General features: G+C 33.2%; 20 protein-coding genes, 1 long non-coding RNA gene and 5 pseudogenes across 46 annotated transcripts; 13 read left to right on the top strand and 13 right to left on the bottom strand.

Annotated features, from left to right (window-relative positions):
* Positions 1 to 4,896: 4,896 nt before the first annotated feature.
* LOC123908118 (heat shock cognate 70 kDa protein-like) lies at positions 4,897 to 7,977 on the top strand. Its single transcript, XM_045958658.1, has 2 exons — positions 4,897 to 5,290; positions 6,187 to 7,977. Exons 1-2 carry the CDS (start codon positions 5,077 to 5,079, stop codon positions 7,800 to 7,802), a joined length of 1,830 nt encoding a protein of 609 aa, XP_045814614.1. The 5' UTR covers positions 4,897 to 5,076; the 3' UTR covers positions 7,803 to 7,977.
* A 12,242-nt stretch (positions 7,978 to 20,219) lies between these two features.
* Positions 20,220 to 23,549, bottom strand: LOC123889252 (F-box/LRR-repeat protein At3g59200-like). Its single transcript, XM_045938514.1, has 2 exons — positions 23,369 to 23,549; positions 20,220 to 21,037 (listed from the first exon to the last, which is right to left on the bottom strand). The coding sequence occupies exons 1-2, from the start codon at positions 23,547 to 23,549 to the stop codon at positions 20,220 to 20,222; spliced, it is 999 nt and encodes a 332-aa protein (XP_045794470.1).
* Positions 23,550 to 33,070: 9,521 nt separating this feature from the next.
* LOC123908102 lies at positions 33,071 to 36,972 on the bottom strand. 3 transcript variants are annotated; one of them, XM_045958630.1, is made up of 5 exons: positions 36,838 to 36,972; positions 36,619 to 36,749; positions 35,419 to 35,527; positions 34,205 to 34,270; positions 33,311 to 34,114 (listed from the first exon to the last, which is right to left on the bottom strand). In XM_045958630.1, exons 2-5 carry the CDS (start codon positions 36,732 to 36,734, stop codon positions 34,001 to 34,003), a joined length of 405 nt encoding a protein of 134 aa, XP_045814586.1. In that variant the 5' UTR covers positions 36,735 to 36,749; positions 36,838 to 36,972; the 3' UTR covers positions 33,311 to 34,000. The 3 variants fall into 3 exon arrangements, with proteins under 3 accessions (XP_045814602.1, XP_045814594.1, XP_045814586.1); XM_045958646.1 differs by lacking the exon at positions 33,311 to 34,114 and adding an exon at positions 33,071 to 33,290 and having other exon boundaries at positions 36,619 to 36,972; XM_045958638.1 differs by lacking the exon at positions 33,311 to 34,114 and adding an exon at positions 33,071 to 33,290 and having other exon boundaries at positions 34,213 to 34,270; positions 36,619 to 36,972.
* Positions 36,973 to 50,093: 13,121 nt separating this feature from the next.
* Positions 50,094 to 53,987, bottom strand: LOC123908085. 4 transcript variants are annotated; one of them, XM_045958603.1, is made up of 5 exons: positions 53,853 to 53,987; positions 53,633 to 53,763; positions 52,435 to 52,543; positions 51,228 to 51,293; positions 50,334 to 51,137 (listed from the first exon to the last, which is right to left on the bottom strand). In XM_045958603.1, the coding sequence occupies exons 2-5, from the start codon at positions 53,746 to 53,748 to the stop codon at positions 51,024 to 51,026; spliced, it is 405 nt and encodes a 134-aa protein (XP_045814559.1). In that variant the 5' UTR covers positions 53,749 to 53,763; positions 53,853 to 53,987; the 3' UTR covers positions 50,334 to 51,023. The 4 variants fall into 4 exon arrangements, with proteins under 4 accessions (XP_045814551.1, XP_045814576.1, XP_045814566.1 ...); XM_045958595.1 differs by having other exon boundaries at positions 50,094 to 51,137; positions 53,633 to 53,987; XM_045958620.1 differs by lacking the exon at positions 50,334 to 51,137 and adding an exon at positions 50,094 to 50,313 and having other exon boundaries at positions 53,633 to 53,987.
* Positions 53,988 to 55,378: 1,391 nt separating this feature from the next.
* LOC123908074 lies at positions 55,379 to 55,843 on the top strand (annotated as a pseudogene).
* A 12,337-nt stretch (positions 55,844 to 68,180) lies between these two features.
* Positions 68,181 to 73,852, bottom strand: LOC123889227. The gene is made up of 2 exons (XM_045938467.1): positions 72,896 to 73,852; positions 68,181 to 68,282 (listed from the first exon to the last, which is right to left on the bottom strand). The coding sequence occupies exons 1-2, from the start codon at positions 73,850 to 73,852 to the stop codon at positions 68,181 to 68,183; spliced, it is 1,059 nt and encodes a 352-aa protein (XP_045794423.1).
* Positions 73,853 to 82,537: 8,685 nt separating this feature from the next.
* LOC123908067 lies at positions 82,538 to 89,534 on the top strand. The gene is made up of 3 exons (XR_006809552.1): positions 82,538 to 82,888; positions 85,869 to 87,759; positions 89,238 to 89,534. It is a non-coding gene; the product is annotated as an uncharacterized LOC123908067 (long non-coding RNA).
* Positions 89,535 to 93,166: 3,632 nt separating this feature from the next.
* On the top strand, positions 93,167 to 100,985 carry LOC123908058 (vacuolar cation/proton exchanger 2-like). The gene is made up of 8 exons (XM_045958567.1): positions 93,167 to 93,364; positions 93,443 to 93,655; positions 94,052 to 94,183; positions 95,294 to 95,410; positions 95,485 to 95,538; positions 95,717 to 95,833; positions 96,783 to 96,876; positions 100,926 to 100,985. The coding sequence occupies exons 1-8, from the start codon at positions 93,209 to 93,211 to the stop codon at positions 100,934 to 100,936; spliced, it is 894 nt and encodes a 297-aa protein (XP_045814523.1). The 5' UTR covers positions 93,167 to 93,208; the 3' UTR covers positions 100,937 to 100,985.
* LOC123908050 (protein pleiotropic regulatory locus 1-like) lies at positions 98,144 to 99,590 on the bottom strand. The gene has a single exon (XM_045958558.1). The coding sequence runs from the start codon at positions 99,450 to 99,452 to the stop codon at positions 98,154 to 98,156; it is 1,299 nt and encodes a 432-aa protein (XP_045814514.1). The 5' UTR covers positions 99,453 to 99,590; the 3' UTR covers positions 98,144 to 98,153.
* Positions 100,986 to 103,137: 2,152 nt separating the features above from the next.
* Positions 103,138 to 103,599, top strand: LOC123908039 (annotated as a pseudogene).
* A 7,056-nt stretch (positions 103,600 to 110,655) lies between these two features.
* On the bottom strand, positions 110,656 to 114,533 carry LOC123908013. Of its 4 annotated transcripts, XM_045958515.1 has the most exons (5): positions 114,399 to 114,533; positions 114,180 to 114,310; positions 112,980 to 113,088; positions 111,773 to 111,838; positions 111,174 to 111,682 (listed from the first exon to the last, which is right to left on the bottom strand). In XM_045958515.1, the coding sequence occupies exons 2-5, from the start codon at positions 114,293 to 114,295 to the stop codon at positions 111,569 to 111,571; spliced, it is 405 nt and encodes a 134-aa protein (XP_045814471.1). In that variant the 5' UTR covers positions 114,296 to 114,310; positions 114,399 to 114,533; the 3' UTR covers positions 111,174 to 111,568. The 4 variants fall into 4 exon arrangements, with proteins under 4 accessions (XP_045814495.1, XP_045814478.1, XP_045814487.1 ...); XM_045958539.1 differs by lacking the exon at positions 111,174 to 111,682 and adding an exon at positions 110,656 to 110,858 and having other exon boundaries at positions 114,180 to 114,533; XM_045958522.1 differs by having other exon boundaries at positions 110,656 to 111,682; positions 111,781 to 111,838; positions 114,180 to 114,533.
* Positions 114,534 to 116,208: 1,675 nt separating this feature from the next.
* Positions 116,209 to 116,679, top strand: LOC123908007 (annotated as a pseudogene).
* Positions 116,680 to 131,751: 15,072 nt separating this feature from the next.
* LOC123889210 lies at positions 131,752 to 136,209 on the top strand (annotated as a pseudogene).
* Positions 136,210 to 138,152: 1,943 nt separating this feature from the next.
* LOC123907994 (putative F-box/FBD/LRR-repeat protein At5g22670) lies at positions 138,153 to 140,918 on the top strand. Of its 3 annotated transcripts, XR_006809533.1 has the most exons (4): positions 138,165 to 138,333; positions 138,895 to 139,791; positions 140,070 to 140,140; positions 140,568 to 140,918. XR_006809533.1 is itself a non-coding variant. In XM_045958488.1 (3 exons), the coding sequence occupies exon 2, from the start codon at positions 138,945 to 138,947 to the stop codon at positions 139,758 to 139,760; it is 816 nt and encodes a 271-aa protein (XP_045814444.1). In that variant the 5' UTR covers positions 138,166 to 138,333; positions 138,892 to 138,944; the 3' UTR covers positions 139,761 to 139,791; positions 140,568 to 140,918. The 3 variants fall into 3 exon arrangements, 1 of the variants encoding a protein (XP_045814444.1); XR_006809532.1 differs by lacking the exon at positions 140,070 to 140,140 and having other exon boundaries at positions 138,153 to 138,333; XM_045958488.1 differs by lacking the exon at positions 140,070 to 140,140 and having other exon boundaries at positions 138,166 to 138,333; positions 138,892 to 139,791.
* A 1,816-nt stretch (positions 140,919 to 142,734) lies between these two features.
* Positions 142,735 to 146,521, bottom strand: LOC123907985 (probable mitochondrial import inner membrane translocase subunit TIM21). The gene is made up of 7 exons (XM_045958475.1): positions 146,223 to 146,521; positions 146,054 to 146,145; positions 145,023 to 145,204; positions 144,729 to 144,777; positions 144,452 to 144,571; positions 144,166 to 144,351; positions 142,735 to 143,173 (listed from the first exon to the last, which is right to left on the bottom strand). Exons 1-6 carry the CDS (start codon positions 146,356 to 146,358, stop codon positions 144,181 to 144,183), a joined length of 750 nt encoding a protein of 249 aa, XP_045814431.1. The 5' UTR covers positions 146,359 to 146,521; the 3' UTR covers positions 142,735 to 143,173; positions 144,166 to 144,180.
* A 12,104-nt stretch (positions 146,522 to 158,625) lies between these two features.
* LOC123907970 lies at positions 158,626 to 163,199 on the top strand. Of its 2 annotated transcripts, none has more exons than XM_045958456.1 (7): positions 158,626 to 158,860; positions 159,165 to 159,333; positions 161,209 to 161,426; positions 161,522 to 161,768; positions 161,883 to 161,968; positions 162,144 to 162,238; positions 162,436 to 163,199. In XM_045958456.1, the coding sequence occupies exons 2-7, from the start codon at positions 159,235 to 159,237 to the stop codon at positions 162,717 to 162,719; spliced, it is 1,029 nt and encodes a 342-aa protein (XP_045814412.1). In that variant the 5' UTR covers positions 158,626 to 158,860; positions 159,165 to 159,234; the 3' UTR covers positions 162,720 to 163,199. The 2 variants fall into 2 exon arrangements, with proteins under 2 accessions (XP_045814412.1, XP_045814419.1); XM_045958463.1 differs by having other exon boundaries at positions 159,162 to 159,333.
* Positions 163,200 to 165,951: 2,752 nt separating this feature from the next.
* LOC123907954 lies at positions 165,952 to 172,849 on the top strand. Of its 2 annotated transcripts, none has more exons than XM_045958443.1 (7): positions 165,952 to 166,329; positions 167,136 to 167,350; positions 168,117 to 168,759; positions 169,401 to 169,764; positions 170,053 to 170,147; positions 171,195 to 171,389; positions 171,935 to 172,849. In XM_045958443.1, exons 1-7 carry the CDS (start codon positions 166,129 to 166,131, stop codon positions 172,613 to 172,615), a joined length of 2,394 nt encoding a protein of 797 aa, XP_045814399.1. In that variant the 5' UTR covers positions 165,952 to 166,128; the 3' UTR covers positions 172,616 to 172,849. The 2 variants fall into 2 exon arrangements, with proteins under 2 accessions (XP_045814399.1, XP_045814392.1); XM_045958436.1 differs by having other exon boundaries at positions 165,967 to 166,329; positions 170,050 to 170,147.
* Positions 172,850 to 173,389: 540 nt separating this feature from the next.
* On the bottom strand, positions 173,390 to 177,191 carry LOC123907945 (alpha-galactosidase-like). The gene is made up of 15 exons (XM_045958428.1): positions 176,989 to 177,191; positions 176,436 to 176,494; positions 176,285 to 176,341; positions 175,911 to 175,945; positions 175,687 to 175,790; positions 175,524 to 175,599; positions 175,359 to 175,417; positions 174,991 to 175,056; positions 174,818 to 174,901; positions 174,643 to 174,707; positions 174,437 to 174,519; positions 174,257 to 174,347; positions 174,110 to 174,159; positions 173,741 to 173,881; positions 173,390 to 173,665 (listed from the first exon to the last, which is right to left on the bottom strand). The coding sequence occupies exons 1-15, from the start codon at positions 177,168 to 177,170 to the stop codon at positions 173,573 to 173,575; spliced, it is 1,245 nt and encodes a 414-aa protein (XP_045814384.1). The 5' UTR covers positions 177,171 to 177,191; the 3' UTR covers positions 173,390 to 173,572.
* A 7,123-nt stretch (positions 177,192 to 184,314) lies between these two features.
* Positions 184,315 to 190,277, bottom strand: LOC123907936 (alpha-galactosidase). Its single transcript, XM_045958417.1, has 15 exons — positions 190,228 to 190,277; positions 189,485 to 189,543; positions 189,312 to 189,368; positions 187,164 to 187,198; positions 186,842 to 186,945; positions 186,668 to 186,743; positions 186,452 to 186,510; positions 186,097 to 186,162; positions 185,899 to 185,982; positions 185,701 to 185,765; positions 185,331 to 185,413; positions 185,142 to 185,232; positions 184,972 to 185,021; positions 184,631 to 184,771; positions 184,315 to 184,542 (listed from the first exon to the last, which is right to left on the bottom strand). The coding sequence occupies exons 1-15, from the start codon at positions 190,275 to 190,277 to the stop codon at positions 184,453 to 184,455; spliced, it is 1,110 nt and encodes a 369-aa protein (XP_045814373.1). The 3' UTR covers positions 184,315 to 184,452.
* A 7,464-nt stretch (positions 190,278 to 197,741) lies between these two features.
* LOC123907932 (probable aquaporin TIP-type alpha) lies at positions 197,742 to 199,394 on the bottom strand. The gene is made up of 3 exons (XM_045958402.1): positions 199,159 to 199,394; positions 198,632 to 198,882; positions 197,742 to 198,292 (listed from the first exon to the last, which is right to left on the bottom strand). Exons 1-3 carry the CDS (start codon positions 199,289 to 199,291, stop codon positions 197,894 to 197,896), a joined length of 783 nt encoding a protein of 260 aa, XP_045814358.1. The 5' UTR covers positions 199,292 to 199,394; the 3' UTR covers positions 197,742 to 197,893.
* Positions 199,395 to 201,909: 2,515 nt separating this feature from the next.
* Positions 201,910 to 202,801, bottom strand: LOC123889194 (annotated as a pseudogene).
* A 3,390-nt stretch (positions 202,802 to 206,191) lies between these two features.
* On the top strand, positions 206,192 to 209,314 carry LOC123907925 (UPF0426 protein At1g28150, chloroplastic). Its single transcript, XM_045958389.1, has 3 exons — positions 206,192 to 206,345; positions 206,431 to 206,589; positions 208,853 to 209,314. The coding sequence occupies exons 1-3, from the start codon at positions 206,289 to 206,291 to the stop codon at positions 209,027 to 209,029; spliced, it is 393 nt and encodes a 130-aa protein (XP_045814345.1). The 5' UTR covers positions 206,192 to 206,288; the 3' UTR covers positions 209,030 to 209,314.
* Positions 209,315 to 209,695: 381 nt separating this feature from the next.
* On the top strand, positions 209,696 to 210,969 carry LOC123907915 (NDR1/HIN1-like protein 6). Its single transcript, XM_045958377.1, has one exon. It carries the CDS (start codon positions 210,012 to 210,014, stop codon positions 210,762 to 210,764), a length of 753 nt encoding a protein of 250 aa, XP_045814333.1. The 5' UTR covers positions 209,696 to 210,011; the 3' UTR covers positions 210,765 to 210,969.
* Positions 210,970 to 223,043: 12,074 nt separating this feature from the next.
* Positions 223,044 to 233,746, bottom strand: LOC123907905 (protein NUCLEOLAR COMPLEX ASSOCIATED 4). The gene is made up of 14 exons (XM_045958366.1): positions 233,176 to 233,746; positions 232,972 to 233,045; positions 232,296 to 232,357; positions 232,144 to 232,195; positions 231,759 to 231,859; positions 230,959 to 231,002; positions 230,691 to 230,792; positions 228,173 to 228,231; positions 227,917 to 228,091; positions 225,870 to 226,043; positions 224,759 to 224,909; positions 224,120 to 224,177; positions 223,909 to 224,014; positions 223,044 to 223,595 (listed from the first exon to the last, which is right to left on the bottom strand). Exons 1-14 carry the CDS (start codon positions 233,632 to 233,634, stop codon positions 223,398 to 223,400), a joined length of 1,815 nt encoding a protein of 604 aa, XP_045814322.1. The 5' UTR covers positions 233,635 to 233,746; the 3' UTR covers positions 223,044 to 223,397.
* Positions 233,747 to 246,187: 12,441 nt separating this feature from the next.
* Positions 246,188 to 249,094, top strand: LOC123907894 (coiled-coil domain-containing protein 12). Of its 2 annotated transcripts, none has more exons than XM_045958355.1 (4): positions 246,188 to 246,462; positions 246,572 to 246,713; positions 247,491 to 247,605; positions 248,575 to 249,094. In XM_045958355.1, exons 1-4 carry the CDS (start codon positions 246,293 to 246,295, stop codon positions 248,637 to 248,639), a joined length of 492 nt encoding a protein of 163 aa, XP_045814311.1. In that variant the 5' UTR covers positions 246,188 to 246,292; the 3' UTR covers positions 248,640 to 249,094. The 2 variants fall into 2 exon arrangements, with proteins under 2 accessions (XP_045814311.1, XP_045814302.1); XM_045958346.1 differs by having other exon boundaries at positions 246,190 to 246,462; positions 246,569 to 246,713.
* Positions 249,095 to 249,808: 714 nt separating this feature from the next.
* LOC123907836 lies at positions 249,809 to 257,185 on the bottom strand. 13 transcript variants are annotated; one of them, XM_045958230.1, is made up of 13 exons: positions 256,908 to 257,148; positions 256,005 to 256,028; positions 255,221 to 255,539; positions 255,064 to 255,138; positions 254,921 to 254,979; positions 254,668 to 254,803; positions 254,057 to 254,153; positions 253,873 to 253,939; positions 252,145 to 252,243; positions 251,617 to 251,706; positions 251,203 to 251,357; positions 250,691 to 250,792; positions 249,809 to 250,307 (listed from the first exon to the last, which is right to left on the bottom strand). In XM_045958230.1, exons 3-13 carry the CDS (start codon positions 255,471 to 255,473, stop codon positions 250,172 to 250,174), a joined length of 1,269 nt encoding a protein of 422 aa, XP_045814186.1. In that variant the 5' UTR covers positions 255,474 to 255,539; positions 256,005 to 256,028; positions 256,908 to 257,148; the 3' UTR covers positions 249,809 to 250,171. The 13 variants fall into 13 exon arrangements, with proteins under 13 accessions (XP_045814186.1, XP_045814208.1, XP_045814229.1 ...); XM_045958252.1 differs by having other exon boundaries at positions 255,996 to 256,059; positions 256,908 to 257,139; XM_045958273.1 differs by having other exon boundaries at positions 255,996 to 256,089; positions 256,908 to 257,137.
* Positions 257,186 to 273,214: the final 16,029 nt, after the last annotated feature.

The following is a 273,214-nucleotide window of genomic DNA, read 5'->3' as shown; positions in this document are numbered from 1 at the left end:
CATATTGATCCTTCTCACTCTACAGGTTATAACTTGAGCTATGAGTATCGGATTGAAGTGTGCGAATATGCGTTACAAATCTAAGAGAAAGAGCTACAACTTTCATGTTGAGGTCAGAAGCCAGTTCGGAGAGCAAAGGAGTCATTTATTTACGTTTTTATTCTAGACTTATAATAATAATTAATATCGGGTTAAACATTGTTTTTCGGCCCGATTCTTTAAGAGTCTAATTTTTCTATGTAATATAAATAGCAAAACACAGCCTAGGTCTGATTATCCAGTCTTCACGCAAAATAGAAAAGAGGCTGCTTCTTGTCAGTCATGGAGAACTAAAACTGATCAATCCATTGACGAAGGGTACTTTATACGGATTCTTGAGGTTCCGTCCCAAATCCGTTCGAAATTGGTCTGAAATTCGTTTGAAATTCTATCTGAAAATGTTAAATTTCTAGTAGAATTCTATTTTAATGTCAAATTCGTTTTATGTTTTATCTCTTTCTTTATCAATTTCATATTAATTCTTGTGCAAATCGTTTTGTCTTATGATGCTTAATCATATGTAGTTTCGTTTTGTGCAATTCATTGATAGTTTGCTTAACTGATGTATCGCTTGTTTAGGTTAGTTGAGTAGAAATTGATAAAGTCTATGATGCTTAATTATAGGTTTGATCAAATTCAGATTTAGATTAATTATGTTATAGACGCTTGTTCTACCATGGTTAATTGAACTTTTTGATGCTTAATCAATAGGATTTGAATAGAAGTTACTCGACGTTTGTTCGGTTAGTTTCTATCAAACAAGAATAAATTTATAAAACGAATGATCTTTTGAAACTTGTGATAGAAATCCAAAAGAAGTACCTGAAGCTAATGGATTGATTGACTTCTCATTACTTGCAATTCTTCTGCGAACCAACCTAAACCCCCATTAAATTGTGTTATTCATCATTCTTATTTTGCTAATAATCAAATCAGAGGTCCTTGTGAGACGACCGAGGTTTAACTACCTTGTTACTACGTTTTATATTTTGAAGGGTAAATAGTGTTATACCCCCCTGCAAAATAGGTGAGTTTTGCGTTACCCCCCTGCAAATATTTTTTTTGAGATTACCCCCCTGCAATGTCAAGATTCCTTGCGTTACCCCCCTGGCTCAACAAGTGGACATATGACATGGACGAATCTTGACGTGGCATGACACGTGGAAATTAATTTATTTTTTATTTATTTTTAATTGCCAACTCAGTAATTATTTATTTTTTAATTAAAAAAAATGAAAAAAAAACTTTTTTTTTAAAGAAACTTTTTTTTTACTTTCCGTAAAAAAAAAAGTAGTTTTTTTTTTTTAATTTTTCCGTAAAAAAAAAATGAAACCCAACTTTCTATCTTCTTTCTTTCTATTTTCCGTAAAAAAAAAGTTGTTTTTTTTTATTATTAGTTATTATTATTATTATTGTATTTGCTATTATATATATATATATATATAAAATGTATTATATTTTTTTTTATATAATAACAACTTTTAGTAAAAAAAAAAAAAAATAACAAAACTTTCTTTTAAGTATGTTCGTAAAAATATAACAACTTTTAAGTTATTTTTTTTTTTCATTTTTTTAAGTAAAAAATAAATAATTACTGAGTTGGCATTTATTATATAAAAAAAATGTAATACATTATATATATATATATATATATATATATATATATATATATATATATATATATATATATATATATATATATATATATATATATATATAATAGCAAATACAATAATAATAATAATAACTAATAATAAAAAAAAACAACTTTTTTTTTACGGAAAATAGAAAGAAAGAAGATAGAAAGTTGGGTTTCATTTTTTTTTTACGGAAAAATTAAAAAAAAAAAACTACTTTTTTTTTTACGGAAAATAAAAAAAAAAGTTTCTTTAAAAAAAAAGTTTTTTTTTCATTTTTTTTAATTAAAAAATAAATAATTACTGAGTTGGCAATTAAAAATAAATAAAAAATTAATTAATTTCCACGTGTTATGCCACGTCAAGATTCGTCCATGTCATATGTCCACTTGTTGAGCCAGGGGGGTAACGCAAGGAATCTTGACATTGCAGGGGGGTAATCTCAAAAAAAAAAAATTGCAGGGGGTAACGCAAAACTCACCTATTTTGCAGGGGGGTATAACACTATTTACCCTATTTTGAATTATTTTGACCGCGTACGACAGCGATCAAATTGGCGCCATTGTCGGGGATCTCTAATTAGAATTAGTAAAATTAAGAATCAACTAACATCACTAAGATTTGTTTTGAGTTTTTGCTGTGTTACAGGTTCTGACGTTGAATTTTGCTTTGAAGCTGAAAAAAATAATTTGTTTTCGGTCAACTGCTTAGATTGGCTTGAAATTTGGTCACAAAATCAGAAACAAATCGAGGAATAATACTTTCGTATCACAGATACGAAAATTCAGGCTGAAAATCCAGAATTCCTCCGTTTAGACCGGTTTTTATTTTAATTTTCCATATATTTAAAAAAATCCGAAAAAATTATATTTAGATTTGTTTGATTTTTAGAGATTTTAGGTGGTATTTTTATTTGACACAATTTTTAATTTTTCTCTTCATATTTTTTTTAACCAAAAAAAAAACCTAAATAAAAAATTACAAACATGATACAACGATCAAATTCCCCCACAGTTATTCTTTTGCTCTCCTGAGCAAAACTCAAGTTTAAAGACTCAAGTAAAACTCTTTTTTTTTTTTGAAGAGATAACAAAGCATGATACAACGTCATAAGCAATCAACACATTCTAAGATTATTGCTTATGACGTTGTATCATGCTTTGTTATCTCTTAAAAAAAAAGAGTTTTACTTAAGTCTTTAAACTTGAGTTTTGCTCAGGAGAGCAGGGGGGGGGAATTTGAGCGCTGTATCATGTTTGTAATTTTTTTATTTAGGTTTTTTTTTTTTTGGTTAAAAAAATATGAAGAGAAAAATTTAAAACCGTGTCAAATAAAATCTAAAAAAAATAAAAATACCACCTAAAATCTCTAAAAATAAAACAAATCTAAATATAATTCTTTCGGATTTTTCTAAATATATGGAAAATTAAAAAAAAAAACAAAAAGCGGTCTAAACGGAGGAATTCTAGATTTTCAACCTGAATTTTTGTATCTGTGATACGAAAGTATTATTCCTCGATTTGTTTATGATTTTGTGACCAAATTTTGAGCCAATCTGAGCAGTGAAAACAGATTATTTTTTCAGCTTCAAAGCAAAATTCAACGTCAGAACCTGTAACACAGCAAAAACTCAACAAATGTTAGTGATGTTAGTTGATTCTTAATTTTACTAATTCTAATCAGAGATCCCCGGCAACGGCGCCAATTTGATCGCTGTCGTACGCGGTCAAAATAATTCAAAATATAAAACGTAGTAACAAGGTAGTTAAACCTCGGTCGTCTCACAAGGACCTCTGATTTGATTATTAGCAAAATAAGAATGATGAATAACACAATTTAATGGGGGTTTAGGTTGGTTCGCAGAAGAATTGCAAGTAATGAGAAGACAATCAATCCATTAGCTTCAGGTACTTCTTTTGGATTTCTATCACAGGTTTCAAAAGATCATTCGTTCTATAAATTTATTATTGTTTGATAGAAACTAACCGAACAAGCGTCGAGTAACTTCTATTCGAATCTTATTGATTAAGCATCAAAAAGTTCAATTAACCATGGTAGAACAAGCGTCTATAACATAATTAATCTAAATCCGAATTTGATCAAACCTATAATTAAGCATCATAGACTTTATCAATTTCTACTCAACTAACCTAAACAAGCGATACATCAGTTAAGCAAACTATCAATGAATTGCACAAAACGAAACTACATATGATTAAGCATCATAAGACAAAACGATTTGCACAAGAATTAATATGAAATTGATAAAGAAAGAGATAAAACATAAAACGAATTTGACATTAAAATAGAACCTCAATAATACGTATAAAGTACCCTTCGTCAATGGATTGATCTAGAGTTTTAGTTCACCATGACTGACAAGAAGCAACTTCTTTTCTATTTTGTGTGAAGACTAAATAATCAGACCTAGGCTGTGTTTTGCTATTTATATTACATAGAAAAATTGGGCTCTTAAAGAATCGGGCCGAAAAACAATGTTTAACCCGATATGAATTATTATTATAAGTCTGGAATAAAAACGTAAATAAATGACTCCTTTGCGCTCCGAACTGGCTTCTGACCTCAACATGAAAGTTGTAGCTATTTCTCTTAGCTTTCTAACGCATATTCGCACACTTCAATCCGATACTCATAGCTCAAGTTATGACCTGTAGAGTGAGAAGGATCAATATGCAATTAAATCCGAAAATTAATCAAAGAAATACATTAGAGCTCAATTATGACCCGAAGTTTAGAAACATGCTAAAAAGTTAATATTAGGCTAGAAAAGCTTCCAATATGTCAAAGTACAAAGCCATAAAATATGTGCCAAAATGCACTGATCAAGAGACATCAGCATTTTATATGCAGGAGCTGGGGTTCGAATCCCGGACACTCCTCTTATTCATTTTAAAAAGATAAAATTTATAGCCACTAGGCTATCTGACAAAAAAAAAAAAGTAATGTAAAAAAATCAACTTAGGTAATCGAGAGAACTGTGATATCAGTTATGTGAGAGGAGACAAGCTAATCGAGTTGCTCATGACTTAACTCAAACATCTTGTTTTATTGTTAATCTCCAAGTTCTTAATTCTTGTCCATCCTATATTGAATCTACTATCATGAATGAAATGCACTAATTGTGATTTTTTTTTTGTTTAAAAAAAATCAACTTTAATTTTTTTTAAAAGTAGATAATTAAATTAAAACCTAAAAAAACAGAACATAAAAAAAAAAGTAGAGAATTAAGTGACGCACACTCTGACCCTAGTCACTAGGTCACGCTGGTATTCTTCTTGAAGAAGAAAGGACGCTAGGGGTTTTTATTTTTTTTATTTTTCATTTCATTCACGCTTCAGTTCAGTTCAACCCAAGGTTTTGATTTTTCTTTTAAAAGATCATGGCGAAGAAAGTACGTGCTGTGGGAATAGACCTAGGCACAACCTACTCATGTGTCGCAGTATGGCAGGAACAACACAGCAGAGTAGAGATTATTCACAATGATCAAGGCAACAAAACCACTCCTTCTTTTGTTGCTTTCACTCCAGATGAAAGGTTGATCGGTAATTCTGCTAAGAACCAGGCTGCTACCAACCCACAAAACACTGTCTTTGGTAATTTCCCAAATTCTTTACCTTTTTATACAAATTACACGATAAGTGAAGTGTTCGAGATTCAAATCCTGCTATGCATATCTAATTTGATGTCTCTGCTAACTGAGCTAAGTTCACGAGTATAATTCCTTTCTTATTTATATATTTACTGTTGAGTAAATTACTAAAATAGTCTATGACTTTGTGAGTCGTGCTCAACTAAGTAGGATCCCTAAATATGAATATTTCAAATTGATTCCTAATTAAGAAATGCGAAGCTACTTGATAATTTGTTTGTTAAGTGTACAATTGGAAGTCATTGCGATTGTGGAAATTTCAAACAAATTGCTATTGAATATGTAAAACATTATTCGAGTTATGTTGTAAAACTTCATGAGTTGACGTTGTCCAGCGTATGTACTTGAGTACTAAACCAAGTCTGTGGTTGGACGGGGTCAACTCATGTAATAGAAGGACTAACTCGAGTAACGTTTTATAGATTGATGAAGTTTTATGGATTTTTTTGTGATATCAATGACTAATTTGAGACCGTCTCCCAAAGTGAAGTGTACTCGCACTCTTGCCTCTGCAAGCAAAGAGGTTTCAAAGATATAACCAGGCGACCAGGACTTCTAAATCCAACAGTAAACTTGATGGACACATTATCAAATAACACGGTGCTTGGTCACAAAGGTTCACGGAAAAAGGAATTTGAGATACAATTTACATAGTAGGGGATTACTTTAAAATATTCATGTTCTCAATGACTAAATTGTTAGTATCTTACAAAGTTGAGAACCATTTGGTGGTTTACTCATTTACTATTACATTTACTCAAATAATATTTACTATTTTTGTCACATTACTATGTTTACTGAACAAATGATAGATGAAGAATTATTAATTTTTTTTTTCAGATGCTAAGAGGCTGATTGGTAGAAAGTTTAGTGATTCTGTTGTTCAAAAAGATACCATTTTGTGGCCATTCAAAGTCATTGCTGGTGTTAATGATAAACCAATGATTTCCGTTATGTATAAGGGTGAGGAGAAACACGTGTATCCCGAAGAAATATCATCTATGATCCTCTCAAAGATGCGGAATATTGCAGAGGAATATTTAGAATCACCGGTTAAAAATGCAGTTATCACTGTCCCTGCTTATTTCAATGATTCTCAGCGAAAAGCCACAGTTGATGCTGGTTTCATTGCTGGGATTAATGTTTTGCGGATAATCAATGAACCTACTGCTGCGGCTATTGCATATGGCCTTGACAAGAGAGCTGATTGGGCCGGAGAACGAAATATTTTTGTCTTTGACCTTGGTGGTGGGACTTTTGATGTTTCTCTCCTTACAATTAAGGGTGAGGTCTTTGAAGTTAAGGCCACTTCTGGGAACACTCACCTTGGAGGAGAGGACTTTGATAATAGAATGGTGAACTACTTCGCAAAGGAGTTCGAGAGGAAGCATAAGAAGGATATTAGTGAGAACCCAAGAGCCATGAGGAGGTTGAGAACTGTGTGCGAGAAGGCAAAGCGGGCACTCTCTTTTTCTTCTGTGGCTGTGGTTGAGGTAGATTCTTTGTATGAGGGAATTGACTTCTTCTCATCAATCACTCGTGCCAAGTTTGAGGAAATCAATATGGACTTTTTTAAAGAGTGCATGAGGATTGTTGAAAGTTGTCTTACTGATGCTAAGATGGACAAGAGTAGTGTGCATGATGTTGTCCTTGTTGGGGGATCTTCTAGGATTCCCAAAGTGCAGCAGTTATTGCAGGAAATTTTCAATGGGAAGGATCTATGCAAGAGCATCAACCCTGATGAGGCTGTTGCTTATGGTGCAGCTGTGCAAGCTGCTGTGTTGAGTGATGGCTTTAAGAATGTTCCAGACATGGTGCTGCGAGATGTTACACCATTGTCACTAGGTTGGATGCTAGAAGATGATATTATGGGTGTGGTGATTCCGAGAAACACTTCTATTCCTGTTAAAAAGACAGAAGAATTTTACACGGTTTTTGATAGCCAATCCAGCGTCCTTATTGATGTTTACGAGGGTGAAAGAACGAGGGCGAGCTGCAACAATTTTCTTGGGTCTTTTCAACTTTGTGACTTACCCCTTGTTGCTAAAGGACATCCTTTCCTTGTATGCTTTGATATTGATCAAAATGGCATCCTAACCGTTTCTGCTAAGGAAAAATGGACCGGTAATATGAGTAAGATTACGATAACCAATGACAAAGGAAGGTTGTCGACCAAAGAAGTTGAAAAACTGATTCAAGAAGCCGAGGATTACCGTGTTGAAGATATGAAATTCTTAAGGAAGGCTGAGTTATTGAATAAATTGGATGAATGCATTTACAAAATGAGAAATGATATGAATCTCAACTCGGAAGAAAATGAGAATATCAATTCTTTAATTACAATGACAGAAAATTTGCTTCATGAGGATCATCCGCAAATTGGAATAGATGTTCTTGAGGATAATCTAAAGAAGATTCAGAGTATGTCGGAGAGCATTATATCCAAGACTCGCTAGTTTCCTTATCTTTGCTATCAGTTAAGATTTCAATTATTGTGTTGCAGTTCTGTCCGCGATGAATACAAACCTTTATGACAATATCTAGCAGTTAGCATTTTGATGAAATTTATGTTGAACACTATATCTAGCAGTTAACCTTTATGATTTGAATGCATTCATTTGATAGGGTGAATTGAAGTTACTTTATTTTGAACCTTTGGCTCAACTCTTACTCATAGTTTGTAGTGGCCACCTTTTGTTTGGTACTGAAAATAGAAAACTAGTGTGTATGAAGAAACGAATTTCAGTGTGGTTTAAGATTCACATTTAATTGGTTTAAGCCTTGTGAGGATGAAAGATTATAAACTTGCAATTAGATCTTTAGGATTACCTCTGACAAATAAAGCATGGTTGTCTTGTTATATTATCTTTCAATTTGCGTTTAGCTATCAGTAAATGCGTTCACTGTTTTCAGTGTTTGCAATCTTGAATATTTCTATTCTATATTTAATAAATGTCTTACTTCTTACCTACTGGTCCTAAGGCCAGTGATACAATAATCTGGTTGTGTACCATCAGCACTAAGGTGTTAATTAATTTGTGTAAACTGGATACTTCCTTTTCCATGTTAAGATGTAGAATTAGAGACCACGGTGTGATAACAGTTATAACAGTATTTTGTTGAGTATGGCTCATATGCATTAGGAAGAGGTTGGGGGTGGCTCAGGAGCTGAGCTAGTGGAGCGAAGCTCTGGCCCCCGCGGTACGGTTCAGGGGTATCATACATACCCACCACTTTTGACAAAATAACGAGTAAATACACAACTTGGTCTTTTGAATTGGGCACTCGTATCAACTTATTCCCTCAATTTATTGGTATTTTAGTATAGTCCCTCACTTATCAAAATATTGAACAAGTTAGTCCCTTGTTAGTTTCATTATGTTAAGTGGTTACTTATGTGACACGTTTAGTGACACTCCGGCACACAAATCTACATACTCGTAGGCAAAAGTCGAGGAATAAACTTACACAAAGTTAGGTTTTTAAGCTGAATTTCTGTATCAGGGTGTTCATGCATTCTAAATTCTAAGATAAACTATTTGTGTTCATTATACAACTAATCTCTGAAGATGATTAAGAAAGCTTTCAAGTAAGTTGTAACTATGCTGCTAAAGAATTCTGTTTTCACAGTCAATAATCAAATTCGGATGATTCATCCACTAACGAGTGTTTAGTTTATCTAGGAATTAAGATTTCTGTGGAGCTCATCACCCTCTTTCTCTCCAGATGCTGGATGACTGCATGTAAATTAAAACATGTCTGATAAAATGACATGCAACAGAACAAATATACACCACTTACATTGATTGCTTTTCCTTATGAAAGAAGCTCTTTTTTGCGTCAAAAGAAAAAATGAAAGAAGCTCTTTCAATTCACTTTCAGTTTTTTCAATTTTCATATACTTAATTTCATCGATGAATACCAAAATGAGATCTTTTCCATTTGACTATTAAAAATTCCTGTATCTGATTTCAAATGTTTTGAAAACATAATACAGTGACTTGAAAGCAATTAATTTTTAGTTACCAATTTAGCCATATTTGGTAGCATAAATTAAAGACAGGAAAATTTGTGCTAGCTCTACCAAATAGATAGATAAATTAAAGACAGGAAGATTTTGCCTATATTGTGCATAATTATGTCTCTCAAATTAGAAGTTTTAGTTTCTCTGAATTATGCAGATTTCATAATGCCTCAAATTATGCTGTGAAGTCACATGACAAATGTATCTAACTAGTTTATTACTATAATCAGATTATATATGCATATCACTTTGGCTAGAAAAATGCAACCCTCATAATCATTTCATATTCCCACCATTGCCATGCATAAATCTCACCACTTTTCCCTCTAAACAAATTAACATATTAATCTGAATTAAAACAAGACAAAACCACCGAAAGCATGTTAGGTGACAAGAGTGTTACTGTGTGTATTTTATGCTTTTCAACATCCAGATATGTACATAAGGAACAAACACACAAATTAATGTGCAACGGTGAAAGGCATGGTCCTGTGTTAAGGTAGTAATAATAATAATTGATGTATGTGATCTCAAACTTTATAAAGCACTACAAAATTAAAGCATGATATCAACTGGGCCATAAAGTTGTGGATATGTATGGATAACCAGTCAACAAATGGGTACTACAATACACCTGCAATCCACATTTTGGATTTTGTAGGGATTTAAAACCAGCATTATGGGTCCCTCATGGTCTCATTATCAAAAATTACTTGGCTGATATGCTATGCAGGATTGAGACTAATTGGTTTACATAACTTGAGAATTATAAAAGGAGAGTAAAAGATTAATTAAGGGCATATATTGTTGACATTTAATTAATAAGAATCTTTTTTTTATTATTTTTTATCTCAGAACTAAAAGTGAATGACATGGAGTGGCACAAACATTAGGTGGTTGAAAGTGTGTTAACATATTTATACATTGCACAATCTTATAATTTAAACAATGTGGGACTCAAATAAAAGTCAATAGTTAAAATAGTAGTTTTTCATTTGATACATGTCTAAAGTTGATTTAAACTGTGTGTATCCCCTTTAAACTCTTAGATAATAATAGGTAAGTGTAATTAAATCCCCATAAGCCCATGAAGTTAAATCCCCTTTAAACCCTTAGATAATAATAGGAAACTCTCAGATTTCTTCTATGAACAAATTTTCTAGCTTTTGCAACAATGCTTCCATATATATATATATATATATATATATATATATATATATATATATATATATATATATGTCGACCAAGTAACATTAGAATAATGCTTTAATTTCTAAAAAGCTGATTTCATTTGTTGCAAACAAGTCCTCTTGGTATAAAGCAGAAATAATAAAGTTCAAGAAATAATAATGATCTGAAAATGAAATCAAAAGGAAACATCTTGTCAAAAACTTTATCCATGAATAATATTTTTCAGCTAAAGCAAGAGTGCCTTTTATAGGAAAAAATAGCACTTTGTTGCATATAATTACCGACATAGATGTCTCTATTAATCCACTCATATCCCTTCATTTTAGGGATTTGAACTTGTCATAGGTAAGTTTCAAATCTATGTTCTTATATATAACCTTTCAATACACCGAGAGTATTTTGACGGTGAGTTTGACCGAATCACATTGTGTCACCATGATTTTAGTAAATTTTATATTTTAGAGCTTTAGCAAAATCACAAAACTATTGTAATTTTGTCAAACTCATCGTAATTCTAAAGATCAACTTAGCAATTATTTAAATAAAATTTACAAGCTTCCAGACACACAAAGAAATAGTAAAAGTCACCATCTTTGCCAACACACAAATTGAAGGACAATGCAATGCAAGATTCCTATCTTTCTTTCATAATAACATCTAGGATATGGATGACACAAAAAGGGAGAAAATGTGGGCCAAATTGCATGAATCGGTCCCCTATTTTCTATACCCAATCAAGCAAAGGTTTTTGGATAAATTAGGCAACATGGTAATTTGGCTATATACTGGTTGGCAGAAATCATATGGCCACTTGCTACTTTTAGAATATAAATGAATGCACAATCTAATATAAATACATGATATCTTACTATAAAATTATACAACAACCATAGTGATGAATTAGCTTCATGAAGAAGAGAAAAAAGAGCAGCATAATATAGCTTCCTAAGTGGAACTTACATGAAGAAGCAGAGAGTGTAGTGCAGCCAAGGATGACTTGCCGGCGAAGGCATATGCTTATTCCACAGCCGGCAAGTTGTCCTTGGCTATATTGGACTTTCTTCTTCTCATGCAAGTACTGAAGTTAGGCTAAAGCAACCATTGAAGCAACAACCATTTTCTTGACTAATGAGATGTGCAACTTTGTTGATGTGTTTGTTTGAAAATGTCTTGTTTTCTTTTTCTGTTGAAAAATGTGTTTGTCACAAGTAATGGCTTATCGAAAAGTAACAAATTTATGCGATTGGTCAATTTCACCATTATCATTATGTGTTTTCATCAAACAACACATTAAATTATTAATCATATATCGTAAGGTTCGTGATACATTTATTCGTAATATATAGCAATTCTCTTTTTTGTTTTTCACTTTAAATTACAAAATTGTCACATTGTTTTCACCTGGTTTCCTTTTTTGTTTTCAAAGGAAACGAAGTAAAGACGACATCACATTTTTATAATTAAAAGTGGAAATAAAAAAAATAAAATTTAAACCAAACATGCTTTTATATATATGCGTTTCTATTTATTTTCATCTCATATATATTCTTAGAGCAATTGAAACATGCAGGATCCTTTCGAACTTGAAAGAGAGAGAGGCATAGGAATAGGATAAACAATAGTAACAATCTCCTCCGATGTAAAGAGTGTTCAATTTGTTAAAGGTTGAGAATGGTTCAGCATAAACATATATATGTTGGGATTGATTGTCAAGTCCCACATCGCCTAGTTTCTTAAATAAAGAAGGAGGTTAAAAAATAGCTATTGAAAGTCCCACATCGCTTAGAATTGTGAAGCAAGGGGGAAATCAAAGCTATATAATGGACCTAAGTTCTTTATTTGTAATTGCACTAAGCAGTAACATTTGTAAACACTTTAAGTTTATACTAGCAGGACACCCGTGCGCCCGCACGGGAGTCGCGGCGTTGCCGCTCCTCACTTGTTAAGATGAAAGGATATATATTTGGTAAAAAAAATAGAAAAAGAACAATGGTAAAACCATCACAAAAAAACTTTAGGTCTCCGTATTAATTTAGGAATATAAATATAGATAATGTAGAAATTATGAAGAAAAAAAATAGGCTACCTTATTAATATATTAGTAAAAACATAGGTGTTGAAAAATCACAAAAAAAAACTTATGTCCATGTATTAATATATGAGTATAAATATAGTCCCGTAAAAATTATTAAAAAATAGGCAATCATATTAAAATGTTAGTGAAAATATAGGATAGGTCTCGCAACAGTCATCAAAATAATTAGGTCATCGTATTAAATATGAGTATAACCAGAAAAATTGTAAAAAAAAATAGACAACTTAATTTTTATTTTATTTTTGTTTCAAAGAACTTAATTAATATAAAATTAAAAGTATAAGTCCCGTAGAAACCACACAAACAAAAAAGTTTCCATATTAATATATGAGTTTAAATATAGGTCCCGCAGATGTTATAAAAGAATGCGCAAACTTATTAATATGAGTAAAACACATAGGTTCCCATGTACCAAAAAAAAAACACATAGGTCCCCAGAAATCACACAAAAGATTAGGATCTCGTATTAATATATAATTATAAATATAGGTCTAAAAAAATAGTAAAAAATTGAAAACTTCACTTAATAACATAAAATAGTAATTTATTGGGAAGTAGATTAAAAGATTAAAAAAATAGAAAGATATAATATTTGGTAAAAAAAATAGAAAAAGAACAATGGTAAAACTATCACAAAAAAACCTTATGTCTCCGTATTAATATTTGAATATAAATGATAATGTAGAAATTATGGAAAAATAGGTTACCTTATTAATATATTAGTAAAAACATAGGCCTTGTAAAAACCACCAAAAAATTAGGTCCCTGTATTAAATATATGAGTATAAATATATCCTTTTAAAATTATTAAAAAATAGGTAACCTTGTTAATATGTTAGTGAAAATATAGGTCTCACAAAAATCATCAAAATAATTAGGTCACCGTATTAAATATGAGTATAACCCGTAAAATTGTAAAACAAAATAAGCAACTTAATTAATATATAAATAAAAGTATAAGCTCCGTAGAAATCACAAAAAAAAAAGTTTCCATATTAATATATGAGTATTTTATAGGTTCCGTATATGTTATAAAAGAACGGACAAACGTATTAATCATATTAATATGAGTAAAAAACATAGGCCCCGCATAAATCACACAGAAGATCGGGTTATCATATATTAATATATGAGTATAAATATAAGTTCACAAAAAATAGTTAAAAACTGTAAATTTTATTAATAAGAGTAAAAACATAGGCCATGCGTACGTGTATGATATAAACTGTTGTTGTTTTGTTTGGCACACCTTGTGCCAATCAGGACTCATTATTAATAATAAAATTCATTTTAGTTTGTTAAAAAAAAAAACAGGCACCGCAGAAATCACACAAAAGATTATATCCTTCTGTTAATGCATGAGTATAAATATATGTCAAGAATGAGCAACCTTATTAATATATTAATAAAAAAAATATATGGCTCGTAAAAATGAACAAAATAATTAGGTCCTTGTATTGATATTTGATCTAGTATAACCCGTAAAATTATAAAAAAATAAACAACTTTATTAATATATGATTAAAATTATAAGTCTCGTACAAATAAAAAAAAGGTTATCTTATTAATTGATGAGTATAAATATATATAATCCTACATAAATTATTAAAGAACATGAAATCTTATTAATAAGAGGAAAAACATATGTCACTTTTTGCTTTTTCATAGCCGCCCCACAACAACAACATAGTAAACCCTACTTTTTGCTTTTTATTCTTGTTCATCTTTCAAAGAGGGGTGATTTTGGATCAATTTTGATCTAAAATCACCCCTTTTTTATTGTTTTATATTTTTTTTTATTTAAAGGCTTTAATGCAGTTTTGGTCCCCCTATTTTCAATTTCTTGAAGTTTTGATCCCCCTATTTTAAAAACCAACTTTTTGGTCCCCCCTATTTTAATTTTTCTTGAGTTTTGATCCCCACTCCATTTTAGGGTCAATTTTGATGACATGTCAAGGTCATTAATGACATGACATTGCACACTTTGCAAAAACATTATCCATGTCATCAATTTGGTATTTATCTTGTTTTATGGATTAATGTTTGTTCTTCATTTATTTTCTGCAACTCAATATTAAAAATATGATCTTCCACTCTTTGGGTTTTAGGGTTTGTTGTTGTTGATGAAACTTATTTTGAAGGAAAGGTTAATAGTAATGGAGTGAATGAATGATGGTGTTGATAGAAACATATGACGAAGGATGGCGATGGCGTTGAAGATATAATTAAAGAGAGGGATAAAAAATATCAATCACTAATTAATATATTTAACTTTTTTTTATAAATTCTTTTAATTTTCTTAATATTTAAAATATATTTATTGAAATGGAAGAAAAAGTTTAATGACATGAATATTGTTTTGGCCAAGTATGTCATGTCATTAATAATCTTGACATGTCATCAAAATTGACCATAAAATGGAGTGGGGGACCAAAACTCAAGAAAAATTAAAATAGGGGGACAAAAAAATTGGTTTTTAAAATAGGGGGATCAAAACTTCAAAAAATTGAAAATAGGGGGACCAAAACTCCATTTAAGCCTTATTTAAATAAGTGATTTTTCACACATTCTTATGTTTCATTTGAGTTTTCTTTTGTTGTTCTTGTCTGATGTTGTTTTAATCCCGTCTTAGTGCAGAGTTTTTTTGTCTTGAGTTCGCGTCTTGGTACGGTGTCCGGTTTAATTCCGTTGTAGTACAATGTTTGTTTTGTTCAGATTTGCTCCGATTCAGATTCAGTGCAGATTCACATGTACTCTACTTACTTGAATAAATGAATATTGTTTGTTGTTAGTCTAAAAAAAATGAAAAACATAGGTCCCGTAGAATTCATACAAAAGATTATGTCCCCATATTAATATATGACTATAACTCGTAAAATTATAAAAAAAAAAATAAACAACTTTACTAATATATGAGTAAAAATATAAGACCCGTAGATATATCCATAAAAATTAGGTTTCCGTATTAATTTGAATATAACCCGTAAAATTATTTTAAAAAAAATAGGCAACATAATATTTTAGTCCTTTTTTTCTACATAATTTTCTTCCGCATAGAAAAATCTCATAAGAACGAAAGTCATATCTTTCTTATTATATCTTTCTTGTGTGATTTGTTTATGGTTTTGTTTCTCTAACTCTTTGTAAACTTTTGTAATCTACCTCGGTACGTCTTGTGTTGGGGAGGTTTTCAATGTTACTATATCTCATTTTGGTTTGTTAAAAAAAATATTAGTCCTTATATCAAAATCAAAAAATCTTTTTAAAAAAAAAACTTCTAAAAAATGTCATTTATTTTTCAACTATTTTCAACTTTGTATTTAATTTTTACTGTTTTTTTTAAACTAAATGTATCATTCACACGCAACTGTAGAGAATAATCCTCTTGAGGTAACTGACAATTTTTATTGTTTTTGTCTCACCATTTTTTTACGGGAGTTTTTCAGTTTTTCTCCCACCATATTCTTGTATTAAATTAATTAAATTTATTGAGTTGAACTACAAATTGAAAATTAACTTAATTAAATATTGGATTGAAGTCCATAAATCAAGTTGAGTGAATCTAAAATAACGAAACATAAACAATAAATGATAAAATTACACTAAAGAAAGGGTTGGACTCAAATAAAATATCATAAATAAATGGAAACAACACCGTGTACCTCTATATTGTAAAAAAAAAAAAACATACATTTGTTGTCTTATTTGGTATAATGCACTTATGACGTTGAAATAAAGAATTTCATTGAATCTCTCATTTTATTTGTACATGAATTTTACTCTCTTATTATAAAAAAGAAAAAATATAACAAATTAATTCATATGGCTTAGTGGTAAATCTAATAAGAAGTGTAACTAAAAGGTTAAGGGTTCGATTCCTACTAAGAAATTTTTTAGCATTTTTCTACTAACTTTTTTTAATAAAGACACAAAATAACCTTGAATTGATTATGTGTCAAAAAATGAAAAAAGGGCAAATTAGGGATTTCATATGTACCTTCTTTTCTTATATAGTAGAAGAAAAAATATAACAAATTAATTCATATGGCTTAGTGGTAAATCTAATAAGAAGTGTAACTAAAAGGTTAAGGGTTCGATTCCTACTAAGAAATTTTTTAGCATTTTTCTACTAACTTTTTTTAATAAAGACACAAAATAACCTTGAATTGATTATGTGTCAAAAAATGAAAAAAGGGCAAATTAGGGATTTCATATGTACCTTCTTTTCTTATATAGTAGATTTGTGTCTTTTTGCTTTTCTCTTATGCTCTTGTTTAAGAGTATTTGAGATGTAGTTCAAATATTTACTTTGGAGAGTGTGGGTGTATTGGGGCATTGAGATTTAGAGAAGTCTATGTGTTGTAACAATTTTCACATAGTGTTTATTCTCTGGTTGTCGGTTTTGACAACGGCCGTGGTTTCAGGGTTACACAAGGTCAGCTTGGAGTGGCGGTGGTAATAATACTCGACATCAGTCTGGAGAGGCGGTGCTAAGGATACTCGGGTTACGTCTGAAACAACAACTTATTATGAGGATGCGAAGGTGCTAGTGGAAGTTGAGAATCGGTGGAGTGTTGAGTCATATGGACTTTGGAAGCTCCTATCACATGTGTTTGAAGAAGAAATACTTTTGAATCCCTATAACTAGTTAAAGGTGAATAACTAGTTAAAGGTGAAGTTGTTCATCTTGGTGACGGAAAGCTTGTAAGGTTCAAGGTATGAGTGAGTTTCTTTTAACACAATGCGAGGTATTTTCTTGAACTTTGATGCATAGATAGTAGGTAGATTACTTGTTAGATAGTTCTACTATTATTGGTTATGCATCTGGTACTAGTGGTGATTCTCATGTTTTGGTTAAGTTGTGGATCTTCGGGTGGGTACTTGTTAGTGACATAAGTTTGGTTGGACTAGTGAAACATGGTTTACTTGGTGATGTAACTAAACTGAAATTGTTGGAGCCTAACAATGGTCTGAAGGTGGTTTCAGAGCAATTTGAATTTGTTCAAGTGGCACATGGGCATCGGTTGACATGGATGCAAGGTGTGTGATGATAGCGTGCGGGCATTGGTTGACATTGATGCAAGGTACGCGGTTATCTCGATGGTTGATGAACTTCCGGAGAAAGCCAACATGGAAGTTGCACCATAAATTTTCAGCAAGGTTTCGAGATGAAATTCTTGGGATGGCTTGGTTCCAAGTGAAGCAAAGCCTTGGGATGGTTTAGTTCCAAGTGAATAAAATTCTTGGGATGGTTTAGTTCCAAGTGAAGTATACTTTTTATGGTGGAGTATGATATGATTGTCGGTATAGACAATGGAAGCGGAAGATGGAACTCTTGCAATCAAGGTGGAGATTGTTGGGATTGATTGTCAAGTCTCACATCGCCTAGTTTCTTAAATAAAGAAGGAGGTTAAAAAATAGCTATTGAAAGTCTCACATCGCTTAGAATTGTGAAGCAAGAGGGAAATCAAAGCTATATAATGGACCTAAGTTCTTTGTTTGTAATTGCACCAAGAAGTAACACTTGTAAACACTTTAAGTTTATATTTGTGTCTTTTTGCTTTTCTCTTATGCTCTTGTTTAAGAGTATTTGAGATGTAGTTCAAATATTTACTTTGGAGAGTGTGAGTGTATTGGGGCATTGGGATTGAGAGAAGTCTATGTGTTGTAACAATTTTCACATAGTGTGTTTATTCTCTGGTTGTCGGTTTTGACAACGGCCGTGGTTTTTCTCCAATTTGGAGTTTCCACGTTATATTCTTGTGTTGTTGATTGCGTTCATTTATTTTTTCTATGCCGATTTTTCCCAACAATATCATTATAATTAATTAGTTTGAATCCCAACACTTTGAAGGTGCATGCAAACTTGTTAAAGCTGGAAGATTAAGATTCTTAGGGAGTCTATTTCTTCTTTCTAGATCATATCAGTTGTACCAGAAATATGAAGAGAGTTCAATAAATCGGAAATAAAGACACAACTCCGCAAAACAAGATTGGGCGGGACAACTACTTTCATAAGTTATGAGATCGGTGAATGTCTTGTGTTGAAATTCATAGTTATTGAAGTCAAAGTGAGTATCTAGTACCGGATAATTTCCCCTTGACACAAAAGGCTTAAATGCAGTTTTGTCCCTCCAAGTTTCACAATTGCTTGATTTTGGCCTTCCACATTTCAATTGCTTGATTTTAACTCTCTAAGTTTCACAATTGCTTGATTTTAGCCCTTCAAGTTTCAATTGCTCGATTTTGGCCCCCAAGTTTACCCATTTTTGCATTTGCTAGCCCTCGTTGACTTTTTTGACTAAAAATTCGATGGTATTTAGAATAAGAGATTAGGGAGATGTTCCCAGAGATCCTTCCATCGTTTTGATAGGATACTAGTCTTAACCACATCCTCTATTGTCATAAATGACATTATATAGTATAAAGTAAAATTGTGTTTGGCAAGTCGCTGAGTTTATCTCTCTTCATCTTTGGTCTCTTGGGGATTGTAGGAGAGGATATGAAACCCTAATTGGAGTAATAGAGAAATTGAAGGTGGAACTGAGATTGAGAAGTGAACGCGGCAATAATCTCGTGACTTATCCACTTGGGTTGGTGCATTGGTATTGGCTTGAGACCTGGGAGTGTACTTCTCTTGAAGTCTGAGGTTCGATTCTCTCTGACGCCAATTTGGGTGGGCTAATTTAGCTTCTTCAAAAAAAAAAAAAACTCATGACTTCTTTTGGTGTGTGACTTCAAGGTCGTTCTCTACTAAAAAAGAGAAGAATGTAGCATCTGCTACAAGTGAATGACCTTTTTTAGGCGGTGCTCCCTAAGTTAAGAAAAAAGAATATGCAAAACAAAAACAAAAAAACAAATCAAAAAAGGAAAAGAATACATAGAAGCAACCTCTTCCAATTCAGTTACATGAATTGATTTTTGTTGAAATACAAAAAGACCAAGTACAATATTCATAAGAAGTACAAACAACTCAAGTAAAGCCTCACAAACTAGACAAAATTAGATGGAAACCAGGAAAATAACTTACAACCAAACAACAACCATAATCTAAATCACATCATAAGCCTAAATTATCCACATCACATCTTGAGCACAACTAGGACAGCAACACTGCACCGCCAAAGGTGGTAGTCGAAGCACAACACCGGAGCCAGCAAGAAGAAACAACAACCAACGGAGATAGAAAAGCATATCCACTCGAAACATGCACCAACACACTACACCCCAGAAGCAACAACGAGCAATCATCTAGCACAAAAAGTTTATAAAAATTGACATCTCTTCTTAGTTTACAAATTAATTAATTGATTTGATAAGGGTGGAGACGGAGTTAGGTCTAATATTATTAAAAATATAATATAATATTAGTTCCTTATGATTTCGACCATCCACCATATATATATATATATATATATGAGGCATGCAAAAAGTTTATAAAAGGTGGCATCTCGCATTTTACAAATGAATTTTGTAAGAATGAGATAGGCTCAGTATATATTAAAATCTAATCTTAGTTAACAATGAGTGACTAGAAGCACTTAAAATTATGTTACCTGAATATCAAGAGGAGTGTTCAATCTTCACCCATGGAAAAGAAGAAGCATGAAATGGAGAATCATTCACTTCAAAAGAAATTAAGTTTGGTGCAAAAATCACATAATTGGAAGGTGTGTGAGAAGTATCCTTGATGGTTAAATCGGTGAGTGTGACATTCATTATATGAAGGATTCCTTTGACATCGAAAGGGACAGATTTTATATGAATAAAATAACACTTGTCAATGGAAAGATATTTCAACTTGGTACAAGTTGAAAAAGGTTGGGCATGACCATTATGGTCAGTTTCAATCTTAACATTGTCAAGATGCAAGTTTGTTAAAGCAGGAAGATCAAGATACATAGGAAGTCTAGCTCTTCTGTGATAGTCATAACTTGAACTAGAAATATGTAGAGTGGTTAAAGAATGTGAAATAAAGACACAATTTGGCAAACCAAGATTTGTTGGAACAACTACTTTTAGTATCACAAGACCGCGAGAAATTGCATGTGTGATTAGATCAGTGAATATCTTGTGTTGAAAAGGACTATGGCGATGGAAGTCCAGACTACGCAAGGGATAATTTCCCTTGCTACGAGAAGACACGATCCCAGATATACATTCACCAAAAATCCTTGCATTGTTGAAATCAAAGGTAGATAGTTTAAGATCCATGAGACATTTCCAGAGATTCTTCCAACGTTTCGATAGGATACTAGTTTGCACGATATCTTTTATCATCATAAATGACATTATATGAAGCAAAATTGTGTTTGGCAAGTCACTAATCATGTCTCTCTTCATCTTGTGTATCGATCGCACTTCTCCTTGAGAGGAAAACACTAAAAGTTTGAGATGAAGTTAAATTCAGATATTAAAACAAAAATAATTAATTTCATTCAATGACACTCAAATATATCAAAAATCAATTTTAACTTTCTAGAACTGCTTTTATCTCTCATAGTGTAACCAAACATGAACAAAGTTCATCTCATTTCGCATACAATTTCAATTTGATTTTTGGACGAGTGCTACATTTGAGTAAAAAAATAGTAGAAATGAGTGAGAATTGTCCATGATTAGTTAATAATCTATAGAGCATGTAACACCTGAAACAAAAAAATATTATAATCAACAAACATGTAGAGAAATGATGAAAATACCTTGTAAGTTGAATGAAATTGTGAAACAATGTTTTCTAAGATGTTTGGTTTTTTGGGACGGAGGAGATACATTTAAGCTAAATCAAAAAGCAGTTCGCCGATTTTTCAGGCAAAAATCAAAACTGAGTATTTGTAACCATATGAAACTTTTAATGTCAGACAAAACTAAATTGCGGAAATATTTTATAAGAAAATGAATCATCTCTTAAAGCAGTAGATTCAGGAAACCGGTAAACCTTTTGATATAAAAACACATTAGAGTGCGGAAAAGAAGAAACCTTTTGATGTTAGAAAGAGTTAAGCATGCTTCATATTGAGGGAAATCAAACAAGATTTACACACACATGTAAAAGTGTGTTAAAAATAAAACTAAGGTTAAGCATCAAGTTAAGAGGAAATTAAGCACTCAATATATGAGTTGAAGTTAAATTTAGATATCAAAACAAAACACAAAGATTTTTATTGAAACTCAAACATATCAAAATCAATTTTAGCTTCTAAAACCGCTTTTATCTCCCATAGTGTAACCAAACATGAACAAAGATCATCTCATTTCGCATGCAATTTCAATTTGATCAAATTCAGAGAAACCAAACAGACTCACACATATATAAAATTGTGTTAACAATAAAACTGAGGTTAAGCATCAAATTAAGAAGAAAACACTCAACATATGAGTTGAAGTGAATATTCATATCAGAAAAAAAAAAAACAATTTTATTCAATGACACTCAAATATATGAAAATTAATTTTAGCTTTGTAGCTTTTATATATCTCCCATAACCAAACATGAACAAATATCTTCTCATTTCACATACAATTTCAATTTGGTTTTTGGACAAGTTCCACATTTGAGTAAAAAGTAGAAATGAATAGAAGTGCACATGACTAGTTAATAATCTAGAGAGCGTGTAACACCTGAGCTAAATTGAACAAAAATGTGATGATATATAAATTTTTTTTTACAATTATATATATATATATATATATATATATATATATATATATATATATATATATATGTATGTATGTGTGGGTGTGAATTACAAAATTTAATAAAATATTAATGAATTTTATTAGATAATGTATTTTAAACAATATTGTTATATAGTCAACATGTTTTATATAGTATTTAATTATTATTATCAATATTTTTGTGGTCAAATTGATTGTTAAATACAATAAAACAGAAGAAGAAAAAACTTAAATGACTTTTATGATAAAAACAATACTATAATTTTTATCAAATGAATGATATATAATCAAGTGTAGATTGATGATATATAATTTTCCTTTTAAAATATTAATTAGAATCTCTCTATATATTAGGGGGTAGGGGGCGGTATTTAATAATAATTAAAATTACTTATGGTTAATTGAGAAAAATATAATAAATATAAAGTAGATTATGGTCAAATTCATCACTAAATATTTACTATAAGACTGAAAATTTTAAATGTTGCATATATACATGTACAACTCATATGGTAAAAGAGAAAAATTTGAGGACAAGTTAAACTCATATATAAGAAGGACAAAATAATTTTTTATTTTTTTTACATGAAGGGGGCAAAGCCCAAAAGGAAAGAAACTAAGAAATTACACGTACAGTTCTAGGTATGGAAATCCCGGAGATATCAATAAAGAGGATACTCTGAAGATCTATAGGAGGAGTCTCCAGAGTTATAAAATCAAAAGAATCTTGCATAAGACTATGATTAGCTAGCCAATCTGCACTTGTATTGTCTTCTCGCCATGTGTGTTGAAACTGAGTTTGTCAATCCACGTTGATAAGCTCTTGAATGCGCTGAATCAGAATGGGGGTGGCCCCATTAAGATTGCATTTCCCTGTAACCATATCAATTAGTAGTTTGGGGTCACTTTCCACAATGAGGTGAGTAACCCCTTTTCGTCTAGCCAACTTCATCCCCGCATTCATGCCCCACATTTCAGCATGTAAAGAGTCACAAGTACCAATCTTTTGTGTATCCCGGTATATATCTACCAACCATCAGAATCCCGCAGTAAGCCAACACATCCAACAAGATCCACAGATTTCTTATGAGCTCCATCGCAATTAAGCTTGATCCAGCATTCATTGGGAAATTTCCAACGAATGAATTCGGTTTCCAATCGGCGTCGACCTCTATTAAAATGATAATGCTCACACCCATCGATATCCTTCGCCATCTTGAGGATCACCTGAATAGGGTCTGCAGGTTGTCGAAAATCTTCTTCAAAGATGGATCTGTTGCGCCAAGTCCACATGTTCCAACACGCCACCATGAAAATGGTCTTCCACCCTTCTTTTTAAACTCCATATTCCTCGTTGTTGAGATTCTTCAAGCATCAATCCCTACCATTAAAAGAAAAAAAGTTGGTAATATGATTAGAAGCTACTAACATGATCCAGATTCGAGTAGTGTATAAGCAATCCCTTAATGTGTGGATGGTAGTTTCTTCCCCATTTCCACAACTATGGCAAATTGGTGATATTCCCACATTCCATTTGTTCCACCGGTGGTTAGAAGGTGGTCGTGTGTTGCTATCCATGTGAAGGTTTTAATTATTTGAGGGGCCTTCCAAATCCATATCATTTTCCAGCCGCCTTCCATCTGGGGCATATTTTCTCGTTGCAACTCATAGGCACTCTGAATCGTAAAATGATGAGTATTGGTGCATCTGCATCCTACTACATCTAGACCATGTGTATCTCTTGGTTATGGGAATTCGACCACTTGATTTGCAATGTTAAGAGGCAAATTATTTTTCAAAAAATCAAGATTCCACTTCCTTTCAATTGTTAAGACATCTTTCACATTAAGGGTCGAATCAATAGCCTGATTGGTAGCCGCCTGTATGAAAAAAGAGCTATTTGGAGTCCATCTATCCATCCAAAAGTTTATGCTTTTACCATCTCTTAATTGTCACACAATATGTTTTTGGAATTGATCCTATATATCCGCTAGTGCTCTCCATAAAGGCGAGCGTAATGTTTAGAACTGATAGCTACTCGAAGATCCTTATAATTTTATTCAATGACTATCAAATATATCACGACAAATATTATCTTTCCACCGCTTAATTTTATCTTCCATAGTGTAACTAAACACGAATAAAGTCATCTCATTTCACATGCAATTTCCGTTTTGTTTTTGGAAGAATTCCATATTTGAGTAAAACAAATGTAGAAATAGTGTCACGTATGCATGACTAGTGATAGCCTCTTAAGTGCACGAATTTATCATCGTAATAAAATAGAGTGTTGATTTGCAGAGATTAAGAAAAAACAAAACAAAACACTTATATATAAAAAGATTCGGAATAAAAACAGTAAAATATAAGAGAATATTGGAAGAGGTTTTGTTTGGATTGTTTGAGATATGATAGCAAAATAAACTAAAATATATAATTCTAATAAAAATCATCCTAAGATCATAGATTTCATCATAAACATAATTTAAAATATGGTTAAATATGTTTTTGGTCCCTATAGTTTCACAGAATTTTCGTTTTAATCCCTGAAGTTTGTTTTCACATTTTTAGTCCCTGAAGTTTAATTAGTAAATGATTTTAGTCTCTGCCGTCCACATGGGCTTAATGGAGGATGACGTGACACTGCCACATGTATTTTTTTTTATTTTTTTTTGCTTGCCACATCACCAATTATTTTTTAATATTTTTTTCAAGTGTTTTTTTTTTAAAAAAAAAAATTCAGTTTTCTTTTGAAATCCCCAATCCATATTAAAAGGAAAAAAATTCCTAATTATTTGCAATTTGTTCTCTAATTAGTTGGTTTTGTTATAACTAAATTTCTATAAATGAAAGAATTTAAAAAAGTAAATAAAAATAAATTTAGTTAATTAATAATTAAATTGATAAAAAGAAAAATTAGATTAAACAAATTGTTGTTAAAAGAACATAAACGCATAATACAACCAGTAGAAAACAAAACGCGATGAACACAAAACAGAACCTAGAATCCACGGCGCCATAAACCTCCCAACCTTCCTAACCCCAAAAATCAAAACAGAAATCGCATTCGATTTAATTTAATTAATTTAATTAAATTATTAGTTAACTATATCGCATTCGGTTTAATTAAATTAAATTATTAATTAACTAAATTTATTGTTATTAATTAACCAAATTGTTACCATAAATCAAATTTTTATTTTGCTCAATTTAATTATTAATTAACTAAATTTATTTTTCTAAATTCTTTCATTCATATAAATTTGTTTATAACAAAACGAACTAATTAGAGAAGAAATTGCAAATAATTAGGAATTTTTCCCTTTTAAAAAAACACCGAAAAAATTTTGATTTTTTTTAAAAAAATGATTGGTGATGTGGCAATCCTAAAAAATTTAAAATACATGTGGCAGTGCCACGTCATCATCCATTAAACCCATATGGATGGGAGAGATTAAAACCATTGACTAATGAAACTGCAAGGTCTAAAAAATGTGAAAACAAACTTCAGGGACTGACGGTGGTTCTGCAAGTGTACAGAATCGCTACCAAGTAGTAAGTTATTGTCTCCACAGGGATTGTGTCTAGGTTATCAGTTTTGATTAGGAATTTATGCTTTTAAAAGTAAAAGGTTTTGCATTCGCTTTGTTTGATTGAATAGGGGTTTTGACAAATAACAATAAATAGCAATTAAAGTAAGAGCAGTTGTAATAAAGAGTTGAGTTTCAGATGAGAACAAGTGGTTAAGTACTTTCGAATTCCTCCCATATTCCTGTTTGATAACTGACGCTATATCTTCTTACTATCGAAGTATAAATACAAATTTGCACAAATTTTGCTACTTCAGGAGCATATTCAAGGGGAAGAAATTCTTCTAATTTTCTTTGGTCCAACATCTAATTTATACTAAAATCAAATAGATTTTATGGACTTCAAGCATGTGGTAAAAATTTAGTTCTTCAGGAACTCAACAACAAATCTTTACAATATTTCATGAAATCAACAAGCACATTCTAAATAAGTAGGATTCATATGAGCATAACTGAAGTCACCATAAACGAAATGAGTCTCGATATTTTTCTCTTTATTTTTTGAGTGATCGTTCATAAAGATCAACAAAATCCTTTGGTGTACCACAACCATAATATATATTTTCATTAGTTTTGCTAATTTGCCCACTTTATCCTTTTTCATTCTTTTCATATTTTTTTTTTCACTTCTAGTGAGAAGCCGAGTTCTTAAAATTAACACGGCCATGACTATTAACACAATCATGACCCCAATTTTGTTCATGGTAATCATGTGTTGCTACATTCACTTATGGGAATGGAGTAACATTAGTGGGTCGGATTTCATTCACTTATGGGAATGATTATTCGTTCATTTATCATTGATACTATCATCAAATAATAAAATTAAGCAAATAAATAGATAAACATTATCAGTGTATATGCCTTGTATGTAATTAAGCCTTGTTTACAGGTCAGGAGTTAGCTTAGGAGTCATTAGTTAGGATAGGAGTTTGTTGTAACTGCATATGCTGAGCTGGCAATATTAGTTAGAGTCAAAGGGTCAAGTCAGTTAGAAACTTGATCCACCTTCAATTGTATAAATACAATTCTCTCTCTGTAATGTTTTGACTAAGTCATAATGAAAGAAATTAATCAAAATCTTCTCTCTCTGTTTTCCAATATGGTATCAAAGAGCCACTGATTCGTTTTTTTTTTCGCTTCCGCGTTTCTTCATCTTTTTCGTCATGGAAGAAGCTCCATCCATGGACGAAACTCCATCTATGGCTTCCACCGATCCACAGATCCCCGATTCGCTGCGCTCGCTTCCGCAAACCTCCAAAGATTCGACCAAGACTGGATTAACGCATTCACTGACGATTAAGCTCGATGAGAAAAACTTCTTGCTATGGAGTCAACAGGTGAACGGCGTCATCACCACTCATAATCTCCATCGATTTGTGGTAAATCCTCAAATTCCTCTTCAATTTGACTCCATGGAAGCTCGAGCTCAAGGTATGAATTATGATGCATATCAACAGTGGTTAGTTAAGGATCAAACCTTGTTTACCTGGCTGTTATCTACCTTATCTGAAAGCGTGTTACCTAGAGTCCTTAATTGCAAACACGCACACGAAGTATGGGATAAGATCCATCGATATTTCAACTCTGTGCTTAAATCTCATGCAAGACAGTTAAGATCCGAGCTTAAGAACACAAAGAAGCACGCTAGGTCTATCAACGAATACCTTCTACGCATCAAAACCATTGTAAACTCTCTTATTGCAGTTGGTGACGTTGTTTCTGAGCAAGAACAGGTCGATGCGATTCTTGAAGGACTACCAGAGGAATTCAATTCGTTTGTCATGATGATTTACAGTCGATTTGATTATCCTACTGTTGAAGACGTTGAGGCGTTGCTTCTCCTTCAGGAAGCACAGTTTGAGAAGTTTAAGCAAGAATTGTCAACTCCAACGGTGTCTGCGCATGTAGCTCACACTGAGGCCAGATCCTCTGAATCAGTTAATGATCAAGATCTCTCTGAAGCTGGTACTTCTCACTATAATGTCAATTCGAACCGTGGGAGAGGCAAAGGCAAATCTCGTGGTCGTGGCCGTGGCAGATCTCAGTCCTCTGCTCAAGGGAAAGTGCAATGCCAAATTTGTGGCAAACCTAATCATGATGCCATTGGTTACTGGCACAAGTATGACCCTAGCACTATGAGAACCCCTAATCGTGGCTATAATGCAGGTCCTGACCCCATACCATCCCACTTCAATCCCTACATGAGACCCTCAACACATCTTGCCCTGCCTCAATACTATGCACCTCCTTCTGATATGGAGTCCATGGCTAGCTCTTCATGGTATCCGGACTCAGGTGCTTCTCACCATCTCACGTTCAATTCACACAATCTTGCTTATGGCAGTCCCTACACTGGCCAAGAACAGGTCATGATGGGAAACGACCAAGGTTTGTCTATCAAATCTCTAGGCCAATCCCAATTTACTTCCCCTAATAATCCTAATGTGAACCTAAACCTAAATGATTTGCTGCATGTACCTCATATATCTAAAAATCTTTTGTCAGTAAGTAAGTTTGCTCAAGATAATAATGTCATATTTGAATTCCATCCTTATAAGTGCTTTGTGAAATCACAGGATTCTAAGCAAGTTCTGCTAGAAGGCGTTGTGGGATCTGATGGACTTTATCAATTCAAGCCCTTCAAGTTTCTTCCCAATGCTAGTAATTCATTTTCTAGTTCTAAGTCTACTCAATTTCCTGTTTTCAATAATTCTGTCACTTTTAACAATGCTATTACTGCTTTTACACCTGACAATGAGTTTCATGAATGGCATTTGAGGTTGGGACATACCCATACCAATGCCATTCAGTCTGTTTTACAGTTGTGTAATGTCTCTTGTTCAAATAAATTTCCTATTTCATCTTGTACGTTTTGCAGTATGGGTAAATCTCATAGACTTTATGCTCCTAGTTCCACAACTGTTTACACTCAACCTTTTGAGGTCATTCACTGTGACTTGTGGGGGCCTGCCCCTTTTGTCCCATATTCTGGATACAACTAAATATACTTGGATATATTTCCTTAAGGCCAAATCTGATGCTTTGCAATCGGACTGGGGTGGAGAGTTTAGACCCTTTACTGAACTTTTAAACACCTTGGGCATTCAACATAGACTTACTTGTCCTCATACATCACATCAAAATGGTACTGTAGAGAGAAACCATAGACAAATAGTAGAGATGAGGCTTACTTTACTCTCTCATGCTTCTTTACCACTTAAATATTGGGACCACAATTTTACTCAGCCTGTCTTTCTTATTAACAAACTCCCCTCCAGTGTTATTCCTCAATTCAGTTCTCCTCACCATGCTTTATATAAGACACAACCTGATTACTCTAAAGTAAAAGTGTTTGGCTGTCTGTGCTTCCCTCATTTAAGGCCTTATAACAAACATAAATTTCAATTCAGATCAAGTCCTTGTGTTTATTTAGGAATCTCTCCCCAACACAAAGGTTACAAATGCTTAGATTCTGAAGGTAGAATTTATGTGTCTAAGGATGTTGTGTTTCATGAATTTAAGTTTCCTTATTTGTCCTTATTTCCCAACTCTGCTTCCACAAGCACACTGCATAATTCCATGAGTTATCCTGCACAAATCAAATTTCCTTTCCAGACCCATGCTCCATCACCACCAGCCAACTTTACTACTGCGAACTCACCAAACTACTGTACTAGTACACCCTCCCCTAATAATACTTCAACTCCTCAACAATCACTCGTTGCAATTCCACCTCATGATTTGACCTCTCAGTCAATTACTTTACCCCTTCCTACACCAACTCCCCCACCTACTACTGTGCCAGCTGTCATTTCCGACCACAACAATCACCCAATGGTCACTAGAGGCAAAACTAGCAGTCTTAAGCCAAAGGTTTTTCTTGCTGAGACTGAACCACTGACTGTCAAAAGTGATATGAGTGACCCTAGATGGCTCAATGCTATGCACACTAAATATAACGCACTGATGGCCAATAACACTTGGTCCCTTGTGCCTCTCCCATCAGATAGAAAGGCCATTGGATGTAAGTGGATCTTTAGGGTGAAGGAAAATCCAGATGGCAGTGTTAACAAGCTCAAAGCACGTCTAGTAGCCAAGGGATTCTTACAAAAGGCTGGTTTTGACTTCACAGAGATCTTCTCTCCAGTGGTTAAACCAGTTACTATCAGGATCTTGCTGACTTTAGCTGTTACTTATAAATGGCAAGTACATCAAATAGATATAAACAATGCATTTCTTAATGGAGTGTTACAAGAGGAAGTATATATGCAACAACCCACTGGTTTTGAAGTTGCAGACAAATCCTTGTTATGTAAGTTGCACAAATCTTTATATGGTCTTAAACAGGCCCCCAGAGCATGGTATGAAAGACTCACTCAAGTTTTGCTTAAAATGAGTTTTGTAAAAAGTAGGTGTGATCCTTCTCTACTAGTTCACAGTCAACATGGTAGCAGCACTTATGTGCTTATTTATGTTGATGATATCTTAATCATAGGATCTGCTCCTCATTTAATTCAAGATGTGATTCACAAACTTAATGTTCATTTTGCCCTTAAACAGTTGGGACAAGTTAATTATTTCTTGGGTATTGAGGTTCATCACTTGCCTTCCGGTGCCCTGCTACTGAATCAAGCCAAATACATCAGAGATCTGCTTGTTAAAACTAAGATGGCCAACTCCAAACCCATTGGCTCACCTATGATGAGTAGTTGCAGATTAAGCATAATTGGTACAGACACTATGACTGACCCTACTCTTTACATGTCCACAGTAGGAGCTCTGTAGTATGCTACACTTACAAGGCCTGATATTGCATTTAGTGTCAACAAGGTTTGTCAATTTATGGCTAATCCTTTAGAGTCTCATTGGAAAGCTGTGAAACGTATTTTAAGGTATCTCACTTACACTATTCGTCATGGCCTGCTTATTCATCCCTCCACCAATGGTCCTTCATTCTCTCTTCGTGCCTACAGTGATGCTGATTGGGCCACTGATCATGATGATAGAAGATCCACGTCTGGGTCCTGCATTTATTTTGGTCCTAATCTCATCTCATGGGGCTCTAAGAAACAACAGTTGGTGGCACGCTCCAGCACTGAGGCTGAATACAGGAGCATGGCAAACACTACTGCTGAGTTGGTTTGGATCAAATCCCTTCTTCATGAGCTACAGGTGCCCTTTCACACTCCTACTCTTCTATGTGACAACATCAGTGCTGTTTCTCTTGCCCATAATCCTGTCCTTCACTCACGTACAAAGCATCTCGAGCTGGATATTCACTTTGTCAGAGAAAAAGTGTTAGCTAAGCAACTTCACATTCTCCATGTTCCAGCCTCTGGCCAGCTTGCAGATCCCCTAACTAAGCCCCTCTTGCATGCTAACTTTGCTTCAATTCGTGCCAAGCTCAAGGTGTTCTCATGTATTGAACCCCCTTGATCTTGTGGGGGGGGGGGGGGGGGGGGGGATATCGGTGTATATGCCTTGTATGTAATTAAGCCTTGTTTACAGGTTAGGAGTTAGATTAGGAGTCATTAGTTAGGATAGGAGTTTGTTGTAACTGCATATGCTGAGCTGGCAATATTAGTTAGAGACAAAGGGTCAAGTCAGTTAGAAACTTGATCCACCTTCAATTGTATAAATACAATTCTCTCTCCGTAATGTTTTGACTAAGTCATAATGAAAGAAATTAATCAAAATCTTCTCTCTCTGTTTTCCAATAAACATAATAAATAGTAATGTACTCCAATTATTTTTATTAATACTAATATAATGTAACATACTGAAATTTATAATGCAAATTAAATAGTAACATACTCCATTAAAAAAAAAAATAGTAACGTACTGAAAGTTGGTATAGGTAACGTATCGAAAATAAATTGGCATATGATTATATGTGTTGCCTTGTTAAAAATAATTTGAAAAGTATTAGATATTTATATTATGTATATACAATATGATGCATAAATCATGAGCAATATACATGAAGTATTCTTATAGAAATACAAAATTGGCGTAAATCATGATATATGTATATTAAATTATTGTTATTATTATTATTATTATTATAACAATAAATATATTCAATAAAAATTATAAATTGCTAAGACAAAAAAAAATTGATAAAGTTATCCTTTAAGGATGCATGCATATTGAATTCTTTCGGAACTCATAAGAAATAATTTATATGAAGTTCTTCAAGAACTATATAACATCGTTATAATGTAAAAATAATTCTTTATGTAATCCTTCAGGGATGCATATAATAATGAAGTTCTTCATGAACTGTATAAGATATACTATAATATAAGAGGAATATATTGGTGCAATCCTTTAGGGATGCATATAGATTGAATTCTTCTGGAATTCAAAAAGAAATAAACAAAAATGCTATATAAAATATTACCAAAAAAATTATATAAAAAAATATAAATTGATTTTACTTATATTTATGAATCTTCAGGATTCATATTTTAAAATTTCATCTCACACTATGAATCTTCAGAATTCATATTTCAAAATTTCAACACGATACTTCTGGATCGTAGGTTATGAATCTCCATGATCCATAATTCAAAATTTTCATAATAGTGTTTCCATATATATATATAAAAAAGGATCTGAAAAAATAGAATAAAAAAATACATAAAATAAAATTATCACTTCCCATGATTGTTATATATTTCTTCAAAGAGGAGAGACTATCGTGCTGATAACGTGTTATGAACTATTTCTAAAGATGAGGAAGAATATAGAAGAGAAGAGATGAATGAGAGAAAGAGAAAGGAATAAACTTTGTATTATTCTATTCACAAGTGTTTTACATTGTAACAAAGAGATCCTAGTTATAGGACACATTTAGGGGATAAGAAAACCTACACAATAATGGACTTCATTAAGTATTATTATTCATAATAACATGAACTATATAAGCAAAATATTTTAATGGGCGAATGTCTTTTTTTATAGGGTAAATGATCATTTATCCCCCCGCAAAATAAGCAAATTTTCGTTTACCCCCCTATGCAGATTTTTTTTCTATTTACCCCCTGCAAAAAATAGATTCACTCATGTAACACCCTTAATTTTTACCCTTTAATTTTATTTGTAAAATGTCTCTTTAATAAAAATGCAGCGGAAACAAACTCATAAACAAAACTAATTTGTCCGAAAGATTCAAATTACTAAGGTAAACACCACGGTTCAATTTAAAAATTCGTAAAGCAATAAAACAACTAAAATAAAATTTAGAGTTCCCCCATAGGACTTCCTAGCAGAGCGACTCAATTATTGAAAACGCAAAAGGAAGACAGCTCCTAATGCCATCTCCGGACTCTCAGCTAAGCATCATTGTTTACCTGAAAACCTACGATTGCACATCGTAGAGGCGAACCAGAAAAGGGGTGAGTAACAACGTCACACAATTAACTGAATTCTATAGTAATATAAGAAGTAGCCAAACACATAGTAACAACAAGCAACATATTATCCTTTTGGACGACTGAATACTCACACAACACAACTCTTAGATACCACAACTCAACAAGCTAATACACACGCGCTACCAACGATTCATTAACTTCATTGCTACATCATTACTACACCATTATAAATATATAATTCGATATCATTATGACATCTTTTGCTTATTTTGGTTTCAGTATATAACCAAAATAAGCAAAATAAACGGTTGGAAAAGCTTCAGGACATGATTTGGAACATGAATCAATTCGAAACTTACTTAGTTTGCCTTTAAATCGAGCTAACCAAATAAGTTTTCTCTTAACTATTTTTGAACTTTGGGTATGCTTTTCTATTGGTTTTTCTTCGTGTTTCTTGGTATATTTTGATTTCTGGAAGTGTTTGGAAGCTTTTGGATTAAAGAAATTAGAGGTTTATGGTGTTTGAATGACTTTCAATTTTTCACAAAAATGGTGAAAAAAAATAGTCTTGTTAAATGGTTTCAATATGTTATACACTTAAATCATTAGTCTTTTAAATGGTTTCCGTTTTGTTAACCCATTAATATTTTTAAACGGTTTCAGTTTTGTTAACCAATTAATATTGACAAAAATATTAGTCAATTGGAATCATTGGTTGCGCATATGGAGGGACATTGGGTCGAGCAGCAGAAAATTGAGATGATTTTGCTGCAGGGTCAGACACCCTTTCCTGGCTTTTGGTAAGCATCTGAGAAATAATATGTACAGAAAACTTGAATTCTGCACAAAAGTTTCAGGTAACATTTACTGCTTAAAATGAAATAAATGGAAGCTGTACCTTTTTACCTTTACTTTTTCGTGCCAAATTGTGACCATCCTTCCTTCTCCTGATATCTACTTTCTTCTGTAAGAAATGAAAAACAAACGCACCATCATAACATGCAGAAACTGAGTTTATACAATCTCAATAACACCCAGCTTCTTTATTTCATAGTTTAAATTAAGGATGGGGAAGGTTGCAAATGGAACCGAAGTGTCGTGCGCAATTTAATGGATGAATATATTATATATCATCAATTACCCTTTTGTCTCAGGAAGGAACAAGATGGTTACTCTTAAATATCTTTGTCTAAATGTCTAATAACTTGTGCAATTGAGTAAATCCTAACACGAAACTTTTTTATGACAAATCCACCAGAAGTTGGGTAAAAGTGGCTGAAAGCTTACGAAAAATAATTATAATACATAATTCCATTATTAGGTGACTATATTCACCATGCAGCGACATATCAAAGATAAGATTCTCATGTCCCAACAAACAAGAAAAGTTCTCATAAGTCACAACCATGACATGCAGTGTTATCGATAGTGGGAATGCCAAAAAAACTAAAAACCGCTATGTGAAATAGCTAATAGCATTGTGGACAAATAGCAGAAGCCGAATTGCAGTTGAAATATTTCAATTATATAAAATAAAAAGGAATGTTGTAAACAAATAAAAATGAGCCACTATGCAACCAACATGCAGACTCTTCAGTTTTATTTTTAAAAAGAAAGAAAATTCCTAAAATTGTCTGTTGTCCACTACATCTGCTATGAACAAAAATACGATGGCAGATACTATCAGCTATCGCTCTTATAGAGGAAATGGGATGGTATCACGGTTTTCATAGTGGACTCATCAAAATCCGTTGTGCAGTAGAGCTATAGCACCACTAATTGAAAATACATTAAACCCTTGAGCATTGTTAAGACGAACTTCTAGAAAAGGATCATAATAAGATAGACCCTGATGCCTTGCTGATACATGATCCAAACAGTTCGTTAACCAATGGTCGTAAACTTGCATCTAAATTCTAATGTAACAACAATGCAATGAAATAAAGACTAGTTATATGGTGCACAAGTGAGATAAATGTTGTATCATACTCAAATTTGTTTCCACCATAGGATCAAATGAGAAGCGATGTGACTTATTGATATAATGGGGGAAAACAAATTTGTGCATGGTATAAATGCCTTAATGCAGAAACTAACGAGTATGTAGCTTACGTTTACGTTCATCCACCTGACTCGCAGTGCCACATCCCTAACGCTCTTATCATTTAGCGCTGGAACTATCCTTGCATAACGTAATGCTATGTTCGATATTGAGGCATACCTGCAAAGCAAAATTTAAAATTTTCATTAATTTATGTGACTACGTTACTACGTATATAGAATTCACAGATATGCATTGCTAATCAAAATACATGTGTTGAACATTATGACAACACAATGAACTTACTGTTCAATCAAAGTACAGGAACAAAAAGTACTGTATTTAAGGAATTAAGTAAATACTAGTACTGGAAATTTCATTTACATTCCATTTCAAACTGCCATTTATCCTCATTTGCATATAATTAGTTTTCGGATCCCCTGGTTTCTCATAAAGCTCAGTGTGAACAGAAAGTACAATACACGCACGCATGTGTAAAATATTCAAACCCAATATAAAGCAAATAAGCTTTAGACTGAAATGACCAAAATGTCCAAAAATAAAAACAGATGAAACAGATATAAGTTTTAGAGACCGCTATTGAGTACTATGGACATGTTTGGATTGGCTTATTTAAGGAATAAGCCAGTCTAAGGATACACTAATCAAAATTCACAAATAAATACATAAGACGATATAAATCTCACATGTGAGACTGTTTGGGAGAATTTACGAATACGGCTTATGACAAACGTTGATAAGCTTTTCTCAGCTTATTTCCATAAACTCTCCAAGATAGCTTACAAAAACATCGTATAGGTCGTACGAAAACAATTTAACATAATTTTATCATTTGGTTATAAAAATTGCTAATAATACATATACACACTTATCATGCATGATAAGCACTTATACAAAAACAATACCTTTTTTAAGCTGTAATTTATCTTTTGGTTATAAAAATAGCTAATGCATATGCACTTATATGACAAGCCATTTAACTTTTTTTTATTCCATAACAAACGCTAATTTGTTTATCCAAACAGAGCCTATGATTACTTGCAAATAGCTTATTTATTACTATAAACCCTAATTCATGACTTGAACTACAAAAATAGAAGACAAACACCAAAATTAAATTGATAGGGTTTAAGTAATTAACAAATTCAACTCTCAAACTAAACATCAAACTCAAAACACAAAGATACGATATAGTAATTACACATTCATAATTCAATGTAATATGATAGGAAAATAGAAAATTAACATACTTTGTGAGTAAATCTTCAAGAGTAGCTTGTTCTTCGGGGGTCCAATATATACCAGGACCCAAATTGCCATGAGCATGTTGTTCTTGATGGTTACCAGTCCCAGATGAAATCGCCATGGAATTAACCTAACCCTATTTTATTGAAAATTGTTATTATCCCCAAAAAAATTAAAGATTGGAAATTGATCGTTGAATGATGAAATTCAGGTAAAAGGGTTATCGGAATGACGGTTAGTTCCCGCCGGCGCAAAACGGAAAGAGTGAGTGATGAAGGAGTGAGGTTGAAAGGGAAACGTGAGAGATAAGCAACAGAGAAGAGGATTTTTTGTTTCTATGCTCAAATTATAGTAAGAGATTTCTTAAATCTATTACTAATATATAACCACTATATTTCTTAAATCTATTACTAAGAGATTTTTATATTTTTTTAAAAAAGATATATTTTACTAAATTTATGTTATATTTCTCAGCTAAATCTTTAAGAAGGTAATTCGTATCCCTATATTTTCTCACATAATCTCCCAAATAACAATATCTTCCTCTTTATTCTCATCAAACAAACAAACAAATCTCTAACAAATAATCTCATTCTAATCCAATAAGTTTTTTGTCATATTATTATTATTATTATATTGTGTTAATTATTTCTTGTAAACTTATTTATTCGATTTTTATGTTCAAGCGATAAATAATGAACCCGTTTATATTTTTAATCAAAAATTAGAAATTTTATTAAGAATATTTAGGACAATTTAATAAACTTTGTGGTAATATTGTTTATGTTTCGTTTATAAAATAAAAAAATTGTTTATGTGTTTTTTTATAGAGTATTATTTTTTTTTTATTTCTATATTTCTATTTTTATGCAATTTTTTCTTATTTTTTCTATATTTTTTCAATAATTTTTTATTGACATAACATTTTATAATTCTTTTATTGTTATTTTTTCCTATTTTTTAAAATGGAAGTTTGTTCTTGATTAATACTATTTTATTTTTCTGTTTTTGCACAATTATTTATTTTTAAAAATTATTTTCTATTTAAGCTAAATCACTTAATTGTAACCAAAAAAAGCTAAATCACTTAATCAGTCAAAGCAAAAATATCAAATTCAATGAATAAACTTTAAAATTATTTTCTATTTAAGTTAAATCAGTTAATCAGTGAAAGCAAAAATATCAACTTCAATAATAAACTTTAAAAAGAAAAGGTATAATTTTTGTTTGCATTTATTACGTGCGAAACAAACTTGATTGGGATTGTGTGACTTTTGTACCTATAATATAGAAATAAAATCACTTCTAACAATAGTTTGTTTTGTCTGAACTAAGAAGTACTGGTAGTAACATCATGGCTAACGAAACCTCTGCTAGGGTTTCAGACGGCAAAACACAGGAAGAACAAGACCAACTAGATCGCAGCAAGAAGAAGGCTAAGATAGATGTGTCATCACAAGATACAGTGGTGATGGAAACCCAAAGAATGGACGTGCAAAAACAAAACAATGATATAATAAGTCAGCGGCCAAAAGTTTCATACAGAGACATATGTATGAACTTTAATGGTGGATCTAACCAAGACACATCTCCAGAGGAGGATTGGTGGTTCATGAACAAAGATATATCCAATGAAGAAGATGAAATGGAGGAAGAAGAGAAAGTTCATGAAGAGGTTACAGAGGAATCTCTTTTTGTACCAGTTGCTAAAGTGAGCAAGGAAGACATCAAGGCTGCATGTATCCCTTGGAAGAGATCACTAGTGGTTAAACTACTAGGGAAACGAGTTGGGCTCCAATTTCTGAAAACACGACTGACAAAGATGTGGGAGCCTTCCGGTGGGATGGAAATCATTGATCTGGAGAACGATTATTTCCTTATCCGCTTTGAAGAGTGGCCAGATGTTGTTCGAGCTTTCGAAGGAGGGCCTTGGATGATACTTGGTCACATACTGGTTGTTCAGCGATGGCACCCGGAGTTCTTTCCCCGGGAAGATGAGCTTAAGCGTGTTGCTGTGTGGATCCGCGTCCCTGGGTTACCGATTGAATATTATGATAAAAATATTCTTTGGAAGATTGGTAACTGCATTGGAAAGACAGTCAAGATTGATTCAAACACGCTAAGGTCAAAAAATGAATCCAACTCAGGCTTGTATGCTCCTGAGAGAGGAAAGTTTGCTAGAATTTGTGTGGAGATTGATCTTCGGAAAATTTTACGGTCAAAATTTGTCTTGAACAAAAGAACGTATACGGTTGAATATGAAGGCATCAATCTTGTTTGCTTCACTTGCGGTCGCTATGGCCACCGGAAAGATCAATGCGAGATTACTAATGGAGAAACACCACAAGGTCCAACTAATGAAAATTTAGAGAAAAATTTTGAGAAACAGAAGGAACAAGATAATAATACAAATGAGAAATTTGGACCATGGATGCTTGTCCAGCGCGGTGGTAGACGTCGAAAACAACAACCCCGACAAAGTTCAACCGGCGAAAAGTCAGGGAAGGAGATGGTGGGACCATCCAATAATCATGGATCCAGATTTGGTGCGTTACTCATTGATGAGGGAGTTAAGGATAATAATGGGGATGAGTTGATTGGGGAACGTCAAATGGAAAGTGACAAGATTGACCAAGTCAAACATTTGGCTAAAGAAACTCAAGCAACAGAAACCCACTCCAAGGTCCAACATAAGCCTAAGCAAAAAAAGACACTAGATCAAACCTAGATCAGAATACAAGCAGAGCTACCTTCAAGCCCAAAAACATAAGTGGAATGACACAACCATCTACCCATGTTGGAGAAATCCAGACCCGTTCCTTTAGCAACCCGGCCCACATAAGCCAAGACCCAAATTCACCTGAAATTGCTTTACTGCAAACTGTCCCAAACCACGCAAACGAAGCCCCTGTTCTCACAAACAACATAGATATGAATCACCATCAACAAACCCCAACGGCACCGAGTGTTAGAAAGCTGAGTGAAACGCACCAGACCCGACCTCCAGACACGAATAACAACAATCCGACAAATCACGATGGTCCCGATAAGCAAACGATGGAAGAACCTTTTGTGGATGCGATGGATGCCGACATTGACGGCAGTAACTTGACTTCAGATTTGGATAGGGGGGCTGGTCAGATGGCATAGTGCCTTGCGGTCCCAGATACTCTCTATTTTGTAAGTTTTTATGATTATAAAGACCTTTTTGTCATGGAATGTGAGAGGGGCCAAAGCTCGACTCTTCTCATCTATGGTGCGTGACCTTTGTAATTTCAACAAAGTCGATGTTTTGATTATTGTGGAACCAAGAATCAGCGGGGAAGTGGCGACGAAGGTGATTGAGAAATTGGGTTTTGAACATCATCTTCGAGTTGATGCTATAGGATTTTCAGGAGGTATTTGGCTCTTATGGAATGATTCTGATTGTGTAGTGAAGGTTACCCACTCAAATCCCCAGCTCCTTCACGTGGAATTTAAGGATGTTAGTAGTAACAATTGCTGGGATTTGTCTTGTGTGTATGGGTCTCCAAGAGGAGTGGAGAGACACATGTTGTGGCAATCTTTGAAAGATATCTATGTGAGTATGAACAAGCCTTGGCTACTAATGGGGGACTTTAATGCTTACACTAGTAGTGAAGACAAGCATGGAGGAGGTCCACCTAATATGTGCTCTATGAATGAATTCAATGACTGTGTACAGACTTGTCAGCTTTTAGACCTTGGTTTTCATGGACCTCGTTATACTTGGGAGGGTCGAGGAGTTAAGGAGCGCCTAGACCGCGCCCTTTGCAATCTTCCTTGGCAATCATTGTACCCTGAAGCTAGTGTTTTTCATCTTCCGAATCTCAAATCAGATCACCGGCCAGTTATGTTGCGATTATCTCCAATTCAGAAGACAAATATTCAACGACCTTTTCGTTTTATGGCTAATTGGACGCTAGATCAATCCTTCCCCGAACTAGTCCGAGAAGCCTGGAATGATGAGTTGAGTTGGAATCAAGCAGTGGCAGAATTCAAAAACAAAGTTGTGGAATGGAATAAAACTAAGTTTGGGAATATCTTCCATAAAAAGAGACGTCTACTTGCACGTATTGAGGGGCTGGATCATCGTAGAGCAGTCACAGATTCTAGAAGCCTTCAATATCTACAAAAAAAATTATTTCAACAGTACCAAGATATTTTAGCCCAAGAAGATCTTTTCTGGTATCAAAGAGCGAGACAAGACTGGATTAAGTTTGGAGACAAGAACACTCGTTATTTCCACTTATCCACCATTGTGAAGAAGAGAAATAAGGCAATTGAAATGCTCCAAAATGAGGAAGGTGAAATGGAAACCGACCCTGCTGTTCTTGACAACATGACAACTTCATATTTTGCCAAGTTGTACAAAGCTGCTGGTGATCTCAGTTTGTGGTCTCTGAGAGGGTGTTTTCCACGCCTCTCACAGGACGATATCAACCAAATTGAAACTCTACCGTTGGACTGTGAAATTAAGGAAGCTATCTTTTCTATGGGTCCCCTTAAATCTCCGGGACCGGATGGCCTCCACCCTATCTTCTTTCAAACTCAGTGGAGCATCGTTGGAGCGTCGGTTTGTAAGGTGGTAAGAGATATTTTTGCTGATCCTTCCGGCATTAGAAACATAAATGAGACCTTGTTGGTTTTAATTCCTAAGGTGGATGGTCCCACGTCCCTTAAACAATTCCGGCCTATTAGTTTATGCAATGTTATCTATAAGGTTGTTACAAAGATCATAGCCACTCGCATGAAGAATATTATGCCGGTGCTTATCGGTCCTCAACAGTGTAGCTTCATTCAAGGCCGTCAAAGTGCAGACAATATTATAATAGCTCAAGAAGTGTTTCATACTATGAGAATAAAAAAAGGCTCCAAGGGATACATGGCCGTGAAAGTTGATCTTGAAAAGGCTTATGACCGCCTTCGTTGGGAATTTGTCATTGATACTCTCAAAGATGTTGGTTTCTCTGGTGCTTTTACTAACCTCATATACCATTGTATTTCATCTGTTGATATGCAGGTTCTTTTTAATGGAGGCCAATCATCCAAATTCACACCTTCTCAGGGCATTCGACAGGGTGATCCTTTGTCTCCTTATCTGTTTGTGCTGGCTGTTGAACGTCTGTCTCATCTCATTATATCAAAAGTGACGAACAGGGTCTGGAAACCTATTTTTCTATCAAGGGACGGGCCACCTATCTCTCATTTATTTTTCGCCGATGATCTCATCTTGTTTGCCGAAGCTTCTGTATCACAGATGAAGATTTTGACGGACTGTCTTTCACTTTTCTGCGAAGCATCCGGGGAGAGAGTTAGCACCGAAAAAACAAGACTTTTAGTCTCAAAAAATGTGCAATTCCAAAGAGCGCAAGAACTGAGTTCTGTATCTGGCTTTGGCTTAGCTTCAGATTTTGGTAAATACTTAGGGGTTCCGATTCTACATTCAAGGCAGCGGAAAGCAAACTATGATTTCCTAATTGATAAAGTCCGGAAACGGTTGTCTTCTTGGAAAGCAGCTAGCTTATCTTTTGCAGGTAGGGTCACATTAACACAATCCGTGTTAGCTGCCCTCCCAACATATGTTATGCAAACTACCTTACTTCCAAAAGGAGTGTGCAAGCAGATTGAGAAACTCATGCGTAACTTCATATGGGGAGCTACATACATCAAACGGACCTGGCATACTGTAGCATGGGAAGACATATGCAGACCCAAGGATCAAGGCGGATTGGGAATTCGTAATGTTCATCTTTACAACAAGTCTCTTCTTATGAAGGTAGCCTGGAACATGCTAGCATCTCCTTCAGCTTTCTGGGTTCAGGTTCTTAAATCTAAATACAAATGTGGGACTGATTTCATCCCCAATGTAAATCCGAAGCAAAATTGCTCCATCACTTGGAGGGGTATTCTCGCAGTGTGGAAGGATGTCGTGTCTGGAATGCAGTGGAACATTGGAAACGGGAAAAGGATCCGGTTTTGGACTGACCCTTGGCTTCCATCAGGTGTTATTCTTCAAAATCTAGCAATTGCACCTCTAAATCAGACTCAATTGCTAGCGCTTCGGTTTCAGACTTATCCAACGAATATGGCACTTGGCGTCTTGATTTATTCAAAAAAATTATCCCACCTCAGTTTGTGAATCAAATAGCTGGATGTGCTCCTGCTAACCCTCTTCTAGGTGACGACTCTGTATCCTGGCCTTTGACATCCAATGGTATATTCTCCACCAAATCGGCGTATGATTTTTTACTCTCTCACATTCCCACCAGATCTGCTATTTGGACAAACGTTTGGAAGTGGGAGGGTCCTCATCGAATTAGATGTTTCCTGTGGCTATTGTATAATGACGGCTTGAAGACCAACGATAAAAGAGCAAGGTGGAGTATGGATGCTAATGATGTCTGCCCGCTCTGCTCTTCTCACATCGAGACACCTTTGCATGTCCTCCGTGACTGCGACCGCTCCAAGGAAGTTTGGCAGAGACTCAATTTCTCTTTCGGGAACCAAAACTCTCAAACGTTGCCAACATGGCTGAATCACTATCTCAAGCCTTCCCGTGAAAGAGGTAAACTGGGAGGTCATATCTCCTTTGGTATTACTGTGTGGTTGTTGTGGTACCATAGAAATCAAATGGTTTTTGCCGGTAGAGGTTTTAATGTGCAAGCTATTGTAGCACAAGTTCAGAACTTAATGGCGGATACTAATAGAGTGAATATAGAATACCCGCACATGCAGAGTATGTATTCAACAATAGATATTGCTTGGCAGAAACCCACTAGAGGAAGTGTTAAATGTAACACAGACGGAGCAGTTAATCGAAGGTTGTGTAAGGCAGCCTGTGGTGGAGTAATCAGAGATGACACTGGTGCTTGGATCGGAGGAGTGGCTCGGAATCTAGGGTCGTGCACCGTGCTTATGGCTGAACTTTGGGGTATCCTAACTACTCTTCAATGGGTTTGGGATAAGGGTTACCAGAACATTTCTCTAGAGTCAGACTCATCAGTCGCTGTGGCGTTAATCAATAAAGGGTGTCCCCCATCTCATCCTTGTGCTACCATTGTCTCCCTCATCAATCGCCTTAAAATGAGGGATTGGCAAGTTCAAATTTCTCATATCTATAGGCAGGCAAACCAAGTTGCTGACTGGATTGCAAACTATGCTCTTTCTATACCTACGGGTTCCATTCTTCTTAGTCACCCACCTCCGGGATGTGTGAATCTTATTTGGCAGGATGTTGCCAATATTTACTTTAATCGTCGTGTTCGTTTGTAATTTGGCCTAACGGCCTCCCTTAGAGCAAAAAAAAAAAAAAAATCACTTCTAACAAGTGTTTGTTGAAGCCCTCAAAAAAAAAAAAACAAGTGTTTGTTGAACGCGTCAAAAAAAATAAAAATAAGTGTATGTTGAAATTCGAAAATCAACAATATATATGTTTTTTTATTATTGTAATAATTAATATTATAATATTTTTTCGTAAATAATACTGTATTTAATTAACTCTCTGCCATAAAGAAAATCTCATATTTATTGTGTCGGATATATACAAATCTCAACCTATTTTATTTATTTTTACCAAATATCTACTCTAAAATGTTTTCTATTAAAAATAATAATGATTTTGTTTTCTTACAACATTTTTTACAACAAAAAGAAATTGTTTTTTAACAGTGAAGTACTACTCTTTATTTTTTAAAACAAAATTCTGGTAAAGAAATGATCGAAGAGTATTATTTGTTTACCAGAATAAATAAGAACAACAATTAAATAAGATCGTTAAATCAGCAGTCAAAAGACATTTAAAAATGAATGGAGCGAGTATATATGAGATCGGTTGATAAGGACTTACATTATATATACTAGCGTGCAGACGGCCTGCTCTTTTTATTTTGTTATTACACTAATGTGTATATATTTGACTATTATGTGTGAAAACAAAAAAAAAACTTGAAAAATACACACATTATAGTAGAAATAAGACAAAAATATCCAGCACCATAAGTAAAAAAAAAAAAAAGACTTAAAAAACAAAATGATGAAACAAAGTGTTTGACAATGTCTTTCATTTTTAATGTGACTTAATTTGTTGTTTTTCAAAAACCAACTATTCATATATATATATATATATATATATATATATATATATATATATATATGAAAAATCTATAATATAATTTTTTATCCAACTTAGCAGAATAGAAAAAGCGGAACACACAGACGGCCGCTGGATTGAAAAAAATAATAAGAAATAAAATTAAAGTACATGTTAGCGCGATAGAAAAAGTGGATCACACAAACGGGCACGGAACGTGCCCGCTTCTTTTGGCATCTAACGGTCAAACGGGCAAGTTCTGTGCCCGTTTGTGTGATCCGCGTTTTTTATTTTGCTATCATATATAAATCGTAAATATTTTACTAAGAATTTAATTTTTATTCAATTCAATTTTTGCGTACTTTTAGTTTTCATTTAAATAAAAGTTGTATTTTATGTGAATTGATTGACATAATAGGTAAAGAAACAACTTGTTACCAATATATGTTAATATGTGATCTTATATTTAAAAAAATGTGATCTTATATTTGAAAAGTATTTTCAAAAAGACTTCATTCGATGCGTAGAACATAAGAATGAAAGTTCATGATGGTTGTCAATAGAAAAAAAAAAACTTTGAACATAAAATGAAAATCCATTTTCATAACTATCAATGTTCCGGTCAAGATAAGTATTTATAGAGAGAGATATACATCCATAGTTAAAAATAAGACAAACTATATGTTTGTTAATTGTTGATTTCATGATCATACATGTCTTTGTGAAGATAAAAAATAGATTTTTGACTTAAAACAATAATCAAACTCCTCTCTAATCTTCTACTTCTTTTTTAATCATTTTGCGTGCCTTTCGTAAGGATGACCTTCTGTTTTCATACTTTTTTCCTTGCTATAGTCTTCTCCAACTCTTTCCCCTTCCATTCTATATCTATTTTTTTGTTGTTGATGGTGTGAGGTGTCTTCTCTCCTCATCAACCTTGAACAGATGTCAAAAAGAAAAATGAGATTGTAAAGCGTACAATAAGTTTCGTTAAAAAATGGAAGTACAAAAGAGACAATTAATGCTAAGATACAATGACATCAATCATCAAAATTGAAAAATGAGGTTTTTATCTTTTGGAAAAATTACAATTTTTGGAAAAATTAAGATATAATTACTGGAAAAATAGAAAGAGTAGAAAAAAACTTTTTGATAGTGATTTTTCCTTCAATGTTATAGCATATACTCGTTGTAGGTGTGAAGCCCCTGACAAACCTTTTATGCTTTTCAAAAAATGTCAATATGATTTCCCATCTTTCTTTTCTCTCTGACATTTACTTTTATCTTTTGCAACGATTTTGAAATTAGGTCTGAAATAAGATGTAGAAAATTAAATAGAAAAGTAGAAATGAAATCAATTGAATGAAAAAAAAAAAAAAAAAAAACATAGCCTTATATTAATCTCTATGATGTAAGCACAGTTGAAAAAAAAATAACAAAGAAGGTTGTCCCGAACGTCCATGAATTTGTAGTGAAAACATTCCAAATATATATGTACTCCAATAAATAAATGACGATAAAAAAAAATTGATGCTCTAAATTCCTAAAAATTAAAAGATAAAATATGTTCATTTTCTTTGTATTCAATTGCTGCTTAAATATTGTACTCTAAATACAAAACTACCATGAGTAAAAAATAAAACTTATAATTAAATCTTTGGTTGTTCTAAAACACTTGCAGATTCAATCAAAAATCACTAAAAACAAAAAGGATGAATCTACGAACAACCTCACAACATTCATATTAATAGCATAAAACAACAAATTAATTAAGCCTACATATTTTACTATATTAAAGTGTCTGAAATATCCATGTATCCGGATCTGTAGTCTTGACGACACCAAAATCATTGATTTTCTCTGCACTAGATCGACCTTAATTTTTCAACCTGAAACAAATAAATACCGTACCAAGACGGGAAAACGAAATACGTCGCACTAAGACATTCTTATATAGGCACAAAAGATATAGACACAAGGGATGGATGTCAATTTTTGATTATTCTCAAAGTTTCAAGTGGTTGTTAAGGTTTTTTATTTTAAAATATTTTTTCAATTTTTAAAATATTTTTAAAATTTTAAAATGCCACATAATCAATTTTTATTCAAAAATATCAACGGAGGGCTAACAAATGTAAAATGGGATAAACATGGGGACAATTGAAACTTAGGGGCTAAAATCGAATAATTGTAAAAGTTAGGGGGTTAAACTCATACATTTATAAAATTTGAGGGGTCAAAACTGCATTTAATCCCTCAATTAAAGACATCTTCATTATAAACATTAAATTTGATCTAGTTTTGGAAGTTTGTGTAGTATGCATCAAGTCTAGGTTCGCTCTTCACTTGCTCCATTGTAAAAAATTTAAAAATAAAAAAGAAAAAACATTTTCATTATTGTCACACCATTTAAACACAGTATTAACCGAAGGAAAAAGCTAGCATGTGTCCTCTTAAGAATCTAAATAAAGTAATGTTTTATTGAAATCCGTGCATTTGATTTGAATTTTAAACTTTTCATAAATTAAATGCACAAACTTTGAGAGAATATTTCTAATTAAATATTCTTAACATGTAAGGGCACATGTTAGCATGACCCTTAACTGAAAAATACATTTGAATATCATGTTCCACGGAAATTTTCTGGAAATTTGAATCAATGTAATCTTCCCATTTATTTTTCTACATTTGCCTTCTACAACTTAAACTTGGAAAAAACATCAAATTATGTTTCAGGAAATCGCTCAAACCTTGCATGATAAATCATCAATATTACAATATATAAGTCATAAATACTTAGAAGTTAGAACACACCATAATGTTAATGGTTGCACACATAAGTTTGATTGCAAAGCGAACCCACTTGGGTTGATTTGGTGGTATATTGGAATCTGGGAGTGTGCGCCTCCTTAAGGTCTTAGGTTCTATTCTCTTTGATACCAATTTAGGTGAGCTAATTTAGCTTTTTCAAAACAAAAAGTTTGATTGCAAAGCACAAAACACAAGATAAAAGATAGGACTAGTTAAACAAATATTTGAATAATTATTTGAAACTCAAATCAATTAAGTTTCTAATGACTTATTTTAGAATCAAAACAAAAAAGTTGGACACAATCTATTAGGTAATACAATAAGAAACAATATTTACACAAGGAATTAAACTTATGCGATTTTTCATATGTGTACTAAATACGAAAGGTAAAACGTCAAAAATGTGGTGGCAAAACCACAATACAACAGGCATTGCTAAGGTTAGAGGAATTGTATTTGTTTGTCTCCAAATAAACTTAACCAAAAAGTAGAATCACAATGTTTTAATATCTAATTTATACTAAAATCAAATAGATTTTATGGACTTCAAGCATGTTGTAAAAATTTAGTTCTTCAGGAACTCAACAACAAATCTTTACAATCTTTCATGAAATCAACAAGCACATTCTAAATAAGTAGGATTCATATGAGCATAACTGAAGTCACCATAAACGAAATGAGTCTTGATATTTTTCTCTTTATTTTTTGAGTGATCGTTCATAAAGATCAACAAAATCCTTTGGTGTACGACATGTACAATACCAATGACCTTGCCTCCACAACCATAATATATATTTTCATTAGTTTTGCTAATTTGCCCACTTTATCCTTTTTCATTCTTTTCATATTTTTTTTTCACTTCTAGTGAGAAGCTGAGTTCTTAAAATTAACATGGCCATGACTATTAACATAATCATGACCCCAATTTTGTTCATGGTAATCATGTGTTGCTACATTCACTTATGGGAATGGAGTAACATCATCAGTGGGTCGCATTTCATTCACTTCTGGGAATGATTATTCGTTCATTTATCATTGATACTATCATCAAATAATAAAATTAAGCAAATAAATAGATAAACATAATGAATAGTAACGTACTCCAATTATTTTTATTAATACTAATATAATGTAACATACTGAAATTTATAATGCAAATTAAATAGTAACATACTTCATTCAAAAAAAAATAGTAACGTACTGAAAGGTGGTATAGGTAACATATCGAAAATAAATTGGCATATGATTATATGTGTTGGCTTGTTAAAAATAATTTGAAAAGTAGTAGATATTTATATTATGTATAGGTAAATGATTTCCAATATGATGCATAAATCATGAGCAATATACTTGAAGTATTCTTATAGAAATATAAAATTGGCGCATAAATCATGATATATGTATATTAAATTATTGTTATTATTATTATAACAATAAATAAATTCAATAAAAATTATAAATTGCTAAGACAAAAAAATTGATAAAGTTATCATTTAGGGATGCATGCTTATTGAATTCTTTCGGAACTCATAAGAAATAATTTATATGAAGTTCTTCAAGAACTATATAACATCGTTATAATGTAAAAATAATCCTTTATGTAATCCTTCAGGGATGCATATAATAATTAAGTTCTTCATGAACTGTATAAGATATACTATAATATAAGAGGAATATATTGGTGCAATCTTTCAGGGATGCATATAGATTGAATTCTTTTGGAATTCAAAAAGAAATAAACAAAAATGCTATATAAAATATTAACAAAAAAATTATATAAAAAAAATATAAATTGATTTTACTTATATCTATGAATCTTCCGGATTCATATTTTAAAAGATATTTTACGATACTTTTAGGAACGTAGGCTTATGAATCTTCAGGATTCATATTTTAAAATTTCATCTCACACTATGAATCTTCAGGATTCATATTTCAAAATTTCAACACGATACTTCTGGATCGTAGGTTATGAATCTTCATGATCCATATTTCAAAATTTTCATAATAGTGTTTTCATATAAAAAAAAAATCTGAAAAAATAGAATAAAAAAAATACAGAAAATAAAATTATCACTTCCTATGATTGTTATACCTTTCTTCAAAGAGAAGAGACTATCGTGCTGATAACGTGTTATGAACTATTTCTAAAGATGAGGAAGAATATAGAAGAGAAGAGATGAATGAGAGAAAGAGAAAGGAATAAACTTTGTATTATTCTATTCACAAGTGTTTTACATTGTAACAAAGAGATCCTAGTTATAGGACACATTTAGGGGATAAGAAAACCTACACAATAATGGACTTCATTAAGTATTATTATTCATAATAACATGAACTATATAAGCAAAATATTTTAATGGGCGAATGTCTTTTTTTATAGGGTAAATGATCATTTATCCCCCCGCAAAATAAGCAAATTTTCGTTTACCCCCTATGCAGATTTTTTTTCTATTTACCCCCTGCAAAAAATAGATTCACTCATGTAACACCCTTAATTTTTACCCTTTAATTTTATTTGTAAAATGTCTCTTTAATAAAAATGCAGCGGAAACAAACTCATAAACAAAACTAATTTGTCCGAAAGATTCAAATTACTAAGGTAAACACCACGGTTCAATTTAAAAATTCGTAAAGCAATAAAACAACTAAAATAAAATTTAGAGTTCCCCCATAGGACTTCCTAGCAGAGCGACTCAATTATTGAAAACGCAAAAGGAAGACAGCTCCTAATGCCATCTCCGGACTCTCAGCTAAGCATCATTGTTTACCTGAAAACCTACGATTGCACATCGTAGAGGCGAACCAGAAAAGGGGTGAGTAACAACGTCACACAATTAACTGAATTCTATAGTAATATAAGAAGTAGCCAAACACATAGTAACAACAAGCAACATATTATCCTTTTGGACGACTGAATACTCACACAACACAACTCTTAGATACCACAACTCAACAAGCTAATACACACGCGCTACCAACGATTCATTAACTTCATTGCTACATCATTACTACACCATTATAAATATATAATTCGATATCATTATGACATCTTTTGCTTATTTTGGTTTCAGTATATAACCAAAATAAGCAAAATAAACGGTTGGAAAAGCTTCAGGACATGATTTGGAACATGAATCAATTCGAAACTTACTTAGTTTGCCTTTAAATCGAGCTAACCAAATAAGTTTTCTCTTAACTATTTTTGAACTTTGGGTATGCTTTTCTATTGGTTTTTCTTCGTGTTTCTTGGTATATTTTGATTTCTGGAAGTGTTTGGAAGCTTTTGGATTAAAGAAATTAGAGGTTTATGGTGTTTGAATGACTTTCAATTTTTCACAAAAATGGTGAAAAAAAATAGTGTTGTTAAATAGTTTCAATATGTTATACACTTAAATCATTAGTCTTTTAAATGGTTTCCGTTTTGTTAACCCATTAATATTGTTAAACGGTTTCAGTTTTGTTAACCCATTAATATTGACAAAAATATTAGTCAATTGGAATCATTGGTTGCGCATATGGAGGGACATTGGGTCGAGCAGCAGAAAATTGAGATGATTTTGCTGCAGGGTCAGACACCCTTTCCTGGCTTTTGGTAAGCATCTGAGAAATAATATGTACAGAAAACTTGAATTCTGCACAAAAGTTTCAGGTAACATTTACTGCTTAAAATGAAATAAATGGAAGCTGTACCTTTTTACCTTTACTTTTTCGTGCCAAATTGTGACCATCCTTCCTTCTCCTGATATCTACTTTCTTCTGTAAGAAATGAAAAACAAACGCACCATCATAACATGCAGAAACTGAGTTTATACAATCTCAATAACACCCAGCTTCTTTATTTCATAGTTTAAATTAAGGATGGGGAAGGTTGCAAATGGAACCGAAGTGTCGTGCGCAATTTAATGGATGAATATATCATCAATTACCCTTTTGTCTCAGGAAGGAACAAGATGGTTACTCTTAAATATCTTTGTCTAAATGTCTAATAACTTGTGCAATTGAGTAAATCCTAACACGAAACTTTTTTATGACAAATCCACCAGAAGTTGGGTAAAAGTGGCTAAAAGCTTACGAAAAATAATTATAATACATAATTCCATTATTAGGTGACTATATTCACCATGCAGCGACATATCAAAGATAAGATTCTCATGTCCCAACAAACAAGAAAAGTTCTCATAAGTCACAACCATGACATGCAGTGTTATCGATAGTGGGAATGCCAAAAAAACTAAAAACCGCTATGTGAAATAGCTAATAGCATTGTGGACAAATAGCAGAAGCCGAATTGCAGTTGAAATATTTCAATTATATAAAATAAAAAGGAATGTTGTAAACAAATAAAAATGGGCCACTATGCAACCAACATGCAGACTCTTCAGTTTTATTTTTAAAAAGAAAGAAAATTCCTAAAATTGTCTGTTGTCCACTACATCTGCTATGAACAAAAATACGATGGCGGATACTATCAGCTATCGCTCTTATAGAGGAAATGGGATGGTATCACGGTTTTCATAGTGGACTCATCAAAATCCGTTGTGCAGTAGAGCTATAGCACCACTATTTGAAAATACATTAAACCCTTGAGCATTGTTACGACGAACTTCTAGAAAAGGATCATAATAAGATAGACCCTGATGCCTTGCTGATACATGATCCAAACAGTTCGTTAACCAATGGTCGTAAACTTGCATCTAAATTCTAATGTAACAACAATGCAATGAAATAAAGACTAGTTATATGGTGCACAAGTGAGATAAATGTTGTATCATACTCAAATTTGTTTCCACCATAGGATCAAATGAGAAGCGATGTGACTTATTGATATAATGGGGGAAAACAAATTTGTGCATGGTATAAATGCCTTAATGCAGAAACTAACGAGTATGTAGCTTACGTTTACGTTCATCCACCTGACTCGCAGTGCCACATCCCTAACGCTCTTATCATTTAGCGCTGGAACTATCCTTGCATAACGTAATGCTATGTTCGATATTGAGGCATACCTGCAAAGCAAAATTTAAAATTTTCATTAATTTATGTGACTACGTTACTACGTATATAGAATTCACAGATATGCATTGCTAATCAAAATACATGTGTTGAACATTATGACAACACAATGAACTTACTGTTCAATCAAAGTACAGGAACAAAAAGTACTGTATTTAAGGAATTAAGTAAATACTAGTACTGGAAATTTCATTTACATTCCATTTCAAACTGCCATTTATCCTCATTTGCATATAATTAGTTTTCGGATCCCCTGGTTTCTCATAAAGCTCAGTGTGAACAGAAAGTACAATACACGCACGCATGTGTAAAATATTCAAACCCAATATAAAGCAAATAAGCTTTAGACTGAAATGACCAAAATGTCCAAAAATAAAAACAGATGAAACAGATATAAGTTTTAGAGACCGCTATTGAGTACTATATATGGACATGTTTGGATTGGCTTATTTAAGGAATAAGCCAGTCTAAGGATACACTAATCAAAATTCACAAATAAATACATAAGACGATATTAAACTCACATGTGAGACTGTTTGGGAGAATTTACGAATACGGCTTATGACAAACGTTGATAAGCTTTTCTCAGCTTATTTCCATAAACTCTCCAAGATAGCTTACAAAAACATCGTATAGGTCGTACGAAAACAATTTAACATAATTTTATCATATAAAAATTGCTAATAATACATATACACACTTATCATGCATGATAAGCACTTATACAAAAACAATACCTTTTTTAAGCTGTAATTTATCTTTTGGTTATAAAAATAGCTAATGCATATGCACTTATATGACAAGCCATTTAACTTTTTTTTATTCCATAACAAACGCTAATTTGTTTATCCAAACAGAGCCTATGATTACTTGCAAATAGCTTATTTATTACTATAAACCCTAATTCATGTCTTGAACTACAAAAATAGAAGACAAACACCAAAATTAAATTGATAGGGTTTAAGTAATTAACAAATTCAACTCTCAAACTAAACATCAAACTCAAAACACAAAGATACGATATAGTAATTACACATTCATAATTCAATGTAATATGATAGGAAAATAGAAAATTAACATACTTTGTGAGTAAATCTTCAAGAGTAGCTTGTTCTTCGGGGGTCCAATATATACCAGGACCCAAATTGCCATGAGCATGTTGTTCTTGATGGTTACCAGTCCCAGATGAAATCGCCATGGAATTAACCTAACCCTATTTTATTGAAAATTGTTATTATCCCCAAAAAAAATTAAAGATTGGAAATTGATCGTTGAATGATGAAATTCAGGTAAAAGGGTTATCGGAATGACGGTTAGTTCCCGCCGGCGCAAAACGGAAAGAGTGAGTGATGAAGGAGTGAGGTTGAAAGGGAAACGTGAGAGATAAGCAACAGAGAAGAGGATTTTTTGTTTCTATGCTCAAATTATAGTAAGAGATTTCTTAAATCTATTACTAATATATAACCACTATATTTCTTAAATCTATTACTAAGAGATTGTTATATTTTTTTAAAAAAGATATTTTAAAAAAATATAAAAAGATGATATACTTAAATATAGGAATAAAACAAATTATAGATAAGAACAAAATATATATCTTTTATTTACTAGTTTAAAGACCCGTACATTCGCACGGGTCTATTGACTTTTATTCAATATTTGAGTTTGTCGGTATTAGAGCTGTCAAAGGGGCTGGCCCGGTCCGGCCTGGCCCGGTCAAATAAAGGGGCCGGGCTGCCCGGCCCGTTAACTTCATGGCCCGACCCACTTAGCCCGGTCCGATAAGCAAAAGCCTACGTGGCCCGATGGGCCGGCCCACTAATTTTCATAGTTTTTTTTTTTGAAAAAAAAAAAAATATTCTACTAAATTTATGTTTCTCAGCTAAATCTTTAAGAAGGTAATTCGTATCCCTATATTTTCTCACATAATCTCCCAAACAACAATATCTTCCTCTTTATCCTCATCAAACAAACAAACAAATCTCTAACAAATAATCTCATTCTAATCCAATAAGTTTTTTGTCATATTATTATTATTATTATATTGTGTTAATTATTTCTTGTAAACTTATTTATTCGATTTTTATGTTCAAGCGATAAATAATGATCCCGTTTATATTTTTAATCAAAAATTAGAAATTTTATTAAGAATATTTAGGACAATTTAATAAACTTTGTGTTAATATTGTTTATGTTTCGTTTATAAAATAAAAAAACTGTTTATGTGTTTTTTTATAGAGTATTGTTTTTTTATTTCTATATTTCTATTTTTATGCAATTTTTTCTTATTTTTTCTATATACTTTCGATAATTTTTTATTGACATAACATTTTATAATTCTTTTATTGTTATTTTTTCCTATTTTTTAAAATGGAAGTTTGTTCTTGATTAATACTATTTTATTTTTCTGTTTTTGCACAATTATTTATTTTTAAAATTTATTTTCTATTTAAGCTAAATCACTTAATTGTAACCAAAAAAAGCTAATCAGTCAAAGCAAAAATATCAAATTCAATGAATAAACTTTAAAATTATTTTCTATTTAAGTTAAATCAGTTAATCAGTGAAAGCAAAAATATCAAATTCAATAATAAACTTTAAAAAGAAAAGGTATAATTTTTGTTTGCATTTATTACGTGCGAAACAAACTTGATTGGGATTGTGTGACTTTTGTACCTATAATATAGAAATAAAATCACTTCTAACAAGTGTTTGTTGAAGCCCTCAAAAAAAAAAACAAGTGTTTGTTGAACGCGCCAATAGTCGACACAATAAATGATTATATGTTGGATTTAATTCCTAGAGAAGAAAAAACATATTTGATTAATGATACTCCACTCACACAAAATGTAAACGGTCAAACAGTGGATGATATTCATACTCCCGAATTTTTGAACACGATTTCTACGTCGGAACTTCCAAATCACAAGTTGAGACTTAAAATTGGAGTTGCAGTTATGCTATTAAGGAATTTGAATCAAAAATTAGGATTATGCAATGGAACAAGACTTATTATTACGAGATTGAGAAAACATGCTCTTGAAGGAAAAATAATTTCATGAAGTAATATTGGTGATCAGGTTTTCATACCTAGATTTTCTCTTACACCATCTGACGTGAGAATTCCTTTTAAATTTCAACGGAGACAATTTCCTATAATGATTTCTTTTGCGATGACTATTAATAAGAGTCAGGGACAATCTTTAAAGCATGTTGGGATATATCTTCCGTCGCCAGTGTTTTCACATGGTCAATTGTATGTTGCAATTTCAAGAATTACTTCTAGAAAATGATTAAAAATATTGATCATCGATGAAGACGGTGAAGATACGACTAAGACTTCGAATGTGGTCTATAAGGAAGTCTTCCGTAATATAACATAATTTTCTTTGTATGAATATTTATTCAAAATTATTGTTGAACTATCGTGTTTAATGTTACTCAACTTTTTTCATTTACCTTACATTATTGGAATTGTCATATCTTATTTAATCATTATATATGTTACAGCTAATCAGACCCGTACACCGCACGGGTCGATGTTCTAGTAATATAGAAATAAAATCACTTCTAACAACTAACAAGTGTTTGTTGAAGCCCTCAAAAAAAAAACAAGTGTTTGTTGAACGCGTCAAAAAAAAAAGTGTATGTTGAAATTCGAAAATCAACAATATATATGTTTTTTTATTATTGTAATAATTAATATTATAATATTTTTTCGTAAATAATACTGTATTTCATTAACTCTCTGCCATAAAGAAAATCTCATATTTATTGTGTCGGATATATACAAATCTCAACCTATTTTATTTATTTTTACCAAATATCTACTCTAAAATGTTTTCTATTAAAAATAATAATGATTTTGTTTTCTTACAACATTTTTTACAACAAAAAGAGATTGTTTTTTAACAGTGAAGTACTACTCTTTATTTTTTAAAACAAAATTCTGGTAAAGAAATGATCGAAGAGTATTATTTGTTTACCAGAATAAATAAGAACGACAATTAAATAAGATCGTTAAATCAGCAGTCAAAAGACATTTTAAAATGAATGGAGCGAGTATATATGAGATCGGTTGATAAGGACTTACATTATATATACTAGCGTGCAGACGGCCTGCTCTTTTTATTTTGTTATTGCACTAATGTGTATATATTTGACTATTATGTGTGAAAACAAAAAAAAACTTGAAAAATACACACATTATAGTAGAAATAAGACAAAAATATCCAGCACCATAAGTAAAAAAAAAAAAAAAAAGACTTAAAAAACAAAATGATGAAACAAAGTGTTTGACAATGTCTTTCATTTTTAATGTGACTTAATTTGTTGTTTTTCAAAAACCTACTATTCATATATATATATATATATATAGGGGGCTGCTAACTTAGACCAAGTTGGGTCTAAGTTAGCAAGGTGCACCTTTTCAGTTGGACCAAAATACCCATTCTTTTTAATTAATTAAACAAATTACCATCAATGGACGCGGATCTAGTGTCGCGCGCGTACCGAAGGACCATGGTTACAGACCGTTGATTTCCATCAGACAGCCAAGATCTGATCTCATCAAGACTGTCTGATCAATCAGACAACCCAGATCATCCTGATCCATCAGATTCCAGCGCCTGCGCCACACTGGATTATAACCTGGAGAGAGAAAAATTTGCTTTTTAAAAGTAGGACACGTGTCACACAATGGTTGGCTGGGCGTGATTTTTGTTCATTTAATATTTTGAACTCAATTATTTCGTTGTAAATTAATTTTTTATTTATTTTTTTTTTACCAAAATTCATAATTTTTTTTTCTCTACAAATAGAGACTTGGTTCGTTTGATTTGGACACCGAAAAAAAAACGCAATTTTTCACTACCTTAATCTCATTTTTCACTACCTTACATCAACTCACTGAAACCATTCTACCAGCAAAATGGTTTCAGATTACAACTCTCTGAAACCATTGTACCAGATAAATGGTTTCAGAAGCAAACACAATTAATAAATTACTCACTGAAACCATTCTACCAGTAAAATGGTTTCAGAATACAACTATGTGCAACCATTCTACAAGCTAAATGGTTTCAGAAGCAAATAACTAATAATCAACTTACTGAAACCATTCTACCAGCAAAATGGTTTCAGATTACAACTCTCTGAAACCATTGTACCAGATAAATGGTTTCAGAAGCAAACACAATTAATAAATTACTCATTGAAACCATTCTACCAGTAAAATGGTTTCAGAATATAACTATGTGCAACCATTCTACCAGTAAAATGGTTTCAGAAGCAAACATTAGTTTTTAATTACCGTTTTATCTCATTTAATTAACTAAAAATAGTTTCAGGTCTCCAAAAATTTCATAAAATATACCAAAAGTTCCAGAATATTATCTACTATTTTCCTGGTATAATGGTTTCAGTGAGTTGGTTGAGTGGTGCGTGTTAAATTACAACATACAAGTAACGTATTTAGTAGACAAAAAATGAGATTAAGGTAGTGAAAAATTGCATTTATTTTCGGTGTCCAAATCAAACGAACCAAGTCTCTATTTGTAGACAAAAAAAAATTATGAATTTTGGTATAAAAATAAAAAAATAAAAAATTAATTTACAACGAAATAATTGAGTTCAAAGTATTAAATGAACAAAAATCACGCCCAGCCAACCATTGTGTGACACGTGTCCTACTTTTAAAAAGCAAATGTTTCTCTCTCCAGGTTGTAATCCAGTGTGTCGCAGGCGCTGGAATCTGATGGATCAGGATGATCTGGGCTGTCTGATTGATCAGACAGTCTTGATGAGATCAGATCTTGGCTGTCTGATGGAAATCAACGGTCTGTAACCATGGCCCTTCGGTACGCGCGCGACACTGGATCGGCGTCTACTAATGGGTATTTTGGTTAATTAATTAAAAAGAATGGGTATTTTGGTCCAATTAAAAAGGTGCACCTTGCTAACTTAGACCTAACTAGGGTCTAAGTTAGAAAACCCCATATATATATATGAAAAATCTATAATATAATTTTTTATCCAACTTAGCAGAATAGAAAAAGCGGAACACACAGACGGCCGCTGGATTGAAAAAAAATAATAAGAAATAAAATTAAAGTACATGTTAGCGCGATAGAAAAAGTGGATCACATAAACGGGCACGGAACGTGCCCGCTTCTTTTGGCATCTAGCGGTCAAACGGGCAAGTTTTGTGCCCGTTTGTGTGATCCGCGTTTTTTATTCTGCTATCATATATAAATCGTAAATATTTTACTAAGAATTTAATTTTTATTCAATTCAATTTTTGCGTACTTTTAGTTTTCATTTAAATAAAAGTTGTATTTTATGTGAATTGATTGACATAATAGGTAAAGAAACAACTTGTTACCAATATATGTTAATATGTGATCTTATATTTAAAAAAATGTGATCTTATATTTGAAAAGTATTTTCAAAAAGACTTCATTCGATGCGTAGAACATAAGAATGAAAGTTCATGATGGTTGTCAATAGAAAAAAAAAACTTTGAACATAAAATGAAAATCCATTTTCATAACTATCAATGTTCCGGTCAAGATAAGTATTTATAGAGAGAGATATACATCCATAGTTAAAAATAAGACAAACTATATGTTTGTTAATTGTTGATTTCATGATCATACATGTCTTTGTGAAGATAAAAAATAGATTTTTGACTTAAAACAATAATCAAACTCCTCTCTAATCTTCTACTTCTTTTTTAATCATTTTGTGTGCCTTTCGTAAGGATGACTTTCTGTTTTCATACTTTTTTCCTTGCTATAGTCTTCTCCCACTCTTTCCCCTTCCTTTCTATATCTATTTTTTTTGTTGTTGATGGTGTGAGGTGTCTTCTCTCCTCATCAACCTTGAACAGATGTCAAAAAGAAAAATGAGATCGTAAAGCATACAATAAGTTTCGTTAAAAAATGAAAGTACAAAAGAGACAATTAATGCTAAGATACAATGACATCAATCATCAAAATTGAAAAATGAGGTTTTTATCTTTTGGAAAAATTACAATTTTTGGAAAAATTAAGATATAATTACTGGAAAAATAGAAAGAGTTGAAAAAAACTTTTTGATAGTGATTTTTCCTTCAATGTTATAGCATATACCCGTTGTAGGTGTGAAGCCCCTGACAAACCTTTTATGCTTTTCAAAAAATGTCAATATGATCTCCCATCTTTCTTTTCTCTCTGACATTTACTTTTATCTTTTGCAACAATTTTGAAATTAGGTCTGAAATAAGATGTAGAAAATTAAATAGAAAAGTAGAAATGAAATCAATTGAATGAAAAAAAAAAAAACATAGCCTTATATTAATGTCTATGATGTAAGCATAGTTGAAAAAAAAAACAAAGAAGGTTGTCCCTAACGTCCATGAATTTGTAGTGAAAACATTCCAAATATATATGTACTCCATTAAATAAATGACGATAAAAAAAAAATTGATGCTCTAAATTCCTAAAAATTAAAAGATAAAATATGTTCATTTTCTTTGTATTCAATTGCTGCTTAAATATTGTACTCTAAATACAAAACTACCATGAGTAAAAAATAAAACTTATAATTAAATCTTTGGTTGTTCTAAAACACTTGTAGATTCAATCAAAAAGTAGAATCCATTTCATTAGAGATACTCCATGAGATGTTCATTCAATCGTCGTAATAGAAACACATTATAAATGAAGCAATGTAACCAAGACTCAACCAAACATGAAATGTGATTATCGCATGGTAGTAACAATTGAAACAAAGAATGAGTATATATTTTACCAGATTCTCAAACTTCAAATAATAATAAAATATTTCAAATACTGAGTATATACATGATTGAAGGCTTGAAGCCATTTGAACACTTTTGTAGAAAGAGAAAAAAATTCGAACCAATATTAATGAACAACACAAATGATAAAAAATGGAACAAACATTAATGCACAACACAAATGATGAACACTAACAAAGAAAAAATAACAATAGATGAAGAACCAAAAGAGAAAGGGAGGGTGTGAGAGAAAGAGTCTTGAAATTGAAGCACCATCATTAACATAGTCTTTCATTGTGCGTATTTTCAATGTTAAAGATCAATAGAAAAGATGAATGTGAAACAAAAATCGTAGTGAGACATTTGTTTGTCGCATTGATGATGTCACTGCGTTTCAATTTCAATGAATGGACTTCTGCAATTAAACGTTAACAAATTTGGATAAAAATTAAAGACATATACCAATCAAATATTAGAAGAAAAGTTAAGGAGAGTGTGCAAAATTGCGTCACTCACATGACTACCCTTAAAAAAATTAGAAGAAATGACAATAAATAGTTATATTTCTTACTTGTATTTTTTGTTGATAGGTGTAACCTTTCTTACTTAAATTTCCATGATTTTGACCATGGCATCACTGAGAAATTGTAATGTTGAATCTCATTTTATGATTTAAAAACCCTTAATATTTTTTTTGACAAATAAAAGCCCTTTAATTAAGACTACTATATGAAGTCAAAAGGATAAAACAAAAGGAGAAGAAGGGGGTATTCAAATGGTAGTTGAATGAAAGGATGTGTAGTGTTGGAAGATAATATAAGCCGTTAACATAATTTTTTTGAAATGGTAACCGATATAGGATTTGATTTTTGAATATTTAAAATGAAAATTTTCAAGGGTATTTTGGAATTTTAAAAAAAGGCTACACCAAAAAAATGTTTTTCCTTTATTATTGTTATAGATATAGATATAGATATAATTCGATATCATTATGACATCTTTGCTACCTCATGACTACCTCATAATAATAATAATAATAATATATACGACATCATTTTGACATCTTTCTAACCTCATAACTACCTCATAATAATAATAGTAATAATAATAATAATAATACTTCAACAAAATTATAATCATTATAATATTACAATTCAACATCGTTATTAATAATATAGCTCAACACTATTAATAACCAACTACAACAACATGACTAAAACGACACTGCTACTAATAACGAACAACGATTTAAGACAACACCAACGATAGTCCAAACTTAGTCAAACTAATTAGTTTACTCTTTTTAACAGCGACCGACCAATACCCGAAACAGCTCCGACTCAAGTAATTTAATTAAAAACCAATTTGCAATTTTAGTTAGAAAATTAACTCAATTTAATAGACAACAATTATAAAATAATTTCAAATCTAGGAACCAGAGAGAGTGAATCACACCAAAGGGTTCTAAATATTCAAAATACTGTACATAATTTTTTTGGGAAATTTTCACGAAATTATAATATTTTTAATCACATTTTTACTCCAAATAATTAATTACAAATAGCTACGAGTGTCCAAAAATTATCAAAGTGGTACCAAAATTCTCGTAAAATTATTTATTATTTTAATGTAAAAAGAACTAAAACAATTGGAGTCCCCTAGAGGTCTCACGCGCCACCACTCTCCGGGGCTGCGACTGGGCGTTGATGACTACTGTTCATCGTCTTCGTCACCCGACTTTCTGCAGAAACGGGTCACAACGACCCGCGTTGACCCGACCTGTTATCCCTCGTATCTCAACGGATTTCGACGTTCTTTATACCGTTTTGATCGCAAATTAAAGTTAGAAAGATACCCGGTATTAATTTTTAAAATCGGAAAGCTAATCACATGTAAAAAGAGGCTAGAGTTCTCTTTAAGAAAACAACAACAACATCATTAAAACCATACCCAAAGCTCTCGGTTATGAGTTAGGATGGTTTGAAAACATCTCGTGATCGTTTTAATACTGACACGACTCTTAAAACATAGTAAAAATACCTCTCATGGTTTATTAGACTCAAAGCACAGCTTATTTATTCTTTTTAAAAGTGGTGATTATTTTCAATTTCTTAAACCCATCTCCATTGATGAACTCAGTGGTTCCATCTAAACTTTCCAACAATTAAGGACACGTATTCCAAACATAGAACAACACAAAATTTCAACAACACAATTAGGCATAAGAGTCCAAATAAAAGGAACATAGGACTCAAACAACAACAACAGTAAGAAGGAAATAAGAAAAACACAAGTTATAACCATAAAACTATAAATTCAGAATTTCCTAAGTGAGTTGGACAAACCCCTTACCTGTATGGTAGTGATCTCCGTAGTTTTTCTCCTCTTTCTTTCTCTCGTGAATCCTCTCTTTTGTTCTCTATTTTATTTTTCTGTTTCGGTAAAATAGTGGGCAATCCTAATTTGCACTACTTTAACCTATTTATAGAAAAAAACCTAGGTTATTTTATCTCTCCAAGTTATGAGGATTTTATTTTATTATTTAATATTTATTATTATTTTATCACCTCCCAAATCATGCTACAAGGCCCAATAACTACTTCTAAATCATTTATTTTCCTACTTCATCTTATGTACTTCAAATTTCCGTCAACTAATTATTTAACATGCTAAAATAATTAGATAATCACGCAAACACATCTAAACCATTAATTCCTAACAAAATAGACAATGATTAACTAAATTCTAAATAAACGAATAATTCTAAAAGTCGGGGCGTTACAACTTGTTCTGGTAAAAAACAAGGGGGTTTGTATTATTGATCAAATGGTGTGATTACACTCAGTTCAATCCCAACAACCCTGGGAGTTTAATAAGTCAGAATTCGATCTCGCTACAGATGAAAATATGAAACTATTTATAGACCATTAAAGCCTTCTTCTCCAAGCTAGGGTTCCTACAAATCCGGTCTTCCGCGCCTTTTCCGGTGATGCAGCGTGAAAGAAGGAGTAAAACCTTGGTCTCCAAGCCATGGCAGTTTCAAGGAGTTGGTTTCTTCATTCCCAAGTTAATCGCTAAGGCAGGGAAGGATGAAGATATTTTGTTATCGTGTGTAAATCCATCTTATGGGCGTTATCCTTCATTGCCTACCTCGCCCAGGCCTTATATCGCCAAATGGACGTTTAGAATTTAATTGTTTTGGGCCTGTTTCCTTTCTCATATTAATTGGGCTAGTTTGATTTTGCCTTTAAGCCCATTGCCCAGTCCACAGCCCCCCAAGCATGAGATCCGTAGGAATGAAATGCTTAAGTACAATTCGAATTTCCCTCCATAATTCTTGGCGCGTGGTATACCGCGTTTCTCTCCCACTCTCTGGCGCACGTTCTTACGTTCATGAGCAATTCTTATTAACCGTTTCCACACCTGCTGCTGCCACGATGAGATTCTTTGTCTATAAAAGTGGGACTTTGATGAAATAATCAGTTCATCCCTTCTTACCTGCGAAATTCTAAGCTTTCCTTTCAGAGCTATGTCTCCCAAAAATCCTCCCTTTGAATGCGGTCAGTCCCCTGCTTCCCCCGTCATCAAGCGGCTTCGCCGCATGTTGACCCTGAGTACGGAGGACTTAATGGACGATTTTGGTGAGTTCTCGGAATTTGTCAAAGAGCTTAATGACTATTGCTGGAGGCTGACCAAGGAAGAGAAGCGTTTTCTTGACAGTGTGCTGCGTCTAGAGAAAGAGTTGAAGGATAGTGCATCCTTTGTGATTGCTGTGGAGAATGTCAAAGAATGCCATGCCGAAGTTACCGAAGCTGTCGACAGCCAGATAGAGATTACGAAAGAGACCATGGGTGTGCAGGAGGAAATCTTAGGAATATGCTTCAACGAGGAGCGGAGAGTGGACGATCGTTTGGCGCTGCTGAACAAGGAGATGAAGCCGCTTGTGAAGAGGAAGAGGGCTCTTCAAGGCGAGATTAGGGATGATGTTGCTAAGTTGATTTCCAGGCGTCACTCTTTGGTGGACCTTTCGGACAAGCAGAGCGAACTAAGAGAGGATCTGAAGCCCATTGAAGAAAACATGGTGAAGGCGAAGAGGGTGAAACGGGCATTGGAGGAAATGCACCGTATCGCCGTTGCCGATGCTGGTGAATTAGGGAGTTCTACCATGCCATGAAGTCTTTTGTTTGCTCATTTTTCCGTTTTGTGATTTTCTTTCAAGTATTTGTAATTTGCTTCCGCGTTTTGGGATCCTTGTTATTTTCATTCTGTTTCTTTGCTTCCGTTGTATTTCCTTTATAAGAATTTGAGTATTAAGTAATTTCTTTTCCTTATGTGTTGCTCTTCTGTTCTTTTTAGTACCGCCTCCTTTTGCGATCTTCGATAACTAAAACTGGGTCAAATTTTGAACTCCTTGGAAATGTAAAAGTGACATTTCTCGAGACAGTCAAAAGTTGGTGGTTACGACCGTCCAAGCATTTATTGCTATGGTTAATAACGATGTTAAGGTTAAAAGTTGACTATAAATATCACCTGATAAAACTCAAATTTATATCAATTTGTTCTGAATCATCACGATGGAAAAGAACAATGCCAAAATGCCTGCTGCTGAGAAGTCTCAAACCCAGCGAAGGAAGAAAAGGGTAGAGGTGTCTACCTCCAACTCCACTCGCTCTCGAAGGTCTAAGGATGTCAAAAAGGTGGAGGTTATCGTTCTTTCCTCGGATACCTCCGATTCTGGTAGTGGCGATGAGGATTACGTTTCGTTTCTGGAGACCTATGTTCCTCCTGAGCTTCGTGCTTCTTCGTCCAGTGAAGAAGAGCGGTCCCGGGTCACCGTGGAATCCAAGATGACTTTCCCTGAGCCTGTGCAAAAGGATTCGGAGTCTGATTGATAGGATTTAGGGACTGGTCCTTTGTTTGTAGCCTCTATTTCTTCTCGTTGTACTCTGTACCTCCTGTTATTAATAAAGATTTTTTGCCTTGAGTGGAATGCCTTACTTTATGTCTTGTCTTTGCTTTATTTTATGTCTTGCCTCTCCTTGATTTTTGGCTTTTTCTCGTTGGGCGTTGTTTTGGATATCTTTGTTGCGCCCCAAAGGCGAATCAAGTTTTTGCGTTTTTGGCGAGATAATGTGTCCTGGCGTGGCCTTTCCTTCAAAGGCGTTGTAAATAGTTACCTCGCCTGTGGGCGTGGTTTTTAACTATCTGACGATAAATCTTCCATGATTTACTCTTGAGATGCGCGCTTTGACACGTATTTAATCCGACGACTCGTATGACACTACTCGTTCGAACCTTGTAACTTCGAATCGACGTTAGTACGGGGGTTTATAAATAGAGAGTTTTTGCTCTTTTCTTTTCTTCTACTTCTTTTGCAACTTCTAACCTAGTTCTACCCACTTGTCTTCCTTTTCATAACTTCGGTAGAGCTTCTTTTCTTCCTCTCCAACCTTCGGTAGAGCTTCTCAATCGGCTTCATTTAAAGACGTCCGTTCCTCTCGGCTTTGAAGTGTTACCCGTAAGGTATTTTATTTCGTACCTTTACTCTTTTCCTTGATTTAGTTTCGCTCAAAGGAAAAAAAACCCTAATTCATAGGTTTTTAGAGAATGGTTATCCTGAGGGAGTTAGATGAGAATGAGGGGAGAATCTCGGCCTCTTCTCCTAGTTACTTTGAGTGGGCGCGACAAGTTCGCGCCCATTATACTAGGGCAAACGGCGTTCTCAATAGCCGGGGATTTTATTCGGAGTTATGGGGTTTTGATGTTGGAAGCGGTAGCGATAGTGACAGTGATAGCGATAGCAGTAGCGGTAGTGATAGTGATTGTGTCATAATTTCCCCTTCCTCTTTCACAGGAAAGCGGAAAAACCCTTGCCGAGATTTGGTGGTTGCTGGCTATACTCCCGTCACCATGGAAGTTCCTTCAAAATACACTAGTGCGGAGATGGTGATGAGCTTTAGGAAAGCCGTCAGACTTACAGAGTCCAAACTTGAGGAGTCTATCATCACTGAGCCTGTCCGAGAAGATGAGTTTGTCTTTTTCAAAAACGACACCCCGCCGGATTACTTTTACCTCTACACTGGCGTGATCCAACCTCTAAACCTCTGGCTTCCTTTTACTTCTTTCGAGGCGGAGATGTTGAGGGTTCTCAATGTCGCCCCCACTCAACTTCATCCTAACAGCTGGGCCTTCGTAAAAGCCTTCGAGGTGATGTGCCTAAGTTTTGAACTGGCACCCTCGATTGGTGTTTTCTTCTGTTTTTACCATATCAAGAACCTAAAACCCCAGACTATGGTTTCTCTTAGTAGTCAACCCAATCATCGCCTCATGAGTCTGTATGCTTCCAACTTCAAAGGCTTCAAGGACTCCTTCTTTAGGGTTCGCAGTAGCGACCAACTTCCAGATCTAATGTATGATGAGATAGGAGATCCCCTATTCCCTTTCTACTGGACTGACAACCCTAGGCTTATCAAGGGAACCATCTTTGAGACTTTGAGTGACTTTGAGCAGGATACTGTCCACTTTCTTGATTCTTTTGCTCTTATGGACACTACTGATATCCTTAGATGTGAGGGTAATAGTGAAGCTTTGACAGAGTATTTACGTAAGTGATGGACTTGGCATATACGCATATTTTTCGTTTAATGTTGATCTCGCCTTATTACTAACCTGTGTTTTTTCTGGTTCCTTTATTTTTCAGAAAGAATGAGTACCATTTCTGAAGAAAGACTGGCGTTCTTGGCAAAAGCTCGTCAACAAAAAGCCAATCCTGCTGCTGGCGTTACCGACCCTCTGAAGCAGCTACAAGTGGAAGAGGCTGGAGTTACAGAGGGACGGAGCAAGAAAAAGCATGATGGGCGCATTCCTGTTGAGATCCCAGGAAAGGCTGCTGCTAAAGTGGCGGGATCCGAGGGTGTCGTTCCTCCTCCTAAAAGACAAAAAACTGAGAAGGTTAGCCAACCAGCTGGGGATGCTGACAAAGGCAAAGGCAAAGCTTCCAGTTCTACTCAGCCTTCATCTAAAGATTCTGAAGCCGCTGCTCCTCTTTCTTGGGCTTCCTTCGATCCCCTCGAGTTTATTGAGAGGGGGGTGACTATGGTTGGCGATATGACTCGATTTACTAACACTCCCACTGAAGACTTGAGGAGAAAAGCCCTGGAGTATGAGGTAAAAGGTACTCTTCTCAACTATTTGCTGACGAATCGGCAGGAGCAGGAGGTCCAAGAGGCAAAACGGAAGGTGAAGGTCGTTGATGACCATCTTGCTGATATTGAGAAGAAATATTCCGAGACCAAGACCAAGCTGGAGGAGGATATCAGGAAGCTGAAGGAGAGCCAGGAGGGCGAGGCGGAGAGGTTGAAGAGGGAGTATGAGGATAACCTGGCGAAGGTTAAGGAAGGTTATGCCGCCTCCGAGACCAAGCTCAAAGAGAACGCTGCTGCTCAAGATGAGATGATTTCTAAGCTTTCTAAAGAGAAAGATGCAGCGGTGTTCTCCGTGGGGACCTTGGGCGAAGAGAAGGAGAGACTGGAAACTGACGTGAAGGAGCTTCAACTGTATGCTGCCAACCAGTACGAGGAAGGCTTCGCCTATGCCCTTGAGCAAGTCAAGCTTCTTTTCCCAGACCTCGACGCCAAGCGCTTAGCTGAAGCTGATGCGATGAACCAGATCATTGATGGAAAGCTCGTTCCCTATGTACCTCCCAGTGAATGATTTGACCTTGTTTGTAATGAATTTAATTCTGCCCTTATGTGGCTTTTGTAACTATTTGTATGCCCCTTTGTGGCTTGAACAATTTACCCTTTATCGGGTTTCTATTAATTTTCTTTATTTGCAATGATCTTCTTTCTTCATAATTTTGCGGATGAATTTTGCATTACGTTGTGAGGTAACGCCTTCTGTCGTTCTCGTCTAGGAAACTTTGTCCTTGCACCTGCGACATCTTCGACTTTCTATAATAATTGTAAATTGATACAAATAACTTTATACCTGTTATCTTTTGGCGTTATAATGAATCGCCTGCTTTGGTTGTGTATAAGCTTCTTCTGGCGGTGTTGATAATCTCGCCTTTCTCTGCTGTTTCTTTTTCTGACGTACCCAACTTGTAAGACTTACAGGTAACGCCAAGGCCTTGCAACCTTGTTTAATTTTCTTTTTCTGACGTACCCAACTCGTAAGACTTACAGGTAACGCCAAGGCCTTGCAACCTTGTTTAATTTTTCTTTTTCTGACGTACCCAACTCGTAAGACTTACAGGTAACGCCAAGGCCTTGCAACCTTGTTTAATTTTTCTTTTTCTGACGTACCCAACTCGTAAGACTTACAGGTAACGCCAAGGCCTTGCAACCTTGTTTATTTTTCTTTTTCTGACGTACCCAACTCGTAAGACTTACAGGTAACGCCAAGGCCTTGCAACCTTGTTTAATTTACTTTTTCTGACGTACCCAACTCGTAAGACTTACAGGTAACGCCAAGGCCTTGCAACCTTGTTTAATTTTCTTTTTCTGACGTACCCAACTCGTAAGACTTACAGGTAACGCCAAGGCCTTGCAACCTTGTTTAATTTTCTTTTTCTGACGTACCCAACTCGTAAGACTTACAGGTAACGCCAAGACCTTGCAACCTTGTTTGATTTTTCTTTTTCTGACGTACCCAACTCGTAAGACTTACAGGTAACGCCAAGGCCTTGCAACCTTGTTTGATTTTTCTTTTTCTGACGTACCCAACTCGTAAGACTTACAGGTAACGCCAAGGCCTTGCAACCTTGTTTGATTTTTCTTTTTCTGACGTACCCAACTCGTAAGACTTACAGGTAACGCCAAAGCCTTGCAACCTTGTTTGATTTTTCTTTTTCTGACGTACCCAACTCGTAAGACTTACAGGTAACGCCAAGGCCTTGCAACCTTGTTTGATTTTTCTTTTTCTGACGTACCCAACTCGTAAGACTTACAGGTAACGCCAAGGCCTTGCAACCTTGTTTGATTTTTCTTTTTCTGACGTACCCAACTCGTAAGACTTACAGGTAACGCCAAGGCCTTGCAACCTTGTTTGATGGTTCAGCGCTCACATCTGAGTTGATCTTTGATAAAGATTCGGAGCTCAAGTTTGAGATAACCATTTTCGTTGATTCAGAGCCCGTAACTTAATCAGGTTGACGTATATATTTTGACATATGCAAGAAGATATAAACTACTAGAATTTTGAAATTCAATGAGCCTCGATAAAAACCCCAGTTAAAGCAGGAGAAAAGAGTGTCTCATTGTCTTTTTATTCATTTATGAAAACGGTTCTTATACATCATTAAAAATATTGCTAAAAGAAGAGAATGGTTTTACTTATTCTTCCACCAGTAACGTGATGCCCCGCGATTAGCTGTAGTAGAACTTTAAGTTTGCTATGTTCCACGTCCTGGGGAGGATTCTTCCTTCCATGGTCTCTAGACGATATGCTCCTCCTTCGAAAGCTTCTTGCACCCGAAAGGGGCCTTCCCAGTTTGCTGCGAACTTTCCTCCTTTATCCTTTCCCATAGGTCTTTTCAGCACTAGATCGCCCTCTTGGAAACTCCTTTGTTTGACTCTCGTATTATAACGCCTAGCGGCCCTTTGCTTTATGGCGAATTCTCTGAAATGCGCTCTTTCTCTTCTTTCCTCGATCATGTCTAGGTTCTCTTCCAAAGCTCTGTCGTTTTCTTCCTGCGTCGTGGTTTCTCTGCGCCAACTAGGAGGATTTATTTCCACCGGGATCATCGCGTCTGAACCATAGACCATTGTAAATGGCGCTTCTCCTGTCGAGGATTGGGGAGTGGTGTGATACGACCAGAGGATGGGTGAGATGTGGGCTACCCAAGCTTCGCCTTTGCTATCTAGCCTCCTTTTTAAGGCTCTTAGTATCACCTTATTTGCTGACTCTGCTTGTCCGTTAGCTTGTGGATGCTCCACCGATATAAAGGTGTTTTTGATCCCTTTGCTTCGACAGAACTCTACGACCTTTTCGCTGGCGAACTGTGTACCGTTGTCGGATACGATATACTTGGGCAGTCCAAATCTGCAGATGATTTTCTTCCAATAAAAGATTTTTACCTGTTCCGCCGAGATGCTGGATACCGGTTCTGCTTCAATCCATTTTGTAAAGTAGTCCACGGCGACGATGATCCATCGCGCTTGTTTATAGCCAACCGGAAACGGACCCACGATATCTACACCCCACATGAAAAAGGGCCATGGGGATAATACTGACTTTAGCGGTTCCCCCGGAACGTGATGCAGGTTGGCGTGTCTTTGGCATTTGTCACAGTTTCTTACATACATGGCGGTATCATCATGTATATCTGGCCAATAAAATCCTGCTCTTAATATCTTTCCTGCTAGTGCTCTTGAACCGATATGACTACCACACGATCCCTCGTGAACTTCAGACATGATGCGTTTGGCTTCTTCGGTACTGACGCATAAAAGGAGGGGGGACGCAAATCCCCTTTTGTATAGCTTATCCCCTACCATTGAATACCATGCCGCCATTTTCTTCAATTTAAAAGCCTTTTCCCTTTCTTTCGGGAGTTCATCCTTTTGGAGGTACCGGATAATGGGTGATCTCCAGTCTTCCTCTTCTATTACCATCATTACCTCTTCCCCGTTGATGCTGGGAGTTTTATGGTCTCTTGGATAACGGTTCTATGGCTTCCTGGTTTTTTGGTGCTCGCCAGCTTTGACAATAGATCTGCTCTCATGTTTTGTTCGCGGGGAACGTAAACTAATTCGAACGAATCGAAATGCTTAGCTAGGTTTTGCACCTTCTCCACGTATTTGATTAACTGCGGCTCCTTCGTTTGAAACTTCCCTGATACTTGGTTGGTTACCAGTTGGGAATCACTCATGGCCCTTAGCTCTTTTACCTCCATATCGCTTGCTAACTTCATTCCTGCTATCAAAGCTTCGTATTCCGCTTGGTTGTTGCTGGCTTTGAAGGCGAAACGTAGTGATTGTTCTATCATAACGCCATCTGGTCCTTCCAGTACTATTCCGGCTCCACTTCCTCGCACATTGGAGGCCCCGTCAACTGAGAGTGTCCAAAACGCCGTTTTCTCTGTTGTTGGCGGAGTAGACATTTCCAATACAAAATCAGCTAGTCTTTGTGACTTAATGGCCCCTCTAGGTGAGAAGGTGATGTCAAATTCTGATAATTCAACGGACCACGCTACCATCCTTCCTGCCAAGTCTGGCTTTCGGAGGACGTTCTTGATAGGGTAATCTGTTCTAACAACTACCTGGTGGCTTTGAAAGTACTGCCTTAATTTTCTGGCTGTGACAACTACCGCGAGAGATAACCTCTCTATTCTTTGATACCTGGTTTCTGCTCCCCTTAGGGTTCTACTTACAAAATATATAGGCTTTTCTTCGCCCTCTATTTCCTGAACTAGAGCTGAACTCAAAGCTCTATCCGAAACTGCGAGATATAGGTAAAGGGTGTTACCTGGTAATGGGCGTGTCAAGATGGGCGGTGATGCTAGGAACTCTTTTAGTTGTCTGAAGGCTTCTTCACATTCTGGTGTCCAGGAGAATCTCTCATTTTTTCTAAGGGATGCGAAGAAGTGGAAACCCTTTTCGCCCGCACATGATAGAAATCTGGATAGTGCCGCTATCCTGCCTGTCAAGGTTTGTACTTCTTTCACGGATGTGGGGCTCCTCATGTCTATGATGGCTTGGCATTTTTCGGGGTTAGCCTCTATTCCTCTGCTGGTGAGCATAAACCCTAGGAATTTTCCGGCTTGTACTCCAAAGGAACACTTTGCTGGGTTTAGTCTCATGTTGTACTTTCTTACTGATCCCATGATGTCCAACAGATCATCATCATGGCGACTTCCCTCGGAAGTTTTTACTACCATGTCGTCGATATATACCTCTAAGTTCTTCCCTATTTGCTCGGCAAAAACCCTGTCCATCAACCTTTGGTATGTTGCTCCCGCATTCTTCAATCCAAAAGGCATGACGTTGTAAAAATAGTTGCAAGTATTCGACATAAAGGCTGTATGGCAGGCGTCGGAGGGGTTCATCTTTATTTGATTGTATCCGGAGTAGGCGTCCATAAAACTCAGCATCTTGCACCCCGAGGCGCCATCAATTAACCTGTCTATGTTGGGCAGAGGATATGGATCTTTGGGACATGCCTTGTTTAAATCTGTGAAGTCCACGCACATTCTCCACTTTCCGTTGGCCTTTTTCACCATGACGACGTTTGCCAACCATGAGGGGTATTTTATTTCTTCGATGAATCCAGCCTCCTTTAGCTTCTCTACTTCTTCCGCTATAGCGACTCGTCTTTCTTCTCCTACCTTTCTCTTTCTTTGGGAGACTGGTTTTGTGCTGGGTGATATTGAAAGTTTATGTGTTATCACCCCTTCGTCAATCCCTGGCATATCTGAAGGCTTCCATGCGAATAGGTCAGCGTTATCCTTCAAGATTTTGATGATTCGTCTCCTCTCCTCGCTGGGCAACGCTGTTCCCAAGCTGGTTGTCTGGTGTGGGTGATCGCCAATTTGAACCTGCTCCAGGTCTTCTATAGGGCTTACCCTTCGATCTTGAAATTCCTCCCTCGGATCCATATCTGCGCTCTCTATGATGTTTATGCCGCCTGGAATTGCGGCTTGTCTTCTTTCGAATTTTCCGCTTGCGCTGGAAGTTCGGTGTCGTATCTTTAAGCTAGACTCGTAGCATTTCTTGGCGAGAATCTGATCGCCCCTTACCGTCCCTACTCCCCCATTATCAAGGGGGTATTTTATTGCTAGGTATAGAGTGGACATGGCCGCCCCCAATGTGTTAAAGGCGGGCCTACCTATAATAATATTATAGGAGGTAAAGGGAGTTTTAACTACCAGGTATCGCACCTTGATAGTTTTGGCGTTGCTGCCTTCTCCAAATGTGGTGAGAAGAGAGGCATAGCCCATTACATCCACTTGTTCGCCAGAGAACCCAACCAGGGTTCCGGAGTATGGTTGCAATTGCTCCTCTGCTAATTGCATGGCCTTGAAAGCTTCCCAGTACATAATGTCCGCTGAACTCCCTGAGTCTATCAGTACTCTCTTTACATCGCAGTTCAAAATTTGGACTTGAATCACTAATGGATCATCGTCATGAGGCGCTACCTCCAACCCATCCTTTGCTGTGAACGCCAAATCTGGTACGTCTAATGGCTGGGGTTGACTCACGAGGTATATTTCCGAGATGGCTCGGCGTACATACCTTTTCCTTGCCGAGCTTGATTCGCCCCCGCCTGAGAATCCTCCCGCTATTGTATTCACGGAGATTCTCCCCTTGGGAGGTTCTCTATTTGGCCCAGGAGGGTCCCTTGGCTCCTGTCGGGGGACTTTTGGCACGACAACCCGCCCTTGGGCGGCGTCGTCAATGAATTTGCGAAGGTGTCCGCTTTTTATCAGCTCTTCGATTAAATCTCTTAAGCGGAAGCATTTTTCTGTGGAGTGACCTCTACACCTGTGATATGCGCACCAGGCGTTATCGTCCAGCCCCATGGGGATGTTACTGGTTCTCCTTGGGGGGAGGTTTGCCAAACCAGTGGCCAGAATTTCGTTTAAAACGTAAACTTTTGAGGCGTTTAATGGCGTGAGGTCTTCATTGGCGGGATGATTCCTGAATTCTCTTCTGGGCGGTTGGCGGTAGGGCTTCCCATGATGCCTCTGCCATGGGTCCCCTTGGTGGCCTCCCGTTTTTGGTCGTGGGTGTTCGGGTGCTCTAGTGGCACGGCCCACGTATTCCTTCTCCTTAACGTCTCCGCCCTCTTGTTCACCTCCTGCATTGACGAGGCTGGCTTTTGGGCTAAGGACTCATTGAAATGTCCTGCTCTTAGCCCATTGTGGAAGGCTGCCACGAACATCTCCTGATTTGGATTTGAGACTTTGATGGTGGCTTCGCTAAATCTGGCGAGGAAGTTACGCAATGACTCGCCATGGTTTTGGCGGATGGAGAAAAGACTGGTTGATGTGACTTTCACGTGTTTCGATCCAGCGAACTGGTGAATAAATTTTTTATGAAAGTCAGCATAACTCTCGATTGAATTCTTTGGAAGGTTCATGTACCAACGTAGGGCGACATCCTTGAAGGTGCCGGCTAGTAGCTTGCACTTTAGATGCTCCGGAGCATTGATTATGGTGGTTTGTGTTTCGATTGCCATCAGGTGCTCCCTTGGATCCGTCTTTCCGTCGAAGGTAGGAAGGTGAGGAACCTTGATTGTTTCCACCACTTGGGAATCCCACAAGTGTTGTGCTAAAGGCTGTACGTCCATGACGCCCTCTCCCTCCTCCTCCTCCGAAATCAATTTCGCTTTCTCTTTTTCATTAGTTCTTTCGGCTTCGATGGCCGCAATCTGAGTTTGTAAGCGCCGTATTTCTACAACGGCGGCTTGCAAGGTGTTAACGCTAGAGTTGTCGTTGTTTCCATGTTCTCCAGCCATGTGAAGATGTTTGATTTTTCGTCTAGTTGCTGTGATAGGCTGGGATCAAATGATTTTACCGCAGCCCCACGGTGGGCGCCAAAATGTTCTGGTAAAAAACAAGGGGGTTTGTATTATTGATCAAATGGTGTGATTACACTCAGTTCAATCCCAACAACCCTGGGAGTTTAATAAGTCAGAATTCGATCTCGCTACAGATGAAAATATGAAACTATTTATAGACCATTAAAGCCTTCTTCTCCAAGCTAGGGTTCCTACAAATCCGGTCTTCCGCGCCTTTTCCGGTGATGCAGCGTGAAAGAAGGAGTAAAACCTTGGTCTCCAAGCCATGGCAGTTTCAAGGAGTTGGTTTCTTCATTCCCAAGTTAATCGCTAAGGCAGGGAAGGATGAAGATATTTTGTTATCGTGTGTAAATCCATCTTATGGGCGTTATCCTTCATTGCCTACCTCGCCCAGGCCTTATATCGCCAAATGGACGTTTAGAATTTAATTGTTTTGGGCCTGTTTCCTTTCTCATATTAATTGGGCTAGTTTGATTTTGCCTTTAAGCCCATTGCCCAGTCCATAACTCATTTTGCCCCCTGTGTGTACAACATGACATGTGATTGTGCAAATTTGCTGACGTGGCTTGTACACGTGGAAAAAAACATTTATATTTATTTTTAAATTCCACGTCAGATAATATTTTTTTCAAAAAAAAAATTTCCTACAAAATTAATAAAACGAATTTTTTTTCCAAAATTAAAAGAAAATCCTACAAATAAAATTTTTTTCCCTACAAAATTTTAAAAAAATTCCTACAAATAGTTTTTTTTCGTACAAAATTATTATTTTTTTCCTAAAATAAAAAAACGAATTTTCATATTTTTCTCCCAAATAAAGTTTATTTTCAAAATAAAGATTTTAAAAATTTATTTTTCAAATCTTTTTGATTTAAAAAAAACAGAATCTTCGCCGGTTTGCTTCCACCGTCGTGATCATATTCGTCGTCGTCTTCTTCAATCACCGGAATCGTCTTCTACTTCGTTATTGTCTTCTGCTTCCTTCTATTTTTCTAGTTCTAGGGCAAATGATTTTGGTATAAGAGGAAAACACGAATAAAACTTCTTTTTCTATTTTTTTTAATTCAAAGAGATTAACAAAAAAATAATGTTTTGTTTTTAAAAAATAAAGATCATGTTTTTTTTAATTCAAAAAGATTTGAAAATAAATCTTTAAAATTTTTATTTTGGAGTAAATATTTATTTTGGGAGCAAAATAAGAAAATTCATTTTTTTTTGTTGGAAATTTTTTAAAATTCTTTGTAGGAAAAAAAAATTATTTTTTTTACAGGAAATTTTTAAAAAAATTTTGTAGCAAAAAAAATTTATTTGTAGGATTTTTTTGGGGAAAAAAAAATCCGTTTTTTTTATTTTGTAGGAATTTTTTTTTAAAAAAATATATATTATCTGACGTGGAATTTAAAAAATAAATATTAATTATTTTTTTCGCGTATACAAGCCATGTCAGCAGATTTGCACATTCACATGTCCTGTTGTAAACACGAGGGCAAAATGAGTGAATCTATTTTTTGCAGGGGGTAAACAGAAAATAAAATCTGCATAAAGAGGTAAACGAAAACTTGCTTATTTTTTTTTTTTTTTTTGCATTGAAAAGGGGCTATGCCCAAAAAGAATTACACGGAAATAATGCGGGGAGTAGAAACTCCCGAAGAATCAGAAGAACACAATAGGTCCACCCCTAAGGGAGGTTCATCAAACAAAGTAAACGCAGCTTGCTCGCATCCCATAGATGCTAAGGCATCGGCAACTCTATTTGCCTCTCGATATACATGTCGGATTCTAACATCCCACCCCTCTTGAAGTAAACTTCGTATACGTCGAACTAAACTCCTTCCTTCACTACTGCCAAGTCTATCACCCCAAAGATTCCTTACCACTGTCAAGGAATCCATTTGGAGCTCTATATAGTTGAGGCCTCTCCTTCTTGCAAGACATAACCCACTATATACTCCCCAAAGTTCAGCATTAAAGGCAGACGTGGTACCTATATATTTGGAGAATCCTGTAATCCAATTTCCATGTTGATCACGCAAGACACCGCCACATCCGGCTACTCCATGTTGCACAGCACCATCCGTGTTTAAACTTATCCAACCATTGCTTGGAGCTTCCCATCTGACATTGATAGTTATTCTTGATTTATCCATAATGAAAGAAAAACTATTTTTTGCACTAATGTAATTTTCAACATATTGTTGGATAAATTGTGAAGCATGCCTCGGTCTCACAAATTCAGAGTCAAATGTTTCCTTATTCCTCCATAACCATAGATGATAACATGTCACAGCCCATACCACACGCCATTCATTGCCTCCTTCCATCTTCTCATGATTAAGCATATTATTATGGAACCAACTGTGATAATGACATGTGAAGAAAGCAAGCCTTTTCTGCATTGGCAGTAAATGATTCCATATGTGATGAGCCAACGGACAATCTCGCAAGACATGAATAATACTTTCTTCAACACCAACACAATGTCCACAGTACGGTGCACCATGACCCCATCGATGACAAGCTTTATTTGTCGGTAATCGGCCATAACGCAGTCGCCAAATAAAGTACCGAATTCTCTCCGGAGCCTCCATCTTCCAAATATTATTCCACATATTATCCACCTCTAATTCACGATGGCCACGCAATAGATTATACGCACTGGCTATAGTGAAACGTCCCAAACGGTCTCCCGGCCAAATTCTCTCATCATTTCCATCAGTATTCTGAGGGGGAGGCAATGCTTTAATTCTATTAATCAAAGCTATAGGTAATAAAGTTGTCAACACATCTAGTTTCCACTCACCCAACTCATTGACCATGTCTGCTACTTTCCAATTATCAACATTCTCAGGAATAATCTCCATATTTTGTCCTAGAACAATGTTATCTCCCAGCCACTTATCTGTCCAAGCTAGTACTGATGTACCATTCCCGACAGACCATTCCTCATATTGACTAATATTCCCCCACACTTTTACTATTCCTTTCCACAGAAAAGAATCAGTAGGCTTGACAACAAAATTACCATGAACATCCCTATCTCTGCCATACTTTCCTTGCAGCACATTACACCACAAGCTGCCATTACTTTCTCTCATATTCCACCCCAATTTCATAAAACATGCAGTGTTCATTGTAGGTAAATGTCTGATAGATAATCCTCTGCACTCTTTAGGTAACAATAAAGTTCCCCAACTGATCATGTGCATTTTCCTTTGACCCGTATCATGACCCCATATGAAATTTCTCTGGATACGATGAATGTCCATTAAAACTCGCTTGGGAATAGTAGTTGTCATCATGGAATATATCGGCACTGCTTGGATAACAGACTTTGCAAGAGTCACTCTCCCGGCAAAGGAAAGGTTAGTCGCCTTCCAACCGGAGAGTTTCCTCCGAACTTTGTCTACTAGATACTCAAAATCGCTGTGACGAGGGGCTCTACCAACTAGTGGGATTCCCAGATACTTACCAAGAGAATTAGCTTCTCTGAAGCCTGATTGATGAAGTAACATATTACGCAAGTCTCGGGGAACATTCTTAGAAAAAAAGATTGAAGTCTTTTCTATGCTTACAATTTGCCCCGATAACTCACAAAATTTCTCCAAAGTATTTGTGATGGTCCTCATATTCAGCTCCGTAGCCTTACCAAATAGCAGTAAATCATCCGCAAACATGAGATGAGAAATAAGCGGCCCAGACCTACCGGCTTTAATAGGCTGCCAATTCCCCCCGTCAACTGCTTCAGCAATGAGATGCGAAAGCTTATCCATGCAGAGAACAAAAATATAAGGAGACATAGGATCCCCTTGGCGAATTCCTTTACCTGGTTGAAAAAAGGTAGAGCGACTCCCATGCCACATGACGTTTGTCTTCACGCTCGTGATGCACTGCATTATAATCCTTCTCAAACCTGCTGGTATATTCACCTCTTTTAAAACTGCTGAAATGAATGACCATCGAAGCCTATCATATGCTTTTGCCAAATCCACTTTGACAGCAACATATCCATTGCGCCCTCTCATCTTATTCATACTATGAACCATTTCTTGTGCTACAACTATGTTCTCATGGATACTTCTTGTGGGGATGAAGCCTGTTTGATAAGGGGAAATAATATTTGGGATCAACGGCTTGAGTCTATTGACAATTACCTTGGTTAATACCTTATAACTTACATTGCATAGAGATATTGGCCGAAATTGGCTTACAAATTCAGGTTTGTCAACCTTAGGAATGAGACAAATGTCCGTGTTGTTAATGTTTGAAATACTATCAGGCTGTTGCCAAACTTGTCGAACAAACTCATTCAATTTGGTATCTACGATACTCCAATTCTTTTGATAAAAACCCGCAGGATAACCATCAGGGCCTGGTGCTTTCCACGCTCCCATATCAAACAATGCTTCTTTAATCTCATCATTGCCAACCTCCCGATCAAGATTTGACGCTACTTCTGCCTCCAGAGGCTTGAAACCATATTTCATACTAAAAGTAATATTTCTGTCATTTGTCTCTGTGAATAAGTCCTTATAATATTTTGTAACTAATTCCCTTAGAGCTACATCATCCTCCACCCACTGACCATCATTGTTCCGAAGCATAATAATTTTATTTTTTCTCTTTCTATTCACCGCCTTGAGATGATAAAATTTAGTGTTTCTATCTCCATCATAAAGCCACTTTGCCCGAGATCTCTGGTGCCATATTAATTCTTCTTGCTTCAGCACCTCTGCTAAATCGTTTTGTAACAGTTTCTCCAGCGAATCAAGATGAGGATTCATGGTTCGAGTTTCACGTCTGCGCTGAATACCACCAAGTCTAGCCAGTAATTCTCGCTTTCGCTTTCTCACACTCCCAAAAGTGTTTATCTTCCACTCCTTTAGATCATCCTCAACCTGACTCAAATTTTCAATTAAATTTGATCCTTGCTTCCACCATGACCTAAGATCCTGTTGAAAAGATTCATGTGTTTGCCAGGCACTTTCAAATCTGAAGGGTCTTTCAATATAAGCATTAACCATGTCAGTCAAGTTTACTAGTAACGGGTGATGGTCAGAGAAGTCAATTCTTGGCAATGTCCGAACCATGGCATTGGGAAAAAGAACACGCCAGCTATCATTACTCAAGGCACGATCCAAACGTTCAAGAATACGAGCTCCATTATCAAATATAGGACCTCTCCAAGTGAATTTTGATCCTATGACACCAAGATCAAGCAGCTTGCAATCAATAATTCTCTCCCTAAACACCCTGCACTTCCGTAAATTAACTGGGGCACCTCCTTTTTTTTCATCTTGAGACGTAATATCATTAAAATCCCCAGCTAACAGCCACGGATCTTGCATAGTATTAGAGATATGCTTAATATTGTCCCACATTTCCTGCCTATTATCTTCCATTGGACTGGCATATATGGCTGTAAAAAAGAACTCTTGCTTTCCATGAATCGCCAGTCGAGTATGAATAAACTGAAAATCTATATGAATAGAGGAAATTTCTACAACATTCTTCTTCCAGGCAATTACAATTCCTCCAGAAAACCCCCGATTCTCTGAAAAAATATAACCATCAAAACCCATCATCACAACTGAATTTTTGATCTTCAAAGGGTGAGTACGTAATTCCATTATAACAAGAACCTCTGGATGATGAATATCCAAATATTGCTTGCAATTGCGATAAAAGCTAGTGTTCGCCGCTCCACGAACATTCCACACCATAATCTTCAAAGGATAACAATTCATGGTAAACAATTAATTAAGTGTCATATCATCCTCTCTAGCTTCACCGTGTTTGGAAATAGGAGTTTCGTCCACTATTTCCATAGTAGTATCGCTAGTCACGCGACCTACACCCTCTAGGCTGCAATCATTGCCACTATCCACATCTACCCGTTGTAATACAGGTTTAGATATCAATGATCCATTAACTATATCTGGAGGTCTTGTGGAGTGCTTAGGGCCTCTAGTAGGATGCCCCAAGCTACTATCTCTACTCTTCACCTCAGCTACCTTATTCACACCCCCTTCTGGAACACCTCCCTTACTTCCACTTAGAATAGTCTGGTTAAGAACTCCCTCCATTTGGTATTCATTTGTTTTAGCTTCCCTGTTGAAACTTCTCTTGATGGCTTCTCGATTCTGAACATGTGCCGTTGGAGTGGGCCCACTAGAAAACTCAAAAGGTATCATATTCCCCGCGATGTCAACTATGTGGCCTCCGCTCTTAGCTCTTATTACGGGTATCACCTCTTTTCTAGCAACGTGTTTTTCACCATGAGATTGGGTAACACGAGGGATGCTGGTAGGGGCATCTGTGTGAACGATATGATCTTCCTCCTCCATTCTAGCATTATTCTCCTGTAAAATGTCAAAGCGAGATCCTGAAGGTGGGTGGCCTCCAGTAGCCCCTGTACCATCTGTTCTTCCACCCTCCACCTTCTTCCTCGGTCTCCTATTCTTTTGAACCACCCTCCATGGACCTTCTTGGGCCGGAGAAGCATGTGATAGAGCTTCCCCTCTATTGGTCTCTGCAGCTTTCTCTCCATTCGATGCATTATTATTAGTTTTCGCCACACAACCTTCCTTGTAGTGACCAAAGGTACCACAGACCAAACACAACATATGTAGGCCTTCATACTCTACCTTGTAGCATCGATCCTTAATTTGGAACATGGCTAACAAAGGTTTTGTAAGGTCAACTTCTACACAAAGCCTAGCGTACTTGCCTCTTGCTTGTGTCTGAGTTGTTCTATCGACCTTAACAGTTCTTCCAATTCTATTTCCAATAAAATGCAACATCTTTGTATCATAGTACTCAATCGGAAGTCCCGAGAATCTTACCCACACTGCCACCTTCTCAATCACTTCTCCAGATGGATGGAAATTTGGACTCCACTCCCTTACAACAAGATAGTTATCATATATCATCCAAGGGCCATCAATCAAAGCACGATAATGATCCTCTTTGCTGGTAAACGTAACCAAGAAAAAATCATTACCCACATCAACAATATTAATGATGCCGTTCCTCACCCACATCTGTTTCAGTCGTGTTTCAAGAGCTTTGTAGCCAATCTTCCTCCCTAGCAACTTCACTATCACTCCATTCCTCCATGGTTTCTGTAACCTAGTCTCTTCCTCCTCTGTTAAAACAAAGTCGGGGCATGCGTGATCACCCAATTTTTTCTCTATGACTTCCATTCCAGTGAACTTTGCATCTTCATCTCGCCATGTTCTCTCATCCTCCCCATCAGCAAACTCACATGTCTCCTCGTCCTCAGGATCTTCATCGCTAGTTACACCCAAAACCGAGTCTTTATAGGACTTGTTTCTCGGATGTTCTCTCTTCCTCGGTGACTCATGGATATCCGCATAAGACACTGGCATAGAAGAACCAGCTTCATACGGTTTCTCTTCTCCCTTTTTTTTCTTTGCGCTTCGTTCCCTGAGTTCATCGTCTTCAATGTTTGTTCTTTTGGCCGCCTCGGTAAACCCTAGCAGAGCGCTGGTTTTCTCCATCTATTTTTTTAAAACTTGCTTATTTTGTAGGGGTATATGATCATTTACCCTTTTATATATATATATATATATATATATATATATATATATATATATATATATATATATTGACTCACTTGTACAAAAAAATAAGACTCAATTTTTTTTCACTTGACACTATAAATACGATCCGACTCGAAAACACGCTTGATCAGGTTTTTTGAAACTCCAAATTCAATTTCATTCTAATTGATCATCGATTCAACCCTAGTAACAACCCACAATGTCTCATTGCTGCGAATCTTTCGTTCGAGCAAATTTCTTCTCTATTTACGAAACTGATTAGTTCTTCGCGAATCTTGATTACTCGAACCCTTAAAGTTTATTTGAACGGTGTCGCAATTTTAGGGTTTCATATTTCTGCATCCCTTTCTTGATTCGATTTGAAAGAGATATGTAGAAATGGAAAAGAATTCTAAAATTCTTCATTGGAACTTCGATAATTCTCAAGTTTATCAATGTCGCTCGTATCAAAGGTAATTGTCATCACTCTTTCAATTTACGATTCTGTATTATCTTTTTAAAAATTTTCTAATTGATTTGACAGCATGTTGTTTTGAGGTTGTTTTTTGTTTGCAACATTAACATGTTGTTAATCTTGTTTATCCAAGAAGATTCTAAATTTGTACTAAAAGCCACTTTATTGTTGTTAATCTTGTTTTGAGTCTTCATTATTCAAGCCTAAGATGGCTAATTTGTACCGATAGAAATTAAACTGTATTGTTGCTAAATGAATTCCTAATACAAGTCTTGGGATATTATGTTTGGATAACCCCATGAGATGAATTTTTTACAAGACATGTGGCTTACAATATGAATTCTTTATTCATATGGAATCAGGATGCTATACATGGTACCTTTGTTGCGAAATGGAGTATATGTCCCTCGATGTCCCTAAATTGATATGATCTGAATGAAATTTCAATGTGAATGCTTATTCATAACTTCATATGTAAGTGGAGATGACCCTTGGTGTCATTGATGTGAAATATTATATATGTCCCTATATGTCCCTAAATTGAATATATGTCCCTAGATGTCCCTAAATTGAATATATGTCCGTCGATGTCCCTAATTGACGCCTAAATGAATGCAATTCAATGTCCCTAAATTGATGGTTTGAATGAATGCAATTTGATGTCTCAAAATTGATGGCTCGGTGTCCCTAAATTTATTGTCTGAATGAATGCAATTCGGTGTCCCTGAATTGATGGTTGTGTGCCATGGTGCCTTTGATGCGAAATTGAGTATATGTCCCTTGATTTCCCTAAATTGATGGTCTGAATTGAATTTCAATGTGAATGCTTATTCTTAACTTCAAATGTAAGTGGAGATGACCCTTGGTGCCATTTGATGCAAAATAGGATATATGTCCCTAAATTGAATATATGTCTCTCGATGTCCCTAAATTGAATATATGTCCCTCAATGTCCCTAAATTGAATATATGTCCGTCGATGTCCCTCATTGACGCCTAAATGAATGCAATTTGATGTCCCTAAATTGATGGTTTGAATGAATGCAATTCAATGTCCCTAAATTGATGGCTGGCTCGATGTCCCTAAATTTATGGTCTGAATGAATGCAATTCGATGTCCCTAAATTGATGGTTTGACTGGAATCTAAATGTGAATGCTTAATTGAATATATGTCCCTCAGTGTCCCTAAATTGAATATATGTCCCTCAGTGTCCCTAAATTGAATATATGTCCCTCAATGTCCCTAAATTGAATATATGCTCGTCGATGTCCCTAATTGACGCCTAAATGAATGCAATTCAATGTCCCTAAATTGATGGTTTGAATGAATTCAATTCGATGTCCCTAAATTGATGGTTTGAATATGCAATTCGATGCCCCTAAATTGATGGCTCAATGTCCCTAAATATATGGTCTGAATGAATGCAATTCGATGTCCCTAAATTGATGGTTGTGTGCCATGGTGCCTTTGATGCGAAATTGAGTATATGTCCCTCGATGTCCCTAAATTGAATATTTGTCCCTCAATGTCCCTAAATTTTGTCGATGTCCCTAATTGACGCCTAAATGAATGCAATTTGATGTCCCTAAATTGATAGTTTGAATGAATGCAATTCGATGTCCCTAAATTGATGGCTGGCTCAATGTCCCTAAATTTATGGTCTGAATGAATGCAATTTGATGTCCCTAAATTAATGGATGTGTGCCATGGTGTCTTTGATGCAAAATTGAGTATATGTCCCTCGATATCCCTAAATTGATATGGTCCGAATGGAATTTCACTGTTAATAATTATTCATAACTTTAAATGTAAGTGGAGATAGCCCTTGGTGCCATTGATGCGAAATATTATATATGTCCCTATATGTCCCTAAATTGAATGTATGTCCCTCAATGTCCCTAAATTGAATATATGTTTATTGTCTGTCGATGTCCCTAATTGACGCCTAAATGAATGGAATTCGATGTCCCTAAATTTATGGTCTGAATGAATGCAATTCGATGTCCCTAAATTGATGGTTGTGTGCCATGGTGCCTTTGATGCGGAAATTGAGTATATGTCCCTAAATTGATGGTCTGAGTGGAATTTCAATGTGAATGCTTATTCATAACTTCAAATCTATGCTGAGATGACCCTTGGTCCCTCGATACGAAATTGAATATATGTCCCTCAATGTCCCTAAATTGAATATATGTCCCTGTATGATATTGTTCAATAGTGCTCCTTCAGTTCTAGCAGGAACTATGATGACTCTGATAAGAAACCTATTTCAAAAGTTCAGAAAGATCGGAAAAATTGTTCCAGCACAAGTAATAAACAGACGAAGCCATCTACACTACCCGCTAAGAAAGAGCTAGAAAATTCTGATTCCAAGAACTCTTCGGTTAAGAAGTCAAAGGTCTCAGATTCAGTTGCTTCAATCTAAACTAAGCAAGTCACTGTCAAACCATATGAGATTAAGACTCGGGAGGAAGATGATGATGATCTTCCCATTTCCCATAGATTTAAGAAGTCAGCTGATTAACCATCTTCCACAAAGAAAATAGTGACAAAGGTTACTAAAGTTAATAAGTCTGGTTGAACATCTTTTAAGAAGCAGACCAAGAGCATAAAGACCTATAGCAAACATACCAAGATCAAGTCAAAAAAGTCCGGCATTGGCTCAGAATATTCCAAATCTACAAAACTTCTTCCTAGCTCTGGTAATGGGCAGAAAAAATGGACTACATTGGTTCACAATGGTGTCATTTTCCCTCCTCCTTATCAGCCCCATAGAGTAAAAATGCTTTATAAGGGGAAGCCTGTTGATTTGATTCCTGAGCAAGGAGAGGTGGGATTTATTATCAGAAAACTATGCTCTTGTTCCCTTTTTTAATGGATTGGGTTCATTTAAGTACTTCTATATAAAAATTTCTCAGATTCAAAAGTCTCTTCCGAGTTTTTGACTGTATAATGTATGTGGTTATGCGAGATACAGATTACATGCAGAAAGATAAGTTCAAGGAAAATTTCGGGAATGACTGGCGAAAGTTGCTAGGAAGAAATCATGTAATTCAGAACTTGAAAGAGTGACTTCACACCAATCTATGATTGGTGCCAAAGTGAAAAGGAAAAGAATAAAGAAGTAAGTTGGTAACTCCGTCTACATAATTTCATTTCTCCATAATAGAAATAGAAATTGATATTCCTTGGAACTTTACTTTTTTGAGTGGGTTTGTCTATATGTTTCAAATATACACACCAATTTGTCAATATGAAAAATATAATATAATTTTGATTTTAGCTGGTATATCTCTATTTCTTACAATAAAGTACTGCACCAAGTGATTATTTGAATCATGTGTTTAATACAACTTTTCAAGCCATTATTACCTATCATGTTTGGCGCGACTCATTTTATTTTTTTGGTTTGTTTTTCACCAATTCTCATCAGACATTGAAAATCAAATTATTGTAATTTGTTGCATGAAAAAGAAGCACTATTGAACAATATCATATTGGGATATATACTGGGATAAAGTTTTTACCAAACATGTGGCTTGCAATATGAATTCTTTATTCATATGGAATCAGGATTGTATACATGGTGCCTTTGATGCAAAATTGAGTATATGTCCCTTGATGTCCCTAAATTGATATGGTCTGAATGAAATTTCAATGTGAATGCTTATTCATAACTTTAAATGTAAGTGGAGATGACCCTTGATGCCATTGATGTGAAATATTATATATGTCCTGTATGTCCCTAAATTGAATATATGTTCCTCAATGTCCCTAAATTGAATATATGTCCCTCAATGTCCCAAAATTGAATATATGTCCCTCGATGTTGCTAATTGACGCCTAAATGAATGCAATTCGATGTCCCTAAATTGATGGTTTAAATGAATGCAATTCGATGTCCCTAAATTGATGGTTGTGTGCCATGGTTCCTTTGATGCGAAATTGAGTATATGTCCCTTGTTGTCCCTAAATTGATGGTCTGAATGGAATTTCAATGTGAATGCTTATTCATAACTTCAAATGTAAGTGGAGATGACCCTTCGTGCCATTGATGCGAAAAAGTATATTTGTCCCTAGATGTCGCTAAATTGAATATATGTCCCTTGATGTCCATAAATTGAAAAGATGTTCTTCGATGTCCCTAAATTGAATTGATGTATATGTCTCATAATTCATTATGAATGCTTAGTCGCAGCTTGAAATGTAAGTGGAGATGACCCTTGACGCGATGGCTATACATGGTTTTCCATAATAGTAAGTTGGGATGATGCATTGATTATCCAGGAGTGTACTAAATCTTTGAATCTCGACTTTTCATGCCTAAGAAGGCTAATTTGGGTCCTAAGAAATTGTGTAATTTCTAAAATAATTTTAAGACAGGTTATGGGATGTTGTGTTTCGATGAATTTCTATGCCAAAAATGTGGATTACAATATGAATTCTTTTGTTGTGTAGCCAGTACTACACTTTGGAATAGACAGGGCTTCGGTTTTGATGTACTTACAGCAGCAACATGCTCTGCATCCACTACAAAGGTTTATAATTCTGCTTTGTTTTGCTGTCTATCATGGAGTATATGGGAACAACATATGGAAACAAGTTCTAGACTCAAGCTTTAGTCGAAAACTATGCTCGTCAGTTACTTAAGTTGGAATTTAGCGTAGAGACCGCATACTGTTTCCGGTGTGATGCGTGCAGAAACTGTGACTGCTGCAGATCTGATGCGGGCAGAACCTGCGATTGCTTGAGGTCTGATATAGGCTGCTGCTTTGCAGAATGCTATCGTGGCTGGGCCTGGTATAAAACCTAATTTGTTGACGAAAGCACCAGGATTATGTTGTTCAAAGGCACCCTTTATGCACAAGGTACATCTTATAATACAATGAAGTGATAAATGTTATTGTACCAACTCTTGAAAGAATTTGAGAAAGATGTTATTATGTCTATCACGTAATATTTGAGTCTTATTTAGTGTTCCTATTTGCTTGCCGGAGGTCGTAACATATAAAAACTAGTAGGAAATATTGCTCATGACTATTGTCAATACCACTGAATGTGTTCCTATTTAGTCGACATAAACTATTAGATGGCTCTGTGACTTTAATAGTTGCTGACTTTGTGAATCTTTATTAACCCTACAATTGTTTCTTGAAAGCTTCAGCAATTTTTGGGCTTCATGTATCTGCAGCCCTTGTTTGGTTCATTTTGAAAGAGATATGTAGAAATGGAAAATAATTCTAAGCTTCTTGATTGGACCTTCAATGATTCTGCAATCCTCTCAAGTTTAGCAATGTCGCTCGTATCAATGTAATTTTTATCACTCTTTCAATTTTCGATTCATTATGATCTTTTTCAATTTTTCTAATTGATTTGACAAGAATGTTGTTTTGAGGTTGTTAATCTTGTTTATCCAAGAAGATACTAAATCAGTGAGTCTTGATTATTCAAATCCTAAGAAGGCTAATTAGGACTGAAAGAAATTGTATTGTTGCTAAAAGAATTATTAATAAAAGTCTTGGGATATTGTGTTTGGATGACTCCATGGGATGAATTTTATACCAAACATGCGGCTTACAATATGAATTCTTTATTCAAATGGAATCAGAAAGGTATTAATGGAAATTTTGATTCTCTAAATGCAATTTGAAATATGAATGTTTATTCAAAATGCAAGTTGAGACTTCTTTTTTTAACTGCAAATTCAAGTTGAGACTTGATAACAATTTTCTTGTTATATTAAATTGGGAAAATGGTTGTGTGTATTGGTGCCTTTGATGCGAAATTGAGTTAATGTCCCTAAATTGATGGTCTGAATGGAATTTCAATGTAAATGCTTATTCATAACTTTAAATGTAAGTGGAGATATCCCTTCGCACCATTGATGCCAAATAGTATATATGTCCATCTATCTCCCTAAATAAAATATATGTCCATCGATCTCCAAAATATTTTGACACAAATGTTGTTTAGGGTGTAATTTTTTGTATGCATTGGTTATCTAGAAGGGTGCTAAATCTGTGAATCTTGATTTTTCATGCCTAAGAAGGCTAATTTGGGCCCTAAGAAATTGTTTATTCGCTAAAAGAATTGTAAGACGAGTCTTGGGATGTTGTGTTTGGATGACCCTAACGAGATGATTTTTTATGCCAAAAATGTGGATCACAATATGAGTTCTTTGGTTGTGCAAGTAGTACTACACTTTGGAATAGACACAACTTCAGTTTTGATGTACTTTCAGCAGTTGCATGCACTGCTTCCACTACAAAATATTATAATCTTTAAACTGTTAGGACCTATTATAATATGTTCATAATTCTGCTCTGTTTTGTTGTATATTATGGAGTTTATGGTAACAAGTAACAACATATGGAAACAAGTGCTAGACTCGAGCATGTGACTCAATTACTTTAAGGATGGAATGTAGCGCAGAGACCACATTCTGTTTCAGGTCTGATGCGTGCAGATTCTGCATAACATGTGACTGTGTCAGATCTAATGCAGGGAGAACCCACAACTGCTTGAGGTCTAATTCGGGTTGTTGCTTTGCGGAATGCTACTGCGGATGGGCTATGTGCAGAACCTAATTTGTAGAAGAAAGCACCGGATTTTGTTGTTCAGAAGGCATAATTTCAGGAGCCCTTTCTGCGTAAGTGATAAATATGTTTATTATTGTATCAACTCTTCAAAGAATTTGAAAAAAAATTATTATGTCTATTACATAATATTGCAGTCTTATTTACTGTTCATATGTAGTAAATATCAGTTGCTATTTGCTTGACGGAGGTCGTAACATAAAAAATAGTAGGAAAAATTGCTCATAATACTATTGTCTATACCACTAGATGTGTTTCTATTTAGTTGACATAAACTATTAGATGGCTCTTTCAGTTTAATAGTTGCTGACTTGTTTTCTGAATGTGCATAACATCTTTCTATTCAGAGCTTGCCTAACCTGTGTGGGTTCAGAGGTAGTAAACATAACTGTTTGATTGAGACATGGCTTAGCTATCCCATATTTAGGCTAGTTTGCATCCTAAAGTATTAAGGAGAAAAAATTCGTGAAGAAGGGGAAGTTCTAGTGGATGGGTGATATAGGATTTAAGCAAGAGAAGACTCTTAGCTTGTTGAAGGGTAGAAACTTTAAAAGATGTATTCTTCTGATGCGAACACTTAAGGAAGAATAGTTTAGTGTATGATGAAACAACATAGTAAAAGGAACAGAATTCTTATTGATTGAGGTAGGAGCTTGTTTGGAAGACATGGGCTCAAAATTGAGAGTCTTGAGATAGTAAACAAAGGCTAGACATTATCAAATATGTTTGTGTTCATGTTTAACGTCATTTATGTTGGATGACTAGGATGGAAAATAGGTTAATGCATTATCCTAATGTTAGCCAGATATTTTAAGAAAAAGCCTAAATTCACCCCTAATTTGTTTGAGGGTTTTATTTATTTTTTGTTTAACTGCATTTCAACAAAGGACTAAATTATTGCAAAAGGTTCAATATGGGATTGTTGCTGATCCAAATGTAATGGCTTTTGGAGTGGAAGTGGCCAAGGGAATTAATTAATTAGGCGTATTATCGTATGACTTGATGAATGTGTTGCTAGCTAATGTAGTTTTTAGGTTGGGGGTACTATTGACATATTGAAATATTTAGCTGATCCAGCAAGCGCTTATTCAATGAAATTAGCATTTGATATAATTTCAAATAGAGCTGTAAAAAGGGCCTTAAGGGGCCGGCCCTTTAAGGGGCGGACCCACTTATTCTTGATTATTAATTTTATTTAAATTTTAAACAATTTTTCTAGTGTCGTGAACTTATTATCTTTTTCTTCAATCAGCACTGTCCACGATCGGCACCCTAAAAAAACTGTGTTTAAAATTTAAATAAAATTAATAATCAGGAATAAGTGGGTCCGCCCCTTAAAGGGCCGGCCCCTTAAGGCCCTTTTTACAGCTCTAATTTCAAATGAGGGTAGGGTATCCATCGTGATGCTTGGCGATCTATATGGTTTGTTGTTATCTCAACTATTGGATATGATCTCGCATCCAAAAAAGTTGTCTCTTTGCAAGTTGTGACTATTTTTGAGGTAGTTAAATTGAAAGTCTGAAGTTGGTTAAGTGCAAGGAATGTCTGGTTAAGGTATTATATTCCATCATGGTTTATTAATACGTGCAACTTTGTTCTGTTTAGCGGATTATCGTTTCTCTGAGGTATCTCTTGTGTGCAATTTGTTCTATCTTTGGCCTAATATTTGCATTCCATTGTGCTAAATTTTAGTATGTTTTTAGCTTATAATGAAAACAATGACTGAAGTTGTTTGAATGCTAATTTTCTAAGATTGTTTAGAACAAAAAAAAAAATCTGGACATATATTAGATATAAAGGTGTAAAATGGAAATGTAATTGGAACATATTCCAAAAACAAATTGAAAGGGTTGATTCCCACAAGTCATTGAACACCAAGTCAAGAGGAGGCTGAGGAAATTGATTAGGTGTATTTGAAGGAACCATGCAACGTTAGTTCTTAAAAGGGTGCCATTTAGCCTGCACAAATTGTACAATTTGTGCACTGTGCACAAAAACTTTTTGAAGGACACGTGTTAGTGACACTTTTTTATTACCAGTTATAAAAAAAAAGTTAACTTTTGCTATTTAAACCTTACCTACCTCTCTTGTCTGTACAAGAAGTAATACATACCCTACTTACATTTCACCTTTTTGCCCCTTTTTCACGTTTTTCATATTTACCTTTTTTTATAATTATTATTAATAAAATAATTATTATTATTATAATAAAATAAAAAATAAATTATTTTTATTTAATTGAGTTTAAAAATAAAACTTTACACTGCCATATTGCATAATTTGATTGCGCTAATTTTAAGTGCAATAATTTATCATAACTCTAGTTAAGCCACTCTTAAGTCAACTCAGACATAATATTATTTCTAATATTATTTTTTATATTAATTGTCATCATCGGTGTAGAATATATGGACAAACAGTACGGTAAAAAAAGTGGGCACATAGAGTCGTTCATAATCTAGTTAGAGCGTCTATATTTTAGTTAACCCTAACATTTTTTTATTATCATCCTCGTTATATTGATACTATTACATATATGATATGATGAAATGAATTGATTTAGCTTTACTTAAAAAAAATGGCCACGTAAATGAATTTCGGCTCAAAATAAAATTAGCTATTAGATCGTTTATAATATTTGGTTAAAATATTTTATCAATCTAACTGTTAAATATCACATAATTAGACTGAAAGACAAATGAGAATGATAATTTTCATAATCAGACTTCGAATGTATAGACTGATTGTAATAACGATCTCATCAGAGACCTAGTTTATATAAAAGGGTCATGGAGTTTGACTCGAGAATTTGAATTTGATCAATCTCACATAATTTGAATTTGCAGCGAGTCGTCACCGTATTAGATTTTTTTAATTATTTATTTAAAAAAGGGTAAATAGGGTTTTACCCCCCTGCAAAATAGGTCAGTTTTGCGTTACCCCCCTGCAAATTTTTTTTTTTGTGATTACCCCCCTGTAAAATGAAGATTCCATCATTTACCCCCCTCAATCGATAACATGGATGCTGACTGGACAAAAATGATGACGTGGCATGTACAAGTGGAATTAATTTATTTTATATTTATTTTTTTATTGTCAATTCATTAACGAATGTATAATTATTATTTTTTTAATTAAAAAAAAACTGAAAAAAAAAGAAGAAAAAAACGATAGTAATTGGGGTTGAAGGTTCATCTTCTTCAATAGTTGTGATTATAGAAGATAAATAATTTAGGGTTGTTAATAAGATGTGAAATTTGAGAGAAATTTGGGTAAGAAGATTTTGTTGATTGTGTGGGATTTGATTTGTGATTACACCGAGAAGAAGAACAAGAATGTTTATAAATAAATTCCATTAACAATTTTTTTTAATTTTTTTTTTTCTTTTTGAAAAATTAATAATTATATTAAGTTATTTATCTACGTGGCACAAAAACTTTAATAAAAAATAAATGAAAAGCCACACATGCATCCCACGTCATCAATTTTGTCCAGTCAACATCCATGTTGTCGACTGAGGGGGTAAATGATGGAATCTTCATTTTACAGGGGGTAATCACAAAAAAAAAAATTTGCAGGGGGTAACGCAAAACTGACCTATTTTGCAGGGGGTAAAACCCTATTTACCCTTTAAAAAATAAAATCGAACATCGTTTTATACGTATCGACTATATGTATAGTTGGGGGTTTGCTTAATGCCACGTTTGGAAATGCAACTGAAATGATTATATCTATTTACGCCTTGAAAAGCGATATGATTAGAGTCGTTCAGCAATCTTTACTTGGTTCAATCTTGTCAAATATGCTTCTTGTTCTTGGTTGTGCATTCTTTACTGGTGGGATTGTCCACTACAAAAAAGTTCAGGTTTTCAATAAGGTATGTAATGTATCATGTCATCACTTTACTGTGCATGTCATGTTGTGTCCTCACCTCACGGACTTCCTCTTGCTACAGGCAGCTGCTGTGGTTAATTCAGGGTTGCTCTTGATGGCTGTAATGGGAATATTATTTCCTGCTGTGCTTCACTTTACTCACTCAGAGGTTCATCTTGGGAAGTCCGTCTTATCTCTATCCAGATTTAGCAGCTGCATAATGCTAGTGGCCTATGCAAGCTACCTTTTCTTTCAACTTAGAAGTCAACAAAATTTTTATAGTCCAGTTGACGAGGTTGGTTCTTTTTCTTTCTAGTTCTGTATCTTATGTTTGTGATGTATATTTAACTCGTCATGCACTGTGGGATGTACTTGAGGCGAAGCCATTTGTTTTTGTTATCATTTAATTAAGGAGGCTGTTACCAAATGAGCAGTGTAAAACTAATACAAATGGGAGAAGCCATTCACATGTATTTTGTGAATGTTAGTACTTAGATAGAATTCTGATGGATTCCTCAAGACAGGGGGTCATTTATCATTCTATTACAAAAGGAAAAACACTCTTTCTTTATTGTTTAAAAATTATTATAATACAGGAAGTTTATGTGAGTCATTCCGTGCCTATGATATGCCGTTTTTCTCTATTATCCAATGGTCCCTTTACAGTTAATCTCCGTAAATTATAATACAGGAAGTAGATACATGTGAAAACTCTGACGAGGAGGAAGAACTTGAGTTAACTAAATGGGAAGCGATAATCTGGCTTGGTATTTTGACAGTATGGGTTTCTGTATTGTCTGGATACCTTGTGGATGCCATAGAGGTATAACTATACAGTTACTCTCAAAATTTCTCAATTATTAAGCTTCTGTTATTTGTTATTCTCGCGAAATGTTGAGTTTGGGTCTGTTTCTCTTAATGTTTGCTTCATTTTTTTGTATTTTATTTTGGCGTAAAACTTCAATCATAGAACATGTCTATAGTCTTATAATGCGCCATAGAACCATTTTGGAACAAAACCTATGGTTTACCCTGGTCAAAGTCAAAGACCTGATGATAAAACTCATTTATAACCATAGTTTTGAGCAAGTAAAAGAAGTGTGTAAGCCCAGCTCAATATCACCTAACACAACAATGTTACTTAATACAATAAAACTAACTAAAATAAGTCGCACACTACTTAAAAACATTACGGGAGTTGAAAAAGCCACTAGATACTAAGTAGAGCAAAAAATTGACTACACCAACCAATTGGGTCAAAAGATTGTTGATCATTTTTTATACGGCATTGAATTTTGAAGAATGGGGTGAAAAAGTGGAGAAATATATTTTAATCCACCAATAGGTTTTATTTTTAAATAATGCTGATATAAATGCTGACTTTATTTTCATAACTGTACTAAAATCTAGATCAAGTACTAGTAGTTTTCTAGGCCAACTCACTAAAACTTAAAAATAGTATTTTGACTCTTAAATCTGTTAAAATTGCAATCATACTATTCATGTAAAGATTGCCTCTTCTCCTCAGCACCTTTTATTTTTGGTTCCGGTATGGATGGAGTCTTCTGTAGCATTCCTAAGCAAAGCAACTCCTGTCACCTTCACACTGACCCATGCTATACAACAAAATAATATTGGAATTCATGAGACAAGATTCTAAAGTCATGAAAAGGAAATATGGTAACAGAAGTGAAAGGGTTTAAACACACTTTAATCCTTGCCCAAAACATTAGTTGACCCAAAAACTACACAGGAACAGAAACTTAATGATTGCTTTGTGATTTGAGATTATACACCTCTGAAACATCTATGTAATTCCTGTCCTTGATGACAATGAACTATGAAGAACTCTACTATCCCTAGTATTTTCCATAAATATCACATTAACTCCTTAGTTGAATCATAAGCAAATTATGTTTCTGATCTCTTGCAGGGAGCATCTGAATCATTGAATATGTCAGTGGCTTTTATTAGTGTCATCTTGCTTCCAATAGTAGGAAATGCTGCAGAGCATGCAAGTGCTATCATGTTTGCCGTAAAGGACAAGCTAGTAAGTAGCTTTCAAGGCCTACATTTTTTTCTACAATACTGTTTAATCTGTTAATGGATTCAATATTTTCACAGGATATCACAATTGGAGTTGCTATTGGATCATCAACCCAAATATCGATGTTTGTGGTATGGCCTTGAACTGTTATCAAATAGTTTTTTGGGGTTTACATTTATTATTATACTGTTATGTGAATAAACTAGCCTGGTTTCTCCATGTCATAGGAAGATGTTTCTAGTTTATTGACTTATTAAAGCAGGGTGATGGTTGTTAAAAAATTGATTCTTATTCTCTTGAAATTTGTAGATCCCCTTCTGTGTGGTTGTTGGATGGTGCATGGGAAAAGATATGGACTTGAATTTTCAACTCTTTGAGACTGCCACACTTTTTATCACTGTGCTGGTAGTTGCATTTATGATGCAGGTATGTGTTTTCTTATTTAACCCTATGAAATTGTGTTGACACGAATTGTTGATGTTTCCCCACTATATAAGCAATTAATGGATATTAGTTAGTTTTCATCTAAATTGTTTAGTCAAGCCAAAAATTCATGTCTTACATATTGAAGTAGAATGGAAAATCCAAATGACTAGAGAGATAGAAGGACTTCAGAAATACTCTGAATTCTTTCAATTATTTGTCATTTGTTTTATCAAAAAGTCATGTAAGAATTAAGAAGCTTCTTATATGGTTATTGCTTATGAAACCTAATTCAAAAGTTAGGTAAAAGTAATGATTATTATTCTATTCGGCTTGTGTTTCGGTGTGATACTAAATTCCATAATCCTGTGTTTGTGTGCATCTCTTTTTAAACAAATGAATGTACTGAGGAGAGAATGGATTAAGCTGACCAGCTAATACCTTATTCCCCCTAAATGGACATGCATTAGACACTCTTTCTCAATTCTTTGTATACTATTCGCACACATGGATTCCACATGTTTCTCAATTCATTTCCTTCTCAACACTCATTTTGTACCATTACTTGCTTTGGCATTGGACATCTCTTCAGTTTACAATAAATAATTGAAACAAAGTGAAATATGGCATTATTATCTTATTTCTTTTGCTCTGGTATTCTCATTCTGCACCTTGTCCTTTTTTAAAAGCAAATATCTTGCAACGGAGATTTAGTAGATATGTCCGAAAAGCATGAACGCTGGTTTACAATTTGCTGTTAAAACGGCCTATTTATGACTATGGAATATGGATCTCGTTCAAACTGGTTAGGGTCAAGTATCTGTTTAGTCTATGCATGAGATTTTTGTTGCATTCACTTCATCTGTCTATCCTATTTTTTTATTTTTTTTTCATATTTTTCTCCATTATTATGTCAGTTACAACCATCTTTACATTGCTTTTATCCTTACAGGAAGGGACGTCAAACTATTTTAAAGGCTTGATGCTTATTCTATGCTATCTTATAGTTGCTGCCAGTTTTTTCGTACACGTAGACCCTAAGAGTGGTAAGTTTACTGATAATATACTGCCTAGAGTCATAGTATACACTTTATCACGAAGCAGAAGCTATAGACGAATCTCTAATTCTCTTATTGCTAAGAAAATCTTTCAACAATCAACATGCCTGGTGTGTTGTCACCTGTTTCTTTCCCTATCAACGTACAAGCGATGCATATAGTTATATGTTTGGTATGAACATTCTGTACTTTGACTAGAAGTACTAGTACTTACTAGACAAACCACCCTAGATCAAAACACCAAGTACAGTCTAGTAAGTTGCTCTCAAAATTGTAAGATGAAATTCACACAAATTAAATTTTAATGCAGTTCTAATTTTGTAAAATATAAAAATTCTATCGTTAAAATCTGAACCGTTAATCTCAATCAATGTCTTTCTATTCCTGAACCAGTTAGTGTTGATCAATGTCTGGATCACACTAATCCTAATTCTATTGATATATCTGAATCTAATCATGACACTACACCTAGTCATGATCAACCAACCCCTCTCAGACAATCCACTAGACCTAAAAGACCACCATCACACCTTGTGGATTACCACTGCAATAATGTAGTTCACAAGACACCTTATCCCATCAATAAATTCATCAGTCATAATCATCTTTCCCCTTATTATTCCACATTCTGTTTATCCCTTCTCAGTGATAATGAGCCTAACAACTACGCTGAAGCTTCTAAGCATGACTGTTGGGTGAAAGCTATGCAAAGTGAGCTCCATGCATTATCTAGCAATAACACATGGACTATTGGGTGAAAGCTATGCAAAATTAGCTCCATGAATGCCGTTAAAATCTGAACCCTTCACGTAGACTCACACCTGTGTGTGTCACACGAGTCTTTCTTCAGCTCTTGGCATCCAAACAACGACTAACATGAATGAGACATGTTATTTACAAATATAAAAATTCTATCGTTAAAATCTGAACGGTTAATCTCAATCAAATAACTCTAATTTTTATTGACTAAGTTGGTTGAGTATATTACTACTCATAAAACGGAATTTCTTAGTCTTTGTTGTAAAAACAAGAAAATAGGAACACCTCAATAAAACACAAGTTTGTTTATTTCCTTTTCACCTGAAACCCTATTTTATTTTGCAAAACTATTGAATATTGAAATACATATAAATCTAAGCAGTAATAATCTTTATTCAAGTTCAAAGAAATGTTACAAATTAAGATGATTAGAAGTGTGCTAAAAAGCTAAGTATGAAGTAACAGCTAGCACATCTAATCAAAATGAGGTCGGGCTACATACATAACTAGAACCGACGGATGTCTTTAGGAGGCCTGAAGTTAAGGGGATGTGTTTCTTGAGTGGCATTTTGATCTTGTTTCCACATTTTTATTGTTTTGTCGGCTTCACATGATATAAGCCTCGTACCGGTGATATCATAGGTTAAAGCATAAATACCAGCTTCACTATCCAGTGAACCAGATTGTACAATTGTTTGTAATTGCTGGAAATTGTGACCACTCTTCCAATCCCAGAACCACATACTACCGTTGTCACCTCCGGTAACCATAACACCCTCCTCATTGACTGCCAGTGCATTGATAATAGTTTTCTGTTGAGAGAGCATATTGTGACAAAATTGTCCTTTTGGAAGTGTGAACTTTTTAATATTATCAGCCGATGCAGATGCAAAAGCTCGCTGTTTAGGATGTGGAGCCATTGCTCGAACAGACTTTTTATGGTTTGTAAGTGTAGTTAGCAATGTTTTACCATAATACCTAACATCCCACATCTTGATTGTAGAATCATGAGAACCAGTAACAACTTGATAAGGGTCCGTTTCCGTTGTAAACACAGAGCAGACAGTATTGTCATGACCTAGAGCATGAATTTGGGTTTGTTTACGTATGTCCCAAACCCGGCAGACAGAATCACGTCCTCCGGTAACTAACATGTTGTTGTCGTCGGGATGAATAGACAAGCAGTAAACACCACTGAGATGACCATGATAAGACCTAATAACCTTGTTCTGTTCAAGATCCCAACATTTAACTTGTTTATCATCAGCAGCAGAAAACATGTAGGTATGTTTGTTGCTAATAGCAAGTGCTCTTACTTGTTGGATGTGACCTGTTAATGTGAGTTTTAGAACACCAGTTGCTAAATCCCATATCTTGATAGTTCGATCTGCAGAACCAGTAGCAAACCATGTATTACTGGGATCAACTGCAATAGATGTCACCCATCCTAAATGACCACTGATGACTCTGTAGTTTTTCCATGGTGCATGCCAATCAGGTCGTGGCCATTTACTTTCCATTCTTTCCATCAAAGAAGATGTTGAGAAATTCCTGGAAGATCCTCTGCTTGGCATTGATGGACCTGGAAGTAGAGCAAGCCCTGGTTCTTGAGACTGATTCTTTGTAGCAGAATTCTTCGTCTGAGGTTGAGCAATGCTTTCTTGAATTCCACCATACTCGGCATTCACTTTGTAATTAACACGAATTTTCTTGCTTTCGGAATCGGGAGGAGCGAGTTGTTGATCAAGTGGAGAGAATAGATCCAGGGGACGTTTCTTGAGTGATTGTGGTTCAATTGCTTCCATACGACGACGTATTAGACGGAAGTGTTCAAAAACCAAAAACACTATGCTTTGCTTCCTTCCGATGAATGAATGAATTATGGGAATCGATTAACCAATTTGCTGTCTATATATAAGTAAAAAAATAACCAATCTTTTTTAATTTTGTTTTTTTGATATACAATCTTTTTTTTTTGAAGCAAAATCTTTTTTGATATACAATCTTCTTAAAATATTCACTAAAAGATTAAAATTTATTTTTATATCAAAATATTGCAACTAAATCTTTTTATTTTTTTTTTGGTGAGAGTAACTAAATCTTTTTATTGTTTCTATCAAAAAAATAACCAATCTTTTTTAATTTTGTTTTTTTGATATACAATCTTTTTTTTTGAAGCAAAATCTTTTTTGATATACAATCTTCTTAAAATATTCACTAAAAGATTAAAATTTATTTTTATATCAAAATATTGCAACTAAATCTTTTTATCTTTTTATTGGTGAGAGTAACAATCTTTTTTTTTTGATATACAATCTTTTTTTTGAAGCAAAATCTTTTTTGATATACAATCTTCTTAAAATATTCACTAAAAGATTAAAATTTATTTTTATATCAAAATATTGCAACTAAATCTTTTTATTTTTTTTTTTGGTGAGAGTAACTAAATCTTTTTATTGTTTCTATCAAAAAAATAACCAATCTTTTTTAATTTTGTTTTTTTGATATACAATCTTTTTTTTTGAAGCAAAATCTTTTTTGATATACAATCTTCTTAAAATATTCACTAAAAGATTAAAATTTATTTTTATATCAAAATATTGCAACTAAATCTTTTTATCTTTTTATTGGTGAGAGTAACAATCTTTTTTTTTTGATATACAATCTTTTTTTTTGAAGCAAAATCTTTTTTGATATACAATCTTCTTAAAATATTCACTAAAAGATTAAAATTTATTTTTATATCAAAATATTGCAACTAAATCTTTTTATTTTTTAATAGAAGATTAAATTCTCTTATCTTTTAGTTGGGGGGAATTTCTTTCAAAAAGCTTGAGCTAAATAGATACTTCTCCCTCTCATATATGTTCACATTTGTAATTAGAATGGTACCTCCAACTTTTGGAAGACTGGAGTCACTGATCCCCTTTTATTGATATGACACATCCATGCGGCATGCACCAAGCCTATGTGAATTTGTTCATCAAATCTGTACTCCTATATGATATAATCTACGTAGTTTGCAGAATATGTAACTTTCCATTTGAGTCAATCATTTAGGCCTCGATAAAATTAAAGACATGAGTTTACGTTTTGGTAAATAGTGTATTCTTAAGTTGGGCTGTCCACATTGTTGATCCTGTCAGTTTGGCACAACTGTTTTCAATCTAGTCGTGTTCAAGCTGTGTACTAGATGATTGGTAGTTCTACTTTAGGAAATTTACTTACAATACATGCCGTAACACTTGTTTTAATTCTGCTTGTGGAATCTGGTACAGGTGATGACTAAATATAGTGCTGGCCTGACAGTGGCAGCTGTCGATGTTGCCTTTTTTTGCACAATTATTTATTTTTAAAAATTATTTTCTATTTAAGCTAAATCACTTAATTGTAACCTAAAAAAGCTAATCAGTCAAAGCAAAAATATCAAATTCAATGAATAAACTTTAAAATTATTTTCTATTTAAGTTAAATCAGTTAATCAGTGAAAGCAAAAATATCAAATTCAATAATAAACTTTAAAAAGAAAAGGTATAATTTTTGTTTGCATTTATTACGTGCGAAACAAACTTGATTGGGATTGTGTGACTTTTGTACCTATCTTTTATATTATAAGCTTGTATACACAAGCAAATCCTAAACCTAATTTGTTTACCCTATTTTTCCTCCATTTTATCTTGCAATTTTTATTAAAAAATAATATAATTTTGTCTTGACTAGGATTCGAACTCACAACCCTTTAGTGCAAAACAATATTTCTAACCACTATGGCAAGTATACCAATTGTGATTAAAATTATGTGCAATAATTGATAAGCACCATCAATTTTAAAAGTATATCATATCAAAATTATTGTTGACTATATTATTCATCACGAAATATTTTTATGTCTTTCCTGATCAATGATTTTTTTTCTACCGGATCATAAATTTAGAGAATAATTATCATGTGAGATTTGTAAAGTTATTATCACGTGTGATTTGGAAAGTTATATATATATTCTCATACTATAACACCTTCAACAATATTGAAATCAATTAAAAAAAAAGCATCTTTCACACTTCAATGTCTCATGTAACCTTGCTTATATCACTTTTTAAATTATTTATTATGCAGTTTATTAAATTGTAGTTTTTTAAAATTGGAAAAAGAATTTTGTCAAAAAAAAATATAGAAAAAGAATTGATATTTTTTTATAAATACTCTTTATTTTTACGTTAATGTATCCAAACATAAATCAATTCTGTTTAACTCACTTTTAACCAAAATCAAATCTATGAAACTCAATTCTGCTAAATCAATTTTTTTTGCAATACAACCAAACACAACCATAGTCATGTCACTAATCACATTCATTATTTTGATTTTAACATTGCAGATTTAATATTAACTGATGATCAATTGATACAACATGCACTAGCAGATATTGAGATTATATTACGTAGTTGTCGGAAGAGTTTAAAAGATTATCCTCCAATGCCTAGAGCAGACACATCATTAGTTCCTGATATACAAAATAGTTTAATACACGACGAATTGAATTATAACAGACAATCATTAGTTGAGGAACATGTTAGATTGATGTCAACTATGACTTCAGAGCAACGTAAAGTATATGACACAATCATGACAAGAGTTAACGAAAACAAACCTGATGTGTTTTTTCTTTATAGTTATGGCGGTACAGGGAAGACATTTATCTGGAGGGTCATGTCAGCCGCATTACACTCAAAAGGTGAGATAGTTTTAACAGTTGCCTTAAGTGGGATCGCTGCATTGCTTATACCTGACGGTAGAACAACACATTATAGGTTTTGTATTCCTCTAGATGTTGAGGAATTTTCAACATGTACCATAGTTCCTAAAAGCCCTTTGATGCTATTAATACAAAAAACAAAGCTCATTATATGGGATGAAGCACCAATGATGCACAAACACTGTTTCGAAGCTGTTGATCGAACTTTAAAAGATATTCTCAAGCCTGTTGATGAAAAAAATAAACACATTCCTTTCGGTGGAAAAGTTGTTGTTTTTGGCGGGGATTTTAGACAAATTCTACCAGTAATATCCAAAGGTACAAGGCCAGAAGTTGTTCATACTACTATTAATTCTTCGGTTCTTTGGAATTTTTGTGAAGTTTTAACATTGAGTAAAAACATGAGGCTTCTCGGTGGTGCTTCGAGTGCAGACGTTGAACAAAGAAGATTATTTTCTGAATGAGTTTTGAGTGTTGACGATGGAGAAATTGGAGATGACAACGACGATGATTTAGAACTTGACATTCGATCAGATTTGTTGATTCCAAATTCAGGTGATCCTCTTGCTTCTATCGTTGAAAGCACATATCCTCAACTTTTACAAAACATGAACGATATAACGTATTTCCAAAATAGAGCTATACTAGCTCCTAAAAATTCAATAGTCGACACAATAAATGATTATATGTTGGATTTAATTCCTAGAGAAGAAAAAACATATTTGAGTTATGATACTCCACTCACACAAAATGTAAACGGTCAAATAGTGGATGATATTCATACTCCCGAATTTTTGAACACGATTTCTACGTCGGAACTTCCAAATCACAAGTTGAGACTTAAAATTGGAGTTGCAGTTATGCTATTAAGGAATTTGAATAAAAAATTAGGATTATGCAATGGAACAAGACTTATTATTACGAGATTGAGAAAACATGCTCTTGAAGGAAAAATAATTTCATGAAGTAATATTGGTGATCAGGTTTTCATACCTAGATTTTCTCTTACACCATCTGACGTGAGAATTCCTTTTAAATTTCAACGGAGACAATTTCCTATAATGATTTCTTTTGCGATGACTATTAATAAGAGTCAGGGACAATCTTTAAAGCATGTTGGGATATATCTTCCGTCGCCAGTGTTTTCACATGGTCAATTGTATGTTGCAATTTCAAGAATTACTTCTAGAAAATGATTAAAAATATTGATCATCGATGAAGACGGTGAAGATACGACTAAGACTTCGAATGTGGTCTATAAGGAAGTCTTCCGTAATATAACATAATTTTCTTTGTATGAATATTTATTCAAAATTATTGTTGAACTATCGTGTTTAATGTTACTCAACTTTTTTCATTTACCTTACATTATTGGAATTGTCATATCTTATTTAATCATTATATATGTTACAGCTAATCAGACCCGTACACCGCACGGGTCGATGTTCTAGTAATATAGAAATAAAATCACTTCTAACAACTAACAAGTGTTTGTTGAAGCCCTCAAAAAAAAAAACAAGTGTTTGTTGAACGCGTCAAAAAAAAAAGTGTATGTTGAAATTCGAAAATCAACAATATATATGTTTTTTTATTATTGTAATAATTAATATTATAATATTTTTTCGTAAATAATACTGTATTTCATTAACTCTCTGCCATAAAGAAAATCTCATATTTATTGTGTCGGATATATACAAATCTCAACCTATTTTATTTATTTTTACCAAATATCTACTCTAAAATGTTTTCTATTAAAAATAATAATGATTTTGTTTTCTTACAACATTTTTTACAACAAAAAGAGATTGTTTTTTAACAGTGAAGTACTACTCTTTATTTTTTAAAACAAAATTCTGGTAAAGAAATGATCGAAGAGTATTATTTGTTTACCAGAATAAATAAGAACGACAATTAAATAAGATCGTTAAATCAGCAGTCAAAAGACATTTAAAAATGAATGGAGCGAGTATATATGAGATCGGTTGATAAGGACTTACATTATATATACTAGCGTGCAGACGGCCTGCTCTTTTTATTTTGTTATTGCACTAATGTGTATATATTTGACTATTATGTGTGAAAACAAAAAAAAAAACTTGAAAAATACACACATTATAGTAGAAATAAGACAAAAATATCCAGCACCATAAGTAAAAAAAAAAAAAGACTTAAAAAACAAAATGATGAAACAAAGTGTTTGACAATGTCTTTCATTTTTAATGTGACTTAATTTGTTGTTTTTCAAAAACCTACTATTCATATATATATATATATATGAAAAATCTATAATATAATTTTTTATCCAACTTAGCAGAATAGAAAAAGCGGAACACACAGACGGCCGCTGGATTGAAAAAAAAATAATAAGAAATAAAATTAAAGTACATGTTAGCGCGATAGAAAAAGTGGATCACATAAACGGGCACGGAACGTGCCCGCTTCTTTTGGCATCTAGCGGTCAAACGGGCAAGTTTTGTGCCCGTTTGTGTGATCCGCGTTTTTTATTCTGCTATCATATATAAATCGTAAATATTTTACTAAGAATTTAATTTTTATTCAATTCAATTTTTGCGTACTTTTAGTTTTCATTTAAATAAAAGTTGTATTTTATGTGAATTGATTGACATAATAGGTAAAGAAACAACTTGTTACCAATATATGTTAATATGTGATCTTATATTTAAAAAAATGTGATCTTATATTTGAAAAGTATTTTCAAAAAGACTTCATTCGATGCGTAGAACATAAGAATGAAAGTTCATGATGGTTGTCAATAGGAAAAAATAAAAACTTTGAACATAAAATGAAAATCCATTTTCATAACTATCAATGTTCCGGTCAAGATAAGTATTTATAGGGAGAGATATACATCCATAGTTAAAAATAAGACAAACTATATGTTTGTTAATTGTTGATTTCATGATCATACATGTCTTTGTGAAGATAAAAAATAGATTTTTGACTTAAAACAATAATCAAACTCCTCTCTAATCTTCTACTTTTTTTTTAATCATTTTGTGTGCCTTTCGTAAGGATGACCTTCTGTTTTCATACTTTTTTCCTTGCTATAGTCTTCTCCCACTCTTTCCCCTTCCTTTCTATATCTATTTTTTTGTTGTTGATGGTGTGAGGTGTCTTCTCTCCTCATCAACCTTGAACAGATGTCAAAAAGAAAAATGAGATTGTAAAGCGTACAATAAGTTTCGTTAAAAAATGGAAGTACAAAAGAGACAATTAATGCTAAGATACAATGACATCAATCATCAAAATTGAAAAATGAGGTTTTTATCTTTTAGAAAAATTACAATTTTTGGAAAAATTAAGATATAATTACTGGAAAAATAGAAAGACTAGAAAAAAACTTTTTGATAGTGATTTTTCCTTCAATGTTATAGCATATACTCGTTGTAGGTGTGAAGCCCCTGACAAACCTTTTATGCTTTTCAAAAAATGTCAATATGATTTCCCATCTTTCTTTTCTTTCTGACATTTACTTTTATCTTTTGCAACGATTTTGAAATTAGGTCTGAAATAAGATGTAGAAAATTAAATAGAAAAGTAGAAACGAAATCAATTGAATGAAAAAAAAAAATAGCCTTATATTAATCTCTATGATGTAAGCACAGTTGAAAAAAAAAAACAAAGAAGGTTGTCCCTAACGTCCATGAATTTGTAGTGAAAACATTCCAAATATATATGTACTCCAATAAATAAATGACGATAAAAAAAATGATGCTCTAAATTCCTAAAAATTAAAAGATAAAATATGTTCATTTTCTTTGTATTCAATTGCTGCTTAAATATTGTACTCTAAATACAAAACTACCATGAGTAAAAAATAAGAGTAAGAGTAGTGCTGTATGTCCCGAAAAGTTACCTCCCGAAAATCACGAATACAATTTATCTTTTATTCTTTTCCATTTAAATATTAAAAAAAAACCGTCTGTCTAGCCAAACACATTCAAAACCACAGCTTTCATCAACCATTTTCACTCAAAAGAAACAAGAAATAAACCTCATTCAACAACACCTCTATTAAAAGAAAAAAAGACTCTAACTACAACCCCCCTCTTGATACACAATCAAAATTTTGATTCAAAAGCATGAGGAATTCCTTACAAAAATTGTCTCTATCCTCATGCAAAAGCAGATCTAAGAAGCCCCAAATCCCAATTCAAAAACACCATTGAACTTAACTCTAATCTCACAGACCTCAATTTTTTCGATGACAATGGCTACCATCAAATCATCACCGGCGATGATGTGGTTGTTGATGCATAATATAATATGTGTATCCATTCTTTGAAGATGAGAAACTGGACTTTAATCAGGAAAACAAATAGAGACAAAAACTGAAGTTTTGCGTTTAAAAAAAAAAAACAAGTAAAAGAAAAAAGAGAGAGAAACTGGACAAGTCGGTGGCCGACAAGGCACTACAAATCCTAGCCACGTCATAGCCACATCATTCGTGAAATGTTCGGGAGAAATCATTCGCGATATTTAGCATTAGTCAAAAAATAAAACTTATAATTAAATCTTTGGTTGTTCTAAAACACTTGCAGATTCAATCAAAAATCACTAAAAACAAAAAGGATGAATCTACGAACAACCTCACAACATTCATATTAATAGCATAAAACAACAAATTAATTAAGCCTACATATTTTACTATATTAAAGTGTCTGAAATATCCATGTATCCGGATCTGTAGCCTTGACGACACCAAAATCATTGATTTTCTCTGCACTAGATCGACCTTAATTTTTCAACCTGAAACAAATAAATATTGTACCAAGACGGGAAAACGAAATACGTCGCACTAAGACATTCTTATATAGGCACAAAAGATATAGACACAAGGGATGGATGCCAATTTTTGATTATTCTCAAAGTTTCAAGTGGTTGTTAAGGTTTTTTATTTTAAAATATTTTTAAAATTTTAAAATGCCACATAATCAATTTTTATTCAAAAATATCAACGGAGGGCTAACAAATGTAAAATGGGATAAACATGGGGACAATTGAAACTTAGGGGCTAAAATCGAATAATTGTAAAAGTTAGGGGGTTAAACTCGTACATTTATAAAATTTGAGGGTCAAAACTGCATTTAATCCCTCAATTAAAGACATCGTCATTATAAACATTAAATTTGATCTAGTTTTGGAAGTTTGTGTAGTATGCATCAAGTCTAGGTTCGCTCTTCACTTGCTCCATTGTAAAAAATTTAAAAATAAAAAAGAAAAAACATGTTCATTATTGTCACACCATTTAAACACAGTATTAACCGAAGGAAAAAGCTAGCATGTGTCCTTTTAAGAATCTAAATAAAGTAATGTTTTATTGAAATCCGTGCATTTATTTGAATTTTAAACTTTTCATAAATTAAATGCACAAACTTTGAGAGAATATTTCTAATTAAATATTCTTAACATGTAAGGGCACATGTTAGCATAATCCTTAACTGAAAAATACATTTGAATATCATGTTCCACGGAAATTTTCTGGAAATTTGAATCAATGTAATCTTCCCATTTATTTTTCTACATTTGCCTTCTACAACTTAAACTTGGAAAAAACATCAAATTATGTTTCAGGAAATCGCTCAAACCTTGCATGATAAATCATCAATATTACAATATATAAGTCATAAATACTTAGAAGTTAGAACACACCATAATGTTAATTGTTGCACACATAAGTTTGATTGCAAAGCGAACCCACTTGGGTTGATTTGGTGGTATCATATTGGAATCTGGGAGTGTGCGCCTCCATAAGGTCTTAGGTTCTATTCTCTTTGGTACCAATTTAGGTGATCTAATTTAGCTTTTTCAAAACAAAAAGTTTGATTGCAAAGCACAAAACACAAGATAAAAGATAGGACTAGTTAAACAATTATTTGAATACTTATTTGAAACTCAAATCAATTAAGTTTCTAATGACTTGTTTTAGAATCAAAACAAAAAAGTTGGACACAATCTAGGTAATACAATAAGAAACAATATTTACACAAGGAATTAAACTTATGCGATTTTTCATATGTGTACTAAATACGAAAGGTAAAACGTCAAAAATGCGGAGGCAAAACCACAATACAGCAGGCATTGCTAAGGTTAGAGCAATTGTATTTGTTTGTCTCCAAATAAACTTAACCAAAAAGTAGAATCACAATGTTTTAATATCTAATTTATACTAAAATCAAATAGATTTTATGGACTTCAAGCATGTTGTAAAAATTTAGTTCTTCAGGAACTCAACAACAAATCTTTACAATCTTTCATGAAATCAACAAGCACATTCTAAATAAGTAGGATTCATATGAGCATAACTGAAGTCACCATAAACGAAATGAGTCTTGATATTTTTCTCTTTATTTTTTGAGTGATGGTTCATAAAGATCAACAAAATCCTTTGGTGTACGACATGTACAATACCAATGACCTTGCCTCCACAACCATAATATATATTTTCATTAGTTTTGCTAATTTGCCCACTTTATCCTTTTTCATTCTTTTCATATTTTTTTTCACTTCTAGTGAGAAGCCGAGTTCTTAAAATTAACATGACCATGACTATTAACACAATCATGACCCCAATTTTGTTCATGGTAATTATGTGTTGCTACATTCACTTATGGGAATGGAGTAACATCATCAGTGGGACGGATTTCATTCACTTCTGGGAATGATTATTCGTTCATTTATCATTGATACTATCATCAAATAATAAAATTAAGCAAATAAATAGATAAACATAATGAATAGTAACATACTCCAATTATTTTTAGTAATACTAATATAATGTAACATACTGAAATTTATAATGCAAATTAAATAGCAACATACTTCATTCAAAAAAAAAATAGTAACGTACTGAAAGTTGGTATAGGTAACATATCGAAAATAAATTGGCATATGATTATATGTGTTGGCTTGTTAAAAATAATTTGAAAAGTAGTAGATATTTATATTATGTATAGGTAAATGCTTTCCAATATGATGCATAAATCATGAGCAATATACTTGAAGTATTCTTATAGAAATATAAAATTGGCGCATAAATCATGATATATGTATATTAAATTATTGTTATTATTATTATAACAATAAATAAATTCAATAAAAATTATAAATTGCTAAGACAAAAAAATTGATAAAGTTATCCTTTAAGGATGCATGCATATTGAATTCTTTCGGAACTCATAAGAAATAATTTATATGAAGTTCTTCAAGAACTATATAACATCGTTATAATGTAAAAATAATCCTTTATGTAATCCTTCAGGGATGCATATAATAATTAAGTTCTTCATGAACTGTATAAGATATACTATAATTTAAGAGGAATATATTGGTGCAATCTTTCAGGGATGCATATAGATTGAATTCTTTTGGAATTAAAAAAGAAATAAACAAAAATGCTATATAAAATATTAACAAAAAAATTATATAAAAAAATATAAATTGATTTTACTTATATCTATGAATCTTCCGGATTCATATTTTAAAAGATATTTTACGATACTTTTAGGAACGTAGGCTTATGAATCTTCAGGATTCATATTTTAAAATTTCATCTCACACTATGAATCTTCAGGATTCATATTTCAAAATTTCAACACAATACTTCTGGATCGTAGGTTATGAATCTTCATGATCCATATTTCAAAATTTTCATAATAGTGTTTTCATATAAAAAAATAAAAAAAAGATCTGAAAAAATAGAATAAAAAAAATACAGAAAATAAAATTATCACTTCCCATGATTGTTATACCTTTCTTCAAAGAGAAGAGACTATCGTGCTGATAACGTGTTATGAACTATTTCTAAAGATGAGGAAGAATATAGAAGAGAAGAGATGAATGAGAGAAAGAGAAAGGAATAAACTTTGTATTATTCTATTCACAAGTGTTTTACATTGTAACAAAGAGATCCTAGTTACAGGACACATTTAGAGGATAAGAAAACCTACACAATAATGGACTTCATTAAGTATTATTATTCATAATAACATGAACTATATAAGCAAAATATTTTAATGGGCGAATGTCTTTTTTTATAGGGTAAATGATCATTTATCCCCCCACAAAATAAGCAAATTTTCGTTTACCCCCTATGCAGATTTTTTTTCTGTTTACCCCCTGCAAAAAACAGATTCACTCATGTAACACCCTTAATTTTTACCCTTTAATTTTATTTGTAAAATGTCTCTTTAATAAAAATGCAGCGGAAACAAACTCATAAACAAAACTAATTTGCCGAAAGATTCAAATTACTAAGGTAAACACCACGGTTCAATTTAAAAATTCGTAAAGCAATAAAACAACTAAAATAAAATTTAGAGTTCCCCCATAGGACTTCCTAGCAAAGCGACTCAATTATTGAAAACGCAAAAGGAAGACAGCTCCTAATGCCATCTCCGGACTCTCAGCTATGCATCATTGTTTACCTGAAAACCTACGATTGCACATCGTAGGGGCGAACCAGAAAAGGGGTGAGTAACAACGTCACACAATTAACTGAATTCTATAGTAATATAAGAAGTAGCCAAACACATAGTAACAACAAGCAACATATTATCCTTTTGGACGACTGAATACTCACACAACACAACTCTTAGATACCACAACTCAACAAGCTAATACACACGCGCTACCAACGATTCATTAACTTCATTGCTACATCATTACTACACCATTATAAATATATAATTCGATATCATTATGACATCTTTTGCTTATTTTGGTTTCAGTATATAACCAAAATAAACAAAATAAACGGTTGGAAAAGCTTCAGGACATGATTTGGAACATGAATCAATTCGAAACTTACTTAGTTTGCCTTTAAATCGAGCTAACCAAATAAGTTTTCTCTTAACTATTTTTGAACTTTGGGTATGCTTTTCTATTGGTTTTTCTTCGTGTTTCTTGGTATATTTTGATTTCTGGAAGTGTTTGGAAGCTTTTGGATTAAAGAAATTAGAGGTTTATGGTGTTTGAATGACTTTCAATTTTTCACAAAAATGGTGAAAAAAAATAGTGTTGTTAAATAGTTTCAATATGTTATACACTTAAATCATTAGTCTTTTAAATGGTTTCCGTTTTGTTAACCCATTAATATTGTTAAACGGTTTCAGTTTTGTTAACCCATTAATATTGACAAAAATATTAGTCAATTGGAATCATTGGTTGCGCATATGGAGGGACATTGGGTCGAGCAGCAGAAAATTGAGATGATTTTGCTGCAGGGTCAGACACCCTTTCCTGGCTTTTGGTAAGCATCTGAGAAATAATATGTACAGAAAACTTGAATTCTGCACAAAAGTTTCAGGTAACATTTACTGCTTAAAATGAAATAAATGGAAGCTGTACCTTTTTACCTTTACTTTTTCGTGCCAAATTGTGACCATCCTTCCTTCTCCTGATATCTACTTTCTTCTGTAAGAAATGAAAAACAAACGCACCATCATAACATGCAGAAACTGAGTTTATACAATCTCAATAACACCCAGCTTCTTTATTTCATAGTTTAAATTAAGGATGGGGAAGGTTGCAAATGGAACCGAAGTGTCGTGCGCAATTTAATGGATGAATATATCATCAATTACCCTTTTGTCTCAGGAAGGAACAAGATGGTTACTCTTAAATATCTTTGTCTAAATGTCTAATAACTTGTGCAATTGAGTAAATCCTAACACGAAACTTTTTTATGACAAATCCACCAGAAGTTGGGTAAAAGTGGCTAAAAGCTTACGAAAAATAATTATAATACATAATTCCATTATTAGGTGACTATATTCACCATGCAGCGACATATCAAAGATAAGATTCTCATGTCCCAACAAACAAGAAAAGTTCTCATAAGTCACAACCATGACATGCAGTGTTATCGATAGTGGGAATGCCAAAAAAACTAAAAACCGCTATGTGAAATAGCTAATAGCATTGTGGACAAATAGCAGAAGCCGAATTGCAGTTGAAATATTTCAATTATATAAAATAAAAAGGAATGTTGTAAACAAATAAAAATGGGCCACTATGCAACCAACATGCAGACTCTTCAGTTTTATTTTTAAAAAGAAAGAAAATTCCTAAAATTGTCTGTTGTCCACTACATCTGCTATGAACAAAAATACGATGGCGGATACTATCAGCTATCGCTCTTATAGAGGAAATGGGATGGTATCACGGTTTTCATAGTGGACTCATCAAAATCCGTTGTGCAGTAGAGCTATAGCACCACTATTTGAAAATACATTAAACCCTTGAGCATTGTTACGACGAACTTCTAGAAAAGGATCATAATAAGATAGACCCTGATGCCTTGCTGATACATGATCCAAACAGTTCGTTAACCAATGGTCGTAAACTTGCATCTAAATTCTAATGTAACAACAATGCAATGAAATAAAGACTAGTTATATGGTGCACAAGTGAGATAAATGTTGTATCATACTCAAATTTGTTTCCACCATAGGATCAAATGAGAAGCGATGTGACTTATTGATATAATGGGGGAAAACAAATTTGTGCATGGTATAAATGCCTTAATGCAGAAACTAACGAGTATGTAGCTTACGTTTACGTTCATCCACCTGACTCGCAGTGCCACATCCCTAACGCTCTTATCATTTAGCGCTGGAACTATCTCTGCATAACGTAATGTTATGTTCGATATTGAGGCATACCTGCAAAGCAAAATTTAAAATTTTCATTAATTTATGTGACTACGTTACTACGTATATAGAATTCACATATATGCATTGCTAATCAAAATACATGTGTTGAACATTATGACAACACAATGAACTTACTGTTCAATCAAAGTACAGGAACAAAAAGTACTGTATTTAAGGAATTAAGTAAATACTAGTACTGGAAATTTCATTTACATTCCATTTCAAACTGCCATTTATCCTCATTTGCATATAATTAGTTTTCGGATCCCCTGGTTTCTCATAAAGCTCAGTGTGAACAGAAAGTACAATACACGCACGCATGTGTAAAATATTCAAACCCAATATAAAGCAAATAAGCTTTAGACTGAAATGACCAAAATGTCCAAAAATAAAAACAGATGAAACAGATATAAGTTTTAGAGACCGCTATTGAGTACTATGGACATGTTTGGATTGGCTTATTTAAGGAATAAGCCAGTCTAAGGATACACTAATCAAAATTCACAAATAAATACATAAGACGATATAAATCTCACATGTGAGACTGTTTGGGAGAATTTACGAATACGGCTTATGACAAACGTTGATAAGCTTTTCTCAGCTTATTTCCATAAACTCTCCAAGATAGCTTACAAAAACATCGTATAGGTCGTACGAAAACAATTTAACATAATTTTATCATTTGGTTATAAAAATTGCTAATAATACATATACACACTTATCATGCATGATAAGCACTTATACAAAAACAATACCTTTTTTAAGCTGTAATTTATCTTTTGGTTATAAAAATAGCTAATGCATATGCACTTATATGACAAGCCATTTAACTTTTTTTTATTCCATAACAAACGCTAATTTGTTTATCCAAACAGAGCCTATGATTACTTGCAAATAGCTTATTTATTACTATAAACCCTAATTCATGACTTGAACTACAAAAATAGAAGACAAACACCAAAATTAAATTGATAGGGTTTAAGTAATTAACAAATTCAACTCTCAAACTAAACATCAAACTCAAAACACAAAGATACGATATAGTAATTACACATTCATAATTCAATGTAATATGATAGGAAAATAGAAAATTAACATACTTTGTGAGTAAATCTTCAAGAGTAGCTTGTTCTTCGGGGGTCCAATATATACCAGGACCCAAATTGCCATGAGCATGTTGTTCTTGATGGTTACCAGTCCCAGATGAAATCGCCATGGAATTAACCTAACCCTATTTTATTGAAAATTGTTATTATCCCCAAAAAAATTAAAGATTGGAAATTGATCGTTGAATGATGAAATTCAGGTAAAAGGGTTATCGGAATGACGGTTAGTTCCCGCCGGCGCAAAACGGAAAGAGTGAGTGATGAAGGAGTGAGGTTGAAAGGGAAACGTGAGAGATAAGCAACAGAGAAGAGGATTTTTTGTTTCTATGCTCAAATTATAGTAAGAGATTTCTTAAATCTATTACTAATATATAACCACTATATTTCTTAAATCTATTACTAAGAGATTTTTATATTTTTTTAAAAAAGATATATTCTACTAAATTTATGTTATATTTCTCAGCTAAATCTTTAAGAAGGTAATTCGTATCCCTATATTTTCTCACATAATCTCCCAAATAACAATATCTTCCTCTTTATCCTCATCAAACAAACAAACAAATCTCTAACAAATAATCTCATTCTAATCCAATAAGTTTTAAAAAAGCACATAAGACGATGATATTTTTATATTTGAAAGTAAAATGAATATTTTCGTATTTTTGTATTTTTTTTATAGTTGTATTGTGGACAAGAGATTGTTATATTTTTTTAAAAAAGATATTTTAAAAAAATATAAAAAGATGATATACTTAAATATAGGAATAAAACAAATTATAGATAAGAACAAAATATATATCTTTTATTTACTAGTTTAAAGACCCGTACATTCGCACGGGTCTATTGACTTTTATTCAATATTTGAGTTTGTCGGTATTAGAGTTGTCAAAGGGGCTGGCCCGGTCCGGCCTGGCCCGGTCAAATAAAGGGGCCGGGCTGCCCGGCCCGTTAACTTCATGGCCCGACCCACTTAGCCCGGCCCGATAAGCAAAAGCCTACGTGGCCCGATGGGCCGGCCCACTAATTTTCATAGTTTTTTTTTTTGAAAAAAAAAAATATATTCTACTAAATTTATGTTTCTCAGCTAAATCTTTAAGAAGGTAATTCGTATCCCTATATTTTCTCACATAATCTCCCAAACAACAATATCTTCCTCTTTATCCTCATCAAACAAACAAACAAATCTCTAACAAATAATCTCATTCTAATCCAATAAGTTTTTTGTCATATTATTATTATTATTATATTGTGTTAATTATTTCTTGTAAACTTATTTATTCGATTTTTATGTTCAAGCGATAAATAATGATCCCGTTTATATTTTTAATAAAAAATTAGAAATTTTATTAAGAATATTTAGGACAATTTAATAAACTTTGTGTTAATATTGTTTATGTTTCGTTTATAAAATAAAAAAACTGTTTATGTGTTTTTTTATAGAGTATTGTTTTTTTATTTCTATATTTCTATTTTTATGCAATTTTTTCTTATTTTTTCTATATACTTTCGATAATTTTTTATTGACATAACATTTTATAATTCTTTTATTGTTATTTTTTCCTATTTTTTAAAATGGAAGTTTGTTCTTGATTAATACTATTTTATTTTTCTGTTTTTGCACAATTATTTATTTTTAAAATTTATTTTCTATTTAAGCTAAATCACTTAATTGTAACCAAAAAAAGCTAATCAGTCAAAGCAAAAATATCAAATTCAATGAATAAACTTTAAAATTATTTTCTATTTAAGTTAAATCAGTTAATCAGTGAAAGCAAAAATATCAAATTCAATAATAAACTTTAAAAAGAAAAGGTATAATTTTTGTTTGCATTTATTACGTGCGAAACAAACTTGATTGGGATTGTGTGACTTTTGTACCTATAATATAGAAATAAAATCACTTCTAACAAGTGTTTGTTGAAGCCCTCAAAAAAAAAACAAGTTTTTGTTGAACGCGCCAATAGTCGACACAATAAATGATTATATGTTGGATTTAATTCCTAGAGAAGAAAAAACATATTTGATTAATGATACTCCACTCACACAAAATGTAAACGGTCAAACAGTGGATGATATTCATACTCCCGAATTTTTGAACACGATTTCTACGTCGGAACTTCCAAATCACAAGTTGAGACTTAAAATTGGAGTTGCAGTTATGCTATTAAGGAATTTGAATAAAAAATTAGGATTATGCAATGGAACAAGACTTATTATTACGAGATTGAGAAAACATGCTCTTGAAGGAAAAATAATTTCATGAAGTAATATTGGTGATCAGGTTTTCATACCTAGATTTTCTCTTACACCATCTGACGTGAGAATTCCTTTTAAATTTCAACGGAGACAATTTCCTATAATGATTTCTTTTGCGATGACTATTAATAAGAGTCAGGGACAATCTTTAAAGCATGTTGGGATATATCTTCCGTCGCCAGTGTTTTCACATGGGCAATTGTATGTTGCAATTTCAAGAATTACTTCTAGAAAATGATTAAAAATATTGATCATCGATGAAGATGGTGAAGATACGACTAAGACTTCGAATGTGGTCTATAAGGAAGTCTTCCGTAATATAACATAATTTTCTTTGTATGAATATTTATTCAAAATTATTGTTGAACTATCGTGTTTAATGTTACTCAACTTTTTTCATTTACCTTACATTATTGGAATTGTCATATCTTATTTAATCATTATATATGTTACAGCTAATCAGACTCGTACACCGCACGGGTCGATGTTCTAGTAATATAGAAATAAAATCACTTCTAACAACTAACAAGTGTTTGTTGAAGCCCTCAAAAAAAAAACAAGTGTTTGTTGAACGCGTCAAAAAAAAAGTGTATGTTGAAATTCGAAAATCAACAATATATATGTTTTTTTATTATTGTAATAATTAATATTATAATATTTTTTCGTAAATAATATTGTATTTCATTAACTCTCTGCCATAAAGAAAATCTCATATTTATTGTGTCGGATATATACAAATCTCAACCTATTTTATTTATTTTTACCAAATATCTACTCTAAAATGTTTTCTATTAAAAATAATAATGATTTTGTTTTCTTACAACATTTTTTACAACAAAAAGAGATTGTTTTTTAACAGTGAAGTACTACTCTTTATTTTTTAAAACAAAATTCTGGTAAAGAAATGATCGAAGAGTATTATTTGTTTACCAGAATAAATAAGAACGACAATTAAATAAGATCGTTAAATCAGCAGTCAAAAGACATTTAAAAATGAATGGAGCGAGTATATATGAGATCGGTTGATAAGGACTTACATTATATATACTAGCGTGCAGACGGCCTGCTCTTTTTATTTTGTTATTGCACTAATGTGTATATATTTGACTATTATGTGTGAAAACAAAAAAAAACTTGAAAAATACACACATTATAGTAGAAATAAGACAAAAATATCCAGCACCATAAGTAAAAAAAAAAAAAAGACTTAAAAAACAAAATGATGAAACAAAGTGTTTGACAATGTCTTTCATTTTTAATGTGACTTAATTTGTTGTTTTTCAAAAACCTATTATTCATATATATATATATATATATATATATATATAGGGGGCTGCTAACTTAGACCCAGTTGGGTCTAAGTTAGCAAGGTGCACCTTTTCAGTTGGACCAAAATACCCATTCTTTTTAATTAATTAACCAAATTACCATCAATGGACGCGGATCCAGTGTCGCGCGCGTACCGAAGGACCATGGTTACAGACCGTTGATTTCCATCAGACAGCCAAGATCTGATCTCATCAAGACTGTCTGATCAATCAGACAACACAGATCATCCTGATCCATCAGATTCCAGCGCCTGCGCCACACTGGATTATAACCTGGAGAGAGAGAAAAATTTGCTTTTTAAAAGTAGGACACGTGTCACACAATGGTTGGCTGGGCGTGATTTTTGTTCATTTAATATTTTGAACTCAATTATTTCGTTGTAAATTAATTTTTTATTTATTTTTTTTATACCAAAATTCATAATTTTTTTTTTCTCTACAAATAGAGACTTGGTTCGTTTGATTTGGACACCGAAAAAAAAACGCAATTTTTCACTACCTTAATCTCATTTTTCACTACCTTACATCAACTCACTGAAACCATTCTACCAGCAAAATGGTTTCAGATTACAACTCTCTGAAACCATTGTACCAGATAAATGGTTTCAGAAGCAAACACAATTAATAAATTACTCACTGAAACCATTCTTCCAGTAAAATGGTTTCAGAATACAACTATGTGCAACCATTCTACAAGCTAAATGGTTTCAGAAGCAAATAACTAATAATCAACTTACTGAAACCATTCTACCAGCAAAATGGTTTCAGATTACAACTCTCTGAAACCATTGTACCAGATAAATGATTTCAGAAGCAAACACAATTAATAAATTACTCATTGAAACCATTCTACCAGTAAAATGGTTTCAGAATATAACTATGTGCAACCATTCTACCAGTAAAATGGTTTCAGAAGCAAACATTAGTTTTTAATTACCGTTTTATCTCATTTAATTAACTAAAAATAGTTTCAGGTCTCCAAAAATTTCATAAAATATACCAAAAGTTCCAGAATATTATCTACTATTTTCCTGGTATAATGGTTTCAGTGAGTTGGTTGAGTGGTGCGTGTTAAATTACAACATACAAGTAACGTATTTAGTAGACAAAAAATGAGATTAAGGTAGTGAAAAATTGCATTTTTTTTTCGGTGTCCAAATCAAACGAACCAAGTCTCTATTTGTAGACAAAAAAAAATTATGAATTTTGGTATAAAAATAAAAAAATAAAAAATTAATTTACAACGAAATAATTGAGTTCAAAGTATTAAATGAACAAAAATCACGCCCAGCCAACCATTGTGTGACACGTGTCCTACTTTTAAAAAGCAAATGTTTCTCTCTCCAGGTTGTAATCCAGTGTGTCGCAGGCGCTGGAATCTGATGGATCAGGATGATCTGGGCTGTCTGATTGATCAGACAGTCTTGATGAGATCAGATCTTGGCTGTCTGATGGAAATCAACGGTCTGTAACCATGGCCCTTCGGTACGCGCGCGACACTGGATCGGCGTCTACTAATGGGTATTTTGGTTAATTAATTAAAAAGAATGAGTATTTTGGTCCAATTAAAAAGGTGCATCTTGCTAACTTAGACCTAACTAGGGTCTAAGTTAGAAAACCCCATATATATATATATATATATATATATATATATATATATATATATATATATATATATATATATATATATATATATGAAAAATCTATAATATAATTTTTTATCCAACTTAGCAGAATAGAAAAAGCGGAACACACAGACGGCCGCTGGATTGAAAAAAAATAATAAGAAATAAAATTAAAGTACATGTTAGCGCGATAGAAAAAGTGGATCACATAAACGGGCACGGAACGTGCCCGCTTCTTTTGGCATCTAGCGGTCAAACGGGCAAGTTTTGTGCCCGTTTGTGTGATCCGCGTTTTTTATTCTGCTATCATATATAAATCGTAAATATTTTACTAAGAATTTAATTTTTATTCAATTCAATTTTTGCGTACTTTTAGTTTTCATTTAAATAAAAGTTGTATTTTATGTGAATTGATTGACATAATAGGTAAAGAAACAACTTGTTACCAATATATGTTAATATGTGATCTTATATTTAAAAAAATGTGATCTTATATTTGAAAAGTATTTTCAAAAAGACTTCATTCGATGCGTAGAACATAAGAATGAAAGTTCATGATGGTTGTCAATAGAAAAAAAAAAAAAACTTTGAACATAAAATGAAAATCCATTTTCATAACTATCAATGTTCCGGTCAAGATAAGTATTTATAGGGAGAGATATACATCCATAGTTAAAAATAAGACAAACTATATGTTTGTTAATTGTTGATTTCATGATCATACATGTCTTTGTGAAGATAAAAAATAGATTTTTGACTTAAAACAATAATCAAACTCCTCTCTAATCTTCTACTTCTTTTTTAATCATTTTGTGTGCCTTTCGTAAGGATGACATTCTGTTTTCATACTTTTTTCCTTGCTATAGTCTTCTCCCACTCTTTCCCCTTCCTTTCTATATCTATTTGAGTAATGCTAGTGTCACACCCACTAACACACTCTTTTTAACACACTACTTTTTATTGGTCCACATCATCAATTTTTTTAAAGCACTTACTTGCTACCTGTTGATGGAAAATGTGAGATTTTTTAATTTTTTTTTATTATTTGGTTACATTCATTCATCCTATCACACCTTTGCATTCTCTCACCGTAACTGTTCATCTTCTTTTACAATCTCCACTGAATTTTTTTTCTTCCATCTTCTTCCACACACTCTGCAAAATTCCAATGTTAAAATATAGAAAGCTACTTTTCAATCCTATAGAAATTCTTGATGCTTTAATCCTTTGGTACATGGTTTCACAGGATAATGCTTTGACATTGAAATTAAGCACTTCCTTTATCAAACAGAATTCGCAGAAACACTTGGACAAAATTAAACACATAAAGAAACAAACTCTACTGCAGAACAAAATCTAATCCTACAACTTAAAACTCAACTCCAAAAATCTGAAGCCACAAAGGCGAGAAATTGAATCTACCATCTTTCAGATGAACAATGTTATCAAAGAGCATCAATAGCAAATTGGTAACAAGAATTCTTAAATCAATTCAGCATCTGGATAATAATATCCATTGTAATACCCATCTCATCTCAATTTGTCGTCTAAAGAGAAAGAACCTAAAAATCAATTAAGTTCGCATGAAATTTCAAAGACGGCGACGAGGTTGCAACCGTAACGATTGGGTAAAACATCTTCGCATAGAATAGAGCTTGGTGCAGACGGAGAGAAAAACACGACGGAGGAGTAGCGGAGGAGCGAATTACAGAGAACGAAATTGATTTTTCTTTCTCTTTCTTTGTCTCTACAACAGGCTGAACCAAACAAAAAAGAAAAAACAGACTGAACCGGTTATCAGGTGAGTGTTTTAAAAAATGTGATGATGTGGACCAATAGAAAGTAGTGTGTTAAAAAGAGTGTGTTAGTGGGTGTGACACTAGCATTACTCTATCTATTTTTTTTGTTGTTGATGGTGTGAGGTGTCTTCTCTCCTCATCAACCTTGAACAGATGTCAAAAAGAAAAATGAGATCGTAAAGCATACAATAAGTTTCGTTAAAAAATGAAAGTACAAAAGAGACAATTAATGCTAAGATACAATGACATCAATCATCAAAATTGAAAAATGAGGTTTTTATCTTTTGGAAAAATTAAGATATAATTACTGGAAAAATAGAAAGAGTTGAAAAAAACTTTTTGATAGTGATTTTTCCTTCAATGTTATAGCATATACCCGTTGTAGGTGTGAAGCCCCTGACAAACCTTTTATGCTTTTCAAAAAATGTCAATATGATTTCCCATCTTTCTTTTCTCTCTGACATTTACTTTTATCTTTTGCAACAATTTTGAAATTAGGTCTGAAATAAGATGTAGAAAATTAAATAGAAAAGTAGAAATGAAATCAATTGAATGAAAAAAAAAAAAAAACATAGCCTTATATTAATGTCTATGATGTAAGCATAGTTGAAAAAAAAAACAAAGAAGGTTGTCCCTAACGTCCATGAATTTGTAGTGAAAACATTCCAAATATATATGTACTCCATTAAATAAATGACGATAAAAAAAAAATTGATGCTCTAAATTCCTAAAAATTAAAAGATAAAATATGTTCATTTTCTTTGTATTCAATTGCTGCTTAAATATTGTACTCTAAATACAAAACTACCATGAGTAAAAAATAAAACTTATAATTAAATCTTTGGTTGTTCTAAAACACTTGTAGATTCAATCAAAAAGTAGAATCCATTTCATTAGAGATACTCCATGAGATGTTCATTCAATCGTCGTAATAGAAACACATTATAAATGAAGCAATGTAACCAAGACTCAACCAAACATGAAATGTGATTATCGCATGGTAGTAACAATTGAAACAAAGAATGAGTATATATTTTACCAGATTCTCAAACTTCAAATAATAATAAAATATTTCAAATACTGAGTATATACATGATTGAAGGCTTGAAGCCATTTGAACACTTTTGTAGAAAGAGAAAAAAATTCGAACCAATATTAATGAACAACACAAATGATAAAAAATGGAACAAACATTAATGCACAACACAAATGATGAACACTAACAAAGAAAAAATAACAATAGATGAAGAACCAAAAGAGAAAGGGAGGGTGTGAGAGAAAGAGTCTTGAAATTGAAGCACCATCATTAACATAGTCTTTCATTGTGCGTATTTTCAATGTTAAAGATCAATAGAAAAGATGAATGTGAAACAAAAATCGTAGTGAGACATTTGTTTGTCGCATTGATGATGTCACTGCGTTTCAATTTCAATGAATGGACTTCTGCAATTAAACGTTAACAAATTTGGATAAAAATTAAAGACATATACCAATCAAATATTAGAAGAAAAGTTAAGGAGAGTGTGCAAAATTGCGTCACTCACATGACTACCCTTAAAAAAATTAGAAGAAATGACAATAAATAGTTATATTTCTTACTTGTATTTTTTGTTGATAGGTGTAACCTTTCTTACTTAAATTTCCATGATTTTGACCATGGCATCACTGAGAAATTGTAATGTTGAATCTCATTTTATGATTTAAAAACCCTTAATATTTTTTTTGACAAATAAAAGCCCTTTAATTAAGACTACTATATGAAGTCAAAAGGATAAAACAAAAGGAGAAGAAGGGGGTATTCAAATGGTAGTTGAATGAAAGGATGTGTAGTGTTGGAAGATAATATAAGCCGTTAACATAATTTTTTTGAAATGGTAACCGATATAGGATTTGATTTTTGAATATTTAAAATGAAAATTTTCAAGGGTATTTTGGAATTTTAAAAAAAGGCTACACCAAAAAAATGTTTTTCCTTTATTATTGTTATAGATATAGATATAGATATAATTCGATATCATTATGACATCTTTGCTACCTCATGACTACCTCATAATAATAATAATAATAATATATACGACATCATTTTGACATCTTTCTAACCTCATAACTACCTCATAATAATAATAGTAATAATAATAATAATAATACTTCAACAAAATTATAATCATTATAATATTACAATTCAACATCGTTATTAATAATATAGCTCAACACTATTAATAACCAACTACAACAACATGACTAAAACGACACTGCTACTAATAACGAACAACGATTTAAGACAACACCAACGATAGTCCAAACTTAGTCAAACTAATTAGTTTACTCTTTTTAACAGCGACCGACCAATACCCGAAACAGCTCCGACTCAAGTAATTTAATTAAAAACCAATTTGCAATTTTAGTTAGAAAATTAACTCAATTTAATAGACAACAATTATAAAATAATTTCAAATCTAGGAACCAGAGAGAGTGAATCACACCAAAGGGTTCTAAATATTCAAAATACTGTACATAATTTTTTTGGGAAATTTTCACGAAATTATAATATTTTTAATCACATTTTTACTCCAAATAATTAATTACAAATAGCTACGAGTGTCCAAAAATTATCAAAGTGGTACCAAAATTCTCGTAAAATTATTTATTATTTTAATGTAAAAAGAACTAAAACAATTGGAGTCCCCTAGAGGTCTCACGCGCCACCACTCTCCGGGGCTGCGACTGGGCGTTGATGACTACTGTTCATCGTCTTCGTCACCCGACTTTCTGCAGAAACGGGTCACAACGACCCGCGTTGACCCGACCTGTTATCCCTCGTATCTCAACGGATTTCGACGTTCTTTATACCGTTTTGATCGCAAATTAAAGTTAGAAAGATACCCGGTATTAATTTTTAAAATCGGAAAGCTAATCACATGTAAAAAGAGGCTAGAGTTCTCTTTAAGAAAACAACAACAACATCATTAAAACCATACCCAAAGCTCTCGGTTATGAGTTAGGATGGTTTGAAAACATCTCGTGATCGTTTTAATACTGACACGACTCTTAAAACATAGTAAAAATACCTCTCATGGTTTATTAGACTCAAAGCACAGCTTATTTATTCTTTTTAAAAGTGGTGATTATTTTCAATTTCTTAAACCCATCTCCATTGATGAACTCAGTGGTTCCATCTAAACTTTCCAACAATTAAGGACACGTATTCCAAACATAGAACAACACAAAATTTCAACAACACAATTAGGCATAAGAGTCCAAATAAAAGGAACATAGGACTCAAACAACAACAACAGTAAGAAGGAAATAAGAAAAACACAAGTTATAACCATAAAACTATAAATTCAGAATTTCCTAAGTGAGTTGGACAAACCCCTTACCTGTATGGTAGTGATCTCCGTAGTTTTTCTCCTCTTTCTTTCTCTCGTGAATCCTCTCTTTTGTTCTCTATTTTATTTTTCTGTTTCGGTAAACTAGTGGGCAATCCTAATTTGCACTACTTTAACCTATTTATAGAAAAAAACCTAGGTTATTTTATCTCTCCAAGTTATGAGGATTTTATTTTATTATTTAATATTTATTATTATTTTATCACCTCCCAAATCATGCTACAAGGCCCAATAACTACTTCTAAATCATTTATTTTCCTACTTCATCTTATGTACTTCAAATTTCCGTCAACTAATTATTTAACATGCTAAAATAATTAGATAATCACGCAAACACATCTAAACCATTAATTCCTAACAAAATAGACAATGATTAACTAAATTCTAAATAAACGAATAATTCTAAAAGTCGGGGCGTTACAACTCATTTTGCCCCCTGTGTGTACAACATGACATGTGATTGTGCAAATTTGCTGACGTGGCTTGTACACGTGGAAAAAAACATTTATATTTATTTTTAAATTCCACGTCAGATAATATTTTTTTCAAAAAAAAAAATTTCCTACAAAATTAATAAAACGAATTTTTTTTCCAAAATTAAAAGAAAATCCTACAAATAAAATTTTTTTCCCTACAAAATTTTAAAAAAATTCCTACAAATAGTTTTTTTTCGTACAAAATTATTATTTTTTTCCTAAAATAAAAAAACGAATTTTCATATTTTTCTCCCAAATAAAGTTTATTTTCAAAATAAAGATTTTAAAAATTTATTTTCAAATCTTTTTGATTTAAAAAAAACAGAATCTTCGCCGGTTTGCTTCCACCGTCGTGATCATATTCGTCGTCGTCTTCTTCAATCACCGGAATCGTCTTCTACTTCGTTATTGTCTTCTGCTTCCTTCTATTTTTCTAGTTCTAGGGCAAATGATTTTGGTATAAGAGGAAAACACGAATAAAACTTCTTTTTCTATTTTTTTTAATTCAAAGAGATTAACAAAAAAATAATGTTTTGTTTTTAAAAAATAAAGATCATGTTTTTTTTAATTCAAAAAGATTTGAAAATAAATCTTTAAAATTTTTATTTTGGAGTAAATATTTATTTTGGGAGCAAAATAAGAAAATTCATTTTTTTTTGTTGGAAATTTTTTAAAATTCTTTGTAGGAAAAAAAAAATTATTTTTTTTATAGGAAATTTTTAAAAAAAATTTGTAGCAAAAAAAATTTATTTGTAGGATTTTTTTGGGGAAAAAAAATCCGTTTTTTTATTTTGTAGGAATTTTTTTTAAAAAAATATATATTATCTGACGTGGAATTTAAAAAATAAATATTAATTATTTTTTTCGCGTATACAAGCCATGTCAGCAGATTTGCACATTCACATGTCCTGTTGTAAACACGAGGGCAAAATGAGTGAATCTATTTTTTGCAGGGGGTAAACAGAAAATAAAATCTGCATAAAGAGGTAAACGAAAACTTGCTTATTTTGTAGGGGTATATGATCATTTACCCTTTTTTTTATATATATATATATTGACTCACTTGTACAAAAAAATAAGACTCAATTTTTTTTCACTTGACACTATAAATACGATCCGACTCGAAAACACGCTTGATCAGGTTTTTTGAAACTCCAAATTCAATTTCATTCTAATTGATCATCGATTCAACCCTAGTAACAACCCACAATGTCTCATTGCTGCGAATCTTTCGTTCGAGCAAATTTCTTCTCTATTTACGAAACTGATTAGTTCTTCGCGAATCTTGATTACTCGAACCCTTAAAGTTTATTTGAACGGTGTCGCAATTTTAGGGTTTCATATTTCTGCATCCCTTTCTTGATTCGATTTGAAAGAGATATGTAGAAATGGAAAAGAATTCTAAAATTCTTCATTGGAACTTCGATAATTCTCAAGTTTATCAATGTCGCTCGTATCAAAGGTAATTGTCATCACTCTTTCAATTTACGATTCTGTATTATCTTTTTAAAAATTTTCTAATTGATTTGACAGCATGTTGTTTTGAGGTTGTTTTTTGTTTGCAACATTAACATGTTGTTAATCTTGTTTATCCAAGAAGATTCTAAATTTGTACTAAAAGCCACTTTATTGTTGTTAATCTTGTTTTGAGTCTTCATTATTCAAGCCTAAGATGGCTAATTTGTACCGATAGAAATTAAACTGTATTGTTGCTAAATGAATTCCTAATACAAGTCTTGGGATATTATGTTTGGATAACCCCATGAGATGAATTTTTTACAAGACATGTGGCTTACAATATGAATTCTTTATTCATATGGAATCAGGATGCTATACATGGTACCTTTGTTGCGAAATGGAGTATATGTCCCTCGATGTCCCTAAATTGATATGATCTGAATGAAATTTCAATGTGAATGCTTATTCATAACTTCATATGTAAGTGGAGATGACCCTTGGTGTCATTGATGTGAAATATTATATATGTCCCTATATGTCCCTAAATTGAATATATGTCCCTAGATGTCCCTAAATTGAATATATGTCCGTCGATGTCCCTAATTGACGCCTAAATGAATGCAATTCAATGTCCCTAAATTGATGGTTTGAATGAATGCAATTTGATGTCTCAAAATTGATGGCTCGGTGTCCCTAAATTTATTGTCTGAATGAATGCAATTCGGTGTCCCTGAATTGATGGTTGTGTGCCATGGTGCCTTTGATGCGAAATTGAGTATATGTCCCTTGATTTCCCTAAATTGATGGTCTGAATTGAATTTCAATGTGAATGCTTATTCTTAACTTCAAATGTAAGTGGAGATGACCCTTGGTGCCATTTGATGCAAAATAGGATATATGTCCCTAAATTGAATATATGTCTCTCGATGTCCCTAAATTGAATATATGTCCCTCAATGTCCCTAAATTGAATATATGTCCGTCGATATCCCTCATTGACGCCTAAATGAATGCAATTTGATGTCCCTAAATTGATGGTTTGAATGAATGCAATTCAATGTCCCTAAATTGATGGCTGGCTCGATGTCCCTAAATTTATGGTCTGAATGAATGCAATTCGATGTCCCTAAATTGATGGTTTGACTGGAATCTCAATGTGAATGCTTAATTGAATATATGTCCCTCAGTATCCCTAAATTGAATATATGTCCCTCAGTGTCCCTAAATTGAATATATGTCCCTCAATGTCCCTAAATTGAATATATGCTCGTCGATGTCCCTAATTGACGCCTAAATGAATGCAATTCAATGTCCCTAAATTGATGGTTTGAATGAATTCAATTCGATGTCCCTAAATTGATGGTTTGAATATGCAATTCGATGCCCCTAAATTGATGGCTCAATGTCCCTAAATATATGGTCTGAATGAATGCAATTCGATGTCCCTAAATTGATGGTTGTGTGCCATGGTGCCTTTGATGCGAAATTGAGTATATGTCCCTCGATGTCCCTAAATTGAATATTTGTCCCTCAATGTCCCTAAATTTTGTCGATGTCCCTAATTGACGCCTAAATGAATGCAATTTGATGTCCCTAAATTGATAGTTTGAATGAATGCAATTCGATGTCCCTAAATTGATGGCTGGCTCAATGTCCCTAAATTTATGGTCTGAATGAATGCAATTTGATGTCCCTAAATTAATGGATGTGTGCCATGGTGTCTTTGATGCAAAATTGAGTATATGTCCCTCGATATCCCTAAATTGATATGGTCCGAATGGAATTTCAATGTTAATAATTATTCATAACTTTAAATGTAAGTGGAGATAGCCCTTGGTGCCATTGATGCGAAATATTATATATGTCCCTATATGTCCCTAAATTGAATGTATGTCCCTCAATGTCCCTAAATTGAATATATGTTTATTGTCTGTCGATGTCCCTAATTGACGCCTAAATGAATGGAATTCGATGTCCCTAAATTTATGGTCTGAATGAATGCAATTCGATGTCCCTAAATTGATGGTTGTGTGCCATGGTGCCTTTGATGCGGAAATTGAGTATATGTCCCTAAATTGATGGTCTGAGTGGAATTTCAATGTGAATGCTTATTCATAACTTCAAATCTATGCTGAGATGACCCTTGGTCCCTCGATACGAAATTGAATATATGTCCCTCAATGTCCCTAAATTGAATATATGTCCCTGTATGATATTGTTCAATAGTGCTCCTTCAGTTCTAGCAGGAACTATGATGACTCTGATAAGAAACCTATTTCAAAAGTTCAGAAAGATCGGAAAAATTGTTCCAGCACAAGTAATAAACAGACGAAGCCATCTACACTACCCGCTAAGAAAGAGCTAGAAAATTCTGATTCCAAGAACTCTTCGGTTAAGAAGTCAAAGGTCTCAGATTCAGTTGCTTCAATCTAAACTAAGCAAGTCACTGTCAAACCATATGAGATTAAGACTCGGGAGGAAGATGATGATGATCTTCCCATTTCCCATAGATTTAAGAAGTCAGCTGATTAACCATCTTCCACAAAGAAAATAGTGACAAAGGTTACTAAAGTTAATAAGTCTGGTTGAACATCTTTTAAGAAGCAGACCAAGAGCATAAAGACCTATAGCAAACATACCAAGATCAAGTCAAAAAAGTCCGGCATTGGCTCAGAATATTCCAAATCTACAAAACTTCTTCCTAGCTCTGGTAATGGGCAGAAAAAAATGGACTACATTGGTTCACAATGGTGTCATTTTCCCTCCTCCTTATCAGCCCCATAGAGTAAAAATGCTTTATAAGGGGAAGCCTGTTGATTTGATTCCTGAGCAAGGAGAGGTGGGATTTATTATCAGAAAACTATGCTCTTGTTCCCTTTTTTAATGGATTGGGTTCATTTAAGTACTTCTATATAAAAATTTCTCAGATTCAAAAGTCTCTTCCGAGTTTTTGACTGTATAATGTATGTGGTTATGCGAGATACAGATTACATGCAGAAAGATAAGTTCAAGGAAAATTTCGGGAATGACTGGCGAAAGTTGCTAGGAAGAAATCATGTAATTCAGAACTTGAAAGAGTGACTTCACACCAATCTATGATTGGTGCCAAAGTGAAAAGGAAAAGAATAAAGAAGTAAGTTGGTAACTCCGTCTACATAATTTCATTTCTCCATAATAGAAATAGAAATTGATATTCCTTGGAACTTTACTTTTTTGAGTGGGTTTGTCTATATGTTTCAAATATACACACCAATTTGTCAATATGAAAAATATAATATAATTTTGATTTTAGCTGGTATATCTCTATTTCTTACAATAAAGTACTGCACCAAGTGATTATTTGAATCATGTGTTTAATACAACTTTTCAAGCCATTATTACCTATCATGTTTGGCGCGACTCATTTTATTTTTTTGGTTTGTTTTTCACCAATTCTCATCAGACATTGAAAATCAAATTATTGTAATTTGTTGCATGAAAAAGAAGCACTATTGAACAATATCATATTGGGATATATACTGGGATAAAGTTTTTACCAAACATGTGGCTTGCAATATGAATTCTTTATTCATATGGAATCAGGATTGTATACATGGTGCCTTTGATGCAAAATTGAGTATATGTCCCTCGATGTCCCTAAATTGATATGGTCTGAATGAAATTTCAATGTGAATGCTTATTCATAACTTCAAATGTAAGTGGAGATGACCCTTGATGCCATTGATGTGAAATATTATATATGTCCTGTATGTCCCTAAATTGAATATATGTTCCTCAATGTCCCTAAATTGAATATATGTCCCTCAATGTCCCAAAATTGAATATATGTCCCTCGATGTTGCTAATTGACGCCTAAATGAATGCAATTCGATGTCCCTAAATTGATGGTTTAAATGAATGCAATTCGATGTCCCTAAATTGATGGTTGTGTGCCATGGTTCCTTTGATGCGAAATTGAGTATATGTCCCTTGTTGTCCCTAAATTGATGGTCTGAATGGAATTTCAATGTGAATGCTTATTCATAACTTCAAATGTAAGTGGAGATGACCCTTCGTGCCATTGATGCGAAAAAGTATATTTGTCCCTAGATGTCGCTAAATTGAATATATGTCCCTTGATGTCCATAAATTGAAAAGATGTTCTTCGATGTCCCTAAATTGAATTGATGTATATGTCTCATAATTCATTATGAATGCTTAGTCGCAGCTTGAAATGTAAGTGGAGATGACCCTTGACGCGATGGCTATACATGGTTTTCCATAATAGTAAGTTGGGATGATGCATTGATTATCCAGGAGTGTACTAAATCTTTGAATCTCGACTTTTCATGCCTAAGAAGGCTAATTTGGGTCCTAAGAAATTGTGTAATTTCTAAAATAATTTTAAGACAGGTTATGGGATGTTGTGTTTCGATGAATTTCTATGCCAAAAATGTGGATTACAATATGAATTCTTTTGTTGTGTAGCCAGTACTACACTTTGGAATAGACAGGGCTTCGGTTTTGATGTACTTACAACAGCAACATGCTCTGCATCCACTACAAAGGTTTATAATTCTGCTTTGTTTTGTTGTCTATCATGGAGTATATGGGAACAACATATGGAAACAAGTTCTAGACTCAAGCTTTAGTCGAAAACTATGCTCGTCAGTTACTTAAGTTGGAATTTAGCGTAGAGACCGCATACTGTTTCCGGTGTGATGCGTGCAGAAACTGTGACTGCTGCAGATCTGATGCGGGCAGAACCTGCGATTGCTTGAGGTCTGATATAGGCTGCTGCTTTGCAGAATGCTATCGTGGCTGGGCCTGGTATAAAACCTAATTTGTTGACGAAAGCACCAGGATTATGTTGTTCAAAGGCACCCTTTATGCACAAGGTACATCTTATAATACAATGAAGTGATAAATGTTATTGTACCAACTCTTGAAAGAATTTGAGAAAGATGTTATTATGTCTATCACGTAATATTTGAGTCTTATTTAGTGTTCCTATTTGCTTGCCGGAGGTCGTAACATATAAAAACTAGTAGGAAATATTGCTCATGACTATTGTCAATACCACTGAATGTGTTCCTATTTAGTCGACATAAACTATTAGATGGCTCTGTGACTTTAATAGTTGCTGACTTTGTGAATCTTTATTAACCCTACAATTGTTTCTTGAAAGCTTCAGCAATTTTTGGGCTTCATGTATCTGCAGCCCTTGTTTGATTCATTTTGAAAGAGATATGTAGAAATGGAAAATAATTCTAAGCTTCTTGATTGGACCTTCAATGATTCTGCAATCCTCTCAAGTTTAGCAATGTCGCTCGTATCAATGTAATTTTTATCACTCTTTCAATTTTCGATTCATTATGATCTTTTTCAATTTTTCTAATTGATTTGACAAGAATGTTGTTTTGAGGTTGTTAATCTTGTTTATCCAAGAAGATACTAAATCAGTGAGTCTTGATTATTCAAATCCTAAGAAGGCTAATTAGGACTGAAAGAAATTGTATTGTTGCTAAAAGAATTATTAATAAAAGTCTTGGGATATTGTGTTTGGATGACTCCATGGGATGAATTTTATACCAAACATGCGGCTTACAATATGAATTCTTTATTCAAATGGAATCAGAAAGGTATTAATGGAAATTTTGATTCTCTAAATGCAATTTGAAATATGAATGTTTATTCAAAATGCAAGTTGAGACTTCTTTTTTTAACTGCAAATTCAAGTTGAGACTTGATAACAATTTTCTTGTTATATTAAATTGGGAAAATGGTTGTGTGTATTGGTGCCTTTGATGCGAAATTGAGTTAATGTCCCTAAATTGATGGTCTGAATGGAATTTCAATGTAAATGCTTATTCATAACTTTAAATGTAAGTGGAGATATCCCTTCGCACCATTGATGCCAAATAGTATATATGTCCATCTATCTCCCTAAATAAAATATATGTCCATCGATCTCCAAAATATTTTGACACAAATGTTGTTTAGGGTGTAATTTTTTGTATGCATTGGTTATCTAGAAGGGTGCTAAATCTGTGAATCTTGATTTTTCATGCCTAAGAAGGCTAATTTGGGCCCTAAGAAATTGTTTATTCGCTAAAAGAATTGTAAGACGAGTCTTGGGATGTTGTGTTTGGATGACCCTAACGAGATGATTTTTTATGCCAAAAATGTGGATCACAATATGAGTTCTTTGGTTGTGCAAGTAGTACTACACTTTGGAATAGACACAACTTCAGTTTTGATGTACTTTCAGCAGTTGCATGCACTGCTTCCACTACAAAATATTATAATCTTTAAACTGTTAGGACCTATTATAATATGTTCATAATTCTGCTCTGTTTTGTTGTATATTATGGAGTTTATGGTAGCAAGTAACAACATATGGAAACAAGTGCTAGACTCGAGCATGTGACTCAATTACTTTAAGGATGGAATGTAGCGCAGAGACCACATTCTGTTTCAGGTCTGATGCGTGCAGATTCTGCATAACATGTGACTGTGTCAGATCTAATGCAGGGAGAACCCACAACTGCTTGAGGTCTAATTCGGGTTGTTGCTTTGCGGAATGCTACTGCGGATGGGCTATGTGCAGAACCTAATTTGTAGAAGAAAGCACCGGATTTTGTTGTTCAGAAGGCATAATTTCAGGAGCCCTTTCTGCGTAAGTGATAAATATGTTTATTATTGTATCAACTCTTCAAAGAATTTGAAAAAAAATTATTATGTCTATTACATAATATTGCAGTCTTATTTACTGTTCATATGTAGTAAATATCAGTTGCTATTTGCTTGACGGAGGTCGTAACATAAAAAATAGTAGGAAAAATTGCTCATAATACTATTGTCTATACCACTAGATGTGTTTCTATTTAGTTGACATAAACTATTAGATGGCTCTTTCAGTTTAATAGTTGCTGACTTGTTTTCTGAATGTGCATAACATCTTTCTATTCAGAGCTTGCCTAACCTGTGTGGGTTCAGAGGTAGTAAACATAACTGTTTGATTGAGACATGGCTTAGCTATCCCATATTTAGGCATGGCTTAGCTATCCCATATTTAGGCTAGTTTGCATCCTAAAGTATTAAGGAGAAAAAATTCGTGAAGAAGGGGAAGTTCTAGTGGATGGGTGATATAGGATTTAAGCAAGAGAAGACTCTTAGCTTGTTGAAGGGTAGAAACTTTAAAAGATGTATTCTTCTGATGCGAACACTTAAGGAAGAATAGTTTAGTGTATGATGAAACAACATAGTAAAAGGAACAGAATTCTTATTGATTGAGGTAGGAGCTTGTTTGGAAGACATGGGCTCAAAATTGAGAGTCTTGAGATAGTAAACAAAGGCTAGACATTATCAAATATGTTTGTGTTCATGTTTAACGTCATTTATGTTGGATGACTAGGATGGAAAATAGGTTAATGCATTATCCTAATGTTAGCCAGATATTTTAAGAAAAAGCCTAAATTCACCCCTAATTTGTTTGAGGGTTTTATTTATTTTTTGTTTAACTGCATTTCAACAAAGGACTAAATTATTGCAAAAGGTTCAATATGGGATTGTTGCTGATCCAAATGTAATGGTGGAAGATTTGGGTGAATAGAAGGATGGGGCAATGGCTTTTGGAGTGGAAGTGGCCAAGGGAATTAATTAATTAGGCGTATTATCGTATGACTTGATGAATGTGTTGCTAGCTAATGTAGTTTTTAGGTTGGGGGTACTATTGACATATTGAAATATTTAGCTGATCCAGCAAGCGCTTATTCAATGAAATTAGCATTTGATATAATTTCAAATGAGGGTAGGGTATCCATCGTGATGCTTGGCGATCTATATGGTTTGTTGTTATCTCAACTATTGGATATGATCTCGCATCCAAAAAAGTTGTCTCTTTGCAAGTTGTGACTATTTTTGAGGTAGTTAAATTGAAAGTCTGAAGTTGGTTAAGTGCAAGGAATGTCTGGTTAAGGTATTATATTCCATCATGGTTTATTAATACGTGCAACTTTGTTCTGTTTAGCGGATTATCGTTTCTCTGAGGTATCTCTTGTGTGCAATTTGTTCTGTCTTTGGCCTAATATTTGCATTCCATTGTGCTAAATTTTAGTATGTTTTTAGCTTATAATGAAAACAATGACTGAAGTTGTTTGAATGCTAATTTTCTAAGATTGTTTAGAACAAAAAAAAAATCTGGACATATATTAGATATACAGGTGTAAAATGGAAATGTAATTGGAACATATTCCAAAAACAAATTGAAAGGGTTGATTCCCACAAGTCATTGAACACCAAGTCAAGAGGAGGCTGAGGAAATTGATTAGGTGTATTTGAAGGAACCATGCAACGTTAGTTCTTAAAAGGATAATGTACAACTGTTTAAGAAGTTTCTAATTGTAGTCTTATTATATGCATATGTGTGTTCATTCCCCTCATCTATCTTTTGTATCTTAATATCAAGTTATTCAATTCAGTTATCATGCCCCTCATGTTTGTTAATATTTTGTTCTTAATTGTAAACTGATCTCGTATTTGAGTCTTTTGATTCGATTACTTCCTATATTCATAAATAGGACAACATCAGAAGAACCTTCAATTTTGAAATTATTAAGCCAACACCTCTTTTTTTTTCACAAAGAGAATATATCAGACTCTTTATTTCACAAATCTCAGTCCCATAAAATTTGAATATACATCTTCATCAGAGATTGATCAGGATTCATATAACAAAACAGTTTTCTTGAAAGCCTTGGTTTTGAAGCTGATACCAAATTTATTGACTTTACTTCTCATAATAAGGTACAATACTTGAATGGAGAAAGTACCTTTGAAACAGAGGACTTAAATTTGGCAGAATCAATGGTGTTGGAGAAGAAAGAACAAATAAATATGTTTATATGTCAATCGATGTCCCTCAAGTGAATATATGTCCCTCGATGTCCCTAAATTGAATATATGTCCCACGATATCCCTAACTCGAATATTTGTCCCTCGATGTCACTAATATGATGGTATGAATGGAATTTGATTTGAATGTTTAGTCATAACTTGAAATGTAAATGGCGATGACCCTTGACGCGATGACTGTACTTGCTTATTCATATTGGTAAATTGGGATGATAGTTTTGTGTCTGTGTGACCTTAGATGTGAAAATTGAATATACGTCCCTTGATGAACCAAGATTGTTGGCCTAAATGAAAATTTATTATTAATGTAGAGATAGAAAATTTATTAACTTTACTTCTCATAATAAGGTACAAAACTTGAATGAAGAAAGTACCTTTGAAACAGAGAAGTTATCAAATTTGGTAGAATCAATGGTGTAGGAGAAAAAGGAACAAATAAATATGTTATGGAGCAAAGCATTACATAGGAGTGGGGAGAAGGCCAAGGGATAAATTTGCTGCAAAGAGTTGTGACCCTTCAAGGAAAGGATGCAGTGTTTGGTTAAACATTTGACAATGAGATTGATGCTGCTAAGGCTTATGATTGTGCAGCTTTCAGAATGAGGGATCAGAAAGTTATACTTGAGAAGCTAGAGAAGCTAATCCAAAGCCTAATAACAATGGCAGGAAAAGTACAAGTAACAGGTAATAGCTCCAAGTGAAGAGTTGTGAGAAGTAATATATAGTTGAACTGATTAACCTAGGAAAAATGTTAATCTTGCTGCTACCTTCAAAGTACAAGTTCGTATAACACCTGATAACCAATATGTAGCTATTGATATTAAACTTGAGAGATCAATTTGTCCTTTTTCAAATTATTTATTTGTGCAAAAAAATTAGAATGCAATTTTTGCAGAAGATTATTCTCAATGCATCATCCCGGTATTACAAAAGAGTTATATCAATAAAGTAGAAAGTAAATTCGACATAAAAGAATTGGTGCTCAGATATCGGAGATCTAATAATCTGGAGATCATCGTATGTTTGACTCCTATTATTTTGAAAGTCCAACTTAACTCAAAAAATTAGTGCAAGTGCATAAAGTAAAAGCTTTAAAAGACAACACAAATTATATTGTGACTTAAAGTGACACGGATAATGCCTCAACAACTATTTTATAAAGTTCATTGACTTATAAATTGTTGTTGAAAGATAGAACATATAAATAGAAATTTTATGCTAGCCGACTCAATAATCAAGAAATTTGACATATAAGATCTTTCATCGGATTGTTGTCACTAGAGCTGTCAAAATGGGCTAGCCCAAATGGGCCGGCCCGTCAAGCCCGATTTTTTCCCGGGCTCGGGCTTTGAATATCCTAGCCCGAATTTTTTTCGGGCTTTTTAGCCCAGCCCAACAAAGCCCGATTAAAATATGGGCTATCCCGAATGGGCTGCGGGCGGCCCGCAAGCCCGAAAAAATTAAAATTAAAAAAATAAATTATAAATATAAATCATTTGTTTTGGATGATTTGAAATTAGTTTGTAATATAAATTATAAAACACCGTCCGCTACTTAAGTATAGCAGATGAGTAAAAATAGGGCACCCAAGAAACTCGTAGGTAGCGAATGAGTAAAAATAGGACGCGCGAGAAACTCGTACGTACTGGATGAATAAAAATAGGGCGCGCGAGAAACTCGTACGTAATGCATGAGTAAAAATATGGCGCGGGTGAAACTCGTAGGTAGCGGATGAGTAAAAAAATGACGCGCGAGAAACTCGTAGGTAGTGGATGAGTAAAAGTAGGGCGCGCGAGAAACTCGTAGATAGGGGATGAGTACAAATACGGCGCGCGAGAATTATTATATATATATATATATATAGCGGATGAGTAAAAAATAGGACGCGTGAGAATTATTAATGCTATTTACATCGTTGAGTTTGAGCACAAAAAGTAAAAAAAAAAAGGGCCGGCCGAAAGCCCGACTACTCGTGACGGGCTGGACTCGGGCACTAATTTTGGTAGCCCATTTTTATCCGGTCTTTTTAGCCCGGCCCGACGAAGCCCGAAGCCCGACCGGGCCGGCCCAAAATTGTCCGGGCCGCCCGTTTTGACAGCTCTAGTTGTCACTAAGGATGTCTTAAATACAAATTTTGTCATGGTTTTGTTATTATTGTTACTAGCGGGCCAGACAGGTACGTTCCGCGCCTGCCTGTGTCTAACTTATGTAAAAAAAAAAACTCTTATGTTATGAAATTAAAAATCAGAGATTAATAAAGTTTTACAATTAAAAAAGTGTACCTTATTTAAATTTCTGCAAGAATTGTGATAGTTAGAAGACCTTAATAAAAAATACTATTGTGTTATTTGAATTTAAAATGAAGGATAATTTGGACAATATAAAAAATTCAGCTCAAACTCACCCATCCTTTTTATATATTGTTATAGATGTGTCTAACTTAAACTTATGTAAAAAAAAAAAAAAACTCTTAATGTTATGAAATTAAAAATTAGAGATTAATAAAGTTTTACAATTAAAAAATGTACCTTATTTAAATTTCTGCAATAATTGTGATAGTTGGAAGACCTTAATTAAAAAAAAACTATTGTGTTATTTGAATTTAAAATGAAGGGTAATTTGGACAATATAAAAAATTCAGCACAAACTCACCCATCTTTTTATATATTGTTATAGATAACCGGTTTTTTATATATTTACCCAATTAAAAATTATTTTTGTATACATGGGTGAAGCTATAAATATGATGAATATTTTTTGGATCCTACAAGCTTAGTTTCTTTCTGCAATCGCACTGTGAGAGTTATCGAAAAGAGAAAGATTGAAAGAACGGACCAACTGGGGCCACAAAACTCGGATCAGATCACTCACAACACAAGGTTCTTCATCGATTCATTTTGTTCAAAACTCACTAACTAGATAGGTATATTCATACTCTCTTTTCGCCCTCTTTCTTCAATATCTTACACGCTTTCAAGATTACTGTAAATTGGAATTTCACATCTACCAATTCCTTTTTTTCACACAATTTGCATGTATAGTTTTGCTACCATCTAGGTTTTCTTGCTTGTTTCTGTGTGTTGTTTCTGTGTGTTGTTTTCTTGCTACCATCTAGGCAATTAGGCAATTGAAGAAAAAGACATGTTCTTATGATAAGGAAAAACTGTTTCATAAAAAATGACATGCCTAGATACAAACACTTCTCTAGTAAGTAAATTAAAGAGTAAGATACCCTTGGCACCAGAATACAAGGTTCTGTTACAAGACTAATAATAACAAACTAACTAAGGCCTTATTGTTTCCATCTATTTACAATAATTATAAGCACTAAAATATTGACTATTCTAGCATAACCTGGTTTCATAAGCTATCTCAAATAGTCTCTTAAGTCTTTATGTCAATAGATAAGTTTAAATAAGTCAATTCAAGTATGTTGCGTAGTATATTTACTGAATTTATTGCTTTTGATCTTACTAACTAGAAGGGGATCAGAAAGGTTGGAGCCAACAAGGCAGGGTGAGTGATTTGCTGAAAATGAACAAGAGCGGGCTCAATGACTTGCCCAACGAAATTCTGCTTCATATAATGTCATTTCTTATGATACAAGATGTTGTTAAGACCAGTGTCTTGTCAAAACGGTGGAAGAATCTCTGGAAACACCTCCCTCATCTTAAATTAAATACCTCTGAATTCAGCAAGCCCTTGTATTTCTCTGAATGTGTGTCTGGGATTGTGTCATCTCGTAGTATGGGCAATTATCCTTTATGTACGCTTGACTTCAATCGTCATGGTTCTTTTCAACATAAGATCTTCACTGAACTCATAAAACATGCTATGTCTAATGGTCTTCAGCATTTGAACATAGTTGTCCCATCCAATATTGGGTTGCCCTATTCTCTCTTTACTTGTCATTCTTTGACCTCTATTTATATTTCCGTTTCAATGTATGATATCAAAAGAAGAACCAGACTCCCTAAGCATCTCGATCTTCCAGCTTTAAAAAATTTGCATCTTGACTCTGTTGGGATTCAAGCTGATCACAATGGTCATGCTGAACCCTTCTCAACCTGTACTGAGTTAACCAATCTTTACATCGATGAGTGTGTCTTAGTTTATCCCAGCTCTCTCCCCCGCAAGGTGGAAGGAAAGCTTAATGTAACCAATGCTACACTTTCCAATTTGACAATCAAGGATGCTTTGACTCACAAAAGAATGGCACCTGTACCAAATTACAAATATGTGATATCCACGCCGAAACTGATATCTTTTACTTTAAATGGTTCTCCTTTCTTGGCATCGTCCTTACCAGAGAGGCTGAAGGTTGAGCTTCAGTCTTCCTCAATGACGTAAAATCAATACAATCACCTCCAGGTCTCTTCAGGTAACATACTAACTTTGATAATAAGAGTGCTCCCTTTCTCTCATTATGCAATGGAATGTTTGTTAAAGTGTTTTCTGTGTCACTCTCAGCCAATAATAATATTTTGTTACCAATGTGAGCAAGGTCATAATTATCCTCTTTTTAACTATTCCAAACTACTTTTTCAATGCACAACAAATCAATATTGGAATATATTTTTATTTTTTAAAAATTTCAATAACTTCAGGTTTTTTATCATAGCAAGGCTTAACTTTTTAAGAACACTTGTTTTCATGCAGTACTGGACTTTTTTAGATGTTGCTACCATAAATTGATGAAGACGATTTGCAGGCAGGCTAAATTCTTAGATGTAAATTCCTGTAATTGATTTGGTGCTTGTTTCTTTCTCTGTTTCTCTCATCCCATTTTCCCTCTTTTATCTCGTTAAGTTGCACGTAGACAAGTTCTGAACACTTTGTTTATATATCGCTTTTGACATATGTTTGGTGATAATGTGACAATTAAAAATCCAAGACTCTGCCACCATAAACATTCATCAAGTATGTTTGGTGACATATGTTTGAATCAAATAGCTTGTGATTTAAATTGACACACTTCATAAGTATTTATTGAACCATTAAGCTAGTAGTTCTATATCTGACTGCAAGAATAGGTCTAATTTGTTGATTGGACGATTTTTTTCCTTGTATGCAATTTCATTCAGCCTCAGCTATTATGTGTTATTGTGATAAAACCATACCCTAATATTCATATATTTGGTGTGTTAAATTCTGCAGGTGACAGAAGAGTGGTTTTCATTCAATGATATAGAATGCCGTAAAACTTCGTACGTGAATATTGAGCAGAGCAGTGCAGTGCATCTGATATATTACTGAAAGTTCTGCTGTTCAAGCATACAGTGATTAGTATATATATATACACACATATACATACAAGTGTATGTATTTATGTTAGTGTTCAGTAAGTGTCTTTCATTAAAAGAATACTTTGTTGTAGGAATTGATGTTGTTATTGTGAAAGGAGTAAGATCATATTCATTTTGTCTAAAATTGGGTCTATTATCAGCAACCAAGACACACCTAATTCAACACAAAGGGAATAAGGATTCACTGGTTTATTCTATCAAACCTCAGAAACTATAAATTACTGTTGGTCAACTTTAATTTTGATGATGAAAATAGAATATTTAACCACAAGTTACACGAGGAAGAATGCAGCTCCTAACATCATCTGCTAGGAAAAAGATTATGCACTCTTAAGACTTTATCAAAAGGAAAAATATGAATTACTGAATAACTCCAAACAGTTTGATGGGGAAGTTGAATAACCTCCTGGAGAAGGAATTGCATAAAAACGTTATAATTTCACCATATTTACAACTATCTCAAAATTCAGTTTAAAGATAACCGACGTGAGTTCAAGATCAATAGCCATATTGATGGATAGGATTCTCTTCTCCTATGGTTTTTTAAAATAGATTCTTATAGTTTTACGGTGTAAAAAAAAATTACAAATTATTTTTTTGTAAAAGCTTCGATGAAAATTTGGTTTGAATAGTTTTTTTTTTTTTTTTGACTAATTCAATACTTATTCTTGAAATGTTATTTTAGGTATTTGATTATTTTATTGAATTTTTTTTATATCAAAATTTTGAAAAATCGCTTAATTTTGAAATACAACTTTTTGAAAAAATTGGGATTTTGACTACGTTTGATATTCAACAATGTGTTTATGTTATAAGATGTCAAAATTAGTGTTTCAATTTACAAAAAACGAATATAAAAAAAAACTTGTAATATTTTTAAAAACGATTTTAAAAAATAAAATACATTTTTTTAAAGCTCAAACAAACGGGCCCTCTTTTAGATGAAAATAAAGTATAAGAAATAGTAAGATTGCACGTGGAAACAAACATTCTAAATGAAAATATTAGGGATTTGTCGGTCAAGAAATAGTAAGGAGCTCCCGGGATTCAAATTGGTTAGGGATGTTCTTTTTGATATTTTTAGGCGTGCGGGAATATTTGTGAAGAAAGAGGCACCTGTGAACTTCTTGACTGACCCACAAGAGGGAAGATCGACACTTTGGCCGACAGATGTTTTGGTGCATGGATGGGTAGGAGGTAGACATGTCTGTGTGGACTTGACTGGAGTTTCTCCGCTTGTGAGACTGGGAACTGAAGATTTTACTGTTGTTAAGTCGCTTCCAGCAAAGTGGCAAAACACGAGAAATCGTGCTCTGACAATCAACATGTTTTTATCCCATTTGCATTCGACATTTTTGGCTTCCTAGCACCTGAGGTTGTGGATCTCCTTAGGATAGTCCAAAGGGTATGCATAGTAATAGTGTATCTTCTAGGTCAATGAATGTGATTTTTAGGAGGATTTGTTTTGCCATCCAAAAAAGTTTAGCGGCGCAGCTTGTTATCCGCCTATACCTTTCATCCATGTGTAATTATCTTGGCTATATATATATTCATTTAAACCTTTTTTCATTTCATTTTTTCATGATCTTTATCACTTTTTTATTAAATTGGAGAAGAGAAATTATGATTAATTAAAGTGGTTCTACAAAATTTGGTTTGTCACATTGTAGGAGAGTACAATCTTTCATTAGACTACAATCTTTCATTAGAAAGAATCTCTAATAGTACATGTATTACATTTGAAAAAATAAATTCATTATTTTTTTGCAAGATATAATCATCATTAACATTAAGAAAAATTAGAAACTTAGTGAGAAGATTTTACTATTGTTTGAAATGTAAAAGATCGCAAGGTAATGTAAGTTTTTAGAATTACAGCTCAATCTCAATAGCTCATCGCAAGTTAAAACAAGTAAATTAACCATTTCAGGAAGTAATACAAGCAATCCAAAAATTTATTAGCTTTATAGCACATTGATGCAAAAATTGTGGCCTCAACGTTTTTTATATCCCAGAAGTGACTAAAAATCAATATTATATGATCCATTATTAATTTTCATTTTGGCTACAATGACTTCTCATATTCATCCACATAATAACAAATTAGCGTGCTCCTACAAGCTACTCAATGTACTTCACAAACCAAGCTAAATGAAAGTGTCAGCAGTAACAATAAATTAGAAGTACATGACAATCTCAATCGGCATCAACGACAAAGTGATCACTCTCGTCGATACTGAGATTCTTTCCAAAACTTTCCCTCGCATCTGCAGGTTCTTAATGAAAGTAAAAGAAATACTGAACCTGAGATTTGAGATCAGATTTTCCTATTATTTGTTACTTTAATTGTCCTTCCTTCATCCAACTTTCACCCCTAAGGGAACATGGACTAACAAAGGTGATCAATGCTGAAAGTTGAAAAATGTGGTCTACAGTAATGGGCCAAATATCAAGGACCTGCATTGAGTAATGAAATTAGATAATTAATATACATGAGGATATGAATTGAATCAAGTCCCAGTTAGTTTGGATTAACTTAAACTTATGGGAGCTTTTCAACTAAAATAAATTTATGGTTTTGCAAACTTGCAGTATGCAGAAACTAGTGTTAACTCGCACGAGGAAGAAAGGTGTCATTTCTATATTTTGTTTTCTTTCTTCTTTTTTTTTTTTAAATTTTAAATTTGGGTTTTGTATACAACCCAAACCAAACAAACTGCTTCAATTGTAAAAAATTAGGATTTTTTTACTAAACACCCGACCCACCCAAATATAGAAATAGTCACGCAAAACCAACAAACAATCCCAGCAGTTTTTCCACAATCCCACCACGTCAAATCCTAAAGGCATCGCAACACGCTAAGGGGTTCTTGAGTTGCAGGAACGTGCAATCCTAGGCTTCAACTCGCAATTCCACCAACACTGTGTGGAACATAAGATAATTAGGGTAAACATTTTGAGGCTTTGCCACTTCAGACTGACTTCACTTCTTATTCAGAATATAAGCAAAATAAATGAATAGCGCATGCTAATCAAGAATATTAGTAAATCCCATTTAATTCTAAAAAAATATTATTTCATTTACAAATACACTTCATGAAAACACATTTCAAGAAAATAAATGGGTTATTGGAATCTTAAATTGAAAATAAATTGAAGGGCAGTTGATGAATGACATTATTAAATAAAGTGAAATTAGTTAAGATTTGCTTATTTGTTATGCCACCCACCAAGCCTGCGGGTCTTCTTTTTTTTTTTTTTGCTTATATTTGAGGTCGGAGAAAGTATTTCTTATCCAAGATTGGGAAGGTGGGAAATACAATGATGCAGCTGAGTGATATCAAGTAGAATTTTTGTTGTGAAGAGTACAACCTCAACATTCAAACAGAAACACAAATAAACTATCTAGCATCCACAAACGGACTAATTAGGCAACAGCAGAATGATACCTTTTCTCATCTAGGCTACTTGTTTGCGTTGTAAGCTGGGATATATGACTCCAGAATTAATTGTGCTGGAGAGGGTGCTTTAATCTCAACAATCAAGTATGTGAATTTCCACTCACCGTCATCTCCTTTGAACATCTCAGCGTATACTTTCCCATGTCCATGGTTGGCCCGGATAAAGAAATTAACCTGTAACCCACATGAACATATTTGAGAGCAAATCAAATTAACAATAGAAATAGCACAGCTGCTAAACATCAAGTATCTTCCACTAAAAAGGAAAATTTACCTCCACATGCTCAACACCTGCCTCATCAGTCCAAACCCTGTTGGCAATCCTTTGACGAGCAGCGCGGTTTCTACTCTCTTGGCCATAACCTGTTATTGGGGATCCAATCCTCACTCTGACCTGAAACAAAGCAATTCCAATACAAGTTCACAGTTAAACATTGAATTGGTAGATTATCAGTTACTGCTCATATTTAAGTTCCTTTAAATGGAAATACTTTAGTTTGGTTTTCTTTGTGTGTTCAGGAAAATTGATGTGAAAGAAAAGCATCACTCACCTGACCATCATCTTGAATTCTTTTGAGAGCCTTGTTATAGATCTTGTACCTATCATCAGCATATAACAATCAGATCAAGATAAAAGAAAAGAGAAAAAACAATGAATTATGGCACTTTTTAAATTGAGTAGTGCTACGTAGGGGGGAAAAAAACACAAGTGAGCTAGACTCTAGGGTGGTTGTTATAAGGACCACCCAAAACTCAACAATAAATAAGTCATTAAATCAAAAGCTCTTGCATCTAGCATTTTCCTTTCAGATAAATAATATGACCAAGGAGATTAAACTCTTTACTCTTTAGGTTGAAAGATAAGCTCCTTGAAAACAGCATATCCAGCAAAAGCTGCAAATCCAAGCCCAGCAAGAATGACCAGACTGTAGGACGCCCCCTCCACAAATGTTACCGGCTTCTCAGGAATATTATATGTTGGAGAAGAATCAAATGGATCCTCAACATTTTGTATCTCCTTTTTTGTCTACAAAACAAATAGGAAAAAAAAAAGTCACGTAGTTTAATTGCAAATAACACCAAACAAAATGCCATGTAGAACAGAGCCATTCTGTGGCCACAGAACAGAAGGGAAAAAAAATCATATTTTCTTCTATTGATCGGGCTAATCTTTTATGAAATAACACGGCCAATAACAAACACTAATGCGGCATGAAGCCTCGCCTAAACAAGGGTAGAGAATAGATTCAAGTTTTCTATTATCGCTAGGGGAGGCGCACACACATGCAAGGCTAGAGAGAACCACTAACGTAACCTAGAATTTATGATGAAAAATACGTATAGCTTCCCAAGTGAGAAACTATGGACTTCCATCCAAGCCATAAATAGAGTGAGCGTAAGTTCAACCATATGTCCTAACTCTAATTGGTGATTGGATTTTTTTTACTTTTAACCTAACAACTTCGAAATTCTGAATTTGAACTCAAGTCACATCAAGTGTGAGCAAAAGGTCCAACCATACTAATATCAAAAAAAAAAAAGTCCAACCATACTCCCTCCTCCGGTCACTATTATAAGCAAAAAAAAAAAAATCATTTTTTAGGTTCATTATGATAACCTAAAAAGTGGTTTTTTTTTGCTTATAATAGTGACCGGAATGAACCTAAAAAGTGGTTTTTTTTTTTTTTGCTTATAATAGTGACCGGAGGGAGTATGTGTCAACCGCAGTTACAAGCTTTTTATAAGTCAACAGAAACCTAAACCTAATTATATTCCTTAATTAAAATAAGTAAATGAGGAATGCATACATTAGGATTAATTAATTGATTAATCACTCAAATTTAAACAATAGTAAACATTAGGGTAAAATTGAAACCTTTTCTGTGCCTTTCTCTTTTTCAGATGATGCTCTTGAAGACATTAACCTCGCAAAAGAAATTGATCTATGGTTTTCTGCAATTCCAACTCCTAGAAGAAAAAAATATATACATCAAAATCAAAAGGAGAAATCAATGAACGAAGTGAAGTGTGAAATTGATACAAACCTAGGAATGAAGGTGGAGGTAGAATTGGGGCAATAGAACGAGAGAGAGAATGCGGAAGAGAACGAGTTTCGGATGAGGAAAGTGCATTGCGGGTGCACGATGCGAGTGCACGATAAGAGAAGATTCTGCGGAACATGGTTGATTTTGATTCTATGCGGCGAACAAGTGAAGAGGGTTTTGTTTTGAGACACTTTCACTTCAAAACGGCGCCGGTTTCTTGTTGGTTGTTTATCCTTTGTTTGCTTGTTTATCAATCCTAAACTCAATTTTAATTAAGTTTAGTAAATTAGTATTTTTTCAACTTCAAATTTTTAATTAAGTAGTTTTATCACTCAGAAAATAATTATTTTTTTTATAATTCACTCAGAAAATAAATCGGTAGTAGTTTTAAATTGATTAATCAATCTATATGTTTGTTTTCATTAGCTTATTTTTTAATTAGCTTATTTTTTGAGCTTATACGAAACAACTTATGCAAATAAATAACTTTTATGAGTTTAATTTGTATTCACTGTCGGTGTAAATTTGTTTTACGCAAGCATTCAATGATGTGTTGCCACATCATGTGTTTTTATATACCATACATGATGTGGTGGTATATTATTGGACACATGTGTAGTGGTATATTATTGGACGCATGTGTAAAATAACTTTATACTGACAATGTATATAAATTAAATTTTTTATATATAGTATTATTAGTTTTTCAAGGTAATTTACGAGAAAATATATAACTTATGAAGATATGACTTTTATCAATTAACACAAAAATTTATGTATTTGTCTAAGCTATTTTCATAAACTCAAAAATAAATCAAATTCAAACGGCCCATGGGAATGAGAACGTGTACTTGAACTCCAGGTACGTAGTTCAATTTTCACGGAAGGCAAAAACTCTACTATAGAGGGGTAGAGAAAATTGTGATGAAAAGCATCGAGATTGTCTACTAAATATGTAAAAAAAGGATCCGAGCTATTACATTAGGCGGGGGTCCTATATCTTTGTATCTCTTTTTCCTTCGATTGAAAGATAAAGGGCATGGTTGATGATGGGATGTGGAAATCGATAAAGGGCATGGTTGTTGATGGGATGAGGAAATCGATACAGTTTGGAAATGGTATGGGCCTAAATTATCCTAAATTTAAGAAACACATTGAAAACACTAGAAATAACGGGAGAAATCATATAAATGTCGTAGCATAAGATAAAAGAAAGTGCATTAGAAATACACCGATCAAATTCCCCATATTTGTTTTACGAATGAACTTGATTTCATTGTGGAAGCATCTTTGGACCAAGCTTAAATGATCAAAAGGTTAATGGATGGTTTTTGTGATCATCGGGTTAAAGGATAAAAGTATCTAACTTCAAAGTTGTTTTTTCTAAGAACTTAGTATCAAAAGTTTATTGAATGATTTTTGTGATCATCGGGTTAAAGGATAAATCTAACTTCAAAGTTTTCTTTTCTAAGAACTTGTTGATAGTATGGCGAGTAATATTAGGCATATGTTGGAGATGGATCAAACAGACCATCTTTGCACCTACTTTGGTGCACTTTAATATGTGTAAGGTCCTAATGTAGTCAGGTGCGGATCCAGAAATTTTACTAAGTAGGGTCAAGATCATAACTTAAAAAAATATTTTTTCCGTCCCAAGATATAAGCAAAAATAACAGGAAGCACTTAGAAAACACTACCAAAGAGTGATGCGTAAGCACGAAACGGTCCTAATCGTACAACGATAGGGCCAACGAGAAAAGGGTCACTGATGGCGGGGCAGTCTGACAATTTTTCGGCAGTGCATGCACCCAATGTCAAAGCCAATAATTTGTGCATGTGTATGATTAAAGATGTATCTCACATAGGGGCATGGACAAGAACTATCGATAGTCTTTGAGGAAAGATGAAGGTGTTACGGACTTGAATAGAGGTCAGAAGGTGGTGTGTGTTCTTCACGTACTAGACGGGAGCTATCATTGGAACCGCTAACAGAGGACACAAATGGCAAGAAACAAGTCTGGAAATTGTAACACAACGCTGGAGATACGACAAAGGATAGCAAACAAACCAAACGACAATCATTGTATGCTAGTTCTTATAGTTGTTGAAGCCCCAAATAGGAGGTGTCACAAGTGTGAATAAGGAGTTGACTTGTCCTCTTAATTATAATTATTAGTTTGTTTCTAGAATAAGGAAAACAAATCAAATATTGATTTGTTCTCATTAAATATTGATTTGTTCTCATTAACCTGTATAACCTCGTAAACTCTATATATACAAGAAATAGCAATGAGAAAGGCATCAAGCCAATAATTCTTGATATGGTATCATTAGGGTTTCGATCCAACTTGTGAGTTTTTACATTAATCTTGGCTTTATTCAGCGACACCCCACTGGTTCGCTCTTGAAATTGTTTCTACCGTTTCACTTTTTGTTGTCGCCCTTGCTCTCCGCCGTCGTCGTACAATCACATCCTGATGTGATTCGTTTTGTTCACAATTTCTCGGCTTCGATTTGGGATTCTTTTTCGTGCACTCTAATCGCACACGTCTGTTTTGTTTGCTGCTACAGTGCCGCGTTTGCTACAGTGTCGCGTTCGCTACAGTGCCGAGTTTGCTACAGTATCGCGTTGCTACAGTGTTCTGCTTGTGTTGTTTTCTGCTAAGCTCCTGCTTGTGATATTGTTGGAATTTTCAAGGTTCCCTTTTTACCACTATTGTAGCATTGTTTTCATGGCTTCTATGAACGAAAAAAATAATTTTTGTGTCCGTTTTACCGGCAAAAATTATCCTACTTGGGAATTTCAATTTAGAATGTATGTCAAAGGAGAGGGATTATGGAGTCACTTGGATGATGTCTCTATGGCACCATTAGAGACAACTGATTTAGATGAATGGGAAATCAAAGATGCAAAAATTATCAATTGGATTCTCAATACTATTGATCCTCAGATGATTAATAATTTGCGAGCTTTTTCTACTGCTCAAGAGATGAAGAACTACTTGAAGCGTATCTATGACCAAGATAATGATGTCAAACGTTTTCAGTTGGAGCAAGAGATAGCCAATTACAAACAAGGTAATATGTCTGTTCAAGAGTATTATTCTGGGTTTCTGAATTTGTGGACAGAACACTCTGCAATTATACATGCTAAGGTCCCCAAGAGTTCTCTTGCGGTTGTCCAAGAGGTCTACAATACTAGTAGGCGAGATTAATTTCTCATGAAGCTCCGTCCAGAATTTGAGGTTGTTAGAGGTGCTTTGCTGAATAGGAACCCTGTTCCTTCTTTAGATACATGTGTTGGTGAACTTCTCCGAGAGGAACAACGTCTTGCTACTCAAGGAATAATGTCTCATGATTCTGTCATTTCCGAGCCCGTTACGGTTGCATATGCTGCTCAAAGTAGAGGTAACGGTCGTGATCTTCGACATATCCAATGTTTCTCTTGCAAACAATTTGGACATTTTGCTAGTGGTTGCAGTAAGAAGTTTTGTAATTATTGCAAGAAGCGGGACCATATTATCTCTGATTGCCCTATTCGTCCTCCACGACGAACACAGCGTCCGGTGCAAGCTTTTCATGCCTCTACAAGCTCTGAAGTTGGTCCTTCCATCACCAATACATCTACTGATGGTGCTTTACAGTCTGAAATAATCCAACAAATGGTACTTTCTGCTCTTTCAGCCTTGGGAATTCAGGGTAAGTCTTCTAATGTTTCTCGCCCATGGTTTCTTGATTCTGGTTCATCCAATCACATGACAGGGTCCTCTGAATACTTGCACAATTTACATTCTTATCATGGTAATCAGAATATTCAAATTGCTGATGGCAATGCCCTGTCTATCACTAATGTTGGTGACCTTAACTCTGATTTTCGAGATGTGCTTGTATCGCCTGGACTTGCTTCCAATTTATTATCTGTTGGTCAATTGGTGGATAACAATTGTAATGTTAATTTTTCTCGTGATGGTTGTCTTGTGCAGGAACAGGTGTCGGGGAAGGTGATCGCGAAGGGGCCTAAAGTGGGAAGACTGTTTCCACTCCAGTTTATTTCTAGTCATTTATCTTTTGCTTGTAATAATGTTTTGAATTCTTATGAGGATTGGCATAGGAAATTGGGTCATCCAAACTCTGTTGTTTTATCTCATTTATTTAAAAATCGTTTGTTGGGCAATAAAAATATTGTTTCTAATGCATCTCTTTCATGTTCTGTTTGCAAATTGGCTAAAAGTAAAACACTACCTTTTTCGTCTGGTGCTTATCGTGCTTCCACTTGTTTTGAGATGATTCATAGTGATGTATGGGGTATGTCTCCAGTAGTTTCTCATGCTCGCTATAAATATTTTGTCACATTTATTGATGATTATAGTCGGTTTACTTGGATATATTTTCTTCGCGCTAAATCTGAAGTGTTTTCTATGTTTAAGAAATTTCTGACATATGTTGAAACTCAATTTCATGGAAGTGTTAAATTTTTTCGTTCTGACTCTGGTGGTGAATACATGTCTCATGAGTTTCGGGAGTTTCTTCAACAAAAAGGCATTTTGTCTCAACGTTCTTGTCCTAATACCCCTCAACAAAATGGAATGGCAGAACGCAAGAATCGTCATTTGCTTGATGTTACGCGCAATTTACTTCTTCAAGCGTCTGTACCATCTCGATTTTGGGTGGAGGCTCTTTCCACGGCTGTTTTTTTGATCAACCGTCTTCCTTCTACAGTTATTGATCTTGATTCTCCTTTTTTTCGTCTTTATAAAACTCACCCAGATTATAGTGATTTGCATACTTTTGGGTGTGTGTGTTTTGTTCATCTACCTCCGTTTGAAAGACATAAGCTTGGAGCACAATCTGTTCAATGTGCATTCATGGGGTATAGTCACTCTCATAAGGGTTTTGTGTGTTATGATGTATCTAATTGTCGCTTCCGCATTTCTCGTAATGTGACATTTTTTGAGGATCAATTTATGTTTCATCGTGTTTCTCCTGCCTTGGATGATGTTGTTACTCTTCCTAATTTTTCCATTATGCCTGAATCTATAGAACGTTATAAACCTAGATATGTATATGTCAGGAAATCCAGACAGCAGGTTCCCATGCCCCTTCCAGACACTGCTCCGCCACCTGTTCCTGCTATGGTTGAACCACGACGTTCTGGTCGAATATCTCGAGCACCAGATCGATATTCACCAGACAGGTATGATGCTTCACATACTTCTTTGACTGCCTCATTGTCTAGTATATCTATTCCTACTTGTTACTCACAAGCTGTTAAAGATGTGCGTTGGATAAAAGCAATGAATGAAGAACTTCAAGCTCTTCAAGAGAATTTTACATGGGATATTGTCTCTTGTCCTCCTGATGTCAAACCCATAGGTTGCAAATGGGTGTATTCCGTGAAATTGAATTCTGATGGGTCCCTTAACCGTTACAAGGCTCGTTTGGTTGCTTTAGGAAACAAGCAGGAATATGGAATTGATTATGATGAGACATTTGCACCGGTTGCCAAGATGACAATTGTTCGCACGGTAATCTCTATAGCTGCTTCTAGTGGGTGGTCTCTTCATCAAATGGGTGTGAAGAATGCTTTTCTACATGGTGACTTGACAGAAGATATTTATATGACTCCGCCACAAGGTCTATTCTCTTCATCTAAAGGTGTGTGTAAGCTCAAACGTTCCTTATATGGTTTGAAACAAGCGCCTAGAGCATGGTATGAGAAATTTCGCTCCACTCTCCTTGGGTTCTCCTTTACTCAAAGTCAATATGATTCCTCTTTATTTATTGACTTAACTACACATTTGGTCCCTTACGTTTATTTTAGGTTTCAATTTGGTCCCTTACGTTTAAAAAGTATCAATTTGGTCCCTTACGTTTATTTTAAGTTTCAAGTTATTCCTTTCCGTTAGTTTTGTCATTAACACCGTTTGAACAGTACACGTGTCAACGTGTCCAAGTGCCATGTGTCAGTCCACGTATGCAAATTGACTGCCACATGTGACAAAATTGACGGAAAGGACCAACTTGAAACCTAAAATAAACGTAAGGGACCAAATTGATACTTTTTAAACGTAAGGGACCAAATTGAAACCTAAAATAAACGTAAGGGACCAAATGTATAGTTAAGCCTTATTTATTCATAGTACATCTGCGGGTATCGTTCTTCTTCTTTTGTATGTTGACGATATGGTTATTACCGGTTCTGATCTTGCTTCCATTCAACGACTTAAGCAACAATTACAGTCCGCATTTCACATGAAAGATCTTGGTACCCTACATTATTTTCTTGGTCTTGAAGTTCATTCTACATCTAAAGGAATTCTTCTCCATCAACATAAGTATGCCACCGATTTGATTTCTATGGCTGGTCTCGAATCAGCTAATCTGGTGGATACCCCTCTTGAGGTTAATGTTAAATATCATCGTGATGATGGTGATCTCTTGCCTGATCCTTTATTGTATCGACAACTTGTGGGTAGCCTTAATTACTTGACTATTACTCGTCCTGATATATCTTTTGTTGTTCAACAAGTCAGTCAGTTCATGCATTCTCCTCGACGTCTTCATTTAGCAGTGGTTCGTCGTATCATTCGATATTTGAAAGGCACCTCTCATCGTGGTCTCTTCTTTCCCACCGGAATCACTCCTAAATTGAGTGCTTATAGTGATGCCGATTGGGCAGGGTGTCCTGACACTCGTCGATCTGTCACTGGTTGGTGCATGTTTCTCGGTTCATCGTTGATCTCATGGAAGAGTAAGAAGCAAGCAAGAGTTTCTAAATCCTCTACTGAATCTGAGTATCGCGCCATGTCTGCTGCATGCTCGGAAATTATTTGGTTACGTGGTCTTTTGGCTGAACTTGGATTTCCGCAAACTGGGCATACATCACTTTATGCCGACAATACAAGTGCCATCCAGATTGTTGCAAATACTGTCTTTCATGAACGCACAAAACATATCGAAGTTGATTGTCATTCCATTCGTGATGCCTATGATGACCGACTTATAGCACTTCCTCATGTCAGTACTCAGTTCCAAGTTGCAGATATTCTTACCAAAGCTGTTCCGCGTCCACGCCATCAGTTTCTTGTTAGCAAATTGATGCTCATTGACCAGCCGCATCAATTTGAGGGGGGGTGTGAATAAGGAGTTGATTTGTCCTCTTAATTATAATTATTAGTTTGTTTCTAGAATAAGGAAAACAAATCAAATATTGATTTGTTCTCATTAAATGTAATTATTTAGTGTAATTACCTGTATAACCTTGTAAACTCTATATATACAAAGAAATAGCAATAAGAAATAGCAATAAGAAAGGCCAGTAGACTCTCTATTAGTTTGTTACTTTCTTTCCTTTATTTTGTTATCTTCTACCTTGTATGGAAACTCCATTAATATCAATTGCAAGCTTTTCTTCCATTCTACTTCATTATTACTGTTTCATTCATTTTCATAATTCATAAACCCATCACAAGTTGAGAAAATGAAACACAAACGATGGCGACACAACAAAACAGAGCTTCAATACACAATGAAAGGAAGAAACTGAAAAATAGAGTTCCAAATTTTTCTGAAGTTTCACACTTAGGGAACTGGATGAGGTAAGTTGTGGAGGATGGTACTGGCTCAGATACTATATTGCAATTATGAGCTTTTTTTATATAAAAGAAGGAAAAGAGAAAGAATGAAGACTTTTTGAAATATAATTATGGGTGGAAGATTTATAATAGCTTGATACAAAGACTAAGCATTAACCTTTATTTTGTAATTCAAGACTCTATATCCTAAATAAATAGGAAAACTGAATAACAAATCATAGCAATAACCAAGAAACATAAAAAATAATCTTATTCTAAAGATAAAAAACTAATCTTAAGAGATAAAGATATTATAAGATATTCTCATATATTCTATGACTCATGTCTTTTAATTAATTTCTGTTTCTTTTTTCTGCAGTGCTGACAGATCACATTTGAAAAGGAAATTAGATTTAGATTTTCAGCAGTCAAAATGAATATTCTTTTGTCCGTGCATCAGTGCATGGAGTTTGATGCATCCAAGAAAATTCTGTGAAGCAGCTTTTATTATGTGTACATTCCTTATCTCTGCCCACCTGCATGAAGCTACCATGGATGTGCAGAAACTTAAAGGAAGCAGTTGCAGTAACAACAGATTATAGAAGAAAAACAATAGTAAACATACTCTGGATCTTTTCTTTGGCCCTTGCCATTTCTAGTGCTTGAAAGAACAATGGGATTTTGTACTTTTATAGAAAAAATATACTAACAATGAAAGATTTATCGTTTACTCTTTGAGATTACTATGCGTATTTTCTCGGGTAGTCGGGTGCTTTAGACAGGTTGTGTATTGAGCTATTTTGTTTTAGTGGTAAAAGATTTCATTCAATAAACAGAAGGAAAACAAACATATTCTAGTTGACTCATCAGCATCTTACAATCTAAGATAACAGGTTAATGACAGCAATGCAACATTCAATGTTAAGAGTGTAATGTGCTAATTTCTATGTATATACTCACTCGGATCTTATATGTAAACAAAAATTGGTTTTTTATATTCATTGAAAAAAATGATGTATTTTGTTTATATTATAGATTATATGCATTACTTCTTTGGCTTAATTGTATATTTGGCCCCATTCGTTTATTTTGGGTTTAAAGTTTGTTCTTTATTTTTTTAAAGTTTTAAGTTGGTCCCTACGTTACCGATGTCAACATAAGTTTGTCTTTTCAGTTAAACTTTTAATTTTCTCTAACTTTCTGTAAAATTTTAGTTAATTTGGTCTAAAATTTCTACATGGCACCCTCTAGAGATGTCAAAACGGGTGGCCCGACCTGTTTCGCATCGGCCCGGTCGGGCTTCGTGCTTTATCGGGCCAGGCTAAAAAGCCCGGATAAAAAACGGACTTGAAAAAGTATGGACCAAGCCCGGCCCTATACAGGCTTTCGTGCTAGCCCACTTTTTTTTTCTATATATATAGGACTAATAATACAAGAGTTTCTTTTGCCGTCTTACGAGTTTCGCGCGCCCTATTTTTAGTCATCCGCTACCTACGAGTTTCTCGTGCGCCCTATTTTTACTCATCCGCTACCTACGAGTTTCTCGCGCACCCTATTTTTACTCATTCGCTACTTACGAGTTTCTCGCACGTCTTATATTTACTCATCCATTACCTACGAGTTTCTCGCGTCCCCTATTTTTAGACATCTGTTAACTACGAATTTCTCGAGCGCCCTATTTTTACTCATGCGCTACTTACTTTATAAAAGATAAAAGACCTAAACGGAAAAAAAAATATAGAACTGAAGTGTTACACTTTATAAAATAAGGGACCTCCAATGTAATTTTGCCTTAATTATAAACAAAAATTTACTTTTCAAATTCATTGAGTAAATAATGTATCTAGTCTGTATTTTAGACTATATACATCAGTTATCGATGAATTTGAAAAATTGATTTTTTTTTCTTACCTATAATTAAGGATGGAGGAAGCAATATACAAAAGAAGAAATTATATATATATATATATATATATCAATTGTTGGTTAGTTCATTGATGATTGATGCTAAACTTCGTAGGGAGAACCACGGTTCGATCCCCACAACTGTAATCGAGAGGGGGCTAAAATCATTTGATGTCAGAACCGATCTCTGAACCAGATTAAACTGGTGATAAAACCAAAAATTTATATATGAATATGAGAGCCCAAAAAATTATGAAAATGAATTGGGATGCATTTAAGGGAGTATTATAGATAAGACAATTTGGGCATTGAACTCTACATAAGCCCAAATTGAATGTGACTAGGTATCCTGTATCAGACAACAACCAAAGGTTAGCACTGCCAGTGCCCGTAAGTGTAACAGCTAGTAAACAATCTGTATAAACCTTGAGAAATATGGCAGATACTGCAGAAATATCATGAAAAAGTTATTATACTACTCCTTCAATAATTTTAATTTTTCGGAGAGGCCTGGGAATTCATATTGTGCTTTTCTTTGACAGTAGTCAATTCATATTGTTAACCGGTGTCACATTGAGTAAGAAATAATTAAAGTTCAATATGGTGTGCATTTTTTACCAAAAAAAAAAATCTAGACTTGGGGATTATTATATATCTATACATTTAAAAATAATCCAAGATTGTTTATTTTTCAAAGTAAGATAATGTAGGGACATTGTACCAAAAAAATAAAATAAAATGTAGGGACATGTAATATATTACAACCCTACTAATTAATTTTGATGAAACTGTCAGTTGTTGAAAATTATTTGTGGTCATTTTGTAAACCATTTGTAACGTGGTCCATCCTATAAGTTGCCTTGAAGATATTATAAGAACTTAAAATAACTGAATAAATATGTTTCTCGTGGTGGTTTCTATATATGTTAGTGGTGAGTGCTAAGGTATAAGTGGTATTTAGTCAAAAACAAAAAAATTAATAGATTTATTGAGCTCTAAAAAGGCCTAACAATTTCCATTGACAAAATTAATAGATTTTTATCTTAATTTTTAACCACATCTTTTTTAATGAAAGGGGCTTAAAGCCCAAAAACGGGTGTGTGGGGGGTGGAGTTAAAAACTCTACACAAATCATCTGGTACAAACCAGTAATCTGACTATGCGGTTGATCAATAAAATACATAGAAACTCTCATATCACATGCCAAAAAGGCGCGCCAAACCATCAACAACGTTGTTCGCCTCGCAGTAAACATGTTTGACTACCACCCTTCAATCCTCTTGCATTATGTTTTGAATACGTCGGATCAGAGAACACGTGTTATGTTTAACCACAACTCAGGAATCTATTTGAAGTTCCACCTGTTGATATCTTCTCTGTCGTGCTATAAATAATCCATCAGATATTCAGCATAAAATCAGCAATAAAAGCAGTTGACTCGCCAAAGTATCTAGAGTAACCACACATCCACATATATCGCAAATAACTCCACCATTATCTGTCATCCTCTCATGTTTATTTTGTAGCTCAATCAACCGGTATTTATGCACATAGTATATACCCTTCCTTATGTTGTTTCCCATGAACCATTAAACACCAAATCTCCCTACAATTCTTCAAATTTCTTTGTCTAAGCCACATAGTATACACCAAGACAACATTCATAATATAACTTGGAGTATTGATAGGCCGATTATATTTCGGATCATACGCCTCTAGTATCACATGCCAAAAAGGTCAAACCATCAACAACTTTGTTTGCGTCACGGTTAACATGTTTGACTAATCCTCCAATCCTCTTGCATTTTGTTTCGAATACGACAGACCAGAGAACAATTCTTCGGATTTCTTTGTCTAAGCCACATAGTATACACCAAGACAACATTCATAATATAACTTTGAGTATTGATAGGCCGATTATATTTCGGATCATACACCTCTAGTATCACATGCCAAAAAGGCCAAACCATCAACAACTTTGTTTGCGTCACGGTTAACATGTTTGACCAACCCTCCAATCCTCTTGCATTTTGTTTCGAATACGACAGACCAGAGAACACATGTTGTGTCTATCATCATAGTTGGTTCCGCAAATAACCATAACTTGAGAATCTATTTGAAGTTTCACCTGTTGACATCCTCTTTGTCGTGCTATAAATAACCCATCAGATATTCCGCATAAATTCAGCAATGAAAGCGATTGACTCACCAAGGTATCTAGGATAACCATACATCCATATTTCGCAAATAACTCCACCACTAATTGCTATCCACTCATGCTCCTTTGCAGCTCCATTATTATTTATTCAAATCTACCCTTCCTCTGGTTGTTTCCATTGAACCATTAAACCCTGACTCCCTATGACCCTCTGGATTTATTTGTCTTTGACATAGTATACACCAAGACAACATTAGTAACTTAACTTGGAGTATTAATAGGCCGATTATACTCCGAATTATGCACCACTCGATTTTTCCACATCCTGTCATATTAACTATAACATTAAACTTACACTAGATACCTAAAATATAATCCGAGTGATATGATTGATTCATCTGATTCTATTCTATCGACTTACATAATAATAACACGTTAACGGATAATACCTATCAGCCAAGAACCGTTCTTATCAAGAATCAATTTCAGATTCTTCCGAACATCTTATGGAATGTTAATAAACCACTTGAATCTTCTAATAATAATAAGGTTTAATAATCCACCAATTTGCAATTCTTTACTATTATACTTTGTTAGAGAAAAAGACAGGTGATTGATAAGTACTTTACATTACATGTACAAAAAATCACAAAGGACAATAAATATATTATTTTAAGGCAATAAAAGAAACCAAAATGTACACGTGTTTTTTAATCTCTAAAATCAAATAAATTAAATAATAAATATTCACCATCTTCACAAAAACAAATTAAAAATCTTGAACATTAATGAATGAAAAAAAGCCCAAAAAAACACAGAAAAGAAAACATAGGTTAAAAGGTGAGTGAGACTCAAACTCACTCAATCACTGACACTGTCTCCTTCACACGCGGCGAAGCGTACTCTAACCAAACAACACCAAACCAAACCACTCTCAAAAAATCAAAAACTTCACATTATAACTCAACTCACTGATTCATTTTTCTCATAACAACATCAAAGTAAGCAACACAAATTAACACTCTTTCTATCTTTATATTTTTTTTTACTTGATTTTCAATTATACTTCATTAATTCTTTTTATTTCTTTTCTTTTTCGGATCACTTTTTTTCCTCTTTTTTATTCTTCTTCTTCTTCTTGTTTCTTTACTTTAATTTCTGAAATGTTTAGGTAATCTCTCTCTCTTCAAACTTCAAACTGAAACTGCTGATTTTTTTAATTTTAATTTTTTTTTGTTTTGACATTGTGTAAACAATTAATACAAAAATTGACTTATCCGTTTCCATTTGAAAAAAAAAAAGAAGATGAAAACTTGAAGGTGTTGTTGATAGTGGGGGTGTTTCTAGTATTTTCCATCACTTTCTCGGGAAAATTATGGCTTCATCTTCATGTTGCGGAAGTTTTCTCTCAAATGTGGATCGTTTTGTTCTTAGTGTTACTCCAGATGTTCCTTCTCACAATCTTGATCTTCAGGTATTTTCTTTATTTTTATTTTATTTTTTTAATTTAATCGTATCAATTTTTGATCTTTTTTGGATAATGTATGATTTTAATTCTCTGTACGAGAATCTGAAATAGTCCTATAATGTCGGTACAATTTGATGAAGAATCGCAGATTATGATTTTTTTTCTTTCTTTAGAAAAAATAAATCATGTTTTTGAATTTTGAATTAATTTAATTTAATTATTTGTATTATATTTCGTGTACATGATTATCCGTAACATAAGACTTTGTTGTATGTGCGTCAAAGGGTCGTCACTTTGAGACTTTTGCGCACAAGAATGAAAACGCAATAAAACGAAATAATGAAGGGATGGAGTCAAAGGACCATTGGTAATTAAGGAATATTCCTTGATGCCATTCAGATTTTTTATCTTATCAATTACTGATAGATTAATTATGCAATTAATTTAAGGAGAATGTTAACTTGTGCCCTTAAGGCACATGTTAAGGAAGTAAAAATAGAAATTATTAAATGCTAATTTGTGCATTTTAATTTTTGAAGCATTAAATTTCTTGTATCATTAAATGTTGAATTTCTATTTTGGTATATCTTAACATGTGCCCTTAGGGCACATGTTAACAAGACCCTTAATTTAAAATGTAATTTTTATTTATATTTTAATTTTACTATAACCACAGAGGGAGTATATTTTTACTCGGTTATATAATTTTGGTCCTAAGTACAATTTTTTTTGTTTTCACCACCAGTAACCGGTCCGGTACCGTTTAATCTGGTTTGGGGGTCAGTTCTGATATCAAGTGTTTCCGGCCCCTTTGGAGGATCGAACCGTGTACGGTTCTACTCATTGTTTATTCACTTTTATGTTTTAATAAACAAATATTAAATTAAATAAATGGCACATGATTTGTGTTCAAGTTTCTTAAACCTTTTTTTATTAGTTGCCTTTCTTTTCATGTAAATTTTAAAAGGGTTGATCTTATCGGTTTTAGTAATTGGTGTGAATATAAAATAAAAATGGAATAAGGTACTACTAGTCTACTACTATAGTTCTTTTTATGTTAAATATTTTTTTACTACTTTTGAAGAATCTAGGGGGTTTAATTAAATGTTGGAGTAACAAACTTCAACAAATTGATTATGTGTTGAAGTTTGTGATTTATTTAAAGACAAAAGACCATTGGTTTGTTGAATTTTCTTCTTTTGGTTTTGTGACAAAAGGCCTCCTAGCTGGAAAGATAAGCTTCTGAGTTAAATTAAAATTTCAATAGAAATTGAGACCACGTGATTCACATGACTTCTTCACCATGCCATGCCCCTCATGACTTCTTCACCATGCCCCATGTGTGATGGTGATTGAAAATTGGTCGCTAATGTGGGTATAGTTTTCTATTTTTACTAGTTTTAATTATTGAACTTGGTAAGGACTAGTAACTTACACTTATAGTAATAAGTTATAGTAAATGATAGTCCCTTCACCAATGAGGGTGGTGTCTAGTGGAAAGAGCCGGATTCCCACAATGTAGCAAATCAAAGTTCAAATCCTGGTTGGGAGTGGTGTCCACATTTAATATTAGTGTCTCAAATATGATTATCTCTGCGATGCCTAAGTTTCAAGAAAGTATGCGAGTGAGGACAAATCACGCTGAAAAGATGTGTGTTGGTTTGTGAGATTAGTCGATAATACTTAAAAGCAGTCTGAGATGTTACATAATCTATAGCAAACAAAAATAAATTATACTCCCTTCATAACTTTAGTTGTCGCTTTTGTAAAAAATTTCTTTCTATCTACGTTGTCGTTTTCAAAGTTCAATAAACATTGATTATTGCTTTGTCAATGGTACCGGTTGGTTGATTTGTTTCATTGTGTGACGTAATTTTGCAGAGTTGTTCTCATGAGCTAAATAGCCAATGGCTACCTCTTGGTAAGGACCCTGTTGAATGCTTTGCATTGAAAGATCTTTGGGGTTGCTATGAAAGATGGAGTGCAATGGGTGCTGGTACACCTATACTGTTGGGAAATGGTGATGCTTTGACGCAGTATTATGTTCCGTATCTATCTTCCATCCAAATCTACACCAATAAGTCTGTTGCAGCTTCCAGGTAAGCCGAAAACATTACTGCATGCTTATTAGTTATTACCAAATGTGTCAATAAAATGGTTGAGTTGAGTGAGCCGTCTTTTTATTCGATTCAAGGAATAGGAAAGAGGATATTGATGCAGCTGAATTTGAATTTGATTCATGGAGTGAAGATGATAGTGGATCAAGTGATAACCTATCTAGATCGGTAAGTAACAATTCTAGTAAGGCATGGGATGCTAATTCCTTGGATTCAAGCTCCGACCAAATGGGTTCGTGGCCAACCAGGGATATGCTTGGATATCTTTACTTACAGTACACCGAGACTTCACCACCTTCGTCGAGGGTTCCATTCGCTGAGAAGGTAGACTTTAACTGCTACGTAGTATTCACACAACTTTTCTGAGGTGACACAAAAAGGAATGTATTTTATATTCTCTCTCACACGACGACCATCTCCTGATTTTTCTTGTCTCAGATAACCGAGCTAGCTAAAAGTCATCCAGCATTGATCACATTGAAATGTGTGGATGTTTCTCCGGCAAGTTGGATGGCTGTTGCATGGTGAGCAGAATAAATTGTTCGGTGTTACCATGAAATCTTCTTGTTCTTGAAGATGAAGTTCAACTTGAAGTGGTTGCATTGCACATATAGTAGTTGTAGTTCAGAGCGTAATAGTTTTCTGAGTTGTCGCAAATTTTTCAATATAGTAATGTTTATCACAAATCTTTGGATATAGGTACCCTATTTATTGCATACCAAATCATCAGCCAAGTGAAAAGGAGCTCTCGGCATGCTTTCTCACTTACCATACACTGTCATCATCTTTCCAAGGTATCTTGACGATTTTGTCTTTTTCCAATCAATGATAATCAGACGAACATATGAAATCATTTAGAGTTTTGCGTTGAGATGAAATATACATTCATATTATCATTCATTTCCTTTGTTTCAAACTAATTTGTTTATTTTTCAACATTTTTGTTTCTTTACTTGCCTAACACATTATTACTCGAGTTCTTATTTTGCAGATTGTAAAAACAAGTATGATGATATTGACATAGGGAAAGACATAAGTTGTTATGAGGAATGGGAAGGCGTGGGAAAGAAAAGCAAGGCAAACAAGAGTGGTGTTATGTCTCTGTCGCCTTTTGGGATGGCTAGTTACAAAATGCAGAAACCTTTTTGGTCAAGCTCTTCAGAATCTGGTAATGAAAGGATGTTAGACATGTACAGTGCCGCAGACTCGTGGTTGAAGCAACTCAACGTTCACCACCATGACTTCAACTATTTCACCCTCCGAACTCCTTTGTAAATTGGTTTCGGTTGTTATTTACTAACTCACCGCCGCCATCTTATTTAGTTTGGTACTTCGCCAGAACAAGTTTTCCTATAGGTGCAGTTTTGGAAACACTGAGGTTATATGTCAAAGGATGCATAGTCTCTAGCAGAGTGAAGTTTTGTTTATTTAGGAAGGAGCATCCCTCTGAAAAAAAACATATTTTTCGTTTATGCTAGTTTCCTAGATAGGTTTAATTATATTTTTTTTCTTTTCGATAAACAAATGTTAGTGAGTTATGTTAGTTTTCAGAGTTGGTACTCTTTGGATGTCCCTCAGCTCATCAACCTAGTTGCCTTGTTGGGACTAGTTTCTTGGATGGGTGATAGCAGCTTGGAGGTGACTAAACTATAATAACTTTTGTACAGTTTATTTATTTAAATGATTGTTTTTGTGTTTTGTATATTCTCCTCTTGCTCCCATGATTCAAAATGGTTTATGTGCTCTAAGAGCATTCCAATGTTTTGTCCTTAAGTTCTAAGAAGATTAAGAACTATATAAATTTGATATTGCATTGGAGTGAAATATGTTAGCCTCCACTTGGAAGAAGAGTTTTTAGGACATAAATTTGAGCTGTCTTTTTTTTTTTTTCTGTCGTAGTCTAGTAGTTAGAAGTTTCATCTTTAAGATAAATAAATGGAGTATCTGGATTCGAACTTTAACCCCTGCCGTTCAATGCAATGTTCTTACTTCTTACCAATTGAGGTAACCTCAAGGCTAAATTTGAGTTGTCTATTATGAGGTTTTTATGTGTATTGATAAATTTTAGGTGTCATGAGTTGGCCCACTAAAACTTATGATCCCAAAACTAGATTCATGATTGAGATACTACAAGGAATAATTGCAGTTGCAGCACAAATGTGCATGAAAATAAATAGCCTCTTCATAAAACATAATGTCACCAGAGACATTTGGTGTACATATACTGATGCTGGTGAGAATTTAAGTAGAATGTAGGGTTAAATATGTTTTTGGTATTATAGTTTTTTAGAATTTTTGTTTTAGTCTTTGAAGATTTTTTTTCACATTTCTTAGTTCCTGAAGTTTTTTTCGTCAAGGTTTTTAGTCTCTACTTTTAATTAAACTATTGTATACTTTCACATTTTTGAATGATTTTTTATATTCATGTTTATAATATTATAAGAACATTTTCGATAAAAATTTAGATTTTTTTTAACATAAGATAAATTATTTATGAATTTTTATGTGTAAAAAACTAAAAAATTCATATTTAATTCATCTCTTGTTAAAAAATTTAAACTTTTGTAAGAGAGATTCATATAATGTACTAAACACGAGCGCTGAAAAAATAATTAAAATTTCGAATGATATGCACGAGTTGAATGAAAAGTAGGGACTGAAACTTCAGGGACTAAAAAGTATGAAAAAAAATCTTCAGGAATTAAAACGAAAATTCTGAAAAACTATAAGAACCAAAAATATATTTAACCTTAAAATGTAATTCAAACAACTGTATTGTTTTGAACACATAATTTTTTATATCACATATGAGCCTATAGATCACTGAGTGCGAATATTGGCTATGGTGGTTGTCAAAATTTGTGTCTAAAAATTATTTATCTAGTTTCAAAATCTCATTGTCTTTATTACATGCTTTTTCTTTTCCACAGCTCCTTCATTATTTGTTAGAAAAAGGTTTCCGACTATATTAAATCTGCATTTAAACCTTTTATTTATTTATCATTAAATTTAGTCTCCGACATATTTTTAAAAGAATTAATATGAGTAAAATTTATTAGATATTGGGTCATATTAACTAGTGAGTACTAGTAGTTAAATATACAAAAAAACAAGTAATTTGCACATGATCGAAATCTCGAAAACAATTTATTTTATATTTTACAAACATCGAAAGTAATTTGCACATGATAGAAAAACACTTTATTATATTGAGTTTACTAGTGTCGGATCACTAGTTAGCATTTTCTTTATTATAAAAAAATAAAAGTTAGCATTTTCTTTTAAGTGTAAAATGAGTTTTTGGTCTCTATAAAGTTAGCGAATTTGAGTTTTAATCCCTATATAAATAATTCTTCAATTTTGCCCCAGTAATTTCAAAGGACTTCAATTTTAGTCCTTAATGTGATCATGCTACACAAAAACTCATTCTCCAATTCATCATCTTCTACCATTCCACCACCACCATTAAAAAGCTCTTCTCAATTTCTTTAACCTGAAATACCCATAAATTCTTCAACGAAAAAAAAAATGTTCTCTTCAAAAAGACAATTTATTTTAAAAATAAATAAATTATAGTGTTATTTTTAAAAAATCTTATAATCTCTTCAAATTTTTTGTTTTATGATAAATTTGAATTCTCTTTCCCATTTTATCATAAAAATCGGAGTTTGTGTCGTGGAATAATATAAGAAATTAGGATACCATAATATAACGGATGATGAGAATTGAGAAGTGACAAAAGGAGAGAATGTTGTTTTTTAAACACTAAATATGTAACTCATACAATACAAAATTTATAAATTACGATGAAATATGTTTTAGAATTGAAATAAGAATCTTAAGATTAAATATCTTACAAGAAAATGAAGAATTTATGGGATTCGTAGTTTGAAGAATGTGAGAAGAGTTCTCCAATGGCGGTGGTGGCAAAATAGAAAATAAAGAATTAGAGAATGAATTTTCACATTTATGAATTTTAAATTTATCCCTGTAATTTGAGCGAATTTTCGTTTCCATCCTTGTATTTTGCCAAGTTAGCACTCTATAAACATATAGTAGTAGCCTGGCATATTCTGGTCGTGTCAGTATTTTTATATCACATGATCGCATTAAAGACTAAAATCAAAGTATTTAAAAATATAGAAGTAAAATACCAAAATGAAAGTTTTTTTTTTTTACATAGATTAAGGATCTGTTTGGCTCAACTTTTTTTAGAGCTTATGCAATATAAATTAGGTTTTATGCTATTTTATAAGTTCACACTAGTGAAAATTGTATTTTTATAAGCTATTTTATCATAAACTACATTGACAAATTTATAATAATATATAAAATTGCATAAACTGTTTGCATCAACTCTAAAAAAAGCTGGGCCAAACGTACTTAAAAACCCAAATTCACTTACCTAAAAAAAAAAACCAAAATTCGCTAATATGGAAAAAAACACATTTTATCATTTCTTTAATTTTTGTCAAAAAAAAAAAATCATTTCTTTAATTATTTCTTTAATTTTTTATTTACTGTAGTGTAATGTATCAACGCGCTTGCTTCCTCTTTCATTCCGTGTTAGGACCGTTTTCCACACAATCTCTTTTCTCACTTTTCACTTCTAACTATCAATCATTACTCCTTCATTTCACTACTAACCAACTTTCATTGATTCTCTCTAAATTCAAATTTCAAAATGCCTTCGTTTTTCGGTTTAATTCTTCTCGGATTCAGTTTCGGTGCGGTTGCTGTTCTTGCTGTTCAAGCTGTTGTACTGTTATGGATCATCAAACGGTTACGCCACAGTAACAAACCCTCTTCTTCTCAAATTCAACTCGATTCTTCTTCAAACCAACTTGATCATCAACAATCTCTGCATTTCGCGTTTCACAAACAGGTCCATTCTTTTTCCCCCTTTTTTTCACTTGTGTTCTTGGATTTCTTTATTATGTTATGTTATTAAGTGAGTGTGTGTGTGTGATTGGTTCTGTGGTGGCAACAATTGATTTTGTAGAATGAATAAATCATCGATTTAGTTTAGTGTATGTTTGGAGTGTAGCTTCTTCAAAATCATGGTGGATCATCGTGATTCTGGCATACCCACCATGATACCAAACATAGGCTTCGCGTAACTATCAATTTTTATCCAATTCGGTCCCTGAACTATAGAAATATACTAAATACTCCCTAAACTATTATTAATTCATCAATTTAGTCTCGTAGGGACTTTAAAGACATGAGAGAGAATGATATAGTTCGGGGATTGTCTTGATAGATTAAAATTAGTTTAAGGACTACTTTGTATATTTCTCTAGTTTAGGGACCAAATTGGAGAGACATTGATAGTTCGGAGACCAAATTGATGGTTTATTTTATTCTTTGTAAAATTAATTCCGAGTACAAGTGAGTTGAATGTAAAGTGATGCATATTTGGATAGATTTTTGTAAAAGTGGTTTATCTTTGCATAGGTATCCGTAAAACTGAGCTAAACAACGAATATAAGAGTAAAATTCACTTTCGAAGTCAAAAAATCCAAACCCTAGCTTCAAGTATAGTCAATAATGGATGCAAAATTAATTCTTGCACCTCTAGAATCAATTTTGACACCTCTAAAATGGAACCAAACATACCCTGAATTATCTATTTGATTACCAAAGTACTTTTTATGAATTATTATTAAACTCTATAGCTTTGTCTTTCAGGGAGTGGTTTGGGTTCTAGAATCACGAAAAATTTCAAAGGAGCCAAGAAGAAAAGATGAGCTCTTGGTGGTTTCCCCTATTAAAATGTATGGAAAAATCAAGGATCAATCACTTATTCTAAGAGAACCTGATGGTCTGCAGTTGAATTCAACAATTGAACTCAAGGGCTGTACAGTTCAAGCTGTGTCAGCATCAATCCTTTCTTCGAAAAAATGGTAATGTCATCTCATCTCACTGCCAAGGAAAACACTCGAGTGACTTGTGAGTTGTGACCCTCTTTTTACTCTTAAGCACTGCACATGAGTACAGCTTTTTAGTAATAGAGAAAAAGAAGTGACAAAATCATCTAATAAGTATCAAGAATTACCATAGTGCCTAGAGATTTAGTTCCTCTTATTTAACTTCTCTTCTGTTCCTTTGAAAGGGAAGGTTGTCCTAGTGAATGTATTTTGATCCAACATGTGACTCAATGCTTGAAAATGTAAAATAATTTGCAAACTTCCCTGGTTTTTAATTTGACACAGAAAATAAATCTCATTTCTGTGCCTTGCATATCTTAACAAAAAGTAGCTTTTGATAGCTACGATATCATAACTAAAATGATATTGGAAATATTAGGCTTTGTTTACTTTCTCCATTTCATGTTCTCAATTGTGAATACAAATTCGATATTTCTGAAAATGTTAAAAAGTCCTTTTCACCATTTCTGGAAATGTCACTCTAACTCAATCTGCATATGGTGATGAAAATGAAAAATGAGCATATGGTGGATTTGTGGCAGTAAGAACTAAGAAGAAAGCTGCTCTTACACTTTCAAAATAAACAATGAAAATTGAAAATGTTTTCCGAAATTAAACACGACCTTGAATTTTGTTTGAACTACTGGTCATTTATTAAGGAAATTGAGTCTTCAAGTTATTTTTTGATTAGTGATGAATCTTTTTATGTCTTTCTGTTACAAATTTGGGACAAATCTTACAGGGCAAAAAAGTTCCCGATCAAAGTTGAAAGCAAGACCTCAGTAATATACAATGGAAGCAAAACTCTATATTTGTATCTTGAAACTTCGTGGGAGAAAGAAGCATGGTGTAAGGCTCTCTATATGGCTTCATGCGATGAAAAAGAAAAAACCAAATGGTTCAACCAGGTGCATGAAGATTTTCAGAGTTACTTGACATCCTTAAATTCTGTTCATCATTGTTTTATGAAACCATCAGTAGGATTAAGTGTTGGGGCAATTGAGGCAGTAGAAAGGGTTATCAAGCCTGATGATCCATCCTCAAAAGTTCGTCAGTTTTTGAAAAAGATTGCTAAAAAAACTTCCCGTGTTGGTTTAGAAAATAAATCTACTTGGACTTTATCGTCAGTCCAGGAAGGAAAAAAGAACACTGAGAACCTTTCTGCTAGTCAAGATGCAGTTTTGGCCTCTGCCTTTTCGGAAACTGCTTCAAAGTTATCGCATTCGGGAAGCCAGAATCTTCACTCTGTCAGTTCCAATGGGGATGTTGAAAAGAAGTTTGGTACTGACGAGGGAACATTATGTTGGAATTTATTGATTTCCCGACTCTTTTTTGATGTCAAAGGCAGTTTGCAGTTGAAGAGATCAATGCAAGAAAGGATTCAGGTTTAACCTTTCCCATTTGATGTTTACATGTTTTAGCATGAGTCTGTTTTCATTATGTTTGTTTATGAAGGTACATGTCATTTTATTTTGGTATCAAAGTCTAGCAATTTATCTAATATTAGTTTGAATTGATAATTTCACGCTGAAAACATGATGCAAGATTACAAGCTATTATATCTTTCTATAACCTTTTGCATTCCTAATAGCTCCAAAAACTCGTGTTTATAGGTACAAGATGGGCTCTGTTAAGCTAAAAACTCAATATAGAGGGTTCTATCCTGCTAAATGTCTCTATGGAGTGGTTTTGTAAATTTAACTGATAGGGTAGATTTAAAATCTCATTATATTAACCAGATAAAAAAGGAAGCGATCACATTGTCATTCTTGAATGTAGTGAATAGAGAAAGAATTGATTCCAATAATTGTTTGAACTGGCGTTGATTTTTTTAAGACACGCTATATTTTCCCTTCCTTATCTTTGCATTGCAGCAGACTGCATTTTATTATGGCTGTCATGAGATAAATATCGATCTCTAGTGTTTTTACAGAGAACTACCACCTTAAAAAAAAAATATTTCATTACATTTTCTATCAGATAAATGATGGATGGTTGTTTGTTTGTTTGTTTCTTTTTGCCACAGAGAACACTGTCCAGTATGAGGACTCCAAGTTATATTGGTGAGGTCATTTGTACTGACGTCAACACTGGGAATGTCCCACCTTGTATTGTTGGAATGAGGGTTCTTCCCATGGAAATGAGTGAGGTTTGGGCCTTAGAAGTTGATATTGAATATTCGGGAGGAGCATTGTTAGAGATTGAAACGAGGCTTGAAGTTCGTGAACTTGAGCTCCATGCGGGGACAGAGGACTCAAATTCGGAGCCTAGCAACGTTGCTGTCCCGTCAGATCTTCTTGAAGGTTTTGAATATTTAGGAAAGCAATTGAAACTCGAAGAAAGAGAGAATGATTGTCAAGAGAAAAAGGAAGATGGTGATTGGAAAAATGGTTGGTAAATGAATCCCAAAAAACCCAATTATTTATCCAATTTCTTTGTGAGTTGTAACGATTCCAACATTTACGAACTTTTTCTGAGTTTTCTCAAACCCAATTATTTATGCTCCTTTTTCTTCAATTTGGTCCTACATCCATTTTTTACTGTAATTTCCACGTTTTATAAACTAGGCTTACTATAAACGTGAAGGGGAGATAATGAATAGTTTTCATATCTAGATAGTATGATATAGAGTATTTAGATTGATGGAATTATGTTTATTTTGTTTTTCCCTAAAGCAGATGCATCAAAGAGCACTAAGAGCAGCATGCCTTCCTCAAATGATGGGCCACGATGGAAATCAATTATAAATTCTGTTGCCAAACAAGTTTCACAGGTGCCCTCTACTACTCTCCATTATTTCGTTCATTGCTTCTTCCCACGACACTTTTTGCAGTCCCTTTTATTTCATTATTATTAGACTTCTGTTTTAGTCATGTTGTGTGGTTGTATCAAATGGGTTTCTCCCTCTCTATCATTTTATGTGTGCCATACCTTAGTAAATCACACTAACTAACCCAAAGCCATTCCAATGTTGGAAAATATACTGAATTCCCGTATAGTAACTTTTCATCGTATTGATACCTCCTCTTTGTAAATGTTTTCCAGACACTTACACCCTTATGCAAAACTTTTTCATACAAATATATCCCATGAAAAGTCAACCTCCCATTGTGGGACTCTCAACGCACTCCCTCCCCTCACACCCAGAACTGGACATCTAGAGTGTGACTTCGGCGGCCCAACGGATCTAAGATTTTTTGAATAGATTATCACTATACCATCTTAGAATTTGGTGATCCTAACTCAACTCCACAAAACTGACTTGTAAGGCGGGGGTTGCTTACCACTTAATTCTATTCAATGTGAGACTCTGAATCAACAACGAGATTAAACTTGACTTTTGTTCTTGATAAGTTTTGAGATTAATTGCCATGCACTGACAGTGTAATTTGTTTTTACACACTCAACCAATGAAATCATATCATAGTGCCACTTTTATAGGTTTGTTCCTAAAGTATAGCCTCAAATGTCTACGTGTCATGATTTGATGTGTAAAATAAGTTTACACTGTTAGTTATATAAATTAAATCCATAAGTTTTGGCATAAATATGTGCATTTTTTGATGACTCATCTGATTAATATGCATCTATGAATATTGACACTAGTTCTGCATGTTATCTTCACTTGTACATTTTTATGTTCTGCATATGCAATGATTTACCTCATTTTGGATTTTTAACTATATACAAAGCAAATGGGAAGGTCCAAAATATTGCAAATGTTGTCGTTGATCATTTTTTCATTCATTTACATGCAGATATTTTATTTTTATATTTAGCTACCAGTTTATAAACAGCTAACCTTGTTTTATTCTCACAGGTTCCTCTCTCTTTTGCAATAAGAGTAGGTTTCCTAAAAGGGACATTGCGTTTGCATATAAAACCGCCTCCCTCTGATCAACTGTGGTATGGTTTCACATCAATGCCAGACATAGATTTCAACTTGGAGTCTTCTGTTGGAGAACGTAAGATAACTAGTGGGTACTTCACTTCATTAGTAGTTAATAGGCTAAAGGTATGGTAGCTCTCTTTCCATTTGATTTATAATTTTAACAGTTTGAGTTAAAAACTGCTCTCTCCTGCAGCGTTTTTAGTAGGGTCTTCAAGTTTCAAATGTTTTCTCATTCTTTTTTTAAAAGAAAAATAATTTAGAAATATTTTACACACCATCAGAATTAGTAATTACTAATAAGAGGATAAATCTCTATCTTATGTCCTCCTTCTGTCAGTTCGTTTTTGCTTTCTTTAATCGCCAAAATGCTCTCTCATTATAAATGTCTAACCCTTTTGTTTAAAAAAAAGTCTGTGACCATATAAATCAGGCTTTATTAATATCCATATTTCATTGTAATCTCTTTAAGAAAGGCCTTCTTTTGTTGACATGTCTATGTTTATGTATAAATAAATAAAATAGTTACATGTATTTGACAATATTGTATACATCCTTGATCGTGGGTACACTTCAGTTGACTAAGAAAGAAATGAGTTTCAACTTCATTTCTCTTTAGGAAGGATAAAAGCTGCTTTTAGTTGTAAACTAATTTAACTTTGCTACTGCAGAAAGCAATGTTGGAAAATTTAGTACTCCCAAATTGTGAAAACATATGCATCCCATGGATGTTAGCAGAAAAGGATGATTGGGTTCCTGCAAATGTTGCGCCATTCATATGGGTTAACCAAGAATTTGGGAATGAGACTTCCACTTCAATTAATACCAATAATCAATCTTCCGGTGGAGCGAAAGCTAGGTCGAAAGCTAGTAGTACAAGCACGTCAAGTAATGGTCCAACGAACAAACAACAAAAACCGAAGAGAGTTGAATTTAGTCAAGAGCCAACTAGTAAATCATCAGATTCTTTAGCACTACCAACTAGTTCCTCTGATTCACTAGCACTACAGAGCAGCAGCAACTTGGAAGAACTGACAACGCCTTTATTAGAGAATGAGAAACCACAAGAAACTAGGGGTTTGAAAGAACCTTCATTACAGGATGACAATCAACTTGAAACTAGTGAAAACAAGATGGAAAATAATTCCGAGTTCCTCTCACAACATGGAAGTATGGTGGTGATGGAGAAACAAAATCATACCTTTGATCCTGAAGATGAACTTCCAAAGAAAATGGGGAGAAAGGAAAGGATGCTTGATTTGCGGAAGAAGATGGGGGAGAAATTGGAAGAGAAAAGGCGGCATCTTGAAGAAAAGAGCAGGAACATTGTTGAGAAGATGCGAGGACCGTGACAAATGTAAAAAAAGTAAATGGAGGAATGGATAAATGTTGTTCATGATATGTTGGTCTTGTGAAAAGCACGTCAGATGTCATATATTGTTTCATTAGTGAGTTGTATGTTTCCTAAGTACTTGAAGATCAACCGGAGTTAGATACCAAAATGATTTTCAATTAAGAAACAAGTTCTATGTAGATTCATGTAAACTCTCATTTTCGAGGAATGTTTCGTTTTTGTACAATTTATATTTACAGGTTTCTATTAATTGTTTTGTTAACTTGCCAAACTTGTCGAACCTATTGTAGAATTAGATTGATGTTTGACATGTTAAACTCACATTCTACTTCTACTCTGTCATAATACTGAATCTGAGAGCTCAACTTTTGTTGCAGCGTCACTTGTTAGCGGGCTCTGAGTTGCATTGTCAAGTCTAGCTTCATAAGCTGGATGATGAAAAGTTTAATTTTGTTCAAGTGAGATTGTTTATTTTCAGACTTATTGTAATGTAAACAGAATTTTGAAATGGTGCATTTTTTTAATTTTTATGTTGTGATGTTATTGTTATGACAGTAAAATGTCATGTCAGATATATAAATAATCAATGATCATTCATTATAGTAGAACTTGTTCTTTAACTACCACATAACATTACATTCATTTTTACCAAATCTTATCTTCTTGCGCTTGCTAAAGCCTAAAGCTTACTACTTTATTTAGACTCGATGAGATTCGAAAAACTTATTACATAAAAATCAAGTGGATCACATTGTATCTAATTGAAAGTAAATTTATAAGCTCAATGACAATATAACTAGTACATTTATTCTTCTTACATTTCAAGATGAAAAATAATTTCCTATTCCTTTATTTGTTGCTCCCTTTTAGGATCAATGATAGCTGAATGGTTTACTAATACGGTACGTGTTAAAAACTGACTACTATTGTTTATCTTCTTCAAAGGCATTAGAGATTATTTTCTTTTGGGTGTGAGAACATACATCTTACAAGCATGCGAATCTAACTCAGCAGAGATTTCTCCCGAAACCAATTGTTGCGTTGAGTGCTGCAAAAATCATTACACATCATCTAAATTACTTTGCACGGTAAAGAGAAAAAGAAGCCTAACTAAATATCTTACCTCCCATAAATCTCTTGCATCAACTATTGTCCCTGGTTTCAGGCCTATGTCAGACCATGATGCTATCACTGTTGCATGTGATGAACTTCTATTCCATAAAATCACTGCCACTTTGTTATTACTGAGAGGACCTGCCCACACCTGCCACCATATATTTCTATTGAGAAGTTGTGTGCAAGAACTATGGCATAATTTGCACATGTACATAATACACAAATGATATTGACTAAGTTTGCATTTATTGTTGGTTGCTTGCAGATCAAAATTATGTATTGAAAAATTAATAAATTCAGCATCATTATAAGTTGTTATCAAGAAACATAAACTCAAATACAATCAAATATAAAGGGAAAGGGAATTGGATATCACCTCCAAATCATTGTTGCTTTTCACCTTCTTTCCTTGAACTCCAAGTTTATCTGCAATAACATAAGACACATGTGAGTTAATTTCAAATAATTCTTTATTGAAAAAATCAATATATTTATCTTTCAAAAAATAAAGAAGCCTACTTGCCTTGGTTTACTGCAATAACTTCAGCATTGCTTATCAATTCATATGTGGTATTATCCAATGCTTGAATATCACAACCAACTAATAAAGGAGCCTATTTAAATCAAACAAAATACTAGTTAAACAACAATCTCATGATATGTTGCAATGTCTCAACAAGTATATAAACACTATCTCATTCACCTTAGCTAATGCCCAAATGCTAAAATGCGCACGATATTCCTCTGTGGTCATGCCTCCATTCCCAACTTCGAGCATGTCAGGATCTAATATCCAAAATACAATGACACATATTAGGATCTAATGTTGGAGTTTCTTGTACGTAATTGTAATGATCTTAACTTTAATATGCATAACATAACTAGTAAGGTTAGTAGTTAGTTATTTACCATTCCATCCTCCAGGTCCAGCATAAGATGCCCATTTGTCATTTGCATCTATTATAGTAGTCATGCTAGAGAGGGAGTAATGTTAGTTAGTTAGTTAGTTGATCACAATATGGAAAATGAAGAAAACCAATTGAATAATGCAATATGTGTTGTAATTTATTTACTTTTTTCTTACCTATTCCAATTATCTTCAATATCTCCTGTAGTTCTCCAACTATTTCCTACACTTTTAGCCCATATTGCTGGGTCTTCCCATCCCCTATATATGTTAAGATAAACATTTAGATGAAAACAATAAAGAAAATATTATTTGTGAATGAGAATCACACCTTCACCAATTCAACTCACCATTCACACATAGAAAAGAAGATTGGTCTTCCGGAGTTTAATAAGGCTTCACTCATTGGTGGGTACCTATTTTACAAAATGTATGAAAATAGTAACTATAAATTTTTATAAAATATTAAGTATATATATATATACCTATTTGCATTTCTAGGATATTGACTACTGAAATAGATTCGCTGCACTACCTGCGTGACACAATTATTGCTTTCATCCGTCCAATCATAATTAATGGTTGAAATCGTTTAAGGTTAATTTTTTTTTATTGTGATTTGGATCTTCTGATCTTATATAGTTGATATATATATTCATTACTGCATGCAACCGCGTCATTTCTATAGCAGGGAATCTTGATCCCGTTGACTACATACCTTTCTCTAACACTGATACCATTGTTTTCACAGTTGTCATACTTCAAATAGTCAACTCCCTAAAGAAAAAACATGAAATCAGATATTGGTATATATATAGGATGCAATGTTTGATAGAAATGAAAAATGACTATAGAAAAATGTATGTATGTGTAAATGATATACCCAAGAAGCAAATGTTTTAGCATCTTGTATTTCATGTCCCAATGATCCAGGCATACGTTTACTACAAGTTAGATTTCTGCATAAAAATTGTAAGTGATCATAAATAATGGTTGAACAATCATAATCATGATATTCAAGTGCAAGTTATATAATATTTTGGTACCCGGCATCTGAGTAGACTCCAAGCTTCAAACCTTTTCTGTGAATATAATGAGCTAGAGCCTTGATTCCTGAAGGAAATGTTGAAGCCTTGGGAACCATATTTCCCTAAACATTATGAAATATTGATTTATAAATTTAAATTCACAACAAGGAAAAGTAAAGGAAGAAAAAAGTACAAATTGATTCCAAAAGATAAAATGTAAAACATGGATATATATTGAATACCTGAGAATCTCGATTAAGTTCTGCCCAACAATCATCTAAATATCATGCAAAATCATATTATTAATTTAAATGGTTTACCATAAATAAAATAAAGGTGTGTATGTTATATTATTAAGAGTTTAATTGATATGCACCGACGGTGTAAAATAGTTTTACACGATCGTCCAATAAACAACCACCATTTTGCCATGTTATATCAAGAAAGTGGGGTGGTGTGGCGGAAAACATGATTGGTATTGATTGACGGTGTAAAATTATTTTACACCGTCGGTGTATATAAATTAAATCCTATTATTAATTAAGTACATCATCATTATTATCATCATAAAAATAAAGAGTAAGTAGTAATATCATCATGTGTGGTTGCAGCTTACCTAAATTAATATATTTGTACCCTAAGGAAGCAAGGCCAGTTGACACCATTGCATCAGCTGAAACAATATAGTTCAAATTATATTATACATTTTGAAATTGTAAAAAAAATAGTTTGGAGTACATCAAAGTAATGATAGTAAATATTTTTACCTGTATCTCGGATTAAACTTTCATTGATATCACAACCAAAATGGTTCCAGCTATTCCATCTGAACATCATATGTATAATTAATTACCAAATTGTACACTTTCATGAATTTAATTTAAAAATATTATTTTTATTTATTATAGTGAGACATTTTTTTGAGAAAAAAAATTAATAAGATATTATTTAAAACTACTAATAATTAAGATTGTGGTCTCCCCTTTCAAAAAATAAATAAATTGTTTGTGGCCACACATTTAGTAAGAATAAATAAATTATATGGTCACACATATATAAAATAAATCATATAATTAAAATTTTACTAATTTTTTTTATCAATCTTCTCACTATTTCATTTAAAATTGGTATCTGACTTGTTATAAAAATAAAATAAAAAATAACCGTAGCTGACCTAAAAAACATTGGATATTTGTCCAAAAAAGGGATAAACATTGGATATTCTAAAAAATTGAAAGAAAGAAAAACTTAAAAAAGAAAAGTGGAATATATCTGAATGCAAGCAAGATGAATGAGAAGAGATAAAGAGTGTAGCTTTACCCCATAGGGGGTGTACGACCAAGTCCATTTTCTAACATATAACTCTTGACCTTCTCAATAGTGGACACATTAATGGCTTTTTTGTTAGTGTCTAATAAACGAGCACCTGTGACAGTGGATGGAATATTTGCAATAATATTAAACACCACAAACATGCAAACAATAAGGACCATCTTAGTCATTGCTCTAATTATTAGCTACACTTCAATAAACTTAAGGAAGATGGGTGATGAGTATTGTACAATCATAGTGTTATATATATACTTCAGAAATCAAAGATGAATGCAAATGCAATTTGATGATTGATGACATGGGCGAACAAGTGATAGAGAACAAGTAGCAGAAGAAATTAATTAAGATATGGGAGATATTTGGGTTGTTATAATGTAGGAAGCACAGGGAAACAAACAATACATCATATACGATACTGACATTGTGTCACGTTGATACACATAAAAATTTAAAAAATAATACTGTATAATTTAATGTAATCATAAGTGTCGTTGTGTCCAAGGACACATGTCCGACACCAAGACACGCTCAATCTAAGAAGTGTTCGTACTTCGTATAATTTCAAATAATTTTTTTACAGCTTAAATCTTAACTTTTTATTAATAAATATAAAATAATTAAATATATGAATGAAAGAAAAAAGGACAATAAACTGCGTCGCTAACCTTTCTTAAATGACAAAATCAATTCTCTTAGAAATAACATTCATATATAGTTTTAGGGGACACAATATTCATTACTTTTTGAACTCTTTACATGTGACTCACAACCTCTTATGCTAAGAAGTTAAAATGTCAAATGCAAATGGTATAAAAACATGTTAATTGCTAAATGTCGTACTATGGGAATCGAATACACAATATTCTTGTCACAAACAGCTCTAGCTTTTATTTAAATATACAAAAAATACGCATTATTTGATTTATTTTTGACGAATTATTTGATTTATTTTAAAAATACATATTGCTTTGTGATCTAGCACTGATTTCTGTTCGAAATAAAATTCAATTTTGGTTCGTCCACCCAATGGATTCATATCATCTTGTCCACTAGATCTAGATGAAATGAATTTAATATAATAGTAATAATATGTTTATCCTGATGCATGATAACAATATATAGTATACATATAATTCTGTTGCAATCTTGTTATATAATTTTTATTTTGGCTTTTCTGTTTTTCTATGTGCGTCATTTTATTGCAACACAACAGAACATTTTGGTAACATAATATTGATAACGTAATTATATACTCTGGTGCATGTATACTGTTGCAATTTTTAAATAAATTATTTGAGTTTATTCATGATTGGGTTTGTTTTTTATGAGCAATTCAGCTCATTTGGTTTGTTATCAAAACAATATGGAATTGATGATTTCCTTTCTTGCGCTTCATGTTACTAATAGGATAATTCTACGGTGCAACCTTTATTTGGACTGTTTTGGTGTAGTCTTAATCTGTCCAATAAGGATATAGTGTTGACCCACTTTGAATTATATGGTACAAACCACCTATATGGTACTTTGAATTACAACTAAAATTGAAACAAAAAACAACAGTCACAAAAATCACTAAAATTGAAACTTCTGTTCATCACCTAGGTTCATCAAAGTCACTAAAATTAAAGCTTACCTGTTACATCAAACCAGAAACTCTCATGCTCCTGCGTACCCCCGAAGTCACTAAAATTGAAACCAACAAAGTCACAAAATCAAAACTTTTGTTCGTCACCAACAAAGCCACAACAACAACATCATCATTTTCGCGAACGGAACTCCATTCGACGGCAATATTGAAAAAGAAGTTTGTGTGTGGTCGTATTGAAAAGATCGTTGCTAAGGTAAATACAAACTGAAATGTTTGTTATATTTATGTGAAATTATTTATTAAGACGCAATTTGATTTTATTTTGGGAATTATGGTTTATGCTTTAATTTGTTTTATGTATATAATTTGTTGTCTGTATATAAATTTTTTTTAAACACAACCTTCAAGCAGAGCATGATGGAGTCGTTAAATTTTTTTAAACGCGGCCTTCAAGCAGAGTATGATGGAGTTGCTTAGGTGTAACATAGTTGAGATCGGAGCACAATAAAAAAAAACTTAATTAGTAAAATGGTCCCTTAAAGACATTTTTGGTTTCACATTGGTCCCTTAAAGAAAAAAGTCTGAATAGGTCCCTTAAAGAAAAAAAGGTCTGAATAGGTCACTTAAAAACATATCCATTAATCAGTTTGGTCCTATTCAGACCTTTTTTTCTTTAAGGGACCAATCTGAAACTAAAAATATCTTTAAGAGACCATTTTACTAATTAAGCCTAAAAAAAAAGAAAAACTTTTATGATGGAGTCGTTCAGTTTTAACCTTCAAGCAGAGAAAATAAACGCAATCCTAAAACATCGAAAGCTTCAAAGGGTAACAACCTTGTTACGACTGGTTGAAGTGTGTGTCGTTTTAGTGTTGATTTCAAGGCTTTCTTTGAAACTACCAGTTGCAGTAAGAAACTCAATAAGAAACTCAAGTGTGTGTCGTTTAAGTGTGTTTGGATAAGGGATTCTAGAAATTTAAGGGATTTTAAATACTAGGCAATTCAATTGATTCAATTGAATTTCATTGATTTTCAAATTTCATTGTTCGGATAAAGTGGTGAAATTCCATCAATTGTAAGATTCTTTATTTGGGTAATGTAATTAAATTCTTTTCACTTAATTTCATTTATCTTAATAAAATTGACCCTAAACCCAAAAAAGCGACCGAAAACCTAAAATGAATGTAAACGCAAAATCGACCTGAAACTCGAAAAATCGGCCGAAAACCCAAAAAATCAGCCCAAAACCTAAAATCGACTGTAAACAAAAAAATCATCCGAAAAACCTAAAATCGACCAAAAACCCTAAAATCGACTATAAACTCTAAAATCGGCCGAAAACACAAAAAATCAATCGAAAAACCAAAAATCGATCCTAAACCCAAAAAACCGGCCGATTTTTGGGTTTTCAGTCAAAATCCCAAAAATCGACTATAAATCCTAAAATTAGCCAAAAACCCAAAAAATCAGCGGAAAACCCACAGTCGACCCTAAACTCCAAAAAACTCAGCCGAACACCTAAAATCGGCAAAAATCGACGATAAACCCAAAAAATCGCCAAAATCTCAAAAATTGACTATAAACCTTAAAATCGGTCGAAAAACCTAAAATCGACCGAAAACTCAAAAAATCGACGGTAAAACTTAAAATAGACCGAAAACCCTAAAATCGACTATAAACTGTAAAATCGGCCGATAACCCAAAAAATTAGTCGCAAAAACCAAAAATTGACCCTAAACCCAAAAAAATCAGTCGCAAAAACCAAAAATTGACCCTAAACCCAAAAAATCAGTCGAAAAACCAAAAATCGACCCTAAACACAAATTATTGGCCTAAAAACCTAGAATCGGCAGAAAACCCAAAAAATGACTATAAACCCTAAAATCGACCGAAAACCCAAAAATTGACTATAAACCCTAAAATCGGCCGAAAGCTGGGTTTATAGTCAATTTTGGGGTTTTCGGTCGATTTAGGTTTTTCGGCCGATTTTGGGGTTTATAGCCGATTTTAGGATTTTTGGTCTATTTTAGGTTTTCGGCCGAGTTTTTTGGGATTAGGGACGATTTGAGATTTTTCAGCCGATTTTTTGGGTTTTCAACCGATTTTAGGGTTTATAGTCGATTTTTTGGTTTTTGGCCGATTTTAAGTTTTACGGTCGATTTTTTGAGTTTTCGGTCGATTTTAGGTTTTTCAGCCAATTTTAAGGTTTATAGTTAATTTTTGAGATTCTGGCCGATTTGTTTGGTTTATCGTCGATTTTTAGGATTTTGGCCGATATTCGGTTTTCGGCCGAATTTTTGGAGTTTACGGTTGACTTTGGGTTTTTCGGCATATTTTTTGGGTTTTCGGTCGATTTTAGGGGTTATAGTTGATTTTTGGGATTTTGGCCGATTTTAGGTTTTCGGCCGAGTTTTTTGGGTTTAGGGTCGATTGTAGGTTTTTCGGCCATTTTTTTGGTTTTTCGGTCGATTTTAGGTTTTTCGGCCGATTTTTTGGTTTTTCGACTGATTTTAGGGTTTATAGTTGATTTTTGGATTTTGGCCAATTTTAGCGTTTATCGTCGATTTTAGGTTTTTCGGCTAATTTTAGGTTTTTCGATCGATTAGTAATTTTTAAAAGTTTGTAGAGATGAAGGAATTTGAAATTCTTTGGTTTTAGGTGTCATTTTAAAATTCTCTAAATTTAACTTCAACAAAATACTTCATAAATTTCCATCATTTTGAAAAAATTTCAAATTATCATCCAAACAATGGAATTCACCTCAAATCATTTGAATTCCCTCAAAACATTACTTTACCTCAAAAAATTCCTCCATCCAAACACACTAGGTTTTTCAATTCCATTGTGATGGCCTTCTTATGGAGAACAAGAAGATGAAGATGAAGATGAAGAATAGGTGGAATTTGGGATTTAGGGTTTTCAATTTCATTTTTAATTTGGTCAAATAAAAAACATTATATATTATATTATTTGATTTGTTTTAACTTGAAATAAAATTTGTTTTTTTGTTTGTAATTTTTAAATGAACATTTACTTGATAGGGGACTCATATGCAATAAATAAAAATTTGTTAAAAAGAAGGACTCACCATGGACTTGTGCTGATGTGAGATTTAAATTGAATTTTATTGATAAAAAAAAAAGGACTGCACCAAAACAGTCAAAAAATGGATTGCACCATAGAATCTCCCTTACTAATATTACATTGCATTTTTATCCACAACACGTTAATTATTTGCAAGGGTATATTTGTTGAGGACCTTTCTGGGACACCTAGTGCTACTATCGACTCTCCGTTAATTTTAATGAAATTCATTTCTGCTGGTTTAAAAAAAAAAGGACCAAACTTATGTATAGTTTCATATACACAGTTTTTACTGTGCTAGATACTTGGGGAAGTTATTTTTATTTAAAAACATTTTTCTTTTTCTTTTCTTAATTAAAAAATATAAATAACTACCTTTTTGTGAGAGGAACAGGAAAAACAGCATCTAAAGAAATGCATATAAGTTTTGTTATCTGCAAGTAAAAAAGATATATCATTGGGAAAAATTCACATATTACTTTTTACTTTTACCGATCAAACACCACATTTAAAGAGATAGATTATTATTATTTTATTTATTTTTACTTATGATCCTTCTATTTTGTTCACTCATAAAATTGGTTTTCCTATTTTAAAATCAACCACTTTAATTTTATCCATTTTTCATATTTTTGGACTAAAAAATAATAATGTATCCTATACGAGCTTGTTCAAAAAAAAATGTATCCTATACGAAATTATCACCACTTAAGATCCCTAAAAATTCGATTTAAATATAATATATCATCATTTTAAAATTCAAAAATATGAAGGAGGGACCAAAAAGGCGTGATTTGTGATTTCTTTGTTGCTAATCCCTTAGAGTTATTAATTTATGATTTCTTGTTTATTTTCAATTCATATAAAACATGATCATGTTCTTGTAATGAATGAGCTTACATGTAAAAATCTATGCTTATGTTGTGTTGTTTTGTTGTTGATTTTCATGAAGTGGTTTTGAACCGATACATGATTTGCAGAAATCATGAACCGATATATGCATGGCATGAACCGGTGCATGGGCCCACCTGAGAGAAATCCAATTAGTATTTTGAGCCAGCTCATGTCTAGGTTGAACCGGTGCAAGATCCTACCTGATAAACTTTGAACCGATGCAAACCAATCTTGAACCGATGCATGAACTCACTTTGAAAATCAGAAAAAGAAAAAAAAAAACTTGAACTGGTGCATAACTATATTCTTGCACCGATACAAGCTGTATCTGGGAAACTTGAACCGGTGCATATCCTAGGGTTGAACCGATGCAAGTTATCAGAAACAGGTGATTATTTTTCATGGTTAATTGATGAGTTTTCAAATAATTCTTTTCTTAATAAACTTAGTAATTAACTAAGAATATGATGTTTTCCAATTAAAACGGATTAGTGATAAATAACCAAAGTATTAGTAGATGGTGGAGAGTGTAGTTGAGCGAAGTTAGAGTTAGTTAATATGAAACTACCTAATCTCTTAGACAAGGAAATATATTGTTGAGTGAAGTGATTAATTGTGTGTGCGATTAATACCTTTGATTATTGTGTTTAATTGTAATCATAAACCTACTCTATTTTGTGTCTAAATTCTTGGGAGTTCATATCCGCAGATTGAGGATCGGTCTCTTGGTGAGTCTTAAGCTGTTGGTGATGGAACTGTCTTCCATTTTTGTTTATTAATTTTCTTTTTAGCTATGATGTGTATTTTAAGAGACACTCTGATACTTGTAACATCAGGTTGGGTGTACTCTTAGACCTTATATTTATGTATGTGACATGATGATTTGGGGATGTATGATCTATGAATATTTTAGATTACATGACATGAACTTGTTTTGATGATAACATTTGAGTTAAATATTGTTTAAATTAATATTTTGTTGCTGTTGAATTTCTTAGATGCTTTCATGTCATGTATATTAGTTGATTTAAATGTGACACCCTAGTTGTATGTATTTTAAATTAAACATATTAGCATCGTATGTTGTTATCAGGAATAGGGTGTTACATAGTTGGCATCGGAGCAAGGTTGGTCCATTTTGGACCAAGTGTCATGTTTTGTGTCTTATTACCCGTGTAGGCGACATGTGTGTTGACACTCCTGATACTTGCGGATTGTTTGGTACATAATATGGCTGCAAGGTGTTGAAAGGATTTTCAGGGCAATGACATGTACCAATGCAGAGAAAGGTTATGTTGGCCACTCACATGTTGGCGGAAGAGGTGGAGAATCACACTTCAGAGGCTATAGGGTGTAGGAACTCTAATTACTTGGGAAAGTTTTAAGGAGGTGTTTTTGGGAAAGTATTTCCCTGTTGATATTTGCAACGAAAAGGAGATTTAATTTTTGGAACTCAAGCAAGGGAGTATGTCTGTAGCTGACTATGCAGCTAAGTTTGAAGAGCTGTCTAGATTTTGCCCACACTACAATGATGTAGGAGCTGAAGGGTCGAAGTGCTTTAAGTTTGAGAGCGGATTGCAATCGAAGATTAAGCAATTCATTGAATTCCAAGAGATTCGCCAATTTTCTATTTTGGTGAATAAGAGCCGACTTTATGACGAGGATAGACAGGGTAGATCCACACCCTACAAGAATGCAAGTGAGAAGAAATCAAGGGCCAAGATCATGGCAAATACATATTGCCATGATATCAAGCAAGCCTCGATGCTTCAAAATTACAAATGCAAATAGAAACATTAATCCAACATATATATGAATTTATTCTAGTACATCTTATTGAACATAGATTTGATTGAACTATATCTTCAATTCTCTTCCACTTGAAACTAGCTCGTGGGAGTTAGAATATACATTTTACAAGCATGTGAATCTAACTCGGCTGAGATTTGTGATGAAATTGATGGTTGTGTTGAATGCTGCATAATTTATAATTAGAAATTATTAAAATTGTAGAAATATATATCATCTAAGAACAATATAAGGTCAATTATGTATATATCTTACCTCCCATAAATCTCTTGCATCAACGATGGCTTCTGGTTTCAGACCTATATCACACCAAGATGCAGTCACTGTTGCCTTTGATGAGCTTCTATTCCATAAAATCAATGCTACCTTGTTTTCACTAAGAGGGCCTGCCCACACCTACAAAATAATGGTAAAATCTTGTTATGGTAAAACCAATGCTACTTTGTTATTCAATTACAGAAACGATTCCATAGATTTTCGCTCTATCATGGTAAAATCAGGAAATCAGGAAATTAGACTACTTTAAGTAATCGTTTCTTTTAAGGTGGATTTTCTAGCCACTAGACTATTTGACAAAAACAAAATCAGGAAATTACCTCCAAATCATTATTACTTTTCACTTTCTTTCCTTGAACTCCTAGTCTATCTGCAATAGAAAAAAAAAAAGGTGATTTGGTAGTTTTATAACATATTAACATATAGAAGAAATCAATGTTTTTGTTTTTTTAGAAAGTCATGAATTATGTTTTCATTCATACATTTATACCTTGGTTCACTGCAATAACTTCTGAGTTACTTATTAGTTCATATGTGGTACTATCCATTGCCCGAATATCACAACCAACCAATAAAGGAGCCTATTGATAAATACAAAAGAAAACTAGTTGAGTTCAAAATCAAAATACAATATCTTTAAAGGATTTCAAGTAAATATCTAAATTTTATTTCATGATACCTTAGCTAAAGCCCATATGCTAAAATGAGAACGATATTCTTCAGTAGACATGCCACCATTTCCAACTTCAAGCATGTCGGGATCTAATAATACAAAAATTAGTTAATATATATATATTATCCAATTTTGTACATTATTTATGTGATATTTGGACTAGGATTTGATGCAGTAACTACATCAGGCAATTACTTGTATGAGTCATCTGATCAATAACTGACGACCGTTGATGTTTAATCAATGACTCTAACTGGAAACTGCGTGTAACTGCATGTTGTGAGTACAACAGCCAAATCCATATCCGTCCACTACTTTCGATTGTTAAAATTACACATAACAATTAATTGTGCAACTAGCTAGTGTAATTAATTACCATTCCATCCTCCAGGTCCAGCATATGATGCCCATCTATCATTTGAATCTGCTATTGAAGTCATGCTAGGGAGGGAATAAAGTCATTTGATCACAATTTAGAAAATGAAAAAAAGTAACCAAACAAGACAAATAAATATTAAAAATGAATGACATTGTAAAATATATGAATATGAGTTCTCATTTACTCTTTTCTTACCTATTCCAATTATCTTCAATATCTCCCGTTGTTCTCCAACTATTTCCCACACTTTTTGCCCATGTTGCTGGATCTTCCCATCCCCTATGTTTCACAAAAGCATTTAAAGGGAAATTAAAAAAATGGAATAATAATAATAATAATAAAAATAATAATATATGTATGAGAAACATCATCATCATCATCATTTCAACTAACCATTCACACATAGATAAGAAGATCTGCCTTCCAGATTTTAGTAAGGCTTCACTCATTGGTGGATACCTATTTGACAAAATGTATGAAATTATATAAGAATTACTTGTTGCTTATAAAACTTTTAAGCATGTAAACCCTATTTACATCCAAGGGAATTAAGGATTTAATTTATATACATTGATAGCGTAAATTTCTTTTACACATACATCCAATCAAATCACGCTAAATAGATTTTTGTTAAGAAATTTTAGGAAGTAACATGTAAAAGTGGCATTAGGGTATGATTTGATTGCATGCATGTGTAAAAATATTTTACACAGTCAATATATAACAATTAATCTCGTTGGTTAAATACCTTTCTTTAACGCTTATACCGTTGTTTTCACAATTATCATACTTCAAATAGTCAATCCCCTAAAAAAAATATTAAATCAGATCATTATTGTTTTTCTCAATAACAACAAAAATCAGATATTTGTTAAAAAAATTAAAATTATACATTGAATATAATTTTGACAAAAATGAAAAATAACTTCCAAATAATGTAATGAATATATATAGATCATAATACCCAAGAAGCAAATGTTTTAGCATCTTGTTGTTCATGTCCTAGTGATCCAGGCATACGTTTACTACAAGTTAGAGTTCTGCATAAAAATTGCAAGTGATCAATTATAAATGCTTGATAATCATGTACTTATTAATTAACTTGAGTAAAAAGATTAATTAACAATTGTTTTGTTACCCAGCATCTGAGTAGATCCCTAACTTTAGGCCTTTGCTGTGAACATAATCAGCTAGAGCCTTCATTCCTGAAGGAAATGTTGCAGCATTTGGAACCATATTTCCCTAAGGTCATTTTCAATTAATCAGAACCTTTGAAGCATATATTATAATATAATCTATACAATTTTTATTAAATTACTATTCTTGTAGTAATATATAAAATACAAAAACAAAGCAAACAAGAAAGACATACATATTTTCATTATAAGAGGAGGGGAAACTGTTAATTTACTAACAGAACAAAAATATGCATATCTAAATTAATTTTAAACATTAATCACCTCTGAGTCTCGATTGAGCTCGGCCCAACAATCATCTGAAAAAATATGAAGTAAAAACATATTAAAATTGCTATGTCATAAATAAATAAATAAATAAATAACTACTAGTCGATTGTGTGTTGATGTGTGTCAGTGTTTTCTAACATTTTTTTTGTCAAGTAGGCATATTATTTTTTTCCTATAAATGCATATATTCACTTTTTTTTTTTTTTTTTTTTTGATAAGCAATATTTGAATCATAAGGAGTACAAGGGGTACTCAACCCTTACAATTCAAAGGTAAATCACCTTAGAGACAAACAAAACACACAACATTTCATGAATGTTTGTGAGATGATGCCTTTGTTGAATAAAACCGCCATAATTGAAAGTTTATCAAGCAACAATCTCCACCAAAAAATATTAACCTTCCATGGAATATTATCTTTAACCAAAGATTTTTCAATGCTTCCGACGTGTTAATCAACCGTCTCCTTTTTGCACTCCCTCCCCAACCTCTTATATCCAAATAAACAATCTTCATTTATGAAAAGATTGTTGGTGCTCCCTTCTAATTCTTTCTACTTCGTCTCTTTTTACATTGTCCTGAATTTCTTGGATACATTTCTCCTCAGTACTACCTTTAATCCCTCTCTTTTTATTGCTTTTCCCAACTAGCGACGTAACTTCAACCCCCAATTCTAAAGCGCCTTGCCATACTTTGGATGCTACTTCCTGCTCATATTTCTTCAGAAATTTTTTGTTACAATTTCTTATGTCCGAGGAATTGATCGAACTACAACAAAGGATATCACCTGCAGAAGAGATAGAGCACGCCTGTTTCTTTCCATCCCTGGTTTTGGATGGTGAGTTTCTCCTTGTAACAACCGCGTCGGCAAACTGACGAATTGAATTATCATCCTCGTTTGAATGGGAAGGGCACGCAACAGAAGGTGTAGAAACATAACGAGAATTGCGTGATTTAAGGCTGTTAACCATCTGATATTGTCTTCTCAACGAGGCCGAAGGAGGTAGAGAATTTTGAATGATTTTTCCTTTACTTTTCATCGCGCGCTGATTCTTTTTAGGAGTTTTCACTCGTTTTAGGCCACAATTCAATTTGTTGTAAACATTTCTTGGCCCATCACTATACACTCCCTTCTTCACCTCCTCCTTACCTCCACTGTCTCCCTCTACAAATGAACTTGTCTTTTTATTACGGCTCAAGTCCTCTGATTTGGACAGGTTTCTAAAAGCACCCCCTGTGACAATTTGTTGTGAATTGATGGAAGGAGCAGGCCCACCTACCACAACCTTCTGGCCCAGCCCTTTTCCACAATACACATCCAATATGTCCTCCTTAGATATATCCCCTTCGTGCCACGTACTCCCCCCTTTTGAATTTAAAAGTGCTATACTTGGATTAGTATCTCCATTAATAGAAAAAATTGAATTCTCCACCCTTTCCTCCCTTGCCGTAAACGTTTCCTCAACCTGATCATGGTCATAAAAAGAAGAATTATTTGCATTAACTAGAGAATTTAATGCTAATAAATTGTCCCCTTCCCCCTCCGTTTCGCCGTCCAGATCCTCCGCCGCCGCCAACAACCTCCGCTCCTCCTCTTCGTGATCCTCATCACCATCCTCCGATAATATTCTCCCATCCTGATCTTGCGGCCGAGATAACATAATTCGCATAGGACCGTAGGAATCCTCAATAACTCGGAGATGAAAATAATCATCATTGATTTTCACATCAATGAATTCATCCACTTTTTTTTTTTCTTGAAGTGGAGTAACTTATTAATCTTTACATTAAATTGTATAAGTACTTATTAATCTTGATGTGGAGTATGTACTAATAATGAATTGATCCAAGTGGTAAGGGTCTTGATCCCCTTAAGTATGTGGTCAAGGTTCGATTTCTGGCTCATGGGTACCGAAAAAATTCGGTTGGGAGGGGAGAACCCACCTTATGTGTTCCACAAGTTCTCCAACGAAGATTAATCATTGCTAACGACGGTGAAAACTTCGTACTAATATTGTGGTAAAGAAAAAAGTATATATGTATATGGGTAATGTAATCAAGTTAAATCAAGCCATCTTTACATGAAAGTGTATATGTATGTGTAATGTAATCAAGTTGAATTAAGCCATACAATGGACCTACCTAAATTAAGATATTGGTACCCCAAATTTGATAGCCCCGATGACACCATTGCATCAGCTGTGATGATCAAGAAACATAAAATAAGTCCACATTAGTTTGTTTGAAATTTGGAGGCACAACATGTTGGTGCAAAATTCATTTTTTTCTGTTCAAGTTGATGACATAATAGTTACCTGTTTCTCGAACTATGTTTTCATTAACATCACAACCAAAGTGATTCCAGCTGTTCCACCTGATAGATTAATCATAATATATTACGTACTATCTTTTATTATGTTTCACGAATTTAAAAGAACATTATAAAAATTCACATTAGATATATTCTTTGTTCTAATTAATGCTTTGTATGATTAATGTATTTATCCATAAATTTTTATTCGATGTTTGAAAAGTTAAGATATATAACATCAATATAATTACTATTTTATTTGTTGATATTATACTTTTTAAATGTCAATATTATACTCTTATCATTGTTTTATGTACAACTCTTAAAAATAAATGGTATATATTTAAAAATAAATGATATATATTTGAAGATGAAGAGGGATCTTAGGTTTTTTTTTTTTTTTTTATCAAACATTGATCTTTCAATAATAACTAAATTTGCTTGTATCTTTTTATGTATAAATTTCTCGTGAAAAACGCGATCTATTCGAAATTCCTGTTTGAATTTAAAAAAATAAAAATTCAACATGAATATCTAAATCAAAATTTAGATAAAAATTTAAATAGAATAGAACTGATCAAATAACCAAATTAAAACACAAAATTTAGTACATTAGTACAACATGGAAAATTAAGAAATTTTTCTTTTTAAATAACAAATTATTAACATGCTAATTGTTATGTTAGTTTTTTTATACCTTGTCTAGACTTGAATCCTGATAAGAAAATTAAGAAAAGAATATCTTACCCCATGGGAGGTGTTAGACCAAGTCCATTTTCAACCAAGTACCTCCTCATTACCTTCTCTTTGGACATAGTTTTGTTACCTAATAAACGAGCATCACTTGCATTCAATAGCACAAAGATGCACAACACAAACACTATAGTCATGGGTCTAATTGCCATAGTAATGCAAAATAATATATAAAGTTAAATGTATATGTTTATGTATGTGTGTGTATGTTTGAATAAAATACAATTAAAGGTGCTAAATATTGAAGAGCTTTTGTATATATTAATGTGGTGTCAAATAATAGAAAGAGGGTACTATACTATTCTATTGTATTGAAACCAAAGGATCGAAGAAAGGTAGAGGAATGTGAAAAATAGAGGATGTGCATTCACAATTTATAGACTAAGGTTTGGATGTCATAATTTAATGCAATGAATCAGCTTATCTAGTGGATACATATATACATATAGATACGTCTCTATCCTTAAACCGATGATGCATCATGTTTGTTGCTATCTTTTTCTTTGTCTTTTGTTTTTTTATAAACTGAAGAATGTTGAATTCAATGTTTTTGCTATATTACAACTGAAATTTCGGCTACATATGATCCTAAAAACCTAAACTGCTTTTCTTTAGTAAGATTTCTAGTTGCATTTGGTCCGACTTATTTTTAACCTAAAAGTTGCTTTAAATGTAAAGCTATAAATGAGAGTTTTATAGTTAAAGTTAAAGTTGTTAATTTGATAAAAAAATTCTGATCTCCAAAATTGCTTTAAATTTTACACTTTTTTTTAAAAAATTTCTTTTGCTTTAATCTTTTAATTCATTTGAGAGAATATATCTTTATTTAATTTTAAATCAACAAAAATTTTAACAAATGATTTTATTATATTTAATATTATTTACAGTCGGCATTAATATAAAACTATTCTTTTTAAATTAAATATGTTCTCATTCAATGCCATTTGGTCTTGGAAACGCCTCATACATTTTTTATATTTCTTGTGAATTTAAAAAATAAAAAATAAATATGTTCTCATATTTCCTTTCATCCAAATAAATAAAATTAAGAAAAACATTTACTACTCAACTTACATTTTTAGGTACTAGTACCTTTCGGACAGAATCTATTTAAAAATATGAATTCTTTAAATATGTAATATTATATTCATATTTTTATATAATAATAAAACGAGTAAAGTAGTCATTACCCGCACCCAGATGAATTTATATTTGTGCCTTTTTTCTTATAAACAACTTAGCCACATGATTCACTATGTTGATGGCACAATAATTATAATTAATGGTAGCATGTCCAAATCCTCGATGCAAGCGTTTTTTTTTTTTTTTTAAGTAATCTAGTGGTTAAAAATTATATCCTTAAGCTACTAGATTTGGTCTAGTGGTGAGGGGTTTGGGTAGTACGTTATAGGTCCTGGTTCGATCCCCAGCTCATTGTAAATAAAAATAAATAAAAAATTTATCCTTTAGGTGAATAAGTGAGATGACTGGAGTTCGAACCCCGACCCCTGCATATATAATAAAATGTCTCAACCAAATGAACTAAGCTCACAGGATTCAATGCATGCGTTTCTAAGTGGAGTTACTTTATAATATCAAATTGAGTTATAAATAAGTATGAATAATGCTAGCAACACACTCTTTAATAAACACACTCCAACACACTCTTTTTTATTGGTTGAAATTCACATGGGTCCTATAAAAAAATATGGACCCATATAATTTTTATGGGACCCATATATATTTTAACCAATAGAAGAGAGTGTGTTAGAGTGTGTTTGTTAAAGAGTGTGTTGCTAGCACTCCTCAAATAAGTATATTAAAACCAACTTTCTTTTTCTGTAAAAAAAAGAAAAAAGAAAAATCTTTCTTTTTTTAAGCAAATTCAAAGTAGATGATGAGCCACCTGCAACATCCAAGATAAATATATAATGAAGCAAGTACAAAAAGAGAAAGGAGACATAAACTAAAACCTTTTCAAGCATGAAAAACGAAATAAAAACTAGGGATAAAATTAAGTCAAACCAAGAAAAGTGAAAATAGAGAGAAAATAAAAAAGTATAATAAACTAAGAGGAAATGAAAAGAAAAACAAAAACAAAAACAAAAAAATTGATCGTTGCCACTCTCTCTTCCTCATCGGTATAATAAACTAAGAGGAAATGAAATGAAAATAAAAAAGTCAAGTCCGTTTGAGAGCCCCAACAGGATCGTATTGAGCTCGGATTAGCGTCGCTGCTTATTGTCTGTCATTTATATTTGTTTTTCGTCAGTCATATATATATATATATATATATAATAAAAGTTCTTGGTCCCTTAAGCATAAGGTCGATTGGAGATTTGATTCGTGACTCATGAAAAAAATTCGATTGAGATTAAAGAACCTATTTTATATGTCTCATAGGTTTTCATACAAAAATTAGTCATCGTTAACGGTGATGAAGAGTTTATATCAATGGTAACAAAAAAAATTCTTTAACATGCATATATCTTTTCAACTAATACCAACACAAATCAAACTCATGCAGGAAGCAAACATTAACACAAAGTTTTTCTGCGTTACGTCAAATGCTTAATGGCTAAGAGTTATCGTACATGTGGCAGCTTTTTGGTGATTATACGTACGTGCAACTTTTTCCTTTTAATTAATGATGATGATCGACATATATACAAAACTGTACTATATGAAATATTGCAACCATATATTATAGAGGGATAAGCTTGGAAGACCAAAGACCTCTGATCTTGATCTCTAATGTTATATGAGGTATGTATGATCCAAAAGTGAAGTGTATATACATCTTAAGATCTAAGGCCAGTTTTAGTACGTGTAGAGATTTTGATGATTGTTATCAAATCTGAGACATGCATTGGCCCTTGTTATTTATTTTCATTTATGATTATCTGGAAAACAGCTATACGTACAACTGTTTATATCATATCACAATTCACTATTTAACATGATAAGTTAATCCGTCCGTCAAAAAAAAAATGATAAGTTAATCCTATTACCTTATTATATTAATATTTATCTCTGGTTCAAATCTTATCATAAGGTGAAGGTTCGAATGTACCGGTACATTAGGTCATTACATTGATAAATGAGTGATAATTTATATGAATTTAAATAAGAGATAATATCATAAAAAAAAACACAATTTCATTGTTTAGAAGCCCTACACTATTTTTTTATTTTTTTATACAAAAATTCAATATTAACTATTATGAGGAGTAGCCATAAAAAAAAAAAAAAACTATTATGAGGAATAAAAATTCAAAAAAAAAATATATTTTATTTTTTTGACAGTTTTGATAAATGATATTTGGTTATTATAATTGTTTTAATGATAGAAAAAATAACTTATTTTAAAGAATATTCATTTACTTATAAATTTAAGGACCTAATGTACCGGTACATCAGAAATTATCATATGTACTATAGAATTTTCCTAATATTATACCATAGTAGTATAAAAAAATATTCAAAAATATTTAGGGGGAATCGTGGCCTCTGTTGGTCCCCTTCTAGCTCCGTCCCTGGTTAGGATAGAAAAATATAAAAATTGAAGTCTAAAATAAATATTAAAATTATACACTAATAAACAATTTTAATTTTTTTTGTATACCTTTATAAAAATATAATTTTTTTCTTCTAAACAATCAATGAAATCAAGTCATATGCATGCATGTGAAATAAAAGTTGGTTACAAGTTAATAGTACTTAGTTGTACCACATGCAAATCTGCTTATGTGGCTTGTTCTCATTGATTGTTGGATAAATACCTCCAAATTATTAAGGGGTAGAGCAGGTCTCACCAAAATATAATAACAATATGTTAGATAAATATATTTAAAATAAAGTATTATTCAAAAAAATGTGATTTTTTATAAGTTAAATAAATATAAGTTAAAAAGTTATGTTTAAAAAAGACCAGTTGACCCAAAACCTAAGTGTCGCGCCGCGAAAAATGCCCGTGCGTGATGACGCTCGAAATGACTACACAGTCGCCACCTAACTTTATTTATTCCAGAATGACAAAGAAAATATCGACAAAACCTTAAAAGAATGAAAAGATGGTCGTCGCAACCATTTTTGGGTTCAGGAGTCGATTATGCAAGAGGAAAGTATTAGTACGCCTCACATCAATTGTATTCAACACGAACCTCTCCTTGTTAGTTTAGGGTTGAAAAAATATTCAATTCAAAGGTTGTTTGCAGCTTTTTATTATTAAAATGTTTACAAAAAAGAAAGGGGAAAAAGTTAGTTTTTTTTATTAATGTGTTTGACAAGAGTGATCTCATCCTCCTGCGTATTTCCATGTGTGATTGAGAAATCAAAGCTACGTAGTTCTTGGTAGAAGATGTTTGTTGGTTGGTTGATTTTAGAGAACGATGTTTAGGTCACATACTAGTGGTTAAAAGTATGCTTGTATGTTGACGTGTGGAAGGCTTAAGCTTTGTTTGTATCATGTTAGAATGAATAAAAAATCATTCGTTTGTGAAAAGGAGTTTGTTTGATTGCGCCATTGGCAAAAGATTGATTTGATATATGTGTTGGAGTTGTTTTTGGGTATTTTTTTTTGTGTGTTCGAAAAAAAATTATTATGTTTGAAAAATAAAAGGTCGAGTGTGCAGAATAAATAACAGGGGTGCAAGGGAAGTAAAACAGTAGACCCAACCCAAGAAATCATCCTTGGACATATGATTGAAAATTTCTCATCCCACCTACCCACTTTCTCACCCACCCCCTGTTTTTCCATTTTTGCCCTTGGTCAAAAAATTCGGAACGCGTTTTCCGAATTTTTTTTGCCTTTAAAAACAACTTCGGAATGTATTTTCTGAATTTTTTCCAAATTTGAATTAAAAAAATTCGGAAAACGCGTTGCGAATTTTTTGACCAAAGACAAAAATGGAATTTCCAGGGGGTGGGTGAGAAAATGGGTAGGTGGAATGAGAAATTTTCCATATGATTTCAAAGAAAGAATTGGAAGTGGACAGAGCTAAGGTGAAAGTCATTGAAAATTTGCCTCCACCTACCAATGTTAAAGGTGTCAGAAGCTTCTTAGGGCATGCTGGTTTCTACATAAGGTTTATCAAGGATTTCTCAAAAATTACAAAGTCTCTCTGTCAACTGCTACAATACGATATGCCTTTCAATTTCACTGGAGACTGTTTGAACACCTGTTATTATTGCGCCAGATTGGTCCAAACCTTTTGAGCTCATGTGTAATGCAAGTGACTTTGCCGTGGGAGCTGTATTGCGCCAGAGGCATGATAAGATTTTCCATTCCATCTACTATGCAGCAGAACATTGAATGAAGCACAAGCTCAACTACACCACCAATGAAAAGGAGCTATTAGCTATGACATTTGCTTTTGCAAGTTCATATCTTATCTGGTAAGTACAAGAGTGGTGGTGTACATCGATCATTCAACCATCAAGTATTTGATTTCCAAGAACGATGTCAAGCCAAGGCTTAACAGATGAGTTCTGCTGCTGCAAGAATTTGATTTTGAAATTAGAGACAAAAAGGAAGTTGAAAATCAAGTGGCAGATCATCTGTCAAGACTCCTTAATGAAGTCCAGAGCCAAGACATGTATGTAATTAAAGAAAAATTTAAAATTACGTGTGATAACTGGTGTCTCTGTTAGAGGGGGATGAATTGTGAATGTGTACTAAAAAAATATTAAAAATAAGCACTTGAAAAATATTTTACCAAATAAAATAAAGTGCTTGAGAATAAGTTTAAATAAAATAAGAAAGTACAAATAAAGATGTCAAAAACAAGTAAATAAAATGAAAATAGCTTGCAAGAAAAATAAAAGAGATGAAAGGAAAATGAGAAAGAACACAAAAAAAATTATCCTGATTCGGCCAAAAATAAAAGGGCCTATTCCAAAGTAACTTGAGATTTCACTAAACCATGCTTTTATAACAGGATAAGCTAACAATGTTTACAACCAAGAACTCTCTACACAAACAATGGGATATCACCTCCATTATACAAGAGTCTCTAAACTAAGAAATATCACCTCTCTTGAAAACATTGAGATCACACCGTAAATGCATTATGCTTTTCCCATGTTTTTAGTGATGTCAAAAATTAGGCAAATTAATATTGAATTGAAGTAAGCGCAACAGTTTTTTTTTTTTTTTAAGAAAAAAAGTCTTTTTGCAAAAGGTTCATCTTGAAGTTTTTCAAAAACCTTACTTGAATCGGTGCATGTACAAAGATGAACCGGTGCATGACTTTTGGGAATCATGAACCGATGTAAACAGGGTAATGCACCGATGCATGTTCAACATTGACAAAGTCAGTGAGACTCTTGCATAGAGACATGCCTATTAGTACCTATACATGTTTCTATTGGGAATCAGGAACTAGGCATGGTAATAAAACTCATACTCGCGGGTACCCACCTAAATCATACCCGCTTTGACGGGGAAAACCCGAGTTGACTGAGTTTGAGTTTTCCCCAATTGATACTCACCTCGAACCCGTTCCCGAACCCGCCCCGCTTATACTAAAAATTAGATTTCACCTCTTTTAAATTAGAAACGCTTAAACAATTTCTTAAATTACGTTCATATATTTATTTTTTATTTTAATTTGAGTATTAAACAAACCATTTTCTCTTTTTTTTTTTCCTTTATTTAAAAAAATATTGTTGAGAGAAAATAATTTTGAACATTTAACTTTTTTTTTAATAAAAAAATACTAAAATATAATCTAAATTCATGTGAAAAGAGGCGTAATGGGGATACCCGAAACCCGATGGGATACCCGATACCCGTTGGGTATGGAATTGAAGTTATCATTTTTATCCCCGCTCGAATTTGGGATGGATTTGGGAAAACCCAAACTTTATGAGTTTGGGTAGGGCAAAACCCGTCCCCGCCCCACCCCATTACCATGGATATCTGGAACCGGTGCAACTGTTTTCTTGAACCGGTGCAAATATCTGTCAGGGGTTCTATATCGAGACATGTATTATGTATCGATGCATAACTCTGCTTTAATCTTTACTTGAACTGGTGCATCTTTAAGTTGAACCGGTGCAAGTCTGATGGATGAATCTTTTGTCTTTTTTTTACTTGCTAAATAGGTGCATGCCTAAATAAAGCATGAACCGGTTCAAGCACGAGTTTTTCTAAAACTTTGCTTACATTTCAATTCATATTCATGGATATGATAATAATTCAAAAGAAAAATATAATTTAATAGATAAGTATATGTTAAAATGTTTTTAAATATGAATGAAATGTGATTAAATTATTATATGATTAAATATTATTGTGATTAATCAATAATTAGTAAGTTCGATATAGGAACTCAAAGTAAAAACTAGACTTTGTCTTGCACACTGACTTCAATTGTATATGAGATCCGGTGAACCGAATTGCAATAAGAAGGGGAGATCCGGTGAACCGAATTGTGGTGGTAAAAAAAAAATTATTGTGATTAAAATGTTTTTGAACATATTGTTTATATTAACTTTTTTGTGAGTAGACTCACTTTATTCAAAAGTACCATGGACAAACAACCTTTACATACTACATAAGCTTAATTGGAAGTTGGAAGCAACATAGCAAAATGAGAAGAAAAACAGTAATCTTACATACATACATTACATAATAGACATTAATTCATTAAACTAACTAATAATCTTCAGGAGCCAAAGGTTGATGATGAGGATGAGTATGCGTATGAGGAGGATCAGTTGGAACAATAATATATTCATATAAAAGTGCTGCAATTGCAGCTCCAAGTAATGGGCCAACCCAAAAGATCCAATGATAATGCCATCTCCAGCCCACTAAAGCTGGCCCAAAAGCCCGAGCAGGATTCATGCATGCTCCATCAAAAGGCCCACCAGCTAAGACGTTTGCACCAACAACAAATGCAATTGCTAAGGGAGCAATTGTGCCTATAGAACCCCTTTTGGGATCAATGGCAGTGGCATATACAACATACATTAAACCAAATGTCATGACTATCTCAAGTATAAGGCCGTGCCCTACATCTACTCCTATTGCCACATTGAAGCCCTGTGGTCTCTGTAATAAAAAATCAGAATACAATAGGCATTACACATTATGGTTTGAAAAATCACAATACAATATGATGTGTTACCTTAGTGATAAGACAATAGTGAAACACCTTTAAAACAATTTAGTTTCCAAAATTTATAATATTGTCAACTAGGCATGTCATAGGTGCCTCTGAGGAGAACACATGTCGGTGTCCGACACTCAGAATTGTGTTATTTTTTCAAATTATTCCTAGTAACCGGACACACGGTGTCTGTGTGTCATAGCTATTGTGAAGATAATTATGCATATTAGAATTTACTTATTTTCAATAAGGAAAGTGTGGAATTGAGTAGTGTGTAATACCATGTTATTAGTGACAAGCCTCAATAAAAGGGAAGCAACTACAGAACCAAGAAGTTGAGCAACCCAATAGTAGACAGCTCTAAGGGCAGTGATTCTACCACCAAGAAGAGCACCAAAAGTAACTGCAGGGTTAACATGGCCACCAGATACATGCATGCTAGCAGATATAGCAGCAAATAGTGAAAATGCATGAGCTAGTGCAAGTACCACTAGCTCACCCGCTGATGCCCCTGCATCCTTGTATATCTTCCCTGAAATCACACAAATTAATTAGTAATTAATGATAGTAATATGTCCATTTCTGCATACCCTAGTGAAACCTGTTTGGATAAACAACTTATTTACAGCTTATTGCTTAATATGTGTTTAAGTTCTATCAAAGTCTCACAAAACTTATGAGCACAATTGACTTTTTAGGTTCATTAAATTATTAATATATGTATCCGATCGATATTATAGACCAGATAAAAAATTAGTTATTTCTTATTAAAAAAAAAAAAGAACAAGAGGGAGTATATGGTACGGACTTAGAGCAAGGGCAGAGCCTTCTCCAGCAAAGACAAAGAGGCAAGTGGAGATGAATTCAGCTATTGTTGCTCTTATGGAATCTGGATGGTTTGCTTCATCCAACCTTCCAAAAGCATATCTTCTTGTTGACATTGCAACTAAATTGTTCTTCTCTTTTTTTCAAAGACCCCTTTAGTATATTCAGCTACACAATTATTTAAATGAAGGTAAATAGTGAAAAGTTTCTTAAATTTTAGAGAGGGTAGAATTGGAATAATTTGCATGGATGAAATGTGTGAAGTGTGTGAATGCTTATATGAGCCAAATAGAGGTTGAATTGATCAAAGCTATATGTGGAAGTGGGACACCTGGTTTGTGAAATGTTGCATAGTAGCCACGTTGTGTATATGATGATGACTACTCACTTCAATTTTAGTTTTTTTATTTCCAATGCATATCCATTTTTAGTTCTACATATCATCAAACAGATATATCTAGCTCTAAGTTACGTGTCTTGTTGTGGAAAGTTTGGTTTGTTACTTTTATTTTATTTTATGGAAATTTGTTATTTTAAATGTTGTGAAAAGAAGATGAAAGTAAAGTCCAAGTGTTACTGCATTTCCCTCTTTAAGTATTACATATATATCATGAGAGAAGTTTGAAGGATTATTCACATTAGTTTAATGGAAAAACTAATATATATCATAAGGGCACAGTTTAAGATACTTAATGTAGAAAATTAATTTTAAAAGTTGTGCATTCAATTTTTATAAAGTTAAAATCTTAATTTTCTCAATACAAAATTTTCATTTTAAACTCTTTAACATGTGCCCTAAAGGGATATGCTAGCAAGACTCAGTTTAATAGCAATCATATAAGTAACACTATATTTTAGTTTAATTTTTACTCTTTTAAGGAACGTGTAACTGTTAATCTCGTATTTGTTACCTAACAATCTCTCCTTTTTGTTACTCATTCAATTCATTATATTTTTGCTCAAATTGAAGTTTTTTCATCCACATATTGACAGACACCACAACAACGGGACACCATCTGACTATCATTATTTGAAAGACTTTCGACACAAGAAATCTATCGAACCAAGTTTTGATAGCACTGTTGGGTTGTAAGAGGAGTCTGAAGATCATCCACATTAGCCAAAAACAATCACGCAAGTGAGTTGATCACTACATTTTATTCAAATTCAAAACAATAAGACATTGAGTTTATGTGTCATCTCATTTATATATTGTTCAACCTTCATTTTTTCAAGCAATATGTAGGACTTTCAACCTCTCATTTGCTATACAATATTTCCCACTTATATGGTACTCTATGTAATTCTATTGTTTCTATTAGAAAATAGAACATTGGCGCATGTGTCGATAAGTCTCAATTCGAACGACAATGTCGATATTGTTATGCTACATATTTTCACTTGGGTTTGAACTTCAGATTTCATGTTGAAATTAAATACTATTAGACTATCAACAATGGTTGAAGTATTAAACTCCAATTTTTTCACTTCTCAATATTCCACATCATTTTTTCTTTCTTCTACATAACAATTAAACTATTATTTAACTTTTACTCCTACAATGGTTTAGTTTCTTGGGAGATTCTATGGTACATTCCCTTTTTGGACTGTTTTGGTGCAGTCCTTTCTTTTAACCAATAGAATTCATTTTAATTCTCACATCAACGCAAGTCTATGGTGAGTCCTTTTTTTTTAACAAATTTTTATTTATTGCATATGAGTCCCCCATCAAGTAAATATTCATTTACAAATTACAAGCAAAAAACAAATTTTATTTCAATTAAAAAAAATCATCCCTAAAAAAACAATCAATATTTCAATTTAAAAAAAAATCATGCGTAAATCCCTAAATAATATATGTGATAAGCTGCCATATATGTCACGGTTGACGCTGCCATATAAGCTGCAACCTCTGATTTATAATCTCACGAAGTGTCTTCTTTTTCCGGTTTCAGAGAATCTTTTCTTCCATTAAAATCCCAAAGACAACAAATTATATACAGAAAACAAATTAAAGCATAAACCCTAATTCCCAAATTGAAATCAATTTGATTCTTAATAAATAATAATTACACATAAATATAACAAACATTTCAGTTTCGTATTTACCTTAGCAATTATCTTTTCGATAGACTACACACAAACTTCTTTTCCAATCTCGTCGTCGAATGGAGTTCCGTTCGCGAAAACAATGATGAACGCAAATGATGAACATAGAAGTTTCAATTTTAGTGATGATGAGCGCAAGTGATGAACAGAGAAATTTCAATTTCAGCGATTTTGAGACTTAGAGATGAAAACAGGTGATGGTGAACAGAGAAGTCTCAGTTTCTTTTCCTTTTTTTAATATCGTAGAAAACCATGAAACTTCAAAAGAAGAAACTAACTTTTTTTTTTTTTTACAATCGCAATTAAATTAAAAAACAATTTAAATATTGGGGTAGTTTTATAACTTTTAATATGATAGGAACTTAGTTGAAATATTATTTGATATAAAGATACATGGTAGGTACCATATAAGTGATTTGTACCATATAATTTAAAGTTAGTCAATACTTCATCCTCATTGGTCAGATTAAGACTGCACCAAAACAGTTCAAATAAGGGGCTGCACCATAGAATTTTCCTTTCCATAGTTTAAACCAAATACTCTCTCTTTCAACTCACTTTTATATACCTCACGTTCTTTATTCTTTATTTATATTATTTAATTTTATATAATAATTATTATTATTTATATATTTTGAAATAATGAAGGGTAAATATCATTAACAAGTGTCATATTGTATGGGCGTCCATTTACAAAGAAATTAATTAACTCTGGGAGCATTCCCTTTTTCAACATCGTTAAAAATTGGAGAGCGATGAGTACGTTAATATCATTCAATGTACCTGGACATCCAAAAAATGCATGTCAAATCCATAAATCATGAGACGCAATAGCTTCAAGAATAACTGTCGTGGTTCACTTATCTCCTCTAGTAAATTGTCCTTTCCAGGCTGTAGGACAATTTTTCCATTTCCAATGCATGCAATCAATATACTCCCGATCATTCCAGGGAAGCCCCGCATCTCACTAACTTGGAGTACCCTTTGTAGGTATCAGTATTTGGTGCTCTCAAATAAATTGGCTCATACAATTGTATGATCCTTGTACGTAATTTACATAAACAATCAAGTGCAGTTGTTCCTCCTATTTTGATATATTCATCAATCGCATCAGCTGACAAACCATACGCTAACATACGCATGATTGTGGTACACTTTGTTAATGAAGATATGCCTTCTTTTTTTGCGGCATCAAATCTTTGTGTGAAATAGACATCATCGTTTGAAAAGGTACCCAACAATGCGTAAAAAAGGCGCTTCTGCATTCGAAATCTACGTCGAAACATTGCCTCATCGTACGTAGGTTGATTCGAGAAATGGTCGTTTATTAACATTTGGTTTGCTACTGCATGATCTCTAAGAAAATATCTTCTCTTAGTACGCTCACCGTTAGAATCTTGCATTTCCTCAAATATTTTCTTGCGACGTTCCCTAAGAGGGTTTACAATTAACTCGTCCTCCATATGAGATTGTCTTTTGTAGGATTCTATATCAAAGACAAATTGAGATTGATCCATCGAGAGTTTTAGAGATATTGCTAAATGCTAAATTGATAGAAATGATCAGAGAGATGCTTTGTTATAATACACAAGTGAGTTGTAGTTGTGATGATAATATATTTATACTAGAGTGAGCATTGAATGTCATGCGTTATTTTTCATAATAATGTGGGTTGTCTTCCACTATTACATAGAATTATTCATTCACGTTAGATTATTCATCAATTCTCACCATCACACTGTTCAACCTACTTTGTTATTCATGTGGTTTGTCTTTCACTATTACATATTATTCATTCATGTGAGATTATTCATCAATTCACATCAAAATATGACACAAATATATATATATATATATATATATATATATATATATATATATATATATATATATATATATATATATATATATATATATGGGGGCTGCTAACTTAGACCCAGTTGGGTCTAAATTAGCAAAGTGCACCTTTTCAGTTGGACCAAAATACCCATTCTTTTTAATTAATTAACCAAATTACCATCAATGGACGCGGATCCAGTGTCGCGCGCGTACCGCAGGACCATGGTTACAGGCCGTTGATTTCCATCAGACAGCCAAGATCTGATCTCATCAAGACTGTCTGATCAATCACACAGCCCAGATCATCCGAATCCATCAGATTCCAGCGCGTGCACCACACTGGATTACACCCTGGAGAGAGAAGAATCTACTTTTTAAAAGCAGGACACGTGTCGCTGTCTGATTCGCTGGGCGTGATTTTTTTCCATTTAATACTTTGAACTCAATTATTTCGTTGTAAATTAATTTTTTATTTTTTATTTTTATACCAAAATTCATAATTTTTTTTTCTCTACAAATAGAGACTTGGTTCGTTTGATTTGGACACAGAAAAAAAAAAACCCAATTTTTCACTACCTTAATCTCATTTTTCACTACCTTGCATCAACTCACTGAAACCATTCTACCAGGAAAATGGTTTCAGATTACAACTCTCTGAAACCATTGTACCAGATAAATGGTTTCAGAAGCAAACACAATTAATAAATTACTCACTGAAACCATTCTACCAGGAAAATGGTTTCAGATTACAACTCTCTGAAACCATTGTACCAGATAAATGGTTTCAGAAGCAAATAACTAATAATCAACTTACTGAAACCATTCTACCAGCAAAATGGTTTCAGATTACAACTCTCTGAAACCATTGTACCAGATAAATGGTTTCAGAAGCAAACACAATTAATAAATTACTCATTGAAACCATTCTACCAGTAAAATGGTTTCAGAATACAACTATGTGCAACCATTCTACCAGTAAAATGGTTTCAGAAGCAAACATTAGTTTTTAATTACCGTTTTATCTCATTTAATTAACTAAAAATAGTTTCAGGTCTCCAAAAATTTCATAAAATATACCAAAAGTTCCAGAATATTATCTACTATTTTCCTGGTATAATGGTTTCAGTGAGTTGGTTGAGTGGTGCGTGTTAAATTACAACACACAAGTAACTTATTTAGTAGACAAAAAATGAGATTAAGGTAGTGAAAAATTGCATTTTTTTTCGGTGTCCAAATCAAACGAACCAAGTCTCTATTTGTAGACAAAAAAAAATTATGAATTTTGGTATAAAAATAAAAAAAATAAAAAATTAATTTACAACGAAATAATTGAGTTCAAAGTATTAAATGAACAAAAATCACGTCCAGCCAACCATTGTGTGACATGTGTCCTACTTTTAAAAAGCAAATTTTTCTCTCTCCAGGGTGTAATCCAGTGTGGCGCACGCGCTGGAATCTGATGGATCAGGATGATCTGGGCTGTCGGATTGATCAGACAGTCTTGATGAGATCAGATCTTGGCTGTCTGATGGGAATCAACGGTCTGTAACCATGGTCCTTCGGTACGCGCGCGACACTAGATCCGCGTCTATTAATGGGTATTTTGGTTAATTAGTTAAAAAGAATGGGTATTTTGGTCCAATTGAAAAGTGCACCTTGCTAACTTAGACCTAACTAGGATCTAAGTTAGAAAACCCCTATATATATGTATATATATATAGAGTCGGGATCCGTTGACACCGGCTGTCAAACTAAAATTTGACACCAAATCTCAACCGTTCAAATCAATTCATCGTATGGCTTAGATTTATTCACTTAACAACATCACGTGACATTCTCTCCCAATTCTCAACTTTGAAATTACGCTAATTTTCTTCTTTTTTGACCCACCGTCAAAATAAAATATGGTGGTAGAGTGAACCTTCACCACCGCCAACAACTTGCAACCAACCGTTATGGATCCACGGTTTGTAACCGGAAACAAGCTGCATCACCATTCAACCGTCATATATACATCGTTTTAATTGAGAGTTCTTCATTACTGTCTTCATCGCGTAACCACCGCAAAGGGTGCATCCTTCTTCGCCCATCCGCCATTGAAGCTTACTGCTCATTCTTATACATGAGTAATTTCCGTCTCCAATTTTTCAGAATTTTCTTTGTTCTTGGGATTAAATTTCTCTAGATTTTAAGAAAAACTAATTGATTATTTGAATATAAAAGAATTTTGTACAATTAAACAACTACAAGAAAAGAACATGGGCCAATTCTATTTTGCTCAATCATTGTTATTTTCTCCTTTTGCCGATCCACTTGTTGACACGGCGGCGGAAAAACCCAGAGAGAAAGAAAAGAAGCTACAAACAAGTCACGTGATATTTTTGTAAACTGTATTATTTTGTTAAAATATTTTAAATGATATATTTTTCAGCCGTATGATCAATTGATTTAAACGGTTGAGATTTGGTGTCAAACTAATATTTGACACCTGGTGTCAACGGATCCTGACTCATATATATATATACGGATCCTGACTCATATATATATATATATGAGTCAGGATCCGTTGACACCAACTAGTTTGACACCAAATGTTACACCTCTCAATAACGTTTTAACCGATATAAATTTTATAAAATCCACCGTTGGATTGAAAGTTTACATCATATAGATCATTTGTGTAAAATTTCAAATAAATCAAAAATCATTTGATATGTTATTGAGATACATCAAAATTAACGGTTTTTGTATTTTTTTAAATGCCGTTAATCTTTATGTGTCTCAATAGCATATCAAATGATTTTGGATTTGTCTGAAATTTTACACAAATGATCTATATGATGTAAACTTTCAATCCAACGGTGGATTTTATAAAATTTATATCGGTTAAAACGTTATTGAGAGGTGTAACATTTGGTGTCAAACTAGTTGGTGTCAACGGATTCTGACTCTATATATATATATATATATATATATATATATATATATATATATATATATTTGTCTATGTCAAACGGTACCTAATTAATAAAAAAAAAAAAATTATTTGTCTATAAATAAAAAGTTTTGGTAATAAATAATCGTTGGAAAAAACAGCACCTCACCCAAGAATCGGAATCATCTTGTGGTAGTTGCAAGTTGGAATAACAAAGGCAGAGCAGAGCTATGTCTCTTCTCTTTACTTCTTCTTCTTCTTCTCGTCTTCCACTCCCATGCACTCAAGTTCGTTACTATTCCTCTTTATTTATTATTCAATATGTTTCTTCTTTCTCTTCATTTCAATTAACTCTACCGGAAATTGAAGCAGGAATGTAGGTTTTTATCATCATCATCAGGAGTAATCACCAGAACCATCGGTTTTAATTCTCATAGTAACTGTAATTCCCTTCGAGTTCGTAATCGGAGTCGAATTACAGCTTTTTTCTTTAATCCTGCACAAGACCCTATCGTCAAAGAAGCTCTCAAGGTATTAATCTTCTTCTAGATTTTTCTTTTTCATTTTTCGGATACTTTTTTTCTCAATCATAATTTCTCATATCTTCAAAAATTAGAATGGTGCTGAGAAATCAATTGAAATTTCCAAATAAATACATATATTTAAGAGGTGAATGATTATTCTTTGACATTTGGGCTTATTTGACGAAAAATAGCAGAGATGTTAGCTCGTTGAATTTGTATCATTTGGTAAAATTACTAGTTGAACCGACTTATAAGTATGAAATGACATAAAATATATATATATATATATATATATATATATATATATATATATATATATATATATAATTAATATTTAACTTTTTGAAGCATGATGACAAGGGTAAAATTGAGAGAAAAAATGATAAGTTAAAAGCTAATTGAATTACCTTATCAAAATAAGCTATAAGCTCGTGAGAAAATGTCAATTACCAAACAAGTCTTTTTTAATCATGAGTTTATTCTAAGCTCAAAACAGATCCTTGGAGAATCCCACAATCATCAAGAGATATGATGCAACTAATGTCCACTAATTGTATACATGAATGGAAGTCATGCCCTCTTCTATAAATAGAAGAACTTGTGAAGACTTGATGCATTCCCAGTCTTGCATGATCATGTTGAGAGTTAATTAATTCTCAACCATGTCCTAGAGAGAGGAGGGTGTTAGTAATCTCATATGATATTTAAGATTCGAGTGTTATCATTTCTTGTAGTAACTCTCGAGTGAGGAGGGTACTTGAGTTTGTACAGTGATACACAGTTTGGGTTAGGTTGCTAGTGTAAAAAAAATTGTTGAGGTGGTTTTGCGGACGTATGGCGACTTGTGTAGTTCTTTGTGGTGTGATGTTGTGTGTTCTATCTAAGATCTTTGAGTGTGTGGGTTAACCTTGTGTGTGCAGATTTTCCCCGTATGTGGCCTTTGTTGGCAACTGTAGAGGTCAGATTTAACTTATTTTTGTCAATATCAATATGGTTTTTCTTTTGAAAATTTGTCAATATGGCTACTGTTGATTTTTGAACAAATGAGTTTTCAGCATATAAAACTGTTGGTGGAAGATACATAGAGGAAAAAGTTTAAAACAAGTTTTGACCTAATTACTTAAACATTACATTGTTAAATTATCAGTTAAAATGAATTTCTCCATACTACTGCTAGTCTGCTGCATGTCGTGATTGAATTTAATTATAATATCTTCATATTGGATGAAATTCTTTGGTCATATTTCTCCATCTTATAGTATCATATGTCTGTTTCGTTTTGTCAAAAATGTGATTCAAAAAGTCATGTTTGTTTGTGTGCATAATTGAAAATGAAATTCTATTTCTTTCAAGAGAGTACTACTTGCAGGGAAATGCTCATGATAAATCAAAGTAGAACCATTTACACAGTCCATATTACTTAAGACATCATCAGCTCATGAGTTGGTTTTGCGATAACCTTTCACCTCAATCCTTTTCAAGCAATCTTCTAATCCACTGCACCAAACTCCACAGGCACTCTTAACAACTACTTGAGCCGAGAGTCAACACTGAGCTCAATAGCTCGAAATTCATAAAACCGGGCTAACTACAACCCCTCCAAAACACCCCAAAGCTCTACAGTGTTGGCACTACAACTGCTCAAAACTCCCCATTACGTTACAAATAATGAAGAAATAAAAAGGTTTAAATAGGAAGCAACATAAAATAAACCCAATCTAATACCCGAATATTCTGTTTGATCACAACAAACTACCACAAACACTACTCAAGCCACCCTTAGAAGCTCCTTATTAAGGTCAATCCAACCCAAAGGTGGCGGCTGACGTCTAATCAGAGACCGTAATTTAGGACTTGGAAGAGACACACACTACCTTTATTCTTCCACTGTCATAAAGCATGACAAGAATTAGCCTAAAAAACTCACCAGTCCACCATGAACTTCTCTATTTGTCAATTTTATCATCAACCTAAATGCTTCCTTTCCACTTGGGAGGTCACATGTGTCAATAGATAGGTTATAATATTTTTTTATCTTTTTATCAATACATGTAATCTTAAAATGTAGTTCTGTCTTTTTATATGTCTACAAGCTGCTATCTGGATGTTAAGCTCACTTACTACCCTTGATTTCTATGATGTAGCTATATTCAATATTGTCACAATTCTATAGGCTGGAAAGCATTCTTCTCAGCCCACATGAATTTTCATTGGTTGGCATTGAAAATTTGTTTTTGTTTTTACCAACTTCCGGTATTTCTAATCTGCAGGAACCAGTGGCATTCTGGGGTGGGGTGTTTGCAGGCCTTTTAAGGCTTGATTTGAATGAGGAGCCTCTCAAGGAATGGATTAATAGGACTGTCGAAGATTCTGATATCAATGAAGAAGAAACCAATGCAGAAGGATCAACTACTGAAGATGCTCCACAAGAGATTGAAATAGAATAAAACTTGCACTTTTTTCTTTTAAAACTTGAATAGCATCAGCATGCCAGAAGCACAGTAACAATTTGTTCGATTGGTTATAAATTATAATATTCTAATCACACATTTGGTATACAGAACATATCAGCTCTGGTCCTTTCTCTTCATCCCTTTAAAGATGGTAAATGTAAACAATATTTTCATGGCTTAGCTTTGTATTATGAAGTCTGTATCTATTGCTACCCTCAGCTAGATTATATTCTGAAGTGTTTTATTTTTGAAATCAATGAAAAAATATGTTTATGTGCACCATTTGTTTTGGCAGTTTAACCTGCTTTATGAGTTTCTTCTTGTCATTAAAAACATTAAAAAATTATTTGGTTAAGATTTTGTTAAGACAATAAAATTCACCGAATATACAGTAGAAACTTCTTGTACAATATATGACACAAATTCTTAAGGTGCAAGTGAGGTTTCCTTAATTGCAATGCAGGTTTCAAGAATGTACTGCAATATGCATATCTTACCATCTTATGGCAATAATTACCATCACATGCCATTTATTTGTTTTAGATTGAAACATAATTGCTTGGTGTGCACGACACTTTCTCATACATCACCTCGTGCCAAAAAAATAGTGACAAAAAATCAAGGGTGATTTGAAGATACGTGTATCTAATGTTACTGTTATGGGTTAGATAAAGCTAAGGGAGTCTTGGCCTCATCAAAAGAAAATATAGAAAGGAACCAAACTCTTGTCTAAAGTCAACATAGTTTGATTAGTGTCCTAATTTAGCTGAACTACCACTAGTTTGTAGGTAAGGAAGGTAAAGCACATACCAAAGTACCTATTGCAGAACCAACCAATCCACCCCCAACAGTATTTTCACAATTAGAAGTCAAATAAGGAATGTCTACATATAGCATCAACAAAAAGTGCTAGTATTAGCATTTATGATCACAGAATCTGAGAGAGCGAACACTACTCGGAAAACCACCAGTATTCATGTCAGATCATCAGAGACAAAGAATCCACCCTATGAATGTGGAAACACAACCACACCATAGGACACCATTAGTACCTCCTGGTTCGTCTAGATCAGAAAAGGTTATCCATGTGCCTCCTCCGATTCTTCATCAACATGCTATGCCAGCGATAAACTCTTCAAAACCGAAAAGAAACTGTTTCTGCAAGTGCATATGTTGGACACTAACCTTGTTATTCCTTCTACTCATTATCTTGGCTGCAACTGTAGGAAGCCTTTACCTTGTCTTCAAACCAAAGCTTCCAAATTACTCAGTTGACACTTTGAGGATAAGTGATCTGAGACTTAACTTTGATTTGAGTCTGTATGCAAAGTTCGATGTGAAAATCACAGCAACCAACCCGAACAAGAAGATTGGTATTTACTATGAAAAAGGAGGGAAGTTGAGTGTATTCTACACAAACACAAGGCTTTGTGAAGGATCTTTACCTGAATTCTACCAAGGTCATCAGAACAAAACAGTGCTTAATGTATCCTTAACAGGTCAAGTTCAGTCCGGGAGCACATTAATGGCAGCGTTACAACAACAGCAGCAGACAGGAAGAATTCCATTGGATCTCAATATCCATGCACCAGTTGCTATCAAACTTGGGAGGTTGAAGTTGAAGAAGGTGAAAGTGTTGGGTCAATGCCAGTTGGTGGTTGATAGTTTATCATCTAATAATCTTGTAAGCATTAAGGCTAGTAACTGTAACTTCAGAATGAAACTTTAAATCTTATCATAGGAGAGTTTGCATTAGTTCATGTGAGTTCTTTTTATTCTTATTTTTGGATTTTGAAAGCTTTGATTCTTTTATGAATAATAAACTGCTATTGTAGTAGTTCCTTACAGTATTTTTGTATTTGTCTTGTGTTTGTATCATTGTTGGTTCGCAACATTTATTCGAGAACATACATATTGGACTGGTTTGATTATTATGATTGAGTAAATTAGTCAACCTGCTTCTTCAACGTGTAGGTTAAATAGGTACTCCCTTCGTCCCAAAATATAAGCAAAAATGAATCAAAAGAACTCGATGTATTTGGTTAAAGATTTAGATCAAATACATTCACTTTTATTGCCAACTTTTGCTTATATTTTGGGACGGAGAGAGTATATTATTTTATAAATTGGCATCCTATGATTATAATACTCTTACAGTCTTACTAAACAAAGCTCCTGGGAAGAAATAATTTTGTGAAGCATTGAGGGGAATTGGACTTAAGCCATTTGAAATTAACAAGTGATGGTAACCCAACCTTTGTGAATTGGAGATCCCATGAATAAGGTTCGTATGAGTAAGAATAAATCACGAGTTAATTCTGCTAACACTAAATTTATTTTGTCCCTTTCCTATGGTGTACTTGAGAAAGTGTTAGACATTATTAAAGAAGTCTCACATCGCTTGCGAGAAGGCCTGACTCAGTGTTTATAAACTAGAGTCAATCTTCACTTTACAAGCGGGTTTTGTGTTAGGCTCAATACCCATTCTAAGATGGTATTACGCCCAACCGATAGCGTGGCTCAACGAATCGTGGAGAGACTTTTCACTCATCTGAAGAGAGCTCATAGTCTCATTGTTTAGAAAGAGCTTATGAAGTATGGATGAATGAATCGGGAAGAAATGACACCTATTTATTGTGAAAACTAGTTTAAAGACCATGCACGGGTCATTGAATTTTATTCGAGATTTAAGTTTGTCATTTATATTATGGTAGAAAATTTATTTAGAATAACATATTTAAAAAAAAATTATATAATATTGTTAAAATATAAGTGAAACTATTGTGCTTTTTTTGTATTCGTCACAAATAAATAGTCATGTGTATATTCTTAAATAAAAAATTAGAAATTTGATTAGGATAATTTAGTAAATTTGATAGTAATTAATTTTGTTGTATTATTATTATTAATAGTCAATAGTATATTGTTAATTTATTTTTTTTAATAAAAATATTGTTTATGTTTGTATTTTTATATTCCTAATTTATGTATATTCATTTTTTTTCTATAATTTTTTTATTGACTATTTTTTTTCTTTCATTTAATAGATTATTGAATTGATCGTATTAATCTGTTTTGTTATTATTTTTGAGTATATGTTGTTCTTTTTTCTTCTAATCTATAATCTGTTTTGTTTCTATTTATAAGCCTATCATTTTTTTTTTGTATTTATTTTTTATTTTTTTATTATTTTTTTTTTAGTGAAATTACAATGAACGAAATTACATTGTGTTTCTCTTTCTTCTCTTCTCTTCTCTTAAAATTAAAACGAAGTCCCAACGGAAACTATTTTTTGGATCGTATACTACTAGTAAATATATACTACTAAATAGTTGCTTTATTTAGTTTTTTTATTTTAGCGAAGGAAAAAAAAAACAACATAATGAGAAAAAAAATATGACTCTATAATAAATAGTAAAAGGTAAACTCATTCAATTTTTATAAAAATATATTTTAATTTTCATATATTGTTATTTAAATAATAATTAAATATATAAAAAATTAATTAAAAACGTATATTGTGAGAGGTAAGAGGAACAATTATTAACCATCCGATCAAAACCACCGTTTCTGATTAAATTTTAGCATTTAAACTACACTTTACTCTTTTGTATTTATCATCAAGAGCAATTAATCTATTTTTATGGATTAGTGAAACCTTCGAAAGGTTAAATAAATACTACTCTGGTACATTGGTGGTGGGTAGTGAAAAGATGAAGGTTTGAGTCTTTGAGAGATAAGATGAAGAGCGATATGATATGATGGTGCACAACAATAAATTTTGAGATTGCGTCAGATCTCTTTTTTCTTTCAGCGTTTCCAATTTCACTGATGCAATGCAACACTTCTCTTTCTATTTGATTTTTTGTAAAACTTCCCAGGGATTTGCTCCCTTTTGGTGCAGCTTATCAATTAACAAAAATCTTGGCACTTTAAGTGCTTCCATGAAACTATTGACTTTCATGGCACTTTGCACCTCATTTGTACCAGAAATAACTAGAATGGCACCATCAAGGTTACACAAATTAAGCGAATTCGTCATATAATTTGGTTGGCGACGACGTAGAGTATTTGACGTACACGTAATAACATTATTTTTATAGGAGACTGTGTCAACATATCATCTTTGGTGGATCAAATTGTTTATTTTTCTTGGTTTTGGTTTATAGGCCGAACAGGAACAATGTTAATTTAGTTTTCTCTGAATAGCGTAATAATCCTTTAGATTGTTTTCAATGCATCTAAAGTGATCTATTCTGAATTGTAAGGGTTGAGTACCTCTTGTACTCCTTATAATTCATTTTTTACTTATAAAAAAAAAAGTTTACACAAATTAAGCCCTTTGTGCGCTGAAGGTAAAATCAATAGTATTATCTGTGTCCATTATGTTAATCTGCAAGGACAAATTTTACATCATTATAACAACAAAAAGTAAGTGTAAGAAAAATTAACTATTTAATTATTCCTTCAAAAAAAATGTCTATTACACACTAAAAAATCACAGAAACTTAAAAAACATGATAATTAATAACAATAAATTTGAGATCCAAAATTTGCAAGCTAAATCTCAATATTACTAGAAACCATGAATCATACTGTACTAATTTACATGAATATTATTTCAATAATTTAATTACTAAACAACTTAACTCAAAACATTCCTAATTCACACACAACTCAAAAAAGATATGGTTTTGACAATAAATAACTTTGAATGATTTAATTAATAAAAACTCAACATTCTAATTTACACACACACACTTCAAATAGACATGGAATAAATTATTACCTTAGTGTCTTTCCAAGTAGTGTATCAGTACACAATTTGTAGATCAGCTTTTTCGCCACGATATAGTTGACGCTTTGGTACGAAAATTGACCAAGAGGAGTTGAAAATCAACACAAGTGACATTCAAAGGGAAGTTAATGGCGTGGGGGCTGTTTGGGATCCTCATCAAGGGCTGAGTTTAATTACTTGGCTATTTTAAGCATTTTCATCAATTAAGACAAATAAAATTCAGCCATTTAAAGCCTTTCCAAGATGGTTACAAAAGAAGCATAAATGGGACATTCAAGGCCTTAAATAGGCGTGTGACTAATCATGGGAAAAGGAGTATCATGAGCTGATTGCATTAAGTCATTTTATTTCTAGTTAATTGCATTGTATTACTGGTTTTATTGTGTTTAATTAGGCCTTACTGTTTTTTCGGCCATATATGCATGTAATTTGATCATTTGCAATTATTCAATAAACAAGAACATTTCAGTCCAATTAGAAATTGTGTCTACAATTTTCGCCTGATTATTTGCAAGCGTTGTCTTGAAAATAGTCCGATTAGCTCAATTGGTGTTGAGTGCTAATCTCGTGTTAGGCTATTGGTGTAGTTTAACATTGCTTATTTCCTTGCTGTTTTCGCTAAAACCCAACAAACAAACACCTAAAACACTTAATAGAATTCGACTAATAAGGGTGGTACCTAGTACCTTCGTTATTGGTTGTTTGCTTCCGTTACCACACCCTGATTCGTATCATTAGTGGCATCAGAGCACGGTTCTGATTCCGTGTTACGTGACAACAATGGATTTCAACAGTGATGATTTCATGGACAAATTGCGTGAAGCCTTAAGGAACGTTGACATGAGAGATGAACGATGGAGGCCTAGAAGGGGTGAACCACGTCCAAACGTGGATGAGTTCAAAATCACCGAACTACCTGAATTTAATGGTAGTGCAGACCCGGAGGTTTATTTAGAATGGGAGCGCAAGATTGATAGAATGTTTGATTTCAAGGATCTTGATGATGAGAAACGTTGCAAATATGCGATTTTGAAACTTAGCAAAAGTGCATCGTTGTGGTATGAGGGATTGAAGGCTAGAAGGACACGAGATGGGAAGGAGAAAATCCACTCTTGGGAGTCCTTGAAGAGGAAGTTGCGCAAAAGATATGTACCATCAAACCACCGACTGAATTTGTATAAAAAGATTGCAGATTTGGTGCAAGGCAAAATGAGTGTCACTGAATACATTGATGAGTTTGAGAACCTATGCCTAATGGGTGAAGTGGAGGAAAATGAAGAGCAAAGAATGAGCCGTTTCCTTCGTGGGCTGAATAAGAACATAGCTTTTGCTGTTGAGCTATGTAATTACACAGATTTCACCACTTTGTGCACCTTGTGTTTGAAGATTGAAAATCAAAACAAGAGTAGATATAATGCTGGGAGTTCAAGTGGTTGGTCCAAGGGAGGTGTGTCGGGTAGTGCAAATCCAGCCCCTAACACTAAACCAATGGTGAATCAACCGAAACAAAGTGAGGTCGCTCCTAAACAACCCATTGCCACGGCCAAGGAGACTAATCTGTCAAAGGTTAGGTGTTTCAAGTGTCAAGGTTTTGGACACTTTGCTAGGGCTTGTCCTAATCAACGAGTTGTGACCCTCCGAGAAGCAATTAGCATGCGTGATGAGTTGATGAAGGAAGAAGAAGAATCTGGTGGCAATATTGAAAGTGATGGAGTTGAAATTGTTGAAGATGATGATGATGAGGTAGAAGTATATGGACCTCCCATATATGATACCTTGATGCTAAGAACTTTGCAAGTCAAGGCTGTACCCGTGGAGGGAGATCAAAGAAATCAAATCTTCTACACTAAGGGTCAAGTGAAAGATAAGTGGTGTAGTATCATTGTGGATGGAGGTAGTTGTACCAATGCGGCTTCAACTGAAATGGTGTCTAAATTAGGATTGCTCACAACAAAACATCCTAAGCCTTATGCGCTACATTGGTTGGACAATGGAAGTAGCATAAATGTTACAAGGCAGACGCGTGTGGGACTAACCATGGGATCTTATGTTGATGAAATCTTGTGTGATGTGGTACCTATGGATGCAAGTCACTTACTTTTGGGACGCCCTTGGCAATTTGATAGGGATGTCACGCATAGAGGAAGGTCCAATGAGCATGAATTGAACTTCAATGGCAAGAGGATTGTGTTGAAACCAATGACATCAAATGAAGTCCGTTCCATGATTACAAAAAGAGGTAAAAAGTCTAGCCTCACTATGTTTGCTACTGAAAATGAAGTGAAGGATGCTATTGATAATGGTGAATTAGTCTACATGTTGGTTGCAAAGAATGCTAAGCAAGACGATGTAGAGACTCCTCTTAAACAACAATTGGAGGCTGTTTTGGGTGAGTATGAAGATGTGTTTCCAAGTGAACTACCAAATGGTTTGCCACCTATCCGTGGGATTGAGCATCAAATTGATCTAATTCCGGGAGTTCCATTACCAAACAAGGCTGCATATAGGTGTAATCCAGAGGAGACAAAGGAGTTGCAACGGCAAATTGAAGAATTGATAAGCATGGGTTATGTGCGTGAATCAATGAGCCCATGTGCTGTTCCGACATTGTTGGTTCCTAAGAAGGATGGATCATGGAGAATGTGTATTGATAGTAGGGCGGTGAACAACATAACCATCAAATATCGTTTTCCCATTCCAAGACTAGATGATATGCTTGATGAGTTACATGGATCGGTTATCTTCTCAAAAATTGATCTAAGGAGTGGATATCACCAAATCAGAATGCGTGAAGGTGATGAATGGAAGACGGCATTCAAGACTAAGCATGGTCTATATGAATGGCTAGTTATGCCATTTGGGCTCACAAATGCACCTAGCACCTTTATGAGGCTCATGAACGAAGTACTCAAGCCTTTTTTGGGTAAGTTTGTTGTTGTTTATCTTGATGACATATTGGTGTATAGCAAATCTATTGAGGAGCATTTCACTCATTTGAAACAAATCTTTGAGACCCTAAGAGCACAAAAACTATATGGGAAGAAGGAAAAGTGTGATTTCTTGGTTGAAAGTGTGGTGTTTCTTGGATATGTGGTGTCTAAAGATGGAGTATCCGTTGATCAAACAAAAGTGGATGCTATCAAGACTTGGCCGAGCCCTACAACAGTTTCGGAGGTGAGATCTTTCCTTGGTCTTGCATCATTTTATCGGCGCTTTATCCAGAATTTTAGCACTATAGCAAGTCCTATGACCGAATGTTTGAAGAAGGGTGCGTTTGGGTGGAATGAACAAGCACAAAAGGCTTTTGAATTGATCAAGTTAAAGCTTTGTGAAGCTCCTGTTTTAGCTTTACCCGATTTCACTCAACCATTTGAAGTTGAATGTGATGCTAGTGGAGTTGGCATTGGGGCTGTTTTGATACAAAACAAAAGGCCTATAGCTTATTTCTCGGAGAAATTGGGAGGAGCCAGATTGAACTATTGCACCTATGACAAAGAATTCTATGCCATTGTGAGAGCTCTTGATCACTGGAATCATTATTTGCGTTCTAGTCACTTTATATTACATTCAGATCATGAGTCTTTGAAGTATATCAATGGGCAACAAAAGTTGAGTCCAAGGCATGCTAAATGGGTTGAATTTCTTCAATCTTTTAATTTCTCTTCAAAATACAAAGATGGTAAGAGTAATGTGGTGGCTGATGCACTTTCAAGGAGGTATGCTTTAATTTCAATTCTTGAAACTCGCTTACTTGGTTTTGAGACTTTGAAAGATTATTATAAAGAAGATGTGGATTTTGGTGAAATATACTCTAATTGTGAGAATGGAGCATTTGGAAAGTACATAGTGCAGGATGGATTTTTATTCAAGGAGAATCGGCTTTGCATCCCAAGGCATTCAATTCGTGAGTTACTAGTTCGTGAAGCTCATGGTGGAGGTTTGGCTGGTCATTTTGGCATTACAAAGATCTTGGAGATTTTAAAAGAACACTTTCATTGGCCAAAGATGTTAGGAGATGTGCAAAAAGTCATTAGCAAGTGTGTTACTTGTCATATGGCAAAGAGTTCTTTCAAACCAGGGGCGTATACTCCCTTGCCAACGCCTAGTGGTCCTTGGATGGATGTGAGCATGGATTTCATTGTGGCTTTGCCCCGTACACAACGAGGTAAAGATGCTATTATGGTTGTTGTTGATAGGTTTTCAAAGATGGCACATTTTGTAGCTTGTCACAAAACAGATGATGCTAGTAATGTTGCTGATTTGTACTTTCGTGAGATTGTACGTTTACATGGAGTTCCTAAAACTATTGTTTCCGATCGTGATTCAAAGTTTTTGAGTTATTTTTGGAACACATTATGGCGGAAATTAGGTACTAAGTTGCTGTTTAGTACTTCCCATCACCCTCAAACCGATGGACAAACCGAGGTGACTAATAGAACTTTTGGTACTTTGCTGCGTGGTTTGGTTAGTAAAACTCAAAAGGATTGGGACTTGAAGCTAGCTCATGCTGAATTTGCCTACAACCGGTCCCCTACATATGCTACTAATCATTCTCCTTTTGAAGTTGTTTATGGTGTGAATCCTTACTTGCCATTGGATTTGATAGTTATGCCAAAAGAGGAGTTAGTTCATCCAGATGCCGAGGCCAAACTCAAGGCAATGATCAAGCTACATAAGCAAGTGCAAGAAAGAATCAAGGCCGTGAATAAAGTTTACAAGCAAAGGTCCAAGAATAAGAAGCCTAAGTTATTAAATGAAGGTGATCTTGTGTGGGTCCATTTGAGAAAAGAAAGATTCCCAAGCAAGAGAAAGAATAAGCTCATGCCTAGAGCTTATGGTCCTTTCAAAGTTATATCAAAGATCAATGACGATGCATACAAGATTGATTTGCCCGGAGAATATGGAGTACATGCTACTTTCAATGTTGGAGATCTCTCACCGTATTTAGATGATGATGGTATTCAAGAATTGAGGTCAATTCCTTTCAAAGGGGGAGGGGATGGTACGAAAATTGACCAAGAGGAGTTGAAAATCAACACAAGTGACATTCAAAGGGAAGTTAATGGCGTGGGGGCTGTTTGGGATCCTCATCAAGGGCTGAGTTTAATTACTTGGCTATTTTAAGCATTTTCATCAATTAAGACAAATAAAATTCAGCCATTTAAAGCCTTTCCAAGATGGTTACAAAAGAAGCATAAATGGGACATTCAAGGCCTTAAATAGGCGTGTGACTAATCATGGGAAAAGGAGTATCATGAGCTGATTGCATTAAGTCATTTTATTTCTAGTTAATTGCATTGTATTACTGGTTTTATTGTGTTTAATTAGGCCTTGCTGTTTTTTCGGCCATATATGCATGTAATTTGATCATTTGCAATTATTCAATAAACAAGAACATTTCAGTCCAATTAGAAATTGTGTCTACAATTTTCGCCTGATTATTTGCAAGCGTTGTCTTGAAAATAGTCCGATTAGCTCAATTGGTGTTGAGTGCTAATCTCGTGTTAGGCTATTGGTGTAGTTTAACATTGCTTATTTCCTTGCTGTTTTCGCTAAAACCCAACAAACAAACACCTAAAACACTTAATAGAATTCGACTAATAAGGGTGGTACCTAGTACCTTCGTTATTGGTTGTTTGCTTCCGTTACCACACCCTGATTCGTATCACGCTTCCTAATCTTTGTCTTGTATATCTCGTTGTTGGGGAAAATCGGCATAAAGAAAATAAAAGAATACAATCATAACACAAGAATATAACGTGGAAATTCAAAAATCGAAGAAAAAACCACGGTTGTTGTCAAAACCGACAACCATAGAATAAACACTATGTGAAAATGGTTACAGCACATAGACTACCCTCAACCTTCCCTTGGCCCCAGTATACCCACACTCTCCAAATAAAATACCTAACTACATCTCACAACACTCTAACAAAAGAGCACAAGAGAAAAACAAAAAAGTCATATATAAACTTAAAGTGTTGCTGACTGGTGCGTTAAAACAAGGAACTTGAGGTCTCTATATATAGCATTGAGCTCCTCCACTCTTCACTTTTCTAAGCAATGTGGGACTTCTCAAATATAATTTCCTTGATATTTTTTTTCTTCATTAGCAATGTGAGACTTACATTGCAATCAACCCCAACAATCTCCACCTTGATTGTAATGGTCTTCAATCTTCATTGTCTACACCGACAATCATTATGTTTTGCTTCCATTGTCTATACCGACAATCATTGTCTTCACCGACAATCATAATTTTCATTGTGTATACCAACAAATTAAATTATCATACTCCACCATAAAAAGTACACTCCACTTGGAACTAAACCATGCCAAGAATTTTATTCACTTGGAACTAAACCATCCCAAGAATTTCCTTCACTTGGAACCAAGTCATCCCAAGAATTTCATCTTGAAACCTTGCTGAAAATTTATGGTGCAGCTTCCATGTTGGCTTTCTCCGGAAGTTCATCAGCCATCGAGATAACCGCGTACCTTGCATCAATGCTAACCAATGTCTGCATGATATCATCACACACCTTGCATCCATGTCAACCGATGTCCATGTGCCACCTGAACAATTTCAAACTGCTATGAAACCACCTTCAGGCCATTGTTAGGCACCGACAATTCCAGTTTAGTTACATCACCTAGTAAACCTTGTTTCACTGGTCCAACTAAACTCATGTCACTAACAAGTACCCAACCTAAGATTCACAACTTAATCAAAACATGAGAATAACCACTAGTAACCGATGCATAACCAATAATAGTAGAACTATCTAACAAGTATCTACCTACTATCTATGCATCAAAGTTCAAGAAAATACCTCGCATCGTGTTAAAAGAAACTCACTCATACCTTGAACCTTACAAGCTTTCCCGTCTCCAAGATGAACAACTCCACCTTTAACTAGCTCTAGGGATTCAAAAGTATTTCTTCTTCAAACACATGTGATAGGAGCTTCCAAAGTCCATGAATCAACACTTCACTGATTCCCAACTTCCACCAGCACCTTCGCATCCTCATAATAAGTTGTTGTTTCAGACGTAACCCGAGTATTCTTAGCACCATCTCTCCAGACTCATGTCAAGTATTATTATCACCGCCTCTCCAGGCTGACCTTGTGTAACTCTGATTGCATCAGCGCATCCTTGACTTAATAATCCACAAGTCAAACATGATTCTTCCATCAATTTTCTCTAGCCTAAACTTCACAGCGGATAAGAACTCCCTCCTCATGAATCAAACCAAAAGCTCTGATACCAGTTGTTGGGAAAAACCGGCATAAAGAAAATAAAAGAATACAATCACGACACAAGAATATAACGTGGAAACTCCAAAACCGGAGAAAAAACCACAGTCGTTGTCAAAACCGACAACCAGAGAATAAACACTATGTGAAAATGGTTACAACACATAAACTACCTTCAACCTTACCTTGGCCCCCAGTACACCCACACTCTCCAAAGAAAATACCTAACTACATCTCACAACACTCTAACAAAAGAGTACAAGAGAAAAACGAAAAAGTCAGATATAAGCTTAAAGTGCTACTGACTGGTGTGTTGAAACAAGGAACTTGAGGTCTCTATATATAGCATTGAGCTCCTCCACTCTTCACTTTTTTAAGCAATGTGAGACTTCTCAACATTTTTTTTCTTCATTAGCAATGTGAGACTTACATTACAATCAACCCCAACACTCATAACTCCGCATCTCTTCAACTCTACCCGAATATAACAAGTTTCTTGCTTCCATCTTTGTATTCTTCGGATCTACGAGCCCGGAGATCCAGATTTTCGAGGCTGCACAACTGGCTCCTTCAAAATGTCGTAGGTGAGCTTCGGATTAGAGAAGTTAGGGGGAACGACGGAGGAGATGCTACTAGGATGAGCAATTTAAGAGGTTCTTCTTTCATAGATGTGAAGTGGTAAAGATGATCTTTTTATCATCATGAAAGAAAAAGAGAAGCTATTAGGAACTGAGCTACGACTACGAGACATTGTCCGAAAACAAAGCCTAACATGTTGAAGTTGAGGTGAAATAGAGAAGTTGAAATGGAGGTTAGAGAAGGTTGAGCAATTTTCTTTTGCTAGAAGATTATAAGAGTTTTAAAGGTTTTCACTATTTTGTAAGAAAATTTGTACGAACCCTATATAGTACAAGAAGTTGAAATAGCTATTTTTCATTTCTGTCAAGGAGTAGTTTGGAGTAGTAATTTGTGCATGAATTTGAAATTTGTTTCTCAAGAAAAAGTTTGAAAGAATATCTTGATAGGCCGAAACGGAACTGGAAAAATTAATTGAGGGTTGCAAAAAAATAACGTGACAAATAATATCGATCAACGGTAACTAATTTCTACTATTAATAATTGTGTAAAATTTAGTTAAATAAAAAAAAAATTACATATCCTACAAAATAAAATACATATAAAAAGTACCTCAACAAGTGTATAAATTAACGTGTATAAATTAATGTATATGTTTGATCTCGTAAAAGCAGTTTAGATTTTTTGTCAAGTAGTTTAGTGGTTAGAAAATCTACTATGAATAAGTTGGAGTGTTCGAAGTTCGAACCTCAACTTCTTAATATATAGTGTGATGTCATTGACAACTGAGCTAAGTTTACGGTGACTAAAAGTAACTCAAATGTTAACTACTAAAAATATTATTGTAGGGTCCGAGATTCAAATATTAAATTGTCTATTTTTCCAAATTTATAGTGTGTGAGTTTAGCGACTAAACAAAATAAAATAAAATTAATGTTCATATTTATATTTTGATAGCATTATAGTCGGTTAGGGTTTAGCATTGTCTTGATATTTTTTTTAACTCAAATATCTTTACTTAATTAGTGGAGCCATTGCGAAATAAATTAGTATTATTACATGCCATGAGTTTGAGAGATGTGATTAATTATTTTACAGTGGCGAAGACTAATTATTTGGATCAAATCTATAGGGGCGAACATTGTATACATAAGATGGCATAGCAAAACATTATACACTTTAAGGGTGGCGACCGCTTTGCCATGTACCTAGTTCAGTCCCTGCTGGTACATATCGACTTTTAAGAATTATATATTCATTTGAGACACCTAAAAATTGGACAAATTATTCCTATCAGCATGAGCTTAATTAACCTATAAAACATTTATTTCAAAGAGTTTAAGATTAAAGGGATTTAAAACTAGTACACATGATATTTATGATAATCAAACAGCACCTCATAATGACTACTATATTTCATGAGAGCTATACACAATGAGATCATTTGTTCCTTTAATTGCTAGAGATCACAAGAGTTTTGAATCTTTGATAGTTTAAAGGATCACTTGATAATGTAAATAAATATAATAATACTAAATAAATAGGACCAAGTTAATAAAGAACACAAAACTGGTATTTTTGGGTACACACTAATTGCCCCCATAGACTACAGAAATCCTCACTACAGTATCCAGTAATCCCATAAAGACTGCCCTCCATTAGAAGTTTTCTACTTTTCTCGGCAAAACCCTTAGCAAAAATTAATCATATACGTCAAACAATATCAGATTCACTGACACTCAATTCGTTGTCTTTTAGCGGAATGTTCCGGATCCAATAAATCTTTAGCAGCATTCTCGTTACTTTCGTTGATTTCGGAAGTTTCTTCACATTTGAAAGTCCAACCAGCAAAATCATTCTCTGAGAAGAGAGAGGACGGTGTTGTTTTGTAGAATGCTAGAGGAACCTGCTTCACCCTCCGTGTAATCTGCAATGCCGCAAGTTGTCCCCAGAAGATACAAAACGATGAGTATCAACACTCAACTTATTTTTAAGAATAAATATTTTTTTTTTTATCTCTACAACTTTAAAAATTTGTTATTCGTGTATCACAGGAAAAAGAAAAAAAAATTGACTAGTCACTAAAAAACACATTATTTTTCTGTCAAATGTGTGGACTAAAAATAAATGTTTGATAAACACAAAAATCATACATGTCAGAGCCAAATTTTAACCTATCTTATTATGCAAAAAATGTAGACACATTACTTTAAAGGAAGAAAAACAAAATGGAAATTCACCTCTGATCCAAGTATTGTTGCATAAGAAGCAGCACTAACATCACCAACATTAACATCACATGTTTTGCCCCTGACTGTCAAATCAGTTTCAAGAGACAAAGCGGATCTAAAAGTACAAGTAAAAGCATGTCAAAATCCACAAACACAGATTAAATATAAAACTGAAGAAAAGGAAAACAAGGAGTAATGTGCCAAAGATCAAAACACTTGCCGTGAAACAGGAGGACAGTAGTGGTGACGAGCTGTATCAATTTCCCAAAGAGAGCTTCCTGCTCCAAAGAAATCTTCATCAGCAAAACAAATATAGAACACAAATAGTTGACTCGAGATAAACTTAGGGACCCAATATTGTAAACTATGACCCAATATAGAACAGGACATGTGTGCGGAGCATATATATTTTATGTCTAATAGTATATCACCATAATAAAACATTGACGAGGGAAGCACTGTATTTGCCTTCATTAAGTTATATGTCAACATCATTGTTGACACTTAAATACAAGTATAAAAAGGTCATAATTATTTTGTATGTGTCGATCCTAATGTCATGCTTAATTTGTTTTTTTCTTGTTTATGAAACATCAAACAAACAAGCATGTGTGCATTCATGTATGGAAGTGCATTAAACAAGAGTCTGAAAAAAGCTAAACTTGAGCATATAACAATACATGTAAGATTAAATGGTCAAGCATAGCTTCTCTTACATCACACGGGATGAATAATAGTACACAAACTAATGAGACAAAAAAACAATCATGCAGTTTTCCAACTTTCACCAGGTTTGGTTTAGGAAAAATAACAGAATTCAGATTAGACTAGACAGCAGAGAACTTAAAGGGGTGCTCACTCATAGCGCCTGACTTCATAGGATCAGATTCATCAATGTTAAAATGGTCAATGCCTGATTTCTGGCAGGCCGTCGCACCAGTCTGGGGATTATCCAAGTTAGAAGCATTTACTTCATCGGTTTTATGACCACTGTCTTCATCAAAGTCTTCCTGTTCAAATATCAGAAATTAGCTCTCCAATTTATTTTTATTTTATTAAAAAATTAGCTCTCCAATTAAAACAGAAAGAAAGCAGTTATTTATTACACTGCAACACATATCCTAACCATTTTACCAGAGCAAAAAAAAATTCAAATTTACACAATCACACACATCCAACTTGAAAAGGGAAAAACAGGAGGTAAATACTGTCTCTGTTTAGTTTTCAATTAAAGTTCTGTAAATTCCATCCAAATATTAGATGAAGCAGATATTTTGTCTAATCAAAAAGTCCCCAAACAGAACCCAGTACTGGCTTTATGACTGCTAGAGTAAAAAAGAACCAAAAGAAGTAATAACTTCATGTGTAACATGCCTTAACATATAAGGGATCTGACAGTAGTATTTTGTATCAAACCAAAGTATATAATATATAAAACATGCACATTGCACATGCAATAAAAAGAGCATATGCTTTAGGTGTCCAATACTTCCACTCATGCCGAGAAGCATGGTCAAAAACCTGCAAAATCCAAAGGACAAAATAATACGGCATTGTATTTCAAACCAGAATGATCCTAAATGATTTCCTACAATTCACATCTGCCTAAGCAATCTAACAACAAGTTTCCTCCCTGGTTTGCCGGTGTGAGTGAACCAGTTATAGATCTGGTTTACGATTTAATCAGTTTGTTCGATTTTCAAAACGTTGACTAGACATACTTTAAAGTGAAATAATACTAAATAAGATGAAAAGAAAAGAATGTCCTGAACACAAAATATATATCATTTTCTAAATGGAAAAGTTTAAAATAAAAAGACCAACATTTCCAATACATTTGTTTCCCTTGGCCCCATATATTTTCATGTGATCCTAATTAACATTTCCAATACCAGAGAAGCAATCTAGAAAGCAAAACTTAGTAATGAATTAATTGCAAAAACAAAAGATAGAAAAGAGACTATCTTTACCCGGTGCACTAAACAGTTGACCGAAGGATGTCTACGCAAAATATTGTGAACCAGAGATGTAATAACCCATACACCAAAAGGTGGAACTAAAAGCGACAACCTACTCAATTTCTTTGCGAAGGATGCAGCCAGGTAAGCCGGAAGAAGGTTTGACTTTAGGCAAGAATCAAGAAGCTGCAAATAACAAATTGCATGTTGTCAGAAAAGAGAAAACAGCACACCCGATGGACATATATGCGTGAATATTTTTCTTATCATTCACTCTAGTGCTCTTTCATTTGAATATCTTTTGACTCTAATGCACAATTATTAGGGTTTTTCTTGTTCAGTTTGCAGAGAGGGTATAAAATGGGATAGTAATTTCAGTACTTTAATATTGAAATTTGGGTTATTCAGTTTGGAACCATTTGCTCAATAGAGATTCTATCCTGTAGAGCATTATCATTATTATGATTATGATATTCGGTTATTTTGGGCCTATTTTACATACTTATATTTTATTAATTTTTACTTGATTTTCATGGGCCAACGGTTATACTAGATAAAGGAGTACTCTAGGTTTATTGTTTTCCAAGAAATCGATTATAGGTTGGATGCAGTGTTATTACGTCCTTTAAGATTGATGCCAGCCTTCTGTCTTTGCTCTTTCTTTATTGATAAAGGATCCTTCAATCTCATTCCATATACATCTATGCACCTAATAGAACTTTTCTTTTAACCCCTCTCCTAGAAAAGAAAATGCCATTCAAACTGAGTAAACATTTATCTGATAAATTTAGTATGCAGCACCAATCTTCAAAATATCTCTCTAATCATTTCAATTAATAAAATGTCTCTCTAATCAAACTAGACCCATTGAAGAGTGCACCTGTAAAGCATGCAACATGATTCAGAGCAGATTCATCCTTGATCAGTCATAATGGGACCCAATCGTCATTGTAAAAAAAAATTATATACTTCATCCGTTTCATATTAGATGTAGATTAAAGTTATGCACACTTCTTAAAAAATCATTTAGTATATTAATTTCCATGATATAATAAGCATTGTTGACTAAAATACTTTTATTAATAAAGTGGTTAGTAGAGTAGCTCAGTGGATTGAGATACAAGAAATAAGCGTATTAGTGGGGAAAGGTAATAAATGTTGCATTGGAATTCTAAAATAAAAAATACCAAAGGCACTTTGGGAACCCTATCATAAAAGCTAGCTATCACGGGGGAGAAACAAGCAGAAGTACTCCACCAAACATCGGATACTACTCGATGTGGGGCTTTGGGGCCGTATAATACCCGAGTCCCTATCATAGCACCGCTCTTGAGAGCCGATGTCTGGGCGGATACACTCTACGATGTCCTTCTTTTGGATCTGCTCCCCCTACCCCTCCCCACACCCGCAGGTAAGCCTTTTTGGCACACCAACAACCGCCTCTGGTACCAATGATAAGCACCCAAGCTATCAAGGGGGGAAGAACCAAGCACTCAAATACTAGACCTAGTATCTCATACTACTTGATGTGGGACTTAGACACCTCAAAATACCAAGTCCCGACAAACAATGAGACAAGAAATATTCCAAAAGTGATACTTGGTATAAGATAGAGGGAGAATGATTTTCCCAGTGATAGGCTCAAATGGTATACTAATTTCCTTTTTCATAATTTAGCTAACGATGCATTTTATTCTATACATACAGAAGTTTGTGGGATAGAATATGTTATTTATTTAAGTAAATTAAATCACCTCTATTGGATAGAAGTTAGGTTTTATCACCTGTAGCTTAAGGGATGAGTCGGAGGAATTCGAGAAGTGAAATTTACGCTGTAGTCCTATTAGTAGCTACTTAAGTCATCTAAAAATTTGCCATGTCAACATACTTAGATCATAATTATCCAGACTAGCATATTAAAGTTACATTTAAAATATAAATAACTTCATACATCAGTAACATATCATTGCACAACTGAACTGATGACATTATTTTTGCTTGATATTCCCCTTTGGTTACTTTTTACATGTATGTAACGAAGTGATTTTATAATCTTTACCTCGAAAAACCTTGCACGATGTTTTGCCATGAAGATAGATGGAACTAATAGTGCATAAAGTTTTTCATAGAAATTCGGGTATTCCAATCCATGCTCCATCATTAGGACAAAAAGGCTATTAAGAGCCATCACACTGACTACACCACCAACATCATATGACCTTGTTAAGAAATCACTGCACACAAAAAAGCAACATATGAGACTCAACATCTAGTTACCATAACAAAATGTCAATTTCTGTAGCACAAATGTTTACCATAACATGATGGGATTAGACAGATGAGGAAACACTGCTTGGTGAAGGTTAACAAGGACCTAATAAAAAGAACAATGTAGCTCACAAAATCAAAAAGGAGAAAAACTTACAGAAATGTATAATAATGTAATTCCATTCAAATAAACAGGACATAAAAACAAGAATGTGAATTTACGTCTATATATATATATATATATATGTATGTATAGAATTCACCCTATATCAATCACCACTATAACACATAGGATTCACTATATCACATAAAATGAATGTTGTCAAAGGGCTCTTTTTTAGTCCATTGCATTCAAATAGATACAAAATGTGCACATTATATAAAAATTGAACTTTGAGTGATACAATGAATTTGTGAGAGAGTGAGTAGGCAGAGATTAATACGAGAAGCCACATCAAAGAAAATCAATTTGGACTTAAGCCGGGGAAATCAACTATAAAAGTAATATACCTGCTATACAAATTGATTAAAGGATACAGGAGAAATCAAGAAGACATACATATGGTTTTCATTGAATATAGAAAAAATGTATAATAGAGTATCTAGAGTTTGTTTAAGGCTTTAGAGAAGGAAATAGTTCGCATATTGTTAAGAATGGTTTAAAGACAAATGCTACTCCCTCTAGTCCTAATTATAAGAAAAGATTCACTTTTTAGATACACTCAAAATTTGATGTATCTAGACTATAATATAGACAAGATACATCAAACTTTCAATGTATCTAAACAGTGAATCTTTTCTTATAATTAGGACCGGAGGGAGTATATCTTTAAAAAAATACATAGTAGGGATTTACGGCATTGATTGTTCCATGTAGCCAACCCCGCCAATTGGAAAATTGCTTGAATGTTGTCCTGATAAATGTTGTCCCGATTAGTCTAGTCAACAATAAATCTATTCAAACATCCCTCTGCTTCTTCCAATAATAAAATGTACAGCAGAAAATCCATCCCAACAAACAACAATATCCCTTTTGTGAAGTTATAAAATCAATAAGAAAATTTTGTCAAAAAAAAAATCAATAAGAAAATAAATGTTGCATCCTAAAGTTTGAATAGAGCAGCTTTGAAGTGTCATGGCGCAATACAATATTAAGTACAGAGGACCAATTTGACCATAGAAGCAGTTTAGTTTTTTTGTTGATTTACTTTTGACATGCATAATATACATAAATCCCAACACACCAAAAACATTCCTGTAACTTGGTAGTCCTATAACTGCTATAAGTATGTTTTGATTTTAACAGAGTTTTTGACACAGACTTAAAGTTAAGCTTCAAAAGATTGCATGGGGTCTAATAGAGACTGAGAATCTGTTTGGTTGGAGAATGTAAGGAGGGATTATTTTAAGCTTTAGTTGTTTGGTTCAATTTTCTGAATGGAGAAAGGGGCGGAGGAAAATTCCTCCTAACTCCTAAGCCAAATTTATCTCCCATCAAAAGTAGGAGAATTTAAAAGCCATAATGTTCTAAAAAAAGTAGACTTAAATATGCATTTACTTAATGTGCCATTAAATATTTCAAGGGTAAAAAATAAAAATATGTTTTCCCCTCCATTAAAACCCTCTCCTCCTCTTGGTGATCCAAACACAACACATATTCCGAATTTCTTCGCTCCCCTCCATAGAACCAAACACGCCCTTAAGGGAAAATAAAATATCTTCTATCCAAAACAAGAAAGGATGATGAACAGGTGGTTACGTCTTCAAGCTGGTAGGGACTCATGATTAAGATGACAGTAAAAAGAATTGGAGGGGCATTAAGAACACATCAACCTCTAGAAAAGACGCTAATATTCAGTTTGAAAGCACAACTTCTAGTGGTTAAAGAAAGAAACTTAATGCCATGTTTATCGATAGTGTATTTTTAAAACAAAAAATATGAGTGGGAGAGCCTTGGTGGAACGGTTGGAGTTGCTATTGTGTGACTAGGCCATACGTTCGAGTCAAGAAATAAAAAGTCTAGCAAATGAAAGATAAGGCTTCCTACTATAGACAATGGGTTTGAGTTTGTCCCTTCCTACTTATTAACCGACAATGGATTTGAGTTTGGCCTTTCATTGAACCCTGCCAAGACAGGAGCATTAATAGCAAAAAAATGTCCACACACTTGTATAGTTGTATACAAAGTGGAAGTTACTTGGGAAAATGTTTTCTACTTCCATTTACACTTTTAATTATGAAAATACCACATTGATTAAACTTGATTTCTTATTTTCAAAGATCGGTTAGTAAACAAAATGAAAACAAGGTGGCCTATATGTAAAATAAGAAATGAACACAACATATCATACCAAACAAATGCTATACACAGTCCATATTTTAATAAATTTTAACTTGCATTCTCAAGAAAGAGCATATCTGTAAAATATTACCATAGTACGCTGTGCCATACAATAGTAGACATTATATCCTATATATTAATGAAAACATCCGCTTCAATTTCCAGAATATAAAGGCAACCCGCAACCATATTGAGATTTCAAAATGCATGCACTTGCAAATTACCTCTTTGTACACATCTAGCGGAAGTGGCAATCTAAGATATGCAATCCAAGCTTTAGTAAATTTTAACTTCATCTTTTTCGCAAGTCTGGCAGCAGACAATACCTACATGCATAAGAATTAAGATAATGGATATGTAAAAGTGATGATGTAGACAAATAACTACTGCAGTTCTGAAATGAAAACATGTTTTAGTACAGGACAGATTCATTTAAACAGAGAAGAAAATCACAATGAAATCCAAGGATAAAAGATCCTCAATAATACTTACATTATTGTTACGCTTCTTGGACTTCAGCTGCTTATCATCCGCATCTACAGAAAGCATTTTATGATCACTTTCTTTGGAAAATTAACCAAATTACAAAAATATAAATGTACACATCAATTTTTTCTTACAACAAGAATAACCAAGCCTAATCCCACTAATATATGTCAAAGTGAAGGAAAAGAACGAATATCTTTCATGTATCCACGTGATTTATCTACTTTTCTGAAAATAATGGGGGAAAATGGATCTCTTCACAAGAGATAAAATCTCCTATAATGATAATGAATTGTCTAATTATTGGAGCTACACTAATAAAGAAAAAAGAAAGAAACTAAGCAAAGGATATATCCATATATTTCGGACTTATATTTTTAAAAATAATAAAAAAATGGAAAAATCTATACCAAAAATTGGTTCATGTAAAAATGGATGTATTGGTTCCATAAGCATCCTCGTAAAATACCAAAGGGAGTTATTTATGTTCAAGCTAGTTTCATTTCAACAATACCATTGTAACTGTTACAGATGTTTGAGGTCGGGTGATTTATTGGTCCTCCGCCGGTTCTTGTGGATTCAAAGGCAGGCGGAGGGATGCAGTTCAGCTATATATTTGGATCAATGAAAGCCATAAGGCTTTATTGATTCTAAACATACTTCTAACTTAATCTAAAAAGTAGTATTTTGCGCAAATTCCTAAAGAAAAAGTAAAAGAAAAGTAGAGCTAAATAGTGGATTACATGCATGAATATATGTCTAGAGACAAGGTTTTCATTATGAAATATAAATTTGTAAGCAGTCACCTGATACACTCCACATTTCAAAATCAGATGTGTCATCTGATTTTTCAGGAGGGGGAACATGTGATATGGTGTAGTACATATTGTGGATGACGCTCTCAATACTGCAAAAAGTACATGTTCAAGTTATCAATAGAACTTAATAAATACATTTTCACTAAATTATACATCTAGTTTCAAAACAAGGACCAAGTCTGCCTGGCAGAAATATTAGAACTGTTTTCTTGCATTATACGATGAGTTTATAAGCAAAATATATCGCTTATAGCATATTGCATGACATGGCATGTCATTTTTTGTGTAAAATAAACAAGATATTGATCATTTAAAACCAACAACCATAATCTGAGAGTAAAGAATAGAAGTAACCAGTGGCTATAGGTCTTACTTTGAGCACAATTGACTTTCATCGGTGCCATCTGCACTTGCAGTTTTATCATCTAACAAGGATAAGAAAATGAGTTATCCAATGAGAATACCCAAATATTTGCATGTGAAAAAATGGAAGATTAAGAAAAGCAAGCTAAGGAAGATAATCACCTGAAACATCTTTTCCTTCCAAATTTCTAGCGAGCTTTTCTAGGCTTATGAATGTAAAATAACTGCACCAAGTAACAAAATGATTCAGTAAAAAAGAAACGGTTTATCATAAACCCACACAAAACAAGAGTGAAGTAGGGAAATCAAATCACTGAATCGCGGACCAACAAAGGCCCTGGTTGGATAAACAATTTATCATATAAGTATGTCATTTATATTAAAAATTTGATTAAAAAAGATAAAAACAATGGCAAACGTCTTTTATATAAGTTAAAAGCTGGTTTTATAAGCTATCATGGGGAGCTTATGGAAATAAACCAAAACCAGTTCATGGACATATCACATGTTGTTTCTATAAGCTCTCTCAAATAGTCTCACAAGTGTATATGCTAGCAGAAATAATCCAATCAAACTCAAATTTATGATAAGAACTTCCCTACTATAAAAGGGAGTCCGTCCTATGAAACACTAACATAGACATGGACACCAACACCGAAAATAAGTTGAAAAAAAAAAATAATAATATAATTCAATGTAATCGTATGTTTTGGTGGCGTGTCAGACACCTGAACACGCCTAATCCGAGGAGTATATGTGCTTCTTGATAGTTAACAAATCATACAAGACAAATGCAAAGTTAACATGGAAAAACCCCAAGGAAGCATAATAATCATACCGGACATCGATATACTTGAAATACTTTGATGTTAGTAAATCAATCAAAAATTCAGCAGGACCAGTAGAGTGAATCTGCAAAAAGCCAGCCAATAATAAACCAAACAAATTAAACAACAATAGAAATCAACATTAATCAAACTAGAGCACAAAAATAAATTAAAAAAAGTAAGATTACAATTAGAATTAGAATAAAATAACTTACAATGCTACGAAGAATTCTATTATATAAAGAAGAATGAAAAGTTCCACCATTAGCAACCTTAACAAACTCCATCAAAGTATCCAACACAACTTCCTTAAGAGTTTCATCAGATTTATCCGATACAAGAACATCGATAAGCGACTTAAGAAACTCATCGAACTTGGAACGGAGCCAAGTGAGGTAAATGAATTTGGATTGGTCACCGTCGTCGGAGGCGGAGGCAGTGGCGGTTGAGGAAGGAAGTTGAGGGAGTTCAGTAAGGAAGAAAGCATGAAGAGAGAGAAGCGATTCGAGGATATGGTGAGGTGGAGAAGAAGGTGAAACAACGGTGAGAAGAATAGGGAGGTTGTTGATTTTTGATGTTGATGAGAGTAATTCGTTTCCTAGGGTTTTCAGTTCTTCGATGCCGTATTGCTTTGTGGTTTTGTTCTTCTTGTTCCTCTTCGATGGAGTTGCCATGGTTTGTTCACTTTTTTAACTATGCAACAATGAAGGTTAGCGCTAGCTATCTTTCATTCATCAGGGTTTAGAACGGAAAAAGGACAAGAGTTTTTTTGTTTGGGCCTGGGTTGCTTCTTGGGTCAAGTCTGTTTCAAGCCCATATTAATGTGCATGTTTTCTCTCCCGGCCCCCCACATTTCTTTTCTACCCCTGAATTTCCGTTTTTGCGGTTTATACGAATTTTTTTGTCATACTAAAAAATTTTGGTTAATATAAACCGAAATATTGTGTTCCAAATTTTATTCCAGATTTCCTGCATAAATTTTGCATGAGACCCTCAACTTCCACAATTTATTTAAAATACTAAACGATGTCCGATTTGAGTAAACGACCACTCGTTGGAAAGCTTAGGGTGTCAAGAATACAAATATAATTTATTTTTTTTTAGGTTTAACTATCCAATTGGTTCATTTTGACCAAATAATGGGTACTGGTACAGAAACAGAGCATAAACTTTTCTCAAACTTGTAGGTAGATTTTCTCATACAATACTTAATGAAATTTAACAATTCTGGTGTCAATAGTGTAGTAAATTTTGTCTTCTTTACCCTAGATTAAAAATCATTATAATACGACTTATATTCAGAGAGATATGCTAAATTTACCACAGGTAGCTCTACACGAATTTTCACATAAATCTTTCTTCTTTTTGGGGGTAACTTTATGTTATTTCGGTTTATATAAACCGAATTTTTTTTCCATGTTTAAAAACTTTGGTTCGTAAAAATCGAAGTTTGTTGGCAAAAATTTTTCAAACCGCAAGGGGCAAGATTTTTGGGAGGTATAAAAAAAAGGCGGGGGGTCGGGAGAGAAATCATCTTAATGTGTCTCGAAAAAATTTCAAAATATTTCAAGTTCAGCATAAACTCAGTGATAAGATAATATTTTAATCTTATTAGACTTTTGACTTGTGCATCTCTACTAAAATAACATACGGAGTAATAAAAATTAATATAAATATACCAACAATGAATTGGTTCAAATGATAATCTCCTTAAGCACCTAGCTAATCTCATGATGTAAATAGGCTTTTTATGGCTATGTTTGTTGTTTTTTGATACTTTGGGCTGGATCCTAGCGATCACCTTGTACCTATGGTTTTTGAATTAATCAAAGTATTTTTTTGGTTCAAAAAAAAAAAAGATATCATGACTCGTGCATATAGGAAAAAATCAATTGGAGAGAAAAACAAATCTTGTGTGCCCCACGGATTCTTTGACGGAGATTAGTCATCGATATTATGGTAACCCAAAAAAATCAATAAAAATACAATATTAAAATTAAAATCGTCCATATATGATTTCTAAGAGAATTTACAAATATAAAAATATAAATTGGGTTAATTACTGTTTGGTCCCTTAATTAATTTGTAGGCGTTTTGTTCCGTTGATTAATAAGCATTACGACTTGATCACTTAAGTTTATCTCCATAAGTCAAAAAGGTCTTTTCCACTATTTTCTAGCCTCAAATGTATAAGGTGGACCAACATTTATGATTTGATGACTTAAGTTACCTCCATAAGCCAAAAAGGTCTTGTTCATGAACTAATTCATAAAAATTCATCATATTCATCATTTAATTCAAAAAAGAAAAAAAATATAGTTTCATCTTTTCCGACTAGCACAATTGATAGTGAGAATGGATTGAACATGTACTTGAACCCAAGGGTACATGGTGATGGTTTTTTGCAAGTGTACAAAATCGTTCAAGTAATAAAGTAGTTATCGTCTCCACAAGGATTGCGTCAAAGCGACTAGTTTCGTTTAGGAATTATGATAGTTTTGCTTTCGCTTTATTTGTTTGAAAATTGTTTTGAGACAGAATTAGATAATATAAGACTAAAGATAAAAGAAAGAGTTTAAGATGATAAAAGTAGATTAAGTGCTTTCGAATCCCTTCCCTTTCCCTACTTGGTAACATGTTATTATATTTCACAATTCAAATTAAGTCTTGTTCATCACGACGAATTAACTGTTATGTAGTAATGATCACTCATGTGTTTTATTACCCTATAGAACGTTAATTCAAAAAGTCACAACCGCAAAACTACGGATCCCTAAAATAGCCCGCAAGTTACGTATCCCTACAATAACCCTGTTGAATAATTATCATCAATTCGAATATCAAAAGAATCTCCCAAAAACAATCGATATCTAGAACAATTTCACTAATACGTATACTAATGAAAAGCATTAAACATGGATGATAATTAAATAATTAATAAAGACGAAATTGCAATAATATAATAACCAATTACATGGATCAAGTAGTTCTAGGGAAGTTCATCTACTCAACCTAACCTAAAGGAACTTAGCTACTATTAAGCATATTGAACAATAAAGAAAACATGCATTAAAATAACCTCGATTCCTTGCGTGGAAGTTTCGTCTCCCGATGGTGGGGGAGAGTTGAGAGCTCCTTAGCCCTCCTGGCTCCTCCTCCTTTGCTCCTTAGAGAGCTTATAGTTCACTGAACTTCTGAATGAATAATTGTGAAGGATGAGAGCTCTATTTATAGTATTTTGACGTTTTTGGGCTATTCCATCGTATCTATTGTATCCCATCGTGGCCACGATTGTCCCAACGTTGGTATCATCGTACCACGATAATACCAACGTTGGTACGATGGTCTGTTTCTACCTTGGCGGCCAAGTTGCCTTCTCATTGTGGCACGATGCAATCCCAACATTGGTATGATAGGTCTGTTTCTTTCTTGGAAGCTGATAGACTAATTGCAAATATACAATTATCGTCAAGTAGTATTTAAAATATCGATCCACGAGGATTGTGACTATTCTATCAACTCAACTATGTCTAAAAATATGTTTTCCCCTCCATTAAAACCCTCTCCTCCTCTTGGTGATCCAAACACAACACAAATTCCGAATTTCTTCGCTCCCCTGCATAGAACCAAACACACCCTTTAAGGGAAAACAAAATATCTTCTATCCAAAGCAAGAAAGGATGATGAACAGGTGGTTACGTCTTCAAGCTGGTAGGGACTCATGATTAAGATGACAGTAAAAAGAATTGGAGGGGCATTAAGAACACATCAACCTCTAGAAAAGACACTAATATTCAGTTTGAAAGCACAACTTCTAGTGGTTAAAGAAATAAACTTATTGCCATGTTTATCGATAGTGTATTTTTAAAACAAAAAATATGAATGGGAGAGCCTTGGTGGAACGGTTGGAGTTGTTATTGTGTGACTAGGTCATACTGTTAAGATAAGTCAAATATTCTGTTAACTAAATTAGGCATTGAAATATTATGTTAGCTGTAAATTAGTCAATTGTACAGGGTAATGTTAATTGGCAGCTGTCATTCCCTTAATAGAAGAGGAATTATAGGGACTCTTGTGTATATATGTTGTATTACTCTATGAATAAAATATAATGAAATTATTCTCTGAAACTTTTCTATACATACGTTCGAGTCAAGAAATAAAAAGTCTAGCAAATGAAAGACAAGGCTTCCTACTATAGATAATGGGTTTGAGTTTGTCCCTTCCTACTTATTGACCGACAATGGATCTGAGTTTGGCCTTTCATTGAACCCTGCCAAGACAGGAGCATTAATAGCAAACAAATGTCCACACACTTGTATAGTTGTATACAAAGTGGAAGTTACTTGGGAAAATGTTTTCTACTTCCATTTACACTTTTAATTATGAAAATACCACATTGATTGAACTTGATTTCTTATTTTCAAAGATCGGTTAGTAAACAAAATGAAAACAAGGTGGCCTATAAGTAAAATAAGAAATGAACACAACATATCATACCAAACAAATGCTATACACAGTCCATATTTTAATAAATTTCAACTTGCATTCTCAAGAAAGAGCATATCTGTAAAATATTACCATAGTACGCTGTGCCATACAATAGTAGACATTATATCCTATATATTAATGAAAACATCCGCTTCAATTTCCAGAATATAAAGGCAACCAGCAACCATATTGAAATTTCACATGCATGCACTTGCAAATTACCTCTTTGTACACATCTAGTGGAAGTGTCAATCTAAGATATGCAAGCTTTAGTAAATTTTAACTTCATCTTTTTCGCAAGTCTGCCAGCAGACTGTTAGATAATAATAAATACGGGCTTATGTTATTGGGCCTTTAAAGCTTTTAGGTTAGTATAGTCCATTAAGTTCTACTATATATGTTTACTTGTAACTTTCATTATGTCAAGTTAGTGCAATGTAAACCCTAGCCTCTTTTGCTCCTTTTCTATTTCTCTCTTTGATTAATTGTGTAGTTAACATGGTATCTAGAGCATGGTTTGATCCTCCTTGAAAAGATTCCTAGCTTCCGTTGTTGGGTTCCCAAAAAAAAAGTTGGGAATGTGTTTGTTTTTGTCTTTGTTGATTCATTTTATCTGATTTGTATACCATTGTGTCTCCGCTGCTAACAAAAAAAAATTGGAACGCAAGTTGTGATGGTGGGTCTGAAGATTGTTGGTTCTTAGAATTGCATTGCAAAGGTAACCTTTTGATTTGTGTGAGTTTTCTTTCTACCGGTTGTCGTTAAATAGGCATACACTTTGATTTGGGACTGTGAGTAATTAGTAGAGAAATATAGCATATGTTGATGGTATCTTTGTTGGAGCTTTTGAATTTGTCTTGAAGAATTTTAGTAAGGTGTTGGAGTTTCTTTTTCTCCACTGTGTTTGATAATTGCTTAAGCTAGATTGTTGATTGGTTGGTTGGTTGATAAAGTAGGCAACCCATTTGTTATGTTTTCATGATTTTGGGTAGTTTATATCTTTATGGCTGTTGGGAATGAAAATGAATGAATCAGTTGTTTGTGAAGCAATATCTTATGGTGTTTCTTTTGGATAATTTGGTAAGTTAAGATAGTGCTTCTAAGGTGTTTGTGAAAAGTTCTCATTGAAGAAAGATTTAAATTTTTGGCCACCACTCGTGTCTATAATTGTCTTCTTCTCTGTGGCTCTTTGTTATGGTATTAGTTGGTTTGATTTTGCAGTTTGGTTGAATTTGAATTTGTTTGATTTGATTTTGTTTGGTTCCATTTAGATTGGTCTATTTGGTTTGTTTGGTTTGGCTCTGGTTGATTGACCATCTCGTGTCAATTCTTCTGTTTGATTATTCCTCTCTATTGACTTTCTTTTTGTTTGATTCCTCCTCTCTGTTGAATTCTTCTATTTGGTTTGTTTCTCTCCCAGTGGCTTCTTCTGATTGATTGCTTCTGTCTGTTGATTCTTCTTATTGATTGTCTCTCTCTACTTGATGTATTCTGTTTGATTGATTTTCTTTTCTATTGATTCTTCTGATTGATTGTACTTCTCCCCCTATTGATTCTTTTGAATGATTGCACCACTTCTCGCTATTGATTGTTCTGATTGATTGCATTGCACTTCTCCCTAATGGTTTCTTCACTTTGATTGCTTCTCTCCCTATTGGTTCTGTTTGGTTGTTTGGTTCTCTCTCTATTCTTCTGTATTATTAGTTCTATCTGATGATTTCTTTTGTCTGATTGTTTCCCTCCGATAATTTCTTATGTTTGCTTCTCTCTGATGATTGTTTGGTCTGAGTTCTGTATGATTACTCCTCTTTGTTGATTTTCTTATGTCTAATTGCTGCTCTCTGCCAATTTTCTTCTGTTTGATTGATCTTCTCGCCCTATTAGTTCTTTTGTTTGGTTGCTCATCTCTCTATTTGTTCTTCTGCTTGGTTGCTTCTCTCTCTATTTGGTTTGGTTATTCTCTCTACATTGGATGGTTTGATTTGGATCAATTTGGATTGGAACAATTTGGTTTGGTTTGTTGTTTGGTTTGGTTTTGTTGATGCTCCTCTATACAATGGTTCGTCTCATTGGTTGTTGGATTGCTCTCTATTGGATATGAATTGTGATATTAGTTGGATTAGATTGATAAGTTATTGGAATAATTTTGTAACAAGCTTAAAACTCAGTAAGTTTTAGCTTGAGGGGTAGCATTAAGGAGTTTATATTATTATGTTTTTCATTTTGTTTGACAAACTCTCGATGCTTCTTGTTGTTGCATCGTGAGTTTGAGGGTAGGTGTTAGATAATAATAAATATGGGCTTATGTTATTGGGCCTTTAAAGCTTTTAGGTTAGTATAGTCCATTAAGTTCTACTATATATGTTTACTTGTAACTTTCATTATGTCAAGTTAGTGCAATGTAAACCCTAGCCTCTTTTGCTCCTTTTCTAATTCTCTCTTTGATTAATTGTGTAGTTAACATGGTATCTAGAGCATGGTTTGATCCTCCTTGAAAAGATTCCTAGCTTCCGTTGTTGGGTTCCCAAAAAAAAAAGTTGGGAATGTGTTTGTTTTTGTTTTTGTTGATTCATTTTATCTGATTTGTATACCATTGTGTCTCCGCTGCTAACAAAAAAAATTGGAACGCAAGTTGTGATGGTGGGTCTGAAGATTGTTGGTTCTTAGAATTGCATTGCAAAGGTAACCTTTTGATTTGTGTGAGTTTTCTTTCTACCGGTTGTCGTTAAATAGGCATACACTTTGATTTGGGACTGTGAGTAATTAGTAGAGAAATATAGCATATGTTGATGGTATCTTTGTTGGAGCTTTTGAATTTGTCTTGAAGAATTTTAGTAAGGTGTTGGAGTTTCTTTTTCTCCACTGTGTTTGATAATTGCTTCAGCTAGATTGTTGATTGATTGGTTGGTTGATAAAGTAGGCAACCCATTTGTTATGTTTTCATGATTTTGGGTAGTTTATATCTTTATGGCTGTTGGGAATGAAAATGAATGAATCAGTTGTTTGTGAAGCAATATCTTATGGTGTTTCTTTTGGATAATTTGGTAAGTTAAGATAGTGCTTCTAAGGTGTTTGTGAAAAGTTCTCATTGAAGAAAGATTTAAATTTTTGGCCACCACTCGTGTCTATAATTGTCTTCTTCTCTGTGGCTCTTTGTTATGGTATTAGTTGGTTTGATTTTGCAGTTTGATTGAATTTGAATTTGTTTGATTTGATTTTGTTTGGTACCATTTAGATTGGTCTATTTGGTTTGTTTGGTTTGGCTCTGGTTGATTGACCATCTCGTGTCAATTCTTCTGTTTGATTATTCCTCTCTATTGACTTTCTTTTTGTTTGATTCCTCCTCTCTGTTGAATTCTTCTATTTGGTTTGTTTCTCTCCCAGTGGCTTCTTCTGATTGATTGCTTCTGTCTGTTGATTCTTCTTATTGATTGTCTCTCTCTACTTGATGTATTCTGTTTGATTGATTTTCTTTTCTATTGATTCTTCTGATTGATTGTACTTCTCCCCCTATTGATTCTTTTGAATGATTGCACCACTTCTCGCTATTGATTGTTCTGATTGATTGCATTGCACTTCTCCCTAATGGTTTCTTCACTTTGATTGCTTCTCTCCCTATTGGTTCTGTTTGGTTGTTTGGTTCTCTCTCTATTCTTCTGTATTATTAGTTCTATCTGATGATTTCTTTTGTCTGATTGTTTCCCTCCGATAATTTCTTATGTTTGCTTCTCTCTGATGATTGTTTGGTCTGAGTTCTGTATGATTACTCCTCTTTGTTGATTTTCTTATGTCTAATTGCTGCTCTCTGCCAATTTTCTTCTGTTTGATTGATCTTCTCGCCCTATTAGTTCTTTTGTTTGGTTGCTCATCTCTATATTTGTTCTTCTGCTTGGTTGCTTCTCTCTCTATTTGGTTTGGTTATTCTCTCTACATTGGATGGTTTGATTTGGTTCAATTTGGATTGGAACAATTTGGTTTGGTTTGTTGTTTGGTTTGGTTTTGTTGATGCTCCTCTATACAATGGTTCGTCTCATTGGTTGTTGGATTGCTCTCTATTGGATATGAATTGTGATATTAGTTGGATTAGATTGATAAGTTATTGGAATAATTTTGTAACAAGCTTAAAACTCAGTAAGTTTTAGCTTGAGGGGTAGCATTAAGGAGTTTATATTATTATGTTTTTCATTTTGTTTGACAAACTCTCGATGCTTCTTGTTGTTGCATCGTGAGTTTGAGGGTAGGTGTTAGATAATAATAAATACGGGCTTATGTTATTGGGCCTTTAAAGCTTTTAGGTTAGTATAGTCCATTAAGTTCTACTATATATGTTTACTTGTAACTTTCATTATGTCAAGTTAGTGCAATGTAAACCCTAGCCTCTTTTGCTCCTTTTCTATTTCTCTCTTTGATTAATTGTGTAGTTAACATGGTATCTAGAGCATGGTTTGATCCTCCTTGAAAAGATTCCTAGCTTCCGTTGTTGGGTTCCCAAAAAAAAAGTTGGGAATGTGTTTGTTTTTGTTGATTCATTTTATCTGATTTGTATACCATTGTGTCTCCGCTGCTAACAAAAAAAATTGGAACGCAAGTTGTGATGGTGGGTCTGAAGATTGTTGGTTCTTAGAATTGCATTGCAAAGGTAACCTTTTGATTTGTGTGAGTTTTCTTTCTACCGGTTGTCGTTAAATAGGCATACACTTTGATTTGGGACTGTGAGTAATTAGTAGAGAAATATAGCATATGTTGATAGGGGTGCTCGCGGTTTGGTTTGGATCGGTTTTGAGGCAAAAACTCATCCGATCCAAAAATAAATTCATTTGCGGTTTGGTTCGGTTTTGGATGACAAATAAAAAAAATCCGATCCAATCCGATCCAATATTATGCGGTTTAATTTGGATCGGTTTTTGGATATCCAAATTATAAATTGTAATTTTTTTTAATAAATATAAATATTATAAAAAACGTTACAAAATAATAGTTTGACATTTTTGACAAAATAAATATTAAGTTTGATGTAAAATATAACATATAATATTATTGAAAATTAATATTTTGGAATGACAATTACCAATTATATTCGAAACATATAAAAAGTAAAAAAAAAAAGATTAAATTAAACTAACATATAGTATTAACAAAATTTAAAATGAAAAACAAAGGTTAATGCAATATATATATTTATACTAATAAAAAGATAAATAAATATAAAAATATATGTATGCGGTTTGGTTCGGTTTGGATCGGTTTTAAGAAATCAATCCGAAATCCGATCCGATCCAGCGGTTTTCACAAAAGAACATCCAAACACATTCAAAAAACTTCGGTTTTTTGCGGTTTTTCGGTTTTTTTGGATCGGTTTTCGGTTTTTATTTGGATTGGTTTGGATTTGAGCACCCCTATATGTTGATGGTATCTTTGTTGGAGCTTTTGAATTTGTCTTGAAGAATTTTAGTAAGGTGTTGGAGTTTCTTTTTCTCCACTGTGTTTGATAATTGCTTCAGCTAGATTGTTGATTGATTGGTTGGTTGATAAAGTAGGCAACCCATTTGTTATGTTTTCATGATTTTGGGTAGTTTATATCTTTATGGCTGTTGGGAATGAAAATGAATGAATCAGTTGTTTGTGAAGCAATATCTTATGGTGTTTCTTTTGGATAATTTGGTAAGTTAAGATAGTGCTTCTAAGGTGTTTGTGAAAAGTTCTCATTGAAGAAAGATTTAAATTTTTGGCCACCACTCGTGTCTATAATTGTCTTCTTCTCTGTGGCTCTTTGTTATGGTATTAGTTGGTTTGATTTTGCAGTTTGGTTGAATTTGAATTTGTTTGATTTGATTTTGTTTGGTACCATTTAGATTGGTCTATTTGGTTTGTTTGGTTTGGCTCTGGTTGATTGACCATCTCGTGTCAATTCTTCTGTTTGATTATTCCTCTCTATTGACTTTCTTTTTGTTTGATTCCTCCTCTCTGTTGAATTCTTCTATTTGGTTTGTTTCTCTCCCAGTGGCTTCTTCTGATTGATTGCTTCTGTCTGTTGATTCTTCTCATTGATTGTCTCTCTCTACTTGATGTATTCTGTTTGATTGATTTTCTTTTCTATTGATTCTTCTGATTGATTGTACTTCTCCCCCTATTGATTCTTTTGAATGATTGCACCACTTCTCGCTATTGATTGTTCTGATTGATTGCATTGCACTTCTCCCTAATGGTTTCTTCACTTTGATTGCTTCTCTCCCTATTGGTTCTGTTTGGTTGTTTGGTTCTCTCTCTATTCTTCTGTATTATTAGTTCTATCTGATGATTTCTTTTGTCCGATTGTTTCCCTCCGATAATTTCTTATGTTTGCTTCTCTCTGATGATTGTTTGGTCTGAGTTCTGTATGATTACTCCTCTTTGTTGATTTTCTTATGTCTAATTGCTGCTCTCTGCCAATTTTCTTCTGTTTGATTGATCTTCTCGCCTTATTAGTTCTTTTGTTTGGTTGCTCATCTCTCTATTTGTTCTTCTACTTGGTTGCTTCTCTCTCTATTTGGTTTGGTTATTCTCTCTACATTGGATGGTTTGATTTGGTTCAATTTGGATTGGAACAATTTGGTTTGGTTTGTTGTTTGGTTTGGTTTTGTTGATGCTCCTCTGTACAATGGTTCGTCTCATTGGTTGTTGGATTGCTCTCTATTGGATATGAATTGTGATATTAGTTGGATTAGATTGATAAGTTATTGGAATAATTTTGTAACAAGTTTAAAACTCAGTAAGTTTTAGCTTGAGGGGTAGCATTAAGGAGTTTATATTATTATGTTTTTCATTTTGTTTGACAAACTCTCGATGCTTCTTGTTGTTGCATCGTGAGTTTGAGGGTAGTTGTTAGATAATAATAAATACGGGCTTATGTTATTGGGCCTTTAAAGCTTTTAGGTTAGTATAGTCCATTAAGTTCTACTATATATGTTTACTTGTAACTTTCATTATGTCAAGTTAGTGCAATGTAAACCCTAGCCTCTTTTGCTCCTTTTCTATTTCTCTCTTTGAATGATTGTGTAGTTAACACAGACAATACCTACATGCATAAGAATTAAGATAATGGATATGTAAAAGTGATGATGTAGACAAATAACTACTGCAGTTCTGAAATGAAAACATGTTTTAGTACATGACAGATTCATTTAAACAGAGAAGAAAATCGCAATGAAATCCAAGGATAAAAGATCCTCAATAATACTTACATTATTGTTACGCTTCTTGGACTTAAGCTGCTTATCATCCGCATCTACAGAAAGCATTTTATGATCACTTTCTTTGAAAAATTAACCAAATTACAAAAATATAAATGTACACATCAATTTTTTCTTACAACAAGAATAACCAAGCCTAATCCCACTGATATATGTCAAAGTGAAGGAAAAGAACGAATATCTTTTATGTATCCACGTGATTTATCTACTTTTCTGAAAATAATGGGGGGAAATGGATCTCTTCACAAGAGATAAAATCTCCTATAATGATAATAAATTGTCTAATTATTGGAGCTACACTAATAAAGAAAAAAGAAAGAAACTAAGCAAAGGATATATCCATATATTTCGGACTTATATTTTTAAAAATAATAAAATATGGAAAAATCTATACCAAAAATTGGTTCATGTAAAAATGGATGTATTGGTTCCATAAGGATCCTCGTAAGAGTATTAAATGAAAATGAATATGTTAAATGTGCTTCCTTGGTCTGTATGATTTTTTCAAAGTATTCCTTATAAAAATGACTGGAGGGAGTACAACGGAGCAATAAAAAAAGTCATCCGTGCACGGGTTATAAAACTAGTAATAAATAATGCCAATGGTGTTGTTTTGATGCCGGAATTTGGGTTTGTTGTATTTCAATATAATAAATGTTGATGTTAAAAAAAAATAGAACTAACAAAATCTCAGAAAATCATTAAAACTTTTTTTGTCAAAATTGTCTCGTAAAATCTCAATCCAATACACCCTCCTAAACTTAACTAACAATGTTGTACTCGAAAAAAAAAGAGTTAACGGAAAATTAACGGTTTTAGTGCCATAGATAAGGGAGGTGTTTGTGTATTTGATAAAAAATTAAGGGAAGTTAGTGTAAATTTTAAAACTAGAAACAATGCCGGTGTCATTTTAATGACTTCAGAAAACTTGAGTGTAATTTCCTCATATTTTTAAAATTGATTATTTTTATAAAAAAAGTAATTTTTTTAATTAAGCCTCTAAATTTTTGTTGGAGTTTTAGGCTTCTTTCCTAACAAAGATTTTAGAGGTTCATTTATTGTTGTAGTAGTGTATAATTTTTAATTTAAATTTGATAAAATATTCAATCTAACTATAGTTATCATATTAATTAGATGATTTAGATATTACCCATATATTACAAGAGAAAAAAATGTAAAATAATTTTATACCGTCAACCAATATATATTAACCATGTTTTCCACCATATCATTCCATTAAACCCCAATTTCTTAATATGATGTGAAAGAATGATTCATTCTTATTGATTGTCAGTGTAAAATTAATTTACACCGATGATGCATAGTCTTTAAACTCATTATATTCTTGTAAGGTTTTTTTAAACAAACTTGTAGGCTTTTTTATTTTTCTTAAAAACAAAAGAACAAATTTATCCAAAAATAAAAATAAATGGTGCTCAAACTCAATAGTAAAATTATTCAATTCAATTCAAAAATATAAAAGATAAGTCTAAAAAAAAAAGATACGAGTCTATTTATTATTATTTGGGGTTGATTTAAACCAAAGAGGGGTTAGGGTTTTTGTGTAGAAAATCACAATTACAGAGAGAGTTGAATTTGTGAAGAAGAAATCATGGGTGCCGAAGATGAATCAATCGAGCAAGCTGTGACTTCACGTCGAGAAAGGCTTCTAGCTCTAAGAGCCGCTCAAGAATTATCCAATGCTTCCGAATCCGAAGAATCCAACGATAATAATCAAGAACAACCACAACTACCACTACCTACCGTTGCTGAAGAACAAGAGTATGTATTTGTTTGTATTGTTTTCTTCTCAATTTGAGTAATGTGATATGTATATAAATGGTTTAATTGATTTTCTAATTGAATTGAATTATTGTTGTTGATGCAGCAGTGGAGAGGAAAAACTGAGCATGAAGTTCCGTAATTATGTTCCTCATGATAAACATCTTCAGGAAGGGAAACTTGCGCCGGCGGTGCTTCCCAAGTTTGAAGATCCTGTTTCTGTTCCTGAACCTGAGCCTCAACCAACGGAGGTTAGTTAGGGTTTGTGTTTGGATTAATAGCTTAATTAAGTGTTTACGGTTTTAGAAGTTTATTATATAAGGGCTTATGTATGTATAAGTTATTTCTATAGCATAAGATAAAATAAAGCTAAGTTTTTTTTATACAAGTTATAAGCTGTTTTCATAAGATATTCTGGAGAGGTCAGGGTAATAAGATGAAAATAGCTTGAGGGCATGTAATAAATGGTTTGCATAAGTTGTTAACAATTTCACAAGTGTTTATGTTAGTAGATAAGCTTAAATAAGTCAATTCGAATTTCAAACAAACCCAAGGAGGTTAGTTAGAGTTTTGTTCCCAACTTCTCTCTTTTTCATAGGCCTTGTTTGCATAAACAGCTTAAGTAAGCACACACACATATATATGCAAGTTATTTGTAAAATAAAAGATCAAATTATTGTTTTTATATAAGCTATAACTCTATAAGCAGTTTTTATAGGTCTTGTTTGGATAAACAACTTAATTAAGCACTTATAAGTACAAGTTATTTTTAAAATAAAGGGATACTGTTTTTATATAATCTAGGCTATCTATAAGCAGTTTTCATAAATCGTTCTGGAGGGATTGTGGAAATATGCTGAAAACAGCATAGGGATATGTCATAACCGGTTTGTACTTTGTATAAGCTCTCTCAAACAATCCTACAACTCAAGTGTTGATGCAATTATGCTAGTAGATAAGTTCAAATAAGTTAATCCATATAGTACTTGCTCTAAATTGCCGTTAACCTTTTAACTACTTTTTATTAGGATCCATTTCTCAATATTGCTCCCAAGAAACCCAATTGGGATCTGCGCAGAGACGTCCAGAAGAAGCTTGATAAGCTCGAAAAAAGAACTCAGAAGGCTCTCTATCAACTCATGGGTATGTCTATGAATGTTATCCCTCAGTTTTCCTACACTTAAGATAGTATTTCTTATTTTTTACTATTTGGCTTTCATTGTTTCACAAATTTGCAATAAATATGGATTGGGTGATGGGTATTTTTAACTGGTGGAAATATGCAAGAGAAAGAAAGAAAGTAGGGAGGCTTGAAATATAATACTTTCTGTTTTGCTTGATAGTAAGTAGAATAACTCCACCACCTGAATTAGTTGTAATTAAGAATTCAAGCATTGACTTTAATGAACAGATCAAAACCATTTAAAAGAAGATTAGGTTTTGAATCTGATTTGATTAAGTTTAAATGTAATCCACCATTTTCGATTCTCTGATTCAAGGTAATGTGTGAACTATTGATTGCAAATAGCCCGAGTTTCTCCAGTGCCCTAGTTTGTTCCAAAATCTGTTAGATTGAAGAGACTTCATAAGTGTATTACTACTCTCAAATAGATTTTGGAATGTGCACCCTGTCTTTCGAGTCCTTGTCACTGTCATTCCATTTTTATCTTGCCATATAGACAATATAGACAATTATTGATGGTCCTTGAATCTGATTTAGCACAAAATTGGTGTCATCACTGACTTTTTTTTTCTTCTTTCAAATGTTGAGCGATCCAAATTCAATGTTAAGAGTTGAGACTAGTTAAAGTACATTTTTGCCTTCAACTAATAAAATTCTGTCGATATTTCTCTCATAACTAATGAATTACTAATGTTGGCAATTTCAAATCTCGGAGGTTATTTTATTTCTGCTGGTTATTGCTTTTCATATATATGTCTGTAGATTCTTTTATCTATAAGGGAACTTTTCTTGGTTGTTTTTTCTCCCCAGTAGTAGTTTGACTTTGAAATTGATATTGATATTTGTTAATACTACACACTTGTTTGAATTGCTTGTGTTCCATGAATTGACTGTGGAGACATAACAATGAATCGGTGATTTTTCAACAGTGGAACAAGAGAAGCAGAATCAGTTGGCCGAAGGAGATGACGATGCAAATGGCGTCAAAGATTAGTTTCTAATTTGTTGCAGCAGTTAAGATGTATATCAAAGCAATATTTCAAAAATCCTTATCCCATTTAGGCTGCGTGACACATAAAATTGGAATCAGATACTCGTGTTCTTGCAAGTTTGCAGCGAATGGCAAATCCTGTATCATTCACGTCTCTTTTTTTTGCCAAGCATGGATGTGTTAGATCTGTTTTAGAGGTCAAACATTCAGGTATCCCTAAAGCAAAAGAAGTATTAAAATTTTATCATATGTAACACTGTTCAAGTTTCAAGTATCGGATATGTAAAAATTTTACTTATTTGTTTTGAAGTCTTGCAAAGTGCTTCAACTAAGAAACGTATACTTAAGCTCAATTAAGGGGTTAGTATCATTCTACCCCGAATGAATTCAAGGGGTAAGGTCTAGTCTTGGTATTTTTTAGTCAATCTTCTTTTGATGATTATTTATTTGAGCATCAATCATGGTCTTTTAAGTTTTGATAACGAAAAGGATGCTTAAAAAGTCACTATGAATGTATACAAAGTAAAATTCTGATTTCTATTTGAATTCATAGTAGTTATTCAAAAATAACAAAACATTGAAACCTAGACAAAGTAATGGTAATGGATTGATTGGTCAAATAAAAATATTTGAGGTTAGCTAATATTGAAGATTAAAATAAAAGAACTGATGTGTAATCATAACTATTCGTGTGTTGATTTGTTGAGTACATATTTTAAGCAGATGAATTGAACCAAATAATATGTAACTGATCTATGTACCAACTATCAATTGTACCAAATAATATTATGATCAATTGAACCCATTATCATCTAAACAAGTTATGTTTATTTTACAAAAAATAACTTAATTAGTTAATTTGTTTTGGATTGTTTGGGTTCATCAACACCTAGTAACGAGTAATAGGACAAAGTGGGCAATAGGATAAAATACTTTCTAAAACAATTAAGCAAATTGATCTTAAATTTTAGTTTTGTTATTTACTTGTTTAGTTATGTATTTCACTATTGTATTTTTTAAAATAATTGTAATCACAACAAAATCTACTACTACTTATTAGTTATTACATATGTTTTTTTTTAATGAAATATTACACAAGGGTTTGATTGTGAAGACACGCTATTGTATGATAAACTTTGTTGAAATATTATAAATTCCCTTGCACAGCAAACTCTATAAAATTATAACACTTAATAAAAGGAAATCATTCTTTCCATGCAAAGCACAAGTCAAATTTTACACACCAACTTATGCAACTTGGTTTAACAAATGAGGGATTTGGGTAATTGGCAAGATAACCCTTTTTCTTTAGAAAGTTTACATTGAACACAACTTGAGATTTTTCCAGTTGTAGGCTTTTCTTTTTCTCTCAAATGTTGTAGAGAATGGGGAGGAGATGATTAATGAAGAAAGAAGGTAGAGAAAAAGTCATAAATAATGAATTTGCTTCCCTTGTTGACATTGACAAGCATTGAAAAATCACCCTTTGCTTCATCTTCAAGCTAAGTTGACATTGCTCTCACTTTTGTCATTTCTCATCCCTTGAGATGATTAGGGGATCCCCCCTTCACATTTTCTGTACTCCAAGAGGGACTCACTTGTGGAAGTTGATAATCATCTGGTTTCAAGGCCAATGCAAAATCTGGTAATGTTGGTGCTGTTTCCATGATTCTGTAATCAATAAATGTTTACAATAAACACAGTTTTATTAGCCCTTGTACTTAATTACATTTTCTTACTAAGCAGAAATAATTATCAATTACTAACGTGCAAATGTACCCATTTGTCTGCTGTTCTCGATAAAAATAATGGAAATTACCAAGTTTTAGGCGATATTTAAAAAATTCAATCATTTGATTCGAAAAGAAGGATAAAATATAAATAAAATTGTTTAAATGAGGGATAAAATTAGAAGAAAATAGGGTTACACCAAACCTTGGTATCCCTTTAATATATATAATCCCCTTTATATATAGAGGTATAGATGACATAGAAGTTACAGTAACCGAGTTAAGCAACATTTTAATCATGCATTCAAGTAAAATTATATTTACCTCTCCGGAGTGTATAGATCACGGTTTACTCGCACCTTGCTTGACGTATCCTTGGGAATTTTCTCAGAGAGATATTTCATTGTTCCCCAAAGTGGTGGATTTCTGCATCATGATAGCAAGTTAAGTGGACTGTAGACAAGAAAGATGCCGCCAAAAGTACTATATTTGTTGAAGAGAGCGAGGTTTCATCTTAAATAGAGAAACTAGAATAGTGCCGAGAAAAATGCTCTTAAAATATATCTAATGTAGTGGTTCATGTCAAAGAGTTGAACATATGTAGATGAAACGACCTAAATTATGAGGCCGTAAATTGACATGTATATAGTACGAACTCGTTACTGGTTCCAAACATGAACTAAATATAAATAAGGAGGTTATTACATCATATAGAAGACACACAGCATGACACTAAATTATTTCCTCAAGGAAACTTTGAAAATTGAAAGCAAAACCTCTTATCTGATGGTAGATTTAACAGCATAACAGTGAGCAAAAGGAAATGTAATGATAACCTTGATAATGGAGTTGCAGCATTGAATGCCTCACAAAGCTTCTTACTTTCTTTGAAATACTCATCCGCTGCTTGCAGCGCAGCTACAGCCATCCCATGAGATTTCTCTGTATTCCCCTCATCAAGAATCAAACCATGATAATAATATGCAGCAGCCTGATAAATCAGAACAATAAACATATCATTCTCTCTGCATCAGCTGAATGCATCTTCTATACTAAGGTGATGAGATTATTTTTCTACAGTATGACGTAATAACTGGCTAGCAAGAGGGAACTAACTCATCTACTAGAGATATCAATTTCTCATGACACTTTTGATTCACATTTCATTTTCTGTTCAACTCACCATGCAATTATAAGACATAATACTAGCTAACGAGACAAAAATAATTAAGGGAACAAAAAACACAAACCTTTGATTCAATATACTTCCATTTGACATAAAGACGGTGTTTTTCACCCCAACCATTCGCTAACGGAAGGTTCATAATATTATCTTGAGCCTGAAAGAAAAGAAGTCTAAACAATAGTAATGTCTGTTGAATAACCATGCCCATGTAAACATACTAATGAACACATATGAAAACACGGTATATAGAAATAGAATTGAAACAAGATTTTTCTTGGGAATTTTTTTTTATAAATTCAGAACCAAAAGAACAGAAGTCATGCTAAAAGAACTTTATGCAATGCAATCCACACACAAAAATTTCAATAAAACACAACCATACACTTCCGCATTTGAAGTGATTAATAGTATACATACTGCAGAAAAAACTTTCTTTTATACTAAAGATAATAAATTTGAAAATTGATGTGCAAATAAAAAAGCAGTTGACAGGTTATAAGCAAACAGTAAAATGACAGTTCCAATGATTGCAGTAGCTATGCCGATCAACATTTGTTTGGCATTATAATGATTAAAAACTTCGCATTTGTACCTGTTGCCAATATTTCACCATCTCACATGCAAGTCTTCGCTTTACCGCAAGAGTGGCTTTGGTGCTATCAATTGCCATTCCAAGTTGGATATCTACACCCTATTAAAAAATTTAATACACACCAAAATAGATATGAGAAAATTTCCCTTATCCAAGTCTTATATACAACACAGGTACCATTTTACATGAGATTCACCATATGAATTCTTAAATAGAAATGTGTGCCGTAACACTCAAAACTCCACCACTAATAAGTTAATCAAGACAAATACAATAGGAATTAATGCTTAAATAAATTAAAACAAATTGAATGCAACCATCAGAGAATATCCCTCTAGTAATTGCCTTTGTAGCAGTAATTATCACCCCCGATTCATAAAGTTTGCAATTTATATAGAACTAAGAGTTGAACTTGAATTTTAGTGTAAATAAGGTTATTTCCTCCTTTCTTACTTAATTAGGGAAACAAAGAAGTGTAATAGGATCCTTAAACGTCTCAGTTTCAATTATTCAACATGCAATAATGTTTTTCTCTAACTAGCCTACTTCTGAGAAAAACTTATTTATTACTTTATTAGAAGAGGAAAACCCTAAAATCTGCTAGAAGCATAGAACCTTTCTCTTTGGAACTCTACGTAGGGCCTTTTCTATTTTATACTCTATTTAGGACCTATATGAATTGCCTAATTTGAGATTATTTGGTAGAGCTTATGGAAACAGTTTATGACATTTCCATAAGCTGTTTTCAACTTCTTCCCATAGTTTATGAAAACAACTTATAGGTGATTATATGGAAAGAGTTTGACTTTATTTTATCTTTCAATATAGAAATACTACCTTTATCCCTAAATATAAGGTAAATTACGGAAATTAAGTTGATTGTGATATTAAATTTGTTGACAATTAGTATTGTTTTTACAAGTTTATCCTTCATGAGAGAATATTAGTTAATGTTTTTACAAAGCATTTATTACAGATTGTATAAAAAATGATGTAACATAATCAAGGGTATGATGGTAAACAAATAATTAACGCAGTTGAACATTTGAAAGTATTCCTATAAAAAGGGACAAGTAAAAAACTCAAGAGGATCTTATATTTAGGGATGAATGTAGTACTTATACATAAACACTTATATGGTAGATGGGCGCAAATGCTTGAGCGCTTAACTAAGTTATTTATCCAAACAAGGTCGTAGACCTAAACTTTTTTTAAGATCAGGTTGTTCCTGCTTTAAAATTGATTCCTATGTCCATATTTAGTGATTGACAACTAAACTACCCTAGGAGGCTAGGACGATCTTTGACAGTATTGAATAGAATAGTTTCCAACAGTATTTCATGTTAGTGGTCTTTCGCTTGAGGGAAAATTATAAAAACTATCTTTGACAGCCTAAGCATGTAGGAATCAATTTTAAATCATGTTTGGACTGTTGGCATGTGACATGGCACCGAAGCCTCTATGAAAAGTACCTAGTCCTATCTCAATTCCAAGAATAGATACATAAATAAACCCTACCAAAGTGTTTTCGAGTAGTCAATTACTTGAATAATCAACATAACTCAGTGATAAAAATGGTTACAAGATACATTGGTTTTTTTAGCCATAAATATGATATTTCCATTTCTTAATCATCTTCTAGGTGCATTCCAATTTGAGCATGTGTAATGAACAACAAAATGTAAAGCAATTTATTTGGTAGGTCCATACAAAGTAAAACATTAATACCTGTCCCAATGTTTGTAGACAAAGTGCTCGAAGAACTCCTTCCGCAAGGTCTACCGGTAAATTTCTCCTAAAATCAGAACCAACAGTGAGAAGAGTAATAATTTGAAGAAAAATAATGAAGATGGTTGTTTAGATTACACATAATGCCGCGACAGTCAATTTGTTGCATTTTATATGTACTAACCTGAGCTCAGCAGGCAACTGTGGAAGAACATGCCTGACAGCACAATCAAGATATCCAGCCGACTTTAAGAAGATATCAACAGAGGCTCGTCGATTTTCTGTTCGTAACAAGTAATAATTATAAAAAGTTTAAAACTTCACAGCAGAAGAGATATACACAAACGGAACCAACGAAGACACTTCGTTAGAAACAAGGTTCTATAGCATACTACCATACCAAACAACAAAAAATATGTTTTCCAGTATATCAGCTATTGCCATATATGACCAAGAGTTGAATAAAGTTATAGCCAGCTTTGTACGTTCATATTATTCTGTCAACATAAAAAACATAGATCTGAAGATGAAATATTTACAGCATATGCTGTGTATGCGTGTCGGGTCAAGCTTACTGGTAGGATCCCACAACCATGACAAGACATAGTGATAGGCACAAAAAGGAGATAAAAATACCATTCCTCAAAACAACAAGAAGTTGTGGTTTCAATTGAAGGCCTAAGCTTTTCGCTGATAAAATACATTTTTGTTGTGTAATAAAATAAACAATAAGCTTTTCGGACAGGTAACAAGAAATGTGTTGACAAGCACCAAAATTTATTCGGTATTACTCACCTTCTGATACTTTTGGCTGATAACCATCGGTGGATGTTCTTGGAAGAAGTAATAAATTAGCCTGTGATAGCAATAGTGTTGCCATCAAGTGCAAGACTGATAACACTTCATACCATGCATTAGACATGGCTGTTTCCTGCAAGTGTCGATCACATCAAAAGAGGGGGGAAAAGTAGAAAGTCAGAAAAAATTGGTTATAAATCCTGCATATAAGGCAAACTAACAATGGAAAAAAAATTAGAATCTAAACTACCTCTGCCTCATCTTCTTGATTCACCCAAACAAATTGTACTTTGTATTGTAAATGACTTCCTGCACAATAAAGATAAGCTATTAATCAAGACATGTTGTGGAGAGAAATTGCATCAAGTTCAAATTGACGAAAACATGCTTTACCATCTTTTACTAATCCCAAAAGTACTGGTAAGTAGTCTTCAAGAGCTTGTAGAAGATCAGCTAGTGTTGAGCCTCCTAAAGACGAAATTTAGTTATGCATCAAATACGAGCAACATATTTATTATAAAAGATTTGATTTCTCCTTGTTAACACTAACCATGTTGAGTTGCACTTTTTCTTTTTGTTCTTGTAATTGTAGGACCTTCTTGGCCAGCCATTACAACTATACGAGTTCTAAGAGCAGATAAGCGTTCCACTATGCTCTTCGACAAATAATCACCAAGTGACTGCGTAAAATCAACAGGTTTAGGAATTCTCAGACCGGGAATATAGACAGAAACATCTCCAATACTCCCCGGCCTCCTTCTATTTCCACCAGAATCCTTTGGTGAGGACACGATGCAGCCCATGTCCTGAGTACTTTACCTGCCCGTACAAACAAATCGCAGTGAATCACCTCCAAGTATCTTATGTTTCTGTGATTACAATAAGTTTGAATTGTATCAGACATCAAGCTTCACAAATTGAATAACAAACTGATAAGGAATAACAGTTTCAAAAATGTATCCACTATCTAGTGACAATGATAATCAATTAAGCTCAAAGAGAGTTTAGAAAACACTTACAACTTACAAAAGAAATTAATGGTAAAAAAGCCATCAAGACATGAAAATTATTAAATGCCAACCAATAAAGTAGGCTACTCACGAGCTGCATAACTAAAAACTATACTAGAACTATCCATAGTCCATCCATGTTATTATTATATAAAAAATATTAACACAATATTTTATTCAGCTGCATTGATTCTTCTTACTTTTTTTCTTTTGGCCATTTTTCAGCAGAATTATTGGTTCCTAGTTCTTTATTTGTAAGGTCCCTATTTCATAATCTAAAAGTCATATAATTAATAATAAGAACCTAAAATTTACCTAACTAACCTTGTCCTTTGCTCTGACAGTTTTCTGCTGAAGTCAAAAGTTATATGCTATTTTTCTTTGCCAAAAATTCACAAGCAATAGAGGCCTTAGGTTGATAAAGATATAGACATAAAAGAAACCAAATCACAAGAATGACATGAAACATGACAATTTTGGTCCGTGTCAACATTTCATTGTAACAATAACAAGAGAAGAAAAAGGTTTCAAAAGATTACAACAACATGCATGACTCTATCTATCTTTCACTCGTGCTCCTCATTACATCAACAACACAAACAAATCAAATATGAATGAGAACTTCTTTAAGGTAAAGTAGCTTAAAGAAAAAGATATTTTTGGATAAAAAAAATGAACAAGAGAGAGAGAGAGAAGCTGAAAATCAGCAAAGAAAAAGAATTGTTCACTTGTGAGTAAAGAATTTCCAAACAAGTCCAAAAAAAACAACAATTGAAGAAACCCAAAAAAATGCATTGTTTAATCTATTCTTTGTGCCAATTATAACGAAACAACGTGTTTTGTGCCTCATTGGTTAAAATTTCAAAACTTTTTGAAAGTAATGAAAAAAATGCTCCATTGGGTTGATGAAAAATCAATCACAACCTTGAAATTCAGAGCTGAAAAATCAATCAGAATCTAAAAAAAATACCCTTTTTCAGAATTTATTTCAATACAAAAATAGAACTAGGTTGAACTGATTTCCAAATAAGGTAAAAATCAAAAGCAGTACCTAACCCAAAAAAAGCAGTTATTTAATTTGATGAAAAAAAATCAATTTTTACTACTGAATTCATCATCATTTCAAATAATTGAACTCAACCCAATAATCCAATAAAGAATCAAATTAAAATCCAATTAAGAATTCAATTAAAATCCAATCAAGAATCAAATAGTAATGAGTCTTACCCTGAATAGATAGAGTTGGTTCAGCAAGAATTGAGCAAAGCAGAGTGAAGAAAATTGAAGCAAATTGAGAGAATGAAAGGAACCCTAAAAAAAAGATAAGAAGTTGATGTGTGCCAATGAAGAAAGTGAGGTTGAATTGAAGGTGAAGATCGTAGAAGTGAAAGAGTAAAATGAAAAGAATGTGTTTGTAACCAATTTTCCTTCAAAAGAGAAAAACAGAGACAGAGACAGAGAGTCTTATTTAACAACAAAGTTTTATTTATTAATACTAATATTATAATTAGATATTGGTTTTTATATATTATTTATATTATATTTATGTATGACAATGCCTACAAAGTTGTACATAATAAGTACTCTGTGAATTGAATTTTGAATATAATGCAGTGATAGGAATATTCTAGGTAATATGTTGGGATCGGGGTTCAGATAATATACTTCTATTTAATTACTTTGATGAAGTTTTTTTTTTTTTTTTTACAATTACTTTAATGAAGTTTTAATCACTAGAGTAATTGATAAAGAAAATGTGGTTTTATAGAAGTATATAGTCTAGTTTAAGTTTTTTCTACGAGTTTATTTAAATAAAAAAAAGTTACCAAAAATAAAATATATTCTAATTCTGTTCGGCTTATTCTTACCTCTAAGACCATCTCCAATGGTGTAGTACCTATTAGGTACTATTATTGGAGTACCACCAATTTGAGTATCTATTAGGTACCACTTCTAAAATAAGAAAACTCTCTCCTCTTGGACCCATGTTATTTTTCATTAAAATATTTTTTCATGGGACCCACTTTATTTTATATATTCAATTTGAATTAATGAATATTTATAAAAATAACAATTTTTTTTGGTACATCACAAAAGCACAATTTTTGAAATTATGTAATATTATTTTAAATTATTTTTTAATTGTGTAATTCTTAAAATTATGTAATGTTATTTTAAATTATTTTTTAATTGTGTAATTCTTAAAATTTGGTAATATTATTTTAAATTAAATTTCGAATTTTAATTATTTTTTCGAATTATTAAAAAAATAGTACATACTAATTTTGTAATTTTATCATTCAATCAATTTATATTATAAAATAGATAATTAAATAATAAGTTATTGTAATAATGTGAGGTTATTGATGGGACCCATTTTAGAACTTTACTTTTTAAGAAGTGCTCCATTGGAGGGGTTGAGTACCTATTAGGTACTATTATGAAAAAATAGTAAATTAGTGATGTGTCCATGCGAGACCCATTTAAGTACTCAAAATTGGAGTGCTCCATTATGAATGCTTTAAGTACAACTATATGCGGACGATGATTGTCTGTTGTTGACCTTTCACGTAGTAATGAATATCAACTATTGATTTGAGATCGGACAGTCTAAATTGCATTTTTAAATTACACAGTAAAACGATCTCAATCGTCGATTTAAATCAGACGACTGAGAGCTGTAGAAAATCCAAGTCCACTACTCCGTCCATGATATTTTATAAACAAATTTCACATTTCTAAGCTTATTGCATAAATAATGTATTTACATAAGTTCGATACATTAATTATACAATAAAGTAAAAAAAGAAAATTTGGTTATGAAATATCTCAATGCTAAGAAATGGTATTAGTTGCACTATTATATTAGTAAGAAATGGTATTATCCCTTTTTATTTGAGGAAGAAATGGTATTAGTTGCATTATTATATTAGTATAATGATGGTAATTGGGATTACATGGTGCTCATTGCAAAACTTTTTTTTTTTCCTTTTTTTTTCCTTATGAGATAAAACCTCATTCTCAAAATCATATTTTGATTCTTGTCTAAATTTGTATCTTGCGTTGAGAGCTACTTTTTCTTCTTTTCTTTTTCGTTTTTATATATAAAATTACTCAATAACTAATTGATAAATATCTGACGTATTTTATTATATTTTAACATAAAAATTAGAGGAGGGATCCGTTGATTCCAAGAGTAAGTCTTCATTGACTTACTCCGCTTAATAACTCGATATCGGCATTATATTTCTTCAATCCAACCGTTGAATTCAAAAATCTCATTGAGTAGATCAACTCCACAAATTTTTATAAAAATTCAAAACTGTTTGATACTTTTTCTGATAACTTCAGTTAAACGTACGACAAACTTTTAGAAAAACCGTTGAATTTCAATAGTCTGAATACATAACTATATTTTTTTAATTTTTATAAAAATTTGTGGAGTTGATTTACTCAATGAGATCTTTGAATTCAACAGTTGGATTGAAAAAATATAATGCCGATATCGAGTTATTAAGCGGAATAAGTCAATAAAGACTTACTCCTGGAATCAACGAATCTCTCCTCTAAAAACTATAGTGAATTTTATATCATATAACTTAATAAAGGCAAGTAATACATAACGTGCTTTCTTTTAAGTTTAATTAATATAAAATAGAAAACTTATGAAAAACCTTGACAAAAAAAAGGAAAACTTATCAAAAGATAATTTATCTTAGTTGATAATGATATTTGAACCTTGGCCACTATATTTACAAAGCATATAATCTTGAATGGTAAGGGTTTTTGAGTACCTCTTATACTCCTTTATAATTTAAAACTTTGGCCACTATATTACTTAAAAAAAAAATTACCAAAAAATAAAAAAATAATATATTAATTCAAATTGTAAGAGATATATGAACCCTTTAAATAAGTGGTTAATTTTACATAACTTAACATGTTAGCATGTACCTTTAGAATACATGTTAACTGTTAACATGACATTTATATAAAGAGTGAAACAAAAAATAATAGATTAGAGAATGAATTAAAAAAAAAAAAAGAAATTTGTTTTCTAAGTTAGCCGTCTTTTATAGTGGCACTAGTAATAGCAATAGTAACGGCAAGAATACTGTTTGTGATAACCGTGAGTGCCAAGTGACAACACTTTGCTACAATCTCTACAGTCTACAGACAGACCATAGATTGCTTGCCGTCCCAGTCTCATTCTTTTTTCCTATCCTCTTCCTAATAAATTAATATACTATAAATATAAATATTGTACTAATAATAATTCAACAATAATACAAGTTGGGTCAAGATATCATTGATATTTAGGTGTAGCTGCAAAATTTCAATCTTATATTGATTGAGGTTATAAAACCAAGAGCTGATCCTCATCTGCTGCCTTCAAAGTTCCACGTTTCCTATATGTGTGTGTATGTCCAAAATGTTAGAATCAAATTTAAGATAATTAATGCGGAAACTCCAAGTTATGACTTTGACAAACCCGGTTATAATCCTTTGTAGATATAGAGGTACTCGAATTGGATCCGTGATAGATTTTTAGGTTTTGCCATTAACTTAATTGGTTATTTTCAATTACATAAATAAATAGTTCAAACTACACTCAAATGTAGAGTATTTTCCGTTTTTATAAGAACTTATGTGCCATAAATAACTATGGGTCTGTTTGGTAAAAATAAGCTATAAGCTAGCTGATAGCTGATAAGCTAGCTTATAGCTTATTATATGAGCTTATAAGCTTGTTTCAAAAAATTAGAGGTGTTTGGTAACAAGCTTTTTGTACTAGCTTATAGCTTTTTTTCAGATGCTATTTCAAGTAGCATTTGAGCTTATAGCTTATAGCTTTTTACACTTTATTCTATTTTTACCCTTTAATTTAATAACTACCCACTCTAAAAAATAAACTACCCACTATCAATTATGTAATTTTATATTTAATAACCACTTTAAAAGCTAATTTTACCAAACACTTTAATTTCAATAAGCTAGCTTTTCAGCTATCAGCTATAAGCTAGCTTTTCAGCTATCAGCTAGCTTATCAGCTATCAGCTAGCTTATAGCTTATTTTTACCAAACAGTATATCTCTAATTATAGTCTTTTTCGAGTGTAAAATATATCTTTTCTCACCATCCCATAATGTATGAGACAAATGTGTGCATTTTGATTACGGGTCATATTTGATAGTTACGATTCTACCATATATGTCTTTTTCATTCCGTCCACATGAATAAGTAAAAAGCTACGAAAAGAAATTGAATGTTGTATGAATTAGTGTTGGAGGGGATCACACTCCACAAGATTGTTTTATAGCAAGTAGGATGTTAGAAGTCTCCACGAGATGACTCATAAACATAAACATGTGATATACAACTTAGTTGTATTGTAGCTCTTGGTTCAATGTGGAAAATTCATCACATTTCCCTCATGACCCAATATGGATTTCCAATTAGGATGATGATAGACTGGATTTCCTCCTCTTAATAGAGAGTTTAGTGAGATCTGAACAATTTAAAAATTAAAAACTACATATTAGTGTTCTTTTACTAATGATAGACTATTTTTTAGGATGATTCAAACAACCTATGGCAGGGAGTTTTTTCGTGGATATAAGGGAGAAAGTTATCTCCATGGTGATTTTAGAACGAGGATCATGTTCTGTTATGCAGAGACTTCATCCCCAATCATTTTATAGAAATAACTTTTATAACCATTTATATGTATATATTCAAATATTTTATGTTTTTTATTATACAATATGTCTATAGAAAAAATTAGGTTTAAAAACTTTTTTTTTATCTTTTCATTTATTTTATTTGATCTCGTAACTTTAAAATCAGTCAAATTGGTTCTTAACTTATCATTGTTAGTCTCTTTCGTCTATTGTATTAGTCAAAGTCAAATTAGTAACTTGCCGGATATGAGATGATATGTCGCATAAGTATAATATTATTTAGGATTAGGGACCAAAATGAGACTTTATACATAAATTAAGAAACCCAAACTTTCAACATAATTTAATGGATCAAACCGAATTTTTTTGAATTACGGTTGGACAACATGCCCTAAAAATTTAGACAACCCCATAATCTTTTGCAAAAATTGACAATTGTAGTATCCCTAACAACATCATCTCTACACCGACACTCAAGTGTCATTCACTTATCAAAGGATCCCTTATCACTTGAATTTGAAGATGAACTAAAAGACTCATCTTATGAAATAAAATTTCCAAAGGTTGTAAGAAAATAGATGAACTGAATTTGTTCACCATGTTCACTTATTTTGCATAACACCTAGAAATTTTGGGAAAGACTGAATTTGGAACAACTATATACAAATTAAGGGATTAACTTGACTCATTTTAAAATTAAAGGTTCAAGCCGAACTTTTAAAATAGTAGTCAAGTTAAGGGACTAAAGATATTTAAACCATTATTTTATTACCAATTTGGTTTAAAATAATTTTTAAAAAACTTGACTATTTTTTTACGCTGACACGATCACCGCAGGAAACGTGAGAATCTGTGGAGACGAAAAAAATATCTTCTTATGACATAAAATGAAAACGGAGATGTAGACAAGGAACATTTTAGATAGCTAAAACGAAGAGCATGGAAGTACTTTATATTATGCATGGAAGTACTCCCTTTGTAAGTCTCTTTTTATGATGGACATGTCCTTGCAAGTTATACGCCTTCACAATTACATGTCCAAAATTTTCCTTACATACATCATACATGCTATTTTTTTTTTTGAAAGGACATACATGCTATCTAATAAGTGAAAGGACATACATGCTGTCTAATAATACATACATAATGTTTTAAATAAATGGCCATATCTTGTGACAAGAATCTTGAAACTTTTCCTCTCAATAAAAAAAGAATCTTGTAACTTTTATACACCACTTCCTCAAGCCCCCATTTTGGTGCAAGTTTTACATTTATGTTCTGACTTCTGAGTAGTAATGTCACTGAGGTATCTCTAAATCATGTCATATATATGCATACAAATAAAATGCATGAATCTAAATTTAAGTAACATTACCCATGTCAATGCATCTAAAGTGCCCAACCAAGAATTTTATAGTTATATTGTTTGCTTCTTTCTTCCTACATTCCCCCTTTATGATTGTTTCATCTTTCGCATCAATATGATTTGTCAAGTAGACACGTCCTCAAGTTCATGAGATATATATATGGTTGCAAGTTGTAACTGTAAGCCACCCACAAGGCCACAACCCAATAATTGTTTAATTTACACACAAAAAAAGTAGGGATAGAAGTACGAGATAAAACAACACAAATTAAATGTCATTTTGATATTTTATCAAATTTATAATTGAAATAAAAAGTTGCCCTGTTAATTTAGTGAGTGATAAAAATTTCAATTGCCCTATAAATTTAGGAGTCATCATGTCCCCTCAATTTGCTTCATTCTAAAAATAGTTTTGTTCTTGCTAAAGTTAATTATAAGAATATCTAGTCAACATGGATGCAGGGCTAGGATTTAGTTTTAGTGTATATGTAGAACATGTTCTCATCTGATGGTTGTTGGCCCATATATATAGGCGCCCTCCCCCTAGGTGGAAGTGGCGCTCGTGCCTTAAGTGGAGGAAGTTGAACTCGTCCCTGAATACTCGGCCCACGTGGTCTATTAATTCGGGGTCTCGGATAGCTGAAGACCCAATCCGTCTCTATCCTCTTAAGGGGGGGGGGGGGGAGGGGGGGCAGACGGCCTTATTAGGCCTCTCATCGTGGGGCAAGGCAAACCTAATAGATCTAGGGAGGTCACCCGGTACAAGTTTTAAAATTAAATACAATACGATTAAAATTGTTTTGGTAATAAATCCAATGACTTATTTGATAAATACTTACAAAATTAAAATTCTTTGAAAAAATAAGATAATCTTTTATATTATAAGCTTGTATACACAAGCAAACTTTAAACCCTAATTTGTTTTCTCTGTTTTCCCTCCATTTTATCATGCAATTTTTATTAAAAAATAATACAATTTTGTCTTGACTAAGATTTCAACCCGTAACCCTTCAGTGCAAGACAATATTTACAACCACTATGGCAAATATACCAATTGTGATTAAAATTATGTGCAATAATTGATAAGCACCATCAATTTTAAAAGTATATCATATCAAAATTATTGTTGACTATATTATTCATCACAAAATATTTTTATGTCTTTCGTGATCAATGATTTTTTTCTACCGGATCATAAATTTAGAGAATAATTATCATGTGAAATTTGAAAAGTTATTATCACGTGTGATTTAAAGAGTTATATATATATTCTCATACTATAACACCTTCAACAATATTGAAATCTATTAAAAAAAAACGTCTTTCACATTTCAATGTCTCATGTAATGCTTATATCACTTTTTAAATTATTTATTATGCAGTTTATTAAATTGTAGTTTTTAAAAATTGGAAAAAGAATTTTGTCAAAAAAAATAATGGAAAAAGAATTGATATTTTTTATAAATACCCTTTATTTTTACGTTAATGTATCCAAACATAAATCAATTCTGTTTAACTCACTTTTAACTAAAATCAAATCTATCAAACTCAATTCTGCTAAATCAATTTTTTTGCAATATAACCAAACACAACCATAGTCATGTCACTAATCACATTCATTATTTTGATTTTAACATTGCAGATTTAATATTAACCGATGATCAATTGATACAATATGCACTAGCGGATATTGCGATGATGTTACGTAGTTGTGGGAAGAGTTTAAAAGATTATCCTCAAATGCCTAGAGCAGACACATCATTAGTTCCTGATATACAAAATAGTTTAATACACTACGAATTGAATTATAACAAACAATCATTAGCTGAGGAACATGTTTAGATTGATGTCAACTATGACTTCAGAGCAACGTAAAGTATATGACACAATCATGACAATAGTTAACAAAAACAAATCTGGTGTGTTTTTTCTTTATGGTTATGGCGGTACAGGGAAGACATTTATCTGGAGGGCCATGCTAGCCGCATTACGCTCAAAATGTGAGATAGTTTTAACAGTTGCCTCAAGTGGGATCGCTGCATTGCTTATACCTGGCGGTAGAACAACACATTCAATGTTTTGCATTCCTTTAAATGTTGAGGAGTTTTCAACATGTATCATAGTTCCTAAAAGCCCTTTGACGCTATTAATACAAAAAGCAAAGCTCATTATATGGGATGAAGTACCAATGATGCACAAACACTGTTTCGAAGCTGTTGATCGAACTTTAAAAGATATTCTCAAGTCCGTTGATGAAAAAAATAAACACATTCCCTTCGGTGGAAAAGTTGTTGTTTTTGTCGGATATTTTAGACAAATTCTACCAGTAATACCCAAAGGTACAAGGCCAGAAGTTGTTCATGCTACTATTAATTCTTCGGTTCTTTGGAATTTTTGTGAAGTTTTAACATTGAGTAAAAACATGAGGCTTCTTGGTGGTGCTTCGAGTGCAGACGTTGAACAAAGAAGATTGTTTTCTGAATGGGTTTTGGGTGTTGGCGATGGAGAAATTGGAGATGACAACGACGATGATTTAGAACTTGACATTCCATCAGATTTATTGATTCCAAATTCAGGTGATCCTCTTGCTTCTATCGTTGAAAGCACATATCCCCAATTTTTACAAAATATGAATGATATAAAGTATTTCCAAAATAGAGCTATACTAGCTCCTAAAAATTCAATAGTCGACACAATAAATGATTATATGTTGGATTTAATTCCTGGTGAAGAAAAAACATATTTGAGTTATGATACTCCGCTCACACAAAATGTAGACGGTCAAAAAGTGGATGATATTCATACTCCTGAATTTTTTAACACGATTTCTACGTCGGGACTGTCAAATCACAAGTTGAGACTTAAAGTTGGAGTTCCAATTATGCTATTAAGGAATTTCAATAAAAAATTAGGATTATGCAATGGAACAAGATTTATTATTACGAGATTGGGAAAACGTGCTCTTGAAGGAAAAATTATTTCAGGAAGTAATATTGGTGATCAGGTTTTCATACCTAGATTTTCTCTGACACCATCTGACGTGAGAATTCCTTTTAAATTTCAACGGAGACAATTTCTTATAATGATTTATTTTGCGATGACTATTAATAAGAGTCAGAGACAATCTTTAAAGCATGTTGGGATATATATCTTCCGTCGTCAGTGTTTTCACATGGTTGTATGTTGCAATTTCAAGAGTTACTTCTAGAAAAAGATTAAAAATATTGATCATCGATGACGACGGTGAAGATACGACTAAGACTTCGAATGTGATCTGTAAGGAAGTCTTCCGTAATATAACATAATTTTCTTTATATGAATATTTATCCAAAATTATTGTTGAACTATTGTTTAATGTTACTCAACTTTTTTCATATATCTTACATTATTGGAATTATCATATCTTATTTAATCATTAAATAATTTACAGCTAATTAGACCCGTGCACCGCACGGGTCGATGTTCTAGTTAATGAATATTAGTATATGTCCCTGACTTATTTGAAAAAAAATTGCAATTGATCGTCCCTGACTTATTTGTTTCAGGCCTTTGAAAAATTACAAAATTAAAATTCTTTGACAAATCTTTTACTATACACATCTATTTTCACTGATCCGATGATAAAATTTATTGATTTAATAATGCAAACAAACTTATATATGATAAAAAACTTATCTCACTTATGCATTATAAATTTAACCTTTCTTTCCTTGTCAAATTTCATGAAGTTCATGCTCAATGTGACTTGAACTTATAGCATTTCCCTAAATCACAGGGCTCCAAATATTATTTAATTTTGTCAAAATTTTGAATATCAAGAAACTTACATACATAGTATCCCCACCGTTGAAAAGCACATGAAAGCAAATTTACATCCAGTGGTCCAATGTGGTCCTGCTCTAACCACAATAAAAAGTCTTCTTTTTTTTCTAAGTTTTTTCTGTAACAGTTCTTTTTTTTTTCTTCTTTACTTGCTGTGTTTCATGCTTTCCTCACAAATGATAGATGAGAAATTTCTTTGGTTGTCCACTTTTACCCTACAATATTTATATGGATCATGCTAACTAGTGCCCCGGGCACTAGTTAAGGAACTAAAATGGAAAAGAAAAGAAAAAAATTGTATTGAAAAAACAAAAATTTAAACTTTTAAGATGTTGACTTCACAAGTTTCAAGATGATATTACTATCTTTAGTTACCTTAACAAGTGCCCCAGAGGTACCTGTTAACATTTTTCTTAATTAATTTAAAGGGGTGAACTCATTTTTTTGTTGATAAACGTACAGGGGGCGAGCATGTGTATAAGTATTACTATGATTTAAGGGTGGCGACCGCCCCTTTCTTCATATATGTAGTCCCGTCCCTGCTTGGCAGTTAGAAGATGATATTATGTACTTCCCCCTTCTCAAAATTTTAAAGGATTAAAATTTTGTACGGACATTAAAAAATTATATAAAGACCATGTTAAGTCATTTTTATCCTTACTTTATTAAGAAAGGGAAAATATATTTAAGGGTAAATGATCATTTACCCCCTGCAAAATAAGGAACTTTTCGTTTATCCCCCTGCACAGATTTTTTTTCTGTTTACCCCTGTAAAAAATAGATTCCCTCATTTCGCCCCCTAGGTGTACAGCAGGATAAGTGACTGTGCAAATTTGTTGACGTGGCATGTACACATGGAAAAAATCATTTATATTTATTTTTAAATTCCACGTCAGATAATATTTTTTTCAAAAAAAAATAATTTTTTTTCCTACAAAATTAAAAAAAACGAATTTTTTTTTTTTTTTCAAAATATAAAAAAAATCCTACAAATAACTTTTTTCCGTACAAAATTATTTAGTATTTTTTTCCTAAAATAAATAAAAAAAAAATGAATTTTCTTATTTTATTCCCAAAATAAAGATTTATTTTCAAATCTTTTTGAATTAAAAAAAAACATAATCTTCGCCGGAATCGTTTGCTTTCACCTTCGTGATCGTATTCGTTGTTGTATTCTTCAATCACCGAAATCGTCTTCTACTTCATTATTGTCTTCTGCTTCGTTCTATTTTTCTAGTTTTAGGGCAAATAGTTTTGATAGAAGAGGAAAACACGAATAAAACTTCTTTTTCTATTTTATATTTTTTTTGAAAATCTTTTTCTATTTTTTTTAATTCAAAGAGAATAACAAAAAATAAAGTTTTGTTTTTAAAAAATAAAGATTATGTTTTTTTTTTAATTCAAAAATATTTGAAAATAAATTTTTAAAATTTTTATTTCGGAAATAAACTTTATTTCGTAGTAAATATTTATTTTGGGAGCAAAATAAGAAAATTCATTTTTTTTATTTTGGGAGGAATTTTTTTTTAAATCCATTTGTATGAAAAAAAATTAATTTTTTTTGTATGAAATTTTTTAAAAAATTTTGGGAGAAAAAAAGTAAATTATTTATTTTGTAGGAAAAAATTATTTTTTATTTTTTTTAAAAAAATATTATCTGGCGTGGAATTTAAAAAATAAATATAAATAATTTTTTTCACATGTACAAGTCACGTCAACAGGTTTGCACAGTCACTTGTCCTGCTGTACACCCAGGGGGCGAAATGAGGGAATCTATTTTTTGCAAGGGGGTAAACAGAAAAAAAAATTGTGCGGGGGTAAACGAAAATTTCCTTATTTTGCAGAGGGGGTAAATGATCATTTACCCTATATTTAATTAATGTTTTAGTTTTAGTAAGGGTACAAATGGTAAAGTATCACTAATTATACATTGGTTTCTTAAGGGCACTAAAAATTTGAGACAAAATTAAAAAGGTAAAAGGACCAAAGTTTTGGGACGGAGGGAGTAGGGATAAGGGTTCAGTGAATTCAAAAATATACGGACTGCAGTGCAGTCGGCCACATATTAAAATTAGATTTTATAATTAAAATATGACCTTAAAATCTAAGCAGTGTGATCTTGATCAGACGATCCAAATCTACTAACTGCATGCAGTCGACTTCACATAATTCAAATCCGATGGAGTAGTGGTTTAAAGTTAAATTTTAGAATTTAACACTTGTTTAACTATCAATTACCTATAGAAAAGAGAGAAAGTAAAATATTTGTGCAGAAAACACTTGATATTGTAATTGATTTTTTATCTAAGCTTTTAATTTTGATTCTGATTTGCATATGCAATAATGTTTCTTAGGAATATAGTTTAATTTGTTCTCCGTTTAGATCCATAAAACTTGAGAAATTAATCTCTACAATTGTACGCAGAGAATATCCGATTTATGCCAAAAAGAAAAATCCTTACTACTTATTACTCTACTTTATTTTATTTTTTAATCTGATTCGAAAGTTAATTTTATGATCAAGTTGTTTCAATCTCTTTCACGGTCGGAGTTGTTTACCGAATTTTTCTAATATATTTGAAAAATATCAAATCAAATCACCATATAAATGGGAAAAGATCAAAGGGTATGACAATATCGCTAATTAAAGCTATGACTCTACATCAATTCCACGAATCTTTTTCAATGTCTAACAACATCGAGGTGATTATGAGGATCGATACGCAAATGACATATGAAAATGAATAATTGAAACAAAAAATCTCTTTTCCCACTGTTTTTGGAAATATTTCATTTGAACGTAATTTCCTTACTATACGTATGGACTAGGTTTTTCGCAGAGATGGAATGCTAACCACCAGTTCTAGACAACAAGAACATCATGCACTTTCAAATGCAAACGACAGGTAACATATACATTAATTGACCTCTCAAATATAATCTGAGATCCATGTTTTTCTTTACAATATGCATGCATGACACATATTCATATACTCCCTCCGATCCTATATATAAGTAACCGTTTGACAAAAACACACGGATCAAGAAGACCAAATTTTTTATTAAATATTCTAAAATGTCATGTTTAATTCTAAAAATAATCTTGGTATCTTAATTGATTGTTGTCTCTTGTAATTATCAATATACACCACACCACTATTCTTAATTCCAATGTAACTTCTCCTATACACAAGGCTAATTAATTTCAATGTTCCATAATCATTTACGGCGAAAAATTTATTGGTAAGCTTATGTTCTTATGCAAAAGCAAAAATTTGTATAGGGAAATGTGTGTAATTAATGTTAAGCATCAGAATATATTATATTAGAGTATACAGTTCAATTCAATAAAGGTATAAAAGGAATTACTTATGGGTCATGTTAACATATGCACAAAGGGCACATGTTAAGCTTCTAAATATAGAAAATTGTATTTAATATTCAAAAAAAATTTAATGTTTAAGAAGTTAAATGCACAAATTTCAATATATTATTTCTACTTTTGCTTCCTTAACATGTGCCCTTGGTGCACATGTTAATATTTTCCATTACTTATTTAATAAAGCATAGATTTAAGGAGTGTTCCTTATATAAAGGACAAAAAAATAATTCCAAATTGTTCCTTATATATATATATATATATGACCGGAGGGAGTACTTTTTAGCTTATGATGTAAAGTTCTAATTATGACATTATTGCTTCATTAATGATTTTTTTTTGTTACAAGTAGAGAAAAAGACTTTATTAATGATTTTATTCTTATATAAGGGTATTTATTTTTAGGAGAATGTTAACTTGTGCCCTTAAGGGCACATGTTAAGAAGATAAATGTGGAAAAAATTTATTGAACTTGTGGTGTATTCAATTATCTAAACATTAAATTCTTTGTATCATTAAATACTATGTTTCTATTTTTAGGTAGCTTAACATGTGCCCTTAGGGCACAAGTTAACATGACCCTTATTTTTATTCTTTTTGTTCAAGATATAAGAGTATTTATTATTCTTATTGAGTAGTGACGACCACACCATAAATGATTAAATATAGGTTTAAAATATAGGTTCTGATTTGTCAAAAAAAAATATAGGTTCTGAGAGTTCGAACCCGGCCTACTAGTGTTTTAAGAGTGAAATAAATTTTTGTTTTTTCAATGTAATTTTTTTTTTTAGTTCTTTAACTAGTGCATCTAGGGTTTTCTGAAAAACAATTTTTGGGTGGGTGGGGTAGCTCAGTTGGCACTTGCTGACTGAGCGGGTGTAGGCTGTTGGTCAGGGGTTCGATCCTTGGCAGCAGCAATTGTAGTATTTTCTTTGTAAATAAGTTGGTGGTACTTATAAACCATCAATTAAAAAAAAAAACTAGTGCATCTAGGGCACTAGTTAGCATGATCCATTAATTAATGACCACACCTCTAGGCATATAAATAATATTTTATTTCATTATTATGGTTCAACTAAAGGCAACACTATATTGGACTTTCTCACTTCTACCGCATGATTCTTCTTCTTAAATTTGTTCTATTTTCACGTACAAGAAATTATTCTTAAGATATCTACTATTGAATAAAAAAACATTATCCTAATTATGAGTATTTATGTATGTATTTTCTCTTAGTATCATATATAAACAAATTTTAACTAATAGACCAAATATATTAATAACTGAGATGTGTTTGATCAGCTAAAAAAATAAAAAATTTGACATGACAATTTTAGTTATATTATGTTTGATTTCAAAACTGTTTCTAGGACTGGACAAAATAGAGGCCAACAGACCGGACAAAAACTGAAATATTTGCCCCCTACTAAACCACGATACAACTTATTGTCATCTGCACAACTTGTCTAAAATATCAAAATAATCTTTTTTTCACCAATCATCATACATGACAACATTTGTTCAATACATTAATCTTTGTCTTGTGTTGTTCTGTCATGTATTATTCTGTCTCGTACTTACATTTTGCACATCAAACAAATCCTGAATGAATTTAAAAAATAAAATTTATTTATATATGAGACCGGATGGAGTATGATATTCATTTTTATTTCAATTAAATTATGAATTAAATTATATACAATTATTAATAGTAGAAACTAGCTACATATTGATGTTGTTTATCATGTTATATTTTTACCACCCTCAATAATTTTTTCTAGCTCTGTCTCTACTGCCATGTGAATCATACTTTATAAACTTGTGATGAAATGTATAAGTACAACATAGTGTAGTACTATCCATTGGGCTACTTCTAGTTCTTGAAATCATTTTGTAAGAAATCATAAAGTACGTGCCAAATATCTGCTTTTCAGATATTAATTATTTTCATGCATGTATTTTATTTGTGATTATTAAACCATATTGTTTGTATTAGCAACTTCAATAGTGATTGAAGTTGATATCTTGATGTATAAAAGTACACATATAATTTGTCAAACTACATAAAAGATCGTTATTGTTGCTGTTTAGCAACCGACTTATTCGTAAGAACTCACCGTCCAAAGTTTCTAAGTCTTCCACGTGCTATCTAATATGACGTCACTATAACCGGTTATGATGTCATGGTCAGCCGTGACATGACTAGGACGGCGGCTACCACCGCCACGCGGACAATAGCGAGTTGATTGAATGTCAATGTTTGAATTTTTGAGGAAGGAAAAATGATAGGGACAGCACGTGATGTTTTCTATTTTTGGAATATTGGAACCATTTGTTGGATGACGCGTGGATTGAACAGTTGTTAATTAGGATGAATACATTTGGAATTGGAAGGTTGTTGTGTCATGTTGAGTGGTGGAAATATATAACACATGGTGCTAATCATTTGTGAACTTTTTTAAGGCCAATTCTAACATGGAAGACTTCATCAAGTCTTTCATGGTGCACAAGTTGCTCATATTATTATAATGAATACGAATTTTACAAAATCGACCGTTGGATTGAAAATTTATATTGTATAGATCATCCATAATTTATTTTAAAAAAATCGAAAATCGTTTGATATGTTATTGAGACCCATCAAAATTAACGGTTTATGAGTTTTTATTGTATACCGTTAATCTTGATTGGTCTCAATAACATATCAAACGATTTTCGATTTTTTTAAAAAAAATTATGGATGATCTATACGATATAAACTTTCAATCCAACGGTCGATTTTGTAAAATTCGTATTCGTTATAATAATATGGGCAACTTGTGCACCATGGAAGACTTGATGAAGTCTTCCATGTTAGCCAAATCTTACTAGACTTGCATTTGAAGTTTTACTACTGTATATATTTTTAGGAAAATTTTAATATGATCACTCCTATACCATTGTGGACTAAATTTGAAAAATTATTTAAATTTCTTTTATTTAAAATTTTAACGATGATATATATATATATATATATATATATATATATATATATATATATATATATATATATATATATGGGGTTTTCTAACTTAGACCCTAGTTAGGTCTAAGTTAGCAAGGTGCACCTTTTCAATTGGACCAAAATACCCATTCTTTTTAATTAATTAACCAAAATACCCATGAATAGACGCGGATCCAGTGTCGCGCGCGTACTGAAGGACCATGGTTACAGACCGTTGATTTCCATCAGACAGCCAAGATCTGATCTCATCAAGACTGTCTGATCAATCCGACAGCCCAGATC

This window comes from Trifolium pratense, linkage group LG1 (assembly GCF_020283565.1).
Source record: "Trifolium pratense cultivar HEN17-A07 linkage group LG1, ARS_RC_1.1, whole genome shotgun sequence".
Classification (NCBI taxonomy): domain Eukaryota; kingdom Viridiplantae; phylum Streptophyta; class Magnoliopsida; order Fabales; family Fabaceae; genus Trifolium; species Trifolium pratense.
Note: the sequence above shows the minus strand (reverse complement) of the source record. Positions and strands in the feature narration are given on the sequence as shown.

Bases quoted from the DNA above. Each gene is read 5' to 3' on its own strand.
- LOC123907985 (XM_045958475.1), bottom strand. From the start codon at position 146,358: ATGTTCCGCAGAATCTTCTCTTATCGTGCACTCGCATCGTGCACCCGC. The intron at 146,146-146,222 runs GTTTGTATCAAT...TTTTTCTTCTAG, and splicing joins ACCTCCACCTTCATTCCTAG to GAGTTGGAATTGCAGAAAAC. The intron at 144,572-144,728 runs GTGAGTGATGCT...GCTTTGTTTCAG, and splicing joins GAATTCAAGATGATGGTCAG to GTCAGAGTGAGGATTGGATC.
- LOC123907925 (XM_045958389.1), top strand. From the start codon at position 206,289: ATGTCTCTTCTCTTTACTTCTTCTTCTTCTTCTCGTCTTCCACTCCCA. The intron at 206,346-206,430 runs GTTCGTTACTAT...AAATTGAAGCAG, and splicing joins TTCCACTCCCATGCACTCAA to GAATGTAGGTTTTTATCATC. The intron at 206,590-208,852 runs GTATTAATCTTC...TCTAATCTGCAG, and splicing joins TCGTCAAAGAAGCTCTCAAG to GAACCAGTGGCATTCTGGGG.
- LOC123907945 (XM_045958428.1), bottom strand. From the start codon at position 177,170: ATGACTAAGATGGTCCTTATTGTTTGCATGTTTGTGGTGTTTAATATT. The intron at 176,495-176,988 runs GTAAAGCTACAC...TATGATGTTCAG, and splicing joins GGTCGTACACCCCCTATGGG to ATGGAATAGCTGGAACCATT. The intron at 175,791-175,910 runs GTATTCAATATA...CATAATGTTTAG, and splicing joins AACTTAATCGAGATTCTCAG to GGAAATATGGTTCCCAAGGC.
- LOC123908085 (XM_045958595.1), bottom strand. From the start codon at position 53,748: ATGGCGATTTCATCTGGGACTGGTAACCATCAAGAACAACATGCTCAT. The intron at 52,544-53,632 runs GTATGTTAATTT...TTTGCTTTGCAG, and splicing joins CTTGAAGATTTACTCACAAA to GTATGCCTCAATATCGAACA. The intron at 51,294-52,434 runs GTAAGCTACATA...CATTTCTTACAG, and splicing joins TCAGGTGGATGAACGTAAAC to AAGAAAGTAGATATCAGGAG.
- LOC123907994 (XM_045958488.1), top strand. From the start codon at position 138,945: ATGAACAAGAGCGGGCTCAATGACTTGCCCAACGAAATTCTGCTTCAT.
- LOC123907915 (XM_045958377.1), top strand. From the start codon at position 210,012: ATGTCAGATCATCAGAGACAAAGAATCCACCCTATGAATGTGGAAACA.
- LOC123907836 (XM_045958298.1), bottom strand. From the start codon at position 255,473: ATGGGCTGCATCGTGTCCTCACCAAAGGATTCTGGTGGAAATAGAAGG. The intron at 252,244-253,872 runs GTATTAATGTTT...ATTTTTTAATAG, and splicing joins GTCTACAAACATTGGGACAG to GGTGTAGATATCCAACTTGG. The intron at 251,707-252,144 runs GTACAAATGCGA...CTTTTCTTTCAG, and splicing joins TGGTGAAATATTGGCAACAG to GCTCAAGATAATATTATGAA.
- LOC123908013 (XM_045958515.1), bottom strand. From the start codon at position 114,295: ATGGCGATTTCATCTGGGACTGGTAACCATCAAGAACAACATGCTCAT. The intron at 113,089-114,179 runs GTATGTTAATTT...TTTGCTTTGCAG, and splicing joins CTTGAAGATTTACTCACAAA to GTATGCCTCAATATCGAACA. The intron at 111,683-111,772 runs GTACAGCTTCCA...ATTATTTCTCAG, and splicing joins GAAAAAGTAAAGGTAAAAAG to ATGCTTACCAAAAGCCAGGA.
- LOC123908050 (XM_045958558.1), bottom strand. From the start codon at position 99,452: ATGGAAGCAATTGAACCACAATCACTCAAGAAACGTCCCCTGGATCTA.
- LOC123907905 (XM_045958366.1), bottom strand. From the start codon at position 233,634: ATGGCAACTCCATCGAAGAGGAACAAGAAGAACAAAACCACAAAGCAA. The intron at 232,196-232,295 runs GTGATTATCTTC...TATCCTTGTTAG, and splicing joins GGAAGGAAAAGATGTTTCAG to ATGATAAAACTGCAAGTGCA. The intron at 224,178-224,758 runs GTGAGCACCCCT...TCTTTGGAGCAG, and splicing joins TATGAAGTCAGGCGCTATGA to GAAGCTCTCTTTGGGAAATT.
- LOC123908058 (XM_045958567.1), top strand. From the start codon at position 93,209: ATGATTATATCTATTTACGCCTTGAAAAGCGATATGATTAGAGTCGTT. The intron at 94,184-95,293 runs GTATAACTATAC...GATCTCTTGCAG, and splicing joins ACCTTGTGGATGCCATAGAG to GGAGCATCTGAATCATTGAA. The intron at 95,834-96,782 runs GTATGTGTTTTC...TTATCCTTACAG, and splicing joins TAGTTGCATTTATGATGCAG to GAAGGGACGTCAAACTATTT.
- LOC123889227 (XM_045938467.1), bottom strand. From the start codon at position 73,852: ATGGGGCTGGACGATAACGCCTGGTGCGCATATCACAGGTGTAGAGGT. The intron at 68,283-72,895 runs GTAAGCCCTATA...CAATTATTATAG, and splicing joins AGGAATTTCAAGATCGAAGG to AAAGTCGAAGATGTCGCAGG.
- LOC123889252 (XM_045938514.1), bottom strand. From the start codon at position 23,549: ATGGCGAAGGATATCGATGGGTGTGAGCATTATCATTTTAATAGAGGT. The intron at 21,038-23,368 runs GTTGGTAGATAT...TCAAACTTTTAG, and splicing joins CTTACTGCGGGATTCTGATG to TGTTTTCCTCTCAAGGAGAA.
- LOC123907970 (XM_045958456.1), top strand. From the start codon at position 159,235: ATGGCTTCATCTTCATGTTGCGGAAGTTTTCTCTCAAATGTGGATCGT. The intron at 159,334-161,208 runs GTATTTTCTTTA...GTAATTTTGCAG, and splicing joins CTCACAATCTTGATCTTCAG to AGTTGTTCTCATGAGCTAAA. The intron at 162,239-162,435 runs GTATCTTGACGA...CTTATTTTGCAG, and splicing joins ACTGTCATCATCTTTCCAAG to ATTGTAAAAACAAGTATGAT.
- LOC123907954 (XM_045958436.1), top strand. From the start codon at position 166,129: ATGCCTTCGTTTTTCGGTTTAATTCTTCTCGGATTCAGTTTCGGTGCG. The intron at 167,351-168,116 runs GTAATGTCATCT...CAAATCTTACAG, and splicing joins ATCCTTTCTTCGAAAAAATG to GGCAAAAAAGTTCCCGATCA. The intron at 171,390-171,934 runs GTATGGTAGCTC...TTGCTACTGCAG, and splicing joins TAGTAGTTAATAGGCTAAAG to AAAGCAATGTTGGAAAATTT.
- LOC123908102 (XM_045958630.1), bottom strand. From the start codon at position 36,734: ATGGCGATTTCATCTGGGACTGGTAACCATCAAGAACAACATGCTCAT. The intron at 35,528-36,618 runs GTATGTTAATTT...TTTGCTTTGCAG, and splicing joins CTTGAAGATTTACTCACAAA to GTATGCCTCAATATCGAACA. The intron at 34,271-35,418 runs GTAAGCTACATA...CATTTCTTACAG, and splicing joins TCAGGTGGATGAACGTAAAC to AAGAAAGTAGATATCAGGAG.
- LOC123907894 (XM_045958346.1), top strand. From the start codon at position 246,293: ATGGGTGCCGAAGATGAATCAATCGAGCAAGCTGTGACTTCACGTCGA. The intron at 246,714-247,490 runs GTTAGTTAGGGT...ACTTTTTATTAG, and splicing joins CTGAGCCTCAACCAACGGAG to GATCCATTTCTCAATATTGC. The intron at 247,606-248,574 runs GTATGTCTATGA...ATTTTTCAACAG, and splicing joins GGCTCTCTATCAACTCATGG to TGGAACAAGAGAAGCAGAAT.
- LOC123907932 (XM_045958402.1), bottom strand. From the start codon at position 199,291: ATGTCAACAAGAAGATATGCTTTTGGAAGGTTGGATGAAGCAAACCAT. The intron at 198,883-199,158 runs GTCCGTACCATA...GTGTGATTTCAG, and splicing joins AGGCTCTGCCCTTGCTCTAA to GGAAGATATACAAGGATGCA. The intron at 198,293-198,631 runs GTATTACACACT...TTTTTATTACAG, and splicing joins GGCTTGTCACTAATAACATG to AGACCACAGGGCTTCAATGT.
- LOC123908118 (XM_045958658.1), top strand. From the start codon at position 5,077: ATGGCGAAGAAAGTACGTGCTGTGGGAATAGACCTAGGCACAACCTAC. The intron at 5,291-6,186 runs GTAATTTCCCAA...TTTTTTTTTCAG, and splicing joins CCCACAAAACACTGTCTTTG to ATGCTAAGAGGCTGATTGGT.
- LOC123907936 (XM_045958417.1), bottom strand. From the start codon at position 190,277: ATGAGGAGGTACTTGGTTGAAAATGGACTTGGTCTAACACCTCCCATG. The intron at 189,369-189,484 runs GTAACTATTATG...TGATCATCACAG, and splicing joins AAACATAGTTCGAGAAACAG to CTGATGCAATGGTGTCATCG. The intron at 186,511-186,667 runs GTATTATGATCT...TATTTTTTTTAG, and splicing joins CTAAAACATTTGCTTCTTGG to GGGATTGACTATTTGAAGTA.